At 42.5% G+C, this 288,358-nt stretch overlaps 3 protein-coding genes across 24 annotated transcripts; 1 reads left to right on the top strand and 2 right to left on the bottom strand.

The window, feature by feature from the left end:
• Window positions 1–121,264: 121,264 nt before the first annotated feature.
• Window positions 121,265–121,902, top strand: CTXND1 (cortexin domain containing 1). The gene has a single exon (XM_054532984.2). The coding sequence runs from the start codon at window positions 121,317–121,319 to the stop codon at window positions 121,494–121,496; it is 180 nt and encodes a 59-aa protein (XP_054388959.1). The 5' UTR covers window positions 121,265–121,316; the 3' UTR covers window positions 121,497–121,902.
• Window positions 121,903–138,575: 16,673 nt separating this feature from the next.
• On the bottom strand, window positions 138,576–171,604 carry FAH (fumarylacetoacetate hydrolase). Of its 4 annotated transcripts, none has more exons than XM_024232328.2 (15): window positions 171,529–171,604; window positions 171,237–171,346; window positions 166,221–166,331; window positions 164,519–164,640; window positions 163,915–163,964; window positions 162,039–162,129; window positions 156,534–156,631; window positions 156,371–156,423; window positions 152,406–152,505; window positions 151,507–151,637; window positions 149,546–149,621; window positions 147,069–147,115; window positions 144,735–144,836; window positions 143,802–143,919; window positions 138,576–138,807 (listed from the first exon to the last, which is right to left on the bottom strand). In XM_024232328.2, the coding sequence occupies exons 2-15, from the start codon at window positions 171,315–171,317 to the stop codon at window positions 138,728–138,730; spliced, it is 1,260 nt and encodes a 419-aa protein (XP_024088096.1). In that variant the 5' UTR covers window positions 171,318–171,346; window positions 171,529–171,604; the 3' UTR covers window positions 138,576–138,727. The 4 variants fall into 4 exon arrangements, with proteins under 4 accessions (XP_024088096.1, XP_024088095.1, XP_054387688.1 ...); XM_024232327.2 differs by having other exon boundaries at window positions 171,467–171,581; XM_054531713.2 differs by lacking the exon at window positions 171,529–171,604 and having other exon boundaries at window positions 171,237–171,441.
• A 14,391-nt stretch (window positions 171,605–185,995) lies between these two features.
• On the bottom strand, window positions 185,996–269,331 carry ZFAND6 (zinc finger AN1-type containing 6). Of its 19 annotated transcripts, XM_054531244.2 has the most exons (9): window positions 268,947–268,979; window positions 255,634–255,698; window positions 254,327–254,380; window positions 225,898–226,060; window positions 203,883–204,053; window positions 202,563–202,671; window positions 201,579–201,679; window positions 193,075–193,188; window positions 185,996–186,897 (listed from the first exon to the last, which is right to left on the bottom strand). In XM_054531244.2, exons 5-9 carry the CDS (start codon window positions 204,034–204,036, stop codon window positions 186,749–186,751), a joined length of 627 nt encoding a protein of 208 aa, XP_054387219.1. In that variant the 5' UTR covers window positions 204,037–204,053; window positions 225,898–226,060; window positions 254,327–254,380; window positions 255,634–255,698; window positions 268,947–268,979; the 3' UTR covers window positions 185,996–186,748.
• Between the last annotated feature and the right edge of the window lie 19,027 nt (window positions 269,332–288,358).

Raw genomic sequence — 288,358 nt, 5'->3', positions numbered from 1 at the left:
AAGAGATAGAAGAGAGTAGGGGGAGAAACAAAGAAACAAAAATGAGAACATAAATGAGCATTTAAAATGAAGTCTACAGTAAATGCAGCACAATCCCACTTGTGTAAATGTTATGTGTGTGTGTACACAGATATGTGTGTGCATAAGGACATACACAAAATCACGATGATTGGAAGGGTTGATGGTGACCCTGCCAGGAGGTCTGATTTCACAGGCTTGCTCCATCCCCCTTTTTTCATTATACTGTTATGTATTGTTTTATTTTTCCCCCAACAAACATGTATTATTTATATAACGGGGGAGAGACAAAAAGTCAATTTCCACTATGGAAATAAAAGAGCCCATTTATCACTTTTATGTGCTTTATGTATTGGAGTCTCAAGTGAAGAAGATTTCATTTAAAAAAAAAAAAAAAGAGTTACACCACAAAAAATGTTTGCCAAACTCTACTCTAGACAATACCAACTTTCTCCCTCACCCCCAAGCCTATGGAATTGCAGAATAGATTAGTATCTCTGTTTGGAGGAGAAAAATGAAATTTGCAAAAATGAATAATAAGCAAATGCTTGTTGAATTAAAACACATTGCAAATGACAATTTACAGGACAGGCTGAAACTGGCAGCCAGAGGCTGCATCCAGCTCACAGATGAGTCTGTTAGGCCCACACCGTGCTATAAAAAATGAATTCATTAACAACATACAAAGTTAGTAGAGTCCACTTTTTTTACTTTTTATTTATATTTTATTTTATTTTATTTTATTTTATTTTATTTTGAGACAGAGTCTCTCTCTGTCGCCAGGCTGGAGTGCAGTGGTGCTGTCTTGGCTCACTGCAACCTCCGCCTCCTGGGTTCAAGTGATTCTCCTGCCTCAGCCCCTTGAGTAGCTGGGATTACAGACACACGCCACCACACCCTGCTAATTTTTGTATTCTTAATAGAGACGGGGTTTCACCATGTTGGCCAGGATGGTCTCAATTGAGTCCACATTTTTAAAAAATATCTGGAAATAGGGTTTCTTTTGTAAAACCCAATTTTCTGGAGACATTGGGCCCACATTTCCACATGACAAAAATGAGCCCAAGCTTCTTTGTGACTGTCCCGTTTGACCAGAACTCATGCTTTCCAATCCCCATGCTTCCTACATGGGCTCTTTGTCAAATCACCTGCCTGGCATCTGCCGTCACTCTAGGTGGCTACCCTGACTTACTGATATAGCGACAGGGAGGGTCAGGAAATGATCCAAGGACTCACTCTGATTGCCCAGTACTAGGACCAGGGCCCACTGGGAGCTGTATGCAGAACAGGCGGCTTCAACTTCCATGGGATTTAAGATTCCCAGGTTCTAGGAGCCACATTTCTAGACAACTGCTGCTGTGGACTAAATGTTTATGCTCCTCTGAAATGCATATGTTAAATCCTAGTTCTCAAGGCAATGGCATTTAAAGGAGGGGACTTTGGAAGGCAGAGCTCTTGTGGATGGGATTAATGCCCTTATTAAAGAAGCCTCAGAAAACTGCCATGCCCCTTCTACCACGTGAGGGCACAACGAGAAGACAGCCAAACCTGGAAGGGGGCCCTCACCAGGCATACAATCTGCTGGTACTTTGATCTAGGACTTCCCAGCCTCCAGAACTGTGAAAAATAAATTTCAGTTGCTCATAAGCCACCCAGTCTACGGTATTTTGTTATAGCAGCCCAAATGGACTGAGACAACTCCTCTGACAGCTGCACCCAATCCACATTGCTGGTCAAAGCAGTGTGTGAGTCCTTTGCTCCAAGGCTGCTCGCCCATGTCCTACACGAGAGACCAGCAGGAGCCTGAGGAACACATCCGCCACCTCACTGTGTGTGTGTGCCTGGCAAAGCACCCTGCCCAGAGCCCTCTCCACGAGGGCCTTGGGAGGAAGGGGTGCCTCCAGCCTCTTCTCTTACTGATCCTACCTTTGTAAGTTCCTCCTTTCCAAAATAAAGCCTATTCCTAAACTTGTGCTGGGTGATGTGGAATTCATTTGTGGAGGCCCTGTTGCCAGACAGCAGCAGCATTGGTTTTGCAATCCCTCCTCCCTGGGGAATTCCTGTCCTCTCACCCAGAGGAGGTTCAGGCAGTAGCTCTGCTCTGGCTGTGCATGGCCCTTGGCTTATTGCATCACCCTTGTTCTGAATGACTCGTCTTCTACCCATGTCATCCGCTCCTGCTTCCCAAGCTGGCCCATTGGGCTGGCAGCATCAGAACTGATAATTTGGTGACAGAGCATTCTCAGCCTTTTGCTCAGCACATGAGCTAAGTATGATCTGATCCAAGAACAGAAACTTCCTCAGCCATGTAGGTTTCCCCAGCTGAATTTCTCTTGTTCTTAGCTGTTCATGACTCAGTGTGATGGGGTCTTGGTTGTCTTCACTTGCATTGTGCTAGAATTCCTACTTCTACGGAGGAAGACATTTCTCTCATTTGATTTAAAGAAGGAAAAATTGTATATCTGGGGCTGAATGCTTCCTGGAAGAATCCCTGTGATTACTCAGTCTTTCTTCTCTGATTCTGTCTTATTTCTCTCTAAAAAGTCCTTGAGCTTCTTTAAGATTGAGGGCTTGTTGCAAAGCTTTCAGTGTTGGAGCCACTATCTGTGGGCTATTCTAAAGCAATCAGGCATCCTGGGGTGTGGTTGTAATATCTGTACTGTTGAAAGATAAAAAATAAGAGCCAGTTCACAAGAATGCTCCCGACTCCCCACCTGCTAATTCACTGTGACCATCTACGTATGTCTGTAATAGTCATTTGGGAACAGAGCTGGGGTCAGGGAGGGCAGGTATGGAGCTTGGAGGGACAGACTTTCTCTTCTAAGGTGCTCACAGGGTTTTAAGGAAAAGTTCTTCTGAAGCCTGGGCTGTTGGGATTGTGTGGACAGTCAGAAGTGAATGTCAGACCAGGAAGTAGGAGCCCAAGTGAAGACCAGGGAGAAACACCCAGAGCCCGGGAAATATTGACAAATCCTGAAGGCTGAGCACCTGGACAAGCTAAAGGAAAGACGAAGTTTCAAACAGTGCTCAGAAATGACATTGAGGAACAGGAGGGTGAACGGTCTGCTGAAGACTGGCAATCCACTTAGCGAATGGGTAACAGATTACTATAACACAGGATGTGCTGAATATTATGTTCTGCAGCCCATAATTTTTCAACCAACTCAGAGGACCAGTGCTTAATGGTCAGCAAAATAATTAATGATCTTATTGGACTCGGTGGATTGCAATATCTCCTCATCCTTTGAGCCTTACAGGAGCTATTTGTTTTAGAGTAAAGATATTAAATTCATGCTTGAGAGCGTTAAAGAAGAAAGACAAATGGCCTCAAATGAAATCAATGATTTCCAAAGGAAAATTGTTCTTGAGTTGCTCTAACAACTAATCTTCAACAAAACGTTTCAGGGTTTGAATTAGAAGCCTTGTTTTGTTCTTGCTTTTGTTTGAACTGAGAGTTTTGTTGTTCTCCAAATACCTTTTATTTCCCTCTCATTTTGCATGAGCCTTGCAGAGCTGGGTTCTGTCCGCTTTGAGTCAGTCACTTCTCACATCCAGGTTCAACCCTTCCTCTGTGAAATGGGGGTTGGGGGTATTGGGAGGAAATGAAATGATATCTCAGCCCCTTCCAGCTCTGACATTTAGGGATTTTGTGATTTTCCATCTAGACAATCTCTCAGCCTTATTTTTGTGTATTATTATTCACAGAATGAGAAATTAAAGTATTAAATGTTAGGAGGTATGCATTTTTATAGCATATGGCTGGAGTGGACCATACAGGTTTATTTGAAGAAAGACATGCATTTGCTGAAGAGAATACATCCAAGTTCTTCTTTTACTTAATTAAAAAATAAATGCCACGGCCTGAGTACTTTTAAATTAGGCTTATTAAACTGCAGACCACACTCTGAGTGCATATTAATGTGCTCTTGAGCTCTCCATTTTATTTAATATCTCTAGGAATAAATGTGATGAAATTACACTTAATATTTCAGTTGATGGCAGAGGAAGTTAGATTAGGCAAGCTTGCTGGAAATTAAAAACTAAATAGCAGCCCATGAATCACTCCCATTCAGGCACAAATCATTTCTTTTACATTTTCCGTTTTCTATCTCAATTGCTTTTCAAGTTATGACCCTCTGATTTTGAAATCACTAATCTAAAGGAATAAAAGGCTGTAAAACCCAAATTATTCCACTATCTTTGACCTGTCATCATCTGTCGTCATATGTCTGTCGAGTCTGCCTGTTTGGTCACAGTGTTCGGTCAGTCAGTTTCCAGAGAATGGCACAAAGCTGTGTACTCTCTGGGGACGCAGTGGGGTGTGTCCCACCGGGATGTCCCTTGTACTCCTCTTAGAAGGGTCCAAGTCCCACTTGCACAGCAAGAAGCATTCAGTTCACTATGTGACACTTTCATTTCTGGCCTGATATGGTGACAATACCAAGGATCTGCTTCCTGCTGAGCTCTGTGCTGGCCACCAAGACCCCAGAGATGAGGAGCCATCCCCACCCTCGAAGGCCACAGGCAGGCTGAGAAGCTCCCTGCAACAGGAAAGCGTTCCCTTTTCCCTTTCCATCCCCATCATTCTTTGTTCTCCTGGTGACAAGAGAGCCTGTGGGGAGTTTAGTTCCTGTCCTCACCCTTCCCTCAGATCCTCAAAGTAGCATGCCTGTCTTCACCTTGGTATCCACAATACCAAGGTTAGAGGCTGGCAGATAGTAAATCCTTGAGAATCAATGAATTTATATCATGTCCCGTGTTTCCCCCAAATAGTGCTCTGCACATGTAAGGACCTCAATAAATATTTCTTGGTTATTTATTCAGTAGAAGGCTCCAGTTAGTGAATACCAAGGGTATTACAGTGACAGCAAGGGCTTTGAATGGAGTCGGGTCATATTGACTGTGTTGCTGAAAGGAAAACCACTGAGTATGCGGCAGGATGTTTAACAAAGTTGGAAAAATTTTTCATTAAAACAGCAACATCAAATACATATTACCTACAATGTTTACAGGGTCTTCTCATAACATAAAGCAGAATGATGAAGAATATATTGGGAGTTCAGAGGAAAAAACTAATATTTTAATATTTTATATTTAATAATAATATCTATAATATTGATAACTGGTACAATTAATTGAGGAGGTGGAAAGCCACTTAAATTGAGAGGTATAATGAACAACAAAGGACAAAGTCATGAAACTATATGCAAAATGATAAAAAATATATAAAGCTAAATTTATTTGGCAAATAAAGAGGAATTAAATTTTGTACATTGGCTAAAATATAGCAGGTGTTCAATAGCTATTTCTTCAATGATTTTTAAATAATTTGCAGAATCACAATTGCAATGGGCTTCAGATTATCCATACAGAAGGGTTTTGACAGTAGCATTATAGTTGGAAGAAGAGCCTGGGGGACTTATCTTGAAGCTGTATGTGCACAGCAAAGCAGGTTTTTTATTTAGGTTGTATGTTTCTTTGGAATTTCGGAAGTCAGTGGCTGATAGAGGATAGAAAGGAATAAAAGCCCTTCCCAAAGCTACCCATTGGCACTGCCCTTAATACTGTGAGATTTTAACGCAGCACTCTCGATGCATTACAGATGCAACCACTAAACAAGAGACTTTAAGGAGTTGAAATAATTATTGAATCAACAGAACTGTATGTGTGTGTGTGCAAGTAGGCAAACATACATATCACACCTTATACTTTGGAGGATAACATCCATATTTTCAAGTTACAGTCAGTTGTAAAAATTCATCTTAAACTTTAAGATCCAAAAAGTAGGAATCACAGGAGCCACATTTAACACTCTTGATGAAATGAAACTATAAAATGTACAATTAAAAATTCAACTGGATATTAAGAAATACTCTTCCAAAATCTACTGGATGAAAGAGGAGAAATGTTACTAGGTTAACATCATTGAATGGCATCAGTCATTACAAATTACATTTTCAAATGTTTTTGATATGGGAAAATGTTCATAATACAACTGTGAATTAAAAATTCATAAATATCCTTTACAGATAACATGCCTCAAATAGATCTAGACATGGGTAATATGGATATAATATGCATATGGGTACAAATAGAAACAAGTAATGGTAAAGTGGACCCTTGACTTGGCTGAGGGACATGGCCTGATATCTTCAGCAGCTTCCATCTCTGCTGATAATATTTAATAACTGCATAAAGATATAATACAACATTAGAACACTTTACTTTCTCCTCCCTCATATCATCAGTGTAGCAGTTGGTTTGGGTCAGGTGTATGGGGAGGGAACAATTACCAGGAAATAACATCTTTATTACTTCTGAGCAGTTAGCAGCATGGGCAAAATGAGTAAAGACAGTCAATGTCAATGAGCTACAGATGCTGGGCCATTGCCATGCTCTCTTACCAGCTAAAACATTTGGTCTCACACAAACACCTCATAGTGTATGTACTAGTCAGGACTCTTCTGATTGCAAATGACAGAAACTAAATTATGGGTGGAAAATGGCAGAAAGTAGAATACGTTGATTCTTATAACTGAAAAGTCCAGAGACTTCCAGCCTCAGGCAAAGCTGTATCCAGGTGCCCAGACAAGGCGGTCTGTCCCCTTCCATCTCTTGCCCTGCTTCCCTCTCTGTTGGCTTATTTCTTAGGCAGCCACCCTCCATGTGTGGTTAGCAATGGTCAGCAGCAGATGCAGATTTTTATTCTGTAGGCTACCACAGTCGAAAAAGCATGTCTCTTCTCCAGCAGTTGGTGAAGTCCAAGAACCGGCTGTAATTAACCCACTTTGGTCACTCGCCCAGTGCTGACTGGAGAGTGGACTATGCCAATTGGCCAGGCATGGATGACTTGTGAGCCAGGTGTGGATTCAGCTCTACCAGAGTCACACAGACTACGATGGTGGGGAGGTTCTTCCTTGGGGGGTTTGATTTTTTTTTTACATTGCTCCCTCTGGCACAGACACATACCTAAATAAGCACATAGATGCTCCCATCCATGTCAAGGGCCTTCAGGATCACTGAGATATAGACAAACCCTGAAGGTCTAATGTATAGACAATATAGAATGAGTGTGTGTCCAAAGGAAATACAATATGAGCCACATATGTAATTTTAATTTTTCTAGCAGCCACATTTAAAAAGTAAAAAGAAACAACTCAGGTTAATTTTAATAATGTAATTTATTATTATTTCAGCATGGAATCAATACAATATTTTTGAGCTATTTTACATTTTTTCATGCTAAATCTTCAAACTCCAGTGTGTATTTTGCATTTATAGCATATCTCAATTTTGACAAGCCATGTTTTCAAGAGCTTAATAGCCACACGTGGCTACTAGTTAGTGTATTAGACAGTGCTGGTACACATTATGAAGAAGACACTAAAATGATAACAGTGTCATCTGGGTGCAGTGGCTCACACCTGTAATCCCAGCACTTTGGGAGGCCGAGGCAGGAGGATCACTTTAGGTCAGGAGTTTGAGACCAGCCTGGCCAACATGGCGAAACCCCATGTCTAGTAAAAATACGAAAAATTAGCCAGGCATGGTTGTATGCACCTATAGTCCCAGCTGCTTGAGAGGCTGAGGCACGAGAATTACTTGAACCTGGGAGGCAGAGGTTGCAGTGAGCTAAGATTGTACCACTACACTCCAGCCTGGGCGACAGAGCGAGACTCTGTCTGGGGAAAAAAAAAGGAAAATGTTAACAGTGTCTTTTCTGGAGGGAGGATTTCATTTTCTCTTTCATATTTTCCTATATCTTCTAAATTTTCTATAATGAGCATGTATTTCTTCCCAAATAATGATAAAGCACTAAAATATGTGTTAAGGGCCCTTCCCATAGAGTGCTTACTAATGGGATAATGCCAGCTGTTGGAAAATATCTCCTGATCTGCCCCAAGGTTCTGGCCTTGGCATTCAGTTTTCTTTTTTCAGTGATCAAAATGAGGATGGGTGATTCTGACTATCCAAATTTGCCATTAATATGATGCTGAAACCCTTAGAGGCCACTGCAGGTGGCAGAAACAAAAGCCAAAATAATCTCAACAAGCCAGAATGATGGCAGAAATCTAATGAAACAAAATGTACACATGAAACAATATACTCTTGATTGAGTACAAAAATCTGATTTTTCATGTGACAAAATGTGGATGTCATAGCCAACCGAGGCCACCATTCAAAGGGGTTTAGGCCAATTCAAAATTCAGTATCAGTCAATAGTTGAAGAAGTTGCTAATGTAACTGAGTATCTCAGCCTCAAATTAAAACTTTTTCTTTCCTTTCTTGCTTTCAGCCTTGAAACAGACTTTGAAACTCTTTGTTTCTCCCTTTCCCACCAGCCACTTCAGTTCACAGTGCTCTTTTCTAATTATGGGCTTTCTTAGAAATTCCAGGGGCCAACATTGAAGCAAACCAGGCAGACAGACCCAATTGCTGAATCCTCCTTCTCCAGGGGAATTACGAAGTTAGCCCACCACTACTGGACGGAGTCAGGATGAGGTAATTCGGGCCTCCAGACAGGTGATTACTCAAGATAGCTATGGGAACGAGGCACGCAGGCCTACACCCTCCTGCACCACCCCTGCGTATTCCCCACAACTTCTTCCTCCTTAAACCCTTTCACTTGGCCCAAAAAGTGGGGATGGTCTGTGATATGATTTGGCTGTGTCCCCAGCCCAATCTCATCAGGAACTGTATTAATAGTTCCCATAATCCCCATGTGTTGTGGGAAGGACCAGGTGGATATATTTGAATCATGGAGGCGGTTTCCCGCATCCTGTTCTCGTGATAGTGAGTTCTTACAAGATCTGGTGGTTTTATAAAAGGCTTCCCCCTTCACTGGGCACTCATTCTTCTTCTCCCTGCTGCTCTGTGAAGAACTGTGTTTGCTTCCCCTTCTGCCGTGATTCTAAGTTTCCTGAAGGCCTCCCCAGCCATGCAGAACTGTGAGTCAATTAAATCTCTTTCCTTTATAAATTACCCAGTCTCGGGTATGTCCTTATAGCAGCGTGAGAATGGACTAACACAGTCTGTTAAAGGCATGAGCCTGGCCCTTCCCCAATTGCTAGCATTTGAATAAAGTTGCTTTCCTTTCACCACACCTTGTTTCTCCTACTTTCAGCTTCTGAGCGGTGCGCAGCTGGATTTGAGCTGGTTACATGAAGACATGAACTGCACTTGAAGTGAGCCCCCAGGAACCTGTCTGCTCTGATTCCAGAGCCTTCTCACTCTTACTCCACAACACAAAAATGTACCCGAGTCTGAAGGGGCCAACTGTATGACTATTGGTTCTCCTAATTAACTTCCATGTACTGATTGCGTGTAGATTATTGAAACCCAACAGTGACTGCAGCAATTACCTAGAATTTAGACCAATCAAATACTTTGGGGGTGGGTAAGAAATATTTTATCATTGGCTGTAGAATTTCCCATTCATGGTATCAATAACAAGCACACCAATTTTCAGCTGGTTTTGGGATACATGTGCAGAACGTGCAGGTTTGCTACATAGGTATACACGTGCCATGGTGGTTTGCTGTACCCATCAACCCGTCATCTACGTTAGGTATTTCTCCTATTGCTATCCCTCCCCTAGCCCCCCACCCCCCGACAGGCCCTGGTGTGTGATGTTCCCCTCCCTGCGTCCATGTGTTCTCATTGTTCAACTCCCACTTATGAGTGAGAATATGGGGTGTTTGGTTTTCTGTTCTTGTGTTAGTTTGCTGAGAATGGTGGTTTCTAGCTTCATCCATGTTAAGTTTTGTACAAACAATGCATCCCTTGTTACCTGCACCAGGGGGCAGGCTTCCCCTGCGTCCCTGCCCTCTGTATGCTGCCAGGAGGGAGTAAACATCCATAAAATGCTCCTCTGGAAAAGAATGTGGCACTATCTATCCAACTTATAAATGTATTCACTCTTTCATCCAGCAATTCACTTCTGAGATGTCATACTACAGATACACATGCACAAAATAACATATACACCAAGTTATTCACTGTAGCATTAAGTTTGTAACACAAAAAGATTGGGAATGACCCAAATGTCCAACCAACATAGTTTTTTTTCTTTCTGAAAAATAAAACATGGAAAATGTGCTGTATTCATATGATGGAATACTCTGCCTCTGAAGGATGAAAATAAATCTTGTTGCTGAATTAGAGAGTTAAAAACAACAAAATCACGCAAAATACTGTCACTAATAAGCTACCTTTTATATAAAAGAAAAGAAAAATATGAACTTACATTTATATTTGTTTTTATCTGCACTCTGGAGAGATCTGTAAGACATTAATGACAGTGGAGGTGGAGATGAGGAGATAGAAATAGTAATGGATGGATGAAAGAATGAAGAGTTAGATGGATCATAGAAAGATACATAGGTAGATATTCAAAAAGACAGAAATATCAGAAGAGATGTATGAGATATCTTCATTTCTATGCAAAGCTATTTACTTCATACTTGTTCCATTTATCTCCAAAGGATACATGTAGAACCTTTAGGCTGGAGTTGCAACAAGTAGTGCTGACGCTTAGCTCAATGTCTGAAACAGGAGAAAGAGAAAGAGAGGAAGGGAGCAGCAATGAGAATGAAGTCAACTCAGCACTTGGTCTATGTTTTGAAGCTCAAGTGATTTTACTCAAACTTGGAGGTTCCTAAAGGAAGTCCACTAGTCTTGTCTTTGAAAGATTAGTAGAATCAAGGGGCCAAGATGGCCAATTAGAAGGAGCTCTGGTCTGCGGCTCCCACCAAGAAGAACGAAAACAGTGAGTGAATCCTGCACCTCCAGCCGAGGTGTCCAGGTTCTGTCATTGGGACTGACCAGGAGGTTGGCTCAACCCATGGAGAGTGAGGAAAAGCGGGGTGGAGCGACAGCCCACCCGGGACCTGCACGAGGTAAGACGAATTCCCACCCCCAGCCAAGGGAGGCAGTGAGTGTTTGTGCTGCCCTGCCAGGGAAACCACGCATTCGCCACAGATCTGTGGAACCCACTGATCAAAGATACCCTTGTGAGCCCATGCCACCAGGGCCTTGGGTCCCAAGCACAGAACTGTGCATACTCTTGGTGGCCACTCGGGAGGCCAGCGGCAGCATGCTGGAAACTACCTAAGATGACCATGTTCCCAATGAGAGGGGCGGCCACCATCACTGTGGCCCCAGTGGGCCATTTTCCCTGCTGGGCCAGGGAGACTTGGCAGTTTGGACTGGGAGAAATTTCTCATAGCGCAACACAGTGGCTGTGGCAGATCGTGGCCAGATTGTTTCTTTACGTGGGACCCACATTCATCCCTCCTCGCTAGACAGGGCCTCCCTGCGGGAACTTCAGCAGCTCCAGCCAGGGATTTACAGACAGAGCTCTGATCTCCCTGGGACGGAGCCCCTGGGGGAAGGGGTGGCCGCTGTCTCTGCAGTTCAGCGGACCTAGTCTTTCCCCTCTGCTGGCTCCGGAGAGGCTGGGCAGTCCGGATGAGGAGATTCCGCTCAGCACAGCACACCCGCTCCACAAGGGGTAGCCAGGCTGCTTCAAGCAGGCCCCTGATCGCCTGCCTCCTGACTGAGTGAGGCCTCCCAACAGGGGTCGCCAGACACCTCATACAGGAGAGTTCCCGCCAGCGTCAAGTCAGTGCCCCTCTGGGACAGAGCTCCCAGAGGAAGAAGCAGGCAGACATCTTTGCTGTTCTGCAGCCTCCACTGGTGATACCTCCAGGTGCGGAAGGGACCCAGGTGAATAGCCTCCGCAGTGGACCCCCAGCAAACTGCAGCAGCCCTAGGGAAGAGGGGTCTGACAGTTAAAAACAAACAAACAGAAAGCAACAACAACAACATCAACGAAATGACCCCACCAAAACCCCATCCAAATGTAAGCAGCCTCAAAGATGGAAGGTAGATAAACCCACGAAAATTAGAAAAAAATCAATGCAAAAACACTGCAAATTCGAAAAGCTAGAGTGTCTCTTCTCCTCCAGATGATTGCAACACCTCTCCAACAAGGGCACAAAACTGGGCTGAGGCTGAGATGGATGAACTAATAGAAGGTGGGTAATAATGAACTTCGCTGAGCTAAAGGAGTATGTTCTAACCCAATGCAAAAAAAGGTAAGAACCATGATAAGACATTACAGGAGCTGTTAACCAGAATAACCAGTTTAGAGAGGAACATAAATGACTTGATGGAGCTGAAAAACACAACATGAGAACTTCACAATGCAACCACAAGTATCAGTAGATGAATAGACCAAGCAGAGGAGAGAAGCTCAGAGCTTGAAGACTATCTTGCTAAAATAAGGCAGGCACTCAAGATTAGAGAAAAAAGAATGAAAAGGAGCAAACAAAACCTCCGAGAACTATGGGATTGCATAAAAAGACCGGACCTACAACTGACCATGGTACCTGAAAGAGAGAGGGACAACAGAACCAAGTTGGAAAACATACTTCAGGATATCATCCAGGAGAACTTCCCCAACCTAGCAAGAAAGATTAGCATCCTCAGGTCTTCTTAACATAAATCACTTAAATAACTTGCATCTCAGGCTTTCTCTTTGCAGAACATCACAAATTCTACCAAATCAAATGAGCAACCTGTATATTAGTAGTTTAACAACTTTCAGCATAGGATTGCTTTGCCATACTGAATACATGGCACAGATAAATAGCAGGCATATATTTTTATCTTTAGAGTTTGTGTTTTTAATTAGGAACCCATTTGGTTTGTCTTTCTGACAAATGAATTTAACCCTCCTTTCACAAACTTGGAAATGTCCCTATCACTTCCCATAAATCAACACTGATGGGCTCAGTACAAAAGTGTAAACTATAGATGAAAGCTCACATTCTCCACCCCATTTGACACCAGAAATTGCTTCTCATGATACAGTAGAATCAGTATTCCCTTCAGACCAGTGGGACATGTAATCATCCATTATTGATAATTCATTGCATTGTACAGAAAGATTTTCCATTGTTATCCTCAGCTATTCTAGCTGGCTGAGGCTAATTGCATTTTATCTGTACATCTGCATGAGCAGGATGAGAGTTGGCATGGACTTCAAATGCTGGCAAAAAGAGAAGTAAGGCAAATGAGAGTAGCAAGTGCTAAAAAAGATCAAATCCTATTAACTCAGGTGTCTGGTTATGTTCATATATGACTGAGAGTAAACATAACATTGGTCACAGTTTCAAGTTTGCCTAAAGGACATAGACGGCCCTTTAGAGAGGATGATTTCAGAAGATGGCAAATTTGTTACAGAATCTTAGAAAGTATCACCATTAGGGCAGGCACTGAAAGTAGAAAAAAATCATCTTGGATGAAAATAAGCAACAATTTCCAATAGTATCCACTATTTTGTTGTAACTGCATGTTTTTCAGGGAAATAAACATTTTCATTAGCATAAAAAGCACTGCAGCTCTTATTTCTGTATTTCCTTCAAATATCATTGATTAAAAATAAGTTTGATTTTAGGGATTTTTAAAGCAACCACAATCCTTACTATACCAGAAGTAACTGCAATTTGAGCTATTTCTATCTCTGTAAAGAGCTCCATACTTTAGTCCCCTTTAGTTTCATTTGCAAGAGGAAATGAAATATTTGGCCTGCTTATTTGACTTTGTCTTCTGTTAAAGAAGAGGTGAATTTGGCTGCAACATAATACATTTCTTAGAGAAATAGTAGAGGAATAGAAGAGAGGCTTTTATAATAGTAGATGAAGCAGACCAGGAAACATAAATTTAAAAAAGCATTACAAGAAGTAATAAACAAGTTCATCAGAGTTACACAGTACAATATCAATATACAAAATTTAGTTGCATTTCTATACACTTGGAATGAACACTCTGAAAATGAAATCAAGAAAACAATTCCATTGACAATAACATTAAAAAAAAATACTTGGAATAAATTTGACAAAAGAAGTGTAAAACATACTCTAAAAACTGTGAGACATTGTTGAAATAAATTAAAGAAGGCAAGCATAAATGAAAATGCAATTCGTGTTCATGATTGGAAGGCTTAATACTGTTAAGATGGCAGCACACCCCAAATTCATCTACAGTTTCAATAAAATCCCTCCCAAAATGCTAGCTAGCTTATCTGCAGAAATTAACAAGCTGATCTTAAAATTCATATGGAATCACGAGGGATCCAGAATAGGCAAAACAATCTTGAAAAAGAAGAATAAAGTTGGAAGACTCAGACTTCCTGATTTCAAAACTTACTACAAAACTATAGTAATGAAGATAGTGTGGTACTGGCATAAGAACAGGCATATAGATCAATGGAATATAATTGATCCATTCACTTAGCATTTATATTATGTTAAGTGAAAGAAGTCCATTAATAAGCCCTTACATTTATGGTCAATTAATTCTGGACAAGACAATTTAATGGAAGAAGGATAGTCTTTCAGCAAGCAGTGTTGAGGCAACTGTATATTCACATTGGAAAGAATGAAGTTGGCAGAAGACAAGAAATAACCAAATCAGAGCCGAAGTGAAGAAGATAGACACACACACACACACACACACATACATACAAAGAAAAAAAAACATAAAAAAGATCAGTGAATCCAGGAGTTGCTTTTTTGAAAAAATTAATAAGATATATAGACTACTAGCTAGACTAGTAAAGAAGAAAAGAGAGAAGATATAAATAAACACAATTAGAAATAATGAAGAGGATGTTACCACTGACCCCACATAAATACAAATAACTGAACAGCTCTAGGCACACAAGCTAGAAAATCCAGATGAAATAGATAAATTCCTGGACATGTACAACCTCCCAAGACTGAACCAGGAGGAAACTGAATCCCTGAACAGGCTAATGATGAGCTCTGAAATGGAATCAGTAATAAATAGCCTACCAAGCAAAAAACCCAGGACTAGAAGGATTCACAGCCAAATTCTGCCAGATGTACAAAGAGGAGTAGAGGGAGTTTGTACCGTTACTAGTGAAGCTGTTCCAAAAAACTGAGGAGCAGGGATTCATCCCCCAACTCATTCTATGAGGCCAGCATCATCCTGATACCAAAACCTGGCAGAGACACAACAATAAAAGAAAACTTCAGGCCAATATGCCTGAATAACATAGATGCAGAAATCCTCAACAAAATACTAGCAAACAGAATTCAGTAGCACATCAAAAAGCTAATCCATCATGCTCAAGTAGGCTTCACCCCTGGGGTGCAAGGTTGGCTCAATATATGCAAATCAATAAATATTATTCATCACATAAACAGAACTAAAGAAAAAAAACACATGACTGTCTCAAGATGAAAAAGATACTTTCAATAAAATTTAATTTCCCTTTATGTTAAAAATCCTCAATAAACTAGGCATTGAAGGAACCTACTTCAAAATAATAAGAGCCATCTATGACAAACCCACAGCCAACGTCATACTGAACAGGCAAAAGCTAAAAGCATTTTCCCTGAAAATTAGAACAAGACAAGGATGCCCATTCTCACCACTCCCATTCAACATAGTATTGGAAGACCTGGCCAGAGCAATTAGGCAAGAGAAATAATTAAAAGGCATCCAAATAGGAAGACAGGAAGTCAAAATGTCTCTGTTTATAGATGACATGATTCTATACCTACAAAACCCCATAGTATCTGCCCAAAAGCTCCTTGAAGCTGATAAGCAACTTCAACAAAGTTTCAGGATACAAAATCAATGCACAAAAATGGGGGGAGGAGCCAAGATGGCTGAATAGGAACAGCTCCGGTCTACAGCTCCCAGCGTGAGCGACGCAGAAGACGGGTGATTTCTGCATTTCCATCTGAGGTACCCTGTTCATCAGGGAGTGCCAGACAGTGGGCGCAGGTCAGTGGGTGAGTGCACCGTGCACCAGCTGAAGCAGGGGCGAGGCATTGCCTCACTCGGGAAGCGCAAGGGGTCAGGGAGTTCCCTTTCCAGGGGTGACAGACGGCACCTGGAAAATCGGGCCACTCCCACCCGAATACTGTGCTTTTCCGACGGGCTTAGGAAACAGTGCCCCAGGAGAGTATAGCCCGCACCTGGCTCAGAGGGTCCTACGCCCACGGAGTCTCGCTGATTGCTAGCACAGCAGTCTGAGATCAAACAGCAAGTCGGCAGCGAGGCTGGGGGAGGGGCGCCCGCCATTGCCCAGGCTCGCTTCGGTAAACAAAGCAGCTGGGAAGCTTGAACTGGGTGGAGCCCACCACAGCTCAAGGAGGCCTGCCTGCCTCTGTAGGCTCCACCTCTGGGGGCAGGGCACAGACAAACAAAAAGACAGCAGTAACCTCTGCAGACTTAAATGTCCCTGTCTGACAGCTTTGAGGAGAGCAGTGGTTCTCCCAGCACGCAGCTGGAGATCTGAGAACGGGCACACTGCCTCCTCAAGTGGGTCCCTGACCCCTGACCCCCAAGCAGCCTAACTGGGAGGCACCCCCTAGCAGGGGCAGACTGACACCTCACACGGCCGGCCAGGTACTCCAACAGACCTGCATCTGAGGGTCCTGTCTGTTAGAAGGAAAACGAACAGAAAGGACATCCACACCAAAAACCCATCTGTACATCACCATCATCAAAGACCAAAAGTAGATAAAACCACAAAGATGGGGAAAAAACAGAGCAGAAAAACTGGAAACTCTAAAAAGCAGAGTACCTCTCCTCCTCCAAAGGAACGCAGTTCCTCACCAGCAACGGAACAAAGCTGGTTGGAGAATGACTTTGACGAGCTGAGAGAAGCAGGCTTCAGACGATCAAATTACTCCGAGCTACGGGAGGATATTCAAACCAAAGGCAAAGAAGTTGAAAACTTTGAAAAAAATTTAGAAGAATGTATAACTAGAATAACCAATACAGAGAAGAGCTTAAAGGAGCTGATGGAGCTGAAAACCAAGGCTCGAGAACTACGTGAAGAATGCAGAAGCCTCAGGAGCCGATGCGATCAAATGGAAGAAAGGGTATCAGCCCTGGAAGATGAAATGAATGAAATGAAGCGAGAAGGGAAGTTTAGAGAAAAAAGAATAAAAAGAAACGAGCAAAGCCTCCAAGAAATGTGGGACTATGTGAAAAGACCAAATCTACATCTGATTGGTGTACCTGAAAGTGACGGGGAGAATGGAAACAAGTTGGAAAACACTCTGCAGGATATTATCCAGGAGAACTTCCCCAATCTAGCAAGGCAGGCCAACATTCAGATTCAGGAAATACAGAGAACGCCACAAAGATACTCCTCGAGAAGAGCAACTCCAAGACACATAATTGTCAGATTCACCAAAGTTGAAATGAAGGAAAAAATGTTAAGGGCAGCCAGAGAGAAAGGTTGGGTTACCATCAAAGGGAAGCCCATCAGACTAACAGCGGATCTCTCGGCAGAAACCCTACAAGCCAGAAGAGAGTGGGGGCCAATATTCAACATTCTTAAAGAAAAGAATTTTCAACCCAGAATTTCATATCCAGCCAAACTAAGCTTCATAAGTGAAGGAGAAATAAAATACTTTACAGACAAGCAAATGCTGAGAGATTTTGTCACCACCAGGCCTGCCCTAAAAGAGCTCCTGAAGGAAGTGCTAAACATGGAAAGGTACAACCGGTACCAGCCACTGCAAAATCATGCCAAAATGTAAAGACCATAGAGACTAGGAAGATACTGCATCAACTAACGAGCAAAATAACCAGCTAACATCATAATGACAGGATCAAATTCACACATAACAATATTAACTTTAAATGTAAATGGGCTAAATGCTCCAATTAAAAGACCAACAAATTTACAAGAAAAAAACAAACAACCCCATCAAAAAGTGGGCAAAGGACATGAACAGACACTTCTCAAAAGAAGACATTTATGCAGCCAAAAAACACATGAAAAAATGCTCACCATCACTGGCCATCAGAGAAATGCAAATCAAAACCACAATGAGATACCATCTCACACCAGTTAGAATGGCAATCATTAAAAAGTCAGGAAACAACAGGTGCTGGAGAGGATGTGGAGAAATAGGAACACTTTTACACTGTTGGTGGGACTGTAAACTAGTTCAACCCTTGTGGAAGTCAGTGTGGCAATTCCTCAGGGATCTAGAACTAGAAATTCCATTCAACCCAGCCATCCCATTACTGGGTATATACCCAAAGGACTATAAATCATGCTGCTATAAAGACACATGCACACTTATGTTTATTGCGGCATTATTCACAATAGCAAAGACTTGGAACCAACCCAAATGTCCAACAATGATAGACTGGATTAAGAAAATGTGGCACATATACACCATGGAATACTATGCAGCCATAAAAAATGATGAGTTCATGTCCTTTGTAGGGACATGGATGAAATTGGAAATCATCATTCTCAGTAAACTATCGCAAGAACAAAAAACCAAACACCACATATTCTCACTCATAGGTGGGAATTGAACAATGAGAACACATGGACACAGGACGGGGAACATCACACTTCGGGGACTGTTGTGGGGTGGGGGGACGGGGGAGGGATAGCATTGGGAGATATACCTAATGCTAGATGACGAGTTAGTGGGTGCAGCGCACCAGCATGGCACATGTATACATATGTAACTTACCTGCACATTGCGCACATGTACCATAAAATGTAAAGTATAATAATAATAATAATAATAATAATAAATAAATTAAAAATAATAAAAATAAAAAAATAAAAATAAAAATAAATCAATAGCATTCCTGTACACTAACAGCACCCAAGCTGAGAGGCAAATAAGGAACACAGTCCCATTCATAACTGCCAGGAGAATAAGGAGTACCCAGGAATAAAGCACCCAAGAATACCGCTAACCAGGGAGGTGAAAGGTCTCTACAGTGAAAATTACAAAACACTGCCCAAAGAAATCAGAGATGACACAAGTGGAAAAACGTTTCATGCTCATAGGAAGAATCAATATCATTAAAATGGCCATACTGTCCAAAGCAATTTGCAGATTCAATGCAATTCCTATCAAACTACCAATGACATTCTTCACAGAACTAAGAAAAAACTATTCTAAAATTTATATGAAACCAAAAAAAGAGCCCAAATAGCCAAGGCAATCCTAAGCAAAAAGAACAAACTGGAGGAATCATATTGCCTGACTTCAAACTGTACTACAAGGCTACAAACTCTACTACAAGCACAGTACTGGCACAAAGACAGACAAATAGACCAATGAAACAGAATAGAGAGCCCAGAAATAAAGACATACACCCACAACCATCGGATCTTTGACAAAACTGACAAAAACAAGCAATGGTGAAAGGACTACCTATTCGATAAATGGTGCTGGGATGACTGTCTAGCCATATGTAGAAGATTGAAACTAGACCCCTTCCTTACACCATATATAAAAATTAACGTTAAATATCCATCAATGACAGAGTGGATAAAGAAAATGTGACACATATACACCATGGAATACTATGCAGCATAAAAAAGAACACGATCATGTCCTTTGCAGGAACATGGAGGGAACCGGAGGCCATTATGAGTAGCAAACTAACCCAAGAACAGAAAACCAAATCCTGTGTGTTCTAACTTATAAGTGGGAGATAACTAATGAGAATACATGGACAGAAAGAGGAGAACCACAGACAATGGGGCCTACTTGAGGGGGAGGTTGGGAGGAGGAAGAGGTTCAGAAAAAAGAAGTGTCAAGCACTATGCTTAGTACCTGAGTGATGAAATAATCTGTACAACAACCCCGAGTAGTGAGTTTACCCATGTAACAGAACTACACATGTACACCTGAACCTAAAATAAAAGTTAAAATATTTTTTAAAATTCTAGACATAAACAACAAAAGAATGAAGTTGGACCCCTACCTTATATCTTATACAAAAAATAATTCAAAATGAATTGAAGGCCTAAACGTAGGAACTTACCTACAACACTTTTACAAGATGATATATGCATTAATCTTTGTGACTTGGATTAGAAGTGATTTCTTAGATGTGGCACTAAAATAACAGGCAACAAAAGAAAAAGATAAATCAGACTTCATAAAATGTAAAAACTTTATGCGTGAAAGGACACCATCCACAAAGTGAAAAGGCAATCCACTGAATAGGGTAACATATTTGCAAATCATTTATCTAATAAGGGACTTATATCTACAGCATATAAAAAACTCTTAATACTCAATAGCAAAAGACAACCCCATTAAATAATGGGCAAAGAGTTTGATAGACAGTCCTTCAAAAATATATATGAATGGCCAATAAGCATATGAAAATATGTCTTAACATTAGCCACTTCACACTCTTTAGGATGATCATAATAAAAAAGACAGATGATAACAAATTTTGGCAAGGATGTGGAGAAATTGGAACCCTCATATATTGCTAGTAGGAATGTAAAATGGTGCAGGTGTTTATAGCAGTATTGTTCCATAATAGCCAATAAATGGGGGAAAAAAAACAAATGTCTATCAACTAATGAATGAATAAACATAATGTGGTATATCACTACAGTGGAATATTACTTAGCACCAAAAAGGAATGAAGTACTAACACACACCAAGATACACCAAGGTACAACATGAATATATCTTGAAAACATTATCCTAAGTGAAAGAAGGCAGTCACAAAAGACCGCATATTGTGTGATTTCTCTTATGTGAAATGTCTAGATTAAGCAAATCTACAGAAATAGAACACAGTTAACTTATTGTCTAGGACTTGAAGATTTGTGGGGAAAATGGGGAGTGACTACAAGCGGGTGGGTTTGAGAGGGGAGTGATAAAAATTGACTGTAGTGATGATTGCATAACTGTGCCTCTACTAAAAACCATTGAATTGAACACTTTAAAAGGATGTATTGTATGGTATTATATGGTATATGAAATCTCAGTGGGGCTGTTACCAAAAAAGCATTACAGAAAATGATCACATTAAGAAAAATATATATATATTTGTAAAGAGTATTCTTACCAAAAGGCTGGGGGAGGGAGGTAGTGGGAGCACAGAGATGAAAACAGGCTAAGTTATCAGAAAAGAGGCAGACCCTCATGGAGGACACTGTGAAGAATCACACGTCTTCCATTTCGGAATCTAACAAAATTAGAAACTCACAATTTCTGGGAGGATGTTATGAGATTAAAATAAAATTAGGAGAAATAAATAATACACTGAAATTTATAACCAACCAAGGCAGTTTGGCGTAGATGTTATGAGCACAGGTCTGTTCCCCAGTGCTGGATTTGAGTCTCACTTTTGCCACTTGCTGGATGGGTGAACTCCAGGCAAACCCAAAGGTCACCTCTGCCTTTCCTGATAAGGGCCACTTCTCACCAGGGGCCGTAGGTGGTTAACTGACATCAACAGAGGTGACCTTGGTGGAGATGATGAAGGAAGGACAAGGGCTCAACTCTCCTCACCCCCTCCTACCTCTTCATTCTTAACACGTGATCTCATCTCTCTCATCTCCTACTTTACAGAGAAAATGGAACCATTCCAAAAGAAATTTTCTCAACATCTTGCTCCTAAATCTTTAAACATCCCAGCCGTGGCACCTACCTTGTCCCCACTTCCTGCTGCTGCATGGGGGACATTCCTCTTCCATCCACTCCCTTCCACCTTGCATGGGACCTTCTCCCATTCTTCCTTCTCCGGAAACTATCCACTGAGTTTCTTTACCCTCTCATGTGTCTTCAATATCTCCCTCTCTTCTAGCCTCATTCGATTAACAACTATGCATGTTCTAATTCTTCCCATCTAAAAAGCAAAGAGAAAACAACAAAATCCTCTTACTGATCTCCTGTCATTCCTCTAGGACTACTATCCAATTTCTCTCTTCTCCTTCTTGAATCTCTTTTAAAAATTGTCAATTGGCTTAAGCCTGCAATCCCAGCAATTTGGGAAGCCAATGTGGGCAGATCCCTTGATGTCAGGAGCTCGAGACCAACCTGGCCAAAATGGAGAAAACCCATCCCTACTGAAAATACAAAAATTAGCTGGGTGTGCTGGGGCACTCCTGTAATCCCGGCTACTTGGGAGGCTGAGGCAGGAGGATCACTTGAACTTGGGAGGTAGAGGTTGCAGTGAGCTGAGATCACACCACTGCACTCCAGCCTGGGTGACAGAGCAAGACTCCATCTCAAAAAAAAACTGCCTCCCTTTCTCCCTTTCCATTCATTCACTTCTCAAACCACTAGCTCAGGAGTGGGAAACTCTTCCTCTAAAGGCCAGATAGCCAATAGCTGAGGTTTTGTGGGCCATGCAGTCTCTATGGCTGTAGTCTACTCAGTTCTGCTGTTGCACCACAGCAGCAGCCATAAACAACACAGAAATGAATGGGTGTGGCTGTGTCCCCACCCATTCAAATGTTTCCCCATTCAAATGTGTCCCCACCCATTCAAAAGTTTCAAATACAGACAGCCCACCAGACTTGACTCGTGGTTTCTACTCCATTACTCCTCTGGAGCTGTTTACCTCTAATACTTATTAACTAAGCATGCTAAGTCTTGAGCAACCTTGACCTCACATTGAATCCCTCTCCTCTCTTGGTCCCTCTGCCTTCACGCGCTGCTGGTTTCTCTCCTATTCCTTCTGCACACTCTTTTATGGTTCCTTCTGATGAGGCATTAAAGGCTAGAGTTCCTCTGAATATCTCCTCCCTCTCTCTGTCTTCCCTCCCACCTCTCTTCCCCTTCCCCTCTTTTCTCATCCTCCACTGACATCTATGTGCTAGTGGCCCCCAAATTTCCCCTCTTCTGAATTTCTAACTTACTTATGCAATTGTCAATCTGACATGTCTCCTTGAAGATACCCCAAGTGCCTCAAGCTTAGCACAACTAAACTTGAACTTCAAATCCCCCACACCTCCACCTGCTCCATCACCTGTCTTCCCAGTGTCAGTATTTCACAACACCAAAAGCTTCAGAAATCCAGCATTCACTCTTGGCATATCCCACACCACACATCAAACCACTCACCAAGTCCTCTGTTACATTTTCTGGAACCTAATCAATATTTGTTGAATGAATAATTGAAAGTCACTAGAGGGATGGAGAGCCATATACTTTAATGCAGATACATAACTTACATATTCCCTATCCAAATTCTTGGACTTCTTGGACTTGTTTTATGCAGAACATGAAAGAATGATGACAGATAAAATTATGAAGATGGCAGCCATGAGAATCCTATTATGAGTTATAGGGAGTTTAGAATACATTGAGATTGTCAAATAACACACTGGAATTACATCAAGTTTACAGCACATTAAAAGGGTTCAGCAAGAATGCAAAGAAATACCTTTTTTGATCTGGCACACATTCAAATACTTTCCAAAATATATAACTCCAATGAGAATTACAATGAATAATCATTTAAGAGACATAGAAGCAGTATTTTTCTTTTGTTTTTATGAATTATAGGATAGTGTCATTAATAGAGAAAAATAAAATGAAACATCAGTGAAACAGGAGGTGTGATGGTTGATTTGGGTGTCAACTTGACTGGATTAAAGGATACCCAGATAGTTGGTAAAGCATTACTTATTCTCAATACTTCAGTAGGTACTGAGCCCATTCCTCTTCTGCTGAAAGGAAACACAGGTGGTTCGGCATTTGATTAAAATAACTGGGCTGCCCCAGTGTGTCTTTGAGTGTATTTGCAGAGGAGACTGGCAGGTGAGTTAGTGGACTGACTGAGGAAGATCCACCCTCAATGTGGGCAGCCATTATGCAGTCAGCTAGGGGCCCACATGAAACAAAAAGGCAGAGGAAGGGGAGCTGTGATGCCCTTCCTCTCCTGCCCTTGGACATCAGAACTCCAGCTTTTCTGGTTTTTGCACTCTGGAAGTCGCGTCAGCAGCCCTCTAGGCTCTCAGGCCTTCTGCCTCAGTCTGACAGTTACACACCATCCGTTTCCCTGGTTCAAGGCCTTCAGACTTGACCTGAGCCATGCTACCAGCTTCCCTGGTTCTCCAACTTGCCAATCACCTTGTGTGGACTTCTCAGCCTCCATAATTGAGTGAGCCAATTCCTCTATTAAATCCTTTCTCCTCCCTCTCTCCCTCTCCCCCTCTCTCCGTCTCTCTCTCTCACTATCCCTCTCCCTCTCTCCTCTGTCTCCATATGACATCAGTGGCTGCTGCCATCACGCCAACTGCAGCAGGGAGAGGCAACTGGGGCTGCACACTCCATGGAGCTGGTGCCCCACTCTCCTGGGTGGGGCTACAGCTGCCCAAACTGTGGCTGTGGGTCCCAGCCTCCCTGTGCTCTTGTGAGAGGTGAAGCCAGTTGGACTTCCTGGGTGGAATGAGGACTTGGAGAACTTTTCTGTCTTACGAGAGGTTGTAAAATTCACCAATCAGCACTCTGTAGCTAGGATTGTAAAATGCACCAATCAGTACTCTGTAGCTAGCTAGAGGTTTGTAAAATGGGCCAATCAGCACTCTGTAAAATAGACCAATCAGCAGGACATGGGCGGGGACTAATAAAGGAATAAAGGCTGGCCACAGGAGCCGGCAGCGGCAACCCTCTAGGATCCACTTCCATACTGTGGAAGCTTTGTTCTTTTGTTCTTTTTCCTCTTCACAATAACTGGCTGCTGCTCACTCTTTGGATCCCTGCCCCTTTTAAGAGCTGTAATATTCACCGCTAAGGTCCAAGGCTACATTCTTGAAGTCAGCGAGACCACGAACCCACAGGAAAGAACCAACTCCGGACACACTTGGAGGGGGGCAGGAGCAGACAGGATCTGCCCTCCTCGGTGCAGCTGCAACAGCCTGATCCACGGCTGCAGACCTGGGCCATTTGCTCCATGGAGCAGGCAGGAGCTAGGACAAGCAGGAACCCTGCCCTTTCTGAGTTGTCGGGGCCAGAGCTCCCTGAGTGCAGCTGCAGCTGCCGTCCCAGGCACAGGACCTAAGCATCTCTGCCTGCATCCTCCGGCCAGGAAGGGCCTCCCTCCTCCCTCCTACCCCTCTTTCCTAGTTCCAGGACGTCTGTTAGGCTGCCTGGTCTCTCTTTACCTGCACCGGCTCCAATCTGGTAGTAGGGTTGGGGCCTAGCCCCAGGGCTTTGAATAGCAGGAGGCAGAGTCTTTGGCTGAAGGGGGTGGATCCTCAGTAAGGCCCCACCTTCAGACCAATGAGGGACTGAAGGCTAGGGGATGGGCTGCCAGTCCCCGGACTAGATTGGGGACTCATGGTGCCTCTTCTGGGCTACCCATGGCTGCCCATGGACCAATCAGCACACATTTCTTCCCCTCTGAGGTCCATAAAACCCCGGGCTCAGCCAGAGCATGGCAGAAGATAGCCAGAAGATGAAGAAGGCAGAAAGACAATAGGAAGACCAGCTGCAGAGAGCAGTACCCTCTCTGCTGATAGCTGGAGGTGATGAGAACACCCAGCAGCAGAGAGGAGTACCCTCTCCACTGAGAGCTTCAGAGACCTGCAGAGAAGACTGAATGGCTTGCCTGCCGAAAGGAGCCACCCTCTCCGGGGCCTCCTCTCTGCTGAGGGCTGAACACTCAACAGGACGACCTCCCTACAGAGAGGAGCTGCACACTCCTCTGAGCTGTTCTAACACTAAATAAAACTCTTCTTCTTTGCCCTTCACTTGTCTGCGTGTCCTGCACACAGGACAACAACTTGGGCAAAGAACTCAGGTAAAGGCGCCACAGCCAAAGGCATCCACCACAGAGGTTTCCGGCCAGAAAAATCGACACCCCAGAGATCCCGTAACACACACACGTATATGTTGTTCACTCTGTCTCTCTGGAGAAGACACTCCTGCACACAGGACAAGAACTTGGTCAAAGAACTCAGGTAAAGGCGCCACAGCCAAAGGCATCCACCATAGAGGTTTCCGGCCAGAAAAATCGATGCCCCAGAGATTCCATAACACACGTACATACCTATGTTGTTCACTCTGTCTCTCTGGAGAACCCTAACTAAAAACAAGATGTGAGATCAGATCCAGCCCTGATGCTTTGAACAAGTCACTTCTTCCCTGTATACATATGTATTTGAAGGGGCTGGGGCATGTGATGCTGGACTGATAATGTGAACTTACATGCTGTGATTCAAAGTCCTTTAAAGCTCAGCACCAGTGATCATTTTTGTCTAGTTTCCTGTCAGGGAAAAGAAGGAGGAAGGAGGAGAAAAGACAAAGTACCTGGGATACTGGCTGTTTAGAAGACCTGTCAGGAACCAGGCATGTAATCCCAGCACTTTGGGAGGCCAAGGCAGGTGGATCATTTTGAGGTCAGGAGTTCAAGACCAGCCTGGCCAATATGGTGAAACCCCATCTCTCCGAAAAATACAGAAATTAGCCAGGCATGGTGGCACGCACCTGTAATCCCAGCTACTCGGGAGGCTGAGGCAGGAGAATCATTTGAGCCTGGGAGGCGGAGGTTGCGGTGAGCCAAGATTGTGCCACTGCACTCCAGTCTGGGAGACAGAGTCAGACCCTGTCTCAAAAATGAAAAAAAAAAAAAGAGCTGTCAGGGAGACAGCTGATGGGACATTCTAGTCAAGGAGCAACTTAAAGTGGAAAAGGAAGGGAGAGGTAGAAAGGGATAGGAGCAGAGAAGCAGCACCTGCTTCAAAGGAAACACAGGCAAAACCTAGCCTGGGGTCACCTTCATTCAGCCACCAACTGGGACAATAAGAAATTAACATAAGAGTCTGGGCTTCAAGGTCCAGTGCCAATAATGGAATTTGAACCACACGGCTTTCAGATCCCTTCCTGCAACACTCAAGGTGCATGGATCTCTATCGTATTCCTGGAAATCTCATTCCCCACTGTTTAAAAAAAGAATGGATAAATGAAAGAAAAAAGCATTAACAAAGTTTATTACAGACAAATGCTACCAAAGACAGAAATATGTTTTGGGGGATTTCATTGGAAACTACAATGAGTAATTATTTAAAGAGGCAAAACGAAATCTTCAATGAGAAGAAAATATATGGCATATGGCACATCCTTTAATTCTTCTGTTAAATGACAAATCCTTTCTCATTTCAAAAGTAGGCAATGACAGAATACCTTCAGCTTGGCATAAGGTTAAACAGTCTCAAGTGGGCTGGGCACGGTGGCTCATACCTGTAATCCCAGCACTTTGGGAGGCCAAGGCGGGCGGCTCATTTGAGGTCAGGAATTCAAGACCAGCCTGGCCAACATGGTGAAACCCCATCCCTACTAAAAATACAAAAATTAGCCAGGCGTGGTGGCACATGCCTGTAATCCTAGCTACTGGGGAAGCTAAGGCATGAGAATTGCTTGAGCCCGGCAGGCGGAGGTTGCAGTTAGCCGAGATCACACCGCTGCACTCCAGCCGGGGCAACAGAGCAAGACTCCGTCTCAAAAAGAAAAACAGTCTCAGGTGGCCAGAAGTCCTCAGGCAGGAGGATGTTGTGTGGGTGAACTAGGAAAGCTCTGGAAAACTGTCCTGGTCAGGTCCTAGGATGTCTTGTGAATAGGCCTCAGGGGCAAGGGCCAGTAGGGGAGCCAGGCTAAAGAGGGCATGGGGGCCAGACCCTCCACACACTGCTGAGGGAGACTAGTGTTAGGAAGCCTGGGCCCTTCCACTGGGTGCTGGACACTTGGCCTCTCCTGCAGCCTTGTTCCCAGATGTCAGTGGTGTGTCTCTTCACGGTCTGCTTCTCCTTACATGGGGAGCTCCTTTGGCCACAGAATTTTTTTTCCTAATCACATACACTTTATTGCACAAATCGTAGAAAATTTAGAAATTTACAGAAAAGCGAAAAGAAGAAATTTAAAATCATCTATAATCCCACTATGCATAGATAAGGTGCCTAACCATTCACCCTATTTCAGTATATATATATATATATATATATAATTACATATATATATGTAATTTTTATAGTAATGGGATAAGTTTAACATGTACACCGAGCCCCTTGTTATACTTAGAGATTTATCTAGACCACTTTTTCTAGAACATTAAGTTTTCTTTTGCAGCACCATTTTTAATGATGGCATGTTCTTTCCTTAAATGGATCTGCCATCGTGCATATAGTCAATATTTCATTGCTGGGCATTTAGGTGGCTTATTCCCATGAATATGCTCATAGTTAAATCTTTGGGCACTTCTATGAGGGTAGATAAAATTCCCGAAAGAAGAAATGCTGATTCAAATGATGTGCACATACACAGATTTCAGTGATATTTCACGAAATACCAGATTACCTCCCAGAAAATAAGTCTCCCATCTCCACCCAGCATTTAAGAGGCCCTGTGTTCCTATGACTTCGCCAACCCTCAATATCTTCCCGCTGGTGTTTTGTTGTTTAAATTTGAATATTCAAGAAGCCTGAGCATACTCTCCTATTATCGACCATTTTAATACTTCCTTTGTGAATTGCTCATTTTTGCTGGGGAAGGATTATCATTCCCTTGTTGATTTGAAAGTGTTCTTTATAAACTAAAGATATTATTTCTTTATTGCATATGCTGCAAATATCTTTTCCAGTGGGGACTAAAATGTTTTGTGTAACAAAATTGTTTCAAAAGCAGAAAAAGCTTTAGAAGTATATGTACTGAAGTTTATTCATTTATTCTTGGAAAAATAGATACTGTATTGTTACTGCTCTAGATACTGGACCAGACAGAGCAGGAACCATGGAAACTGTACTCCCGTGACCACGTCACTAATACAAATAGCAACGTTTCCTCCTAGTGCTTCTGTGGTTTTCTTTTTAACATCTTTACTTATTTTAACATATAAATATTCCCTCCACCTGGAATTAATATTGACATGTATGTCTGAGGTTCTAGCGTTTTCTTTTTGATTTTTTAAGATTCATCTTATTTTACTTACTGCTGTGAAATGCCATCTTTAATATACACTAATTTCTTTAAAATATTTAGTTTCTTTTCTGTTTATCTGCCTATTCCTGAACCATAATCAAATTACTGTAGCTTTGAATCAGTATTTGTAACACAAGTACTGGTGAGAGGTGAAGCCAGCTGGACTTCCTGGGTCGAGTGGAGACCTGGAGAACTTTTCCGTCTTACAAGAGGCTTGTAAAATGCACCAATCACTGCTCTGTAAAAACGCAGCAATTGGCACTCTGTAGCTCACTAGAGGTTTGTAAAATGCACCAATCAGTGCTCTGTAAAAATGCACCAATCAGCGCTCAGTAGCTAGCTAGAGGTTTGTAAAATGGACCAATCAGCACTCTGTAAAATGGACCAATCAGCACTCTGTAAAATGGACCAATCAGCAGGACATGGGCGGGGACACATAAGGGAATAAAAGCTGACCACCCCAGCCAGCAGCTGCAACCTGGTCCGGTCCCCTTCCGTGCTGTGGAAGCTTTGTTCTTTTGCTTTTCACAATAAATCTTGCTGCTACACATTCTTTGGGTCCGTGCCACCTTTAAGAGCTGTAACACTCACCGCAAAGGTCCATGGCTTCATTCTTGAAGTCAGCAAGACCACAAACCCACCAGAAGGAACCAAATCCAGACACACTGGTATTATTTCTGTTTCCTCAAAAATTTCTTGGCTCTCTTTGGGCACTTATTCTTTCAGATGAACTTAGGGTCTATTTCACAAGTTCAAAAAATAATCTTGTGTTTTCATTAAAATCACATTCAATTTGTAAATTAGTTTTGAGAGAATTGATTATCTTGGCAATAACTGTTCCATTGCCTATGTATATCTCTTTAATTATTCAAGTAGATTTTTATGTCCCTCTGTAAAAAAAATACCACTGTTAAAAAGACCCAGCCAATTTCATGTTAAATTTGCTCTTATGTATTTTCTAAATTGCATTGCTATCTGTTCATAGAGTCTATTACATTTTCTATCTAGTTATTCCTAGAACAACTATGGATTTTTGAATGTTTATTTTGTAACCAGCCACTTTATATTAACTCTTCTAGTTTTTCTACTTCTCTCAATTTTCTAGGTAGGCAATTAAATTACCTGTCAGTAAGTCTTGGTACTTTTTCCTACTCCTTCTCCACGATCACACTTCTTTCACTTTCTTAGCTGATTGACAGAGAACTTTCAAGAACGGAGTATTGATAACAGTCGTCTTTCTTTCGTTTCTGACTTTAAGGAGAGAGCCATCATACATTCCTGTCAGTTTTGAGAGTTATTCCCCTTTGTGCTGAAGAATCGTTTTCTTTCCAGATGCGTCCAATCTGCAGTCCAGCTCTCAGAGCTTTCCTTGGGGGAGACAGCAGTGAATGCAATGTGCAGAAGCCAGGCCCCTCCCCACTGCATTTCCTTTGTTTTCTGCATTTTCTGCACTTCCTGCACCTCCTTCAGTGCTCTGAAGATACTGGATGTAGAATTATGGCAAAAATTAGGCTAGGACCCAGGCCACCTCCCTGACAGCACCTGTGGACAAAGGAAACCCTGCCGGGGGGTATGGCTGGTTGGGCAGAGGCTCTGGTCACATGACACAGAGACAGGGAGAGGTGGAAAGTGCTCGCCTTTTTAGGAGCTCTCAGTTTACTGGAAGGAAGCCCTGGATGGGCGTTTCCTCAGTCCAGCTGCATCTGCCTCAGGTCACCTAGAAGTTTCCACTTTCTTGCCTATTTCTTTTTTGGCTGGTTGAGACTTTTTTGACTGGATCTGCCGCTCCTTAACGAACTGACCTGACATTTGCCTCTTACCTGCTGCAGCGCTCCTCTTCCCTCCAAGCTGCTCTGGTCTTGGTGAGAGGTCACCCCCTCCTGCTTCTCCTCCCTAGTGTATAGTCGACCTGAACCTAGTCCATATTCAGCAGGCTTTCCCTGCAGGCTTGGGGTGTGGGAGGGAAGATTGCTTCTTGCAAAAGTAAACAACTCAAACAGAATATTATATCCTTGCTCTAAGATTCTTCAGCTACTCCTGACACAGGACATTTCTCATCCAGAATTTGAGCCTTGTCTACTTTGCTGTTTCTCTGTCCTGACATCACCACTTCCCTGTTTTTCAAATCCCTGTCTTCCCGAAGACTTTCCCACAAGCTCCAAAGTCCTCCTCATTTCTGCTGTCACAGGGCAGGCTCATCCAGGCTTTGCAAAACCTAACATAGCCCACAAGATCTTGGCTTAAATGAAAGAACTCTCAACCTCAGCAAACAATCTTCCCACTGCCCTAGAAGGTGTCCCTAGCAGCTTAAGTTTTGTTTGTTTGTTTGTTTGTTTGTTGGAGTCTCGCTCTGTCGCCAGGCTGGAGTGCAGTAGCGTGATCTCGGCTCACTGCAATCTCCGCCTCACTGCAATCTCCGCCTCCCAGGTTCAAGTGATTCTCCTGCCTCAGCCTCCAGAGTAGCTGGGACTACAGGTGCACACCACCACACCCATCTAATTTTTTGTATTTTAGTAGAGATGGGAGTTTCACCATGTTGACCAGAATAGTCTCAATCTCCTGACCTTGTGATCCACCCACTTCAGCCTCTCAAAGTGCTGGGATTACAGGCATGAGCCAACGGGCCCAGCCAGGATTTTTTTTTTTTTTTTTTTTTTTGAGACAGTCTTGCTTTGTTGCCCAGGCCGGAGTGCAGTGGCCTGATCTCGGCTCACTGCAAGCTCCGCCTCCCGGGTTCACGCCATTCTCCTGCCTCAGCCTCCCCAGTAGCTGGGACTACAGGCACCCGCCACCACGCCCAGCTAATTTTTTGCATTTTTAGTAGAGACGGGGTTTCACCATGTTAGCCAGGATCGTCTCGATCTCCTGACCTCGTGATCCACCCGCCTTGGCCTCCCAAAATGCTGGGATTACAGGCGTGAGCCACCGCACCCGGCAGGACTTTTTTTTAACAAGTTTATTTTCCCCTTCCAATTATACTTATTAATATTGGGATTCCTTCTAGAATTTTAGAAATAGGTTGACCTTCAGACTTATTTTCTCAATGGGTAGTTAGTGCTGGGTTCTCTTGATCTCTCTGGTTTAGTCTGCAAGTATTTTAGTGGCAAGTCATCAAGGCAAGTCAGAATCTGCTCCCTAGACACCTTTTTGCCTCACACATCCAGGGACTCGTTCCTAGTCCTCAAATGCATGTTTGCTGAAGGATGTACCAGGGACTTTGTGTGAGGGTGGCTGCTTCATACATGCAGCTGACTCAGGGTCGTGGTAAACTATCAGCTTGAGGTGTGTGGCCTCTCATAGGCACTATCTACCCCAGGCAGCTATTCAGTGCAGAAGAGCTCATGAAATGTTACGGCTGAGAGTGCTAATTGTCCCCCACTATTTGTTCTCCCTTTAACAACTGTCTATTGCTGTGTGACAACCCACTCTAAAACTTAGTGGCTTAAAACAAGAATTTAATATTTCTCACGGTTCAGTGGGTTGGCTGGGCTCAGCTAGGCTGTTCTGCAGAATGTGGTATGGACAGCAGACACTCATGCAGTTACATTTAGCTAGGAGCTAAATCTGGTGCCTTGGCTGCAGTGGCTAGAACAGGTCGGAGCTCTCTGGGCCTTCTCTCTCTCTCTGTCTCTCTCTCTCTCTCTCTCTCTCTCTCTCTCGGCAGTCTCTCATCATTCAATCATCTTGTCTGAGCTTATTTGTATGGAGCTGGATCCCAGAATAGTGACAGAGAAAGCTGCCAGGCCTCTTAAGAGCTAGGTCTAGAAACATCACCTGATTTTATTGGTTAAAGCGAGTCCCAGGACAGCATCAACAGAATGTGTTGACAAGAGACTTGTTAGCATAATGGCCTTGTGACCAGAGCCACCATAATGGCCTAGACCCTTATGGAGAGCAAAATAAATCTCTGTCATTCTGCATCTTTGTTTTACATCTCTGTTGTTTGGGGTGTCTGTTATAGGCAGTTAAGCTTATTTTCTAAGTAATACACATGTGTTCTAATAGAGAATCTCTCTATAGAAAAATCCTTCTATTTGAATTTCCATTTTTCCTTAGCTCTGCTTTATTTTATATTTACACAAATTTATTTATTATACATTTTATATTTTATAGGTATATTTGTAAGCTGAGTTGAATGCTTTGTGGAGAGAGATAAGTACATTTTACAATTAGATCTTAGAAGTAAAGTCATTTGTAAACATTACAGCACCATGCTACTCTAAGAAGTTGCCATTACTCCTAATAATGATAGTTTCCCACATCCTTAGACAAACTTAAGACCCAGCATAATTCCCCAAGTTCCTTCTAGATCTCAAATATTTACTCCTTTGTTATATGCCATGCCCCACTCTCTAAATCAGCCTACTTGATTTTTTTATCTTCTGTTTAAAAAAAGGTAACATAAAATTTGCCACCCTAACCAGTTTAAGTATACCATTCAGTAGTGTTAAGTAGATTTCCATTGTCACACAGCCAATCTCCAGAACTTTTTCTCTTGTAAAACTGAAACTCTGTACTTGTTAAACAACAGCTCTTCATTCCCTCTTTCCCCATGCCCTCGCAACCACCATTCTGTGAATTTAACTACTCTAGGTACCTCATGTGATGTAATCATATAGTATTTGCCCTTTTGTGACTCGTGTATGTCACTTAACATAATGTCTTCAAGGTTCTTCCACATTGTAGCTTATGTCATAATGTCATTTTTAAGGCTGAATGGTATTCTATTGTATCTATTAATATCTACCACATTTTGTCCATCTATTCATCCCTAGGACATATGGGTGCTCCCACCTCTTGGCTTCTATGCAGCCTGCCTTCTCTTTTCCGACTTCACCTTTTCACACACACCTGTGCACCAGCACCTTAAGCCCAAACTTTCATTCCTGAACTCATAACCAGGTCAATTAACTAGCTCTGACCATTTGCACATCCCACACTGGGTGATGACCCTCTGTTTTGTCCTCCACAGGGAGATGGGTGATTGTCCCCACACACAAGCAACAATGAATTGCATTTAAAATGAAGGGCAACATCACACTCTAATATTCTTCTCCTTTTCTGATTTTGCTTGGGCTCCATAAATGGACAGGTGAGGGTGTCCTCAGAGATCATGAGGGTGAGGGTTAAATGCAGACATCAGGGCTGTAGAAAAGCAGTGCATCTGATGCCCTTCACGGGAATTGTAAATGAGTCCCCCTTCTCCCAAACTCTCTGTGGGGAATGGCTTCTGGTGACTGGGCATCCCTGTGGTCTCAGGTCATTATCCAGCCTCTATGGGAGGGATGGTCTGTTAGATCCAGAGAGAGAATAGTGGGGGAACTAACAAGGGAGAGTGGCCCAGTGGCCAGGACCCAGTGTCAGAGGGAGTAGATCGTCTCATCCCTACTTCCAGGAATAGTGAGAGCCAGATGGTGCAACCAAGACAGCATGGCTCACACTGGAGACTCTAGGGGACAGTAAAGTACTCAGAAAACATCCACTAGGTATTAAGCCCTATGCCAGGTACTAAGATCCCAAAAGTAAAAAGGGCATAGTTCCTGCTCCCGAAGAACTAACAGTCCACGGAGGGAACAGGCTTGTAACTAAACAACTGCAAGACACTAAGTGTCACTCATGAAGGAGCCGTTGCAGGATGGGAAGCCCCTGGCTAGACTCCTTCTCTGGTCTGGGGCCCTGGCAGGGTAGGAGTTTGGCAGGCCTGAGAGGATGGGTGGAAGGATTTCCGACAGAGGGGAGAGCATATGAGAAGTCAAAAAGGCACAAAGAAGCACAGCGATGATGCCATGTGCCTGGAGAGAAGGGGCCAAGACAGAAATGGAAAGGTAGGAGCTGCAGCAGGTCAGAGCGCAGTGTGGGTGTCCTTGAGGGGTGTTGGGTTGCCACGTGGTAGATGCTGCTAAAGAAGGGGCCCAACGTCAGACTTGACGGAGAAGTTCCTTCCAACTGTAGGAGGACAGACGGAGGGGTCAGGGAGACTAGAACCAGGAGGACCAGTTAGGAGACTATGACAGACTCCATTTCAACCTAGTGATTGAATCCAGAGAGTAAACTCTGCTTCCTCCCATATTCTTGTTGAATTTTTTTAAGATATATTTTTTAAAGTTCTTAAAAGAAAAAAACAAACTCTGCATCTATGCCAGATAAAAATGAAAAGGTGTCATCAATAAGCCAGAAAGAAAGGAAACTTCTTCAGGTGTTGCTAGAGACTAATAATGTGTCCACCTGTCCAGGATTCTCTACCCACGGCTTCCTTCTCCCACGGGGGCACGGTGGAGGCTGGAGTGAGGGTGGCATACGGCAGATCGAAGTCTTCAGAACAGCCCAGGGCCTGCTCTCATGGTGAAGGCCACAGGGCTCCCTGGAGCCTTCCCCTTGTACAGGCATGAGCTGGGTAACGTGGGGGCCCTGCTGAGGCAGGATGTCCCATTCGCCTCACCATGAGCCACCGCAGCTATCAGAAAAGCAACTGCCCAGCCTGCTGAGGACACTTCTCTGCCACAAGGCTCTGCATTCCTACTCCTGCTCTTGGCCCACCAGACCGCCAAGAAGCAACCTAAAAATGCACACACAAAAAAAACATGAGCTTCCCCTTCCCTTTTATGCCAGAGAGATCCCATATGAACCCTCAGTACTGGGCAAAATGAAGATGAGCAAAGAGAAAAATGGACAGATGCCACCATTTCATTTCATGTATCAAATACTGACATAGTGATGCAAGAGTCAGGACTGTTTTAAAGTCTACATGAATATTAAACTCATCTATTTACAATGACAGCCCAGTGAGGCAGATGCTATGGTGGTCCCCATTTTACAGATGTGGTAGCTGAGACTCAGAGCAGTTAAGTCACTTGCCCAAGGCCACACAACTCCACATGGTGGGATTGGCCTTGAGACCAGGGAGTTAGTCTGGCCACAGAGCCTGTGCCATTCACCCTCATACATGCTGCCTCCCTAAGCAGGAAACAATCTGATGGATAAAAGCACAATCCCCCCCAATAAAACAGATTTACTTTTTAAAAAAATAGGAAAATATCTTCCCGAAATCTCTAATTTCTCTTTTTAATAATACATAATAGAAAAATATATATGTAAATATGCAGAGAAAAGAATCTGACAACAAGAAAGATTTAGATGCAAAATACATGGTCGAATTTTAAAATGCAGAGGTCAGGAAAGAGGGAAAACAGGCCAGGCACGGTGGCTCACGCCTATAATCCCAGCACTTTGGGAGGCCGAGGTGGGTGAATCACCTGAGGTCAGGGGTTTGAGATCAGCCTGGCCAACATGGTGAAACCCCATCTCTACTAAAAATACAAGAATTAGTTGGACGTGGTGGCACGTGCCTGTAATCCCAGTTACTCAGGAGGATGAGGCAGAAGAATTGTTTGAACCCAGGAGACAGAGGTTGCAGTGAGCCAAGATCGTGCCACTGCACTCCAGCATGGGAGACAGAAGGAGCCAAAAAAAAAAAAAAGAAGAAGAAGAAGAAAAGAAAGTTAGGGAAAACATTCAGTGGGGAGAGAGAACAGATTGGGTTCTGCAGAAACAACATCGCAGAATAATAAGATGAAGACAGTCACATTTCCCACAATGTCAGAGAAAAGAACCGATGCGAGATGTAAAGATAAAGGAATAAGACTGGGTATTTATAGCTCCAGCAAATGGACAAAAGTAATCCCAGAAATAGAGAACAGAAGGGATGGGGAAGGAACGATAGTCAAAGAAAAAACAAAACACACACACACACCAAAAAAAAAAAAAAATGCTGCACTGGAAAAAAAAAAGGCAAGACTGAAAAGACAAAGATAATGAAAATAGACTAATACCCAGACATATCCAAAATAAAAAAATAAATGTACAAGCACTCAGTTTGGAGGGGAGGGAAGTTGGGATAAAATTAACTGTCAAGGGTGAAAGACAGGTGAAATCATAGTATTGCTCCACAGTGCTAAATGCTGCAAGACGAGAGTGTGAGATTTTTCTTTTCTTTTTTTTTTATTATTATTATTATACTTTAAGTTTCAGGGTACATGTGCGCAATGTGCAGGTTAGTTACATATGTATACATGTGCCATGCTGGTGTGCTGCACCCATTAACTCGCCATTTAGCATTAGGTATATCTCCTAATGCTATCCCTCTCCCTCCCCCCACCCCACAATAGTCCCCAGAGTGTGATGTTCCCCTTCCTGTGTCCATGTGTTCTCACTGTTCAATTCCCATCTATGAGTGAGAACATGCAGTGTTTGGTTTTTTGTCCTTGCCATAATTTACTGAGAATGATGATTTCCAGTTTCATCCATGTCCCTACAAAGGACATGAACTCATCATTTTTTATGGCTGCATAGTATTCCATGGTGTATATGTGCCACATTTTCTTTATCCAGTCTATCATTGTTGGACATTTGGGTTGGTTCCAAGTCTTTGCTATTGTGAATAGTGCCGCAATAAACATATGTGTGCATGTGTCTTTATAGCAGCATGATTTATAGTCCTTTGGGTATATACCCAGTAATGGGATGGCTGGGTCAAATGGCATTTCTAGTTCTAGATCCCTGAGGAATCACCACACTGACTTCCACAATGGTTGAACTAGTTTACAGTCCCACCAACAGTGTAAAACTGTTCTGAGATTTTTCTAATGTGAAAGAGCACCAAAAATATGACATTTATTTATCCTTCCTAGAAAAAAGTGACTTAGGAATTCCTCTGTATTGTTAACCTATTAGTTCATAACAAACTACCCCCAACCACAGTGCATTAGAGTTCTCCAGAGAAAGAGAACCAATAGGAGATATAGATATGGAAATAGACAGATATAGGCAGACATCAAACGAGGTTTATGGTTCATTGGGTAACACAATTATGGAGGCTGAGAAGTCCCATGATCTGCTATCTGCAAGCTGGAAACCCAGGAAAGCTAGTGCTGTAATTCAGCCCAAGTCCAAAGGCCTGAGAACCAGGAATGCCAATGGTGTAAATCCCAGCTTGAAGGCAGGAAAAGATAAATGAGATATCCCAGCTCGGGCAATGAGGCAAAAAGAAGGGGCAAATTTCGTTCCTCCTTCTGCCATCTTTTGTTCTATTCAGGCCCTCAATGGATTGGATGATACCCATCCACACTGGGGAGGACTGTCTACTTTACTGGATCCACCAATGAGAATGCAAATACACCCAGAAACTATGTTTAATCTGGGCATCCACGGTGCACTCAGGTTGACAATGTAAAACTGACCATCACACACAGTCACTTGTTAGCACTCATGCATTTGTAGGTGCTGGGCCTGGCAGATCTAGGAGGGATGGGGCAGGACAGCATGATTTCTCTCTGTGGTCTGCAGGTGGGCTGGGAGATCTGTTCCATGTGTCTCATCTCCCACCTGGGACCAGCAGGTGAGCAAGGGCTTCTTTCCTGCTGATAATGGGGGGAGATGGGGGAAGTGAGCAAGTAGAAACAGCTAAGGGGTTTTGCAGTTCAAACTCAGCATTTGTGCCAATGTACCACCAGCCAACACAAGTCCCATGGCCAAGGCCAAGGTCAAGGGAAGGGGAAATGCACTCTGCTCCCAATGAAGCTGTGGCAGAGGTGTGGATGGGGCCGGGGAGAACTGAGGCCAAGCTGCAATGCACATCACACTCCATGCAATCCCCAAAACTGATCAAATTAAAGACTGCAAGAATGGCAGAGGCAAATTTAAAAGTTAAACCTGTAAAATGAATAGTTAGTGTTGAAATAATGTCTATTAACATGAATGTTAATTAATGTAGACATTAACTATAGCCTCCAAAAATGTCATAGAAGAAAAAGCCTGCTGATAATAGTCTGGATCTAAAAGCCTTGATTGCTCAGCAAAGTATAGTGTTAAATTGAGGGGAGAATGAATGTTAAATGGAGTATTTAAAAGCATATTAAATTTCTTGTTTTAATATTTAATATTTAATATTTGTATTAAATAAATATTTATATTAATAATATTTATAATATAAATAAATATTTATATTAATAAATAATATTTAATATTTAAAAGCATATTAAAATTTATTGTTTTACTTACAGAGAGTTATTTATTTATTTATTTTACAGATGAGGTCTCACTTTGTTGTCTAGGCTAGAGTGCAGTGGCACACTCATAGTCCACTGCCACCTCCAACTCCAAGGTCAAGCGATCCTCCTGCTTCAGCCTCCCAAGTAGCTGGGACCACAGGCATGCACTACCATGCCCAGCTAATTTTTTTTAAAGAGACAGAGTCTCTCTACATTGCCCAGGCTGGTCTTGAACTCCTGCCCTCAAGCGATCCTACCACCTCAGCCACCTGAGTGGGTAGGACTATAGGCATGAGCCATTGCATCTGATGTATTTTTTTTCTTTTTTGTTTTCTTGTTTTGTTTTGTTTTGTTTTGTTTTGAGACTCTGTTGCCGAGGTTGGAGTACCAGTGGTGCCACCATGGCTTACAGTAGCCTCTATCTCCCAGGCTCAGCCTCCAGTGTAGCTGGGACTACAGGTGTGTGCTACCACACCTGGGTAGTTTTTGTATTTTTTGTAGAAACAGGGTTTCACCATGTTGCATACGCTGGTCTGGAACTCGTGGGCTCAAGTGGATCTGCTGGCATCAACCTCCTAAAGTGCTGGGATTACAGGCATGAGCCACCATGCCCAGCCCCCAAGCTCTTAAAATCCAGTATTCCAATTGTTGAATTGCTGGTCATCACATTAATTTACCCTTTATTACCTTAGCTTATCAGTGATCACATTAAGTCTGAATTGCTTCTCCTCTCCTTTTTTTTTTTTTTTTTTTTTTTTTTGAGATGGATTCTCACTCTGTCGTTCAGGCTGGAGTGCAGTGGCGCGATCTCGGCTCACTGCAAGCTCCGCCTCCCGGGTTCACGCCATTCTCCTGCCTCAGCCTCCCGAGTAGCTGAGATTACAGGTACCTGCCACCACGCCCAGCTAATTTTTTGTGTTTTTAGTAGAGACGGGGTTTCACCGTGTTAGCCAGGATGGTCTCCATCTCCTGACCTTGTGATCCGCCTGCCTCAGCCTCCCAAAGTGCTGGGATTACAGGCATGAGCCACTGCGCCCGGCTCTCCTCTTCTATTAAAAGACATTCTAAGCAAGCTATGCACAACACAAACAGCGACAAATCCAATTCTCATGTGAACAATGGACACACCTAGAAGTAAAATGCCCTGGTGATTCCACATATAGGAAGGGCCAAAAAATATATATCCAGAAAACGTATACGGAGAAGAGGGGTTCTGAAAAAAATGAGGGTTTGAACTCAGACAATGATAGAAGGTGTTGACTAAAGGCAAAAAAGCCAAGCTTTTAAAGAATTCAAGTTGGTTTCCTTCAGAAGCCTGTAGGACCGTAGATAGAGGCCAGTAGCCCAGGAGCCGCCCTTCAGTGGGGATCCTGTCAGTTCTTGGTACAGTGTTTTAGCCATGGCTTAAATGCAGGTGGTGGGGTCAGGTACCTGCAAAATCGCATCAGACTTGCTGAGAAGTGACATTGAAGCAGAATCACATCAAGGTTTGGGCCTGAGAGTGCATCTGGTTAGAGATTACAGAGGCATCCTCACTAACCCCAGCAGATGTCATCTCATGTGTAGGGAAAGGCAAGGATAAGGGTCATTAATCTTGTAGGCAGAATAGAGACTCAGGCAAGAGACCTGGGGGGCTATGTGCTCTGGCCTGCTTTGTCTTCAAAGCATCTTTCCGGAGCGCCGTACATTGTCACAGAGTCGGGCGCTTTGTGGAGTTATGCCGGCAAGCAGAAATGAGCAGGCGTGGCTTCTTTTGTTTGCTACTTTGTCTCACAAAGAGAGGAAGGGGAAGTAGGACCAATAATGTGTTGTGAGGCCAAGGCTGAGAAAAAGAAAGGCTTCAGAGTGATCCCCAGGTAAGTAGCGTCATGTACCAAGTTAACAAACCCAACCAGAAGAGCAGATCTGGGGAAGAGATGCCACCGCCACCCATCCATTCGTTCATTGAACCACCGCTGACACCGTTTCTAGGCAGTAGAGATGCTTAGTGAGTGAACTCAGCTCACCTGCCTTGCAAACAAAAAACCACTTAACTAATGTAAAACTGAAAGTTTATGTATTTTAAGAAGAGAGGAAACTGGGTGCTACAAGAGCTTACAATGGGGGCAGCAGGGTGGTGACGGGGTCAAGGAAGTCAACAAATCTTTCTGGGAGAGGTGATATCGGAGCCGAGATCTAATGATGATTCAGCATCTGGGGAAGAGTCCCTGACACTGACCTTCGCCAGTGAATCCATATAAACAGCAACCCCACTCTCGCCCTTTTGTTCCATCATTCTCCATCCCCCTTGTCCTGTTTATTCTCAAATCACTTGTCACTTCCCGAAAATCCTTTATTTATTGATTTTCCCCTAGCCGGCCCTCTATCCCCTGGTAAACTCTAAGTTCCAAGACAGTAGGACACTGATTGCTTTTGTCCACTGCTGTATCCCCAGCCCCTAAAATGGAGCCTGGCAGGTAACAAGCATGAGATAAACACCAGCTGACTCCACGGATGGAGGGCACGTGGATGGACTAGGTATGCAGAAGAGACTCTCTGACTGCAGACTCGGCTGCCACACATAGAAACGTCTGCTCCCTGGACCCTCAGACTGCCTCGGTCCCTCCCCTGTGAAACCCACTCCACCATTTCCACGCACACTCCCATGCTGTCACCCTTGGGAAGCATCATGACAGCTTGATGCCAGCAGTAACCGTCCATGAAGAGGGGAAGAGTGACAATGCAGGAAAGAGAAGAAGACTCAAGACACAAAGTCCTCAGGGGCGAGGGTCACCTCTTTCTACCAGGCCAGAGAGCAGAACGTGTGGGAACAAGGGCAGGCAAGCTCATGGAGGTGGTGGTTGAAAGGTGAGGATGCTCTCAGGATTGGAATACAATTTCCATCCAGGGAAGGAAGTGTTCCCTTTAGAGTAACAACACCTTAGGCACACCATTAACAAATGACAGACTTGGGCTCTGCTGCTCAGAGAACTGAAGTCAGAGGATAGCACATGTATTCTTAGCTGAGAAGTTCATAAGAGCTATAAGAACCTGCACAATGTTTCCTGGAAAATACATGGGAACAGGAATCAGGAAACCTGAGTTTGAGTCCCTTTCTTGCCACCAAATCCATCATCAGATGACACTTGAACATGCCTCTCAAAGGATGAGATTAGGCAAGATCATCTCTCTACCAAACCCTCTTCTCTCACTTCCCAAGAAGAGAGATTGCCTGGCCCTGCTTGAATGTCATGAACAGGTGTTTTGGGACGTCTAATCTGGACCAGGTAGCTCCCACTGGGACAGAGCTGCCACCTGCACATGGAGACCCTGAAGCTTTTTTGGCCTTTAACCAGCTCCTGAGCTGCTGCAACTCACAGAGAAAGGAAATAGCACAGTGGGCCAATGACAAGTCATATCATTTAGTTGAAACTTAAAACAACAGGACCCATATGGATAGGAAATTATTTTAAATTGACTCATATGTCTAATTTACATAATCTATGTTTCTTGTTCATATTTGCACCCAGTGGGTGGTTATATGAATATTTGAATACTTGATGACTGATTAATAGAATATAATTTGCCAGAACCCTTCACTGTTGAGAAGGGTTTGAACGAACTGCCTTTTTTTTTCTTACCCCATATATGGAAGAAAGTAAAAAAGTTTCAGAATGAGTTTAGGATGATTATACTACATCTTAAATGTTTACATTTACCAAACGACACACAAAAGCAACACATCTATGTATAAGCCTCATTTGGAGTCTGTGTCCAAGGTCCTCTGTGAGGTCCTTGGTGACCCTGGTCCTGACATTCATCCTCCCCTACATGTCAGGGTCTGTTATTCACATCTTACAGTTTGGCTACAAATCCTCCAGCTAAAACTCTTACCAGATCGGCCATCAGAAGACCAAGCATGACTCCCCACCCCCAACTTTGTTCCTCCCTCAACGTGTCAATTTGGGCAGCATATTCCCTGGGCCTGGAAAAGGAAAGGATTGCGTTTCAATGAACCCCAGCAATGTAACTAAGTTCGCTTTTGACTCCTGATAGGCTTTTTCATCAAGAATTTTAATTTGGCTTCTTCGTCAAGAATTTTAATTCCCCTAGCAGCCAGGCATGGTGGCTCATGCCTGTAATCCCAGCACTTTGGGAGGCCCAGCCAGGTGGATCATGAGGTCAGGAGATCGAGACCATCCTGGCTAACACGGTGAAACCCCATCTCAACTAAAAATACAAAAAATTAGCCAGGCGTGGTGGCGGGCGCCTGTAGTCCCAGCTACTTGGGAAGCTGAGGCAGGAGAACGGTGAGAACCCAGGAGGCGGAGCTTGCAGTGAGCCAAGATCACACCACTGCACTCCAGTCTGGGTGACAGAGTGAGACTCCATCCTCCTCCCACAAAAAAAATAAAAATAAAAAAAAGAATTTTAATTCCCACACACCACAGAGCTGGTTTTATTGAGGTCAGTCTAAGACTTCGGCCAAATTTTCTCCCCCTCACCCCCATGAACAGCCTTGCTTTGCCTCTTTCTCTCACCACATCTACAGCAAGTCCACTGTGGGTCACGGCAGCTCCCTGCAGATATTGGATTTGTGGCGCAGAGGGGGACGCCCTTTCTGAAAGTGAGATGGGAGAGACAGGGTGGGCTAGCCTCCTGCAAAGACTCCACCAGACAGGTGTAAATGCATGCCCAAGAAGGATGGCAGGGAGGCCACATGTGGCACCATCACGCTTTATCATGATGGGTCCATGGCCCTTCCTCCCAGGGGACCTAGCCTTGGGAGATTTGCGAAAAAAGAAAGTCATAAATATGCAAAGTTTCACCATGAAACTTTGAAATGAAATGGGCATTGGGCTTGCCAGGGCTGGCCTTGGTAGCATCCTCCCATGTCCCCTTCCCCTGGGTTGCAAGAACCACATGCTTGCCCAAGTCTTTCTATCACTGGAGAATAACTTTACTCCTTCTTCTCTTTCAATCTCTCTCAATCTCTCTCTCTCTCTGTCTCTGAAAGCAAGTAATGGAAATGAGTCAACAGAAATACTGTAGATGACCTGTCTGAGAGGCCCCAGGCCTCTAGTGTGGGCAAGGGACATGAAGCCTGAAGTTTTTATCTATTTGCACGTTCCCTAGAGAAACAGGAGGAAAATTATGCCAGAGATGTCCCACAGCACCTATGTACTTTACAGTAGATAAAATTATTTAAAATCTCATGAAAAATGGCTCAAAATATGAGTTTACATGGTTGAATATGTGTTGAGGTCTCTCAGATGGGCAAAGAACATCTGTCTCTTCACACTGTATGATTTAATCTTCCTTATGAGCCTCCCGTGGCAGGGTGATGTCAGTGACATTGGCCTCCCTTTAAGCAATCCACATTCATCTCTTATAACAGAGCCTGGTAGGTGAATCTCAGCCTTGCAGATCTCACTCCTATGCCCTCCTTCTGCTGGACACTGGAGGTCAGAGGTCTTGGCAGCCTGAACAGATGGTATGCTGTGCTGCGTTAGAAGAACAAGAGTGGTAATATTGTCCCCTTTCTCCATCCATGTCAGCCCCAGTAACAGCTGATGTCCGTGTGTGGCAGACATTCTGTGCCCAGGCATCTGTGCCTCCACACCACATGCCTACGCTCTGATGCCGCCAGTGAGTTCTCCAGAAGCAGATGCTGAAATGGAGCTGGGGTCACAAGATGCTGATGAGGGGTCACATCTGAGAAGGGAAGGTGCCACAGGCACAGGCCGATGGAAGTCATCCTGTGCTGGGGGCCCAGCACAGCCCCTGCCAACCGAGCTGGTCACTACAGAGTGAGAAGTATCATCAGAGTTGTGCAGCATCAGGCTGACATGGCTGGGTCTTTGTACCTTTGGTGAGGTGGGTCTCTGAGGCTGAGGCTGTCCCTGAGGGGCCAACAGCAGTGGCCACGTTGCAGAGGTGGGCAGCAGACCCTCCCCAAAGGGATCCCAGCATCCGTGTCTGCATCTGGCACACTGGCCTATGAAATTCCTGCTATGCCGGTGCTGGGGCAAACTTACCTCACGATGGAGAGCCTGGGATGTTGGCATGGGAGATGTTTGGGCACAGTCTCCTGTCAGACCCTCAGACAGGAAGAGAAGCAGGAACCCCTTAGCTTTCAGGACCTCCTCCCTCCCCCACATCCAGGATTTGAGCCTGGAGAAAGGAATGATGACCAACAAGTCAGCCACATGTCCCCTTTGTCCCTCCCATGATGCCCCGACCAGAAGGGACAGCTACCCCCAAATCCCCCCTTCCTGAGGTGGTGTCACCCTGACCCTTATTCCTCCTGGTGACCAATGCAGAGATAGAAAGCACCTTAGAGAGAAACAGAACTTGAGGGATCTTCCAAAAACATACTATTTGTCACCTGTATCTTCACTGAGGGCAGAGGTGACTCCTTGGTAGCCCCAGTCCCTGAGATTGGGCTTCCTTGGTGACTTAGCTTGTCCCTCTGTCCACGCAGGGCTCCAACAGTGGCTCCTGTTGGAAGCCTTAGACACCTCTCTAGCCCATGCAGCAAAAGTGGAGAAATTGAAGGCAGCTCACGACATCCAAGGGAGAGCTGAACACCCAGCTTCAGGAAGCGGGGAGCCAGGGTGGTGTCAGAGGCCTGGGGGCTGCAGCCTGGGACTCCTTTCGATGCCACTGCCACAGACAGATCAGACCTGTGACTCTCTCTGTGCCTCAGAGTCCCAAGACACAGAATCAGGTGCCCCAGCTGCCGTCAGTGGTGACCAATCAGCCTGTGGCCAGGGGCCAGGTCCCATGGGATCGACACCCTGCCAGGGTCCTTCTGAAGGGAAAATGGCTGTAAGCCAGGCTACCCCCAGATGGTGCTGATGAGAAATGAGCTGAGAAATAATAGAACTTCTCTAGGATGGTGAGGACTGGGGAGGGGTGAGTCATCTTTCAGTGCCTGGGAGGCCTTTTCAGTCTGGCACATGGCAGATGGTGCTAAAGCCAAGACCAGGAAGTTATTCAGTTCCATAAACGCAGATGCCACTCAAACTCCAGCCCAGCTGATTACAAATAGATATCCTTAGTCACTAAAAGATGGTCCTCATTTCCTCCCATTCCAAACCCTCCCTATGCATCCTGGTCAAGTGTGTCAAGTGTGTCTTGCCAGGCCACACTCAACAGTTATCACTGTCATAATAAGATGCTTCAAGGGACCTCACAGACCCCAACACTCTATGAGTTGGTTCCAAGCTCATCCCATACCATACCAGCCACACTGTCCTAATCACTGTTTCTTTTTGTGTGTAATAGCTTTGTTGAGATATAATTCACACACCATAAAATTTGCCCTTTTAAAGTATACAGGTAAGTGGTTTTCAGTCTATTCGTAGAGTTGTTCAGCCATCACTGTTACAGGACTGTGAAGTTCATAAGTTCATCTTTCCACTGCATCCAGTTTGCATCCAGTGGGTGGTCTGAATATCCACTGTGCAGCAACAGACCAACACACCGAGACAACAGGGCTTGCAGCAAAGAGTTGAATAATCTCCAGGCCACTGAGTGAGATGGGAGGAATCCTCAAGCCTCAAATCCATCTCTCCAGGGAGTTCTGGGTAAAGGTTTATAAGGAGATCATGGAAGGAAAGGGGCTGGAAAATTGGGGTTATTGATTGGTTGGGGTAAGGGGGATAAAATTATTAGAATGTGGAAACTGCATTTTCCCATAAGTCAGCTCCTTACTGGGTCCTTCAGCCCTGTTGGCACTGGTAGTTTTATCAGTATGCAGAACCCAAATGAGAAACTCAAACAGAAAGCTTATTATTTTATAATGTCTTAGACTTTACAGAACAGAAAAGGAGCAAAGAGCCTTGCGACAGGGCTATGTTATCCTGGGGTAGTAAGAAGCAGCTAGCTACAAGGAAGCAGGCCAAAGGGTAAGGTGGTTTGTTGATTACTGCTGATTTTGCTGCAAGCCTAGTAGGATTTTTTTCCTTAGTTGATTTTATAAAATTTTATTAGGGACAGTTTCATTGCCACTATTTAATTTCAGTTTATTTTCATTACCACAAAAAGTAACCCCATACCCACTGGCAGTCACTCACCACTTCCCCAGCTCCTGGAAATCACTGATCTACTTTCTGTCTCTACAAATTTTCGTATTCTGGACCATTCATATAAATTGAGTCACAGAATATGTGGCCTTCTGTGACTGGCTTATTTAACAGAGAATGTTTTCAACATTCATCCATGTTGTAGTATGTATTGGTAATTCATACATTTTTTGTGGCCAAACATTCCATTGTATGGATACATTACATTCATTTTTCCATTCATCAGCTGATGGACTTTGGGTTGTTTCCATTGTGTGGACTAGTGTTAATAATTGTCTTAGTCCATTTTGTGTTGCTATAATGGAATACCTGAGGCTGGCTAACTTACAAATAAAAGAAGTTTAATTGGCTCACAGTTATGCAGGCTGTACAGGAAGCATGGTGCTGGCATCACTTCCAGTGAGGCCTCGGGAAGCTTTCAATTATGGCAGAAGGCGAAGGGGGAACAGATGTGTCACATGACAAGAGAGAGAGCAGAGGTTCCAGGCTCTTTTAAACAACCAGATCTTGTGTGAATGAATAGAGAATTCACTCATTACCAGAATGGAGGCACCAAGCCATTCATAAGGGATCTGTCCCCATGACCCAGCACCTCCCAACAGGCCCCACTTCCAACATTGGAGATCATCTTTCAATATGAGAGTTAGAAGGGACACACATCCAAACCATATTAGTAATGCTACTATGAACATCCTTGTACAAGTTTTTTTGTGTGGAGGTATGTTTTCAGTTTTCTCAGGTATGTTCCTAGGCATGGAATTTCTCGTCAGATGTTAACTCTTATGTTCAACATTTTAGGAAACTGCAAAATTGTTTATCAAAGTGAGTGCACCATTGTACATTCCCACCAATAGTTCATGAGGGTTTCAATTTCTTCACATCCTTGCCAAAACTTACTGTCCATCTTTTCTTATTTTGGCATCACATTGATGTCAAAATAAGTGGCATCTTATTGTGGTTTTGATTTGGATTTCCCTAATACCTAATGATGAAAGCATCTTTTCATGTGCTTATTGTTCATCTTGTCTAGCTTGTGTGAATATACACGTACATACATCTTTGGAGAAGTGTCTATTCAAATCCTTTGTCTGTTTTCAAATTGGGTTGTCTGTCCTTTTATTGTCGAGTTGTGAGTTCTTTGTGTACTTTGGATACAAATTCCTTATCTGAAGTATAATTTGCAAACGTTTTCTCCCATTCTGCAGGCATATTTTCACTTCCTCTTTGTGTGAATTCTGCTTACCCTTTAAGACTCAGCTGAATTTCAGCTTCTCCAAGGTGTCTTTTTTGACCAGGGTAACTGCAAATCCTTTCCTACACTCTGGCATACCCACAATAATTTATTCAATTATTTATTTATTCATTTGCTTGTGTATTTATTATGTTTATTCAAAAGCTATGCATTGAGCACCTTCTATGTTCTAATTGCTGTGTTTCATGAAGGATGTAGCCATGAAAAAGAGAAATATGCACTTTGCCCTTTGGGAGCTTCCCATCTAGCAAAATTGAGACATGTAATTAAAGTGAGTGGCTCAAGTGCTACGATGGTGATTATAACATATTGAGTGCTTACCCTATGCCAGGTCCAACTGCGAGGACTTGACTCTCGGGCATTCTCTCTTTCTCCATGGGAGCAGGGCTCAGATATGTCTCCTTGAAGAAGAGGCACTTCAGCTGACACCTAAAGGATGAGCGGAGTTGGTGAGCACATGCAGAGGGATCTAGAGGGCAGAGAGCGTGTCTGCTGTCATGGGAATTGAAAGAAGGCCCATGTGGCTGTGGCAAGAGCAGAGAGTGGAAGAGAAAAAGAGGCAGCAGATGGAGTCAGAGAGGTGGCAGCAGCCAGATTGTGGAATAGCCTGAAGCTCCTCCGGGGGCACCAGCAATCAGCTTTCCATGGGCCTGTGTCCCCCAGCACTCACTATGCTGTTAATAATGTTTTCTCTCTCCTGTGAAAAGACATTATGGATTTGTGTCATTGAACTTAAGGCATGGTGTATTCATTTGTTCTCATGTGCTAATAAAGACATACCTGAGGCTGGGTAATTTATAAAGAAAAGAGGTTCAATAGACTCACAGTTCTGCAGGGCTAGGGAGGCCTCAGGAAACTTACAGTCATGGCAGAAGGGGAAGTAGACATGTCCTTCTTCACTTGGCGGCAGTCAGGAGAAGTATGAGCAAAAAGGGGAAAAGCCCCTTATAAAACCATCAGATCTCGTGAGAACACACTCACTATCATTGTGAGTGACAACTGCCCCAATGATTCAGTTACCTCCCACCAGGTCCCACCCATGACATGTGGATATTATAAGAACTACAATTCAAGACGGTATTTAGGAGGGGACACAGCCAAACCATATCACATGACAAAATATGTGTATGACTTTTTAGGAAAGATATATTTCACATATTGCAGCAAATATAGCATGCAATGTTTACAAAATACCAGCAGGAAACCTTTTTGTGTAGAAATTATGTTAGCTTTCTGTCTATCATAAACTCTGGAATAGACCATTCCCACCGAACCCACCTCCTATGAAGTAATGAAGGTATCATTAAATGTCATCACGGATAATCAAACATTTTTGCCTTGGGAAGGTAATGAAGGAGTTAAAATACTTTCTATTTTTGAGGCAGTTGTCCAGTTGCAGGCAAAACCTTCTGGGCGGGCAACCATCCCCTCCAGAAACAAAAGATATGTATCCAGAATTGCTCAGACTTAAAAAGAATTATTTCAGAACAACTGAATCAAATTAGCACAGCTAAACAAAGCCAGGGTGGGCAATATCTGAATGTCATTTGAAGCTGTTTAGGGAAGAAGGTAAAGAGGATGGTAGAAAACTCCTTGGATTCATCTCTGTATCCCCATGTCTTGAAATTTCCTCCTTATGACTTTATCATAAAAGAATCAAAATTAGGCATGAAAAAAAAAGGACTCGACATTGATTTCAGTAAGATCCTAAAATACTTCTATATTAATTGATTTTACTTTACCGCAATGGAGAATGGAGCCATTTAAAGACCTTAAGCAGGGGAATAATATTCTCTAATTTCCATTTTTAAAAATTGCTTCAACTTCCCAGTGAAGAAAGGAATGGAGAGGGGCCAGCCTGCAAATAAGAAAACAGCTGGGGTCAATGAGGCAGGTGAGAGAGCTTGATGGTTCAGAGAGGAGTGGATAAATTGGAGGGCTTGGTTGTGGGTCCTGTGGAGTAAGTGCAAAATAGATCTCATGAATGACTCCTACACTTCTGACTTGAGAAATTGGGTGGGGAGTGGTGCCACCCGCAAAGATAAGAAATACAGGAAGAGGAGCAGGTGTAGAGAAGATGATGAGTTGGGTCTGAGACAAGTGGAGGTAGAGCTGCCCCACATTCATCCACGTGGTCATCGGGTATGTGGGTCTGATGTTCACCAGATGGGAGTCTCAGGCTGGGGGTTGGGGAATTCTCAGCACAGAGATGGTCATTGAAGCCTTGAGAATGAATGAAGTGACCAAGCGATGGTGAGCTGGCAAGGCAGGAAGAGTGTGCAGTGAACAGAGCCCTGGGACCATCGAGCCCTATGGAAAAGGACACACCAACCAAGGAGGCTAAGAGAGAGATCAGAGAGGAAAGCAAGCAAGCCACAGGAGACAGACAGCACGAGATCAGTGGAAGAAAGAGGACAGGGAAACTGAGCTAGATATTGACAGGAGGTAAAGAAAGAACAGAAGGAAGGAAAGGAGACAAGGGAGATGCCCATTGGATTGAGAGACATTTAGAGTCATTGATATCCTTGGTGGAATTAGCTTTTTGAAGTGGTATGAGTGGGAAGCAAGATTTTAGTAAAGTGAGTTGTGTGTGAAAGATGTAGACAACATTAGCAAGGAAAGGAACAGAGTGATGGGGCAGCTGGAAAGATGCAGCTAGGGGATTGGTAATATGCAGCCTTGTGCTCTATTTTCTGCATTGTCCAGAATTTAATGCCTTGCTGCTGTTATTTGATCGTGTGTCTGCCTCTCCAGCTGGCCCCCGAACACCTCAAACCCAGGGCTAGTATTATTCATATTTATGGCCCTAGAAGCACCTAACATACAAAAGCTACTCAATAAAAGTTTGGGGATTTTAGTTTCTATTTTCTGAATGACAGGTAGTACCTGGGTTAGACCACCTTGTGCCTACCCACAGGGTGAAATATGTATTACAAGATTTGCTTCTATGGAATTTGGAAGGATGGAAGTTCTCCACTTGAGCGAAAAGCATATTGTGCTGGCTCAGCCATGCTGGGAATTTGTTGTTCCTTCCACCATATGGTCTGGTGCTGACAACGACTGGGGGTAGAGGCTTCCAGCTCCCACGAACCCCAGAATATGCAAGAAGAGGTGCAAACTGAGGGCTATAACACAGCGAGAGCTGGAAGGGGCTTTGCATCTTGCCTAGTTCAGATCCTAAACATCTAATCATCCTGCAATGGCAACAAAAGCCATAGACCCTCAGGCTGCTTCCATTGTCATATGGAAACATTGACCTCTGTGCTCACCAGGGTGGTGGGACCTGAGGCCCTGCTCCACTGGCCCAGAAGCTCTGTGGAAATGGCACCCAGGTCCCTTTGCATACCTTACTCATAATTTTTGCAACCTTGAAGGCAGCTGAGACTGTGAGGGGTTGCCATGTCATTCTCCTGGGTGGTCTGGTAGAGACGGGAAAGAGCATAGGTCTGGGAACAAAGCAGGCCCCGACTCTGAGTCTAAATTACACCCAAACTGAATTGTCAACAGAAGATTGGTTCTGTGGATTCTTTAGATGAGGCACATGGAAGGATGAAGAATCTGGGGATTTTTGGCAGCGTGGTGTCTCACCGCCTCTTCCCGTTCCCCGTTACAGACCGGCTGAACTATGCTCACAGCATCAGACGACACAGTCGGGACATGAGAAAGGAGGAAATTCTCATACTCTTTAAGTCTTGTACGACATGACTTTTACCTATTGAAAATATGAATCAGATGAAACACAAATGTTGTGAAGGCAAGGATGTCAGTGTACTTACTGCATTTTTTTAAAGAAATAAAAATTAAGAGAAATAAGACAAAATGTTAGTAGTCATTAAATAAGTGGCAGGTACATGGGTATCTGTTACAAAAAGCTCTGTACTTCCCTGTGATTTTTTTTTCAGCATCGTGATATAGTGGAGAAGGAGGTGGGTGGATATAGCAGTGGTATTGGATACAGCAGAGGGAGAGCTGGGATGGTGGGTGGTGATATTCATGTCAACTGCCCTTGGGGTCTGATTGCAATCAGGATGTTAGGGAGGTGTGAATCTAGGCTCACTCTGCAGTGTATGTCTTAGAAACCTGGTTTGGGTTGTGGTGCTAAGGATAGAGATAAGAAACTGGGAAGGGTGGGTGAAAAGAGAAAGGGGTCTGTTTGGTTTAGGTATGCATAGTGTATGGTGGCTGAGGGCCATTGATGGGGAATCTGTTCATTATCCCCAAACCTTGTTGCCAAAAACGCTAACCTCTGACAAACACCTCTTGCTAATATGTATTTGAAACCTTTGTCACCCTTTTGAATCTCTGACCTCTCCTCTGCCTCCCTCACTCTTAGAAGATAAACTTGCCTCATTCTTCATAGAGAAGATAGAAGCCACCAGACAGGACACCCCTTAGCATCCTGCTACATCATCCACAAACCTGCCTTTATCTGATTCCCTCCAGTCACTCCATGGCAGGCACCTGTTCTTGTGAATGTTGCTAAATTCCAGGATGCTTTTCGGTCCCCTTGATACTAGATTTGCTCAGGTTTCTGTTGCATTCGCCACACCTTCCTTCTTGCAGGAGGCTCCGTTGTTCTGGGCAATGCTTTTCTCTCAAGGTTACCCTGGCTCTTCAATGCCACTCCCAGCCCATCTTCTTAGCCAGTGCTTCCCTGTCCACCCAGTATTTAAACACTGGTGTCTCAGGTTTAGCCCTTCGGCCACCCCTCCTTGTAGGCTCTGCTCCCTTCCCTGCAATCCCAGCCTGGTGCATGACTTCAGTTACCCACAGCATCCTCCAGTTTTCTCTCTCTCCTGAGCTCTAGCTCTGTGCATCTAACCATATCCATAAAATCTCCACCTGAACATCTCACAGACATCTCAAGCTTGACATATTAAGTCTGAACTCATGGTGCAATGCCCCTCAAGCCTGCTCCCGAGTCAGCAAATGAGTCCCTCTGGTCCTTGCCTCACCCTTGCCCAATTGCTCAAGCTACAAACCTGAGCACTGTCCCTGAGAGGCCCCTGTCCTGAGACCCCTACAAGTAGTCATTGGCAAGTTGGCCCCACTCCCACATATCCCTCCGTCTGTGTCATCTGTCCCCATCACCATCCAAGTCCAGGCCCATCATCTTCTGCCTCTGCGTTGACCTCTGCATCCATCATGCTAACTAGTACATTCTCCCTATGCTAGTTTAAGATGTTTCTTCTTCCTTAGAAATGTTCTCAGGCCACCCATTATTCTTAGAATAGGGTCAAAGTCTCCATGGTGATTGGCATTTGACTCCTGCTCACCACTCTGGCTTTATTTCCTGCCACACCCACCCCAGCTTAGCCCTCCTTCAGTTCTTCCTTTACCCCAAACTCGTCATTACTTCGGGGCCTTTGCACACACTCCTATGTGCATCTGCCCTTTGCACACACTCCTTTGTGCTTCTGCCCTTTCCCCATTGCTGTCCTGGCTCCTGCTCACACTGCAAGTCTCAGCATGAATGTTGCTTCCTCCAGGAGGCATCCACGAATGCCCAGATTTGGTCGGATCTCCTAACATATCCTCCCCCAGCACCCCGTTCTTCTCCATCACCCACTTAATGAAATTGTAACCAGATAGTGTGTAAATGTTTCTTGAATATCACTCTAACCCAATGGTTGGAAGTCCCATGAGAGCAGGGACAGTGCCTTCTTTATTTGCCAAATATGCAATGGGAACTCAGTAGATACTCTTTGAATGGGGGCTGGGGAACAGATACATATGTGTGCGGCTAGGGAAGAAAAAGATAAAATGAGAGTGAGGAAAATCTTTATCATCCCTTCGTAGGCTTGTGGAGAATAAAGCGTTACTGGATGCAGTGACAGGAAATAGCAGACGCACACAAATAGGGGTCCTGCCCTCTTCCCTGACTGGAGATGGCAGGGTGTTATCCTGCAGTCTGGAAAGCCGGGCTCCTGGAGCAGGTCATCCCGAGGACATCAGCACTGGTGGTGGGACTCACGGTAAAGAACACCTATGACACTCACCCTCCCACTGCCTGGTTAACCCTTTTCAATGGCATTCATTAACCTTAGGGGAGAAGGCAGGGATGGATCACAAACAGAGATTGAGTGGCTTGAGATTTCATTTCAGTTCCTCTCCCTTTCTGTCTCAGGTTCAAAGCTTTTTGTAAATCTCATCTCCTAGTTTTTCCTCTCTTCTGTCTGGTCTTTCCTTCATGGGACACAGCTTGTTTGGATTAGAAGTGCACCCCATCAGGTGGAAAAAGCTGAGGTCTAGAGCCTGGAATTAGAGGATTTGGGGAGATGCCAGCAGTGCCTGGAGCTGCACTGTGACAATCAGGAGGATGGATGCGGAGCGAATAGGAAAAGGGTCCTTCTCAGAGTGGGGTCCTTCAGGGCTTTTCAGTGTAGCACGGGGCTCCAGGCAGGCAGAAGCATCCGTCCTGACCCACACACAAGGAGGACAGTCAGGAACCACAGTTCCAGGGCTTGGACTGCAAGGACTCCATAAGCTCTGGAAACCACCACTCCACTCGCCCCACTGCCTTTTGCTTACCCAGAGGATCAAAGGAAGCTCCTTAAAGCAAACAGCCAGCGTGTTTGTCTCTGGAGGCGACGCAGGAGGGAAGCCAAGGGATCTCCCACTCCAAGAGAAACCCCAAGAGACAGAGTTGTGATGGGACTGAGCTCCCAGAGAAGTAGGAGCAAGTGCAGACTCCAGCAGGAAGGAGAGTCAGCAGTAGACTAGGGCTCTGCAGCATCGGAGCTCATGTGGTGTCAGCAACCTGCATCATCTCTCCTGGGAGCAGGTGCATCTCAGCACCACCTCTCAACAGAATCCCCCCATGCCCTGCATGGACACACACACAAACATGCACACTAATGTGGTCAGCTATTCTGGGCTGAAAGGGGAAATGAAAGCCCAGTGATCTGAGCTTTCTCTGCCTTAAGTGGCACAGATCCCAAAGAGCACAGACTCCTCAGAGCCAAGCTTCTCAAACTTCATGGTGCATGCAAATCCTCTGAGGTCATGTTAGAACAAAGATGGCCGAAGCCCAACCTTCCCAGAGATTCTGATTCAGCAGATCTGGGGTGCAGTTCATGAACTGGCATTGCAGACAAAATTGAAAATTCCCAGGTGTTGCTGAAGCTGATGCTGAAGTCTCAGGACCCACACTTTGAGTTCTCAGAGACTTTTATGGTCAGTCTATGGGAAGATCACTGTGGGAGTGGCCCTGGGAGAGCCTGGAACAGAAAGGAGTCATGGAAACTGACATCTGACATCTGAGAAGGGGCCTTAACAAAGATATTGAAGCAGGAATGAATGAGAGGGATCGGATGGAGATTAAGTTCCTTTCACTGGAAGGCTCTAAATAGCCCCTGAGGCTCCACCAGCCAGAAGCGCCTTTATGCTCCCTAAGAACCTGCTTCTGTTCCTCAAAAATTAAACATACAAGTTACCATATGACTCAGAAATTCCATGCATAGGTATAGATTCAAGAGAATGGAGAACAGGTGTCCACACAAAAACTAGTACACGAATGTTTACAGCAGCTTTGTTCATAGTAGTCAAAAAGCGGAAACAACCCAAATGTCTACCAAGTGATGTGTGGATAAACAAAATGTGGCATATCCATACAATGAAGTATTATTCATCCATAAAAAGGAATGATACTTGCTATAATATGCATCAATCTTGAAAACGTTATACTAAGTGAAAGAAGCCAGACACAAAAGGTCACATATTGTATGATTCTATTTATATGAAATGTCCAGAACAGGCAAATGCATAGGGGCAAAATGCAGAGTTGTGGTTTCCAGAGGCTAGGGCTTAGGGAGGAAGGAATAGGGTGTGATTGTTTAATGGTTACGGGGTTTTGTTGAGGGGTGATGAAAATATTCTGAATTAGATAATGGCGATGGTTGCACATCATTGCAAATTTACTAAAAGCCACTGCATTGTATACTTTAAAATATTTAAAATAGTGATTTTATGTTATGTATATTTTACCTCGATAAAAACATATTTTAAGTATCTGCTTACATCTTCTGTCTAGATCCCATTCAGGAGGGCTAAGCTTGAATCCAGGACTTACTGAGGAGCAATCACACAGAACAGAACAGACACTTTGAGGGAAGTAGCTCAGAATGAGAGCCTTGCATTCATTTACTTTGGCTCAGTAGCTCCTACTAGTATAGCATTTGGGAAGGAAGAATGATTGCCTCCATCCCATGTAACACAGCTCATGTTATACAGAAGGAGAATGCAAGCTTCCTTCTCTCAAGCCTCTAAAGCTGGAAGCAAACCTACCTTACAAACAGCAGGCTTGCTCCTGATCAGTGCCATGAAGGGACCAATGCTGCCTGGTACATGGAGTCAGTAGGAGGATGGGCAGATGGCCACTAGTATCAGTGACAATGCAGCCTGGAGTGGATTCAACAGACAACACAGACTTCCCTTCACTCTCATCCCTGCCCCCACCACAGACACTGAGTCACTGGCTTAACTGAGTCACTGAACCTGGAAGGGACCACGTCCTCCTTCATTCACTCATTCTCTCAGTCAGCATTTACCTCTATGTATCAGGCACTGTCATGGCCACTGCTCCAGCAATAAATAGGCAGGGCCCCTGCCCTCAAGGAGCTTCCAGTCCAGTCAGGGCTACCCCTTCAATGCCACCCCCCTGCTGGAGAGCCTGGATCTTGGGTAAGGTTCCACATCTGTTGCTGCTGTAACCTATGATGTCACTTACTCCTCTGTGTCTTGGTTTCTTTATCTGATATGAAAGTCTCATGACTTGCTGAATAAATGTCATAACATTTCATTTAACGCAATTTATAATGTTGCACTAGTCATCAGATTCACTGAGCTCTTCAAAAATATAGCTGTTTAACAAAATTCATTGTTAAAAGATAAATAAACCATTGTAAGCAATTTTTATAAATTTAGTTTGTTTTTATTCATTGTAAACCATGGGATGCCCTTCGGACATAATACAATAATGATTCTAGGGTTCTTAGAAACATGCTATTTGTTTCCTTTCTTATCCCTCCGGATGTGAAGTAAAATAATAACTTAAATAACTTGAAGCAAATTATACTTTAAAAAGAATCTCAGCCAGGCGCAGTGGCTCACAACTGTAATCCCAGCACTTCGGGAAATCAAGGTGGGCAGATTACCTGAGGTTGGGAGTTTGAGACCAGCCTGGCCAACATGGTGAAACCCTGTCTCTACAAAAATACAAAAATTAGCCAGGCGTGCTGGTGTGTGCATATAATCCCAGCTGCTATGGAGGCTGAGGCACAAGAATCACTGAAACCTGGGAGGGAGAGGTTGTAGTGAGCAGAGATTGAGCTACTTCACTCCACTCTAGGCTGGTCAACAGAGTGAGACTCCGAGAAGAAGAAGGAGAAGAAGAAGAAGAAGAAGAAGAAGGAGAAGGAGAAGGAGAAGGAGAAGGAGAAGGAGAAGGAGAAGGAGAAGGAGGAGAAGGAGAAGAAGAAAGAAGAGGAAGAGGAAGAGAGGAAGAGGAAGAGGAAGAAGAAGAGAGGAAGAGGAAGAGGAAGAAGAGGAAGAGGAAGAAGAAGAAGAAGAAGAAGGAAGAAGAAGAAGAAGAAGAAGAAGAAGAAGAAGAAGAAGAAGAAGAAGAAGAAGAAGAAGAAGAAGAAGAAGAAGAACCATCTCAGATTTATAAGATGAGAGATTCAGAAATATTTGGTTTCCAAGATCTAGGCATATTTGGTTTCAGCACCCAAAACTTTGGACAGCAGCCTCCTCATTCTTTCCTGGTAGAACTGACTTGAGAGAAAGCCTAGTTAGGGCTAACTGATTCTTAACATCTCTCTTTAACCAAGGTCATCTCAATTCTAGGAAGGAGAGTGTGCCTCTGGCTCAGATAAACCAGTGAGAGTTGAGGGGTACCGAGGACAAGGTACTCAGATGACAAGGCTAAGGGGAAAGCTGCACTGTGGGTAGCAGGAAGTAACTGGACCCACATCAGAGCCAACAGCAAATACTCACACCATAACTCTGAATTCTCAGATCCCAGGTAGACTCTGACTTCCTCAGAACCCCACTGTGATGTCTGAGCCTCGGAGCAAGGCTTGGATGCTACAGTGGGCTCTCCTGTTTAGCTGTAGTTTGAGTCACTCCTTTGCTCTTTTGCACCATTTCAGCTAAATCCTGTGCATGCGGTGTGGGGGTTTCTTTAGACCTTGAGCCGAAGCTAGAAACCAGATTTCAAAAAGTTCTGTGAGCAGCATTGAGAAGCTTTTCCAGGGAGAAGCAAGGACCAGGCTTTTCAGTCAAGCATAACTGAGCTGTTAAGACACAGGAGACTCGGGCGTTTGCCTGTCCGCATCAATCTAAGGAAAACTCAGCACACATTGCTGCAGCAAGCAGAGGTTTGGACATGTGATGGGCTGTTATACTGTGCATAATTTAACCAACACATGTCGGTGGCTGAATGCTACAAAATCCACTTCTTGCTCAAGTCTTACATCACCAGTAGGGGGTCAGCAGGGGGCTGTTCTCCACATGTCTTTCAAGGACCCTGATGGAGGCTGATGGAGGTTCTACCACAGCATGGCTGCACCGTCTGGAATCCATTGTCTTCTGGATCACCTGGCAGAGAAAGACCATGGTACTGGCAATTAAATGCTGCAGCCTAGAACGGACACACTCATTTCCTTTCACAATCTATTAATCAGAAATAGTCAAATGTGATGGTCCCAAAAAAAAGGGAAGAGCTGGCTGTGGCTGAGCACTAGAAGATTCTGCCACAGTCCCTGCTATGGGTGAGTCCTCCTCCCCTTCTGAGACCACTCATTTCTTCCTGCATATTTACTGTACAAAAATATTATAACAATACAAGGAATAAAAATGGAAAGGAAGCACTCCGCAATTCCATCACTCTAACAAATCAACTGCTTTTTTTTTCATTGTTTCTTTTCCATGCTCTATCCACCTGTGTAAATAATTTTACATGATTTAGTGTTTTTTTCATGTGTTACCCAATATTATAAGCCAAACATTTTTCCACATTGCTCTATGATCTTCATTAGCATTCTCTAATGGCAGTCAACTCTTTGCATTTGTGGGTCCACCTTCCATGATTTAATAGCTCCCTCACTGTTGGCACTGGGCTCTCACTGAACACCAGGCTCAGCAGTGAAGCTTTTCATGTGTCACCTGGCTTAATCCTCACAGCATCCCTAAAATCAGATGCCATTGTATCCCCATTTACAAGCGAGGAATGCAGGACTCAGAGATGGTGAATAAAGAGCCCGAACCTTCTTACACAATAGGTAGCGGAGACAGAATTTGAACCCATGATGGTAGCCAGGTTTTCTCTATGGTGGGTCATCACTGCTTTCAGAAGCCCATCTAGGGCCTCATGCCTCCAAGACCCCTTGTCCTTCCTGGCACCTCCACGACCCCAACTCACTGGCACAGTAAGACCCTCCCCAGAACAGGCTCCCAAAGCACTCAAGGTAATGTGACTCTTTACTGAAGGTTGTGAGGGTAGACAAGAGAGGGTGACATTGTGTACCCCTCAGCAGGGCTTCCTAAAAGTGTGTTTTAATTGTGTCTTTCTCTCTTGACAAAATTGTGTCTTTCTCTCTTACAAAATGTCTCTCTCTCACACACACACACACACACACACACACACACACACAGCTACTTAAAATTCCCTCTCTCCCACCTAGCTTCCTCCCTCTGCCCCTTTGCCCCCCCGCCGCCTCCCTCTCCCCCACTGCCTCCCTCCAAAGTCCCCCTTCTTGCCGTGCTCCAGCCTCTGCTCCCAAACCTCCTTCAGGGCCACCTGCCCTGGGACAGGCTTCTCCTCTGTTTCCCATTCCTCTCCCAGAGAGTTTCTGCTGACTGTCTCTTTCCTTAAGCAGAACAACTTGTTCCTGTCTTGGCTCTCCAGCTCTCTTCTCCATGTTCCATTCAGCATGATGTGATCCTAGGTGCAAACCCAAGATGCAGGCCAGCTAAGAGTCCTTCCTCTATAGAAGATGACAGAGGGCAGTGCACATGTTTATAAGCTAAAAGGGCATTTTTTCAGTCATGTCTTTTCTCTCATACTTTGTATTTTTCCCTAGGGCACATCCATCTGGAAACAGGGCACAGAAGAGCAGCACATACCTTTTCAGGTGACTGCAGGTGACTACAGGTATGAGAGAGAGCATTCCTGAGCTGAGCTGAGCTGAAACCCGCCTGCTGGTATCTCCTCTTGCTGAATCTAGCCCCCTTCTCTGCACCACAAATCCTCAGGGACCCAGAGCAGAGAAAACCTTGAGTTTTCTTTTCCAGCCAAATGTCCCAAGCCCTTGAAATGGCAGAACCTAGGGAGGCACTGTCAGTCCGTTTTTGCATTGCTATAAAGAAATACCTGAGGCTGGATAATTATAAAGAAAAGAGGTTTATTTTGGCTCACTGTTCTGCAGACTGTACAGGAAGTATGGTGCTAGCATTTGCTTCTGGTGAGACCTCAAGTAGCTTTCAATCATGGCAGAAGGCAAAGGGGGAACCTAGTGTGTCAGATGGTGAGAGAGGAATCAAGAAAGAGAAGGGAGGTGCCAGATATTCTTAAAAAAACAGATCTCAAGTGAATTCATTGCAGTGGGTAGGATGCCAAGCTATTCTTGGGGTGCCAAGCTGTTCCTGAAGGAGGCCACCTCCAACACTGGGGATCACATTTCAACATGAGATTTGGAGGGGACACACATCCAAATAATATCAGGCATTAGAGCAGGGGGTATGATGCTACTCAGCGACACAGTAACAACTCCAATATCAGGTGTTCAATCTGACAATGTGCCATGTGAGGCAGTTGGATGTGGCAGAAACTGCACCAGACAAGGACTCCAGAGACTTGGGTGCTAGTTCCAGAATTTGGTGCTGAAGTCTTAAGACTTTGGACCAGCTACTCAACTGGTCTTTGTCCTCAGTTTCCTCATCTGCAAAACAAGCATAAGCACTAAGCACTGCCTGCCCTGCCCTGCCTATAAAGCAGTGGTTGGAAATGCAGATGATGTATGAGAAAGGGCTTTGCACACCCTGAGGCTGGTCCAGCTGGCAGGAATCATCTCCTTCCCTTGAGTATCTTCATTTAGGATGGGGTCATCCATCAGCCCACCCCAAAATGCAAAGAGGAGGGACCGGCTGTCACCAATGCCTGCTTCCCTGCCACCTTTCTAGCTTCCTAAGGACATGAATCAGCCTGCAGGCTGTGGCCCTGAAGTGCAGGGCAAAGGGTGGGTGGAGGAGCTGACCCCACAGTGGCCATGCTTTGTCATCCACAGAGGCAGGGAGCCCAGAGGAGAAGCATAAACAGCAACTTAGATGTAAACAACGGCCTACAGCTGGAAATTTTCCAAAGCTTTCCCTCAAAAGCTGCCTCCTCGGCCCATCTAGGGATGGAATAGGAAATGTCAAAGCGGGCAGAAAGCTCAGGGCTCCCCATGACCTGGTCCAGTGGAGAAAAGGAGGTGAGAGAGAGAGAGAGAGAGAGAGCAAGGGGCTGCCTCAAAGTCACTTCCAAAGGAACTTTGTCCAGTGTGCCCTTTCCAAGCCGCCTCCTGAAGTAGCCTCTGAGATCTTTTCTGAGGGTCTTTAGGTCTCTTTTCCCTGGGTCTACGAGGCTCTCAGGCTGGGATTAGGTTAGGAACTGGCCAACCAGGGCAGGAGCCCAAGGCTGAGCTTTCACGCGGAGACCCTCTCCTAGGAGCCAGCACCCACCACCCAGCATGCCAAGGCAGGGGCCCATCCATCCTTAGGAGGCAGCTGTGCCAGGCACCCCATCTGAGCATCCATGCCCCCAACTGGGGCCAACCACCCATGGCACAGAATCCAGGAAAACAAAGTCCATGCCCTCATGATTATGCAACCTGGTGGGTAGAAACAGACCACGAATGATTCCACAAGTAAGGACATCCCATGGCAGGGGAGGAGAGAGGCTCTAAATGCTATAAACAGATAAAGCAAAGCCAGTGAGACAGAGTGAAAAGGGGAGAGTTATTGTTTTATACAGAACAATCATGGAAGTTACTTGACAGGGGATCCCAAGAAGAAGGAAGAAGGCAGTCCTTGCAGATCTCTGGAGAAAGAACAGTGCGAACAGAAGCAGCAGTATGTGTAAAAGCCAGGATCGGAATGAACCAGGTGTGCCAGGAGAATCACTCATTGGCTGTCCTGGCTGAAGAAGCATGAACAAGGGAGCCAGAGGAGGTCAGAGAAGAATAGGAGTGATCTTTTCCAGGGTTATATGTCATATTGAAAGACTGGATTTCAACCTGAGTGAAAGTAAAAACTGTTGTTTATTTGTTTGTTGGTTTTCTGTGCAAAGAAGTGGTATTTTCTGACTTAGATTTTAAAGGAGTAACTCTGGCTGCTGTTTGGAAGAAAGGTGGCATTCAGAATATATTTTATAGAGCCAATTTAATTAACTAGTAGTTGTAAGTGGGAGTAAGAAAAAGAGCATCAAAACATAGATTTGAGGCAGAAAGAATTTGCTGCCCGAACCTCCTTACACATGGCAAAACTGGTCTGTCTGGATGTCCTCCCCTTGTGAGACTCAAGAGAGGACCCTGGTTGGCCAGAATCATGAGTCTGTCAGCCACAGGCAACAAGTCCCCTTTCTGCAGGGCAGTCAGGAGCCTTGGGTCTGGAAGAAATGTCAGAGATCTGCTGGGACAACTTTCTCACCCAGTACCAGAGCTGAAGTCCCTCAGCAGCCCTCCAGAGAGTGACCATTCACCAAGGCTGTGCTGGGAAATGTTTAACAGCTGGTTTGGGGTAGGGGTGGGGGACTCTGATCTGTAGCATTTACCAATTTCTGTGGTGTAAATACTCTCACTATGGCTGATTTCAAGCTACCAATGGCTTAAAACCCACCCGGCAAAATTCCTGATAACTTAACAACTGTGTTCTACAAGCCAGTACAAGCTTGCCATAGGGCATTAATGCCCTCCATCCTCTTGCTACATATCTCCTCATACAGAAAGCCTACTGCAGTCAGACGTCATCCATCCCAGCCAAGTGCTTGGGAAAATTTTTTACCAACTGGCTTCTTGTGAATTTCACTGTTGAAATAAACCTCTGTGCCTTTGGCAGGAATTCGGCATGAATAAGTTAGAAGGACATGCCTGCTTTGTGACATGGTGGTCACAGATGCAAGTCACCTGCTGCGTAGAAGGTGCTGATACCTATGAATGTATCAGGATCCCACAGATAAAGACTCTGGGCTTTTGATGGTATCTCTGGGTACAAGCTCATGACAAAGGCAACACTTCTGTGCAGGACAGAGCAAGTAGATTGGTCTGGAAGCTACAGTTGGTGCCATTCTAGGGCTTTTTGTCCTTACCACAAAGAAAGTAGGCTTCTACATAAGCTGGCTCGGGAACTCAAATACCCACAGAAACCAGGTGCAAGTGAGTGAGACTTAACTAATTCTGTTGAAGGTGACCTGTGTTTTGAACTTTGGGAGTGACAAAGGAAGTGCCACAGTTAATAACTCAGACATAGATTGGAGGGATTACATTCATTTACTCCCAGTGGACACTAAACAGGAACAGGTAGGAAACTTTATCTCTTTTAAAGGCTAATAATAAGAGCTGAGCTCACCTATGACATTCTTCTAGATGGCTTACATTCATAGTTGCATTTGATCTCTACAACAATCCTGCAAGCATTGCTATCCCTGTTTCATGACTGAGAAGACATTAAATACAGGTTGAGCATCCTAACCTAAAAATCTGAAATCTGGCCAGGCACGGTGGCTCATGCCTGTAATCCCAGCACTTTGGGAGGCCAAAGCAGATGGCTCACTTGGGATCAGGAGTTCAAGACTAGCCTGGCCAACATGGCAAAACCCCATCTCTACAAAAACACAAAAATTAGCCGGGTATAGTGCCACATGCCTGTAATTCCAACTACTGGGGAGGCTGAGGCAGGAGAATTGCTTGAACCTGGAAGACGGACGTTGCAGTAAGCCGACATTTTACCGCTGCACTCCAGCCTGGGTGACAGAGCGAGACTCTGTCCCCAGAAAACAAAACAAAACAAAAAACATCGAAATCCAAAATCTGAAACTTTTTGAGCACCAAAATTCCACTCTCATGTGATGGGTCTCAGTCAAAACACAGCCAAATCTTTGTTAGATACATAAAATTGTTTTAAAATTTATATAACATTACCTCAGCTTTTGTGTATAAGGTGTATATGAAACATAAATGAATTTCATGTTTACACTTGAGTTTCATCTCCAAGTTATCTCATTTTGTATACGCAAATATTCCAAAATCTGAAAACATCTGAAATCCAAAACACTTCTGGTCTCAAGCATTTTAGATGAGGAGCACTCAGTCTGTACCATGACTTGGCCCTGATTATACACATAGTGAGTTGCAGAGCCAGAATTTGAACCCAGACCTGTCTGACTCCAAGTCCAGCTTTCTTTCCAGTGTATCCTAGTTATCCCCAAGGACGATTTAGCCTATTTGCAGTTTCACAGTATCTGTTAACTGAATGATGACTCTGGTCAAGATTGATGCAATTGTCTTCCCAATGTTCCTGCCCCCTTTTTCTACACAGAACTGTATCAGAACATGGCATCTTTGTCTGTCCCATCCAGTGGTTGTGGTGATCAATGTCATATTCTATTAGGACCCCATCCCCTTGGCCACAATTTACTGGTGTATGAAGCTATATTGTTGGCTGTATTGTTACTCTGGAAGAGCTGTAGACTTCCCTATCCCACTGGTATTAGACTTGGCCATGTGAATTACTCTGGCAGCAGCTTTAAGAGTTAGCCCATGGTTTCCTGTGTCTTCTCTTTTCATCTGCCATGAGACCAAAATGCTCCAGTTGTAAATTACTTCTTCCCAGGTAAAGTTCCCAACATGGAGCCAAGCCACAGCCAACCCACAATGGACATGAAGCACATGCAAGAGGTAAACTCTGTTGTTGTAAGGTACTGAGATTTAGGAACTGTTTGTTACTACAGCATAACCCAGCCTATCCTGACTGATGCCCAAGGGAATAGATATTCTCCCAAGCTGGGTTAAGGAAGCCCCGGTCTGGAAATTTTAAACCTAAGGACCAAGAAAATTAATTTATTTGGGTGACAGAAGATGTTACATAAAACTCAGGTAACTGCCATATTTTCATGGACTGAGGAGGAGAGGATACCAGTGTAGAATTAAACAGATGAAACTGATGCCCAGACAGAAGCAGAAACAGGGAGTAGATGGAGAAGCCTTAGAGGTGATGATGACAGCAGTTCTTTAGAGTAAATTGCATCTGGATTCTTACTGTGCCTTGGTTGTCTTACTCTCTCTGGATTCTCTAAACCTTCAAGAGAATATGCCTTATTTTTTAAACCAGTGTAAGTTGCATTAAATAATTTCTGTATTTTGCAATTAGAACCCTAACCTACATATCTAACTTCACAGATGAGACACTAGTCATGGAGAATGGGTGGGAGCTGCCCATGTTCTCAGCACCCCTTTTGATAGCAGCAAGATTCACTTGACATAGCCCAGTGCACAATCTTCATTCAGCCAGAGGCAACAGGAGGTGTATGGGGGATGCTTAGGGTTTACCTGCTGCTGGGAACTCCCATGATCCTCCAGGCTGATTCCTAGCCAGGTATCTCAGCTGTCAGAATTTGCAGGGAGAAATAACAAGCTTGCAGAAAGCCTAGACTATCAAGACACTAAAGCATGGAATCATAAAATGGGAATTTCCCCCCAGGATTTTGTTTTCCTGTTTTTCTAAATATTTAAAAAATATGGCCAGGCACGGTGGCTCACGAGGCTGAGGCGGGCAGATCACGAGGTCAGGAGATCGAGACCATCCTGGCTAACATGGTGAAACCCCGTCTCTACTAAAAATACAAAAAATTAGCCCGGCATGGTTGCAGGCGCCTGTAGTCCCAGCTATTCAGGAGGCTGAGGCAGGAGAATGGCCTGAACCCAGGAGGTGGAGCTTGCAGTGAGCCAAGATCGCACCACTACACTCCAGCCTGGGTGACAGAGAGAGTCTCCGTCTCAAAAAAAAAAAAAAAAAAAAAAAACGTATATTCATAATACCAAAACCTAAGTCATTTAGAAAGGTACAATGAATAAAGTAAAAACTCTCCTGAAATCCCATCACTCAGAAAGAAAGGCTGTTAATATGCTAGTGATTATTCATCCAGATATTTCTCTCTGTCTATATGTATAACCACATATAAATAGATTCAACGTCATGCAAATGGAATCATACAAGTATGTGGTTTTGAAATTTTCTTTTTTCACTTAACAATATGTTATAAATATCTTCTATGTCAGTAAGTACAGAATTATATTGTCATTTTTAACACCTATTTGGTATTCCACCCTATGGATGCATTTATTCTGGTATGCTATCATGAGATTCCATTCAGTACACAACGTTGCATAACAGCTGAGAGTGTGGTCTCTGGAGCGACAACACCTTGCTTTAAATCCTAGTCCTCAATTTTCCAGCTGTAAGACCTTGAGAAAGTTGCTTGCCTTTCTGTGTGTTTTGTCTTCTGCAGAATAGAGATGCTAATAGTACTTTCTTACTCACAGTGTTTCTGTTTTGTTTTGTTCTGATGATTAAACAAGTTAATACACAGGAAGTGTTTAGAATAATGCCTGCATCGGTCCAGCACTGTGGCTCATGCTGGTAATCCCAGCCCTTTGGGAGGCCAAGCCAGGAGGATCACTTGAGCTTAAGAGTTTGAGACCAGCCCAGGCAACATGGCTAACCATGTCTCTACCAAAAACAAACAAACAAAACAAAACAAAACAAAAATTAGCCAGACGTGCTGCATGCACCTGTAGTCCCAGCTACTTGGGAAGTTGAGGTGGAAGGATCGCTTGAGTCCAAGAGATCCAAGCTGCAGTAAACTGAGATCACACCACTGTACTCCAGCCTGGATGACAGAGGGAGACCCTGTCTCAAAAACAAAGAATAAAAAAGAATAATGCCTGCATCGCACATCACAGTAAGTCTCATTGCATAGTAGTATGATTTAATCATATTTCAATAACTAATCCCCTATTGACAGATATTTGGGTTGTTTCCAGTTTTCTACTATTATAAATTATTTCTGAAAAGCAACAAACATCTGCTATATATATTTTGTCCACTTGTCAGATGATGTCTTTAGATAAGTTCTTGAAAATGAATTTGCTTGTACATAAAGTATTCAATTTGATATTTGTCCTCAAACTGCTTTCTAGAAATATTGTACTAAATTACATTCTCATAAACAGTGAGAGAGAATGCCCATTTTTCCAGACCCTTCAGCAGCACTGAATTTGTTCAATATTTTAAAATTTGCCAGCTAGTAGGTAAAAAGTACAACTTCCTGAATTTTTTTATTTGCATTTATTTCACTGCTAGAGAGGACAGTTATTTTCTCTTGTTTGGGACATTTATATTTCTTTTTTTGTGAACTGGCTGCTCATCTCTTTTATTCTTTGTTCTATTGTGGTGATCATCTTTTTAAAAAAATCATTATAAGCATTCTTTGTAAGGTATCTACATTAAAATATTGCTGTTTTGTTTAAAATGCAGGACATCAAGTTAAATTTGACTTTCAGACAAATGATGAATGGGACATAATCATACTAAAAAATTATTCATAGTCTATCTGAAATTCAAATTCAACCAGGTTTATATCTGTTTGTTAAACTTAGTAACCCCATCTCATATGGATAGCAAATATTTTTCCAGTTTGTTGTTTATTTTTGAATGCTGTTTACGGTGTCTTTTTCCGTGAAGACATTTATTTGGATCTTTTATAATCATATATATCAGTCTTTTCCTTTATGGTTTTATGATATATTTAGAAAGGCTTTCAGAATTCTAAGTTTATGACGACTTTTATGTATATATTCATCTAATTATTTTTTGACTTCAGTTTTTTATGTTCAATTTATGATGGATCTGGAATTTGTTTTGGTCTGGGGAACTAGGTAGAAAGTGAGATCCCCACATTTTCACTAATGACTATCTAGTTATTCCAATATCATTTATTTAAACATCTATCTATCTGGGCCAGGTGCAGTGACTCACGCCTGTAATCCCAGCACTTTGGGAGGCAGAGGTGGGTAGATCACCTGAAGTCAGGAGTTCGAGACCAGCCTGGCCAACATGGTGAAACCCTGTATCTAACAAAAATTTGCCAGGTATGGTGGTGCATGCCTGTAATCCCAACTACTTGAGAGGCTGAGGAAGGTGAATTGCTTGAACACAGGAGGCAGAGGGTTGCAGTGAGCCGAGATCGTGCCATTGCACTCCAGCCTGGGCAACAAGAGCAAAACTCCATCTCAAAAATAAAATTAATTTAAATTAAAACTATCTATCTGATTAACATGAAGTGCCACCTTAAACACCACAGTTTCTCATGTACTTCTAATTCTGGGGTCTTCATCCCATTCCATTTAACAGTCACGTCCGGACCAGTAATGTGCTGGCTTTTGCCTTGTGACAGAGGCGGTGTCGTGTGATGGGGTTGAAGCACATAGATGCATAGTTTTTGCAGGCAGAATGCCTGCATCAAACCCCTGATCCCCTACTCCTACTTGTGTGACCTTACACGAAAGTGTAAGTGTGATACTTACACTTTTGGGCTTCCATTTCCTATCTGAAAATGGCAGCAGTATCAGTACCTGCATCATAGGGTTGTTGTGATGAATAAAATGCATTAACCCACGTAGAGCACTTCCTTAAATAGTAAGCACTCAAACAATGTATTTTATTTATTCATTTATGCATGCAAGCATTTCTTCATTTTAATATCCAGCAGGGCTAGCTTCCCTTATGCTCTTCCTTATCAACATTTTGTTGCCTGTTCTCCTTATTCTTCCACATGACACTGAAAATCATGTCAAGTTAAAAAGAAAATTCTACTTGGAATTTGATAGAGATGGCATTGAATTGACAAATAAAGAGGACATGATGGGATTACAATGTTTACTTCTTCTTGTCCAAGAATAAGGCGTGCGTCATAATAGATTCAAGTCTTCTCTAGTCCCCCAGTAGAGAAGGTTTTTTGTTTTTTTTTTTTTTTCCACATTTCATGGTAAGTTTATTTTTCCTAGCTACTGTGGCTTGGCTATTAGTGAGAATGGGATTTTTTATTTGCCTTTCAAACTGGTTAGTAAGTGCACAAGGACACTGTTAATTTGGTATGTTTATTTTGTAGCCTGCCAATTCCTTGGAAAGGCTATTATTTCAACAATCTTCAGTTTGCACTTTCCAACTACACAATCACATCCGCTGCAAATAATAATCATTTTTCTCCTGCTTCACATATATATAATATATACACATATATGCACACATATAGAATATATATTTTTTAACAAAGGCACAACTTCAGTATTTTTACACCTTATTTCCTTCTCTTGTCTAATTGCATTGACCAGACGTCCCAAACCGGCCCCCTGCTCTTGCCCCTAACTTTAATGGAAATGTTTGGCTTGCTATTAAGCATACCGCAGGAGAAGGCTTTGAGAGGGTTTTGTTGTCGTTGTTGCTTGGGGGGATTTTTTTTTTTTTAACTGTAAAGAGAATATCTGAAGAAAATGCATTTGAAGAACATATTGGAATAGCCCAGATTGGTTTGCGCGCCTGCAAGGAGCTCTTGGGCCCCCTCCCCTCGCTGCCAACGCTCTGCCCCGGGGGCTGAAGTTTCTCTCTGCGTTTCCGCTTGAACAGCGTCCAGCTGCCTCGCCTTTAAAATGCCAGGACGGCCGCGGCTCCGCTCAGAGCCCCTCTCGGCTGCTGGCCCGGGCTCGCCCGCGCCGCCCGGGGCTCTGACTCAGCCGCAGCCCGGCCGCTCCCACCGAGCCGGGTCTGGGCAGCGCCCCCCGCGCCCCGCTCGCCCGCGCCCCCCGCACCGGGAAACGCCGTAGCCAGCGATCCGCGGTCGCCCTGGGCTCGGCGCCGGCCCAGCCAGGACCCCGGGAGCGCACGGGACGGGCCTCGCCAGGTAAGGACCGCGGGAGCATCCCGGGACCCGCCGCCGCGGCGCCTGCGGGGCTGGAGCGCAGCATCGTCGGTGCCGCCGGGGCGTCGTGCGGGTCACCGGCCGCAGGCGGAGGATCTGCTCGCTGAAGTGGGGCCGAGCCCTGCCGCGGCCGCGAGGAGACCCGCGTGGACAATGGGACCGATCCCCCCCTCGGCGGCACTGCGCCCAGGGCGCGCCTCGGTCGGCGGGGAGGGCCGGTCCCGCGCGGCAGGTGACAGAGCCTCGGTGGGAGCTGCACGGGCGCCGCGTCGCAGCGGCCCGAGTTCCACTGCGGGGCTCGGGGCTCAGAAACCGGGAGAGTGTGATGCTGTGCTCAGGCACCCTCGCTGTTCTGAGCCTCACCTCCCCATTCGGGGATCCTCGGCCTCTCTGCCATTGACGGGTTTGGGGAGTGTGAGTTGAAACTGAATCAAAGTTAGAAAGTCCTTCTCGTCAAGTTCAGTGCCTAAAATTCCGTCTCCTGTGGCTGACAGTCACATAGAACAGATTTTTTCTCAATGTAACTGATGAAGGTCAGCACGGATGTAACTTCTGGGAAAAGTTCTGTTGGTGGCAGCCTTTCTAAAGAAATATCAAGTCTCCGTTGGATTTTGTTCTCATCTGTGGCAAAAACCCTAATCCACGCTTTCATATATTTTTCCATATCAGTGGAGACGTGGACCTATCCTGGGTTCTAATGTTTTGGGGAATGTATTATGGAACCGAATTTGGTAAGAGTCTCCATGCCCGCAGCAAAAGTTCTGGAAAGGAACCTGTTAGAAAATCCAAGCTGATGCACCTCCTCACCGGGTGTGCAATAGGGCCACAGTGGCCTGTCAGGATGTGGCTCGGGACCCAGGAAAAAAGCTCCATCGAAGCCTGTGCTGCCTTCATGGGGAGAAGTTCCGTTCTAACCCACTCGTGCATCCGCCGGCAGGTTCTTCTCAGTTCTCCTCTGATTCTAATCAGAGGATTCGAGTTTCTGGATTAACACTGTGATACAATCTTAACCCCTTTCCATAAAGTATATATCCAGTGAACTAGGGGATCTAGTTCCGAGGGTCTGGAATTGAAGTCTTCTATACTTCCCTCACCCTCATTAAGCCATATCTTGAGAGGAACTGTAATAATCTGATTTGTGGTCTTTGAGAACCTGCAAAGTGTGTTTAAGACCTCGTAAAGCCAAACATTCAAGGCTTTAAAGGTGAATTATAGATTAGATTTTGATTAAGGCTACCTTTTCAGGGATGGCTCAGCATAAGACATGTACCAGCTTTGAGGAGGCACTAGGGAGGAAAAGCAAAACCTTACGTCCTTGGGAAAATTGTTCTGAAACTAATGACTTTACATTTATCCAAAAGAGAAATTGTGGGTAAGCTGTTTATTTATTCTGTGTAATCATTGCATTCATATATTCTTGTTTCAAAGGATTAATTTCTCAATCAGTTTTCCCAGTAATACTATTTATGATTTCTGAACCGCATGCAAGTAATGAATGCATAGAGCATAATGTGTCTCTAACCCAAATACATGTGGAAAATTATAGCAAATTTCTCGCCATTACATGTTTAAGATGCAGATTTAAAATAAAGTTATGGCAGAATAGGAGTTGTTTAAAAAATAATATGAACTTTAATTGGCCTGAAAAAAAAAAAACTAGCTCAACTAGAAGTTCAATTGCTGCTTGCTTATAAATTGTGATTTACAGAATTGCGTGTATCTTTCCAGTTTCTTTCCTTACAGGGTTAATGAAAGGCAGCCATTCTGAATATACTGCCTTGCTAGTTAATCTTTCTCCAACAAATATTTACACTACCAGGACACACTATTATAGCACAGACTCAAAATCTGCAACCCTAAAGTAGTTTGTGTGTAGTATTGCCCAAATTCAATACTATTTTCATGACTTAAATAGAAAATGAAATGATATCAAGGAAAATGTTCTTAAAGTATCCTGTCTTGCCATAATAGAAAGAACAGTGTTTATAAAACTGACATGGTTCCAAGACTGAAGTTAATGCTCCCAATAAGTTCTGATGTAGAAGAAGACCATAATGACTCTGAATTTTGGCATTGAAGGCTCTGGAACTGGTCCGTGTCTGCAAATTTTTTAGATAGCTTAAGTTTGCTATTAAAAGTGACAACATTTACAACTGTTTGGGATGGAAATATTTCTAAAGCACATTACATGCTTCCTACAATCAGAGAGTCAGCGAATGGGAATTTGTGTGTTTCCTGACAACTCAAGATTAGCACTGTGAATATCAGTTGCCTTGTGGACACCAGGGGAGAAGAACACTGGCATTTGTCGGGGACAGATCAGTGTTTAGTCCTGGCTCTGCCACTAAGTCAGATGACCTTAAGCAAGCCACCTTTTTTATCTTCAGTTCTTATTTGTAAAACCCCAGAATCATCAATAACTAAAAGTCAGTTCCATTTATTAGGCACTTAGTATATACTAAGCATTTTATATATTCCATCGTTTAATTCTCAGGTTTATTATCCCCATTTTCCTGACAAGGAAATTAATGATCAGAGAAGCAACTTGAATTACCCAAGGTTAAATGAGGTAGGAAAACTGGGATTCTGAGTAGGGGTCACCTGGTTTTGAAGCCTGTGTTCTTCTCACCTATGTTGAACCTATGGTATGGGGTTGCTCAGAGAAAAATATATTTGATATAAAGTGAGCACTCAAAAAAATGTGGCTACACTTAACTTATGATGACCAGTTGCACTGAGTGAGGATAAAGTGAGATAAGTCATGTTTTGGGCCTGCAGTGTGGCCCCTCTGGAAGTCATTACGGCTGTGTCAGTTATCCCCTGGAACCTCCATGCCTCTGAGACTCAGCTTCCCCGTTTATGACCTAGGGAAGCATTGCCTTCCTTGCTGGATTGCTGTGGGACTCGTAGTTGATGTATGTGAGAGCCTGGCACCTAATAGGTGTTTTACAAACAGTCCTTGTAAACTGTTCCCTTCCATAGTCGGTTCCTTTTGCTTCATTATGGGCCTCAGTGCTCTGTAGATTTCTGTAAACTACACATCCTCAAACACATGACTCTAGGGCTGGACATTCCCAGAAGGGTCCCTGCTGTGCCCCAGTGACTGTGATGCTTCAAGTCCCCCCAGGTGGAGGCCCCTGGGAGAACACACTCAGAGGGAAATATAGGAAAACAGTATCATGGATGGGAAGGATTAGGTTGGGATCCCTAACCCCAGAATCCCCAGCCCATCACTCACCCCTAGAGCCACAGGCTTCTAAGAGGCCCCCGCAGCACAGAGGCTTCTACACACGTGAGCATCCTCTGGTGTTTCTGTGGCTGTGGCCTCAGGCCCCTTTGCTGGTGCCCTGCCCACTTGCCGGCGCAGTTCTGCTTTTAGCTCTCACACAAGGTCTAGTCTGAAAGCAGAACAAGTGCCTCCCCGATCCTCTCCTCTGTTCACATCATCACCCGGGCCCTCAAGTTGTTCCTACTCATGTGGCAAGGACAGGCCCAGACAGGGGAATAAAAAGAAAGGGACCTTTCTCATTTAAACTAGAGCCCTCAGATTTTCCCATTGACAGAAAATGTGACCCTGGGGTCTCAGTAAATGACCTCAAGGCACAGATTTCATATTCAATACTGAGTTTATGCTCTGTCTTTATGGGAATTTTGTATCCTTCCTCTAAAAGATCTGACTCCTAGTGCCCTTGTCCCATTAGAATCCCACAGACCCCAAAATGGCATTCTATCCCTGTCCTTAGGATGGTGTGATGGAAAAGAGCTGAGTTCCCCTGAGACTGGAGCAGGGTCAGAAAGACAGGGAATTGCTGGGCACGGTGGCTCAGCACTTTCGGAGGCCAAAGCAGGAGAATCGCTTGAAGCCAGGAGTTTGAGACCAGCCTAGGCAACAGAGTGAGACCTTATCTCCACAAAAAAATTTTAAAAATTAGCCAGGCATGGTGGTATGCCTATAGTCCCAGCTACTTGGGAAGCTGAGGCAGGAGGATCACTTGAGCCCAGGAGTTCAAGGCTGCAGTGAACTGTGATTGTACCACTATACTCCAGCCTGGATAACATAGTGAGACCCTGTCTCTACCAAAAAAAAAAAAAATCAAAAAAAGAAAGAAAGACAGCGAATTGTGCTGCCACTCCTGCAACCCAGGCTGGTGGCAGACATGGGTAATTGAAATACAATGTTCTTTCCATAGACATGAACCTCCATGCCCAGGTGGTTACCACGAGTTGACCAGAGGTGGCAGGCATACTGGCACCTGTTTGTTATTTAGAGGCTGATATTAATAGCTGACAAGTGGCCTGACCCTGCATGGCCTTTATCGTCACATCCAGTTCCCTCCGGATACCCTGACTTCTTGGCTCAGAATGAGCTGCCTGTGTTCTAGAAAACTGCAAATAAATGGCATACATTTGTCACACCTCCCTCTCTTGCCTAGAGCAGACATTGCTAAGCAATCATTATATTCTTTCCCATGGAGCCAGAACGAGGCCTCAGAATCCTTTTCTACAACTGCCTGGAGTTGGCTTAGGAAATGGTATCTAGTTAGGTACTGTAGACAATGGGGAGACATTGAGGAGTTTTAAGCCAGGAGAGTAATGTGGTGGCAAAACTCCTGAAAGTGTTTCCCTAATGTAACTTTCTTTCTCTCCTTACCCTTTCCGCTGCGTCTCCTATAAGCCGTAGGATCATCTGTAGAAATGACCCTGTGCAGGCAAACCTGCCCCAGGATTCCCCCACATCAGATGCAGGCTATCTTGATGCATTGCTACTAGGCCTGAGAGAGCAGGTCTGTGCCCAGGTTGGGCTGCCTGCATCGAATCAGGTATGACTTGTACAACCAGGACATCAAAGACAATGAGACTTTAGAGTTGGTTCATTTGTATGTGAGAGGGCATATTCTAGGCTGGCACAGCAATGAGGCTCCGTGCATGAGAACAGCCACAAGCCTCAGGTCCCTGGAGGGCATGGGAGGGCATCCTCTCCATCGAGAGTAGGCTGTTCAGCTCCCAAGATGACCCTTCTCTTGGAAGATAAGTCTGGTGCCCTCTACGATAGCTGATGTTTCGGATGGGTGCACTTTTTTACTAGGTCAATTGACTTGACAAATTGCCATTATAGATTCAGCTCCCAAGAAGTGACCTGGGTTCCATCAGCGTTAACGGTATGGTGGAATTGTGCGGTGATAGTCAAAGCGTGTTCCCTTTCCCCGGGCCCCAGTTAAAATGTTAATGTATTCATTCTCAGTGTCTGCAGAAGAACAGAGAAAAGTTGCTACCTTTAGGAAACTAAACTGTGAAATCCTGGCTTTCCCTGGTGGCCACATTTCCATGTGAACAAGGAAATTATTGTTAATCAATATGCATGCCCGGTGAAATCTAACTCTCCTAAAATTTGTCTTCTTGTTCAGCAGTTTTTCTGGTTTCTGAGGATACTCCTCAGAAAGATAATGGGTTTCTATGTTAGTATGGGGAGGGTGGATTTGAGTGTTCCAAGGGTCAGATCTTGACCTATGATTAAATTCCTCCCTTACCACTCCCACTCCCCACCCTCCCCAGGAGCACCCAACACCTGCAATTCAGAAGAGGCGTTCTTCATCTGTGATTCCAAGGAGGGGACTTCTGCCTCCACTGGAGACCAGCAACAAAGCCTTTTACTTTAGCCCTTTGACTATTCACACAAGACAAAAGGCACCGCTCTTAGGGGTGCAACTATGCACCTCAGAAGCATAGTTGATGGGGATGAGGGACAATTTAAGGAAGTCCTACGTGTGGAATGTTGCTAAGGTGGTGGAAGGGTGGGGAAGGGAGAGATCTAGTCATCAATACCTTAGCAGTTGGACTCACAAATTATGGAGCCTTGGAGATATTTTCCTAGGGGAGCATGGGGACCTCCTGGTGTCACATTCACCTGACGTGGCTTCAAATCTTAACTCCATCACTTCCAGCTGCGAGACCACAGACACATCACCCCACTGCTTTGAGCCTCGATTTTCTCATGGGTAAAATGGAAAGAGGAATATTGACCTCCTAAGTTTTAAGACAGGCTGACAGAGGAGACCATATGAAATTAACTAGCACCATGCTTGTCACACAGCAGACCTGGGAAAATGTATGTGACATCTGAATCCGACTGTGAGGACAAACCTTTCAGTGTAAGTGGGTAGCAGAGAAACGACCAAAGAACCAACTGTAAGGCTCATTGTAAAATGCAGATTCAGGGACCCAACCTCAGATCCCTGAACCTGAACTTCCTGGCACAGAGCTGGTAACAGACAATTTTAAACAAACTCTATGAGAGATTATTAGGCACGATAAACATTAGAGTCTAAAATCTGAGAATCACTGACCCAGCTTGGGCAAATTAGCACAGTTTGCATACTTGCTTGACTCAAACTCCAAATCCCCCAAAGTCCACAGTTCATTCTGCCTGGGCAGAAAAATGAATGCCCTCTTTCTCCTTCTAAACATAGAGAGACACACATTAACTCCCACAACGGGTTTCACACAAGGGCACTTCATAATTTCCTGCTTCCACCAATGTCATGACGCAGTCAGCTGTCAGCACTGCCAGTAGCCAAACTTCCCTGCCCAGGCTCATGTAGCTCCGATCTTCATCGTACCAGCCCTGGAAAATCACAAAAGGGTAAACAGCAAAGCCCAGATCTGATGCCAGGGTGCCTTTTAACCATGACTCTTCCACAACAAAAGTCCATAATCACTCCAATTCCAACCTATACACTAGGAAGTTTCTATCTATTCTTACTTGATCTCATAGTATTTTTTCCACCTTTATACAAATTGAACTTTGGAATTACAGAAAATTTGCTTCTTTGGGAGACAAAGATTTTAGTAGCGTAACAGCTGAGTCCTTTGAATTCAGAGCAAGAAATGTTTACCATGTATGTTTTAAGTGTACTTTTTAGGAGGGAAATGTTTTTCTCATTATACAAGTTATAGATGTGCTAGGTGGAAGTTTTGGAATACTGAAAATTATAAAAGAAGAAAATAAAAACTACCTATGATCTCAGACACATAATTACCATGTTAGTATTTCCTCCAGTTTTGTCTCCCTGGTGTTTTTCTGGTGGTGTTGATTTGATTTTCATTACAAAAGTGGAATCTGTGAGAATGACACCTAATAAATTGTGTTCATGAGGCTTTCGGGGTTGGGGGTTGTCCATCAGTAGCATGAAGGCTGGCCAGGAAAGATCTTGGAGAGAGTGGAGTTTGATGAGACTTTGAGCAATGGACAGATTTGGGCAGCAGAGGTAGGCAGGTGGCATTTCACGGGGACAGGGTGGTGGCAGAAAGGGATGGGAAGGGTGAGAGCCTCAGAGTGGTTTCAAAATACGTTCCTTGATAATCCGCAAGTTCCTTGATAATCAATCCACGAAGAGATGGAGTCCCTGCCCCCGTCCTTGAACCTGAGTGGGTCTCTGTGGCTGCCTCAATGTATAAAATGAGGTGGAAGTGATGTTGTATGACTTCAAGGCTGGGACAGAAAAGGCCACATGGCTTCTGCCAGGCTCTTTTGGGACATGTGCTCTGGGAGCCTTGGGCCGCCATATCAGGAGCCAGCTGTCCCAACCAGGATCTGAAAGTAACTGCACGACAGAGCTCCATGCGAGAGCTGCCCAGCTGAACCCAGTCACCCTCCAGATTTGTAAGCAAAATAAATGATTGTTAGTGATTTATGAATAAAGAACCAGAACTGTCTCTTCGGGAACAGTGTTTACATCAGTCTCGATGTAAACACAGACTTGCTACTGGCAAGGTGCCCGGTGAGGCTGGTTGGGGCAGAACCTAGAGGTCTTGATGCCTGCAGCACTAAGAGGTATCAGACGCCCCAAACTGTTCAGCTATGAGCTGTTGCCCATAGAGGGATTGCATGATCATGATAGCCACTGGTGTTAGTCTTACCATCCCTCTGCGTAAGTACTGTCCTCAGTGCATTCCGCAAAGTCATGCCTCTGATCCTCACATCGACTCTGTGAGGCTGGTACCCTAATCCTCACCCCTATTTTACCCATGAGAAGTCTGAGGCACAAAGAGGTGAATGAATTCACCCAAGTCATGTTGCTGATAAATGGGATTTGGGCTGGGATTCAAAACCCAAGGACTAGCTCCAGGCCCGACTCTCATCCCTTACACTCGGTTCCAGCTCAGTGGAGGCTGTCGGAATGCAGATGAGATGATGAGATTGTGTACCTGATAGTGCTTTATATGGTTTAAGGTGCCGACGGTGTTAGGGGGCTGAACGTGCCCTTCTCTGTGGGAAAGATCAAGCCCACAGGGTCACAGACCAGCAGCATCAGCATCCCCAGGAAACTTATTAGAAACACAATTTCTAGTCATTTGTGTCTTCTTTGCCTCAACCACAGAGGGCAGTGTCTGGGGCTGATTCACTCTTTCTTGCAGCCAGAACTATCCAAAGCCACCCAAGTCCTTGCTGATGGGTTCACCCTGCACCACTCTGGTGTGAGGCCTTCTGCACAGACTCAAAGGAGACTCTGCCTGATCTTCAATCAGAGTGCTCCTTTACTTTTTCCAAACTAGAGATCTCAGCACATGCTGCACACCCCCCTGGAAGAATGGAGTCCAGCCAGTGACGCACCTGAGGAGCTCCGCCTCCCATGACCAACCCTGTGTTGGGCTGTGCCTCCTCGTGGCTCAATTTTTCCAGAATAATGTAAGGATCATTATAGCTTCAGCTGACTTTGATACATCCTTTGACAGCATATCCCTCACTGTCCTGAACATGAGCTTTGCACATAAATTTTCAGACCTCATCTGTTCATTTAAATCTCACTTGCTAGGCTCAGAGGAAAGAAGGCATTAGCAGAGTATGAGTAGGATTACTTACGTTCAGCAGAAAACAAGCAGACAGTTTCAAGGATCTGAAGAGAGAAAGGTAATTAATAACAATGGCTTGATTGGTCTTCCCATTTCCCACCTCCTTGGTGAGCAGGATGGGAAGAGTCAATCTTCCCTCCATGGATGCAGAGATGCAGGAGATGGAGGAGATGGGCAGCATGGCTGGGCCCTGGGCTCTGCAGTGGACTTCAGCAGAACCTGACTGCTTGTTGCCTTCCAGATGGCCCAGAGCATCAGAATCCTCCAACATCCACTGCTATCCTCCCAGGAGCCGTTAACACAGCTCTTTCCACTTATTCAAAATGTTCTTCCATGTTGACTACACCATCTAAGCTGGTAGCCCCAAAAGAAGGGGTGTCATTGCTCCATTATCATGAGAAGGGCACAGAGACTCAATGACTGAAGGGACTCATCTCACTGGTGACTGGTGGACTAAGTCCAATGTGAGACAGCCACATCTGCACACTCTGTCTGCCTCATCTCTCTGGCTCTCAGCTGGGAGGTATCATTTACCCTTGGGGTGCAAGGAGAAAGATGGCTTTGCATCTGAATTTTGCAGGAAGAAACGAGGGAAGATGATGACGGTAAATAGTCTGGATTCTCTTAGTGTGTTACTACCTGCCTAGCCCTAGAAAATAAATCTGACCTCTTGTCCAAGGCATCTGCTACAGCTACTGGGACACCACCCTGGGAAGACTCTACCATTGCAGGGTTCTACCTGACCCCACCTCCACCACTCACCCCATGAGTGGCTGTCATGCCTTCCCTTTTAGGGCTCTTGGGGCCTGACCCAGAGAATATGCTAAGGTGACAATTGGCAAAGGGAATTCCCTGTGCAGGAAAGTGTCTTAATGCCCATTAGAGTAGCCACTACCTAATGTACAGCTTACACCATATCCCAGGCTTGGTAGGTATAACTTGGGAATGTAACTTTGTGTTCACCATCCTGGGATGGCTTAACACAGCCTTCAACAACTAGGCCCTGTAGGAGACCCTGAGACTCCCAAAGCTGGGCCTGGCTGGCAGCGCCGACTGGCATCTGTTCTGGGTGGCAGGTCAAGGGAAACGGGCAGATGCACTTGGCACGGCTTCCTTCCTGAGTGAAGAGGAGGTAGTTCAAAGGAATCAGAGGGTTGGCAGACGGAAGCTGCAGCTCATGTGGTCACAGATCAAGTCTTTCACAAATCCAAGCCTCCTGACCTCCCTGTGCAACAAAGATTGGAAATTCTAACTCACAGCCTACTTCTTTAAAGCCACACATGCATGAGATGGTAAAATCAGATGCCTACAGAGGCTGGGCAGATGGCATAAATGACCAAAGCTGGCTGGGTCTGAGCCATAGGGAGTGGTGGGGACTGTGAAAAACCAACTCTATGAGCAGTGTAAAGGGGACTCTGGCAGCTCAACTCCACCCGCACATTGTGGGGCAGAAAGGCAGCCCCAGTATAGCCAATCTTCCAAAAGCAGAAATCCTGAATTTTATGTGAAATTCTCCAAGGGCTAACTCTTTCAAGGTAAAACAAAATTAAACATAAAGCTAGTCTGCAGCCCAAACATAGCATAGCTTTGCCCTGATCTGCCAGAGGGCCCCGTGTTGTGACCTGGGATTTACAGGCTCCTCCCTCAGCATTGACTAGTGAGGCATTGTTCATGCAAATTTGCAAACTCCAGAGAAGGTGGAACTTGTTTCAAACACAGTCCCCTGTGATACCCCAATCTAGAAAACAGATAATTCAGAGCCGTTCTGGTTGAGGAGGAGCCAGATGGGGCCATATCTCTGCCTCCCCTTCCTGCCTAAACCCTGAGATCTCAATGGTAAGGCTTCCACATTGTTTAACTTCTTGCCTGGGCTCACAGGAGCCCCCTTGTGGGCCAGGAGAGTTTCTGCAGATTTCAAAGACATCTAACTTGCCATCAAGTCCTGAAAGCACAGAGTGGACACCTGGGGTGCAGGAACTCATTTTAGGGCCTCTCCTCTCCTTCCTGCCTTTCAGCATAGGGGACTGTCACTCAGAGTGACCACGATGCAGGTCAAAGTGCAGCCTCTCTGTCTCTCTTAGGGTGTCTCTCTCAACCTATATAACATAGAATAAAAAGACTCAGTTTCTCATCTATAAAACAGGAATGTGCTGTCCAGACCAGGTAGCCTCTCTGAGCCTCGGTTTCTTCATCTATAAAACAGGAATGCTCACTGCTCTGCCTACCTCACAAGGGTGTTATTGGAATGAAAAAGTGGGATATGGACATGAAAGTGTTTTGGAAGGTGAAGCCAGGCAGGGGAAAGGGCTTATCATTTTGCACATGTGGGTCTTTCTATGGGTGGGATGGGAAGAACTGGACTTTGGTATTTCTGCTTCTCTTTCTTCAATCTGCACTAGGCAGGTTTCCAGGAAATGGTGCTGTGGGTGGAAGGGAGGGTAGGCCAATGAACAGCTGTTTCCCCCAAGGGCGAGTGCGCCTGACTTCCGTGGGCACCTGGGGTCTCTACAGTCATGAGGCCCTGTTCCATCATCTCAGCTGTGTGGGGGAGGGTGGGACACAGAGCTGGGCTTGCTGTCCTCACTGTGCACTGCCACTGAGCACCCACCCTGCCCTGCAGAGCAAAGCAAAGGAGAATGGGGGCCCCTGCCCTCATGGCAGCTGAAGCCCTTACATGTCTGAGCATGTAAAGCCAAGAGGCATCAGAAACCCAAAAGGGGGTCCTCAGTTCAGATCAGAGCAGGTGATACTTGAAGATGGTCCTGAAAGATTTCCTAGGGGCTGTGGGCTCTCGACATAGAAAGGTCTGTTGAACAAAGGCATGAAAAGGGGAAAAGTTCCTATTTCATTTGAGAAGCCCAGTGTTTGGAGAATAATATATGAGAAAAGAAGGAACAGGAGGCAGGAAAGGAAGAGAATCCTTCTCAGACAATGGTGCTGCAGGGCGCCTTTTTCTCTGATCTCCTGAATCCTGACCCTGGAGAGTGGTCTAGGGAGTCACACTTGGGGCTTTTCTGTTTTCTGCCCACAGATGCTCACACAGCTCCCATCTCCATTGCTTAGCTCTTGTTGGCTGCCCCCATCTCTTTGTTTATAACACAGGGATAACAGACTTCACTCACAAGGGAAGGTGAGGGTGCAAGGAGCATCAACAAAATGTGTATCACATGCCAGTTTAAGGATTCCGTGAGCAGCAGCATTTCCGCACTTTTTCTGCAGTAGAGCTTGTCTCTGTAGAACTTGTCTCCCTAGTGGGTTCCCCTCACAGCCTGGCACAGAACAGGATGAAAAGGCAAAGGAAGCCAGCTTTGTCCTGGGGATTCTCTAGGTACCAGGATATCCGGGTGCTTTGACTGAGATTCATATGGCTGCCTGGTTATGAGGAAATAACATCCCTCTTTAACAGCTACTGAAGTCTTTATTCACTGGATTTATCTTCCCTTGAATGTGACATTTGCCACTGATTTTTATATCTTGTACAAAGTGTCTCCAATAAGCAGATGCATTTTCAAGAGCTCTTATCAATGAATCAATTAAACAAATTAGCTTCCAAAATCCTGTTCCCCTTAACAGATGTCTGGAAAGTTCTTAGGACTTCCAGAAGAGTCTTCGGGAGAGACTTTCCACTCTACACAGTGATTAGGAACTGATTCCATTGCTAAGAGCTTTTTATTTGTTTGGTGGTGGTGGGGGTGTTGGCAGGCACACAACAGTAAGTCAAGCATGCAATTCAATTTAACAAATAGTGCAGGCTTGTAGATTGGCTAGGGGACCTAGGCCATGTTCCAATCTGGGATGCCTGGCAGAATGGGAAAACAGAGTGGTAGAGAGAGGGAGACCTTGGTCCTACTTGGAGATAAGGGACAGGGGCAAATTCAGATTTTATGGGCCTTAAGGTTTATACAATTTGGGGAGCCCTCCTTAATAAAGTAATACAGGTGAGGTGTGGTGGCTGATGCCTGTAATCCCACCACTTTGGGAGGCCAAGGCAGGCGGATCACCTGAGGTCAGGAGTTCAAGACCAGCCTGACCAACATGGAAAAACCTCGTCACTACTAAAAATACAAAATTAGCGGGGCGTGTTGGTGCATGTCCGTAATCCCAGCTACCTGGGAGGCTGAGGCAGGAGAAACGCTTGAACCTGGGAGACAGAGGTTGCGGTGGGCTGAGATCTTGCTGTTGCACTCCAGCCTGGGCAACAAGAGTAAAACTCCGTCTCAAAAATAAATAAATAAAGTAATACAAAATTATGAAAACAAAAGTAAGCACAAAAGTGAATATTTGGGATGAGAAAATAACAGCAAATTATCAATAATAAAAAAGATTTAATTTTTTTTAACTGTCAAACAAGATAAAAATACCATAGACATCACAAGGAGACAGGGAGGCTTGAGTGAGCCAGAGCATGGTGATCCTTGAATGCCTGGCCGAAGGGACTGGACTCTGTGGACGATGGGGAGCTATAGCGAGTTGGTGATTGTATTAGTCAGGGTTCTCTTAGAGGGATAGAACTAATAGGATATACATATATAAAGAGGAGTTTATTAAGTATTAACTTACATGATCATAAGGTCCCACAATAGGCTGTCTGCTAGCTGAGGAAGAAGGAGAGCCAATCAGAGTCCCAAAACTGAAGAACTTGGAGTCAGATGTTCAAGGTCAGGAAGCATCCAGCATGGGAGAAAGATGTAGGCTGGGAGGCTACGCTAGTCTCTCCTTTTCACATTTTTCTGCCTGCTTCATATTCGCTGGCAGCTGATTAGATTGTGCCCAACAGATTAAGGGTGGATCTGCCTTCCCCAGCCCACTGACTCAAATGTTAATCTCTTTTGGCAACATCTTCACAGACACACCTAGGATCAATACTTTGTATCCTTCAATCTAATCAAGTTGACACTCAGTATTAACCATCACAGTAATTAATGTAGTCATTTGGTGTGGGTGGTCACCAGAGGGCATAGGATGGAGAGGTGGGGAGCAAGAAGCCATACAAGGGACCCGGGCACAGAGGACTGTGGGGCTCAGGGAAGGCCTGGAAAGCCAGAGCTTGTGGGAAGGGCTTCAGATGGCAGCGCCTCCAGGGCTGGCATGAGTAGGTGTGGGCAAAAATCGAGCGGTCAAGGAGAGCTTTGACACTGTGCTGCTCTGTCGCTGACTGCTCGGGATGCCAGCAGGTGTGACTTGGAAGAAAACGGAAGATTCAGTTCAGTTCAGTCATGTGGTGCTTAACAACGGGGATCCATTCTGAGAAATGCATTCTTAGGGGATGTTGTTCTTATGTGAACATCATAGCATGTACTTACACAGACCTAGATCAAAGAGCCTACCACACACCTAGGCTATACGGTGTAGCTGATTGCTCCTAGGCTACAGGCCTGTGCAGTATGTTACTGTACTGAATACTGTAGGCAGTGGTAGAACTTGTTCCCTGGGTTTAACATGGTTGGGCAGGCCAGGTGCGGTGGCTCACACCTGTAATCCCAGCACTTTGGGAGGCCAAGGCGGGTGGATCATGAGGTCAGGAGATCGAGACCATCCTGGCTAATAAGGTGAAAGCCCGTCTCTACTAAAAACACAAAAAATTAGCTGGGCGTGGTGGCGGGCACCTGTAGTCCCAGCTACTCGGGAGGCAGAGGCAGGAGAATGGCGTGAACCTGGGAGGCGGAGCTTGCAGTGAGCCAAGATGGCGCCGCTGCACTCCAGCCTGGGCGACAGAGCAAGACTCCATCTCAAAAAAAAAAAAAAAAGACAAACATGGTTGGGCAAAGTCTGCCTGCTGCTTGTTATTGTACAGCCCATGAAAGAAGAATGGTTTCTACATGTTTAAATGATTGAAAACAATAAAAGATCGAAATCATGACACATAAAAATCATATGACACAATTATAACACAAAGTTAAGTTTTATATATCTGAACATATCTAAACATAGAAAAGGTACAGTAAAAATATGGTATAAAAGATAAGTGGTGCACCTGTGCAGGACAGTTACCATAAATGGAACTTGCAGGACTGGAAGTTGCTCTGGGTGAATCATTGAGTGGTAGGTGAATTTAGCCTAGGACATTACTGTGTACTAGTATAGGCTTTACAAATACTGTACACTTAGGCTACACTAAGTTTATTTTAAAATTTTTGTTTCTTCCGTAATAAATTAACAGCTTACTATAGTGTTTTGCTTTATAAACTTAAATTGTTTTAATTTTTTTTTTTTTTTGAGATGGAGTCTCACTCTGTCTCCCAGGCTGGAGTGCAGTGGCACGATCTCAGCTCACTGCAACATCCATATCCTGGGTTCAAGCGATTCACCTGCCTCAGTCTCCTGAGTAGCTGGGATTATAGATGCATGCCACCACATCCAGCTAATTTTTGTTATTTAGTAGAGATGGGATTTTGCCATGTTGGCCAGGCTGGTCTCGAACTCCTGACCTCAGGTGATCTGCCTGCCTCAGCCTCCCAAAGTGCTGGGATTACAGGCGTGAGCCACTGTGCCCGGTGTGTTTTAACTTTTTGACTGTTTTGTAAAAATATTAGCTTGAAACACAAACATATTATACAAAATATTGTACAAAAATATTTTCTTTCTTATAGTCTTATTCTCTAAGGTGTTTTCTACTTAAATTTATTTTTATTTTTATTTTATAACCTTTAAATTTTTTTTGTTAAAAACTAAGACACAAACAATCACATGAGCCTGGGCCTCCAGGAGCATCAATATGTCTGTCTTTCACTTACCTTTTCCCACTGGAAGGCCTTCAGGGTCAGCAACACACATGGAGCTGCCATCCCCTAAGATAACAATGCCTGCTTCTGGAATACTTCCTGAAGGACCTGCCTGAGGCTGTTGTATAATTAACTGTTTTCTTTTTCTTTTTCTTTTTTTTCTGAAACAGTGTCTCGCTCTGTCGCCCAGGTTGGAGTGCAGTGGCGCGATCTCGGCTCACTGCAAGCTCCGCCTCCCAGGTTCATGCCATTCTCCTGCCTCAGCCTCTACGGGCGCCCGCCACCATGCCCAGACAATTTTTTGTATTTTTAGTAGAGACGAAGTTTCACTGTGTTAGCCAGGATGGTCTCAATCTCCTGATCTCGTGATCTGCCTGCCTTGGCCTCCCAAAGTGCTGGGATCACAGGCATGAGCCACCGCGCCCGGCCAACTGTTTTTTTTAATGAACAGAAGGAGTATCCTCTTAAATAACAATAAATAATATACCAAATACATAAGCCAGTAAAATTTTTGTATATGTGCTAGACATAATTGTAAGTGTGATGCTTTTATATAATTGACTGTGCTGTGGGTTTGTTTACACCAGCATTGCCACACACATGTGAGTAATGCATTGCACTATGATGTTAAGAGGGCTACCATGCTACTAAGCACTAAGTGATAGGAATTTTTCAGCTCCATTATAATCTTTTTTTTTTTTTTTTTTTTTTTGAGACTGAGTCCTGTTGTATCACCCAGGCTGGAGTGCAGTGGCACAATTTCGGCTTACTACAACCTCTGCCTCCCCGGTTCAAGTAATTCTCCCGTCTCAGCCTCCCAAGTAGCTGGGACTAAAGGTGCACACCACCACACCTGGCTAATATTTGTATGTTTAGTAGAGATAGGGTTCCACCATGCTGCCCAGGCTGGTCTCAATCTCCTGACCTCAGGTGATCCACCCGCCTCAGCCTCTCAAAATGCTAGGATTACAGGCGTGAGCCACCGCACCTGGCTCAGCTCCATTATAATCTTACGGGACCACTATGGTTGATGGAAACATCATTATGCATTACCATGACTGCAAATCTAGGTAGTGTCTGTCCCAACTACTCAATTCTGCCTGTCATAGTGCAAAGGCAGCCATAGACAGTGTGTAAATGAACAGGCACTGCTGTGTTCCCATAGAACTGTACATTCACTGAAATCCCAATGTCACATGATTTTCATGTGTCATGATTTTAATAGTTTTGTTTCCTACCATTAAAAAACGTAGAAACCATTCTTATTTATGTCTGCACAGAGACGAGCAGTGGGCCAGCCTTGAAAGGAAGTAAAAGGAAGATGTTCCTTTTTCAAATGCAGTGAGAATATCCCAGAGAGGACCATGACATAGGATGTTTCCCAAAAGGCTGAGCATCACTGGGGTGTTCCCCACCCTGTTCCATCAAGCATATTTTGGGAAATGTGGTGCTAAGAGTTTGAACTTGCAGGATCTAGTATGGTTCTCAGCACAAGGTAAGTCCAGATGGAAAGCTGGTTGAGTGATATTTATGTAGTGCTGACTAGGAACCCGACACTCTTCTAAGTGCTTTATGTATATTAATTCCTCTAAGTCCTCATCATCATCCCATAAGGTAGTTACTTAGTATCCCCATTTTGCAAATGAGCAAGCTGAGGTTCAAAGGAATGAATGATTTGTGTCAGGCTACCCAGTCAGTGAGGGGCAGAGCTACATTGAAGCCTGTTGAGAAGAAGAAGGGATTGGTAGGGTAGACCTGTGATAGTGGCAGGTGGGTAGAGGGGAGGTGGTTCCGGGTCATAACTACAGAACTACACGATAAGAACTTTATGGAGCCGAGAGCAACAGCCCAGGACATCCCAGTGAAGATGTCCAACTGCAAGATTGGCCCTCAGGAGATAGTTAAAGGCTGAAAGTAGTAACTGGGACTTGATTTCCCCTGCAGCCTTCCACAGTTGCATTATGCCACTCCCAGTACGCTTGCTGTCCCTGTCATCCAAGCCCACAACTAAGTTATGCAAATGAGCACAATTTAGGGCGAGCTCTTTCAGAGATGCTAAGCCAAGGATGCCAGCCATCTTGGCCAGCACTCCACCAAGGCCACATGTGTACCTCGGCCCTTGCATTGGGAGGGCACCTGACCTGCATCCCTTCTGTAGCTGGCCTTATGATGTACTTTGGGTACCTGGAGAGAAAAACATTTATCCTAGGCTTCTGGGGCTCAGGCTATCTATTAGGTCCTGCCAGCCCCTAAGGGTTGACTCCATAGGACACCTTGAAAAGAGGAACACAGGAAGCCAGTTTTCCATCTGCTCTGCCAGGCTAGGAGTGCTGCCTTGTGACTCAGTAGCTGAACTACTGCAAGGGCCCCTTTCCTTGACTCCCCAACAACCCTCCAGGGAAGAGCAGCTGAGAGGCAGAGGAAGAGCCCTGGTCACAAGACACAGAGAAGTCATGCAGCCTGCCCAAGGTCACCCAGCCACCAGGGGGCAGAGTCATAACTCAAACTTCGGGGACTGAACCTCAGCCTGCTGCTTTCTGCATCTTGCAGTCACTTCTTCATTGACGAAGGCCATTCTCCAAAAGCAGGAAACAAAACACGGCAGGTTTCTGTCCACAACTGGCCTGAGTGATTGTGCACTGTGCAGCTGTTTAGATAAAGGGGACATTTTGACACAGGTGATGGAACACAGCCCCATCAAAAGAGTATGCTCAGGCCAGGAGCAGTGGCACACGCTTGTAATCCCAGCACTTTGGGAGACCAAGGCTGGCAGATCACCTGTGGTCAGGAGTTCGAGACCAGCCTGGTCAACATGGTGAAACCCTATCTCTACCAAAAATACAAACATTAGCCGGGCGCAGTGGCATGCACCTGTATTCCCAGCTACTCAGGAGGCTGAGGCAGGAGAATCACTTGAACCCAGGAGGTAGACGTTGCAGTGAGCTGGGATTGCACCACTGCACTCTAGCCTGGGCGACAGAGCAAAACTTCCTCTCAAAAAAAAAAAAGAAAGAAAGAAAGAAGGAAAGAAAGAAAAAAAGAAAAAACAGGGCATGTTCAAATTGCGGAATAATACATGTTATTTCAGGATGCTGTGTATAATACACAGCCCTGTCTCACCCTATCCCTGACCCAACCTCCCCCCTGATTCCCACCCATCCCTAACCCTAATCATTCTACTGATTTAGCCCATCGCTTGGATGAAAATAAAACATATTTAATAATTGGTTTTCTAAATTTCATCCAAATGTCCCCTGGTCTCAGACGAACAGCCTCTAAAATGTCAGGTTTCCATAATCAATCTGTATCCCCAAAGCCTTCCCCCAATAAGTTTGTAGATGCATTGAAGTAAGAGGGCTGTGCTTTCTTTGTTTTATTTCCACATGATGCTCTGCACACAAAGGACCTAATCCTCCAAAGCAATGTGCTGGTTTTGCTGGAGAAGACCCAGGCTCACTCACTTGCTCAAGGTCACTTAGCTTCTCCACCGCAGGCTTGTTCCTCTTCTGAGGGACAGCTTTTTTACCTCTGTTAACGGGAATGGAGGAGGTAGGCAGGGAATCCCATGGTGGTGACCCCATTCCTGCGTGCTTATGGAACCCGTGGTCAAGTTGTGTGGGTTCCCGAGGGCCATGGGCACCCACAGCGTGTCATCTGTCCTGTTAAATGCCTTCACGCATGCAGAGGAATCCTGCAATTCAGATGCGCACAGCCACTGCAGCTGCCTGCCTTTGAGGGGCCATGAATTTTAGGGAGATTAATTACTCCACGAGACAGCGAAGTCAGTCGCTTGCAGGTTGCCTTTGTTTGTCTGAGTCGCTGTGGGGGAAGTGGGCTTGTCTAGCTCCCCCAGTCTCTTTGTAGGGCAGAATCCGAGCCTGGCGTGGTGCAGCCCCCAGCCCTCTGAGCTCACTTTGATCAGGGAGGAAGAATCCTTGGGAGACTTGGTCATTCTGTGATGTCTTCTTGTTAGAGGAAACCAGCGGCTGTTTTCTGTGGAAGCCACCAACAGCCAGGCAGTTTGCAGCCTGAAGGACAGGAGCATCTTGTATTCCAGCAGCCAGATTGGAGGCTTGGACACCTAGAGAGGGAAACTGTAAGAACAAAAGTAAGAACGACAGCTAATATTTTAATTGAGTAAATATGTTACTATGCTAAGTAACTATGCTAAGCACTTTAGAAATACATTCTCATTTACTCTTCCCAGAGATCCAGTGAAATTCACTGGGATATTATTTTCTCCATTTTAAAGATAAGGAAACAGAGACTTAAAGAAGTTGCATTGGCCAGGCACAGTGCCTCACGCCCGTAATCCCAGCACTTTTGGAGGCTGAGGTGGGTGGATCACGAGGTCAGGAGTTGAAGACCAGCCTGGCCAAGAGGGTGAAACCCATCTCTACTAAAAATACAAAAATTAGCCAGGCGTGGTGGTGGGCGCCTATAATCCCAGCTACTCAGGAGGCTGAGGCAGAGAATTGCTCGAACCTGGGAGGCGGAGTTTGCAGTGAGCCAAGATCACGCCACTGCAATCCAGCCTGGGAAACAGAGCAAGACTCAGTCTCCAAAAAAAAAAAAAAAGGAAGTTGCATTGTTCGTCTAATATCACACTGCTGGTAGTTCGGGAGCCAGAACCTGAGCCTGGACATTATGCCCAGGACCTGAATTTCCAACGAACATTCTTCAAGTAGTCTGGCTTCTGTTTTTCACTTGGGAAGGGCTTTGGGATTTTAACTATGGTGATGGGAAATCATTGCAAAGGCATACGCACCTGAGTCTACCTGACTGTCTTGTGAAAGAGAAACTACCTGCTGGTGCTTTGGGGAGACGGAGAGTTTTATTTGGGGGCTTCAGAGCACAGACAGAGCAACACAGGTTCAGGGAGGCCTGGGCCTGAGGCTCTTGTTGGGGCTTTAAAGGGCTTGAAGGAAAGGGCACCTTGAGCAAGAGCGTTTGTGCCAGGACGACTCTCCTGCTCATGCATGGTGTTCCACTCAACTTCATTATTTGGAGAAGAAAGATTGAGTCTTTCCATTAAAAGATTCTTTCCATTAAAAACAAACAAAAAAAATCATTAAAGGCTTTTTGTTAGTGTTAAGTAAAATAAAAGGAAAATAATTACATAGGGGCCACTGATGAAATTGCAATCAGATTAGAAACATGAGCTCGATTTCCTGAGCATTTCTTTGGCCACAGGTCTGATCTAAGATAATTGGATATCTCTAAATACATGAGACTCTGTAAGCGATTCCTCTGTGATTCAAAAGGATCGGGGGCAGGGAGGTACGCAGAAGCCAGGGGTTATCTCTTTTGGTCCAGGAGAATTTCCCACACAGCACATCCTCACTGCCTGGTTCACAACTTTCCTCATCTCTCCATTGATCAGTTGCATGTCGCCAGCATTCCAGGCTTGTCACAGTCAGATACCCACCACTCCTATAGCCTCACTCCGCTTATGCCCATCCCTAGTCTTTCTCTCCAACCACAACCAGAACCATGGCTGATCCCCATGGCCAGGTCACACTGTGGCCCCAGAAGCTCCATGCCATCCAAGCTCCTAAGACTGGGACCTTTGTGAACCTGCTTAGCCTTATAACCATAACAGCCCAATTGTTCATGCTTAAACAGTACCGTGAATGGAAAAACCTCTTCCAAAATATAAATTATGCACAGATAGCAGCTGCTATTCTCAGTGTGGACAGACTTTTCTCTTGTTGTAAGATGGAAAATTTTTTAATAAAAGTTAATATGCTTTTCTCTTTCTTATTCGTGGGTATGTGACTTTCAGCCTAGTTCATCCTGGGCAACACTCTGCCTGGAAGGAGGTTAGACTGTTACAGGAGGCATGCAGAAAAAAAGGCCACAGGAATAGTCCATTCCTGACAATCAAAAATACGATTATGCAGCAGAATAATAGCCTTGCAAGCCAGCTATTTTCTCGAGAAGAAATTTTCCAAACTCCCTTATTTCATTCTTTATTTAGCATATCACAGACCAATTTAGAGGAGTTGGCTTATAAATTTCTCCCATGGTTTAGAGCCGTGTTTGTGTCCTTAATGAGGTATTAGCTGCATTCAGGAAGAAGTTGACACAGGAGAAGTTTTTTCTTTTTTCTTTTCTTTTTTTTCTTTTTAAATGCGGGATAAAAATGGTAGGCAAAGATGACGGTAAAAGAGAGCGAGAAGGTGGCAAGGCTCTGTCATTCAATTTCTCTTCTCCTAGCTTAGATTTGGATGGGGCAAGGTGCATGAGATAATGAGGGAGCATTGAGGGTTTGACCATGCAGGACTGAGCCATCTTAAAGACTGCCCATGTGAACCTGGAGAGAAGTAGGCACAGAGAAGTAGCGGTCAGGCTCCAGAGCAGAATTAAGCTAGATAGCAATAACAAGAAGGCACACACACCAAAAAAAAAAAAAAAATCTCTAAATGCTTGGAAATTAAGCGACACACCATTTTTTTCTTTTTTGAGATGGAATCTTGCTCTGTGGCCCAGGCTGGAGTGCAGTGGCACCATCTCAGCTCACTGCAACCTCTGCCTCCAGGGTTCAAGCGATTCTCCTTCCTCAGCCTCCTGAGTAGCTGGGACTACAGGTGTGTGCTACCCTGCCCGGTTAATTTTTGTATTTTTAGTAGAGATGAGGTTTCAACATGTTGACCAGGCTGGTCTCAAACTCCTAACTTCAGGTGATCCACCCGCCTCAGCTTCCTAGACTGCTGAGATTATAGGCCTGAGCCACCGCACCCAGCCAAATTAAGCAACACACTTTTAAATACCCATGAGTCAAAGAATAAATCACAAAGTAAATTAGAAAATGCTTTGAACTTGTGGGTTACAGCCAAAACATTACTTAAAGAAACATTTATAGCTCCAAAAGCATATGTTAGAGAAGAAGAAAGGTCTAAAATTAGTGATGTAAGCTTCCAACTTAGTAAGGTTAAAAAAAAAATGGCAAACAAAACCCAAAGAAAATCAAAGGAAGGAAATAATAAAGATAAGGATGAAAATCTATGAAATAGAAAGCATACAACAAAGTTAAGAACTGATTCTTTTAAAAGAGTAATAAGATTGATAAACTGATGAAGCAAATGAGAAAGAATATTACCAATATCAGGAATAAAAAAGGGTATGACTGGCCAGGTGTGGTGGCTCACGTCTGTAATCCCAGCACAGAAGTGTGTGAGTGTGTGCTTATGTTTGTGGGAGGTTGTGAATATTTAAGTAATAGGAACTAAAAGTACTCCTTCTTATCAATGGAGACACCGCCCCCGCCTTCCAAGAGGCATTTAGAGACACATCATCACACTTGCCTGCACAGCAAGATGCCCTGTATGATTACACTGCTGCAGATCTGGAAACAGAATTGATTTTCTACCTTATACAATCTTACCAACTTAAGAATTATAGAAAGTCATTCTAGAAATTAATTAATTAATTTGGGGAATGTCTATAAAAGTATCTAGAAAGTAACTCACCAAGCTTATTAATTAAAGAACATCGGTTCCAAGTCATTCAAATAATTCTGAACACGACCAGGAGTCCTGCTGCCCATCCTTACAGACGCTTATCCTGTCACCATAGTTGCTCCTCTTACCTTACTTCAACACAGGGCCTTCCAGCCTGAGGTGAAAGGAGAATTTTAATACTTAGCATTTTCCAACCTGGATAGATCTCTCTTTGTTTGAGACCAATATAAAAAGGGATTTTTTAAGAACTCCATGTAATGTATTTTTTGTATTTTTGTGCAGCTAACCTTCTCCCTAGTCTGCCCAAAGCACACTACACCAGGACTGCAAAACGAAAGAATGGTTCATTCAGCTTTTGACTAACAAGGACCGTATCAGAATTTTTTAGTCAAGACGATATTGCTTTTCAAAGCCAAAATACCATAGGAACAAAAGATACTTTAACATCCTTTAGTTTGCATCAGAATGTCAAAATCACAGTTTCAATGGAAGAATGGATGCCCACATATGAACCCTTGTGGTGGCCGGGGCATGAATTTTCAGTGAATGACCTGTTGTTGGCTTTCTTCCTAAATTTCCAGTCTGTCATGGACCTGAACATGGTTTGCCTGGTCAGCACTCAGCATGCACCACATATGACTTCCACATAACTGGCCTATGCCCTGCTCCAAGAGAGAGTTCACTATCACACATTTAGACACACTGCAGCGTCACATTGCTTTAAAGGTTTCCTAACACTTATTCTCCAATTCTGTATTCACCTTGGTGTGACCAACAACCACAGTTCCAGAATGAATATAATACACTGATGTAAAAGACCCAGAAACCCTGAAACCTGTCCCTTCCAGCCTGGGGCGGTGGGGTTGGGGGGGTGTTGTGGCAAAGAAACAGGAAATAGGAGAGTGGGGATATCAGGTGGCAAGATCTTGTTTCCCAGCCTCACCCAGCACAGGGTCATACACCTTAGGGGCTTTCAAAATATAGGTTGAGTGTCCTTTACCTGAAGTGCTTGGGACCAGGAGTGTTCAGATTTTGAAATGTTTGCATTACACTGACTAGCTAAACATCTCTAATCTGAAAATCCAAAATGTTCCAATGAGCCTTTTCTTTGAGTATCATGTCAGCACTCAAAAAAAGTTTCAGATTTTGAGTCCAGTGCGGTGGCTCACGCCTGTAATTCCAGCACTTTGGGAGGCCGAGGCAGGTGGATCACGAGGTCAGGAGTTCAAGACCAGCCTGGCCAAGATGGTGAAACCCCATCTTTACTAAAAATACAAAAATTAGCCGGGCATGGTGGTGGGCGCCTGTAATCCCAGCTACTCGTGAGGCTGAGGCAGAGAATTGCTTGAACCCAGGAGGCAGAGGTTGCAGTGAGCCAAGATCGCACCACTGTACTCCAGCCTGGGCAACAGAGCAAGACTCTGTCTCAAAAAAAAAAAAAAAAAAAAAAAAAAAAGTTTCAGATTTTGTAACATTTCAGAGTTTGAATCTTCAAATTAGGGATACTCAACCTGTACCCTGCTAAATGTGAGGAGATCAGAATGTGGGACTAGTAGCTCTCTTTCTGAAATAACATGAAGGAAGCTGTGGGGCCCTGGGATAAGCCCAGCTTATGCTTACCATGTGAAAGAGAATGTCAACTTTCCCATCTTATTATTTAAGAAATACATTTTCTAAGGCTCTAGCTGCTATAGATTGTGATTCCTCTGATGGATTTGGGCAAAGTAAATTGAAAACCTCTGCAAGGAATTTATCATTCTAGATGTCATTAAGAACATTCATGATTCATGGAAGGAAGTCAATGTGTCAACACTGACAGGGGTTTGGAAGAAATTAATTCCAGCCTCATGGATGACTTTGAGGAATTCAAGACTCAGTGGGGGAAGTAACCGCAGATGTGGTAGAAATAGCAACCACATCTATTAGAAGTAGAACCTGAAGATATGACTGAATTGTTGCAATCTCATGATCAAACTTGAACAGACGAGGAGTGGCTTTTTATGGATGAGCAAAGAAAGTGGTTCCTTGAAGATGTGAACCTTGTTGAAATGACATCCAAGGATTTAGAATATAACATACACTTAATTGATAAAGCAGCAATAGAGTTTGAGAGGACTGACTCCAATTTTTAATGAAGTCCTACTGTGGGTGAAATGCTGCCAAACAACCAGCGCTGCATGCTACAAAAAATCTTTCATAAAAGGAAGAGTCTATTGATGTGGCAAACTTCACCGTCATCTTATTTGAAGACATTACCATGGCCACCCCAATCTTCAGTAACCACCACCCTGATTAGTTAGTAGCCTTCAACAACTAGGCAAGACCCTCCACCAGCAAAAACATTACAACTTCCTGGAAGCCTCAGATGATCAGTAGCATTTTTTAGCAATAACGTATTTTTTAATTAAGGTATGTAAGTTTTTCAGATGTAATGCTATTACATGCTTAATATACAATATAGTGTACATATAACTTTTATATGCCCTAGGAAACCAAAAAATGCCTTTTATATGCACTAGAAAACCAAAAACATCACTTTATTGTGATAGTCACTTAATCGTGGTGGTCTAGAACCGAACCCACAATATCTCCAAAGTATGACCCTGTAATAAGCCCTTATATAGCCAGATGTCTACTTGAGGAGGAGAAAGAATAGGCAGAATTCTGACAGCCTGCATGTTTACCTAAATAAATCATGTTTATCATTGAAATCACCCCTAGTGAGAAAACTGGATGACTATTTAAACTGAAAGAAGACTTTTAAGTGTGGAAGACTGTGATATTAGTTAGTAAGTTACCTTCACCACTCAATGAAGTGGGTGCCTATAAAGGCCTTTCAATCTGTTATAGGAAACAGAGGCGCATTTTTTTTAATGTCAAAGGTACTGTGAACACACTACTTGTGTATCAGTTGTTTGCTTGATTTGCTTTTCTTTGTAGCATTTGAAAAAATGCTAGAATTCAAGAGTCAGAGGAAACATAGAAAATGATGTATTTCACAAAACAGAAGTAAATTTTAAACAGCATCTGCTATGTGCACTCAATAAAACTCAATAAACCATGATCCCTATGAATAAGTTATGAAGAGAAGACTAGTTAATAGGCAAAGAGCAAAGAGATGGGGAAAGAATCCTGCTCATGTGGCAGGATTTCAGAATGGTGAATTGATTACTCTTTTACTTCTCTTCACTCTTTACATCCCACTGAAATTACCAAAGAAATAAAAAATAGATGCAAAAGTCTATAGCAGTCATGGAAAACAAGTCAGGGCATTCTCAATGCAGCAGACAGGTATAGTAATTTCAGGAAGATATAAAGGAGATGGGGTCAGATTGACAATCAATGGCTGAAGGCTTGACTCTCATGTCAAAGGTTGATCCTTGTCAGGGGAGGAGTGGATGTCTGTCCCTAGTAGAGCAGCAGAAGGCCACCAGGGTCAGAGTGTCAGGCCAAGGGGACCCTGGATCACTCAGCTGTGGGGGAGTTGGGGAAAGTGGAGAATTCAATTTCAGAGTGTTCTTTTCACTTGAAAGGCTTTCTATTTGCCACAGGGCCTCATGAGTGGACTGACTCCTAAATGAAGCATTTGTTCTGGAAGGTTTCTAACACAAGCAGGAGGGCCAAAGAGAGATCAGGGAGGGACAGCTTGGGGCCATTACAGCAGATACTGAGTGGGAGGGAAACTCTTACAAAAGAAACACGTCCCAGTTTTTTTTTACCTTCATTGGAATTACTTCCTTATTTCCTGCTATAACATATTTTCAACCGAGCAAAAAGATCCTCTTAAGACCTCAACAGCAGGTTTAGGCAGGTTGACCTATCGACATTACAGAACAAAAGAAAGTGTTCATAAAGCTCTGCTTTAAATCCATTAGGGAGCCACCAGCTCAGGCACTCACCTCATTCTCTTTTTACTGACTACAACTGGACAATTGGGGATTTCCTCCATAGTAGCTTTGAGCTACCCACCTTACCCTGATGGTGGAGTGAGAGGACAGAAAGGCTAACCTCCTCTTTTTGTTTCTGGCCCAAGCCCAAGCACCCTGAAATAAAACCAACCTATTGCTTCAACCTCTAATCACTGTGCTCAGGATAAACCCTGCCCATGGACCCTTAAGCTCTTGGAAAAGATAGCTAGGATATAAACAACGAGGCAGTTGCTGGAAGAGCCCACATCAGCTACCAATATAAATGAATCTATACCTCCATTTATAAACGTGAACAGAAAAAAAAAAATGAGGATAACCAGCATCTCAACAACCTGAGCAATTAGAACAAATGGCCTCTAATTTAAAAATGGCAATGAAGGAACAGAAGGAAAGATTAAATTCTAATTGGTATGCTCAGTAAGATTGATTTTATGGAGTGATAGCATACCACTTCATAAAAAGAGAGCAAGAAAGGAAAAAATCCTTGAAATTGAAAGCATAATGGATGAAACAGAAAGATTCATAGAAGCAGTGAGTAGCAGCATGAAACATGGCTGAAAATGAAATTATTGATTTAAAAGACCAACGTAAGGAATTCCTCAAGGACAGAGGGATGGGAAAAGTAACAACCTATGAGAGAAAGAAATAAGAGGTATGGAAGATAAATCCATAAGATTCACTATCTGTATATTTGATTAATAAAACCAGAAAGATGGACACGAGGAAATGGTGGGAAAAAAGGAAAAAAAATTTATCTGAGCTGAAGAAAGGCTTGAATTTTTAAATAAAAGGTGCCCACCAGATGAAGAAAAAACAAATGAAAACAAGACAGAAAAAAACACACACATTAAAAATCTCTTGGTAAAATTTTTGGATATTAAAAATAAAGATTATATCCTATAAGCTTCCAGGCTAGTAAATAATGTATTTGTTGCCAACAATGGATAGAAAAATAAGATTTTTTTCATCTCTAACACTACATGCTAAAATCCCAGACAACAATGAATCAATAGTTTTAAAGTTCTGAGAAAGGAACATCTTGAACCTAGAAATCTATGTTAGCAAAACAACACTTCACGTATAAGGATAAAAGAAAGGCATTTTGAGGCATTCAAAAATGTTCAGAAGGCCGGGCATTGTGTTCACGCCTGTAATCCCAGCAATCTGGGAGGCCAAGGCAGGCAGATCACCTGAGGTAAGGAGTTTGAGACCAGCCTGGCCAACCTGGCAAAACCTGGTCTTTACTGAAAATACAAAAATTAGCCCCGCATGGTGGCGGCTGCCTGTAATCTCGCCTACTTGGGAGGCTGAGACAGGAGAATCGCTTGAATCTAGGAGGCAGAGGTTGCAGTGAGCTAAGATCAAGCCACTGCACTCCAGCCTGGGTGACACAGTGAGAGCCTGTCTCAATTTAAAAAAAAAAAAAAGTTCGGAAAACTTGAAAACACTACTCAAATAAAATACGAAAAATCTAAATAAATGGAGAGATATACCTTGTTCATTGTTTGGGTCACTTGATATTGCTAAGATGTCAATTGTCTCCAAGTTGTCTATACAGATTTAACACAATCCCAATCAAAATGCCAGCATGCTTATGTTTTGTGGAAATTGATAAACTGAATTTATATGGAAATGCAAAAGGCCAGGAATATCCAGGACAATCTTGAAAACAAATCTGAAGAACTTACTCTAGTAGATTTCAAGACTTAAATAGAGTTAGAATCATTAAGAAAGTGTGGTGTTAAAAAGAAGGACAATGGAATAGAATGGATAGATAATTCCATAACTAGACTGTTCTGGTTGCCTGTTGCTGTGTAACTAACAACCCCAAATCTTGGCTTATAACAATAGCAATTATTTTATTGTTCACAAATCTGGGAGTTAAGTGGGCTCACCTAGGCAGTTCTCACTCAGGATCTCTCAGCTGATTACAGTCAGTCGGTGGTTGGAGCTGGGCTGGGGCTGGAAGACTTCTCAAAGTCTTCCTCACTTGCATATCTGAGCTGGGGAGACTTACACAGCTGGGGCTGGAACTGCTGGGGTTCCTCAGGCATCCCTCTTTCCTCTTTGGTCTCTCCACTTAGTGATCGTCAGAGCAGCTGATTCCTGACATGGCGGCTCAAGGTTCCCAAAGTGAGTGTCCCAAGAGAAAACAGCAAAAATGATGTGGCCTTTTCTAACTCAGCCAAGTCACACAGCATCATTTCTACCTCATTTTATCCACTGAGACAGTCACAAAGGCCTACCCAGGCTCAATGGCGGGAAGCATGGACTCAACCTCTTCAAAGTATTTGTGGACATATTTTTAAATTAGCACATCAACCCTCACATATGGTTGCTTTTTTGTTTGGGTTTTTTTTTTTTTTTTTTTTTTTTGGCCAAAAAGCGTATTAAAAGATTCTAATTTCACATCAGAGAAATGCAAATAAAAACCACAATCTACCGACCAGAATGGCTGGAATTTACAAGGCCAAACCTACCAAGTGCTGACGAGGATGCAGAGCAACTGGGACTGTTGATAAGAGTGTCAATTTGTCCATCCACCATGGAAAACTCTGCCCATAATTGCAACAATTAAACATACACCTATACAGTCCAGCAACCTGACTTCTAGGTATACAACTAATAGAAATGGATACATATATCCACCAAAAGATAAACAAAGACAGACAAGAATTTCTTAGCAGCACTATTCATCACAGTCCCAAACTGGAAACAACCCAAATGTCCACTAGTTGTAGAGTGAATAAATCGTGATATCGTGCGTTTCGTACAATGGAATACTTCACAGCAATAAAAAAGAACTACTAATACATGCAAAAATATGAATAAATCTCGGCCGGGCGCGGTGGCTCAGGCCTATAATCCCAACACTTTGGGAGGCTGAAGCGGGCAGATCATCTGAGGTCGGGAGTTCAAGACCAGCCTGACCAACATGGAGAAACCTCATCCCTACTAAAAAAATACAAAATTAGCCGGACGTGGTGGCACACGCCTGTAATCCGGATACTCACTTGAACCTAGGAGGCGGAGGTTGCCGTGGGCCGAGAGCGCGCCATTGGATTTCAGCCTGGGCAACAAGAGCAAAACTCTGTCTCAAAAAAATAAATAAATAAAAATATGACTAAATCTCATAGACCTTATGTTAAGTGAAAGAAGCCAGACACAAAATAAAACATTCTGTATGATTCCATTTATATGAAGTTTCAAGACAGGTAAAACTAATCTGTGGTGATATCAGAATAGTGGTTTCTTCTAGGGGACAGGATACAAATGTGTGTATGTATTTGTGTTTATTTGCTTATTTATAACAAATATATCTAAGAAACATTGTCATATGTGAATCCATTGTAAAAGAAAAACACACTCAAGGAAATACTATAACAGATTTAGTGAAACAAAGAAATAATTTTTTTAAAAAGATGCAGTAAAAAATAAAAATCATTATAGAACAACAACAAAAGTAAAATAATGATAAGGCAAAACTGTAAGAAAAATAAGAAACTTGGCAGAATTACAATTATACCCATTTCAAAAACGTTCCTATTAATTGCATTAAAAAGAGAGGAGGAATTTTTAATAACAAAAGAGATAATGTGTAAAACTCATTGATATCTTAATTCAAACAAACCTATTTTAAGAAAACAATTTTGAGATAATTGGTGAAAATTGACCATGAATTGGATATTGTATATTAGAGAGTTAGGGTTACATTTGTTGGTTATGATAGAAGTATTACAGTTATGACTATTTAAGAAAAAGTCATTAATTGTTAAAGCTTTAAATTGAAGTATTTTACTGGCAAAATGATATGTTACCTGGGATTTGCTTCAAAATACTCCAAAAAGGGGGGGTATGTTGATGAAATAAGAGTGGTATAATATTCATAATTGATCATCTGGATGATTGGTACATGTGGATTTATTATATCGCCATTTCTACTTTGTGTGTGTTTTAAATTTCCATAAAATTTTAAATTCAAATTTTCCCTTACAAAAAGAATATAAACCTTAAAATTGGATGTATCAAATAGCCATAAGAAATAGAGAATTCTAATAGCATAATGAATAATCTTGATTTAATGAATATATCTAAAATCCTATATGCCCCCAAAACAGAATATTACATTTTTATAAATGTCCATGGAATCATTTCAAGAAACTGACTATGTATACACACACATATAATGCAAAAAGCAACACCTATACAGGCTATATTCTCTGACCACAGTGCAATGAATCTAGAAATTAACAATTAAGAGAAACCCCAAATAAAATTTTCTAGCTATTTAATAATTTTTGAGAAACATATTTCCAAACAACATTTAAATCAAAATATAAACTTCAGACTATATAGAAATTAATAGCAGTTAGAACAATGGTTTCCAAAATCTATGGCATGCAGCCAAAGTTATACTCAAAGAAATATATAAAGCCCTAAAAATTATTTCTTTTTCTATTAAGCAAAAAAGATTTAAAATAAATTTACTAAACTGTCACCTTTAGAAAGCTAGAAAAAGAACAAAAAAGTTACTAAAAGTAGGACGAAGGGATTAATATAGGTTAAATCAGACTTACCAAAAAAAATCATTTTTATTTTTAGAGCCAGGGTCTCTCTCTGTCACCCAGGCTGGAGTGCAGTGGCGCTATCATACCTCACTGCAGCCTGGAATACCTCGGCTCTAGTGATCCTCCCATCTCAGCCTCCGAAAGCACTGAGATTTAAGGCACGTGCCACTGTGTCGAGTCCAAACAAATCATTTTTATAATGAAAGATTAGTAATATTTCTTTACAATAAAGAACAAGACAAGGATGCCCTTTATCATCCCTACTATTCATTATTTCACTTGTGGTCTGAGCCAATTCAACAGGAAATGAAAAAAGTGGCAATGTGAAAAGAAAGGGACAAAACTGTTCTTGGCGGGCACTATGATTTTCTAAATCTAAACCTTCTAACAAATAAATTAATAATAGAGGCCGGGCGTGGTGGCTCATGCCTGTAATCCCAGCACTTTGGGAGGCCGAGGCGGGTGGATCACGAGGTCAGGAGATCGAAACCATCCTGGCTAACATGGTGAAACCCGTCTCTACTAAAAATACAAAAAAAATTAGCTGGGCATGGTGGTGCATGCCTGTAGTCCCAGCTACTCGGGAGGCTGAGGCAGGAGAATGGCGTGAACGCGGGAGGCAGAGCTTACAATGAGCAGAGATCGCGCCACTGCACTCCAGCCTGGGCAACAGAGTGTGATTCTGTCTCAAAAAAAATTAATTAATTAATTAATTAATTAATTAATAGAGCTCAGTAAATTTTCTGGATTTAAAATTCATACATAAAAACTTATATTGTTCTTCCATACCAACAATAACCAATTATAAGATGTAAAAAAAATAAATACTATAAACCACAAAATACCTAGAAATAAACAGAAAATGTGTTTTCCCATGGGGAAAATTATAACACACGATTAACGGACATGAATGAAAGTCTGAATACCTTTGTCACAAATAGGAAGACTCAATATCATAAAGATGATAATTCACTATTAATCAAATCATAAATTCAATGTAATTCCAATCAACACCCTAATAGAGTTTTTCATGAACTCAACAAGGTGATCCTAATATATAAAAGTGTAAGGAGTCAAGGCACTCTTGAATAAAAATTACAAGGTGGAGAACTTGGAGTAGCATATAACAAGATGTATTATAAAGCCATTTAATGCAATTTAACACAGTATGGTATTGGCGGAGATAGACAATAAACAGATTCAAAAGGATAGAGAGCCCAGAAATGGATTCGTGTAGATGAAAACTAGAAGTGGCATTACAAATCCCTGGGGGAAAACAGATTCGTCAATAAATAGGGATGAGACAATTGTTTACCCATATAGGGAGACATAAATATAAATCCCCCACATGAAAATCTATCTCAGATGGATCATAAACCTAAATGTGAAAAACAAAGTTGTAAAATTCTAACATAGATAGATATAGATAAATAGATAGATAGATAGATGACAGATATAGATAGATAGATAGATAGATAGATAGATAGATAGATAGATAGATGAGAGTATATTTGACATCAGGACAGGAAAGGATTTAAGAATTCACAAAAAGCATAAGTTATAAAAGAACAGGTTAACGTGGCTTCCCACATTGAAATTGGAAACATCTGGACAAATAGGATTCTAAGAACAAATTTGAAAAACAAACCACAGATTGCGGGGCGGGAGCGGTCACAAAATGGCAAAGCGCAAGACCAGTGAAAAAACGATATTTAGAATAAAGATAAAGCCTAAAAGACAAACAAGAAAGAGAAAATTAACATAGTAATTTATAAAGGGGAAAACTAAATGCCCAATAAAATTATAAAAAGAGGCACTACATCATTAGAAAGCAGAGGAATGCAAATTAAATCCATAATGACATACCATTCACACGCCCCATGATGGCAGAAACTCACGTCTGATAATACCAGCTCATGCCAAGGGTATGAAGTGGCAGGAGCTCCCAGGTACTGCGGGTGACTGTGAGATTAGGAATAACCACTTGGGAGGAAAAATTGGCAATGTCTAATAAAGTTAGAGATATGCCTATTCTACAGCTCAGGAATCATACCAATTAACATAGCCTAGAAAAATCCTCACCCAAGTGTACCTGTATAGGAATGTTCACTGAAGCATTGTTTTTATAATTTAAAATTTTGAAATAACATAAAAGCCCATTAGTTGGAGAAGAAATGAGCAGTGAACAAACCTTGTTCCAACCACAGAATACTATGCAGTAGTGGAAAAGAAAGAAACAAAGTTACATGTATTGGCATGAGGAAAAGTCTCAAAGTCATGGAGTTGAATGAAAAAGCAAGTAGCAAGATGATGCATACTCAATAATATTTAAAGTTTTAAAAACCACAGAAAATAGGCTGGGCACAGTGGCTTATGCCTGTAATCCCAAGTACTTTGGGAGGCTGAGGTAGGAGGATTGCTTGAGCCCAGGAGTTTGAGACCAGCCTGGGCAACATAGTGAGACCCTCACTCTACCAAAAAAATCCAAAAAAAAAAAAAATTAGCTGGGAGTGGTAGTGCGCACCTGTAGTCCCAGCTACTACGGACACTGAGTGGGTGGGTCCCTTGAGCCTGGGAGGCAGAGGCTGAAGTGAGCTATGATGACACCACTGCATCCCAGCCTGGGCGACAGCGCAAGACCCTGTCTAAAAAAAAAAAAAAAAAATCACAGAAAATAACACTCAGTATGGTGTATGAATACATTCTTCTTATATAATAAAAATATAAAAATATGCATAGGAATGATCCACAACTTCAGGGGGGTACTCACCTCTGGTGAAGGAAAGTGGAGAGTGGGATCTAGTTCAAATACATACTGGGCTTCGCTTACATCTGTAATATCTTTCCTTTTAAAAAAGGAAACAAACAGGGTGAAATACTAATATTGGTTAAAGCTGGATAGTAGATATACAGACACTCTCTCAGATTTTGTACATGTTTAACTATTTCAAATAAAATATCAATGGAAAATACATATATATAATATTGAGAAGAAAGGTAAAATAAATAATAAGAAAACAATTCATTGGAAAGCATACAATTGATCTGTAATATCAATACTTTTAAAACATCAACAAAATGCAGAAAGTTCTGGAAAGCCTAACCAAGAGAAAACACAAATAAATAATATATGCAATAAGAAATAAGCAAATAGGCCAGGAGCGGTGCCTCGCACCTGTAATCCCAGCATTTTAGGAGGCCAGGTGGGAAGATTGCTTGAGGCCAGAAGTTTGAGACCAGCCTAGGCAACATAGCAAGACTCCACTTCTACAAAACACTACTTAAAAACATTGCCAGGTGTGGTGGTGCACACCTGTATTCTTAGCTACTTGGGAGGCTGAAGTGACAGGGTCACTTGAGCCCAGGAGTTTCAGGCTGCAGTGAGCTATGATTGTGCCACTGCACTCCAGCCTGGAGGACAGAACAAGACCCTATCTCTAAAAATATATATAATAATAAGCAGATAATTACAGCCAAGAAGGACACAAAAAAGTAATGAGAATACTATATACAATTTTCTATCACTGAAGTTGAATACATAATATGGACAATTTCCCAAGAAGTTATACATTTCCCAGATTCCCATAAGAAAAGGTAGAAAATCTAAATACATCGGCATCCATAGAAGAAATTGAAAAATATTTACCATCATTTATTTCCAGAAAAGATCCAAGTCACACAGGGTGTTTTACAATTCAAAAAACTTCTAAGGAACAGATAATTCCCCTTACTTAAACTATTAGTGGGCTGGCCATGGTGACCTACACCTGTAATCCCAACACTTTGGGAGGCTGAGGTAGGCAGATTGCTTGAGCTCAGGAGTTCGAGACCAGCCTGGGCAACATGGTGAAACCTTGACTCTATAAAAAATACAAGAATTAGCCCGGTGTGGTGGTGTGCACCTATAGTCCCAGCTACTTGGGAGGCTGAGGTGGGAGGATGGCTTGAACACATTAGGTGGAACTCGCAGTGAGCTGAGATTTTGCCACTGCCCTCCAGTCTGGGTGACAAAGCCAGACACTGTCTCTAAATAAATAAATAAATAAATAAATAAATAAATAAATAAATAAGCAAGCTATTGGAGAGCACAGACACATACATAAATCTTTCCAATTTGTGGTAAGAAATTAGCACAGCCTTGACACAAAAATTAACAAAATAGTACAAAAAAATAGATTCCATTTTACTTAGTAATGGTTGTAAGAATCCTAAATAAAATATTAACATTTGAATCTGACAGTGTATTAGAAAATAGTATACAAAGTAGGATCTATTTCAGGATGTAAAATTGGTTCTATATTAAGATATCTATTTGTAGACAAAGAAGAAAACTCGTGTGGGAGTTTTGCCAGTTTCCTAGACCTTTCTTTTAACTCCCCAAGGCTTGATATGTTGCTATTCAACCCACAGCAGAAGTGAGGTTCAGCTTGCAATTGGCATAGAAAAACCCCAAGATGAATGTTTTTTCCCTTGTGTCCTAGCACTAGAGCCTACCTTCTGCTGTTGGAACCAGTTCAAGGAAAGCAGAGATTTAGCTGCAACTATCATGGATAGTGTCAAGCCGCTGCACTCACCAGTGACTAGAACTCAAGAGTTCTGGTCCAGATAAGAAGAATCTTTGATCAAATCATTTGCCCTATCTAAGCCTTGGTCCATCAAACTCTAAAATAATGGAAGGGGCCAGGCACGGCAGCTCACGCCTGTAATTCTAGAAATTTCAGAGGCCAAGGCAGGTGGATCATTTGAGGTCAGGAGTTCGAGACCAGCCTGACCAATATGATGAAACCCCGTCTCTACTAAAAATACAAAAATTAGCTGGGCATGGTGGCGTGCCCCTGTAGTCCCAGCTACTCAGGAGGCTGAGGCAGGAGAATCCCTTGAACCCAGGAGGCAGAGTTTGCCATGAGCCAAGATCGCGCCACTGCACTCCAGCCTGGGAGAGCAACAGAGCAAGACTTCATCTCAAAGATAAATAAATAAATAAATAAATAAAATAATGGAAGGGACTGGATGATCTCCAACCTCATCACTTCTGACTCTATATTAAATGATGATCCATAAACAAGGCTCAAATTACTTTTGCTATTGCAGCAAAGTAAATGACAGTTTGTTGGTCCCCCTGCTGCTATGTAACAGTTGACAAATTTGTAGGATGGAAATGCGAACATCTCAATTCATGGCTGTAAACAAATGAAATGTGTTCTTTGGAAAAGAAACCTCTCTTCCCTAGTTTGCAAAACTTTGAGCGTATGTCAGTTTACCCTTCAAACACAGAAAATCAATTTATGTAGCTGCGCAGAGGGGATTTGCATTAATTTAGGGGAAATACTATCAATAGGAAGTGTTCCCTTTCGCCATATGTCCAGCAGGAGTAGAGCCAGAAAACATATGCTTGATGCAGCTTGGTGCTGTCCCAGCCCTGGAGAACGGGGACATGATCTTCAGAGTTTTCCAATGAAAGATGGGATAAAGACAAACATCTTTAAATGCCATTTTGTGAATTGTTGAATATTGCATGTCAACACAGTTAACACGGAATGTTCAACAAGGTGGATATCTAACATATCTTTCTGGGAGAAAAACTGCTAATGAGCAGACCTTGGAAGATGCTGAGGAGAGGCCGCACATTTGTATGAGGCCCCCAGGACCCTTGAAAGTGGGAAGTGATTGAGATTCCACCCACTTCTTCCCGAGATTGAAGTTGCCGAAATCGGCTTCAGTAGCCCAGTCTCCCCTAAGCAACGTCCAAAGGGAGGAAAGAGCAACGAAGCCCCTGGAATGAAATCATCTTGGAGATAAAAAGCATTAGGCTTGGGGCGGGCCACTGCTGAGTTGGGCTCTTAAGAGAGGAATGGTTCTGAATCCCTAATGCTGTGGATCCTACGACAGCTTCCAATCCAGCCATCCTGGAGGCCAGATGATGCCCCAGGAACGTGCCCTATATGAGAAAACAAATCTAAAAAGCTGTGACACTGGAACTGTTGACAAAGAGCTGAGGAAGACCAGGAAGCCCCCTTCCCACACCTTGAAGGACCACCCATGCAGAGCCACTGTGGCAGGGACTGGAATAGACTTCCTAATCACCTTCTCTTGGTGATGTGACATCCTTTGTCCTCAAGGAGAGGAGACATGCCATCTGGAAGGCATGAATAAACTGGCTCTTTGGTCATAAATAAGCACCTTGGGGACTTCTTTCATCATAAACATATTCAAAATAGTCAATATTGGAGCTTGAGCTGTTCAATGGAAGTACTAACAGGAAATGTGTTTTTACCCCAAAGGGGCAAGGAGGAACTCCAATGGTGGCCCACACGATTCCCCCAGCTCTCAGAACAAGAAATGGTACCCCCAATATGGAGGAGTTTCAGGCGTAGGTCATTATGTGCTGGAGAACATTGGGTGGCTTCATGGACTTGGCCTTGGTCTGGCTGCTGGACTGGAGCCCAACTTGGGCCAAGTAAACACTCTTGACAAACACCCCATGGAGATTGTTTAATTTGGGTTTTCTATTTCATTTTGAGCCAATTTTGACTATTTACATTTTTCTGGAAAACATCCATATCATTGAAGTTTTCCAATGTAATGGCAGAGTTTTCATAGTACTGCCTAATTATTTTTTTGATCTCCTTTGTATAATATCTGTGGTTATATCGTATTTCTCATTCCTAATGGTGTGTAATTTGCCTTTCCTCTTTTTAACCAGATTAAACTTGCCAGAAGTTTGCCCAGGTTCAAACTATTTTAAAGAACTTGCTCTAGGGTTTATTTTTAACTGTGTTGATTTTGTGTTTTGTGAATTATTAATTTCCACTTTTAACTATACTAATCTCATCTTCTGGATTTTCTTGATGCTGTTTATACAACTTCCTAAGTTGATTCCTTGTTTCACTACATTTAATTCCCTTTGTTCAGTGATGAGAGTTATGATTTTGCCCCTGAGTGTAGTAAACAGCTGTCACTCACCTCACCCCATAAGTTTTCATAGGAAGTATTCTCATGATAGTGATTTTCTAAATCTTCTGTAATTACAGCTTAATTTTCTCATTAACTCAATAATTGTTTTTTTAATGTTATTTAAATCAAGAAGCTTGTTGGTTTGTTGTTTTGTTTACTCCTTTGTGGTCAGAAATGCAGTCTGCAGAATTTTTACTTTTTAAAATTTATGGATGTTTCCTTTGGAAATCAATTTTTGTAAATATTCCATGAACATTTGAAAACAATGTCTATTCCTCCCAGTAATAAAAACATTTATTCAGCTAATTAATTATATTATTCAAATTTTGTATTAATGTATCATCCTACTAGTGTTATCTTTAAATGTTCAAACACATATCTGAACTTACACTTTTCTATCAATATTAAATTAAAATAATATTTATTGACATTATCCAATAATGTGAAATATGTACTTTCATTTCCTTCTACCTTTTCCCACTAATTTTTATTGAAAAAATATGGGCTCATAGGTACAAATTATTATTATAAAGCTCTTATAATAGGTAACCTTTTTCAAAAATTGTTTTTAATGTTTATATTGTTTTATACCTATATAAACACAGTAGGTTATTGCCTTACCAGTTTTATTATTCTCATTATTCTCTATATGCCTTTTCCTCCCTTCATTTATTCACTTTGATTCATCTCTTAGTGGTAGAGGTAACTCTTCAAGCAATTTTTTCTTGCTGGAAAGGTTTTTGCATATCTCAGACAGGTATATACAATTCTTTAATGTCTGAAAATGTCTTTCTGTTGCTGTCACAGCTGAATAGTACCACTTAATATAGAATGTATTATTTATAATCTTCCCCCTCAAAATCCTAAAGATGTTGCCCCTCATCCTCAGGTGTTCAGTGTTGTAGAGAAGAATCCTATGCTAGCCTGTTAACATAATTTTCTTCCCCTGCGTAGATAACTTGTTTTTTCTTTCTCTTTACATCTTTAGATTTTTCTTATCCTTGCTCCTTCTACTCCTAGTCACTGCCAGCATTCCTTGGCCCCTGGCCACATCATTACAGTCTCTGCTTCTGTGGGTCACATTGCCTTCTCCTCTCCTATAGTCAAATCTCCCACTGCTTCTCTCTTATAAGGACACTTCTGATTACCTCTAGGGCCCACCAAGATAACTCAGGATAATTCCCCCAATCCCAACACCCTTAACTTAATCACATCTGCACGGTCCTTTTTGCCAAATAAGGTAACATTCACGAGTTCCAAGGATTATATGGTGAACTTCTGGGAGGCCATTATTCAACCTACAATAGTCCACTCTTTGGCCCCCAAAGATTCATGCCTATGCTACATATATTCACCTCATTCCAACATTACTCCAAAGCCTCAACCCGTTATAGCATTAAAGTCCAAAATCTCATAATCTAGATCATCTAAATTAGATATGTGTGAGACTCTGGGTATGATCCACCCTGGGACAAAATTCCTCTCCATCTGTGGACCTGGAAAACAAGTTATCTGCTCTGAAAATCTTGGGACAAGCATAGGATAACAGTTACATGCATTCTCATTTCAAAAGAGAAAAAAACGGAAGGAAGAAAGGAGTCATAGTCCCAAGAAATCTCAAAATCCAACCAGAAAAACTCCATTGGTTTCCAAAGCCTGAATAATCCTCTATTTTTCAAGGCTCCACCCTTCCTGCCCACAGCTCTGCCCTCTTGGCCACAGCTCTTCCCTCAGAGTCATCCTCCCTTTTTTCTTGAAGGGTAGCACATATTTTTAGCTGATTTAGTTGTATCAGCATGTTTTCTGCCTGTAGAATTTTGGGAGTCCAACAGCTTTCTTTTATTTCATTTTGCCTCTGTCCCTTTTAATCCAAGCTGGCAGTGTTTCTGCTGATATAACATTTGAAAAATTTTTGCGGATCTCCCATATATGTCGTGGTGATTTACTCCTTCAGACCAGAGAGTTTTCCAATATTTTTTTCTGGATAATTGTATCTCTATTTCTAACTTCTGCTGAGATGGCCGAGGGGATCTGCGAGTGACACATCTAATTTTTACAGCATTAGCAAAAGATTGTCCAGTCCCACCTTCGGCTTTCTCTCCAGAGCATACTTTCCCAACAGTGAATATCCTAATTTTAGCATCTTTTGCAATCCAGATATGCAGAGAATCCTTGAGGGTAAGGACTAGGTCTGATTTAACATTGAATATCCAAAACATACTATGTTTCCTGTTCTGGCTTTCAGTGGAAGGTTGATATCTTGAATTTAAAAGTATGGAATAAATACAGAAAATTGATATTCATCTACCTTAGATCAGGTTACCTCAAAGCAGACTCTGAGGCAGTGATTCATGTGCAAGGATTTATTTAGGAAGGGTTCGTAGGAGAAACTGACACGGGACCGGAGGAAGCAGGGCTAGAAGGGAAAGAAGCCAAGCAAGGGTGCAATTTCAGATGAAGGACAAGTCTCAGCCTGATCCTGTGGTGCTCTGTAGTGTAAATTACACAACAGAGTTTTTCCTCCCTCAAGACTAATGAGCTAGACTTTCATACTCCTGCACAAGTTAGCCATTAGCTATGGGCCACCCCAGGGTGACATAACTCCTGACTCCCAGGCACTTCCAGCTCTCTACACACATGGGTGAAGCAGCTCTAGTAGTCTAAGGATAGTCTTCTACGGAGTTGTAAGTGTGACCTGCTATAAGAAAAACAATAAAAAACATTCAGAGCCTGGGTGCTGTGCATATCAAATGGTAAAGGGAATCCAAGGAGATCTGAGTGAGACCAATAGCATCAGCATTATCATAACATGATACAGCAGAATTGGTATGGTGGTTCTTAGAATTATGAAGTAATGACAATGCATTCTCTTGGCAGAAATACCCCTTTTCTTACTTTTATCTAAAATGGTGCTAGCTCATACTGCCTCCTTGCTCTGGGAGGTTTCTTAGAGGATGGAGGTGTTTAAATATCGGAAGATAACAAGTCTTAAACACAGTATTCCATTAATCCCATCCTCTCCACCACCCTGCTGATTGTCATCGTTTTAATTATCTGTTAACATTTACTCATCACCTCCCCCTGACAGGCCTGTTAATTGTTCTGGTAGAGGAGTGAGGCCACCAACTGCAGTCCCACAGAACAATGTGATTGGTGGGGGGTCAAGACACTGAACATCTCCTCTGTCCTGAGCAAATGCCATCCATTTAACCCGTTTGTCAGTTTGGGGAAGTGATTCTGACAGGTCACCTTTCATAATGGCTGCGCTTCTATTTATAGAACCAGCGGATGATTGCACATGGTCAGCTCATATTCTTCTTACCCCGAGTGAATTCATAACGTCGCTGCAGCGTACTGTTTATCCCCACAGTGAGAAGTGGTGTGCTCTCTCAGTCCCTTCATCTTCCTATTTTCAGGAGCTGGTGGGCACCAGCCAGGTACTGGCTCTCACCTTCTGGCATTTATTGTGAGCCTGCCTAACAGGTGTGGGCCTGGCCTGGCTCCAGAGAGGCAGTGCCCCTCAGCAGACTCAGACTCTGCCCTCGAGGATCTCATTGCTATGGACCGAATTTTGTTCCCTCCTCCTCCAAACTCATGAACCTGTAACCCCCATGTGACTGTATCTGAAGATAGGGCTTTTAGGAGGTAATTAAGGTTACATGAGTCATAGGGTGGGGTCCCAATCGAATCAAATTGGTGACTTTACAAGAAGACTCACCTACCTAGGAAAGGCCTTGTGGGCACACAGTGAGAAGACAGCCGTCTGCAGGCCAGGAAGAGATTCCTTGGGAGCAGCCAACCCCACTGGACCCTGACCTGGGAATTCCAGCCTCCAGATCTGCGAGGAAATAAATTTCTACTGTTAAATCCACCCAGTCTGTGGCATTTTGCTATGGCAGCCTCAGCAGACTAAGAAACACATGTAGAGAGATAAGGAAATACATCAGCATAGAAAGCAAGGCTGCTGATTCTGAAGTGTTCAGGCAAGGGATGGCCTTGAGCTGGTGCCTTTCATAAATCCTCCAAACAGATAACAAAGCTCCGCACACTATACAGCATCTACTATCTCATCATTTCATTAAATACATGTCCAGGGGAACAAGGTGACACAGCAGAAGCAGAGTCAAGACGTGGGACAGAAAAGGCAAGTCCCTCTCTTCCTACCCATGCCAAGTTCTCTGGCTTTAAGAGGGAAGAGGAGCCACAAAAGGGAGAAACAGCTTCTGGCTTACTGTGGTTTGAATAAAGCAGATTGAAGGTGGAAAGAGTCTTACATTTTGGAGAAAATATTTAATGAGTACCAATACTTACTAGTATTAATATTTAATTTAGTATCCATGCTTAATACTAAACTTCAGTGGACTGGCTAGAACAAGCCTGGCTATGTCTCATGCCCACCTTGCCCCCAGAAAATAAAGAAAAAACATTAAGGAGGCGGCGAACAGGTGGATCTGGAGAGATTCAGAGGCCAGTGGAAGAAAAGGTCTGCCTGGCCAGGCCTGTGTTTCTATTACCAGATGATCGGGAGCAAAATTCCTCAAATGTAGCCAAAATGCTGAGGACATTATTTTCTTATCTGCTGACATTATTTTCTTATCTGCATTGAGCAGGTTTCTAATCTTCTATAACTTTTTAAAATTGAGCTTAAGTTTGATTTAGATTAATAGTTACATGTATGCTTTAAAAGTACAAATAAGATGTCATATTTTTTAAATGAAAAATTGCCCTAATTGGCATTTTGGCATTTTAATAAATTACCAAAGATACATGTGAGTCTAAATTAGGCTTACCCAAGGCATAGTTGTAAAAGAGAGGATGGGGTGGATTATTCAAATATATGCGCCTTCCCTGAGCACCTCACTCCCAGCCCTGGGGTAGTACACAAATTTGTACATAAATCCTGTATTTGTGCACCCTTTGAATTGTGATTGCCTTGCTGCTAGTTTTTTCCTAAAATCCTGATTCGGATGCTTGTTTCCAGGTCTATGTTTGGATTCTTCATTGTGTCCTATGGCTTTCTCACAGCATTTGGCAGGGCTCTTTTCCACTTGGATCTGCTACAATCCAACCTTACACCTTCACGCTTTGTCAGGTACACTGGGTCAGCCCAGCGGCCACTTTCTTTGAGGGTCACTCATTCGCCTAGGTCAGAGTCCCTGACTCTGAAGCAAATCCACCTCCAGCTGCCGCAAGAACATGGCAGATGGAGCACTTGGCTCGTATAGGCTCAGTGTTGAAGGATGATGCAGTTATGCTGGGGCCCACTGAGCTGGCCACCAAGAAGGCCAGCAGCTCAGCTCCCAGGGAATCGCAGCTGAGTTCAGTGTTGCCTTCTCTCCTGGATGTGTGTCCTTGCTTCAAAGCAGAGCTGGATAGGACGTATGCCTGCCTGGTAATTAAGGTTAGTGAGCACATTCCATCTGCAGGGCAGAAAAGCAACTCTGGTTTTTGAGTCCACATTCTTGGCATTCACCCCAACCAGAAGGATCCAGGAGACAGTGATAATCCTCCCCTGGGATATGTCGCCAGGTTATAGGACCCAATCCCAGTTCCAGACAAGACAGTGGAGGGTCATAAGGTGATCCCTGTGAGATCTGACCTCTGCAATCTGTATGAAGTTATCTGATATTAACTTAAGGCAGAGCCCGAGATTTCAGAATCAAGGTTTGAGAGGCTAGGCTGAGTCCTGCTATGAAACATGGGAGCAGGAATCCCTCGCACATTCAACTTTCTCTAGCAGCCACTAAATGACTAGGTGGAATGCATGCTGCAGGGCCCAGGGCACAGGCATGGGGTCGGAAACATGGGTTTCTCCAAATTCTGCTGTGCTATTGCTCTGAGACTCTGAGCAAAAGTCTTCCTCCCCCTACACTTCAGTTTCTTCATCTACGAAATAGAGGGAGGTGAGTTAGATCCATGTTTTCAAAGTACGGTTCAAGCAATCCTAGAGGTTTTGCGGATGCCAAAAGTGGAAAGCGCACACCACACTCATGATGGTGATACTGCTGGAGAGGGTGTGAGGAATGGTTCTATAGGTTAGGAGTTACAATGTAAGGATTTATTTTTTTTAAAAAGACAATGCAAAAACGATAACATAATAATTGCAAATTCTGCATCATGGAATTGTAAGTACTTGTTATAGTATTGTTTGTACTTTTCTAGGTCTTAAATTTCTCAAACAAAAAAAGCAATTAAAGCAGGAGCAGGTCTTGACCTAGCAGTGAGTAGAGAGCACTGACCTTCCACCCCCAGCATGTGCAGATTGTACATAAAAAATTTATAGTTTCTTTTTATTTTACATAAATGATATCATATTTGTGATATTGCTTGTCAACTTACTTTTTCACTTAACAAAATTTCTAGCCCTTTATTGTGTGTATGTGCATATGTGTGTGTGCACACGTGTGTTTCCAGTGAAGTAAGAGTATTCCATGACGCAGATATACCATGGCTGTTTTAACCATTCCATTATTGACAGAAGTTCATTTTGTTCTCAGTTTTTCACTGTTACAATACTGCAGTGAACATCTTTCAAAGTCCCAGGGCAAAAGAACAGCAGAACTTTGACCAAACACCTATTTCCTCATCCTCAGGCCTGGCCTCATAGTTACAAGTGGCTATTAATGAATGGCCAATGTCCTTAAGTTTCACACACTTGCATTCCACAGCACAGAATCAAAAACCAGTTGCTGGATAATCCTGAATAATTTCCCCCAGGAAGTTTTCAGCTATCTCAAGGCACTAAGGAGAAAAACTAGAATCTAAGATATGCCAAGAAAGGAACAGCTCAAGTAAACATCCCAGGATCTCAACTTGGAACCCTATAGTGCAACACCCTAGGAATATTGTCAAACCAAAGATAGACACAGCCTTGTTTACAATAAGTGAACCCCACCTGAAGTGGGCTTAGCCCCTTATTGAATGGAGGTGATCTGCTTGCACAATAGCTGCTTACCAGAGAAAATGGTGAATCCTCTCTGCAGAAAAATAACATCACCCTGAGCTACTACAATGTTTTACATCAGTGCTCAGTAACTCACTGACTGTCTATCAGGTATATCAAGAGACTGAACCAAAAGAAAAAATAAACAATAGAAGCAAACCCACAGATGACCTAGATATTGGAGTTATCAAATAAGGACTTCAAAAAAATTATGCTATCAGTGACAAGGTGGAAAATGGCACTGGAGGGTCGGAAATTGTTTTAAAGCATCAAATGGAAATTCTAAAACTGAAAAGTATGGCTGAAGGGAAATGTGAATAGGTAGATTTAATAGCTGATGGGACATAGTTAAAGACAAGATTAATGAACTTGAAGTTAGTTCATAAAAATATTCAGACTACAGCATAAAAAGAAAAAAAAAAACAGGAAAAAAGCGTAACAAATAAAATTGTGACACAGTGAAAAGGTCTAAGTGTATCTGGAGTACCAGAAAGGGAAGAGAGAGAAAATGGGACAGATGAATATTTAAAAGGGAAAGAGCCCAGAATTTTCAGAAGCTGACATCAAGTAACATTCAAGAAGTAGTACAAACACTAAGTAAGAAAACACAGAGAAAACCACACATAGGCACATTCACAGGAAAACTGCTGAAAACCAAAGACAAGGAGAAAATCTTTAAGGCAGGCAGAGAAAAATGTACATTCCCTTCAAAGGAGACAAGACCTTGGGGAATATTATTCACATGACCTCTTCCTGAAGGACATGGTAGACAACAATCTACAGCCAAACAAGAGACGATAGAAAAACTTCAGCCAAAGGACTGGTGGGAAGCCTTAAATAGATGTCACTGTAAAACTGAGAATGAAAACTAAGGTAGACATAAGGGCAAAAACAACATATAAATGTTACATCCCCTAACCATGTAGAAATAACAGAACTAACTGACAATGGAAAGAGAATGGGAAAAGGAGGTGAAAATTAAAATAAGCTCCCTAATTTCCTAATATCTTACAGCTGGGAATAAATATACATATAAAGTTGACAATTCAAATTACAGAAACTGACACACATTTAAAAGAACAAAAGTAAACAATTAGAAAGCTAATACTAGTGACTAAAATTAGGTAGTGGAAGAGAAAATAAGAAATAAGAGTAAGAATCAGGGATAAAGAAAAAACAGTAATAAAATAAAAATAAATAAAATGAGTATATTTACATCAACTCTCTGCTTCCAAGGCCAAAAAGGAGAGATACCAAAAAACCAATAGAAAAAATAGATAAAGGATATTAAAAGAGTGTTCACAAAAAAGGAAGGACAAATGGATCTTAAACACATGCAAAGATGCTTAACTTCATTCACTAAGATAAATGAAAATTACTCTGAGAGCTACAAGGGTATATACATTTGTAAAATCTCAAAATGATGCATTTAATATTTGTACATTTCACTACATGTAAATTTTACCTTTTAAGAAATCTATAAACAAATATTGAATTCTAATTAATGATACACATGCTGAAGTGCTTTGAAGTGAAGTGTACTAATGTTTGCGTCTTACTCTGAAATGCATTCAAAAAATAAAAAGGATGGATAGATGGGTAACTATGAAATTTTTAAAATGCAGCAAAATGTTGACAACTATAGAATCTAGGTGGTGATTATATATTTGTTTACTGTATAATTCTTTCAACTTCTCTGTGTGTTTGAAAATGTTTGCTATAAGATGTTGTAACATCTTCTTTAAAATTTTCTTTCAAATTGGCAAAAATAAAGGATAACTCGGTTTTCAAGATTGTGTGACTGAAACACCAGGGGTTTGGTCTGGGTCCTGTTGCTCACTGTACAGAAAGCCAGTAACTGAAACGATGAGTATTCCCAGGGAAGAAGGCTTTTTATTCTCATGATGTCAACTGGGAGAATGGGAGATAAGTCTCAAATCCATCTTCTCAACTGACTAAAATTGGGGGTTTATAGACCAGGGAAAGAATGTAGAAAAGTTGGACTAGGAAGGTAAGGAAGAGTAAGGAAGATGAACGAGGGGTCTGGTGTCTCATTGTCTGGATGCCGGGATCTGGTGCATTTCAGTCCCTTGCCTGAGAGTCAGTTTTCTAAGGAAAAAACTCAGATGAGACAAATGGAAGTTTCAAGTTTTAAGACTGGGAGGGTCAATTTCTATGTTTATTCAAAAAACCCATAAATATCAGTTCTATGGGACAACTGGGCTTGTTTCAACTGTGGGACAACCGTCCCTCACAACCTTTGTCAATGGAAGTTTACACAGGTACAACCTCCAAGAATAATACTATCAATCAAAATTAAAATGAATTTATCCTTAGACACAGCAGTTTCACCTGAAGGAATTTAATTACGGACATACTCAGACATGTGCAAAATGACATCGCTCCAAGGACATTTGCTCCATCAATACATGAAAAACAAAAGATTGGAAATCCTGTCTAACTGATAGAAGAATGGTTGAATTTACTATGGGATATCCGTACAACAAAATACAATAAAGCCATTAAAAATAAAGAGGCAAACTTCTACGTATTGACATTAAATAATCTCTAAGATATGTTAAATTTTAAAAGATGTGGAACAGTTTATATAACAGGCTTGCATTTGTTTGAAAAACAAATACATAAACATACATATTTTCTTGTATAAGAATAAAATATCTCCAGATTAGAAGATTGCATAAAGACCTGATAACAGTAGCTTCCTCTCTGGAGATGAACTAGATAGCTGGGGAGAGGGGTAGTAAAAACACTGCTTTGACTGTTTTCTTTTTGTGCTTTTTGAGTTTTGAAAAGTGTACAACTATTAATTATGCAAAATGTTCAATTTAATCCTCAAAAAGTTAAAAACATAATTACCATATGATCCAGCAATGCCACTTCTGCTTACATACCCCAAGCATTGAAAGCAGAGTCTCAAGGAGAGATTCGTACACCCACATTCATAGCAGCACTATTTACACAGCCAAAAGGTAAAAACAACCCGAGTGTCCATTCATGAAAAAATGGATAAACAAAATGTGGTATATATATATATACAATGGAATATTATTTGGACCTTAAAAAAACAAAATTCTGACATGCTACAATATGGATGAAGCTGGAGGACATTATGCACAATGAAATAAGCCAGTCACAAAAAGGTAAATACTGTACAATTCCACTTATATGAAGTATGTAGAGCAGTCAAATTCATAGAGACATAAAGTAGAATGGTGGCTGCCCGGGGCTGGGGGAAGGGGAATGGGGAGTTGTGGTCTAATGAGTGCACAGTTTGTTTTGCAGGATGAAGAGTTCTGGAGATGGATGGCAGCAATGGCTACACCACAGTGTGAATGTACCTAATGCCACTGAACAGTACACATAAATGCCACTGTACACTTTAAAATGGTCAAGATGGTAGATTTTATGTTATGTGTATGTGGCCACATTTTTTAAAGTTTACATATATATGTGTGTGTGTGTGTGTGTATATATATATATATATACACACATATATATTTTTTTTGAGACACAGTCTTGCTCTGTCGCCCAGGCTGGAGTGCACCAGCGCAACCTCTGCCTCCCGGGTTCAAGTGACTCTCTTGCCTCAGCCTCCTGAGTAGCTGGGATTACATGTGTGCACCGCCACGCCCGGCTAAATTTTTTTGTACTTTTTGTAGAGACAGGATTTCACCATGCTGGTCTCGAACTCCTGAGCTCAAGCAATCCTCCCACCTCAGCCTCCCAAAGTGCTGGGATTACAGGCCTGAAAGTTGTTATATTTTAAAAAGAGAGAAGAAATCAACATCAAGCAACAGAGTGTGGCAGCTCCCACCCCCACGCCAGGGAGGAGCTACCCAGGCGAGTCCACATCAAATCTGGGGCTGGGCATCTCAGGAAATAACTAGTCTGCTTTGTTCCTTTCTCTTACAGTCACACTCCAGCATCCCCACCAGCCAGCACAGTGCCTGCTCTCAGTGAAAGGCCACTGTTCTCCTTGGGCGACCCCCATGATGCCTGACAGCTCCCCATGCCTCCTGGAACAGCCAGGGTCCTTATGAAGTGGTGACCACTCCAGTCAGCAGGTCAGTGTCCCCCAAGAGTGGTGAGGGCTGAGACAAGGTCTAAGAGAGGGGAAGGCGTGGTTGACTGTGGTTACAGATATTCCCCAGCCAGCGGGCTCCAAGCTTGCACACACAGGTATCTTCCTGAAGCTCCAGAGTGCGTGGGGAAGATGGAGCCCCACTACAGGAGGCAGAGACATGTAGGGACCTAGGGTGTGGGATGTGGGACCTTGGATACGTCATTTCCCTGCTCAGTGCCTCAGTTTCCACATTTATAAAATGGGCCTATTGATGCCTGGGTAACTTGCTTCCAGGGGTATCATGAGCTTTAAATAACAAACAGAACATGAAGCACAGCGTACAGCTCAAGCACTCCACGAGTTCAGGGATAAGGATGAGGACGAATGCTATGTATGGGGAGAGGGAGCAGCAGCCGGCCCTCCTCCTAAAGCTGTCCCTGGCAGCTGAACTTGGAGAGCTGCCTGCCCCCTCCTAGCCAGCTTCTCGAGCTCCCAGTTCACTCAAAGTATGTACTGACCATCTACTGGAGCCAGGGACTGTGCATTTGGTCATCACATCCCTGTGAAGCAGGTATGGCCACCTGTCCTCAGCAGGGAGGAAATTAGGACCCAGAGAAGTTGGCAAACCATCTCAAGATGAATGAGTGATGTGTCAGTGTAGGCACTACCACTGGAGTCCTAACAATAATTGAGAGCTGTCTAGACCTGCCCTGCGGGGCGGTGGCAGAGCTGGGACTCTTCCATGTGACTGCCAAAACTGTTCTTCCCATCATGCTTACAGTTTTCAGGCCATGTGCCGGCCTCAGCAGGAGTCTCTAGAGAGTCCCTGTGAGGACCTGCAGCAGGGAAGGGGATACAGACCCTCCAGGCCTCTCACTCTCTTCCATGACAGCAGCCCCCCCTCAGTCTTTTCCTCTGTGGTTTTCCACAATAGGTTTCATTTGAAATCTAGGTTCTTATGCTTTAAAAACATAATAGACCAGGCACAGTGGTCACGCCTGTAATCCCGATGCTTTGGGAGGCCGAGGCAAGAGGATTGCTTCAGCCAGGAGTTGGAGGCTGCAGTAAGCTATGATTGTGCCACTGCACTCCAGCCTGAGCGACAGAGTGAGACCCTGTCTCTAAAATATATGCATATATAGAATAATTACCTAATTTTTGGAATGCTTTCAGATCACCCTCAGATAGTGGCTTGGCTAAATGGAAAGCATTATCCTAACTGCCTTTCTAAAGGGTTTCATGGAGTGGAGGCAGCTGCAGGGCCTCTATCCCCACCCAACCCTCAGCCCCACCCTAGTCCCACGCCTGCTGGGACTCATCTGTCACCTCCCCTGCCCCAGTCTGGAGAGGCACTGGCTGTAACCTGCTAGAGACTCTGGTTCCCTACAAGGTTTCGGGCTGTGACCGTGTGGGTCCATGTGTACCCATCCCCTCCTACCCACCTGCAGGGTGGTCTGAGCAGCAAGCTCTCGGTGCAGGGGTAGCAGATAAGAGGGAGCAGAGGTTGGTGCCCTGCAATCACCCCAGGCACATGACCACGCCCCTCTTTCCCCACTGCTGTGGCTGTCTCTGCAGGGGTGGAAAATGGTACCAGTCAAGCCTGAGGCGGAGGAGGAGCAGCCCACAGTCGCTGCCGCGAGATGGAGGAGCCCACGCCGGAGCCCGTCTATGTCGACGTGGACAAAGGGCTGACCTTGGCCTGCTTCGTCTTCCTCTGCCTCTTCCTTGTCGTGATGATCATCCGCTGTGCCAAGGTCATCATGGACCCTTACAGCGCCATCCCCACATCCACCTGGGAGGAGCAGCACCTGGATGACTGAGGCGCAGCGGCTGTGGGGACCGGACCTGGCGCTCTGTGGGTGGCTGTGCCCCAGGATGCACTCGTGTGTCCCCTGCCAGCCTGCCATCCCACAGAGGCAAGGAATGAATCTGGCCACCCAGGGAAGGAGAAGGTGTAGCTTAGCCCTCTCAGCCCTCCCTCGAGCACCAGCGTGGAATGCCCGGGTGCCATGGGTGTCACAATCATGGAGCAGCCAGGGAGAAAGAGCCCTGGACCAGGACCCAGGAGGCTGGGGTTCCAGTGTGGGGAGTACCTGTGAGATGATAGGGTAGAAACCTTTCCAGGCTCCTGGGCATCTTTTGGAACTGGATCCAGCAACAGACACCCCCCATCCATCACACAACAGTGGTCTTGTCTTGAGGAGACTCTCTGTCCTTAAAAAGCAAAGTAGCACATGGAGGCTCCCAACCAAGAGGTCCCACCTGAACCCTAGCCCCCTCCCCATGGACTAGCAATGGTGTAGCAGTGAGGGGGGAAAGCGGGTTGAGGGAGTCTCACCTGAAAATTCACGAAAGGCACAGGATATGGCCTGCTTCCACGCAGTATTTTTTTAAACTAAAATATAGAGGAATATATTTTTCCTGTTATAAATAAAATGTACATTTTAGAAACTTGGGAAAGTGCAGATAAATAGAAAGAAAGTGAGGGGAAATCTTCACTTATAATCCCACCTCCCAGAAACCACCATTTTGATATATTTTCTTCAGCCTTTTTACTTGTATTTTTTAGTCAAATTCATACTCTATGCATGATGTTGTATCGCCTCATATGATAGCATGAATACTTCCCCATTACATCAAACACTCTTCTTAGCTGCCAGTTTTAGTGACTGAAGGGCATCCCATCGGTTGGGTAGGTCATGGTTAAAAAATCATCTCCTTTGGTTGCACATTTAATTTTTTTCACTATTTTTTCCTCACACAAAATTATTTCACCCGATACCCTTTTTGAGGGTGCAGAGTCCATGAGATGAATATTGAATGGGGAGACCTGGGTTCTAGTCTTGCATTTACCAGTCAGGTTACAATGTGACCTTGAGCAAGTCACTTCACCTCCCAGTGCCTCAGTTTCCTCATTGTAAGATGGGAAAAGCCTTGTCATATTTAAATTTTTATTTTTTGCATATACCTCATGTGAACTACAGGACAGAAAGGGGAGTGAATGTGCTATGAATGTGCTGTAGTCGGAGTTGGGGGGCAAGGAAGAAGTCATTGATGATGGCTCTTCTCAGGCCCTCCCTCCTCCCACTTCTTTCTGCCCTCGACCCCACTCCCACTCCATCACCTACATCCATGACCTTGCAGCAAAGTTATCAGCGCAGAGCCTACAAAACTGGTCCCAAGTCCCAATTCCTCTACTTCCTTATTATAGGACCCCAAATAACTCATTCAGCCTCTCTGAGCCCCAATTTCCTCCTCTGTAAAGTGAGGGAATAACATCTACCTCACAAGGTTGTTGTGAGGATGAAATGAGAGAACATGGGCAAACATGAATGTTCTTGAATTCACCACCCCAGGAGAAGCCAGGGGCCTGAGCTGGGAGGAGCAGAGGTTCTGGGTGCCCCCTGCTCCTACAGAGCCTGGAACCCTCAGCTTTTCTCAACTTCTGAGGGCTGCCACCTACAGGCCAAATCTCCCAGCCAGAACCACTTGGTCAGAGGGATACTCACAGCAGCCTTCCCCAGCACCTGACCTCCAGGGATATGGTGTCTACCAATTTACGTAATTGCCATTGTCATATGAAGTTAAACGAGAGCACCTGAGCTCCCCTTCCTCTGAGTGCATTTATTCTATCCCTCCAAGGTGTGGCCTTCCATCCCCATCCAAGAGACCTGCAGCTGTGAAGAAGCTCAAGACTTCTTTCTCATTGTCTGCCTCCCAGCCATTAGTCCCCACCACAGCCCAGGCCACCTGGAAAATGGGTTCCAAAGCACTATCACTACTAGGTGACCCTTGAATGTGGACAAGGCCACAGCTCTTCAGGCAGCATTTCAGGGGATATCCAGTTGTCATCCCTCTCCTACCCCTCTCCTACCCACCCCTATCCCCACTATTGTGGGATGCACAAAGGGACAGCTGGCAAAGGCAGTGAACCAAGATGCAGGGAAGGCCCTATATAATGGGGAGGATCTAAAGCAAAAGCCTTGTGCATTGCCTCAGGTTCAGCAGCAGCAGCCCTCACTCTGAAGCCTACCTTGAGAAGCCAGGCATTTCTGTGAAAAGCTCATCAGCATGCATTTAAAATGCAAACTAGAACGAACTCCCAGTCAGCTAATAACAGACCCCAGGAACAGACCCCAGTGTCTCCCCCGGACACACTTTAGCACCCTCAGGGCTGAAAAAGAGGGTGCTCGAGGGCAGTGCAACTTAAACTGTGGTTGAAGGACAAACAGCCTCTGCAATACTTGAGGAGCTTGTTAGAAACCCAAACTCACAGCCCCCTCCAGACCTACGTACAGAATGTACATTAGCAAGATTCCCTAGGTGGTTTATGTGCACATTAAAGTTTAAGAAGCACTGCCTGAGAATCCCTTGGTCCTAATTAATTCTTTTCCACGCTCAGATTTGCTAATGGGTTTCACCCTATCTCTTGACTCTTGTTTGATGGCAATAGGAAATAGTAGCATTTCAGGAAGGGTGGAAAATATAAAAAGCACTCCCAACCCAAGCCTCCAAAAAACAGCAATTTTCATTTTGTGTCCATATATTCCTTTCTAATCATTGTCCTCACGCAAGATTTTTTTCCTAAAGATGATCTGCTACATAATTTTATTTCATACTCTTTCTCCTAACATTACATCATAAGTGTACTTTCATGTTGCTGCTACATTCTTCACACTTGTCATCTTAATGGCCATAAAACATGACATCTAGTGCACATATATAATTATGTAGACTCCTATTATTAAATATTTGGATTTCTTCCATTTTCCCTGTTACACATGTTCCAAGCAAAAAAAGAAAGATCAAGATAGGTATGATGAAGGCGGGGAGCTTTCTTAGGACAGGGGAGAATAAATATTTACAGTACACCCCTCCATCTAAGAGACACATGGAGCACATGGGGTAGGGAGATGTGTCTAAGAACTGGATCACATTAAGGAGAAAAAAGCAACTGGAATCTCAGGCTTCAGTTGTTGCATAATGCTGCTGAAGCATAGAGGAGATGGTCCTTTGTGATCAGAGCGTCTCAACCCATTTCTGGCAAGCTAAGATGAACTTTGGGGTTGTGGATAGAAAGACAAACTGATCAGCAGAAGAAATGCACAGAAGTCTTGAAGGCTAGAAGTTGGCAGAGAAGAAATGAAAAGCATTTACAGAACGGGAGGCCTGTGAAGGTGGCCACAACCCAGGACTTAAGGAGAACACAGGCTGGAGAGGAACTCTCCAAAGCAGAGAATGGGTGGTGGGTTTTCCAGGCAATGGTGCCTAGTGGCCAGTTTTAAGTTGCTGCTTGTACTGTGCTCAGCTACACTCCCTTCATATTGCCCCAAGCCCTCTCTAAAGTCTGATAAATGATCCACTCTGCAGCGGTGGTCTTTGGGACAATGAAGACACCTCGGTGGCAGGTCACTTAGGGAAATACAATCTGGAAAGGGCCAACAGTCCCAGAGACAAGTGGGGTAGCAGAAATATGCAGAACCAAGAGTTCAGAGTGATGGCCACTAGAAGAAATGTGGCCTCTAAGGATGCTCAGACAGGTGGATACGTATAGTAGGACCCTAGCTTTACCATCCTGGCATATCATTCCCATCATAGCTATTTCATTTTTTTCCAATTAGTTGCTGAAATGTCTACATGTTCTTATCAAGTTGAAAGATCAGTGCCTCCCTGCCTCATTAAATTTCCAGAACTTCAGAGGCTAAATCAATCCAAAAGGGGCTGGCCCTGCTTTCAAACACCAAGTGAAGAGAACTGCAAAGTTTGTTGTGTCCACTAGTGTGGTTTCATACCCCTAGGTCTTGCTATTGAGGACTGGTTCTGCCAGGCATGATCAATGACCACCCGCAATGTCCTGTGGCCCAGCCTGTGGAGAGGGGCCCAAACAGAGTTATCTGGGTCCACATCCATGTGCCCAGCTATTCTGTCCAGTCATAGCACACAGACAGGTTGCCTGTGTCCAGAGGGACACACAGCCTCAGCCACACCAGCCCTTACTTATGAGCTTGATGGTCATCAGCAAAGACTCTCTCCCTTTAGGAGGATTCTCCTTGGGACCTTTCAGTGTCTTGGCAGGAAAGAGATGGCACACACGAAGCACTGATTGAAGATAGTTTAATGAAAGAATATTTACATAGGTTGGGCAAGGGTATGGAAAACAACAGGGAACAGTAAAACACCCAGGGATGGCTGGGCAAGGTAGCTCATGTCTGTAATCTCAGCACTTTGGGAGGCCAATGCAGGCAGATTGCTTGAGCCCAGGAGTTTAAAACCAGCCTGGGCAACATAAGCAAGAACCTGTTTATCTACAAAAAATAAAATAATTTAAAAAAAATTTTGTACATTGATTTTGTATTCTGAGACTTTGCTGAAGTTGCTTATCAGCTTAAGGAGATTTTGGGCTGAGACAATGGGGTTTTCTAGATATACAATCATGTCGTCTGCAAACAGGGACAATTTGACTTCCTCTTTTGCTAATTGAATACCCATTATTTCCTTCTCCTGCCTAATTGCCCTGGCCAGAACTTCCAACACTATGTTGAATAGGAGTGGTGAGAGAGGGCATCCCTGTCTTGTGCCAGTTTTCAAAGGGAATGCTTCCAGTTTTTGCCCATTCAGTATGATATTGGCTGTGGGTTTGTCATAGATAGCTCTTATTATTTTGAGATACGTCCCATCAATACCTAATTTATTGAGAGTTTTTAGCATGAAGCGTTGTTGAATTTTGTCAAAGGCCTTTTCTGCATCTATTGAGATAATCATGTGGTTTTTGTCTTTGGTTCTGTTTATATGCTGGATTACATTTATTGATTTGTGTATATTGAACCAGCCTTGCATCCCAGGGATGAAGCCCACTTGATCATGGTGGATAAGCTTTTTGATGTGCTGCTGGATTCGGTTTGCCAGTATTTTATTGAGGATTTTTGCATCGATGTTCATCAAGGATACTGGTCTAAAATTCTCTTTTTTTGTTGTGTCTCTGCCCGGCTTTGGTATCAGGATGATGCTGGCCTCATAAAATGAGTTAGGGAGGATTCCCTCTTTTTCTATTGATTGGAATAGTTTCAGAAGGAATGGGACCAGTTCCTCCTTGTACCTCTGGTAGAATTCGGCTGTGAATCCATCTGGTCCTGGACTCTTTTTGGTTGGTAAGCTATTGATTATTGCCACAATTTCAGCTCCTGTTATTGGTCTATTCAGAGATTCAGCTTCTTCCTGGTTTAGTCTTGGGAGAGTGTATGTGTCAAGGAAAGAAGACATTTATGCAGCCAAAAACCACATCAAAAATGCTCACCATCACTGGCCATCAGAGAAATGCAAATCAAAACCACAATGAGATACCATCTCATACCACTTAGAATGGCAATCATTAAAATGTCAGGAAACAACAGGTGCTGGAGAGGATGTGGAGAGATAGGAACACTTTTACACTGTTGGTGGGACTGTAAACTAGTTCAACCATTGTGGAAGTCAGTGTGGCAATTCCTCAGGGATCTAGAACTAGAAATACCATTTGACCCAGCCATCCCATTACTGGGTATATACCCAAAGGACTATAAATCATGCTGCTATAAAGACACATGCACATGTATGTTTATTGTGGCATTATTCACAATAGCAAAGACTTGGAACCAACCCAAATGTCCAACAATGATAGACTGGATTAAGAAAATGTGGCACATATACACCATGGAATACTATGCAGCCATAAAAAATGATGAGTTCATGTCCTTTGTAGGGACATGGATGAAATTGGAAATCATCATTCTCAGTAAACTATAGCAAGAACAAAAAACCAAACACCGCATATTCTCACTCATAGGTGGGAATTGAACAATGAGAACACATGGACACAGGAAGGGGAAGATCACAATCTGGGGACTGTTGTGGGATGGGGGGAGGGGGGAGGGATAGCATTGGGAGATATACCTAATGCTAGATGACGAGTTAGTGGGTGCAGCGCACCAGCATGGCACATGTATACATAAGTAACTAACCTGCACATTGCGCACCTGTACCCTAAAACCTAAAGTATAATAAAAAAAAAAATTAGCTGGCTGTGGTGTTGCACACCTATAGTCCCAGCTACTCAGGAGTCTGAGGTGGGAGGATCACTTGAGTCCAGGAGTTTGAAGTTACAATGAGCTAGGATCCCACTACTGCACTCCAGCCTGGGCGACAGAGAGAGATGCTGTCTCTAAAAATAAAAAACAAAAACAAACTACCCAGGGACAGGCAGGCCACAAACTATTACCATCTCAGCCTAGAGAGACAAGAAGGATCTAGAACCCAGGGAGAGCTATGGCCATGGAGAAGGAGCCACCCAATCGAAGCCCTGGCCACAGCTAGAGGATCAAAACTCCTGCACCCACTGAAGCTCAGTAGGAAGAGAGCTGGGGGAATAAATACCTTGACCTCTTGCCTCCTGCCCTCCAATCTCCTGTATGGGTCTTCCACTGGCCAAAAACAACAGAAGCTAAAGGTCAGGGGACCCTGGGTGATACGGCCCACATAGGCAGCACACTGGAGCAAAAGAAGAAAAACCAGCACAATTCATCCTATTACCACTTAGCGGCCATTCACAAACTTTGCTTAGGTGGGAGAAAAATATTCTGTCCCCAGCACAGGGGAAACATAAAATCTCACCAGCCGCCATATTGTCTGGGGGTGATAGCAGTTTAGTCCCACTCCCACCTGCAACTTAAATCATAATGTAGCCACTCCTGGGTAAGTGGAACACTTCCTGTAAAGCACAACTGCTAGTGCCCCCTTCTGTGGCTGGTCATGGGGCCCAGAGTGGTAACTGTAGTCTTGTTCTCCCACCACCCATTCCATAGCCCCTCTACCTTCTGGCAATCCCTTAGCTGTTGGAGAATTTTATCTGGTGGAATGAGCCAAACCTTCATCCACAGAGGATTCAAATTCTTGGTGCGCTGTCTTCATTGAGTTCCCACAGTATCCACAGATTCCTAAAGAACATGAAGAGGCCTTGAAGATCTCACCTGGAAGCTCTGTAAAATTATCAGAAAAAATAGCAGGTGCTCTAGGGCAACACTACTCAAACTGTGGTCCACGGATGAACAGCATTGGCATCTCTGGGGAGCTTATTAGAAATCTAATTTCATGCCCCCACCTCAGGCTTACAGAATGAGGACAAGGGATACAGGGAGTACCAAGTGCCCTAGCGAATCCCAGGGTTCCAAAGCTAGTACTCCTTGCCCCTATTGTGTAGCAAAAACCCCACTTTCCCTTGGATATTGATGTAAACCATCCTGACAGTTCAGTGATCTCTTTCTCTGCCAATGTTTCAACATAAGGAGCCCCAGATGGCACAAGATCACCTTCCAATTTAGCAGACCCATAACTATATTCCCTGGTGGAAGCAGTTCCTCTTGATCATTAGAGATTTCCAAACCCACAAAACCTAAGGTTTCTTGGTTAAAGGCCATGTTTGTGGGATATGCTGAGATGAATATGCTGTGGTTTGAATGTGTCCCCCAAAGTTCATATGTTGGAAACTTGATTCCCAATGCAACAGTGTTGAGATTTGGGGCCCAATGAGAGGTGATTAGGCCATGAGGGCGAATGAATGGATTCATGCAGTTATCTCAAGAGTGGGTTTGTTATGAAGGGGGTGTTTGGTCCTCTTTTCTCTCTTGCCCATGTGATTCCTTCCACCATGTTTATAATGCAACAAGAAGGTCCTCACCAGATGCTGGTTCCTTGATCTTGGATTTTGCAGCCTCCATAATCGTAAGCCAAATAAATTTCTATTCATTATAAATTACCCAGTTTGTGTTATTCTGTTTTAGCAGCACAAAATGAACAGAATGAAACACCACAAATGGCAGGGAGGGACAGGGATGGCAAATGCATATCTGGAATATGTGTCTATTCCTAACTGCCCTCCATGATGAAAGGGACTCAGTGTAATTAACCTGCTACCAAGTAAGTGGTTGGTCTGTCTCCCACCACCCATGTCTGGGAATGGTGCCATATCAGGGGCTTGGCATTGGTCTCATTCATTGGAAGCCTACATATCCAGAAGTTATGGAAACCAACGGACCTTTGCAAGGGAAAGCCCATAGTGTTGATAGCCTCTATCCCTTCCACTACGGTCACTTTGTTCATGATGTCATTGAGCAAACACCAGAGTAGACAGAGGAAGAGGCTCACACCCCCAGGTTGGGTCATCTTATCCAGCTGATCGTTGAGAGTGTTTTCTGCAGTGGATGCCCTCTGATAGGCATTTAGATGGCTCTTGAATATCTTGATACCCAGGGCCCCTTCAAAGATGTCTTTTCAAACATATCTCCCCAAGACTGCCTTGGACCCTCTCTTCCCATCCTGTTCAGTTGGGTCAACGCTGTGATTCTCCTATTGGAGATGGTTAGGAATTCTATACAGCATGCCAATTTGCAACAGACACTTCTGGCACTATTGGATCTGCTGATCTTAAGGTCCAAATGGCAGAGTAGCTTTCGTCACAGTCTGGATATACCTTTTCTAGAGCCCTGTATTATTCTGGGCCCCATTCAAAATTAACAATCTTATGATGTAACCAGTAAATCCATCAGACACACACACACAAGTGTTCTACACATTGCCTCAAAAATCCAGAGATCCATCAACTGCTGAGCCTCTTTATGATGGAAGACACAAGGTGAAGCAACAGGTTTCTCATCTTAGTGGGGATATTCCAACAGGCCTCAGCCTGCTAGAACTCAAGAAATTTTACCAATGTGTCAGGTCACTGAACCTCCACATGTGTTTTCTTCCCCTCTCTGGCAAGCATGTGGCAGTACAGCATTTGCTAGTCCTCATTCACCAGATCTAATTAGCATAATGTTATCAATGTAGCAGGCAATCATAAAGTACTATGGGCTGTCAAGATGATAAGGGTCTCATATAATATGACAGAGACCAGGAGAATTGGCAGATCCCTGAAGTAATGCATTTAGGGTGTGCCACAGTCTTCTAACAGGTGAAGGTGAACTCCTTCTGATTATCTGTATTGATTGTGATGCAATGAAAACTATTTCTAATACTACAGTTCTCAAACTTCAGTATGCATTGGAATCACCTGGACGGCTTGTTCTAACACAGCTGGTAAGCCCCTAGAATTTTTAATTCAGGTGGTCTTCAGTGGAGTTCTATTAATTGTACATCAAACACGTTCCAAGGTGATGCTGAAGCTGCTAATCCACGGACTACCCTTTGAGAATTACTGTTCTAGTCACCAGGCACAAAACCAAGTGTGTGGATCTTCTCTAATAAAGATACCACATCCAGAACAACTCCTGAAATGGCATCAATTCCTGATTGTGTTTATGAAAACCTGTAATCATTCTCTAGGACCCACCTGGCTTTTGCATAAGCCAGACAGGTGACTTAAATAGTGATGTGATTAGAACCACTTGTCCTGCATCTCTCAAGTCTTTGATGGGGGCACAATTCAATTGCCCTGAAGATGCAGTATTGCTTTTGGTATACTATTTTGGCACAAAGAGGCAGTTCCAAGGGCTTCCATGGGGCCACTTCTACAATAATAGCCCTCACTCCATGGGTCCAATTGTCACCCTTAATACCAATGACTTTATTCATCAGGTTTTAAGTGGCAAATTCAAAAGGTTCAGTGAAGAGGGTTTAATTTTGGGACAATTTTCAGAGGGACAGGTAAGGTAAAGAGAATCAGTAAGGGTTGATGATTAATCCAGGGTTAACAATGATAAGAAGCCATTACTGCCCCTTGCCTGGGGAGAAAACAGTGGCACCAGAATCTAGCAAAGACTGTGGTTATGTTGCCCACAGGAGCAGTAGGACATAGTGGGACACAGCCACTGCCCAAACCATGGCTCAGCAGGGAAAGAATAAGGAGGATGATGCTCTCTGCTGCTTTATCCCTCTATATTCCAACCTCTGCCTGCACCTCCACTGGCCAATCCTAACCAGCAGCCAGAGGGCATGAGCCTGGGTGATGTTGTCCAATGAGGTCAGCCTCCAGGGGCGCAAAGAGCAGGGCAGGGAAGGATGGAGAATAGATCTGGAGGGACAAAGGGAGATGAATCTGCAGACGGCCCTGGGTGTTCTTCCTGCCAACAGACCTCAGTCAGGACCCAACGAGTGAACCCAAACCAATTTTGTAACTTTGACTATTTAGGAGAGAGGATTGGAATACCAGTTCCTCACATCCCTGGGACTTCTTACGCAATTTGGTCCACTCTCTCTCCACCCTTCTGCACCAAAGAGAGGGGTACCCTGGTTATATCCAACTATACACTTTTTCCAAGGAAAGGAATGTCCATTTGCCTAATATACGTAACTAAGAAGGACCCCAGAACTGAGAATACTTCAGCTGACCATACAGAGGCTGCTGGTCAATTTACACCCCCAAAAAAGATTATGCTGTCTCTTAGAAGTCACCTCCATTTCACAGCAGTCATCTCATTAAGTGGGGAGATATGGGGTTTCACTTTGGAGATGGGACAGCAGCTCAAGCTTTCCACGAATATATATTAAGGGAAGGGAGACCCCAGAAAGCTAAATGACTTGATGACATTCAGGAGGCTGAAAGTTAGGCTACAAAAATAGTGCTTCAGTGACCATCCTTGGTGCACATGGGTTTTTTTTTTTTCCATTTTTCTTCTCTTAGATTACCAAATACAGCACTAACATCATTTGAAAGAAGAGTTTGGCTTGAGCTTATAGCTATGAAACGGGGAACTTTGTGAGTAAAATGCCACACACATTTAGAAGCAACTACTGTCTAACAGGGGCTTTGGACACAAAGATGTGCAGAGCACAGCCCTGCCCTTGAGAAGCTTGCTTCCACAGGCTAAAATCAGAGTCTACATACCACTAGACCATAAATGTGGAGACTGTTGTCCTAAAGGCTGAAAGCTCTAGAATCCAGTTTCAGCTCTGCCACTCACTAGTTGTGTGAAATGAACAAGTCTCTGCTATTACACAACAAATATCAGAGACAGTGTGGGGTCCAAAGATGGAGGTAAAGAAGCAATATTGCCCTTAGGCTGGGGTAAGGTATGGAGTGGGGGTTCCTTGGAACTCATGCCACAGAGGGCCCAGCTCATAACAGATACACACATACAAATCAATTTGTTCAAATTCATACAAGCACCTCTATCCCTTGGGCCTCAGGTTGGTGCAGCTCAATCTGTACCGCAAATATGAGTAATACTGTCCAAGCCAGGGGAGTTCTTTACATCCCTGCCCTGTGTCCCCAAAATAAAAGAGACTGTGTTAATGCCACGCAGGACTGTGGCAGGTCCAACCACGGAGGTGGACGTGTCAGTGGAAGTGCTTAGGTAAGAGAAAGGAATGATAATCCAACTTGTTACACACTTCCTCCTAGCCAGAATGTAATTGATTCTTCCCCAAATAAATGTCATTTCCCATTTATATCAAATATCCACCGTCTTGCTTTTTTTTTCTTTTTTGGCTTTTATATGATTGAAAATTGGTAAAAGAGGCAACAACTTAATTATCATTGCACTTGAAGAGAGTTGATGGGATGGCAATGTTTGGATGAGAATTAAAGACATAAATTCATCAACTACATACCTACTTTATAAATTTTTAAAATCAAACTTTATTTCCAATCTGTGGTTCTGAAGGGACTCACAAAATGTGCCCTGGTTGGCATATGGGTCTCATAACCTAAACGAAGAGTGATACTAATTCTTTACTTTGGCAACTAAATGGACAGTGAACACTAAGACTGCAAAGTAGTTTCGTTTTTATAAAATGTATTTAATAATATTGATTTAATTTTTTTGAGCTGGGTGCAGTGACACACACTTGTAGTTCCAGCTACTCAGATGGCTGAGGCAGGATGATCCCTTGAGCCCAGGAGTTTGAGGCCAGCCTGGGCAACATAGTGAGACCCCCATATCAAAAAACAAAGCAAAACAGATTTTATTACATTTTCAAAAAATGAATTTAGACACTTCATTTTGATTTAAAGAATTTTGAGATTAAATGTTAAAGCTCTTTAATTATAATTTGAATCTCGCTTTTTATTGTTAATAATTTTGAGTATTTTCAAAGAAAACTAACTTTGAAAATGCATACGAAAAATTTAATTTTTCAATTTTTAACAGAGTTTTGATGAAGATATTTACTTCTTGTACACTGAAGTATAATTCAATGTACTTTTTAATCTTTTATATTGTCAATAAAACACACATTATATGAAAAGCTCAGGAGAGCATAATTAATGATTCTAATGAAATTAAAGAAAGAAAAAAATTGTAAAAAATTAAGTCTGATTTTAAAAATGTATAAAGTATAAAATTCATGAATTTATGTCTTTAATGCTCATCCAAACATTGCCATCCCATCGACTTTCTTCAAGTGCAATGATAATTAAGTTTAGTTGTACATTTTAACAATTTTCCATCATATAAAAGCCATCACTTTGCAAATATGTTTGTTTTGCAATTATGAAAGCAAACATATCTAGGTAGGAGAATAGAAAGTATTTTATTTAACAGTGTAAAGCTTGTTTATACCTCCTAAATACTGAGACTCCATGAGCACTCTCAGCTTAGGCCCTGTAAATGCTAGAAGTAGACCTATCAATAAGATACAATCTGCTCCCAGTGATCTCCTAGAACTCATTCACTTACTTAATGAGTATACATCGAGTGGCTGTTATGTGCTAGGTACTGATGAACTTTCAGTAAGCAAAAGCAGACTATCCTCAAGGAGCTGAAAATCCAGTGAAGGCAGATATTGATCAAATCATCATAGACAACAAAGGTCTATTTATTTCTGGGATCATGACCTTGGCGGGAATAGATGTGCTGCGCTACTCCATTCCCTCTCCAAGAAAGAAATTGTCACTCCAGCTTTTTGATGTGCTGTTGGCAAACAGTCTGAAAATAAGACTGGCCTCAGCCTTATTTAGCTTTCAAGAGCAAAATTTTAAAAAACAAAAACAGGCTTGCAAGCAAGCATCCAGTCTTGGTCCATCTCCCATGAGTTTCTTTCTGCCTCTCTGCAGGAGGAGGGAGAGCAAAATACTCCCACAGCCCTGGAAATCTTGCTGAGAGGACAGAAAGAGAGGGGATACAGAGAAAACAAATTAGTACTTCAGGATACAACCCTGCCACATTACTTTTTCTGGGGGTGTTAAAAGGAATATGCTTCCAAACTAAAGAAAGGGAAAAAATGTGAAAATAGAACCACTTTTGAGATCCATTTTGGTGTCAGGAATCTTTGAGATAATATTATGATACTTTACACCCCAAAATTGGCAGGCATGGTGGCTCATGCCTGTAATCCCAGGACTTTGGGAGGCCAAGGCAGGAGGACCACTGGAGCACAGGAGTTCAAGACCAGCCTGGGCAGCATAGTGAGATCCTGTCTCTATAAAAAATCAAAAAATCACCTGGGTGTGGTGGTGTGTACCTGTAGTCTCAGCTACTTGGGAGGCTGAGGTGGGAAGATCACCTGAGCCAGAGAAGTCAAGGTTGCAGTGAGCCAAGATTGTGCCACTGCACGCCAGCCTAGGTGACAGAGTGAAACCCTTTCTCAAAATTAAAAAACAAAATGAAACAAAAAAACAGAAAAAATCCCTAAAGTTCCCTTGTCCTCAAAAATATTGTCTTGGTTCAAGTCTACACTCACCCTCAGGAGAGCTCTCAATGTACAGTGTTCCAAAGGTAAACCAATGTGTGTGAGAGGCCTCAGGACAGAGAAGTCCCACAGTGGGGGCAACAAAGCTTCTCTTCCTCCAGTCCCCTCTGCAATAGGGACAGGGGCTCCCAGCCCCTGGAACCCCTAGTGCCTGCCCTAGCCCAGGGCTGTAGCGTGTCCCTGAGCCTAGCTCCCTTGCCACCCTACAATAAAACCTGCAGTGGGCCCCATCTTGCCAGAAACACCTCTGGACTGACTCCTTCTGGTCAGGTAAAGTTGCAAATGAACTCTACTCTTAGTTTCACAGTCATCCATTCATATTCTGAATGGGCCACTAGTTAAAAACAGGAAGCATAAATGGAATACAAATTAATAAGGAAGATATAGTGATAACTATGGCCAACCTGCCTTGAGATGCTCATCATCCCATCTGCAAGCTCCATTTCTCCGGTCAAAACGCTTCTAGTCCTTAAAATATCACTGTCAAAAAGCGGAAATTTGGCCCTGAAAGTCATTCTTGTCTATTTCATATTATTACACACAGACAGGTTTCAATAAATTAGATCTCCAAAACTAAAGACCATTAAAGTCACTTGTCATGTGGGGCTGGCAGTGAGCATTTCTGGAGTTGGAGACAGTAAAACAAAGAGGCTCTTGTCGCTGAAGAGTAAGGAAAAGTAATTGTCAAGTAAAGCCCAGGCTGGACCCAGAATTAACAACCATTATTTTGGTTTCTTAAGTGAATCTGGTGCCAGGAACGTTTCTGGCTCTTTCTGCCCTGTGTGTGTTTCAGACTCTGGGGCAGGTCCATTGGGTTTTCCCAACATCACCAAGCCCTTTAAGTGCATTAAATGCCCAACAAGGGGATAAGCGTGTGATCTCAACAGATGACATCAGCATTCTCTGGTGCCAGTGGGAACAAGTGGATTAATAATGATTTTAAGTGACCTTTGCCCATGACCCAGAGATCTCCAGTAAAGCCCTACTGTGCGGAGCATGAGAGCCTTTTATCCATGTGCAGGTGAGGGCTTTGAGAAAAAGATGAGTCACTCCTGTGGGTTGATGCCAGGAGAGAAGGCTTTAGGAACAAGGAGAGAAGGCTTTAGGAACAATCTCAGAACATAGCCTAGAGAGCAGGGGTTTTAGCTGAATCAACAGAAGCAGATGTAGCCCTGGGAACATAAGCCCCAGGAATTCAGAAAAATCCTGGGGAAGGCTTTGGTCTTCCAAATTCTGAGAAGTGTTTGCATCACTGATCTGGAGAGTAGCGTCTGGGAGATCCTGCTGACATCTGCCCTATACAGCATTTCCACTGAAATCAGCAAAGCCCTGGAGAATATGGCACTAGAGCATAGCTCTAGGAAGTAAAGTTCGCGGGGAGCAGTTCAGCCTCAGAGCATGATATTTCCCAGTCTGCGTGTAGCAGAGACTAATTGTCCCCCAGTATCCATTCTCCCCTTCTTTTAGGGCAATCAAACTAATTTTCACAGGGCAAGCAATGTGTTTAGATGAAAGACTACATTTCCAGGCTTTCTTGTAATGAGGTGTGGCCTTGTGACCAAATTCTCATCAATGAAATGTAAGAAATGTGTGATATGGGACTACCAGGAAAGCTGCTTAAAATGACCTAACTCAGGAGGAAGGAGGGCTCTTCTGCCCTTCCATCCTCCCAATCCTCACCTCTTTGTTGTCTCTTTCTGCTGACCTGGAACTTAGATGTACTAGTGGGAGCTCCAGCAGCCATTTTGTACCATGAGGTAACCCTGAGACTAAAAACCACATACCGAGGATGGCAGAGCAGAGGTATCTTTAATGACACTGTGGAGCTGCCACACTAACTCCAGCCTTCCTGACCCCAGGTTGCTTTTATGTAAGGAAGAAATACCAGCCTCCTTGATGTTCTTTAGAAATGACAAGCATATTCCATCCTCAGGGCTTTGCACAGGCTGATTCCTGTGCCTGGAAGACTCTGTCCCCAGATATCCATCTGGCCTGCTCCCCTCACTCCTTCAGCTCTCTAGCAGAAATGTACCATGGGATTAAGGCCTTCTCTGACCACATTTACAATAGCATCCACATCTCCCAATTGTCCATAAAACTTATTACCATCTGTCATACCACATGTCTTTTCCTTATCTGTTTCTTGTCTATCTCTTTCCACTTGAATGTAAGCTTCAAATGGGCTATTCTGTTTATTGCTGTGCCTCTCATCCTTAGAACAATGCTTAACACACAGAAGGTGCTCAATAAAGATTTGTTGAGTGAATGAATGAATGGTGTGATCTGATAGATGGGCTCTGCATCCTCAACTATCCCCCTAGGCCCCGGTATAAGGCTCATCAGGCCCAGGAAAGGTTGCAGGGCACACTCCCCTGCTGTAGTCACCAAGGAACTAGGGTAGAACCAGGGCTGCCTGTGTGCAATGGGTTGGGGCAGAAGAGATGGGGCAGAGCTCACTCTCCTGACTCTGGTGGGCTTGCAAGAGGTGAAAAGCTAGGTCCTTTTCTGCCATCATCTCAGTTCAGGTGCTCACCCATGACTCGGAGGCTCTTCCCAAGGCTTACAGTGTGGAGACACAGCCACAGGTCCCGTGACCCAAGCCTACAACCCATATGTGCTCATCCGTTAGCCCCAAGAAATACTGGACATGTAGGGTGCTGTGATGGGCAGTTTTATGTATTAATTTGGCTAGAGTAAGGTACCCAAATATTTGTTCAAATATTATTCTACATGTTTCTAAGAAAGTATTTTTTAGGTGAAATAAAACTTAAATCAGTGGAGTAAAGCAGAAGACCCCCACAGTGTGGTTGGGCCTCATCTAATCAGTTGAAGGCCTTCACCAAACAATGACTCACTTCCCAGAGGAAGAGGAAATTTTGACAGCAGACTGCTTCAGACTCAAACTGCAGCTCTTCCTTGGGTCTCCAGCCAGCAACCCACCCAGCAGGTTTTGGACCTGCCACCCTCCAGAATCCCAGAAGCCAATTTGCTTAAAATCAATCAATCAATCGATCGATCTCTTTCTCCTTGGTTCTATGTCTCTGGAGAGCCCTGACTACTACAGGTGCCAGTCTCTTTTCATATTCCATGCAATACCAGGAGGCCTGGGATGTCTAATAAGAAAACCCCACAAAGACCCCTGACCTCACTAATAAGAGTGAGAAAACATATTAATGAATGTCTGGCAGGGAGGCTTTACACACCTTGACCCACTGGATCAAATCATGATCAGAAGTGGACATAGTCGCACCTGCAGCAGTGCAGGCCTCAGAGCACAATGGTTTTATTTGTCACTGAATGGAGGACCAGGCCTACAGCCCGAGGGAGGACCCCAGTCACAGGGTTGAAAGTGGTGCTTGAGACCTTTGTTTCCAGAAGAGCAGAGAAAATCTCATGATGGCAAGAGAGCAGGCAGCACTTTTCCAGCACACTGGCCAAAGCCGACGCGGTAACCATCCCCCTGGCAGTACCCTGGAACAGAGGAGGACAAGGGTCAGTTACAAAGTTGCTGGGCTCACCAGAACCAACACCTAGGCGGCAGCAGTGCCTGTCAGCACACAGCTGGCCCGAGGCAGGAAGGTGCCATCAGACTCACACACACATATCTTAAACACAAGAATAACCCTCCACAGAAGCTGGGCAGAGTCGCATGCAGGAGCCCTTGGATTAGAACCTGGGCCCACCCCACAGCCAGGGATCCTCAGAGGCACTGCAAGGCTCAACAGCTTTCCTGTGGCTGATATGGTTTGGCTGTGTCCCCCGCCAAACCTCGTTTTGAATTATAGCTCCCATAATTCCCATGTGTTGTGGGAGGGACACGGTGGGAGATAACCGAATCATGGGGCGGTTTCCCCCATACTGTTCTCATGGTAGTGAAGAAGTCTCATGAGATCTGATGTTTTTATAAGCAGTTTCCCCTTTCATTTGGCTGTCACTCTCTCTCACCTGCCACCATGTAAGATGTGCCTTTGCCTTCCACCATGATTGTGAGGCCTCCCCAGCCATGTGGAACTGTGAGTCCATTAAACCTCTCTTTCTTTATAAATTACCCAGCCTCAGGTATGTCTTTATCAGCAGTGTGAAAACAGACTAATACAGTGGTCAATTCTCCCCACACGGGTTTGGGTTCAAATCCTCGTTCTGCCAATTAGCCTGAAGCCAGAATGCCTCAGGTCAAAGCCTGGCTCCTCCACTTATTGGCTCTGTAACCTTGGGTCCCTCTAGACCTCAGTTTCTTCATCTGTGCAATGGATCTAATGATAGTGCCCACTGCACAGGACTGCTGCAAGGATGATGGGAGCAAATGCATTGAAAACTCTGAGAACAGCCTCCAGTCCCCATTTGAAATTCCCTGTGTCAGTCATTATAACCATTATGAGCTGGGTGGCTGGGAACAAGCTGTTTGACTTCAGAACTCACCTCCCTCATCTACAAACAAGAAAAACAATGCCTATCTCTCAAGGTTGTACGGATTAGACTAAATATTTCAGTGAAATTCCCAGCACATCTCAGAAACTAACAAATATTAGTTTCCTTCATTTAATTCCATTTCAACAAGGATGATGGAAAAGCAGAGAGAAGCCCATCTCTGCCCTTGAGAGGGGTCCACTTAGAGGGAGTGGGAGGTCCAGACGAGAGATACACAGAAATGCCTACCAAGTGCTGAGCGAGCAGCATGGAGGGAAAGGGAGCAGGAACAGGGGACATCTGAGCCGGGCCTTGACGGGTAGCTAGGAGTTCATTAGGGAAGACACATGAAAATGCCATTCCAGACAGAGGGAAGAACATGTGCAAAGGCTCAGAGACTCAGGCACGAGATGCATTTGTCATATCTGTTCAGTGAGGCTGTCCTTTGGGGGGCCCTAAGAAGCCCCGTGACCCACGTGCTGACAACATGCAGGGATGCCCTTTGTCGAGAGCAACGCCCTCGCCTATTCTGTTGCTCACTTTCATTATTTTCTGTCAGTCACTTTTCCATCTCAATGCTCAGAAATATCCACACCACTGGGGTGAAAAAAAAAGCCTACTAAAGTAAAACTGGCTCCCAGCAGAAATTTATTAAACATCTATCAAAACAACTAACTCGGAACTGCAGCATTTTTAAAGTGCCTTCTCCCAACCACGGTCCTGAAGGAGAAGGGTCACCGCTTCTACACCCTGGGACCCCTGGTCAGCCTTGCCCAGGAATTCTGTGCCAGACAAGGGAAGCAATAATGCTGGGGAGAGAAACTGGAATAAACAGAGACACAGGAAGACTAGGTGAAAGACGCCACCACTGAGAGACGCAGGGAAAGAAATGAAAGACTTTTGCTCAGATATTGTTTCCAAATAATGTCAGATACCAAGAAAGAATCCACAACAAACCATAACTATCAACAAATCAAAGATCTGAAGGAGAGTGAGAAATGCATGTGTCTAGCAGTGCAGAGCCATCCATGCAAATACCTGCGAGAACACATCCTTGCAAGTTGCAAGCTGAACACCAGATGGGGCTTGTGAGCGAGACTAGGGGATGGATGAGTTAAACCAAGACAATCAGAGATTTGTGTTGATATTTTTGGTTTGTTTACTTCACCTGTTCTCTTGCTGAACATTTTGTGGTTTTTGGACTCTCTCAAAAATGAGAATTTCATTGCACCATTTAAAGAGGCAACAGGACACAAGGGTTCAGAGCACAGATCCTGGAGCCCAGCTGCCTGTGTTCAAACCCTGGCTCTACCCTTTATTGCCTGTGTGATCCTGGGTAAGTATGCATCTTTCTGGGCCTCAGTTTCCACATCTGAAAAATAGAGACAGTAAAAGTAGCTGCCTTGTTCGGAATAGAAAATATTGCAGATAAAGCCCTTGGCACAGTGTCTGGCCTGCAGTAAGTGCTGCGGCGTTGGCTGATGCCAGCACTTCTGAATGTTCTATTGCGTTTCCAATGGTTAGAAATTGATTTGGGGAAGGAGCATCCGTGAAGAGAAAGCAGGGAAATGACGGGCAGCCATAAAGGCATCTGAGCAGGTACACAGAAGGAGGAGGAAAGCCGGGAAGAGCTGAAGAAACCATGTGTGGCTTTCAAGCAAGAAAGCAGCTCAGTAGGGCCACATGACCAGTGAAGTTGTAGAAGGTGAGGGCAGAGCCGTCCGCCGAAGCGGGGAACCTTTGCACAAGATAACACAGCTGACACACCACCTCCACCTGCCCGCTCCTCTGCTTACCCCCTCCTTTCGCCCATAAACACAGCCCAAATTTTAGCAATATGTACTCACTTGAGTTTTTCAGTGGTCCCCTTCTGTATGAAATTCTCTTTTTTCTTTTTATGAACACATAATGTATGCCTCTCCTCTTAGCAAATTATAATTCTTCTTTCTTGGTTCCAGGGGATTTTGCCCATCTGTTCCCATTTCCCTCTTCACTTGCCAACACATGCTTCTTCAGATCCAAGGAACTGCCTTTCCCTGAATTCCTCCGCTGGCCTCCAAAAATCCTTCCGGAGTAAGGCGTTGTATACACAAACAAACATGGAAATGACTCTTACGGCATCTTGGCTCCTTTCTCCTTCCTTCTCTGGCTCAAATGTCAAGAACACATGTGCATTCCAACTGCTAAATACCAGCCTCCTTTCTCCCAGGCCCTGGACAACTGCCTGGTCTCGCATGGCTTAGTCAGGGGCCCTTATCACACTGACAACAGAGAGTTAAAGCCATCATTTTCTCTTCTGCCATCATCTCTTTCCTTCCTTTCCCCCAAATCAAAACTTCAGAAAATGCTTTCACTCAATCCACAGAACCGTGACCAAAGGCCTGCGGTAGGTCTGGCAACAATTGCAGAAAGACTAGAAACAAACTCAGCAGGGGAATCAGAAGACCTCAGTTGCAGCCTGGCTTCCCCATTTGTGGGACTTCTGTCAAGTAACCTGCCTTCTATCAGCCTAAGTTTTTGACTCTGCAAAATGGGGGCAATGATATATCAGCAAAGGGCTATTGTGAGTAAAATATGAAATAAGGAAGGTGGACATGCCTACAATATGGTTGGCTCCTAGCAGATGTTCAGTAAATATTGTCAAATTCAAATTAGAGAGGTACAATTAGGCTGCAGAAATGGGAGCAAAATGGGTATTTGTTGACTAATAATGGGTATCATCTGCTGTTTTGAGCGCTGCCTGCATCTTCTCTACCAAATCCACTTTATTCAAAGAACTAACCAACAACCACACTGGGCATGCACTATGTGGCTGCTGCTTGGACTAAACTTTGCTCTCCAAGAGCTCTGGAGTGGACTAAATCACAGCCCCCAAAGATATCAGGGCCGAATCCCTAGGACCTGTGAATGTTACCTTATATAGTAAATTTTCTGGAGATGTGATTAAGTTAGGATCTTAGAATGAGGAGATTGTCTAGGTGGGCCCTCAATGCTATCACATGTGTGTTATAAGAGAGAGGTAAAGGAGATGAGACAGAAGACAAGGCGACAATGTGACCGTGGAGGCAGAGATCGGCATGATGTGGCCACAAGCCAAAGAGGCTTCCACCAGAAGCTGGAAGAGGCCAGGGACAGACGCTCCCCAGAGTTTCCAGGAACATGGCACTGCCAACACGAGGATTTTGAACTTGTACCTTATAGAGCTGTGAGACAATACATTTCAGTTGTTTTAAACCACAAAGTTTAAGGTACTACGTTACTGCAGCCACAGGAAACTAACACAAGCTTTTAGTTAAGCACGGAAACTGACACATACACAATTAGCATGCCTGTAATCCCAGATACTTGGGAGGCTAAGGCAGGAGAATCACTTGAACCTGGGAGACGGAGGTTGAAGTGAGCCAAGATTGTGCCACCGCACTCCAGATTGGATGAGAGAGCAAGACTCCGTCTCAAAAACAAAAAATAATAATTAAAGATGAGGTAAACTGGTCTCAGAAAGGTTAAATAACTTAGTGAAGGTCACACAGCTGGTGGGGGACCTGGGAGTCCAGTTTGAATCTTTCCAGCTCTAAAGAGTGTGCTGCTAACCATTATGGTGCCCTTTCCCTGTATTAGTAAAATGTGGTAGGCAGAATGGCCCCCCTAGAAGAATTAAGAGGCACCCTCGCCTCCTTGGAATGGGCTGCTGCGAAGCCTCAGTCACTAACTCAGCTGAACCTTCCTTGATCCTAGTCATAGGTCACCAAGTGTCTGCACAGGGGGTTTGCTGCAAAGTCTAGACCTTGAGGAACCTGCCAGTGTTTTATAACTGTGCTCAGGGAGAAGGGAGACCAAGCAGAATATCTACAGTCTTTCTGGCCTAGGGATACTCACGCTTGAAGTCCTGGGTAGCCATAGCTGTGGGGAAGTACAGAACAAGCAGGCAGAGACTCTGAGAGGCAGACTCAGGATGTGTTAGAACAGATGGCTTCACGGCCAGGTAGGAGCACCCCGCAGCTAGAACAGTGCATGGCGGGCAAGGAGGAAGATGAGCTGCTGGGTTTGGCAGCCCTTACCTGTTATGATGACTTCATCCCCGTCCAGCAGAAACTTCCTGGTCTGACCATTCCCCAGGTCTATGGGCTTCGTTCCCTTCCATGACAGTTCCAACATGGAGCCGAAGTTTTCTGGTTCCTTCATCACAGGAAAGGGAAGAAAGAATAACATGAATTTATGCCTTGGCTCTGGCATGGACCGTGCTCAGCAAGATCTGGGAGTCCCGAGAAGTGGCAGGGGGCCCTCATGCCCCTCAGAGACCCTGCCTCGGCCTTGGTGGGATAACTGCAGAGATGCCTTTGACACTTGGAACTCTGCCCCTTCTTCCTGTGGGGACAGCAATGGTTCCACTAAGGACATCGCTTGTTTAGGAATCAGTGAATCCCTGACCAGAGTGCCCAGTGCCCCCTGCAGCATTCCCTGCCCTCTCTGGAGGCTGCAGTTTGCCCAGATACTGTGATGCTTAACACCCTCCTGTCGACAGCTCATGGAACAAGAGGGCTCAGCCAGGCCTCTGCAGGGAGTGACTGACACATGCACCACCCCAAGGTCATCATCTCTGAAGGTTCTGTGACTCTGAAGCCTTACAGGGGGACAAGTGGGCGGGAAGGGGCACAGCAGCATGGCCACCTCATCCTGGGAGGGTGTAGTGTGAGATGGTGACAACCAAGACACTTTCACTGTCTCCTGACTCCTCCCCACGTGTCACTGCGCTGCTCACCTACAGAGGCAGAGACCCAGGATTCCGTTCTCACACCAGTCTCTTTAGGTTTGAATTTGGATGAGAAGTCCCTCCTGCACCCAGAGAGAAAGGCTATGAGGAAGACAGAGTTGTGAGGTACACCCACCTCGGGCCTGAAATCTCTTCTTGAGGCTGAGCTGAGGGCCCTCGGGGCTGTGTGGGGAGTAAGGATGCCCTGCGTGGGCAGCCCTCAGTGCAGCCAGATACTCACCGGCCCGCTGATGGTCCCAGAAGCCAGGAGGTCCCCCGGCTGCAGGTTGCAGCCGTTGACAGAGTGGTGAGTGAGCTGCTGCAGCATCGTCCAGTACATGTACTGCAGGCAACAGACGCAAGGTTGAATGAGCCACTGCAGGCTTAGCCTAGCATCCCGGAGGCAGCTGGGCAGAGCCCGCCCTGCTCACGACCGCCTTCCCTGGCCTTTCCCTGGTCCCCAGCTCCCCCAGTGAGCTCTCTCCAGTCCCTTATAGCAAGGACACATTGTCCTCCTGGGGAGCTGCCCAGAGACCTCCCCCAAGCTCTTCCATCTCCTTCACAAGCTCCGACCGCAGCTCCTCTGCTACCTCAAGCCCGCACTGACCACCTTCTCCAAGCAGCATCCCCTAAGGGCTGACCTTGCTGCTCAGTCCCTCAGCCTGCAACATGCCCTTGTGTACAACACTCCACTCTGCCCTGGGAACACCCTCCAGTCCTGCGTTGGGAGAGTCTAAGTCCTCACGACAGCAGAGGCTTCTCGTGAGCAAAGCCCTCGCTCCCGTTCTCCCATGCCAGGCCTTGGGATGGACATTGGGCAATGGAGCTGAATGATTCAAACATGATGTCAGGGCAGGCCAAGGAGCGAGGGAGAGCTATGGGAGGTCAGGCTGTGGGCAGAGAGGGTCAAGGCACCACGTGCGCACCGAGACGCTCAGAGGCAATGCACGCCCATGCGTGTCCCAGGCCACAGCTTCTCACATCGCCATTCCTACAGCCACACATCCTGGCATAGGAAACCCAAAAGATGGATTCTTGCCCGCGAGCCCCCGCAAGGAGGCCCCTTAAATTTCTTCTTACTGGCCCTAAAGAGCCCAGAATAATATTAAATTAGAAGGGAAATTAGGAGAACTAGGAATAGTTCAGTGATTCAGAGGATACTCAAAAGGCCAAGAAACAACTGAACCATAAACATATGACTAACATGCCCAGCTGCATTTAGTCATTAGGGAAATGCAAACTGAAGTCACAATCCCCGGCACGGTTTGAATGAAAAGGCAAACACCACCAGAGCTGACGAGGATGTGGAGCAGGCAAAATGCTTACACGCTGCTAGTGGGAGTATATACTGGTATAACCACTTCAAAAAACTGTTTGGAAGTACTCCTAGGCTGAGTCTACGTGTACTCTATGACCCAGCAAGCCTATTACTGGATATACACTCAACAGAAATGTGCACATATGTGCACCAAAAAGTGTGTACTAAAATGTTCACAGTAACTCTATGACAGCCAAAAACAACGGAAACAACCAAATGTCCATCGACTGTGGAATTGATGTGACTTAAAAAAGTAAGTCAGTTGTGGAATATTTATACAGTGCAATCCTAGAAGGCAATGAGAAAAATGAGCTGTCACTGCAAAGAGCAACAGGGTTGAATCTCACAAATCTAACACTAAAACAAAGACGCCCGCTAGAAAAGAATACATGTTACTTTATGATGCCTTTTCTATAAAACTGAAAAACAGAAAAAAAAAAATACATGGTAACAGAGGTCAGGAGAGGAGTGACCTTTGCTGGAAGGAGTGATGAAGTGACCTGGAGGGGCCCAGGGGGCTGCTGAGGTGCTGGAAATTTCCCATTTCTGATCTGGGTGCTGGTTGCACAGGGATGTTCATTTTAGGAAAATTCTTCAAGCTGTACATGTATAATATGCACTTTTTTTAATTTTTATTTTTTGAAATAGGGTCTTGCTCTGTCACGCATGCTGGAGTGCAGTGGTGGGATCATGGCTCACTGCAGCCTCGACCTCCTGGGCTCAAGTGATCCTCCTGCCTCAGCCTCCCAAGTAGCTGGGACCACAGGTGCATGCTACCATGCGCAGCTAATTTTTTTACTTTTTGCAGAGAGAGGGTCTCATTATGTTGCCCAGGCTGGTCTCAAACTCCTAGGCTTAAGTGATCCTCCCACCTCGGCCTCCCAAAGTGCTGGGATTACAGTAATGTGTGCATTTTTATCTATGTATATTATGCTTCAATTAAAAGTTCACTTAAAAAATAAGTCACTCTCATCAATACAGCCCCTGGCAGGACAGGATAAACCAGGAACTGGATCTTTACAGGAACACCTATTGTCCCCCAAGAAAATCACTGGCCACATTTATGCAGCCTCTATCTTGAGAGAACTCTGTGACCCCATGGCCACTCCTAAAAGAGACAGGCCATGGAAGCTCCAGGCCCACAGGTTGACCCATCATCATATCCCAAAAGGAAGGCTCTCCTCCTGTTCCTGCCAGGAAGAAAAGTTTCTCTTTCCCTCAATTCTAAAAAGCAGTCTGATTAGCATCAAAGCTTACCTTAAAATTGGACTTGCATATGGTAGCCGCCTGGCTCATTCCTTCTCCTGTTGGAAAGAAAAGCAATATTGATGAAAACTTAATTCCACACATCAGGGAGGAAAATAAAAAAAGAATTGCTCTGTGGCTGAAGCTTCCCATCGTCCAACATGATTTCACTTAGAGTCTGTGAAACAATTAGCTCCTAGGACATCAGAGCTGGGAGGTCCAGGGTTGGCCAATACATGCACACGAGTCATCACTTCCTCCTCCCACGCCTAGAGCAGGCAGCATTAACTGATCACAGCACATGTTTGCTCTGAGTCCACATGTAGCCTCAGAATCCTTCTTAACACAGTGATCCTGGAACCCACAAATCCACTGGAGATAGCGTGCCATTTGAAGGCTACTTGTGACCTTTGATCAAGGATAACCTGCTGTCCCCTCAGGAGTCCTCTGGATAGCTGGGTCATCTGTCCCCTGCCAAGCTCCTCCAGTGATGGGCAGTGTGCTACTTCACAATGTACTAAACAATATTTACTAAACATCTACTACATGCAAGGTACCAGGCTGTTGCTGTTCCACTTCTGAACAGCACTAATAAGTAGAAAGCTCCTCCGCTCTCTCAAAACCTGGCTTCCTCCCTTGGTCCTAACTTCCCCTCTGAGGTGGCACAGAACAGGTGTGCTCTTCAGCCATGCGAGGTCTGGGTCCGCCAAGCCTGCTCCTCCCCAGACCCTTTCGCCCAGATCCCAACTCAGAACATCAGAACTGCAAATGCAGGACTACATCTCTGGACACTGTGCTTTCTGGATAATCTTGTCCCTTCTCTACCAGTGGCCTCCCCTGGGCGGGTTCACCTCTAGACAGGCAGGAAGAAATACCGAGGATGAAACCAGATAGAAAGTATACTCCAAGCACGCATTGTGGGTGGCAGGAGGCCAACGTAGAACTTGTGACACTTGGATTGAGTTCAAGCCCTGCCATTAGCCAGGTAGGTGGCTCGGGGTGAATCCTTTTCCTCTCTGAGCCTCAGCTTCCTGACCTGGAACCTGAAAGAGAGGGCCCAGCACAGCTTCCCAGAGGGCCCTGGGCAGCCAGGAGGCTCTTTGTGACAGCTCTTTCTCCGTGGAGCATCCTGCTCCCATGGCGACAGCTCCTCACTCCTGCAGGGTACTGAGCCTCCTGACAGGAACCTCATGAAGGGCCGAGACCCTGGAACTGACAGTGAGACAGACATGGCAAAGCCCGGCATGTCCAGACAGAGCAGACAGAAGAAAGGAATGGGGCTGGCCGGGCACGGTGGCTCACGCCTGTAATCCCAGCACTTTGGGAGGCCTAGGCAGGTAGACCACCTAAGGTCAGGAGTTCAAGACCATCCTGATGAACACGAAGAAACCCCGTCTCTACTAATAATACAAAATTATCCAGATGTGGTTGTGCATGCCTGTAATCCCAGCTACACGGGAGGCTGAGGCAGAAGAATCACTTGAACCCAGGGGCAGAGGTTGTGGTGAGCCGAGATCGCGCCATTGCACTCCAGACTGGGCAAGAAGAGCGAAACTCCATCTCGGGGGAAGAAAAAAAGAAGAAAAGAAAAGAAAGGAATGGAATGGAGCTAAAAAGGAGATGTGGCCAGTGTGGCTAGGAGGTCTGTGTGTGGCCACCAGGCAAACGCTTCCCATCCGAGGGCCCCCGTTGGGATTGAAAAATGACACCTGACTCTTCCTAGGTACAGACCCTGTCCCAGACCTTTGCATGAATTGACATGTTTGGTCCTCACAACACACCATGAGGTCAACGCCATTATTATCCCATTTCATAGATGACAAACGAGGACATGGCCAGGTTGGGCAACTTGCCCAAAGTCCCACAGCTGAGCAGCAGAGTCATGGCCTGCAGAGCCAGTCTCTTTATTACCAACCAACGCCCCGCGGGGCTGTTCGCTGAGCAGCCACAGGGAGATGTGGGCCCTGTCTATCTCAGGGCTGGCCCAGGGTGGGGATCTCAGGTCTGTCTGCAAGACACTCGGGGCTGGCCCATGGTGGGAATCTGGGGTCTTGATGCGCTGGCTCTGTGTGGCCCCAGGGGCTCAGCCAAGCGAACAGATCCACAAGGACATGCTTTCAAACAGGCACTTAATGAAATGTGCCACCCACCACAGAAGTGAGGGTCAGTGGCAATATGTGAGCAGGGGCCAGGCAGCCCCTGGAGAGGCTGGAGAGGGGATTCAAGCAGAAGATGGAGGTCCTGGACTCCATCCTTTCAGCCCTATCACTGAGAGCTCAGTGATAGGGTTAGCCCTATGGGCCCAGTTAGGTTCCCAGTGAGCACCGGGGTGTCTCCTCCCCTCCTCTTTCCTTTAGACGAGCCACACACATCTCCAGGGCTGTAGCATGTGCCCCCACCCTTGCCAAAGCTCAAGAGCCTTCAGGACAAGGCACACAGGCACACATTGCCTCAGAGCTCCTGGCCATATCAGTCCCCCTACAACATACCTTTCAGGTTAACAGAGAGGTTGATGTCAAATGTGTAGGGCTCGTCATGGCACAGATACGGCAGGGGCCTGGGGTCCTAGGAGGGCAAAGCACAGCACAGAGGTCACTGGCAGGTGGGCTGAGCTCACCCGGCTGGGCCCCTGTACCAGCCAGGCCCCCGGCAGCACCTGCTCCCCCAGGCAGAGGGTCTGAGACAGCAGAAGCATTCCCTCTCCAGGGATCCAACACTGTGTCCCTGGATAGCAGTGGGGGGATCATACTGTGGGTCTCCAGGAAATGCAGCCAAGGAAGGGGCATCAGTAGGTCAAAGGTCACATGAGCCAAACCAGAGATGTCCCTGAAAGCCACGGGAGGGGACAGAAAGGGAAGGTGGGCAGCAGACGGGCCGAGATAGAGAACAAAGCCTGGCCTGTGAGGAAAGGCTGGCCTGAAAGGGCATTGCAGGGCCCCTGGAAGGCAGAGGGGTCACAACAGAAGCAGACAGCCCTGGCTGGTGCTGGAGCCAGCTAGGGAGGCAGCTTGGACGGCTGGGCCAGAACGCCTGCACTCCGGCCAAAAGCAGTGTTTTCCAAAGCATGGTACATGAGTCACCCGTGGGACATGAGATCGTTTCTGGTGACACTAATGGTTATGAAACAGTATAGCTAGTGATGCCAGTTGGAATATAAAGTTCCCTTCTTAATATATTAAGTTTTAAACTGGGAGCCACTCTGAAGAAAAACATTAAGTAAATAATAGTTCAGAGGGGGAATAGTAGTGATGGTTGTACCTAAATGGTGTTTGGGAAGGGCTGGCACAGAGGAAGGCAGGCAAAACCCTGTGATGACAGACCTGGAAGAAGGCTGATGACTGGAGGACAAGCAGAGAGAGGCTGTGGCCTTGCGGCCCTAGGGAGACTAGACAGGGCCACTGCCGGCTAGAGAGAAAGTTAAGTCCCAGGGACTGAAAATGACCAGGGTGGGCAGGGGGTGCTGTGGCAGGGAGCAGCGAGGACAGAGCAAGGAATGAGTGTGAAAGCCCCACAGGACTTCACTAGAACTGGCTTGCGGGGAAAGACCTCAAGGTTGTTTGTAGCACAGCAAACATGAGAGGACCCCAGAGGCAGAGGAGCACGGGAGAGCAGTGTGGGTGCAGGACCTGCACCGGGTGTTGGTACAGGCCCCCAGCAAATGAGTGGTGAGATGCTCAAGGGAGGATGTGCAAATGGCTGGGAGCTCAGCCTGGATCCCCACAGGGAGGTCAGAATTGGAGAGGGGCATCATGAGGACTCAGAGACACTGGAGAACGAGGACAGGTCACATGCCAGAAGCCAAGGAGTGAGGGAATGCCAACAAGAGTGAGGGGCCACAGGAAGTCCATGCTGAAGGGGACACAAGGTCATGACACTGGCTATCAGGTCACAGGTGACTCTGGCCAGGTGTTGCCAGTGATGAAGTGGGACAGACTGCAACAGGCTGAGAAGGGAGGATTGGGACCAGGGGTCAAGGCCTAGACACAGTGGGAGACCCAGTGGGAGACCCAGTGGTGCTGGGAACCAGAGGCTGCAGGGACTCCCTGTTGCTGGGCTCCAAGCTGCATTCTATGAGTTGGGATCCAGGTGGCGCCATTTGCACAGAACACAATTTGATGGCCACCTGGGAGGTTGTGCAATGTTGGTACCTGCAGGGACTCCTCCTGCCAACTGGCCAGATCCCCTGGTCTTGCAAGATTCTTAAGGTTATAAAATTCTGTGTTTTCTCCAAGAACTGTGCCAGGGCCAGGGAAACCATAAGGGAGAATGATGCCCTGGCTGCCTGGAGGTAATCGTGGCCAGGAACTCCCAGGCACTCCACTGTGGGCGTGCCATGGGCACAGAGCTTCCCTCCTGATGGTCTGCATGCCTGGCATGTCCACTCAGTGGGCAAGCAGCCTCAGAGGCAGCAGGGCTGGGTTTGGGAGCTTCCTGCAGAGAATGTGCTTACCTGCTTCGGGTTGGGTACAGCAAAGGGCATGAGAGCTTCCATGGGCACCACCCACGGAGAGATGGTGGTCCCAAAACTCTTCCCAAGGAATGGCCCTAGAGGGACATACTCCCACTTCTGAATGTCTCGCGCTGCAGAAGAAGGGCACAGCCAGGACTTACAAAGGCTGATCAGGGCCTCTTCCCACGACCCCCTCATGCCCTTGACCAAGGAGCAGAGACACCTAGCACAGCCCTCTCCACAAAGCTCAGCCCCACTCAGGCTGCCCCAGGACCAAGGGGCAAGAGCATTCAATGCCAAGGACAGAGGTCCTTTGAGGCCACCGTGCCAGGTTACAGCAAAGAGAAGGATGACCAAACGGTGGTCAGGATATCCCCCAGGAAGGGGCCGGAAGCTCATCCTCAAACTATGAGAGAGACACTTTCTGGGGCTTACGGTGCCATCTTCCTCCCACGTATGGCAAAGGGTTGAGAGCTAAGGCTCAGAAGCTGGACTGTTTTGCTTCAAATCTTAGTTCAGCAACTAACTGAAATCTCCCTGTGCCTCAGTTCCTCATTTGTAAAATGGGAATGATAATATTGCACATACTGTGTAGGGATCAGCAGGAGAATATATGTAGGGTGTTAAGCACAGGGCCTGACACATAAGTGCCCAGTAAATATTAGTTATGGTGTCAGCCGTGTCCCTAGCCACTCATGAGGAAATTGGAGCTCAGAGGAGTTAAGTGAGTGGCCTGAGTTCTTAGAGCTGAAAGTCTGTTTGATACCCAAACCCACTCTCTCACTCACTGCATCACCTGCCACTTTTGACCTGCACCAGATCTTCAGCTTCTATGAAATTGCCCCAGGTCCCCAGCCTCCTCCCCTTCATCTCTACAGGAGCAGAGCTCCAGTAATTACCACTCCAGTCGTTCATAAGGACCATTCCAAAAATGTGCTCATGGGCCTTGGAAATGGGGATCGGCTCTCCCAATCTGTTTCCAGGGCCTACAAAAAAAGCCTGACACGGGGGAGAGTTCATTAGAATCTGGAGCTGATCTGCCGCCCAGGTCACTTGTCACCTAGAGAGCAAAGGTCAGGTATTTCCAAACTCCAGCCATGGACCAGGACTGCCACAGGGGCCTGGCATGAATCCACTGTGTTTCTAAGTCAGAGGTCAGATGGACGCCTCAGGAAAGCAGCGTGCAGTGGTGTGCCCTGCCCCTGCCCTCGGCCTTCCCTCCACGCCCCTGAGCTCCACAGCAGCCTCCCCTCCCCTCAGTGCATCCCAGGTCACTCTGCTCTTTCCTCTTCATCCCATACAGGCTTTGCCTTTCAAGACTTGACAGCCACATGGGGCTTGTAAAACTGAAACCATCAGGGTTTGTAGTCATGTCACGAAAAACCAGGCCAGGCACTGTGGCTCACGTCTATAATCTCAGCACTTTGGGAGGCTGAGGTGGAAGGATCACTTGAGCCTAGGAGTTCGAGACAAGACTGGGCAACATAGTGAGACCCCACCTCTACAAAAAATAAACAAAATTAGCCAGGCATGGTGGCACGTGTCTGCAGTCCCAGCTACTTGGGAGGCTTATGTGGAAAGATTGCTTGAGCCAGGGAGGTCAAGGTTGCAGCAGGCCGAGATCACGCCACGGCACTCCAGCCTGGGTGACAGAACAAGACCCTGTCTCAAAAAATAAAAAAATAAAAAAAATAAAAATTTTCATTGTTCAATTCCCACCTATGAGTGAGAACATGCGGTGTTTGGTTTTTTGTCCTTGCAATAGTTTGCTGAGAATGATGGTTTCCAGTTTCATCCACATCCCTACAAAGGACATGAACTCATCCTTTTTTATGGTGGCATAGTATTCCATGGTGTATATGTGCCACATTTTCTTAATCCAGTCTGTTGTGGGGTGGGGGGAGGGGGGAGGGATAGCATTAGGAGATATACCTAATGCTAAATGATGAGTTAATGGGTGCAGCACACCAACATGGCACATGTATACATATGTAACAAACCTGCACGTTGTGCACATATACCCTAAAACTTAAAGTATAATAATAATAAAATTAAAAAATAAAAATAAAAAATAAAAAATAAAAATTTTTTTAATGAAAAATGAAAAACCAAAAGACTGCCTCCTTCATGCAGCAAATAGTACCAGAGAGAGCACACCCCATGGCCTCTAACCCCTATCTGTCATCCCACTACCTCTAAAGAAAAACAGCACCAACGTGATGTCCATGAACCAACAGACTAGCCAGGCATCATTAGAAAGAAAAATTTGGGAAAATCTCTTTGAAAAACATAGACTCAGCCATGACATTTGCAAAACTTAGTCACCATCTTATTTGTTCTGTGACAATAGTTGAACATTGCAAATTTTTCATCAAGATAAAGAAAAAGAACCCAAATCACTATCTTATGGAGAATCCCACGACTTTCAGTCCAGGTGACCTGGGCTCTCTGCTCCAACCATTTCTCTACATGCTGACTCTCTGTCTTTTCTCTCTCCCTCTCAACAGGTGAAGCGTCTGCCTGCAGAGTCCTTAGTTCTCCCAGAGAGAAGACCGTGGCCCCAAACCAGGGCTCAGATGTCCTGCTCTGATGAATCTCAGCTGGGGGTCCTCCTCCCGAAGTCTCACATAGTACCCTTGCTAAGGCAGGAGGAGGCAGAGGGCTGGCAGGGAATGCCCTGCTATCCACGGGCTATTCGGCAGTGTCCACTCATTTCCCTCCTCTGGACTGAATCCAGAGAAATCACAGGGAAGCCCAGGAGAGACACGGAGCTCCAGAAAAGCAGACAGGCCTTTCAGCCTGCCTCCACCAACCAGGGCTTCCCACTGCCTCAGCCTGACTCGGTGGCCCCATGACAGCTTCTTGTACACCATCAGTGACGAGGCACTCAGAGCTTCCTGAGGCAACGCCTAAAACTGTAGGTGCTGATTATGGGAAAGCCCCCTTCATCTGCCTGTCTGCATTTCCCACACGGAGACTGACTCCAACCTTGGGTATCAGACAACCCAGCAGATGCTAAAGACACTGCCAGGTCCCTGGAGCGCTGCCTCCCCCATGTCACCTCCTCCTTTCCATCACTTTCCTCATCCCCTCACCTTGGGGGCTGCCCAGATTTCAGTGTTCCCTCTGAAAAATGGGCAGCATGAGGGATCCTCAGGTGGTGGGACCAACTGTACCAATATCAACATCCAGGTTGTGATAGAGCACCATGGTTATGAAGGATGTTGCCACTGGGGGAGACTGTGTGAAGGGTATTGGGATCTCTGTACTATTTCTCACAATTGCATGTGAATCTACAATGACCTCAAAATAAAAAGTTTAATTTAAAAAAGTGTGCAGCCCTGGCCGAGCACAGTGGCTCATGCCTGTAATCCAAGCACTTTGGGAGGCTGAGGCAGGCGGATCACGAGGTCAGGAGATCGAGACCATCCTGGCTAACATGGTGAAACCCTGTCTCTACTAAAAATACAAAAAATTAGCCAGGCGTGGTGGCAGGTGCCTGTGGTCCCAGCTATTCGGGAGGCTGAGGCAGGAGAATGGTGTGGACTCAGGAGGTGGAGCTTGCAGTGAGCCGAGATAGTGCCACTGCACTCCAGCCTGGGTGACAGAGTGAGACTCCATCTCAGAAAAACAAAACAAAACAAAACAAAACAAAAAACAAATAAAAAAGTATGCAGCCTAAAGTGACCACAGTTCTGAGGTTGTATGGGCCCAGCCATGGGGCTGATACACTTGATTCTTGTCACTCGTGGTAATTATTATTTTTGGGTTTTTGTTTTTTGTTTTTTGTTTTGAGACGGAGTCTCGCTCTGTCACCCAGGCTGGAGTGTAGTGGCGCGATCTCAGCTCACTGCAACCTCCGCCTCCTCAGTTCAAGCGATTCTCCTGCCTCAGCCTCCCAAGTAGCTGGGATTACAGGCACCCGCCACCATCCCCAGCTAATTTTTGTATTTTTAGTAGAGACGGGGTTTCACCATGTTGGCCAGGCTGGTCTTGAACTCCTGACCTCAGGTGATCCACCCGCCTCGGCCTCTCAAAGTGCTGGGGTTACAGGCGTGAGCCACCGCGCCCGGCCAGGTAATTATTTTTATACAGTCACACCATGAACACAGAATGAGCAAATATGGAATGACTGTTCTTAGAGGAAACACAGGATTAGGTTCCTACAAGCCTTTGGTCAGAACATTTCTATCAACTAATCAAAATCTAACTATATAACTTTGTTTTATGTGTGTTTCTGCTTAAAAATGCTTAAAGTAATATATTTTGTTGATTCATGAACATTGAGCTGAGGCAGCAGCACTGTAACTTGCCTGAACAAAGCTTACTAACACGCATATTCTCTCCATAAGGCACATCACAGTCTTCCTGTGCTAGGGACACTAGACGGCACTTTAGCACTGCACTTGGGGCCATTATAAAAAAAACAATGAAACAGCCAAAAAAGCACAGATATGCAAAACACATGGCACCGAATAGACTACAAAGGACACATGTTTACAGCATAAGCTGAGACAAGAAGGCAGAGTAACACCTTGTCCAGCCTCACCTAGGAACATGCTCACCGGGCAGCTCAAATGTTTCACTGCTCTGTGCATGTCCACACGTGCCCACAAAAGCTCTGTGAATATTAATTTCGGACTTACAAATAAATGTTGGCAGGTAGTTGTGAATTCTCAAATACAGAATCTACAAGTAATAAGGATCAACTGTCCTTCTGATGGCCAGGTGAGGACACAGAGCGGCTGCCCATGTGGCTGAAGAGGAGAGGAGTGGGCGGCTCATGGTGCGGGGAGCCATCCCAGAGGGCTCTCCTGCCGGGTGTCTATAGATCCCATGGTAATAAAACACCAAGCTCACTTACCATTTCCAGCTCCATGTCCAAGAGCTTGCAGGCACCATATACAGGAGGCTTAGCTGGAATAACACCAGAAATAAAAAACGGTGCTGTGAGTCAGGCCACAGAACTCACTGCATGGGAACAGAGAGCTGGGCACCAGCAGGGCCTGGACGCTGGGGTCACTTACAGTCATCAGGTTTCATCTGTCCCATGGGCCTTCGGATTGGGGTGCCAGACACCACAACAGAGGAGGCACGGCCATGGTAGCCCACTGGTAAGTGCAGCCTGAGAAAGGAAGGCAAGAGAATGCAGGGCATCAGAGCTGTTATATGTTGTCAATTAACTTTAAAAACTTCAAAAACTAGAAACAAAGAGTCGCCATATACACATGGCTCAAAAATCAAAAGGTGCTTACAAGTTTCCATCCATGGATGAATGGATAAACAAACTGTGGTACATACATAAAGTGGAATATTATTCAGCCTCAAAAAGGAAGAAAATTCTGGGCAGGGCGCAGTGGCTCACATCTGTGATCCCAGCACTTTGGGAGGCCAAGGAGGGCAGATCACATGAGGCCAGGAGTTCTAGAACAGCCTGGGTAACATGGTGAAACCCCGTCTTCACTAAAAATACAAAAATTAGCCAGGCATAGTGGTGCACACCTGTAGTCCCAGCTACTCAGGAGGCTGAGGCAGGAGAATTGCTTGAACCTGAGAGGTGGAGGTTGCAGTGAACCAAGATCACATCACTGCACTCCAGCCTAAGCAACAGAGCAAGACTCCGTCTCAAAAAAAAAAAAAAGATACAGCCATGTCCTAACTCCCAGAGTCTTTATACATATAATCAAGTTAAGAATCTTGAGACATGATCATCCTGAATTATCCAGGTGGACCCTAAATCCAATTAGAAATGTCCTTATAAGAGACAGAAGAGAAGAGAAGATGTAGAAAGGAGGAGAAGGCCACGTGAAGACAGAGGACAGAGGCAGAGACTGGAGTGATGCAGCCACAAGGAACGCCTGCAACCGCCAGAAGCTGGAAGCAACAAGGACAAGAACGGTCCCAGAAGCTTCAGGAGGAGATGGCCCTGCTGACACCTTGCTTGCAGACTTATGGCCTCCAGAACTGAGGGGATAAATTCCTGTTGTTGTGGCTTTTTCTTACAGCAGCCCCAGGAAATGGATACAGACCTATACCACACCTCACACATCAAAGGAAATTCAGATGGATTCAAGATCTAAATGTACAAAGAAAGGCTATTACAGGCACTAGAAAAAAAAAAAAAACACAAAAAACTTCCAAATTCTTGGGGTGGAGAAAGCCTTTCTAAACATTACACAAAAGTAAATGCCATAAGGAAAATGATTGGCATGCCTGACTTTATGAAAATGCAAAACTTTGTATCTAGAAAGACTGGCAAACAAAAAAAAAGATAACATACTGGGAGAAAATATTTGCAATGCATTGCAACAAAGGGTTAATTTCTATCACTTATAAAACACTCTTTTAAACTAATAGTAGAGAAATGACCATATAGATAAACTGGCAGAGTATGCAAAAATATCTGTGAAAAAATATATAAGGCTGGGCACAGTGGCTCATGCCTATAACCCCAGCACTTTGTAGGGTTAAGGCAGGTCAAGGCAGGCTGATCACTTGAGTCCAGGAGTTTGCGACCAGCCTGATCAACATGGTGAAAACCCATCTCTACAAAAAATACAAAAATTAGCCAGGCATGGTGGCGTGCACCTTTAATCCCAGCTACTTAGGGGGCTGAGGCAGGAGGATGGCTTTACCTGGGAGGTCAAGGCTGCAGTGAGCCAAGGTCATGCCACTGCACTCCAGCCTGGGTGACCAAGTAAGACCCAGTTTCAAAAAAAAAAGAAAAAGAAAATATACGTATGACACCGATTAACAGTTTCGTCTCTGGAGAAGGGAAATGGATGGTGGCCCATAGGTGGTTGCGTTCTGTTTTTTTCATTGTTTACCCTTAAGTACCTTTTGAATTCTCAACCATGTATATATATATTGACTGTTTTTGTTGCTTTTAATTTTTTAAATGTTTGATAAATTATTTTGCAATATTTATGATATACAAAAACATGTAATAACACAAGTCACCTTGCACCACCAAGGAGCTAAAGAAATAACAGTTCACTTATCCAGTCTAATGCATCCTTGGGATCCCTCCCTAGTCTCACTCTCCTTCCCTCCCTTCCTGTCCCTCCCCCTAGAGGAAACCAGCATGGTCCTCATTTCCCTGTATTTCTATACACTTTTATTACTGTAACTTTTTTTTTTTTTTTTTGGTGGGGGGTGGGGTTTGAGACAGAGTCTCGCTCTGTCACCCAGGCTGGAGTGCAGTGGCATGATCTCGGCTCACTGCAACCTCCACCTCCCAGGTTCAAGCGATTCTCCTGCCTCAGCCTCCCAAGTAGCCGGGACTACAGGCACCCGCCACCGCACCCAGCTAATTTTTTTTTTTTTTTTTTTTTGAGACGGAGTCTTGCTCTCTCGCCCAGGCTGGAGTGCAATGGCACAATTTCAGCTCACTGCAAGCTCCGCCTCCTAGGTTCCAGTGATTCTTCTGCCTCAGCCTCCCAAGTAGCTGAAATTACAGGCACCTGCCATCATGCCCAGCAAATTTTTGTACTTTTGTAGAGATAGGGTTTCACCATGTTGGCCAGGCTGGTCTCAAACTCCTGACCTCAGGTGATCCGCCTGTCTCGGCCTCCCAAAGTTCTGGGATTACAGGCATGAGCCACCACGCCTGGCTGCTAATGTTTGTATTTTTAGTAGAGACAGGGTTTCACCATATTGGCCAGGCTGGTCTCAAACTCCTGACCTTGTGATCCACCCACCTCAGCCTCCCGAAGTGCTGGGATTACAGATAGATGTGAGCCACCGTGCCCAGCCCTACTGTACTGTATTTTTGTATCTTTTTATAAAAATGATACTCTACTGTGTAATTGTTTTGTATTACCTACCCCAAAAAAACTGATTTTGTAAAAGACTGAGATAGATTTAAACTTACTTACATGGAGATATGTCAATGATGAAGTAAAAAAGGCAAATTTCAGCATGGCCTCGTTTCGTTAACTAAAGAAATAAAATGCATATGTATGCGTGCATACGTGTGGTCATGCATGTGTAACCTGGAGCAAAGTACAGGAAGCGGCACATCCAACTTGTTCAAAGTAGTTGCCTCTGGTGAGCAGCTGAGGAAGAGCTCCCTTTTTTACCCACTTTGGTTCCTTTATTGGATTAAATTATAAAATTCCATTGCATGCAATTACATGGCATGTAATAATTCAAACAATTCAGATGAAAAAAAGGAGTTAGTAATCTCTCCCCATCCAGCCACTCCCCTGAGGAAAGCAATGTTAATCTGGAGTCTAATATTTTTTGCCTTTCTCTATGCTCATACCAGCCTATGGAAATAATGTATGCATAAGTGTGTGTGTGTGCATGTGTACATGCGTGTGTGTGTGTGTGTGTGTGTGTGTTAAGCTGAAAAATAGCCCTCCAAAAGATATCCAGATCCTAATCCCTGGAGCCTGTGGATATTATTACATGGCAAAAAGGGTTTTGCAGGTGTGATTAAGTTAGGGATCTTGAGATAGTGGTACTGTCCCTGGTTATTTGAGTGAACCCTAAATGTAATCACAAGGGTCCTTATAGACAGAGGCAAGGTCAAAGGAAGAAGTAGGAAATGTAACAGCAGAAGCAAGTGGTTGGAGTGATATGGGGAAGGGGTCAAAAGGCAAGGGATACAGGAAACCTCTAAGGCTGAAAAGTCAAAGAAATGGGTTCTCTCCTAGAGCCTCCAGAAGGAACCAGCCCTGCTGACACCTTGACTTTAGCCAGTGAGACTGATTTTTGACTTCTGGCCTGCAGAACTAGAAGAGAATATTTTGTTTTAAGCTGCCAAGTTTGTGGTAATTTGTTACAGCAGCAACAGAAAACTAATACAGTGTGTATGTACATATATATTTTTTGTGCTTTTTTTATAAAAGTGAGACACACTTTACCTAATTGCCTATAGTTTACCTATTTCACTTAACATTGATCAATGCACATCTCTTTTGATCTAAATCTTCCACTAGCTGCAAAACATTTCATATTGTGAATAGACCAATTTTTCAACCATTCCTCCACTGATAAGCATTCAGATTACTTCCAGTTCTGGGCCACTAGAAACTCTGCTAATTAACATCCTTGCTCTTGGATACAACCCACTGGTGCTTTTATTTCTGTAGGATAGATGCATGAAAGTGAGCACTGCAGGTCAAAGAGTAGACACATTTTAAATTGCAAATGTTTACTTTACATATTTTCTGTAGTGTTTGGGTTAATTCCAGTAGATATATGTTACCTTTATAATAAAGACTATGTACATAAAGCTAAAAAGTCACAGCTGCAGGCCATCTTGCATCAAACATGGCTAGAGAAGGCCTGTTTGCTCTTATTCTGCAGAAGGACATGGGGCAAGGATGGCTGCAGCCCCCACACTCGGTTTCAAACACAGTCAACACTCATTTCCCAGGTCCCGGCTCTCCTCTCACTTCCTGGTGCCCCTGCCCTTTGGGATCCTAGCACACAGGTGATAGCCAGCTCTTCTGGGGCTGGGCAGTCCACTGGGTCATCACTGCCAAGGACACTCAGATAGGCATTCATCCCACCAGATAGACAAGTTGAAGCTGGCTGGGGACAAATACAGCTGGAGCCTGTACAATGCAAGATTCTCAAATATTTGCCCATCTCACACGGGAGCCTGGAACCTGGAGCCTGGGTTCTGGTCTCAGATTCACCCCTGCCTTGTTCTGCAACCTTGGCCTTGTTGCTCAACATCTCTGGCTTGGAACTGCTCGCTCTCCCTTTCTTTCTTCCTCATCTTGGTTCTAACAGACCCTCCCCTCATGGCATAGCCTACTGGAGACACTCACTCGAGAGAGAGTAAAGCACTGTCCCTAACCCAGCTCGTGTGTGTGACTGATGGCACCGGGGCCTGGGGTGTATGCCTGCCACTGCGTCCAGGCCCTCTTCAGTTCCAAGGAACCATCACATCCAGGGGACAACACAGAACAAAGGGCAAGGACCCCAGCTCTACATCCTCAGCTTGGTCAATGGCCTGATCTGGGGGCTGGGAGACAGGCTGTGGCCCTGTTGTGCTCAGGCAAGTTGATCCTTCTCTGAGCCCATTTTCCTGTCTGTAAAATGGGGCTTACAATCATGGCCTTGTGACATCACAGAACTACTATGAGGATCAAACAAATGAATGAAACCGATCACGTGTTGAGGAATACACAGCACTGGGCACATCTAAGGATTCTCATTCATCAGAAAATGTAAGTATGGAGCATGCTACAGTCTAAGACTTGCCCATAGTACGATAATACACAGCTTATAAATGAAAGACTCCAGAAGGAGCATAGTGATTAAGGGAATCTAATTCCAACCCCTGCTGTCCAAAGAAGCTTAAGGGACTTGCCCTTCGATCCCACAGAAAGTCCTAAGCCAAGCTGAGCAGGAGACCAGAAGCTGAGACCACTGCTTCCAGAGGTTGCAACATCATAACTGCTTTTCCTCCCCAGTTTACTTTAAGAAGAACTTGGCAGCTCCTGAGACAAACATGCTGCTGGAAATGAAAAGAAAGACTTTGAACCTATGCAAACATTTGGCCCAGTTCATACCAATTTGGCATCAATGCATTCTCCTTGTCCCTGAACATGATTCCAACGTTGGTAGCATGCTGCCGAGAGGAATAGAAGTCTGTGTAGTCTCCTGCAGAGGAAAGACCCAAGAGATCCCATCAGCAACCCAGATGCCTCAGGAAGGAGAATGGACTGTTCCAAGCACTGGAGCCATAAGTGTGCACACAATACTGTTTACACATCCAGAGCTCAGCCTGCAGCCAGCAGTGACAGCACCAAATGCAATATAAAATATCCTCACTGAAGATTTGTTTTTAGAGCCCTCAGCTAAGAAACAAATAAGAAATCAGAAGTCCAGACTTTCTGAAACTGACAGTGGAATGTGAACACCAAGTGGCTGATACCACCCCCTTCTCAGGCTCCCCACTTTCACCACACACAACTGCCATTCCCGAGTTCCCACAGGCTCCCTCAACCACGCCTATACTGATTGACTTCTCCCTTGTCCCTGTGTGTTCAAATCCTGGCAACCCTTTGAGGCCCGCTCCTCCCTGAAGCCCTCTCTGCTCTCTCTAGCAGGATCTCTTCCCGCTCCAAATCCCCTCCCCTGAATCCTTCTGGGGCAGGCTTCGCTTCCCACTGGTGCTCCAGTTATGTGTGTGCACACCTTTGCTAAACGGTGGACATTCCAGGACAGCCCCAGCCCAGTCGTCATTTTCTTGGACTCTGCCCAAGTGCCAAAGACAAGGGCTTGCACATTGCAGATGCATATCAGTGCCTGTTGATTATGACGAACTGAACGGGCTGGCCAGTGAGCTGTAGGCACATCTACCATTCGAAGAATTAAAAATCTCAAAGAAAAACCAGTTGGGACAGTCTGCCTGTTTTATCTTCTTAAATGTCTCCTCAAAAAAAAAAAAATGCTAGATATTCATCAATACCAACAGCCTAGACTAGCAACAGTCATGGTGAAGGGTGAGGAGAGGAAGAAAAGTCCACAGGGCAGGTGGAGCCTTAGCTGCTGCTTCCCATCTTCAGTCCCAATGCACAGAAGTAATAGCTGAGAGATTTTTCAAAAGAATAAATCCATAACAAAAAAAAAAAACAAGAAAGGGCACCATCAGTCAACCAGACATGATATCCCTGAAAGACGTATGGTTTGCACAACAGCTGGTTTGCCAAAACATAGCACAGTCCCATGAGTGTATGAGAGTGGGGAGTGAGAGGGGCTGGGAGGAGGCAGGTGACTCGGCCCCTGTCCCCAACTCCATCCTCCAGTCAGCTTAGCCCAAGCAGCCCAGCAGCAAAGGACTCTCCCCGGACAGCAGGAGCTGTTCCAGAGAGGCAGTGTACCCCAGGGCAGGGTCAACCGGCCCCTCAGCTCACAGGTGCCCGGGTAGCCCAGCAGAGGAGACCTGTGCACAAGAAAGAGGGCTGTACTTTGGGCCGCAGGCTTAGCCAGCCTCTCTCTGCTTCAGGTTGAGAGTTTCAACAGCTCCAACTTCCTGAATGACTCTCCAACCAGACATCCTGCCACGTGCTCAAACTGGGGCCCTTCATAGCCCTCTGGCCTCTTTTCCTCAAAACTGCTGACTCACAAACTGAGCTCAGAGAACTTGTCCCATAGCCTTTGGGGGAAGGAGAGCAATTTGCTGTGCAGGGAGCCGTGTAGCTAGTCATGAACTTGAGCAGCCTGCAACTCACTACCTGAGGCAAGATAATAGCCTGAGTGAATGCCGGGCCTAGATGCTGAGAAAGGTCAGTGATGAGGAGGGGGTAACAGCCCCAGAGTCCCTTCTCCATCTCCCCCCGCCAGCAGGGACCCTCCACACAGATGCAGAACCAAAGCACCTGGCCAGCCCTCTTGGCCCACGAAGCTGCTCCGTTCTTGTCTTGGTGAAGAGACTGCACTCACCTATGGCAGCTGGAAGGTGCATTGTGGCAGAAGCCTGGGAGATGAATGCACTGAAACACAGAACCAGGGGCTTCAAAGTCAAGTAGGCAGCAAAGCGTGGTCCCACCCACAGGCTCAGTCCAGATCATCCCCAAGATTATCCGCAATCTCCAGTGGGCATCTCCTGGCTGGCCTGGGGCCAGAGCTATGCTGAACCTTTCACAGCTGAGAGGACATCCACCCACTGAAGCTGTTTCTATATCGTACCCTAGGAAATGGGACTAGACAAGTGGAAACTCTTTCCTACTCTAGAAACCAGATGAAGGCACAGATGATGCTAATGAGGACCAGCTGAGCAAGAGAGAGGGCCAATGGGCCTGGCCTGGCCTAGCTTAGGCAGCTCCAGTCCAAGCACCAAGGCAATCCCAGTCCTCCCAAAGCCCTCCCATCAATACGCAGCTAGGGCAGGGGCTGGATGGGGGCAGGTCTGACTTGGCCACACTAAGGCTGTCAAGCCGTGACTCAGAATGGCACTGACAACCACACAGCCTTCATCTCCCCTGCTGCATCCCCTCGTCTCCCCGGCTGCATCCCCTCATCCCCTCTATGACCACGTGCTTCTCACCGCTTCCGAAGTTCGGTGTCATCTCTCAGCCTGGCTTGGCTCACAGACAGCAAGTTCTGCAAGACCACTCTCGCCTCCTTCCAGGCAGCCTGACCCAGGCCCATGAAGCTGTTGAGTGTAGGCTAAGACCAAAACACGGAGAAAGAAGATCACGCACAGGAAAACCCAGGGAGTATCCCTCCTGCCAATGGGAGGCCAGCCAGCCTGCCAGCCCCTGCCACTTCTCTCCCATTCACTCAAACTCTCAGGACCTCTGCTCTTAGTTTTGTCATTTATTCATCAACCTGGAGAAAAGCATATCCTCTCTTGACGTTGCCTCAGGCCCTCGTGCACCTGCACACAATTGTCCAAGCCCAGGAGTTGCTACCTGGCACAGCAACTGTGCTAAGCTTGGCCCAGCCCACAGTTGAAGGCGGCCATGTTCTTCCAGTAGAGGCACACTCCAGTCTGCAGAGTGATCACAGCCTAAACTAATTCCTTTCACATCAGTGAAGAAGAGGTTTTGGGACAGGTGTGATGGCTCATGCCTGTAATCCCAGCACATTGGGAGGCCGAGGTGGAGGATCACTTGAGCCTAGGAGTTCAAGATCAGCCTGGGCAATATAGTGAGATTTCATCTCTCTTAAAAAAAAAAAAAAATTTTTTTCCCACTCTGTCACCGAGGCTGGAGTGCACTGATGTGATCTTGGCTCACTGCAACCTCTGCTTCCCAGGTTCAAGCAATTCTCCTGCCTCAGCCTCCCAAGTAGCTGCACCACCATGCCCAGCTAATTTTTGTATTTTTAGTAGAGAGGGGGTTTCACGATGTGGGCCAGGCTCGTCTTGAACTCCTGACCTCAAGTGATCTGCCCGCCTCAGCCTCCCAAAGTCCTGGGGTTACAGGCGTGAGCCACCACAGCCGGCCGAGAGGTTTTTTAATTTAAAAAAAGAAGAGGTTTTATAGCCAGTGAGACATAACAGAAAAAGCCCTTGTAGGTTCTAAGAGTCAGAGTTCCAGTCCCAGCTCTGATACTTCTAGCTGTGCAGCTTGGGAAAACCATGTCTCATTCCAGAAGTTCAGGTCCCCATCTAGATGCTCAGGCCTCCATAGGAATTCCAATTCCTATGCCAGGGGGTGGTTAGGAGGATTGAAGGAGAGGATGTGTGTGAAGCTCCTGGCACACAAGAGGTACCCATAAATCCCACCGTCCTCCCTGACCCATGAAATGAGAAGATGCTATATCAAAGCAGCTGACCATTTACAGGGAAGCAAATTCATGCCCATCCCATGTGAACATGTACTTCAGGCTGACTCCTCCGTGGCTGCTTCTGCAGAACTGGATGGCAGGGCTCGTAGTTCCCTCCCTTAGGGGCCCACACAGTCCCTGGACAGGCAGAGGCTCAAACAGCTTGACAAGGAAGGTAACCAGAGTTCCTGAAGAGCTTCATCTCAGAGACAACTGGGAAAGACCCAAGACTGCAGACACTGACACTTTTTTCACCTAGGAACTTGTCCTGAGGTGAGAAACCACCCTGAATTGTCCCAAGGCCACATCCTACCAGCTTGTCTGTCTCAAAACAACCCTAGCCTTATCCAAGTATAACTTCTGAGACCTCCGATGGCATCACCTCTATTGGAAATGGAACGCAAGGAGCATTTTCTTGTTGGCATCCGCAGTAAGTGCCACTGAGGTCAGGGACAAGCCATTTCACAATGTCCTACCTGATTGAAGACATCCTGGTGTTTGGAGAGGACAGGCCCAGTAAAGAGGTGCTTGATGACACTGAGGTCCAGGATCTGGTCGCCAATGGCCACGCCTATCCTCGGTCTTGGCTAGGAGGAAGATGACACAGTCAGCACCAGAAAAAGCCCCTGGCTGGGCTTGGCTCATTTACTCAGAAAGCTTGTCTATTGAAGAGGCCATGGATCCCCCTTTAGGTGGCCCTGTATGCAGAGCAGGCTGAAGAACCACGGTCTCAGCATCCTGCCCCAGCTCCCTTGTGCCATCTCTGCTTCCAGGACTAAAAGGAAAAAGAATCTGTGTTCCCTGAATGGGGAATAAATCAAATATCCGTTGGACTGGGGGAAGAGCAGTCAGCCTGATCCTAGCCACTTAACCTAGGCAAAGACCCCCACAAAGTTCCCTAGGCATTACATAAATGCCTCCAGTGATGAGGAGCTCACCACCTTACCAGGATGTTGGATTATTTTCCAGGTTTAACCTAGGCCTTGACTAGGGTAATTCAGTTGTGCGGTGGAGCATGAGTGCCCAATGCACAGTGTTGAGGGCCAGGTGGCTTGGATTAATGAGCTCTGTTGTAGCTCAAATGGAGGACAGCTCGGGTTGTAAGGGAGCTGCAGGAAGTCAGACTGCTCAGAACATGCAAGGCAAGTTCCTTTCTGCACCACAAAATCCCAGCATCAACAAAGATGTCTTAAATATTTGTTAAGTCCTGGTCTTTGTCCCCACAACCCTGAGCTTTGCTCATCAACAAGAACCCGAGGGCATGTTTGCAGACTCAATTTCCCAGGGCTCTGTCCTGAGCCAGGCTTCCAGCTCTCCTGAACCACCAGCTTGGCCATTTCAGTGCTAGCGAGCTTAGTGGTGGGATTATTGGCTGGCCTTATCTCCATTGGCTGCTCACTGGGGTGGGCTGAGAAAAGATGACCATTTCTCTGCATGTCAGCTCTTGGAATTAGGGTAGACCAGAGCCACACTCCTCATCTGAGGTCCCAGCAGAACCTACCCTAGAAGAGGCTGCCTGGAGAGCTTGGATACTCATTCTCAGCCCCACTGCCAACTCCCTGGGCCTCAGTCTTCCCCTCTTGAAAATGGCAAATCTGCTTTAGGCAAAGAGCTGAACCACCTGGATCCAAGTGGCTTTCCATTCAGGGAATGTGCAGGGCAGACCACATCTCTGATCCTGGTCCCCACACCCAGCTGAAGGCAAGAAGGAGTCACCACCAGTGAGCAACTTCCAAAATGGGGTCACAAGTGCAGCTGCCTGCTGCCTCAAATGCAAACAAAGCCTAGAAGCTTCAAACTTGTGCTTCAAACTATGACCTGAGGACCCAGAAAAAGTCTGAGAGAGTGAGTCCCTCTACTTTCAACCTTGGGAGTTATTTTCTTCAGCACAAAACTAGAGGGGGTTCACAGGTCAGATCCAGGATTCCTGGGCTCCAAGTCTGCTCCCTCATTCGCCATCTTATCATCTTGGACAAGTCTCTGGGCCTCAGTTTCCCATCTGCAACTTGAGGGAAACAAACTAAGGAGGGAGACTGCATTTGTCTAACTTCAAGAGAATGAATGTGCATTGCCGCTGTTTTAAAATAGTTGGTCATATCTGACATAAAGTTGTCCAAAGGAAAGCATTACCCAACTCCCAGCCTGACATACGGGGAAAGCATGGGACAGGTGTGGGTGAAGGATTACCCAGGTGCCAAGGCAAGAGACTGAAGGCACAAACTGTAGCTATATTGCTATAAAGTTATAATACAAATTAGATATGCAGATGATCATGGACAATGATCAATCATTAGTATAAACATTATTAATCATTAGTTTTTAATATTACTCTTTGTTGCATTACTAATATAACCTAGGAATAACCGGCGGGTATAGGGTCAGGTACTGAAGGGACATTGTGAGAAGTGACCTAGAAGGCAAGAGGTGAGCCCTGTCACACCTGCATAAGGGCTGCTTGAGGGCTCCTTGGTCAAGCGGCAACACCAGTGCCTGGGAAGGCACCCGTTACTTAGCAGACCGCGAAAGGGAGTCTCCCTTTCCTTGGAGGAGTCAGGGAACACTCTGCTCCACCAGCTTCCTGTGGGAGGCTGGATATTATCCAGGCCTGCCCGCAGTCATCCGGAGGCCTAAACCCCTCCCTGTGGTGCTGTGCTTCAATGGTCACGCTCCTTGTCCACTTTCATGCTCCTCCCGTACTCCTGGTTCCTCTTGGAAGTTCTTAGAAGACAGCGGTAGAAGAAATAGTGAAAGTCTTAAAGTCTTTGATCTTTCTTATAAGTGCATAGATGAAAATGCTGACGTATGCTGCCTTCCCTCTCTGCTTCGGCTACCTAAAATGGAAGAGCCCCCGTCCCATGATCACATGACTTGCTTGACCTTATCAATCACTTGGACGACTCACCTTCCTTACCCTGCCCCCCTTGTCTTGTGTGCAATAAATATCAGTGTGCCCGGCCATTCGGGGCCACTACCGGTCTCTGTGTCTCAGTGGTAGTGGTCCCCCGGGCCCAGCTGTTTTCTCTTTATCTCTTTGTCTTGTGTCTTTATTTCTTACAATCTCTCGTTTCCGCACATGGGAAGAACACCCGCTAAGCCCCGTAGGGCTGGACCCTACAGTTTGGGAGGCTGACAGATGTGGGGATCAACCCCATATCTGCCTCTTACTAGCTGTGAGATCTGAAGCACGATGCTTTGCCTCTCTGGGCCTCAGTTTCCTCATCTGTAGAATGGGGACAATAACTTCACAGTAGGTTTATTGTGAGAATTTAATTAATATCTGTAAATCTCTCACCACAAGAACAGACACAGGGTAGACGCTATTCATGCCACAAACATTTAGAGAGCATCTTCTCAGTACCAGCATTACACAAAGGCTGCTGAGGCCCTGGGAACAGTGACTTGGTTCCTCCTCTCCAGAAGCAAAAGGAAACACAGGGTGTGGTGAGAGATAGCCAAGGTTGGGCCACAGCAGGGAGCTCATTCAGAGAGGGTGCTTAGGAGGTGACATTTAAGCTGAGTCCCAAAGACTGAGAAGGGGCCAAGCATATAGAGAGCAGAAGGATGAGTATTCCAGGCAGAAGGAACAACATGTGCTAAGGCCTGAAGGCAGGAAACTGCTCTTAGCACATCTCAGAGACTCAAAGGCAGCCAATGTGGCTGGAGAGAGCAGAGGCCAGGAGGCAGCGGCACAGCCAGACCACCAGGACTTTAACCAGGCACCCGGCAAAAGCGGCTCCACACTACTACAATCCCATTCTCAGAGGCCACCACCCCTACCTTCACAGAGAGCACCCCTGTACACCTTACTAGTCCATGAGCAACCAGAAATGGAAGGAAGGCGTCTCCTGTGTGTTTGATGCCAACTCGGAGCCCAGGCAAAGTCTGGACCAGAGTTGGGGTTCACAAGCATTTACTGAATAAAAAAATGAATAAAGTGATGGCTGGATTCATTGTTATTCCACTCAAATTAGGCAAGGCTGACTGCTGACATGGGAGAAGGGAGGTTTTGCCTTGGCAACCAGTCTTGCCTGGCAAGGCAGCCATCATGGTTGGAATTTCCAGTGCCTGCAGAGAAAGCTTCAGAAGAGGATTGTTCAGCTGGAAGGCCAAAGGGCTAACTCTCCACCCCCAGCACTGTATCAGAGGACAGCGGAATGGGGCTCTCTCTTCCAGACATCTGTAGTGGCTGTCCTGCACATTCTGATGTTGAAACAGCAGGACATGGTGTCTGAAAACACCTAGCCACACTCTAACGGACATTAATTTGATTCCCCTGAGAAAGCAAGTCAGAGCCCCTACTGGGTTGTGCCTGCCTCTCACAAATGTTTCTGTCTAATGGATTTGTGCTCCCAGGAAAGGTGAGGGAGGACACATCTGCCGAGGGCAAAGTGTTTGAGGAGGGCAGAGGGAGGGCTCTGTCTGCAGAAAGGTTGTTGGCCATCACAAGTTAAGATTTAATGTGCCTCAGATTGTGTCCTCCAGGGGACTGAGTGTCCACTTTCTGTGTCCTTGCAACATCTGGTCAGCCCGGCCAGATGTGAAACCACAAGTTGACTCTTCTGGACCAAAGCACTTAGCGCAGACAGGCCCACAAAAGGCCAGCCACTTGCATCCAATGACAAGCCATGGGGGAAGGAGGGGACCCCACTTTCCAAGAAGAAGCCAACTGCCAGGCCCCTCGTTTAGCAAACATTTCCTGATTCTGAGGTTCTATGGCTTACAGAGCTGAATCAGGAGTTTACCTTTAAACTTAGGAGCAGAAATCTAAGCCAAAAATATCATCAACAAATCCAAGGGAATCTGCTTTTCCAACCTAGGGACCCTCTTATTATCTATTTGCTGATAAACCCCCAGTTTTCAAATACTTCTTTCTACCAGTCAGACTACACTGACTTAGTCAAAGTTTGTTTCCCTGCCCTCTTTCTTCTGATCAGTAGGGGAATGCCAGGGAGCCCACACCAGGAGCTGAAAGAATTTCAGCTACAGGCAGAGACACTTGCCATCTTAGATCTCACAATTCTAAGCCAAGAAACGCGCGTGCCCCTCTGACCTGCTACGCATACCGGGTTATCATTTCCCGGGTTCTAGGGTTAGGGGCTATCCAGCGAGATGAACCACCAGCCCTGACCCGGCCTCTTGGGCGAGAGAAACACACCGCAACCACCTGGGAGTAGGCAGCATGCCTGTGTGCTGCAGCTTCCGGTAACAGAATCCTGCTTGCTCTGCTTGTCTGGGAGAGTGACACGATTCATTTCATTTTGCATTTAATTCTCAGCAAACCTGCGGACAATGAGGCTGAAAAGTTAAACAACGTGCACAGCTAGAAAGTTACGAGGCGGGACTCAAGCCCACAGGCACTCTCACGGAAAAATGGCACAAGCCTCCATCCTGCCCCTCATTCCACTCCATTCCATCCATTCCACTCCACTCCACTCCACTCCACTCCACTCCACTCCCTCCCCGCGCCCGGAAGCCAAAGCCCCACTGCTCACGTCGCCTCTGGTCGAGAAGACGCCGTAGGGCAGGTTGTGGATGGGGAAGTCGGAATCCTCGGCCACCGGGATGAAGGACATGCTGGAGAGCACCCGGCACCGCTGCGGGCCTAAGGTGGCGTGCGGAGAGCGGGACTGAACTCGGCCGCTGTCGTCAGGCCCGGCCCCGCCCCCCTGCCCGCCCCCACGGCCTGTCCGGGTGACACAGCAGGGACCCCGGAGGCTCCTACCTGACTTTTGGTCTCACCGTGAACACCCCGCCCCCGAACCCCGAACCCTGCCCCTCCCCTACCCTGACCCCCGCCAGCTCCAGGTCCTCCACAGTCTCGCCCGCCCTTCCAGAGCCCCGCCCCGCCCCTGGCCCCGCCCCCGTGAGCCTCAGGTCCTCCAGTCTCTCCTCGCTCCCTGAGCCCCGCCCCTCCCCTTGCCCCGACCCCGCGAGCCCCAGGTCCTCCACAGTCTCACCCTCCCTCCCCAAGCCCCGCCCCTCCCCTCGCCCCTCCCCTCGCCCCGCCTCCGCAAGTCCCAGGTCCTCCAGTGCCACCTTCCCTCCCAGAGCCCCGCCCCTCCCCTGGCCCCGCCCTGCAAGCTCCAGGTCATCCAGTCTCTCCCTCCCTCCCTCCCTGAGCCCCGCCCCTCCCCTGGCCTGGGTCCCCGCGAGTCCCAGGCCCTCCAGTCTCTCCTCACTCCCCGAGCCCCGCCCCTCCCCTGGCGCCGCCCCCGTCCTGATCCCCGCCCTGTCCGCGAGTCCACGTCGGGGATATCTGGTTCCAGCCCCCGCTCGGGGCAGCTAGCTGGTCCTACAGAGAGCAAACCCCAGCTTAGCATTTAAGGCTCTGCCCTGCATGACTCCAGCCTCGCTCGCCCCGGCTGCTGCCCTGCTCTTCAGCTCAACAGAACTCTTGTCCGCTTCCTGGAAACACTTTCTCCCCAAGAGCTGCTCCCTGAGCTTCAGAAGAACACCCAGTCGCGTCCTTTCTGCCTTCATACCATGATGCTTCGTCCAGCTATGACATTTCCACTTGTATATCAGAGAAGGGGACAGTTAGGCCTGTTTGGAAGGCTTCAATTAATGAGAATTAATATTCTAAAATATATAACTCACCTGTTTCACATGCCAGTAGTAAAATGACGTTGACAAGCGGCTCAACCTTGGACAAGTTACTTCAACTTTCTCTACCTCAGCTTCCTTCTCTGCATGATGTTGATGATAATAATTCCTACTTCACAAAGTTGATATGAGAATGGAATGAATTAATATTTGTGAAGCACCTAGAATAGTGCCTGGCATATAGAGATTACGTGTGTGTGGAAAGAGAGAGAAGGGAGGGAAGAAGAGGAAAGGAAGGGAGGGGGATAAAGGAAAGGAAAGAAAAAAAAGAAATAGGACGAGAGAGAGGGAGAAAGAAAAGGAGGCAGGCAGGAAAGAAGGGAAAGGCAGACTATCTTAGGGTGGGTTCAAGGTGTTATCTAATCACTCATGTGCAGTCAGGTGCAGTTTTTTGAGACCATGCCACAGCCAGGACACTTGGAACACACCGGAGAGAGTGTCGTTGTGTTATTGTTGGTGTGAATGATTCAGGTACACTTTTAAACAGCCAGGATGCCAGCTGAAATCTAGAAAAGTAGACGATAGTCTGGGCAAGGTTTCCCTGAAGATCCTTGAGGAATGTGACACAGTGACTGCTGAGTTAGGGAGGCTGCTCTGCATTTCAGCTTAGGGAGAAGAGGCTGGAAGATGGCAGGATAATGTGAGCTAAGAGGTCTTGAAAACGGCTTGAGAGGAGCGAGTACGGCAAGCAGGGCCCGCTGTTGAGCCCCCCTTCCTAGCCCCAAGATGACTCTGGTGCCTGTCCACCAGGCGTGACCAGTGATCATCACCCAGTAAGGAGCGTAGTCTGGGCACAGCCTCTTGGCTCTCATCTCCTGCCCTGAGTGGCTCTGCCAAGGACTGGCTTCAGTTCTTTTAAGTCAGCCCTGGGGAGGGAATGAAGGTGGTCTGATTTGTTCTGGTAGGTTCCTGAAAGAGGAAAAGAAGAGGGGAGTATCCCAACTTGGTGGCCTTATAAAGAGGCATTCCAGGGAGCACTTGATACCTGCCTAATTCAAGCTAGTCCTCAGCTGCAAAGCAATGAATTATTTCCACGTTCTGTAGTTGCCCTGCCCCTTCCCATTAAAACCACGAGCTTTCTTATTCCATGTGCAACTCTGTCAATACCCAGCAAAACACCTGGAACAGAATAGGTGCTCCATAAATACATGTCATTAATATAAAACTGCTGACCAAAAGGAAATGAAGCAATAACTAATAAGCCCATGCCCTATGCCAGGCCATGGGGATACACCAGCAACTCACATCTTTAATTCCTATTTTTATGGAGCATGTGTTGTGTGGGGGTTGCTAGGCCAGGAGCTTCTACTGAATACATACAAGTTAACAAAAGCCTAAATGATAAAACCCTTGGAGAAAGAAAACCAAAGTATTTTAGGGAAAGGAGGTGGGGCAGATGTATGTGTAGGAAAGGGTGTGGGGATGAGATGGCTAAAGAGGGAGTAAGATTTCATAGTTTTAAAATAGACTTAACCAACCCACTAATTATACACAGTGTCTGAAAATGCCAAAGCTGTTCTCTATTTGGAAAACAACATTTGAAATAACTTGCAAGTATACTATATTTTTTCTTTCTCATTTTTTGGAAGAGAATGTGTTGGCCACGTATATCACAACAATTATTTAAAAAGAATTTTAAAACAAAGAGATTGCCCATAATCCCACCAACGTAGTCTTCACATTTTCATGGTTTTTTTTTTCATTTCATTTGTATGCACATGGCTTTTCCATCCTTATAAACTTTACATAGATGCAATTTTTCAGTCTTTCCCTACCTTATTCTCTTGAATATTTTTCCTTGAGGCCCAATAGGCTTCATTATGATCATTGTCATTGGCTAAGGAAGTCGCAATGTTTTAGATGGTAATAATAACAGTTCAGTGAAGATGTGCGTGCACAGAATGTTTTCCTTTTCCTTGACAATTGTCTAAGGAAGATTCCTCACTCAAAGAGTATGAACACTTTCAGGACTGGCAGTGAGTTTCAGCACCTCCAGCAATGAAGGCTGGTTTGGATCTCTGTAGCACCATATTTAATGCCTCCCTCTGATGCTAAAAAGCAACACACTGCACTGCAGGCCTCATTCACACAAAGCATGTCCCTCACTCCTTTACAAGAGAGCTGAGAGAGAACTTTCCAGATCCAGGACACTGATGTCTTGCAACGGCTCTGAGAAGCTGGCAGTTGCCATTCAGATAAGCAAGGTGTGGACGCTGCCTGCACTGGGAAGCAGGATGGGGTGGCCTTTTTTGCAACATTCAGCTCTGCTGCATGGTGGTCAAGAAAAATAGGAAACTATGTCAAAGGCCAAGCACTTTAGCAAAGTAAGTGTCCTCTCTTTTTCAGGTCTGAGCACAGTGATGTTTATGGTACACACTTTGTAGTGGGCATCATGGGTTTGGCATGTGTCCAGTACATTTTAGTATCAAGAATATATGTCATGTGCAAATATACATGACATTCTGTCCTCTCAAAGGAGCTCAAAATTTAGAGGATCTTGGAACTGAACTTAAGTAATTCAAGTGCAAGTGGATGTTGTAGGGTGGGGAGAAGGGGATTGGATGAAGTCCTAGGTGAACCAGCTCAACCAGGGCTAGGTTTTCTGCAATATAAATTTTCTTCTTCCTGCCCTCTTTAATTCTGTCTTTAGTCTGTTTCAGGTACTATTGTGTCTATGTTCTGTTGGAATACTACCTCAAATCCATTTTGGATTTAAGCTGGATTTGCAAGACTCACAAATAACAAGCAGCACCTTAAATAAAGAGCATGTCATTGCCATCTGACTTAATAATGTGTACCATATAATGAGTTCTCTGTTACCGTTATCAAAGCAGGAGCCACTTTTTAGATTCTCCCTCACTGTTATTTCAACAAAATACTTCTAATTTTGTTTTTTTTTCTTATAACTAAATACATATTCAATAGTTTTCCCATCTGAATTGTCCCTTTTTTCCCATCCAAATGTTCAGTGCCTTTTTGAGCTATAGCTGTGGATCCCACCCTGCTCCCAGAAATACAGAGGAACGTTGACACGTAAGTTACAACCTCTGTATTCAACCTGTTTGGCATAGCTGAACAGATCATTCTCAGTGCCTCTCTCTGCAAACATTGTTTAGTTTGTCAACAATAAATCCACACTAAAATTTCCCTATCTCTCTCTCTCTCACACACACACACACACACACACAAACACACACACACACTAAAGTTGGTTAGGCATGATTTTTCCTTGTGGCCCTTTCCCTAGATGTTGAACAAAAGGAAACAGTATGTGGTAACAGAATATATATGTCTGTTGCTGGTTTGTTTTTTGTTTTGTTTTGTTTTGAGACAAAGTCTCGCTCTGTTGCCCAGGCTGGAGTGCAAGTAGCAAGATCTCGGTTCACTGCAACCTCCACCTCCCAGGTTCAAGTGATTCTCCTGCCTCAGCCTCCCGACTAGCTGGGATTACAGGCACAAACCACCACACCTGGCTAATTTTTGTATTTTTGGTAGAGATGGGGTTTCACCATGTTGGTCAGGCTGGTCTTGAACTCCTGACCTCGTGATCTGCCTGCCTCGGCAAATTGCTGGGATTACAGGCGTGAGCCACTGAGCCCAGCTGTGAGAATATATATGTTAAGGTTTCAAATAAAGATTTGAAATCTCTTTCTGGAACGTTCATATTGAGTTTGGGTTTGGGTTACTGTACCTCACCAAATCTTAATTTCATGCATTGGAAAAATGAAATAATAAAAACGATACCTGCCTCGTAAGGTTGTTTAGAAGATCAAATAAGAAAACTCCCGCAAAAACTCTCAGCATATTGTGGGACACACAGAAAGTTCTCAATAAATGTCAGCAATCCTGACATTTACTCCTCTTCCTTACCTCCCCATCACTAATGCACAATAAAAGTATAACATGCAGCATGAGAAGTAGATTGACTCTGTCTAAGAACATCCTGTGTGAGAGCATTCTGTCCCGTCTTCCCTCTTCACCAGGATTCTGATTGTTATTGTCAGATGTGTTCCACATCTCAGCGGCTGTCTGGGACAACACCTGGAGAACTCTTTTTACTTTTTTAGTTGACAAATAAAAATTATACATATTTATCATGTAAAACATGTCATTCTGAAATAGGTATACATTGCACAATGGCTAAGTTGAGCTACTTAACATAAACATTACCTCACTTTTCATTTTTTTTGTCCTGAGAACACTTGAAATCTACTCTCTTGGCAATTTTCAAGAATATAATAAGGCCAGGCGTGGTGGCTCATGCCTGTAATCCCAGCACTTTGGGAGGCCAAGGCGGGCGGATCACAAAGTCAGGAGATCGAGACCATCCTTGCTAACACGGTGAAACCCCGTCTCTACTAAAAATACAAAGATTAGCTGGGTGTGGTGGTGTGTGCCTGTAATCCCAGCTAGTCGGGAGGCTGAGGCAGGAGAATCGCTTGAACCCAGGAGGTGGAGGTTGCAGTGAGCTGAGATTGCACCACCGCACTCCAGCCTGGGCAACACAGCAAGACTCAGTTGGACTAAAAAAAAAAAAAAAATACACTGTTATTAATTATAGTCAGCATATTTTCCAATAGATCTCTTGAACTTATTCCTCCTATCTGAAATTTTGTGGGCTTTAACCAATATCTCCCCAACCTCCCAGCCCTTACCCCCTGGTAACCATCATTCTATTCGACTTCTGACTTCAGCTTTTTCTGGGATTTCACATGTAAGTGAGATCATGCAGTATTTGTTGTTCTGCATCTGGCTTATTTCATTTAATATAATGTCCTCCAGCTTCATCCATGTTGTCATAAATGACAGGATTTCTTTTTATGGCTGAATAGTGTTCCATTGTGTATATACACCTTTTGTTTCTCCATTCATCTGCTGATGGACACTCAGGTTGATTTCATATCTTGGCTATTGTGAATAATGCTACAATGAACATGGAGGTGCAGGTATCTCTATGACATACTGATTTCATATCCTTTGGATATATACTCAGCAGAGGGATTGCTGAATTACATGGTGGCGCTAGTTTTAATTTTTTGAGGAACCCCTGTACTGTTGTCCATAATGGCGGTAGTAATTTACATTCCCACCAACAAAGTACAAGGGTTCCCTGTTTTCCACACCCTCTGCAACACTTGTTGTCTTTTGTTTTTTTGATAACAGCCATTCTAACAGGTGTGAGATAATATCTCATTGTGGTTTTATTTTGCATTTTTCTGATAATGATGTTGAGCATTTTTTCACATACCTATTAGCCATTTTTATGTCTTTTGGGAAATGTCTATTCATACCCATTACTCATTTTTTAAGAATTAGGTTACTTGTTTTCTTGCTATTGAGTTGTTTGACTTCATTATTTATTTTATATTCTAACTCCATATCAGATGTGTGGTTTGCAAATATTTTCTCCCACTTCATAGGTTTTCTCTTGTCGACTGTTTCCTTGGCTATACAGAAGCTTCTTAGCCTGATATAATCCCATCTGTCTGTATTTGCTTTTGTTGCCTGTGCTTTTGGGTTCATATCCAAAAAATCATTGCCCAGACCAATGACATGGAGCTTTTCCCATTTTCTTCTTCTAGTTTTACAGTTTCAGGTCTTAAGTTTACATTTTTAATCCATTTTGAGTTGATTTTTATATATGATGTGAGATAAGGGTCTAATTCCATTCTTCCACATGTGGATATCCAGTTTTCCCAACATCATTTATTGAAGAGACTGTCCTTTCCCCATCACGTATTCTCAGCCCTTTTGTGAAAAATCAGCTGGCTGTAAATGTGTGGATTTATTCCTGGGCTCTCTATTCTGTTCAATATGTCTGTTATTATGCCAGCACCATGTTGTTTTGATTACTATAGCTATATAGTAGATTCATTTTGTTTTGTTTTGCTTTGCTTTAGAGACAGGGTTTTGCTCTGTTCTCTGGCTGGAATTCAGTGATATGATCACGGCTCACTGCAGCCTCAACCTCCCAGTGGCTCAAGTCATCCTCCCACCTTAGTCTTCTGCATAGCTGGGACTATAGGCATCTGCCACCATGCCTGGCCAATATTTAAAAAAATGTAGAGATGGAGTCTAGCTACGTTGTGTAGGCTGGTCTCAAACTCCTGGGCTCAAGTGATCCTCCTGCCTCAGCCTCCTGAAGTGCTAGGATTACAGGCATGAGCCACCACATCCGGCTGCTTTGTAGTAGATGTTGAAGTCAGATAGTGTGATGCCTCCAGCTTTGTTCTTTTTGCTCAAGAGTGCTTTAGCTATTCAGGGTCTTTTGTGGTTCCATACATGTTTTAGGATTTGTTTGTTTGTTTCTGTGAAAAATATCATTACAATTTTGACAGGGATTCCATTGAATTTGTACATTGCTTTGGGTAGTATGGACATTTTAACAATATTAAGTCTTCCAATCTATGAACATGGGATATCTTTTCATTTATTTATTTATTTATTTATTTATTTTGAGAGAGAGTTTCGCTCTTGTTGTCTGTCCAAGCTGGAGTGCAGTGGCGCGATCTTTGCTCACCGCAACCTCCACCTCCGGAGTTCAAGCGATTCTCCTGCCTCAGCCTCCAGAGTAGCTGAGATTACAGGCATGTGCCACCACACCTGGCTAATTTTGTATTTTCAGTAGAGACAGGGTTTCTCCATGTTGGCAGGCTGGTTTCAAACTCCCGATTCAGGTGATCCGTCTGCCTCGGCCTCCTAAAGTGCTGGAATTACAGGCTTGAGCCACCACACCTGGCCATATCTTTTCATTTATTTCTGTTTTCTTCAATTTGTTTCATTGATGTTTTCTAGTTATCAGTGTACAGGTCCTTCACCTCCTTGGTTAAATTTATTCCCAAGTGTTTTGTTTGGTTGGGGGTTTTTTGGTCGCTATTGTAAATGAGATTGTTTTCTTAATTTCCAAAAATCCCTTCTGCTGCTTCTATCATCCCCTGGACTGCTGGCAGCCACTTATCTCTTTACTGTCTCTGTAGTCTTGACTTTTCCAGAATGTCATATAATTGGAATCATATAGTATGTAGCTTTTAAGATTGGGTTCTTTCACTTAGCAATATACATTAAGTTTCTTCTATGTCTTTTCCTGCCCTGAAAGTTCTATTTTTGTTGGATACTGTTTCACTGTATAAATGTTCCATAGTTTGTTTGTTCACCTATTGAAGGACATCTTGGTTGCTTCCAATTTTTGACAATTAAGGATAAAGCTGCTAAAATGTCAGTGTGCAAGTTTTTGTGTGGACACTTTTGTTTTTTAACCAAGTATACTTTATTAAATCATTAAAAAATATTTTTTAGAGATGAGGTCTCACTATGTTGCCCAGACCAAACTCAAACTCCTGACCTTAAGTGACTCTCCTGCCTCAGCCTCCTGAGTAGCTGAGGTTGCAGGCTTTTTTTTTTTTTAATTGCTATCAGTATATCTTCTTTGATGAGATATCTATTCAGATATTTTGCCCATTTTTAGGTTGGATTGTTTTCATACAATTAAGCTTTAAGAGTTTTTTGTATATGTTAAATGAAAGCCCTTTATGTGTTTTGCTAATTTTTTCCAAGTCTGTGGCTTGTCTTTTAATTTTCTTAACAGCAGCTTCTGCAGAGCAGTTTTTAACTTTAATAGAGCCCAAGTCATCAATAATTTTTCTTTTACAAGTTATGCTTTTAGTGTTTTACTTAAAAAAAAAGAAACCAAACCCAAGGTTGCCTTGAATTTCTTATATTCTAAGTTTTACATTTTTGTGTTTTACATTTAGGTCTATGATAAATTCTGAGTTAACTTTTGTGAAACGTTCAAGGTGTCTAGATTCACTTTTTTTGCATGTAAATGTACAGCTGATCACTACTGCTTGAAAAAGTATTCCTATGAAAAAGACTTTCTCCATGAATTGTCTTCTCTCCTTTGTCAAAGATCAGTTGACTACATTTGTGTTCGTTTATTTCTGGGCTGTCTGATATATTCTGCAAATACCAGTCTTTATTATGGGAGTTTTATAGTAGGTGTTTAAGTTGGGTAGCATCAGTCTTTGACTTTGTTCTTCAATATCGCATTGGCCATTTTGGGCCTTTGCCCCTCCACATAAACTTTAGAATTACTTTGTTGCTATCCACAAAATAACATGCTAGGATTTTGACTGAAATCACACTGAGCTTATAGACTAACGTGGGAAGAACTGACAATATTGTCTTCCTAGCACTGAAATGAAATAGCTATTTATTGAAATGATCTTTGATTTCCTTGATTAGTTTGTCATCTTCTTCACATAGATCTTGTCATATTTTATTAGATTTATACCTAAGCATTCTCTCTTGTTGGGGCCAACGTGAATGGTGTTTTTGTTTGTTTTTTGTTTTTTTGAGATGGAGTCTCATTCTGTCGCCAGGCTGGAGCGCAGTGGCGTGACCTTGGCTCACTGCAACCTCCACCTCCCGGATTCAAGTGATTCTCTTGCCACAGCCTCCCAAGTAGCTGGGACTATAGGCGCGTGCCACCACACCCAGCTGATTTTTTTGTATTTTTAGAAGAGACAGGGTTTCACCATCTTGGCCAGGATGGTCTTGATCTCTTGATCTCGTGATCCGCCTGCCTCGGCCTCCCAAAGTGCAGGGATTACAGTCATGAGCCACTGCACCCGGCGTGAATGGTGTTTTTAATTTTAAATTTAAATTTTTCATTACTGGTATATAGCAAAGCAATTGGCTTTTGTATTATATATTAACCTTTTTTTGTATTAACCTTTTATCCTGCAATCTTACTATAATTGCTTATAAGTTTCAAGAGTCTTTATGTAGATTCTTTGATTTCATTCCAGATGTTAACATCTTTCATTGGTTACATTCTGTCTCCCATCTCCACATTCTGACTTTCTATTCTACTGGCCTTCTGAATTAATCTTGATGCTTATGTGTTAATAAAAGGAAGGAAAAATGGCCAGGAAGCCAGTCTCTGAAAAGACACCACAACAAAGTATCCTTACCTAAATTCCCAATAATATCTGTTTAGATGTTGCTGGGAACAGGCCTCCCAAATCTGGCCAGAAACAGGCCATGAGATACTGGCCATAAACAAATCTCTGCAGCACTGTGACATGCTTGTGATGGCTATGACACCCACACTGGAGGTTGCTGGTTTACTGAAATGAGGGCAAGGAATACCTGGCCCACCCAGGGCAGAAAACCGCTCAAGGTGTTCCTAAACCACAAACAATAGCATGAGCGATCTATGCCTTAAGGACATGTTCCTGCTGCGGATAACAAGCCAGAGCCTGTCCCTTTGTTTCCCATAAGGAATAAGAAATAATGCTTATCACTGGCTTGCTGTCAATCATATGTGGGTCAAACTCTGTTTAGGGTTCTCAGCTCTGAAGGCTGTCAGCCCCGATTCCCACTCTGCACTCTGTGTCTTCGTCTTAATTCCTCTAGCGCCGCTGGGTTAGGGTCTCCATGACCCAGCTGGTCTCGGTAAGATGTTCTGGAAACTATGAGAAAGGGGAAGTATAGCCATTGTCAGTTTAGTAAAAACTGTTTTCACATTAGAAAATACACGGCTTTTGAGTTGTGCTTGAAGTAACGGAATGATTTCAAGACTGCACCGTGCAGTACAAGTTAGCATTGTAGGATAACTAGGGGAGAGGACACTTTGCACCAGACTTGAGCACAAACATCCCAGACAAATTAGTATGGAAGACTGAAGTACAAGAAAACTCTTGATTAACGGTGTATTTAGGTGTAGTGAAACTGGAAGACGGTGAATGTTTGTTTTTTATGTGTGACAATTTTAAAAAGAAATACAAATTGAATGCTGAGGCTGATTCAACACCTTTCCTTGCATAACCTTCAAGTTCTAAAATGTGATCATCAAAACAGCTTTATAATTAACTTTCTTCTTTTGATACTTTGGACTTCAGGTACAGAATATTGGATTAATCATAATCCCTGGTTTAAGACACTCTCAGCACTGGTTCATACATGGCCTCTTTTAGTTTCCTAATATAAGCATCCTGACTCTACTAACCCCAAGAAAGCTGGAGCTTTGACCATATAGTACCACTTACTAGCACATCCCTTGCCACCTCTCATCTAAGGGCATTGTTCTGAATTCTTCCATCATCATTATCCTGCTTTCTTTTCACATAAAATCTATTGGCTGGGCGCGGTGGCTCACGCCTGTAATCCCAGCACTTTGGGAGACCGAGGAGGGCAGATCACCTCAGGTCGGGAGTTCGAGACCAGCCTGACCAACATGGTGAAACACCACGTCTACTAAAAATACAAAATTAGCTGGGCATGGTGGCAGATGCCTGTAATCCCAGCTACTTGGGAGGCTGAGGCAGGAGAAATTGCTTGAACCCAGGAGGCGGAGGCTGCCCTGAGCTGAGATTGTGCCATTGCACTCCAGCCTGGGCAACAAGAGCAAAACTCCATCTTACTTAAAAAAAAAAAATCGGCCGGGCGCGTTGGCTCGCGCCTGTAATCCCTACTTGGGAGGCTGAGGCAGGCGGATCACAAGGTCAGGAGATCCAGACCATCCTGGCTAACACATTGAAACCCTGTCTCCCCTAAAAATACAAAAAAAAAGTCTCCGGGCGTGGTGGCGGGCGCCTGTAGTCCCAGCTACTCCAAAGGCTGTGGCAGGAGAATGGCGTGAACCTGGGAGGCAGAGCTTGCAGTGAGCTGCGATCGCGCCACTGCACTCCAGCCTGGGCAACAGAGCGAGACTCCGTCTCAAAAAAAAAACAAAAACAAACCCTATTACATGCAAATGTATTTTAAAGTGTCTATAGGTGAGCATGTTGCATATTTTGAGACTAGTTTTGCTTACTATACTGCACTTCTTCCTGTATTTCTAAAGCTTACTATACTGGAAGACTTTTTTGCATAATATGCTTCTATTTTGTTGTGTCACTATGGATCAGCAGTTTTGGTTACAGTGTATTATTCCAGTGTATGAATATATCACATTATATTTATCTACTCTTCTTCACTGGGGATTTGAAGACTTGTTTCTGGGCTTTTGCTTCTGTAAACAGCACTATAAAACTTCGTGTAGTGGTCCCCCATTTATCTTTTTTTTTTTTTCTGAGACGGAATCTCACTCTATTGCCCAGGCTAGGGTGCAGTGGTGCGATCTTGGCTCACTGCAATCTCCGCCTCTTGGGTTCACGAGATTCTCCTGCCTCAGCCTCCCCAGTAGCTGGGATTACAGGCACCTGCCACCGTGCCTGGCTAATTTTTGTATTTTTAGTAGAAACGAGGTTTCACCATTTTGGCCATGCCGGTCTCGAACTTCTGACCTCATGATCCATCCACCTTGGCCTCCCAAAGTGCTGGGATTACAGGCTTGAGCCACCGCTCCTGACTGCAGTCCCCCATTTATCTATGTGTAAGTTTTTCCTAGGTATGCACTTGGGAGTGCAATTTCTGGACTATTGGGTATGTAAAAGTTCCACTTTAAAAGATAATATCAAACTTTCTCAAGGATTGAACCACTTTCCACTAACACCAGCAATGCAAGAGAACACACAGAAATCTGCCAACACTATATATACATTGACAGATTTTTAATTTTTTGTTGCTTGAATGGGTATTGTAGTCTTCATTTGCAGTGGAACTTCCCCCACCTTGTAACTTGTCTTTTCACATTCTTTGAAGATACTTTAATGTGTTTCAGAGAAAATATCCTTTTAATAGACAAATTCATTAATAATACATTTATAGTATTCTTTCTATTTATTTTTTTGAGATGGAGTTGTCACCCAGGCTGGAGTGCAGTGGTGCGATCTTGGCTCACCGCAACCTCTGCCTCCAGATTCAAGTGATTCTCCTGCCTCAGCCTCCCAAGTAGTAGGGATTACAGGCATGTGCCACTGCACCTGGCTAATTTTTGTATTTTTTAATAGAGACGGGGTTTCACCATGTTGGCCAGGTCTCGTGATCTGCCCGCCTCGGCCTCCAAGTGATGGGATTACCGACGTTAGCCACTGTGCCTGGCCAAGAAGATCTAACTGGCAGCCATCTTTTTTCTCTGAGTTTTCGAATTTTGTTTTACATTTACGTCCTTTTTTCCTATGGCATAACATACAGATTTTTTCCTTTTTCATACAGAAAACCAATTCTTCTAGCTCTAATTATCGAACAGTCTCCTTTCCTGAATGCAATGTGCCACCTCTCTCTTACACCAAAGTTCGGTCCGTGCAGAGTTCTCTGGGCAATCTATTCAATTCAGGTTATCTGTCTGTCCCCATCAGCTAATAACATGCTATTTTTTTTTAACTAACAAGGCTTCACAGTGAGTCCTGACATTTAGCAGGACAAGTCCCTGTCTCTCTGCTCTTTTCTGAAATGTTCTAGCCTTCTGCTCTTTTTAACTTTTACTTTTAGAATCAACTAAACAAGCTCCATGAAAAAAAATCAAGTGGAATTTTGATTGGGATTACCTTGAATCTATGCCTATTGAGGGACAAATGACATTTTTTGATACTGTCTTTCTATCCACTAACATCTACTTACTGAATTCCTATTATCCCTTAATGTTTTAGAATTCTTTCTTGAGGAAGGCCATCAACATATATTGTCAATTTCCTAGGTAACCAAGATTCTGATATTATTGTCAAATGGTGTTTCCTGGTTTTCTAGGTAACTGGTGTAAAGAAATGCAACTGTCTTCTAAAAACGAATGTTGTATCTAGCTACCTAATTGAACCCATTATTTCTAATAATTTAATGATTTGTTTTCTATAAAAACAATAATGTGCAAATAATGAGTGCTACCTCTTTTCTTATCATTTTTCTGTCTTGTCTTGCTCCACTGATTATAATCTCCAACACAATTTTGAATAGTAAGCAGTAATAGTGGGCAGTCATCTTTGTTTCTGACTTTAAAAGGAAGTAAGTTTCCTCTTTTTAGTTGATGCTTGGTTTTGTTTGTTTGGCTAGTTGATTTCACATAGAACTATCAGCTTAAGGAAATTCCTTTCTAGTCTTAATTTATCAAGTTTAATTTTTCTTATCACGAATGGGTGTTAAATTCTATTACTCTACCTGAATCTATTAAGACAGTCGTAATGGTTTATTCTCTTTATAATCTGTTAATGTGATCAATTTACAGATTTTGATAATTAAACCATCCTTTATTTAAATAGAATATGCAAGTAAGTAAATAATTTTAAACTGAGAAATTTATATTGTAAAATTATTGCCTTCATCTGTTTTATATGACATTTCATGTTTAAAAACGTTTGGCTACCAGACACATTTGAAAACCACAGGACAAATGATCTTTCAAGGGTCTTTCTACTCTGCAATTCTACAATTGCCCTGCAAGTTTGAATTATACTCTTAAAATTTCTCCAATCCTATAAGAAAAAGCTTCTATTAGATGTTAATTGAGTGTGACAGTGTAGAAAAGGGAATCAGACAAGGACTAAAAAATACATTTAAGTAACAGAGAGGAGTGCTTGCCTTTGAAGATATGCTCAGGTCTTCAACTCAGAGGAATACAAAATTACAATTTATGATCATAAGCTTAGTCACAAATAGATGCGAGACAAATAATGGTAGTTCTCTTACAAAATTAGGAAAGTAGAAAACTAAAAGACCAAAAAATAAAATTAACTACCAGAAAGAATAAGAGAAAAAGTAATACAAGGGAGCATTCTGGTTTTCCTTTTTATTTAATCAAAGACTGGTGAATAAACATAAATACAGCACAATTACTTCAGATCATTCTTCATATTGTATACACACAAACCCATGAACATAATCTGAAAGAAACCTGTAGACAGCAATGAAATGCATACAGCTTTTTCTTCCCTCTCTCAAAAAAAAGTTTAAACACACAAACTTAGAATCTCATCAGCACACACTCTCTTGTGACAAATGATTCAGACATAAATAGTGGGTGCAAAGAAACTATATGCTAACATATGAATAACCTTTGTTAATGAAAAAACAGAAGCAGCCATAACGATTAAGATACATTCAGTTACCGATAACTAGTTGTGCCCTAAAGGGCATTATCAAAAGAGAAATCGTGCTGCAGAGAAAAGCGATATATACATACACAATGAGAAAATAAACTGCAAGATTAATGCATGCATGTTTAATACTGGAAAAATCACAGCCCTCCAAAATTTCTGCACGTTTGTTATAAAAGCCCTCTGCACTCAACTAAAATTAAAATGATCTTAAAAGGATAATACTTGTAAAGTTTAAGTCTTCTCAGCCACAGAAATTGCAATGGAAATAAATGTTCAGAGTCATTTTCAAAACAAAACCAAAACAAAAATCTATTCCTCCGATGACATGCAAGATACACTGCTCTACATTCCCAATGACTAGGAAAAAAGAAACCTCAAGTCAATTTTTAGTTTGCAGATGCTCAAGAATTTTGTATTCCAGCAGGAGTTCAAATCTTTTGGATCTTTTCGCCAACAACTACTGGATTTTCTTTTCTGATTTTCTCAGCAGCATCGGCTTTGTAATTGTAAGAGCAATTGTGTACATCTGAGTAACGGTGTACACCACAGTAAACATTTCCACACCGGCATTCAAACCCTGGAAATGGAGTAATACACATACATGAGTTGAAGGATGAAATATTAAGGTCTTCGGCATAATTAATACTGAACAGCACAATGTATTCAGGGCAGTAATGTAAACTAAAGAATCATTCTAAATACACTGTCTCACAAACTACATTCTTATTCACTACCTGAGAGCTTCATTTCTTGTTCCTATCTACAAACGTAGGTTTGCCCTAGAGCAAGTCCTCTGAGCTTGTTTCTTCACCTGTGATATGGCAACAATTACTTCTTAACAAAAACAGTTGCTAGGTTGAAAATGTAAAACATTTTTCAAATCCAAACACCACAATGTAAGAATAAGCCTACTGTCAGAAGGCAGTCTTGGCATTTATTTAAGAAAGATCAAGTAATACCTCTGAAAGAACTGTTAACGAAGAACACAGCTTCGATATTTGCTTTTCTCTGCTAACCTCCAATGGAGATGTGAACTGTACTGCAGTTGAGAGGTAAAGGGCACGGGATCTAGAGTCTGCCTGCCTCAGCGTGAATCTACTTACTAATGAAGGCAAATTAGCCTCTCTGAGCCTGAGTTTCTGCATCTGTAATTTTGGAATAATAATAAGTAAGGATTAAATGAGGAAAGAATTTAATTCTGAACATATGGTAAAACACACAATAAATGCTACTTAATTTTAAGAAAATGCCTGGAGTTAAAGCCAAAATCGAGATGTAATGGGTGCAGCCAGTCTTTATATAAAACTGGTCCTGCTCCCCTGAATTAGAATTTTATGGTATGATACAATTGTTGGAAATGGAACATAGGAATCAATATTTTAAACATTAATATTTGATGTTAACCTCCATTGCCACATTTTTAACTTCAAAGACATATTTGTAACTTCATAATAATGAATGAAAAATGAAGCAAACAACACTGTATTAGACAGACTGGACAAGATGAAAATTACTAAATCTCACCCTTGTAATCTTGAAGTCTGAGATTTAGAAAGGCTATCTTTTTTTCTTTTTTTTTTTTTTTTTTTTTTGAGACGGAGTCTCACTTTGTTGCCAGGCTGGAGTGCAGTGGTACAATCTCAGCTCACCACAATCTCCGCCTCCCGGGTTCAAGCCATTCTCCTGCCTCAGCCTCCCGAGTAGCTGGGATTACAGGTGCACACCACCACACCCAGCTAATTTTTGTATTTTTAGTAGAGACTGGGTTTCACCATGTTGGCCAGGATGGTCTAGATCTCCTGACCTTGTGATCCGCCTGCCTTGGCCTCCCGAAGTGCTGGGACTACAGGCGTGAGCCACCATGCCCAGCCCTAGAAAGGCTATCTTTAATATTAAATATGTATATTTTAAAATGTCTTTTTTTTTTGACACAGGGTCTCACTGTCACTCAGGCTGGTATGAAGTGGCGCAATCATAGCTCACTGCAGCCTTGACCTCCTGGGCTCAAGCAATCCTCCCACCTCAGCCTTCTGCGTAGCTGGAACTACAGGTACATGCCATCATGATCAGCTAATTTTTTAAATTTTTTTGTAGAGACTGAGTCTCACTATGTAGTCCAGGTTGGTCTTGAACTCCTGGCCTCAGGTGATCCTCCCACCTTGGCCTCCCAGTGCTGGGAATACAGGTGTGAGCCACTGCACCGGGCCATGTTTGTATTCTTTAAATGTACATGTGCTAAGGTATGGGCAAATCTGAAACATCTTTTTAAATTTTCTCTTTTAAAGATGAGGTCTCATTATGTTGCCCAGGCTGGTCCCGAATTCCTGGCCTGAAGCAATCCTCCCACCTTGGCCTCCCAAGTGCTGGGATCATAGGTGTGAGCCACCATACCTGATCTTGAAGCATCTTTGATATTAAACTCTAACTTCCTTTCTTTTTCATCTCCAAACCATTCCTTAACCAGAAATAATCTCCCTAAAGCAAAGCTCTGCTCAAAATCTTATCTACTCTTTTTTGTAAGTCCAATTTTTATGCAAAGTATTCAGCACAGTGCCTGGCACATGGTAAACAATACATTTTAACTATCTATAGCTGCAACTACTTTCCAACTAACCACAGTACAGTTGACCCTTGAAGGATGCCAGATTTAGGCATGCAGACCCCTCTACAAGTCAAAAATCCATGTATAATTTTATGTTCCCTCAAAACTTGAGCTATTAATAGCTTATTAACCAGAAGCTTTACTGGTAACATAGTCGACTAACACATATTTTGTGTTGTATGTTTGCATATTATTAATATATAATGTATTCTTATAATAAAGTAAGCTAGAGAGAAGGAAATGTTATTCAGAAAATCACAAGGAAGAGAAAATATATTTACTATTCATTAAGTGAAAGTCGATCATCATAAAAGTCCTCATCCTTGTCTTCACATTGAATAGGTAGAAGAGGGGTTGGTCTTGCTGTCTCAGGGTTAGCAGAGGTGGAGAAGGTAAAAGGGGAGGCTGGAGAGGCAGGCATACTTGGTGTAACTTTATGGAAATACAATGTAATTTCTGACTTTTCTGCTTTTTTGTTCTCTAAAAATGTTTCTATATGGTACCAATCCTTCTTCCACCATTTGCTTTAGTTTTAGTTCTCGTATCACCGAACAGTCCACGTTGCAAACGAAGCGAAAAGCAGTCTTGAATAATCAGACCCCTTCTGTCAGACTGTCTAGTGCCAATCTGTTTTCTGGCACTGCTTTTTCTCTTTTTCTATGTCTTCTTCCTCACTGTCTGGCAGTGGTTTGGAAGCAGTCATCTCCATCAAGTCATCTTCTGTTAATTCTTCTGGTTTGGTGTCTATTAGCTCCTGAATGTTTCCAAGATCCCTATCTTGAAATCCTTAACCCCCAACCTTTCTTGCCATATCCATAATCTCTATCTTGATTTCCATCCTGTGAAGTCACGCACAACATCTGGACAGTTTTCTCCTGCAAAAATTTGTTGTTTCAGGCTTGAGAGCTTTCACATCTTTTTCTAAACAATAATGGTATCTTCAATAGTATGATGTTCCCTCTATTGGGGTTCTCTTCCATAGCACTGACAATCTTTTCCATAAAGTACCATGTGTAATGAGCCTGAAAGGTCTTTATGACCCCTCACCTAGAGGCTGAATTAGAGATGCTTCTCTGGGGGCAAGCATCTATCACTTCGACGCCTTCAGTGCTGAACTCATGAGGTTCTGGGTGGCCAGGGGCATTGTCCAATATCAAAACAACTTAGGCCAGGAGCTGTGGCTCGTGCCTGTAATCCCAGCACTTTGGGAGGCTGAGGTGGAGGGATCACCTGAGATCAGGAGTTTGGGACGAGCTTGGCCAACAGGGCAAAACCCCGTCTCTACTAAAGATACAAATAAATTAGTTGGGCATGGTGGAGTACGCCTGTAATCCCAGCTACTAGGGAGGCTGAGGCAGAAGAATCGCTAGAACCCAGGAGGAGGAGGTTGCAGTGAGTAGAGAGTGCGCCACTGCACTCCAGCCTAGGCGACAAGAGTGAAACTCCATCTCAAAAAAAAAAAAACCCAACAACTTTAAAAGGCAGTCCCTTACTGGCAAGGTACTTTCTGATTTCAGGGACAAAGCATTAATGTAACCAATCACGAAAAAGGGTTCATATTGTTTAGGCGTTCCTGTTGTACAACCAAAAGACTGGCAGCTGGTGTTTATCTTTTTCCCTTCAAGACTCGGGTTAGCAGCTTTATAGGTAAGGGCAGTCCTGATCATAAACCCAATTGCATTTGCGCAAAACAGTAAAGTTAGACGATCTCTTTCTGCCTTAAGTCCTAGTATTCACTTTTCTTCCTTAGATCTTTGTGACCTTTTTCTTCCAGAATAGGGCACTTTTGTCTGCATTAAAAACTTGTTCAGGCAGATACTCTTTCTCCAACAACTTAATATAGTTTGGGAACTTTCTTAATGTAGTTTGGGAACCTACTGCCTCTTTTCTGGCAGAAGCTGTTTCTTCTGTTATCTTGACTTTTTTAAAGCCAAACCTTTTTCTAAAATTACCAAACCGGCCAGGTGTGGCGGTTCCAGTCTATAATCCCAGCACTTTGGGAGGCTGAGGTGGGTGGATCACCTAAGGTCAGGAGTTTGAGACCAGCCTGGCCAACGTGGTGAAACCCCGTCTCTACTAAAGAAATACAAAAATTAGCCAAGCATGGTGGCACACACCTGTAATCACAACTACTTGGCAGGCTGGGGAAGGAGAATTGCTTGAACCCAAGAGGCAGAGGTTACAGTGAGCCAAGATACTGCCACTGCACTCCAGTCTGGATGACAGAGCAAGCCTCCATTTCAAAAAAAAAAAAAAAAAAAAAAAAAAATCAAACCATCCTTTGCTGGCATTAAAGTCTCCCACTTTAGAATCTAAAAGCTGTCATATAATGACTTCACTTTTTCTTGAATCATAGTATGCCTTTATTTATAGCAATCCTGCACCCACATAAAAGCTGCATTGTCAATACAAAATAAAAAGGTATTTCATAAAAAAGTACAAGGTTTTTGTGCCTGCTGGCATAGCTGCAGAGATGGTTTCACAAATTTCCTTTTTTTTTTTTTTTAACAATAGTCCTTACACTGAATTCATTTGTCCTGAAATGGCAGACATCATTCATTTTTCTTGAAATGGCAGAATAGCAGCTGCAGACATTAATCTATGGTGCATACCAAGCAATTCAACTTTTTCTTGTAATGTCAGACTTTTCTCTTCTTCTTGGGAGCACTTCCAGTATCACTAGTGCTAGTGATATCACTTTATACGAGTCTTATGGTATTATTCAAAGTTTACAGTATTGCATTAAACATGATGAAAAATACATGAGAACCACAAGAGATTACCTTTTACTGTGGTAGGCAATTTACTACAGAGACAAACTGCTGAAACAGAGGTGATCAGTGCCAATTAAAATGTGTGGCATTTTAAGTGGATACTTGCAGCACCTGAACTCACTGCAATAGCAATAGGAGGAGGCTATGAAATTATTAGAGAAGTACAGTATATACTACAGTAACTTTTTGCCACTACCACTTAATACTGCATCTTTACATTTGTTTACATTTCTCTTGACTATGAATGGCTTCATATATGATCTGCATATTGTATAGGCAAGTTTTGATAAAATTTTAATTTTTTATAATAGATTTGTGCATATTCTGTGGTAGTAAATGATAAAATACACAAGTATCTACACATTTTACACATTCAAGACATGCCTAACTTTTCTAAATTAAAAAAATATATTTCTAGGCTATACAGTTCATCTGTGAGTTTTTTCCAATTGCTGCAAATCTCCAAAAAATTTTCCAATGTATTAGAAAAAACTCTAAGTGGACCCCTACAGTCCCATGTTGTTCAAGGGTCAACTGTATATGTTTTAAGTCTTATTTCTTTATTCCTGTTGGACTGCAGTACACAACACTCTTGTTCACATATTATGTGCTATACAGCGACATTCCCCTATTCATGGTCCCTGCACATGCCCTATTCATTTTCTTCAAGTTATTCTTTCTGCCTGAAATGCCCCTATTTCCATCAGTTATAGGTCCTACTCACTGTTCACGACACACTGAAACATTCTGCCTTCATGGTCCTTTCCTTGCTGGGCCTCTAAGAACTACCATTTTAAAATGTACATTAGTTACTCTCATCCCTGAATTCCCAGAGCAATCTGACTACACTTCATGTACTTTCTTTGCTAAATGCTTTTGAACATTTCTTTCTCCCTCCCACCACCATCTGCATCTGATAGCTATGTTACAGTAGCCAACATATATTGATTACTCACTGTGTGGCAGCACTGGGCTAACTGCTTACATGTCTTAACTCACTGAACCCACACAACAACGTAGGATTAGCCCTATTTTATATATAGAAAGTACTTCCAGTTTACCAAGTACTTCAAAATATTCTCTCCTTGAAAGCAGGAGCCACATCTTTGACCTTTCACAGAATCTGGCACACTAACCTTATTTGTCTAATACTTCTAAATTCAACTGAAATAAATTTTTTTTTAAAAAAGCTATTCATTTCACTTTTAGGTGTATAATCAAAGCTATTTTTATTTCCTTAAGAAAATTCAGAAGTTGAAGTATATCCAATATTAACTCTCAAGGGAACAGGAACAATCTTAATTGAAGTCAATAATAGTAAGCTATGCATTATTATAAAACATCATTTTAATTTTAAACATTTGATTTAGGTCCTTACCAGTAAGTCCCACTTTCTTCCTGCACATGAAACAGCGATTCTTTTTTTGTTTTGGTTTTTCAAGAGACTTGCTTTGCTCTTCAGATGGCTGCTGTGCCGTGTCTGATACTGAAGCTGACAAAAATACAAAGGTGGCAAAATTTAATTATTCTGTAAGATTTTGCTATTCCTCATCCCACCCTCCTAGTCTATTATTCAGAGGATACTGAGGAATTTATTAGCACAGAAAACTAGTCATTAAATTACAAAGTTGTTTACAAAAATATGACCCCTTTTTGTTAAATGTATGTATATATGCATGTAGAAAATAATCTAGAATATGTAATGATATGTTAACAGTGGTTTTATAGACTTTCTTCTTTAGGTTTTAACTGTATTTTCTAATTTTTCTAGTAACTACAAATTTAATTAATAAAAGGCACATAAACAAATACTACTTGAATATTCTAAGGGAGCGTGCAAGACAATAGCCATATGCATAGTTCTTAATATTGTTCGGGGTCAGAATGACATAGGTTTCTCAGAGAACGAGGAGGGAAAAGGTGAAACCAAGATTCTGTGGAATATTAAGTATGTTTAAAGTTCCCAGAATGTTTCACATAAAAGCACTTTAAATGTTAGAAATAAGGCAAATTGAAGCAAAGAAGCTTTAAAATGTTGTAAGATAATAAGTTGATGCATTTATGTATGGAAACCAAAGCCAGATTTACCAAGATTCGGGTTAAATTACTACTCTGAAATCTTAACATGCCTCCCTCCAGTTGCTAACCACTCTAGCCCTCATGAATGCTGTCGCCAGAGTCAGAATCATATAATATGACCTTGCAGATGTGACATTTTGCTCTAAAATGGTGGAATTTGCCATGGATCAAATTCTTAACCTCTCCAGTTTTATCCCCAACTAGACTTTCCCCAGGGATCCACTGCTCCATTAATCTACACTGGGAATATGCCATGTACCTTTGCTCACACTTCTTAGAATCTATTCCAAAGGGTTTCCTTTTTCCCCATTTGATCTAGGTCCTCTTCTTTTTCAAGACCAAGGTCAAATACCCTTTCCTTGTCTCAATTCTCTGTAGCTTCTCACTCTGATTTTCCTTAACACCTTTTCCAAATACTGGGCACCTCACGCGTTCCCTCTTCAATCCATGCTTCACACATTGCATCCAATCATCTGCCTTAAGTGAAAATCTAATGGTGTTCTCTCTGATGTTTAGAATTCCTCAATGGCTCCCAACTACCCCCCAGGATAAAGCCCAGAGGTCCTTCATGATTTTCTTCATCCTTCTTTCTCTAGCCTCATCTCTCACTATTCCTCAACAGTACTCCATGATTCAGCCATACTGAAGTACTTGCAGTTTCCCTGGACATATCAAACTCTCTTTTGCCTCTGGGCTCTTGTGTAAGTTGTGCTTTCCATACGAAATACTCTTTCTATGCCCCTCCTGTCCCTCTTTTTATCAGGCTAACTCTAACTTGTTTTTCCTGTTTAAGCTTATATAATCAGCTCTTCCTCCACTGCCTCTCCAACAACCTTGGGGTGGGAAACCCTATGTATAGCACTTTTCATATTAAAATTCCCTCACTGGCTTAACCTGGTTTAACTTTGAATTCTTTGAGGGGAGACATCGGTCCTATTTATCCCATTATCAGTGCCTATCCCAGTGTCTCCAACCACATAGCAGACACTCGACAAGAAGTATCTGTTGAACTGAATTACTTACCTATTTTATTTATGTGCCTCATTTCCCCAACTACACTGTAAGGCCATTGAGAAGAAGGATGGTTACCTTATTCCCCATCTGAACCTTCAGTCCTATCGCAGTGAACTACACATCGTAATACATGCTCAGACATTTGCTGTGATTCTAACCTGCTTATGCTACCATCATTATCTCATATTTTAACAAAAGATGACAAAAGGCAAAATACCACAAACAAGTAAACATGTGCTAATGACAAACTCTATATAGCATGTTACTCCACTCAGACACGCTGAAACCAGACAGGAGACAGTTCTATTAATAATACTGTGAACATATTATTTTTGAAACAGAATATCGACACATCAAACCTTTTATTTTCAATGAATAAATATACCTAGAATGTAAGCTCCAAGATGGCAGGGGCTGAATGTCTTGTTTACTGTTTATCTCCAGCTCCTAGAACAGTATCAGATAAGCCTATCCGGCTATGCATATAGACTCAAAAACAGCTTAACTTGCAATCAGAAATGAACCTACTGTATTTATTGGTTTTGAAACCTATAAGCCATAATATCTAACCTGTTCTCCAAAAAAATTCAAAAAAACCCATTTAATGGCAGTAACACTATCACAAGATTATAGTTTTTAACAAAACTGGTTTAACTACTGAGACAAATTTGAATGGGATCTGGAAATGGAGAAGAGTGAAAATACATCCATCTTCTATGCATACAAATGCTACTGCATATCTCAAAAGCCATTTCACAGTATTAACCCTAAAGCCCCAAAGAAGGCGAATGGTTTCTTTTTAACTGAGGCAAATGCAGTCTTTAAAGTGAAGGATCAGAAGGCTATCTAAAAGCTTATATGCTATAGCTCAAATGTGGGACCAATAAATGTCGATTATATACCCATGAGGCTAAGGTAACCTCAGCCTACTTGAAACTAATGGCTGACAATCTGAATTTCAACAGTCACCAAATGAACTCAGGACAAGATGATATAGTACTATTTTTAAAAGTCTATGATTCCCAGAAATCATCCTGTTTCCTCAGTTTTTATGTGAGTTTTAAGACCAAGGAATACCTTATCAACTTCCAAACAACCTTTCTACCTTTAAACATATAACTGCCTGAACTAATCGCTTCAGCAGTCTTTTCACTCTTTCTCAAATTTCATTTTTCCTACCTGTATGCGTTTGCACTCACAAGTTATCCTCCAGCAAAAGCCCTCTTCACTGTCTTGGGGTGGTGGGGAGATTTCACATACCATAAAATTCACTCTTTAAAGTATACAATTCAGTGGTTTTTATGATATTCACAAGATTATAAAACTATTACCACTATCTACTTTCAGAACATTTGAGTCACATTAAGGGAAAACTCTGTACTCATTAGCAATTACTCCCCACTTCCCATAGTTTCTGGCAACCACCAATCTTTCTGTATGACTAGCCTATTTCAGACATTCTATATAAATAAAATCATACAACATGTAGCCTTTTGTACCTAACTTCTTTTATTCAGCATATTTTCAAGGATCATTCATACTGTGGCACGTATCAGAATTTCCTTCCTCTTTGTGACTGAATATTCTACTGTACGGATATACCACATTTTTTTTTATCCAATGATCTATTTACAGCCATCTGAGTAGTTTCTATTTTTTATTATAGATAATGCTGCTACGAATATTTGTGTACACGTTTTTGTGTGGACATGTATTTTCAATTCTCCTGGCAATCAGGAGAAAAATGCTGGGTCATATGACAATTCTTTTTAATTTTTTGTGGAGCTAGGAGATTGTTTTCCAGAGCATCTGGCACCATATTATACCCCCACCAAGGCAGGAGGGCTCCAATTTTCCTACATCCTTGACAATACTTTGTTATTGATTATAGCCATCCTAGTGGGTATGAAGTGGTGTCCCATGACTTCCATTTCCCTCCTAATGATGTTGAGCATGTTTTTTTTTTTTTTGAGATGGAGTTTTGCTCTTTTGCCCAGGCTGGAGTGCAGTGGCACAATCTCAGCTCACTGCAACCTCCACCTCCCAGGTTCAAGCAATTCTCCTCTGCCTCAGCCTCACAAGTATCTGAGACTACAGGCGCATGCCATCATGCCCAGCTAATTTTCGTATTTTTAGTAGAGATGGGGTTTCACCATGTTGGCCAGGCTGGTCTCCAACTCCTGGTATCAGGTGATCCGCCCGCCTCGGCCTCCCAAAGTGCTGGGATTACAGATGTGAACCACCGCACCCGGCCCTGTTGAGCATCTTTTCATGTGTTTATTGGAAACTTGTATATCTTTTCTGGAGAAATGTCTACTCAAATCCTTTGCTTATTTTTAAAATGGGTTTTCTATTCTTGAATTGTAATTATTTATATATCTTTATCACATATATGATTTGAAAGTATTTTTTCTCTCATTCTGTAGGCTGGTTTTCCACTCTTTTATTTTTTGAGAGAGGGTCTCGTTCTGTGACCCAGGCTCAAGTGCAGTGGTGCGTTAATGGCTCACTGCAGCCTCAACATCCCAGGCTCAAGTGATCCTCCCACCTAAGCCTCCCTCCCCAATAGCTGGGACTACAAGCGTGCACCACCACACTCGGCTATTTTTTGTACAGATGGGGTTTTGCCATGTTGCCCAGGCTGGTTTCAAACTCTTGAGCTCAAATGATCTGCCCACCTTGGCCTCCCAAAGTGCTGGGATTACAGGCATAAGTCACTGCGCCTGGCTGTTTTTCCACTCTTTTAAGCAAAAATCTTTATTTTGATATAGCTCTATTTATCTATATTTTCTTTGGTTGCTTGTGGTTAAGGTGTCATATCTAAGAAACCACTGCCTAAACCAAGATCACAAAAATTTATACCTGCTTTAAGAGTTTTATAGTTCTCTTATATTTGTTTTAGGTCTTTGATGTATTTCGGGTGAATTTTTGCATATGGTATGAGGTAGGAGTCCAATTCATCCTTTTGAATGTGGATATGAAGTTGTTCCTGCATCATTTGTTTAAAAGATTATTCTTTTCCCATCAAATGATTTTGGCACTATTGTTGAAAGTCAATTGCCCATAAATATAGTAAGAGTTTATTTCTGGACTCTCAATTTTTTATTCCACTTACCTTTATGACTATCCTCATGCCGGTACAACATAGTCTTGATTACTGTAGCTTGTATTCAATTTTGAAGCCAGGAATTGTTAGTCCTCCAACTTTGTTCTTTTTCAAGTAGCTTTGGCTATTCTCACTCATTCTTTAGAATCAGAAGAAATGCCTGATTTTTTAAACCCATACAGCTTTCCTAAATCAGTCCAAAGAGACTGTCCCCCTCTGATTTTTCTGAACCAGTGATTTGACGATTCAACTTTGTATAAAGTCAGAAACCCTCAGAGTAGGAAAGAGCCTGAGAATTCTAGTTCATCCTGCCACTAAGCACAGCATTCCCCTCTATATGGTCTCCAACATCAACTCATCTTTCCTAGAATGCTTCAGTGACGTAGACCTTACCATCTTAACATATGACATCATTCGAGTGTTGGAAAGCTTCAAAATTCTCTCTTACTCTAGGCCTCCTACAACTCTCAAATCACTTGGGCAATATAAAGAATATCTTCTGCAGCTTACAAAGCTCATCCAACCTCCATTATCTCAGTATCTTTTAATACCCTGTAAGAGGGACATACTTATTCTCTTTTAAGAATAATGAAAGTAAGGCTCAGTGAAATTAAGCAGGCATATCAAGATAGGAAAATAGAACTTATGAATCCAAAAATTCAGTATTTTTCTACTATGACCCAAGATCTGAGGGACTAAGAGGTTGACCAAATTTAAGCATATTCTTCAACAGTTTTAGAGTGTACCAAAATGCTTAAAGTAGTTCTTTTAAAAGCTAGCATTTGTGAACTGGAAATTTGACTTATACTCCTGAGTGACACTATGTAAGTAAGGTACTGCTATATTTTTAAATCAAAAAGAACAACTAAGAAACATGCTTCAATATGCTAAATTCTCAATGAAACATAAAAATTCTTCAGAGCCATGTGGCCAATATGAAAGCAGTACCACCCACCTGGTGGCAGCATATCCTAATTATAAGCAGAATACCTGTAGAGAAAAAGTTGTTCTGAATGTTCCAATTACAAAATGTTACAAAATTCTGGCTTAGACATATAGCTGCTACTCATATACCTTCTTCTATCTGGGTTGGTTTTCCTATCAACATAAATTTCCCTTGAGGGAAGCATATGGAGTGAGGAAGAAGAAAACTGATACCTGGGTAGTTTGCTAAACCAGTTGATTCTACCCTGAGAACTGAGGGAGATATATGTGTTAACAGGAATACACATATCCACATCCTAGTCCAACAAGCTCCACGACTGTCTAATCATAAGAATACTGGCCTCTATAAGTTAGGTCCCTGGATTCCAGTTCCAGCTCTTATGACCATATGACTGACTCAAAGAGACTTTTTCTCTCTGTCTCTTTTCATCCATCTATTAAATAAATGGAAAAAAAGTTATTTGAATTTGATCAATAAGGAAATCGTAATTGCATGTAAGTGTATATGAGTGTGTGCACATACAGAATATACACGTACATATATACAAACATACATGTTTATATTTGTGTATGTTTATAATAAAAAGGGTATTCTTAACTCAATAATATGTTAAATATTTTTTTAAAACTAGGTTGTTGAGAGATTTTACATACTGGAACCTAATCCTCCTCTCTTAAAACTGAGATGAAACTTATACCTAATTTATCAAAGATTTGCTGCTGATATTATGAATGCTAAGTTTTTTAAAGGTACTTACAAGTTAATACTGGTTTAACCTAAAAGTCATTCAAATCATGTATGAAAAATGGGCCTATACAATTTCTCCTAATATGGCATCAGGACCACCTTTTGAAGTGATATACTCAGGGCTAAGTGGAGAAAACGGTATTGTTTTCCATACACCACAAATGGAAATAAAAACACTTTTATACATAAATGGCATAAAAAAAAATAATGGTATAAAATTCTTATACCATGGTATAAACTTCTTATTATGATAGTTCACCAATCTATGACCTTTGTTCTTTGTCAAACTTCTGTAAGTACTATTGTATTCTTAAGCTTTATACATTTTTTTCACTGCCAACATTCTAAATTTTTTTTTTTTTTTTTGAGACAGTCTCACTCTGTCACCCAGGCTGGAGTGCAGTGGTGCCATCTCAGCTAACCGCAAGCTCCGCCTCCCAGGTTCACGCCATTCTGCCTCAGCCTCCCCAGTAGCTAGGACTACAGACGTCCGCCACCACGCCCAGCTAATTTTTTGTATTTTTAGTAGAGACAGGGTTTCACCGTGTTAGCCAGGATGGTCTCAATCTCCTGACCTCGTGATCCACCCGCCTCAGCCTCCCAAAGTGCTGGGATTACAGGCGTGAGCCACCGCGCCCAGTCTTTTCCTTATTTCTTTAAAAATATTCCTCATTTCTGCCCTTGCTTAAATTTTCTGATGTAACTAAGAAATAAGAATTATTCACTTAAAACATTTATGAATTTATCACAATATGCTAGATGGACTAGAATGTTTACGTTGACCACACAGAATATTCTTTTGTTACAGCAAAATCTACACAAACAAGCAAACTGGGTCAAGTATTTGCCGGGTATGAAAAAAAAGCAAGAGGAATTACCTAGCTTATTTAAATTTGTTTATTTGATTCTTGAGACCGGGGGTTGGGGATTTGCTCTGGTGCCCACCCAGGCTGGAGTGCAGTGGCACAATCATGGCTCACTGCAGCCTGAATTCCTGGGCTCAAGCAATCCTCCCACCTCAGCTTCCTGAGTAGTTGTGACTACAGGTATGTGCCGCCTCACCTGGCTAATTTTCTGTTGTCCAGGCTAGTCTCAAACTCCCAGACTCAAGCGATCCTCCTGCCTTAGCCTCTCAAGTAGGTAGGATTATAGGCACAAGCCACTGTGCCTGGCCTAAATTAAAAATTTAGCAAACTTAAACTAGGATTGGCAGATGTACCTGTTACCATCATGTGAACACCACGTGCAATGAAGTTTCACTGGTAAATCATCTCACAGGCAGAATGACACACTGCTCTTCATTAGGCTTATCTTTCCAGAGATCTCTCCTTGTTACCATGTTATTTCCACACACTGCTAGAATACAACTAATTAAGCAGAGATTATTTAATAGCCTCCAAAATGGCCTACTCCGTCTTCTCTCTCCCTACTACAAAAGCCTTCATACAAATTTTCAAGTCTTCCTAGATCACTTTGAGCTTCATAATGGGGATATGAAGAGCATGGGCAAGACACGATAGATACCATGCTGTGAATACGAGCAACTGAATGTGACTATTGCATACATGGGGAAGAAGGAGAACTGCCAGGCAAGATGGACACAGTCTCTCAGATAATGAGTCAAAACACAAAAGAAAGAGATTCCCCTCAAACCAGCAGCCCCAGTTTTCTTAGAGAGTAGTATATAGGCTTGAATCGGCCAAAATAGTAAAAGAGAACAGTGTAACACTGCCACACATTCATTTAATTATATTTTCCAAACTAAACAAATTTTGAATTTGCAACGTTTATGCTGATGATAAAATTACATGTAAGTGTGAAATGGCTCCCCAACATGTTAATTAAATACTTAAAGATATAAAGTATTGTGTTCATAAGGAAAACAGAAAAATATGTATTTTAAGTTGGCAATTTTTTTATACATGCACCTAGGATAGCGTCTGGCCTATAATACTCAAATAACAAAATACATGCTAGTTCATATACAAACCCTGCAGATCTTCTGTTTCAGGTACTGCTTTGTCCACAGATGTACTGTCCAATTGAGAAGATGCTACAGATTCTGATAAAAGTGACTGATTTGATACAGGGCTAGAAAAGCAAAATATTTCATTTTAAAAGGTGATCTCTACACATGAATATTAACTAATGTGACATAGTAAGAGTTCAGCATATCTAAGTAGATGATTAAGATGAGAACACAGACATACTTTTTTTTAATAACTTAAACATAATCATAGAGCTTTAAAACTAGAGACCAATTTGGACCAGAATTTTACTGCCTTGGAAACAAAGCAACAGTGTTTATGTCCTTTGTGTATTTCAAGTACCACATGAATTCACTAAATGAAAACTAGCATGATAAAGACATGCTTAAAGAACCCTAAGACAAAGCTGTAAATGATATTCTGGCATAGCAAAACTGAACATCTCCTATAGTGAATTGGAAAAAAGGAACCACAGTGTAGGAACTTAATATATTGGTTCCTAAAAGCAGAATAAAAATGAAACCAGTATTGCTGTATGCAGGCTTCTAAATGATGTGACTTCAGAGTTAAAAAATATATATATACACATTACGATATAAACAAATATGAGTACTACATCATATTAAACAAAGATAATGTGTGACAAGACCGTATTTTTTTAATACAAGGTAGTAATACTTGCAGAATAAGACTAACATTTCACTTAACATGCTTCCAAAGGACTTCAGGAGTAGGTCAGGATATATTATGAGAAAGAAAAAGATGCCTGAAAAAGAAATCTAAGACTTAAACGATAACCCCTGATCCCTCAAGGTAAAAGCAAGAAATCACTTTTTCTAACTAGTTATAATCAGACAGATAAAATTTTAGGCCAGTTAATCTAAAAGTAGCTTTACGTAGTTTTCCTTATTAATCAAACACAGAATATACTCTTTAGTCTTTATTAGCATTCCCATTAGAATTCAGAGATCTGGGCTGCATCTTACCTGGGCTGCATAGATGAAGATGTAGAGTCTAATGTTGACTGGGCTTCTGGGACACTGCCATCTGTGCATTGAACTGGTAAAGATTCAGACAGACTACTGACAGAGGTTGCTGTAACAGTACCACATTTCGTATTAGTGATTCTATATTCTCAGCAGAGAATCAAAAAATCAAAATCCATTTTCCACAGAACACAGTATAGAGATTTTCTTTTAATATGTAGTATGTTGGTTCATTATTTTTAGTTAAAAATTTTTCAATGGTTTGCCAGTGAAAAATATGTTAATTTTAAACCAAGAAGGAAACCATCTACAAATTGTATACATTAATAAACTCCTATTTCTTAGGACTGAATAGCACCCAAGCCCAAATGCTTTAATTCAAAAACATCTTCCAAGTACTAGAGTACAAATGAGATATTTAAATAAGATGACACAGCAGTGAAGAATACAGGTTCAGAATTAAAATCTATGCTCAGTACATTAAGTTATAAATGTAGATGATGATTTAATTTTAAAACAATTTATACTCATTTGATCTTAGCCTTAAGAAAATTTGGAGTTTTGGTTAAATGGTTGTAGGTTTTGGCTTGAACAGAAACAGACAAGATCTCATACACAATATTAAATGAACTAAGTAACAGCCTACACTTTCATTAACCATAAATATCTATACATGCAGGCATTAACCTACATGAGATCTATCCTAAATGAATACACTAAACACTTCCTTTTTGCAAAGCTTATACTTGGAATCCTCATGATCCTTCTTACACAACTACTGAAACAAAAGACCACCTCAATTCCAAGAATATCCTTTGACACAAAAAGGCATAAAAAACCCTAGTGAACTGGGGTTGAACATCCCTTACTATGAGTTAATCCATGATACCCCTCCTTCCTAATGGAGTAAAGCTTCCTCTCAAGTCCACTGAGCTGTGGTTATCAATAATCCACTCCTTCCTTCAACAACTACTTGAGCTGTAAAAGTCACATCAGATAAAAGAACAAAGGTTCTTTTATCACTCTCTTCCCTTACTTTCCAAGATACTTGAGGTGTCTCCTCTATTTTAATAAAGTAATAGAATTCCACAGCCACAGAAATAAGATTATGTTACGAATTTACAGTATTTTCAATGAGCGATGATACTCATTCCTAACTCCTCACTACTGATTATAATCACAATGTGCAATGAGAAATTTTACTGATATGAATATGGTAATATAAATACAATGTGAGAGCAGAAAAAGGTATTGGGTATACCGAACTATCCACTTGTATTTCAATTATGAATACAGATGGGTTTTACTAGAATTACTTACCAGGTGGGCTTATTCTACCATTACTACTATTCTGTCTTTGAAGATGCTCTTTATAGCATACTGAACACATGCCATTTGTACGAGGGTTTCCATAAAATCCACAGCCAGTGGAACAAAGCATAGGCACTTGGCTGTGATTAGTTTCTTGAGCCATGTTCCTCAGTTGCACACCTGAAATTTACATAAAATTAGCAAAGAACTCAGACACATAACTTCCAATCACACATTATCCAGAACTGCTTTTATATGATAAAGAAAAAAACCCACATATATCAAACTATTCTACATAACTGTCCCAAGACATAGGGCTAAAAAGGAGAGGAAAATATAAAAACCAAAAGGACACACACTGAACTTTTTATCTCCAACCCACTCTACATAAGCAAGTCTGTACAGGCTCAGAAAGTATAAAGAACTCCTAGAGAAAGAAATCTGTTTTGAAGACCCTACCCCCAGAAGGTTAAGGATAACTTATTAAGTCTAGCTCAGTTTGGACCCTCCTAGTAATAAGAGATACACATTGTAAGTTTTGATGTATGTTATACTATCTAATTTCTAAGCATTTAAACTTTTGCTGGAAGTTCATGTGCTAATGTGTGTTATTTATTCTGTTTTAAAAGCATTTCACATAGTATCATTTCTGGTGAAGATATAGAGAACTGGGCTGAATGCTTGTAAAATGATAATAAATTGGTTCAATCTTTTTGGAAAGCAAGTTAGCAATTCACTTCAAGAACCCTGTAAAAGACACATATTGCTATCTGAACCAGTCATTCCCCTTTAAGGGTCTTCAACAAAATGACTAGAGTATAAGCAGAAAACGAATAATAAAATATAACGGATGTGCTTCACAGCGTTATTTATAATTTTCATAAACTGACAATAACATTAGAATATATGTAGTTTTTTTTAAAAAGCATGATATATAAATGACAAGAGTTATGCAGTCATTAAAAATATTTTAGAATACTTTTTGATTGAGGGAAATACTGATAATAAATGAAAAGGCACAATATGAAATGCATATACAATATTTTGCCAATTAGGAAAAAAGGAGCACCCATTAATCATCAAAAAGGACAGTAATGAGCATATCCCAGGATGGTGAAGCTAGTGTTTTTCCGATTTGTACCTTTACTTTTAAAATTTTCTAAAATGAAGATATTACTTGCATAATTGGTGGAAATTTTTATTTTTTTAAGTATTTATAACTAAAAAATACTAAAAACTAACAAGACAGAGGCATTAGTCAGACAGCCAAGTGATGCTGGGACTGAGGGAATTGTTTGGGAACCACACGAAAGCAATAATCAATTACAGCAGATGGAAGAACCCCATGTGCCATTTCTCCCATAAAGCAACTGGTTCTTTGTCATGAATAACATGACAGAAGGTACTAACGGACTCTCTTTCTTATTAAAAAACAACAATCTCCTAAGTGAAGGTTATTCCGAAATGGGTGTATATATATTACAGATGAGTCTATTTCAAAGATCATGAAGAATGAGACTAACCAAAGAAGGAAAATGTTTTGCCACTGAAATTTCCTTGAACTGGTAAACACCCAAGGAAAGCATTCACAGTTTACTGTTACCAACTGGATTTCTCTTCCCCTACATTATCTGAAGACTGTTGACGGGTAGTGAGGATTTATACATATTTCAGAACCAAGAGCAATAATGCACTTGACTGAATTATGATGCAGGCTTAGCATCTGCCTTTAAAAAAAAAAGTCATAAAACTTTTGAGTATAGTTAAACCTTTAGCCTATGAACATAATTTGGGATTTTGGCAAGCATCTTTCTTATTCCATAACGACAAGTCATTTCAGAATCCCATCTTTGCCACCTTTCTTTTTATAAATGCTACTTTAGAACCCTCTTTCTTCTACAGCCCTGTACATATACATATATATACATATACATATATATATACACATACACACACATATCACATTAAAAAAATAACAATCACAGTATAGAAATGCTAATGTCAAATATTTTTGGGTTTTTCCCCTTTTTTGCCTATTTTATGAAGAATACTGGTCTGCAGCTTTCTTTCTTTTATGTTAATCTGATTTTGGTATCAGGGTAATTGCTCAAGGTCATGTAGCTAATTAATAAGTGATGGAGGCCGGGCACCGTGGCTCACAAGGTCAGGAGATAGAGAACATCCTGGCTAACATGGTGAAACCCCATCTCCACTAAAAATACAAGAAAATTAGCCATGTGTGGCAGCGTGTGCCTGTAGTCCCAGCTACTTGGGAGGCTGAGGCAGGAGAATCGCTTGAACCTGGGAGGCAGAGGTTGCAGTGAGCCGGGATCGCACCACTGCACTCCAGCCTGGGCAACAGAGCGAGACTCCGTCTCAAAAATAAATACATAAATAAATAAATAAATAAATAAATAAGTGATGGAGCTGGGATTCTATATATATATGTGTGTATATATACATACACGTATATATAGTATGTACACATATGTATGCATATACGTATATACATACACACACACACACACACACACACACACACACACTCAATTCAATACCTGGATTGAATCCCAGCTCTATCACTTATTAAGTCGTCAATGATTCTCAAAGTATGGTTCACATACCCCTATAGAGGTCAAAATTGTTTTCATAATAATACTAGTGAGTTTATATTTGCCTTTTTCACCATATGGACATGAGCACAAATGCTGCTATAGCAATTGTGGGGGGAAAAAAATAGCTGAAGCCTTATCAAGGAGCCAAATCAAAGCAGTGGCACCCAACTGTACTAGTAGTCAACTCTTCATCACCATGCTCTCACAGTAAAAATTATTAATTTTACTAAATCTTGACCCTGAATACACATCTTAACATTTTACATGACAAACCAGGAAGCATGCATGAAGCACTCCTGTTGTGTAAAGAAGTATGAAGACTGAAGAAAAAGCACTGTGTAATTGTTTGAGTTGTGAGCTGACTGAATTGCCTTTTTCATGGAACACATTTCTTATTTGAAAGAATGACTAATAAACTGGTTATTAAGACTTGAGTATTCAGACTGGGCACGGTGGCTCATGCCTGTAATACCAGCACTTTGGGAGGCCAAGGCGGGAGGATCACAAGGTCAGGAGATAGAGGCCATCCTGGCTAACACAGTGAAACCCCATCTCTACTAAAAATACAAAAAATCAGCCAGGCATAGCGGCAGGAGCCTGTAATCCCAGCTCCTCAGGAGGCTGAGGCAGGAGAATGGCATGAACTCAGGGGGCAGAGCTTGCAATGAGCCAAGATCGTGCCACTGCACTCCAGCCTGGGCAACAGAGCAAGACTCCGTCTCAAAAAAAAAAAAAAAAGAGTATTCAGTAGACATTTTTGAAAATGAACAAAGTGCACTCATCACTTCAAACATCTAATATTATTTGTTATCAAAGACAACAGTCAAGTGAAAAAAACCTTGACAAGCATCTCCAGTATTCTGAGAGTTTCTGATAAGATTCATGGTGATATTAATGAAATGTGATTAGTTGCTACTATTTCAATATTTGAAATATCATCATAAGACACTGAATCAGTATTTTCTAAGCAACCAATGTTGGTTGCTTAGCAAGAAACAGTAAGAAGTTACTCATCAACAGAAGATCCATTCAAAGTGAAAAGCCAGTGAATTTTAATTTAACAGGACAAAAAGTTTTATATCGGGGTGTCCAATCTTTCGGCTTCCCTGGGCCACAGTGCAAGAATAATTGTCTTAGGCCACACATAAAATACACTAATACTAACGACAGGGGATGAACTAAAATAAATAAATATATAAATAATGTTTTAAGAAAGTTTATGAATTTGTGTTGGACCACAGATTGAACAAGCTTGTTTTGTATGGTTTCAATTTCACACTGCAACTATCCTTTAAGAAACTATCGTCAAGTTTTAGTGTAATATCAAAGAACCTCTATTATCTGATAATGTTATTAAAATATTCTTTCCAAATACATATGAGCCCAGATTTTCTTTATAACACCTTAACAGATTGAATGCCAAAGCAACTACTAGAATCTTGCTATTAAGGCAGACTTTTAAAAAAATCTGCAAAAATGTGTTAACAATGCCACTCTTCTCATTAACAAGTGTGGGGGAGAGGAAAGTGGTTATTTTTCATAAAATATTTAAAAATAAACTAGTACTTAAAAACATTTTCTCAGCTTTAATTTTTAATATGATTTCACTAGATATAACTCTCATACACAAAAGCCCTTCGGGATATTTACACCAAAATTTTGAGAATCCACTGCTTATAAAACGTGCACTCTCAGTATAGACAGTTTGCCCCTCAAGGAGGAAAACACTGATTTTTGGAGAAAAGGGTCACAAAAACCCTTACTCTTGTATAAAACACAGATATACATAAAATACATAAACAGACCTGCAATATCTCCCTGGAGTTAAAATCTTCTGGAAGTGGGGACCACTTAAGGAAAAAAAAAAAAAAAAAAAACCTAAAAAGGCTCGTTAGGGAAAAAATAGAGAAAAAAGACTGAGAAACTCGGGTCTAAACCACCAACTATGCTATACCGCTTATTAACAACATTAAAGTATAAGAGAGGAATTAAAGGAACTCTCCCAATGATACTGGTAAATATATGGCTAGCAACCAAACAGTAAGATAAATATCATATTTCCATAAAAACTCAAGTAAAAAGTCATAGATGAAAGTACAATATGACCACTAAGCTTTTCATTACAATTACTTCAAAACATTAAGATTAAAGTTTGAAAACATGTAACACTACCAATTTTCCCAAGTCAAACTGCCTGCACGGCATCAAATTAACAATGATTTTCATAACTCAAGAGGCACAAAGGGTTTCTCAAAGGATTCTTAAAAAAAAAAGTATCAGTCTTACTTATTAATCGTTAGGCCATAAAATGTACCTTTACATGAAGAGTCAGAAAGACTGAAAAAGACGAAAAACCATAAAAGGGTAATTTAGTTTATCTGAATGTGTAATGGCATAGATGGGGTAGCTATGAAGAAACTGGAAGTCCTGACTCCCTCCCTTTGCTACTATACCTTTTTGGGGCAATCAGTCTGGCATTCAAATAATCAGGGAGGAAAAGGGATAAGGGGAGAAAAGGCAGAACAATTCCTTAACTGCTGCATTGTGGAATTATAAAACCACAAATCCAGAGACAGAGAGTAAGATCACTCTACCAGATACTTTAAAAATGATTAGCATGGTATAATAAACAAAAGCCTATGAATTGAAGAGAATTCATAAAATGTGACTTTTGACTGTTCATAACATTCGTAGTCAAATCCCCAACCTATTACTCCCTCTAACATCCCAGACAATACTTAACAGTTATTCAGAGTTTACTATGTGCCAGGAACTCTTTTTATTGTTTTATTTATATCTCATTTAATCCTCTCAAGAACCCTATGATGTTGGTGCTGTTGATATCCCTATTTTAAAAACAAAAAAAAAAATGATACTCAAAAAGACTTAGTAACTTGCCCAAGTTCCCCGATCTGGTAAGCAGCTAAGTCAGTGTCTTTTGATCTAAAAAACAAAACAAAACAAAACAAAACAAAACCAACAACAAAAAAGAGAACTGTCGAAGTCCACCATATCCCTGAAAACCTATAATTTTCTGAGCATTAATTCTTATTACTTTCATTTAAGTATACATTTTAAATTCCATTTATTTATTCAATGTTAACATATTATGCAGCTTTAATTAGCTAAAACCATGCTCTTGAAAAAATTTGTTTTTCCTTTATGTCTTTTTACCTAGGAAGTTCTTAGCAGGATTAAAAATTCAAGATTAAATGCTTTAAGACTGTAAAGAAAATTCATTACCAATTATTAAAATTCTGACAAAAGAATAGTAATGATGGCAACATAAACTCAATTATAACAGCACACATATGTCAATTAAACCTACTTTCCTGTGCTTCCTTCCCTAAAGGTAAGTCACCTGTTCCAATAATTTTTATTTTGAAATGTTTCATCCTTTTATTTTCCATCCCAACTGTGGTTCTCATTGCTTGTCATACCTGGGTTATTTTTAACAGTTTACTGCCCCTCCTCCTAATACATTTATTGAAATTCTCCTAAAACACCCAGTTCTCATTATATTACTTCGGTTTTAGTTTGTATAATAATTGTCCCAGAGAGGAGTACTCAACCTAGCATTCGTGCTTCACATAATTTAACCCGAGCAGCCTAATTTCCCTAGAAACTATGCTGTATGTAAACAGAATGGGCTTGGAGTCAGGTCGGCAGCAGCTGGAATCCCAGCTTTGCCATTTTATTACCTGTAAAAGCTTGGACTTGTTACTAAATTTCCCTGGTTTCAACTCTCTAAGAGGGCACTTACATCATTTATCTAACCAGATTAAATAATGCATATGAAAAGCATCCAAATAGTGTGTGGCATACAGCAAAGTTTTGATAACCGTTCTTACTCTATTCTTCCTAAAAGCAGAGGGTCTTTTGCTTCCATCTGTTTGAAACAAATCATGCTCACTCTTGGAAACAAGCCTCTAGCTCATATTGCGCTTTTTTTAATATATCCCGTCTACCTTTGTACTCTGCTTGTAATAATCCTATCTATTTCAGGAAATCAGCTTAAATTCTATTTCTTCTGGGCACCTTTCTGACCACCTCAAGCCTCTTCTACTCTATATTCCTAAGGAAGCTGCTTGTACCACTCTTTTGGGGCACTTAATTGTACCATTACTCAAATACTTCACTGGTACACAACTCTGTTCCCAGCTAAACTCTAAGTTTCTTCTTCAAACCCTCTTTATGCCTAACATGAACCCCACAAAATATTTTGTTGAGTAAACACACTTCATTATTATCACAAGTATTTATATCAGGCAAAAAACAGCTATATTGTGTTGAAAAGGGGAGAAAACTGATGTAGAATGTTTCACAGTGCAATATTCATAATTTATATAATGAAACAGTTATTCAGCAAGAATGACCAACAGCCCAAGGCAGTTATAAAATGCATACTTTTTTCACTTCATTCTTTTTCTCCCTCCTCCTGAAAAAAATAGGGAGGAAATATAATTTATAATGATGAATTCGTCCAAAGAAGTTGTGAACTAGCGAACCTGAGTTAAATCTGACCCATAGCCACACATGATTGGCCAGTACCTATTATTTTTTTAAAAAATTAGTTGCTAGCATTCAAAAATTGGGGAATGTCACATAATTCCAGATTTCTTCTGTTGAAAAATAGGAAGATCTGACAATATTGGACTTATGTTCCTCAAATTAAAACCCATCAGCTAGGGCCCTATTGGGCAGAGCCTGTACTCTCCAGTTCAAGACCACCTTCAATTTTAGTTATCTGACTGATCTAATAAGTAATCTTTGGCCTTTTCATTTTGGGACCTTCACTAATAATTTCAAGAAAAGAAAAAAATACACATAATATGTCTAGTTAAATAAGAATGCACATTAAGCTTTGAACTAGTACGACACCGCAACACAAAGTGTTACACAAAGGTAAGATGAGCTCCTGTCACACTCTGCCTTTTTTTAAAATCACTGGAAAACTAACCACTCAGAATGGGTAAATTCTCTTTGCAATTGTATCAAATGGATCCCAGAAGAGAGCAAAATAGGATTTATGGTACACTCTAATTTTTTCTTATTAACTGATCAAAAGAGGAATTACCTAACTTGGCATAGGTGCTTGAGATTAGTGTTTCCTGGTTGCATACAGTAATTCCGAGTTCTGAGCCTTTGGATCTCCAACTATCACATGGGTAATAAACAGACATGAGGGATGGTAAGGGGCAGCAGTAACCTTTTTGCAGAGATGATAAAAAAAAAAATCTGGCCAGGTGCAGTGGCTCACACCTGTAATCCCAGCACTCTGGGTGGCCGAGGCAGGCAGCTCACAAGGTCAGGAGTTTGAGACCAGCCTGACCAACATGGTGAAACCTTGTCTCTACTAAAAATACAAAAATCAGCTGGGCATGGTGGCACGTGCCTGTAATGCCAGCTACTCAGGAGACTGAGGCAGGACAATTGCTTGAACCCAAGAGGCGGAGGTTGCAGTGAGCCAAGATCACGTCACTGCAATCCAGCCTGGGCAACAGAGCGAGACTCTGTCTCAAAAAAATCCAGGAATGCTCATAAAGCCAACAGATCAGAAAGTATGACTTGATACAAAACAGTTGGGATGAATGCTAGTCACTCTGATAAAAGTATAGGGATTTTGGACTACTGTACTGACTGTGCTTTGTAGTTTCTCTGCATAGCAGTTTTCTGAGATGGAGTTTCACTCTTGTTGCCCAGGCTGGAGTGCAGTGGCGCGGTCTCGGCTCACTGCAACCTCTGCCTCCCAGGTTCAAGCAATTCTCCTACCTCAGCCTCCCATGTAGCTGGGAATAAAGGCATGCGCCACCATGCCCAGCTAATTCTTTATTTTTAGTAGAGATGGGGTTTCACCATGTTGGCCAGGCTGGTCTCGAACCGCTGACCTCAGGTGATTCACCTCCCTTGGCCTCCCTAAGTGCTGGATTACAGGTATGAGTCACCATGCCTGGCCTATACAGCAGTTTTTTCCAGATTTCTTCTGTTGAAAAATAGGAAGATCTGACAATACTGGACTCATGTTCCCCAAATTAAAACCCATCAGCTAAGGCCCTATTAGGCAGAGCCTGTACTCTCCGATTCAAGACCACCTTCAATTTTAGCTACCTGACTGATCTTATAAGCAATCTTTGGCCTTTTCAATTTGGGAATCTTCACTATTAGTTTCAAGAGAAGAAAAAATACACATGTCTAGTTAAATAAGAATGCACATTAAACTCTGAACTAGTACCACAGCACAAAGTGGTAAGATGAGCCCCTCCCACTTATAAGAAAACTTTATTAAAAACTTATGAGAAAAATTTCCTTATAGCAATATGATCTATCACTATATACTTATCCTATATTGCTATATAGTTATACTGGTAAAATAAATCTCACCAAGAGGCCACTGTATTGTTTGCATCTGAAGATAGATTCTAGAAAACTTCTGATCGACATTCCTATCTTAGATGGCTACCGGCGACTCCACCAACCTCAGATTGAAAATACAGTATTCCCAGGATGTGAAACTTGTTAATAAGGAAGACTGACTTTTCATAACCAAATGTATCGCAGGGTTGACTGCAAGAGTTAAGAACCCACAAATTCTGGTGTCTGCAGGGGTGGGATGAGGTGGGGTCCTGGAACCAATACCTGCAGATACTGAGGGATGACTGATATATGGTCATCACCCAATGAAGGGAAAGGATTAGAAAGGCAATATGTCTCATCCAAATGTGTATCCCCAGACATGATTTATATGGAGTTATAACCATGATGTGATAAATGATAGTAACACTCTTGGTACAATCCCATCTCCACTTAGAACACCAAGCTAAATATATCTGTGGTGTCTTAATTATGAAATTACTCAACAATTGAATCTGAAGGGTATCTGTATTACTGAAGCTGACAGCTTTAATCTGCCTACTATGTTTTCTCTCCTTGCTCTTTTAGGTAACAGAACATCTATTTCTTGCAGAAAGACCACTTCATTTGCTTGGGTAGGCCTGATCCCTCCCATCCCAGCGCCAGGCCTGTCTCAGGAGTGAATACCTCAGCCAAGGCTGGGCATGTGACAAGCTGAGCCTTTCACTTTTAGATTTGCAATCCATCTAGAGTTGATTTTTTTGGTATGGAATGAGGTTAAGAGCTAAGATTAATGCTTTTCTCCATATGGATATCTAATTAACCCCAAACCATTTACTAAAATGATCATCTTTTCCCTACAGTCTCATCTTTGCCCACACACTAGGCCTCATACATGTATGGGTCTTTTCCTAGGCTCTCTATTCTATTCTACTGGTTTATTTCTCTATCCTGTTCTAAATTATACAGTTTTTTTGGTATCTAGTATCAGTTTTAATCTTCCTCATGATTGTGTTGGCTATTCTTGGCTCTTTGCATTTCTACATAAATTTTAGATTCAGTTTGTCAATTTCCACTTAAAAAGTAAAAACTAATAGGATTTTTATTGGAATTGTGTTGAATCTACAGATGTGCAAATACTACTGTATACCTCTCAGTTTATTCAGTTCTCCTTTAGATTCGTAATAATGTTTTATAGTGTTCTGTGATGAGGTCTTGCATATCTTTTAGATATTCCTAGGTATTTGTTTAAAATCTACTATAAATGGTATATCTTATTTTTAAATGTCATTTTCTGTCTGTTTGTTGCCAGCCTCCAAGGTGGCCTGCCCCAATTCCCTGAGCCTCCTGGTAGTCAGGCCTCATGCAGTTCCTTCCCACATTTTATCAGTGTTGGTCTGGGAGACCAACAGAATACCATGGAAGTAATGGCATGTCTTCCAAGTCGAGGGCATAAGAGACACTGTGGTTTCTGCTTTGCTTTCTCTCTTGGTAACTCACTCTGGAGAAGCTGAGAGCCATTTCATAGAGAAAGGCTCATGTGATGAGTAGCTGAGGTCTCTGGCCAACAGCTCTATGAGTGAACCAGGAAGCCCTGGTTCTCTAGCCCTGATCAAATCTTTGAATGACTGCAGCCTTGGCTGACATGTGAACTGCAACCTCATGAAACCCTGGGCCAAAACCATACAGCTGAGGCCCTTCTATATTCCCAACAGAAATATAGATATAATTTCTGAGATAATAAATATTTGTTGTTTAAGCCAGTGAATTTTGGGTTAGTTTCTTATGCAGCAATTGATAACATAGCTTCTGGTATATATGTCTCCCTGCTTCTTGCCCCCCTATACTTTATTTTCAACACAGCAGCCAGTGATCCTATTAAAATCTAAATCAATCACACTGCTTGCTTACTCAAAATCTTCCAGTGGCTTCCCAACATACAAAGCGTTAAAAGCCAAATTCTTTACCATGACTTAAAGGCTCTTCATAATCTGGTCCCCCATTACATGACTTCCTCTTTTACTCCCCTTCCTACCATACACGCTGCTGGGTATGACAGGTATTTTCCTGTCTGAGGCCTTTGTACTTGCTATTCCTTCTACTTTCCAGAAATCCTTATGACTAGGTTCTTCACCTCCTTCAGGTCTCTGCTCAAATGTTACCTTTTTCAAGGAGGACTTCCCTTGCCACCTATTTAAAATTGTCCCCAGCATCAATTCCAGTTTTATTTTTCTTCAACACCCTTAACCTAATCTTAATTTACTGTTATATTGTGTCTCCCCTTTGCTAAAATGTCACCTCCATGACGGCAGGGATTTTGTCCATTTTGTTCAATGATGCTTTGAATAATGCTTGGTAAATGGCAGGCATTCAATATTGATTGAATGTATGAATGAAACTGCCCTGCCACCTTACCTGCACACCACCACTAGTAGCCAAGGATTTATCCCAAGGCAAAAAACTAGAAAGGCTCCTTTTAAAGAAATTGAATTTGCTGTTTAAGAAGAGATCTAAATCTGTCAGCAAGGTGTGCCACCTATGACTATACAGTTTGTGCACTGAACAAAGATGCCTGCAGGCGCGGTGGCTCACGCTTGTAATCCCAGCACTTTGGGAGGCCGAGACAGGCAGATCATTTGGGTCAGGAGTTCAAGACCAGCCTGGTCAACATGGTGAAATCCTGTCTCTACTAAAAATAGAAAAATTAGCCAGGCGTGGTGGCAGGCGTCTGTAATCCCAGCTACTCTGGAGGCTAAGGCAGAAGTGCTTGAACCCAGGAGGCGGAGGCTGCAGTGAGCCATGATCGCACCACTGCACTCCAGCCTGGGCAACAGAGTGAGACTCCAAAAAAAAAAGAAAAAAAAAAAACAAAAAAAAAACAAGGATGCCTGGCCTCGTGCTCCAAGCTTTTGGGCATCTTTTCCATTCAGCCTACTCAGAAAGAGGTTCATTTAGCAATGTGACTAATTTAGCATACCAAACAGTAATTTTATTAGTAAAATTAAGTTGCAGTGAATTCCATGTTCTCAAACTGACCTAGGTTTCATATCGCATACCTTAAAGAATAAGGCATAGTTCTTACCAGCACAAGGCCATCCAATATTCTTATTTGCAAAAAGAGGAAACTCGTTCAAATTTTCCCACTGGCTTCCACATTCATGGACATTCATTCTGTTTCTTCTCAAGATTACCACAGATCGATCGATCTATCTATGCCTTTTTATTCCCTCTTTGCCCTTAAAGCTTTTAATTCAACTATGTAGACTTTGTGCTTCCCCCTACGCGCCCCCGCCCAAAACCTTTTTAAAAATCTCTTCTCCCCCTAAGGCAAATCTTCAATTGTAAATGAATGTCCTTCTCTAATTTTAAAGTTTAATATATGGTCATTCTCTAAATTTATATCTTTTCTGCTCATGAAACTCTGCACATTTTTTACAGAAGAAAACTTGCTTTACCATTTATTGAGCAATACTTATATAGAGCTTTATGTGCCAAGCACTTATAAATACCAATCCCTTTAATCCTCATAATAGTCCTATGAAGTAGGTACTATTACCACTCTCATTTTACAGAGAAGTAAACTGTTCAAGGACACACAGCTAGTTAAGTGAGGAGCTGGGATTCAACCCAAGCAGTTGGCTGGAGTCCACACTCTAAATCAGCAGTTCCCAAAGCATATCTGTGGACTCTTGGGGATTCCTGAGATCCTTTCAGAGGTCCCTCCCCCTCCCCCCTGCCCTCCCAACACCATATTCTCCCCTCCCTTCCCCTCTCTCCTTTCCTCTCCTTTTTCGACAGAGTTCTGCTCTTGTTGCCCAAGCTGGAGTGCAGTGGCACGATCTCGGCTCACTGCAACCTCCGCTTCCCAGGTTCAAGTGATTCCCCTGCTTCAGCCTCCTGAGTAGCTGGGATTTACAGGTGCCTACCACCACGATTTTTTGTGTTTTTAGGAGAGACAGGGTTTCACCATGTTGGCCAGACTGGTCTTGAACTCCTGACCTCAGGTGACCCACCACCTTCAGCCTCCCAAAGAGCTGGGATTACAGGCATGAACCACTGCGCCCAGCCCCTATTTTCATAATAACAAGAACTTGTTATTCGTCTTATTCACTGTGTTGACATTTGCATTGGCAGTGTAAAAGCAATGAAGGGTAAAATAGCTAGAGCTTTAACATGCCATTAAGGCAGTGGCACCAAACCATAGTATGATAGTATAGTTGTCATTATATGACAAGGAGATGTCATATAATATGGTGATGTCATTAGGTAATGACTACCTAATAGTAGTCATTATATTCATCACCATACTCTTACAGTTAAAAAACAAAAAACCAGTTTCACTTGCTGAGTATTCCTGATGAAACAAATTATTTTTACTAAATCTATTTTTTTTTTTTGACACGGAATTTTGCTCTTGTTGCACAGGCTGGAGTGCGGTGGCGCAATCTCGGCTCCCTGCAACCTTTGCCTCCTGGGTTCAAGTGATTCTCCTACCTCAGCGTCCCGACTAGCTGAGATTACTGGCGTCCGTCACTATGCCTGGCTGATTTTTTTTGTATTTTTAGTAGAGACGGGGTTTCACCATGTTGGTCAGGCTGGTCTTGAACTCCTGACCTCAGGTGATCCACCCACCTCGGCCTCCCAAAGCGTTGAGATTACAGGCGTGAGCCACTGCGCCCGGCCCTTTTATTAACTCTTGATTCTGATTACACTTCATTGTATTTTTCCTCTTTCACCTATTTTGAGATACGTCACCCCAGGGTAAAGCCTTCCTCATTCTAGTTTTTTATCCACATACTGGAAACTGAAGTCTCTATCCTTGCAGAGGTTTTGGGCACACAGTTCTTAATTAGTCTCCCATTTCAGGGAAAAGGGTTACTGAGGAAAAAGATACCTACACAAATTCAGAGGAAAACAACTTAACTTGTAATAATCAACACTGGCCTTCAACATGAATTAAAATATGCATAATGAGCAAATAATAAGTTTCTAGGCACAAAGAGCCTATAATATGAAAGCAAAAAAAAAAAAAAATTTAACATACAGAAAAAATTATTTGGTTTTTTCAGAGTTATATTCCCAGCACTCTAGATTAGGGCTTGCAAATTTTTTCTCTAAAGCACCAGAGAGCAACTATTCTAGGCTTTGTGGGCCATAGAGTCTGTCACAACTGCTCAATTCCGCCTTTATAGTAAAAAAGAAGCCATAGACAATAAGTAAATGAATAGGAATGGCTGTGTTTCAATAAAACTTTTGTTTACAATAAGGGGTGACTAGAATGGATTTGGTGAGTGGGCCATAGTTGGCCAATTCCTGCTCTAGATTAATGCCAGGCACATAGGAGGTACTCAAATACATGTTGGATGAATAAATGATTTCACAACTATTTTGGTTAGAGATATTATCAGGAAAGACATGGCAAAATTCCATGACTATAAGCAAGTACTTTCTTCTGTCATAGCTCTTTGTTCAAGGACATCTTGATAAACTTACCGTACCTACCACTCCGCTAGCTATTAAACACTATAAAAGACATTTAGGACACACAGTTCTGCTCTCATCGATGTAGGTACAAGAACAGAAATACTAATGTCTGATTTTCACGTATCTGCACAAACATCACATCTAACTCCAAAATTACAACTTTATTAGCCACAAAACCACAAAATGTTAAGTAACAAAATCACAAAGTTTTAGAATATACCACTCTCACTTCACAGAGGTATACAAAAATGGATGCCAGAAATGATTGCAAGATATTTCAGAAACTGATTTTCTTTCAGTTAAAACGTAACACACCTTGTAGGGATGACTAACAAATGCATCATGAAAGGAAGTTTAACTATAAATCACTGCAAAACAACTGTTATATATACAGGGACAACTTGATGTGTAGTAAAAAGAAAAAAGAACTGACTCATCTTCAAGTTGGTTGTGAATATAAACTTCCTACTTAGATAAATGGTTAGCCTGAAGTACTTCATTTAAGATAGTTATGATGCTTGTCCTTTATAACTCATAGGATTTTGAGGGGGTCAACTGGGATGGTGATTGTGAAAATACTTTAACCCGTAAGTTGCAATATAAAGCTCAGTTCAGAATTGGGTGGCTTATTTAAGTCACATATCTGCAGTTCATCATGAGAGAGAGAGGTGCAAACTGTCAGCTATTTAATAGTAGCTGCAGTCATAAATCCAAGACTCCTTATTTACACATAGCTCACAAAGGGCAGGTTCATAAAAGTTCTCCTTGCCACAGAAACAGTAATCACCTGTTAGGAGATCTGTGAGTAGGCCTCACTTCCACCTGAGATGATACCGTTTTTTATTAAAAGTGTGATGGAATGGTTTCTAACATCCTCCTCTCAAAAGTTCATAAAATGATGTATCAATTACTCTGGATAACTGGCAACAAAAATTTACTATGTGCTTACGTTCAATATTTATTACTGTAAAGGAGGGATAAAAGCAAGTATGTGGTCTACCAGGGGAGACTTCTATGTGCCTAGACTATAGGATAGTGGGAAATGATCTTAGAATAAGGCCACATCACAAAATGTGTGTTTCCACACTAAGGAGTCTGAACTTAAACCCACAAGCAACAGGGAATCCCACCACCTTAGGATGAAAAGGGGAGCTTTTTAGAACAAGTGCTGTTCACTAAATATTACTGTTTTTTATATACTTCAAATTGCTCTGAAAAGAATCCTAGGTGACTTTAAATCTGCATGCTGAATAATATCAAAAGTAGGCAAAAATAGTCAATCCAAGGAAAAATGGTTAAAAAAAATAAGTTAGAAATACTGTCAATAAATAAAATGTATGCCCATAAAGGCCTATTTGCTAATTGGAAGCCATTCAACTCTATTCAAGGAGCTAATGCAAAGAAGAATATGACTACTTAAGAAAAACAAAATCAGTGACTCAAGAAAGTACAGTGAAATATTACCCCAGATAACATAAGAGGATTTCATCTGTAGTTTACAACAAGTAAAACACAAAATGATATGGTCAATAATACCTGAAAAGTAAAATGTAAGTTTCTGGGATGGATGGATGGATGGATGGATGGATGCATGGATGGATGGATTGACTGACTGACTGATTTGAGACAGGGTCTCACTCTGTTGCCTAGGCTGGAGTGCAGTGGCATGATCTTGGCTCACTGCAACCTCTACCTCCCAGGATCAAACGATTCTCCTGCCTCAGCCTCCCAAGTAGCTGGGATTACAGGGCACCACCATACCTAATTTTTATATTTTTAGAAGAGACGGGGTTTCACCATATTGGCCAAGGCTGGTCTTGAACTCCTGACATCAAATGATCCACTCGCCTCAGCCTCCCAAAGTGCTGGGATTATAAGGCGTGAGCCACCCACCCAGCCTCTGGGTATTTAGTTCTAATATAAATCAGTAGTCTCATGGCCACCTTCAGTTAACAGCCAGTCTTCATGGAGCCAGAGTTAAAAATAAAATTCGGCCAGCGGCAGTGGCTCACATGTGTAATCCCAACATTCTGGGAGGCCAAGGCGAGAGGATTGCTTGAGTCCAGGAGTTCAAGACCAGCCTGGACAACATAGTGAGATCCCCGTCTCTACAAAGAATAAGAAAATTATCTGGGTGTGGTGGTGCACAGCTGTGGTCCCAGCTACTCAGGAGGCTATGGTGGGAGTACCGTCTGAGCCTAGGAAATTGAGGCTGCAGTGAGCTGAGATCCCACCACTGCACCCCTGCATAGGTGACAGAGCAAGACTCTTGTTTCTTAAAAAAACAATAATAGTAATGATGAACTTATCATTCAGGCTTATCATTTAGGCAATCCTTCATAAAGTTTATTTCTCCTAACTGTGTGCTTTTGTTCTATCAAAGATTGCTGAGGCAGAGGAAAAGGGTAAGGAGAAAGCAGACTGAGAAGGCAGAATGTGTTACAAATTTCTGCTTCAAATAGAATAGTTCGTTTTTGGTGTTTTCACATACCTGGTTTCTGCAAAAGATTTCAATTAAATAAAGGGGCTCAGATGGCTAAAAAATTTGGACACTTTAAGTTCTTGATTAAGGGCAAACTCAACAATGCTCAACAGTAAGCCAATCTGAGGTAGGGCTGATATACTATACCATGAACACTTCAGAGCATATCTAGGCCGCTAGTTGTAAGAGTTAAATTTCAGTCAGGCCCTTTGAATTGAGATGTTCTGAGTGAATATCCACAAGTTACCAATTAATCCCACCAAATTCTCCAAATTTTTTCCCTAAATTAAAAAAACCAGGTCAGAAAAACTATATAATTAGGTATGTATTAGAGTAAGTGCTCATTGAAAATGTCTACTCACTATTCCGTACTAGGCCCTGGGCTAAGCATTTTATATAGATTATCTGACTTAGGCCTCACCAAATCTGTGTAAGGAAGGTAACATTCTCACACACGTTCCTTTGTAATCAGTTAAAGAAACTGAAGTTACACATGCCATTCACTGCCTCCCTACTAACATTCCCTTCTAAGACAATCTGTATACCTATAAATCAGCTCTTGCTGCCCTTTTAGTACCATGGGATAAACCCTCCAGACAAGCTAATTAGACCTGGATGAACACTGACCCAATGAACCTATCTAAAGTCAGGGATGGAGGTGGGGAGGAGACAGAATAGCACACACATAAAAAGTACCAAGGCTACATACTTGCAATTCAATCACATATGATTTTCCAAAGATTTTTTAAATAATCCTTTTTTCTTTCCTTAGTTAGAATGGATTTCTATTTCCATGTGTTCTGGTCCCTGACTAGAATCCAGTAAACAGTGATTTCTTTTAGAACGTAACATTAATACCTTGTTCCTATCCTTTGGTGTCTCCCCTAACACCTACACTATTTCTAAGCACAAAGTAAAAGTGATTATCAGTGCTGAAATCTAGACTACTTTTAACCTTTAGTGGAATCATCTCAAACAGATAAATTTATCTCACAATAAAACCACTAACTGAAACCTAGTCCTTCCTGAAAGACTCTAAATTAATGTGCCACCCGTAACATTGCTAGTCTTCAAAGGTGCTTCTAGATAAGAAATCTACCAGCATTTAAATGTAAAAATCAGTTTTCATCTCCATATCGCATATAAACAGATGGCTCACTTTTAATCTGAGAAGCAGTCACTGACAGACTTCAATACTTGCAACACTGCTTGACTCAACTGACAGTACCTTTATTCAAGAGCAACTGCAAGGCTGGGCGTGGGGGCTCACACCTGTAATCCTAGCACTTTGGGAGGCCAAGGCGGGTGGATCACCTGAGGTCAGGAGTTCGAGACCAGCCTGACCAACATGGTTAAACTTTGTCTCTACTAAAAGTGCAAAATTAGTTGGGTGTGGTGGCACATGCCTGTAATCCCAGCTACTTGGGAGGGTGAGGCAGGAGAATCGTGCCACTGCACTCCAGCCTCGGCAACAAGAGTGAAACTCCTTCTCAAAAATAAAAATGAAAAATAAAAATAACTACACTATAATAAATTTTATAAATTGTTTAAAAATCACTTTATGGCCGGGCGTGGTGGCTCATGCTTATAATCCCAGCACTTTGGGAGGCCGAAACAGGCGGATCACGAGGTCAGGAGATCAAGACCATCCTGGCTAACATGGTAAAACCCCGTATCTACTAAAAAATACAAAAAATTAGCCGGGCGTGGTGGCAGGAGCCTGTAGTCCCAGCTACTCCAGAAGCTGAGGCAGGAGAAGGGCGTGAACCCAGGAGGCAGAGCTTGCAGTGAGCCAAGATTGTACCACTGCACTCCAGCCTGGGCCACAGAGCAAGACTCCGTCTCAAAAAAAAAAAAATCACTTTACATAAAACCCAGAGAAAATACACCTAACCTTCACCAAGATTCCTGAAGAAATATTTTTTGCTTCCTCTTCTCTTTCTCGGTGGAGCTGTATCTGATGCAAGAACCAATCTTTCATGTTCCAGACAAAGAGAATTGTGTCATCAATAAATGTCATGTTTAATGCAAACACATTACCTAGTAAAACCAACAATCTAGAACAGTGTTGTCCAACACAGTAGCCATCAGTCACATGTAGCTACTGAGAATGTGAAATGGGGCTAATGCATACAGAAGAGTGAGACAGGAAGGCAGGGGAGTAAAGATTTTTTCTTTTTTTTCTTTGAGACGGAGTCTTGCCTTGTCGCCCAGGCTGGAGTGCAATGGCGCAATTTCCACTCAGTGCAACCTCTGCCTCCTGGGTTCAAGCGATTCTCCTGCCTCAGCCTCCCGAGTAGCTTTGATGACAGGTGCCAGCCACCATGCCCGGCTAATTTTTTGTATCTTTAGTAGAGATGGAGGTTTCATTATGTTGGCCAGGTTGGTCTTGAACTCCTGACCTTGTGATCCACCCGCCTTGGCCTCCCAAAGTGCTGGGATTACAGGCGTGAGCCACCACGCCCAGCCGGGAGTAAAGATTTCTATTCTACTTTTCTGGAGATATTTCTTATGATACCTTAACTGAAAATATCCTACTTTGTAATGTTCAAATTCTTAATCCTAAAGCCTTAAAATCTATTATTTTGAGCATTTATAATATGCTACCTAGTATTCCTCCTCTCAAAGAACAAACAGGTTTAATAATGATAATAATTTGCAAGCACTGATGATTCATTCAACCTCGCAATATCCCACCAGGTAGCAAATTATTACTGTATCTATTTTACAGATTACACAACTGAGGCCCAGGAAGGTTTAAGTAATTTGCTCAGTATCACAGAGATGTTAGAAGAGACAGCTAGGATCTGAACTCAGGCAGCCAGACTCTATAGCCTGTCTATATGACCATGTTACATGGCCTTATATAGCCCAAAAACTTCATTTTAATATGCTGCATTATACAACAGTAAAACAAGCTCAAATACATTTCCAAATCTTAGCAAAACCAAATGATAGAATTGGGTACAGGATCAATGAGAAGCCTACACTATTGTGTAGGTATTGTGGTAAGGTAAAGGGTAGAGCAAGGAAGAGGGAATAAAGTAGATGAGTTTTATATATGGTGCTCACATATTCCTACATGTACTTTCTATCCTTGTAAAGTTAATTAGCTTCTAACTTTATCCCCTTGAGAGAAGAGTAATATAGAACAGAACACAGAGAATCATCTCAGAGAGATAAAAAGAAATTTGGGACCAATTTACTATCATACAATTTCCCCCTAAACCCTCTACAGTGATAAAAGCAACTCTCTTCCCTATTGTGTGTTCTCTCCTAATCTCATTTTAAAAATCAAAGTTTCATTAGTATGTTCCAAAGGCTTCTCTCACCTTGAATTTTCCTTATTTTTAACACTAATTAAAAAAGAGGAGGGAAGGGTGTTGAAGTACTGTTCACAGAATAGCAGCACCAAATTAAACTTGGCTTTTCAAGGGAAATGCCAAATGGCTGTAAATTAAGAATTAAATTTCGTATTACAGACCCTAAAACTGCATTAAAGTGAGGCTTGTCATCTTTAAACAAGATTATAAATATTTCTTCTCTAGAAATACTGAAAGATTAGGACCTAGATAACCTCTGGAGATTTACACAGTGCTATATATCTACTGACCAATATAGAAAAGAAAATAATGGGGCAAAGTGAAACCTTTGGGTTTTTCCACTAATTTTGAATGCAGCAACATGTGTCCCTCCATTTCTGCCACATACCCTTTGACCACTTTCATTATGAATATCCATATTCGGCCGCGCAAGGTGGCTCACACTGGTCATCTCAGCACTTTGGGAGGCCAAGGCAGGCAGATCAATGGAGGTCAGGAGTTTGAGACCAGACTGGCCAACATGGTGAAACCCCACCTCTTTGTAAAGTACAAAAATTAGTCACGCATGGTGGCGAATGCCTGTAGTCCCAGCTGCTCAGGAGGCTGAGACAGGAGAATTACTTGAACTTGGTAGGCAGAGGATGCAGTGAGCAGAAATTGTGCCACTGCCTCCAGCCTGGGCGACAGAGTGAGACTCCGTCTCAAAAAAAGAAAAAAAAAAAAAAAAAAAAGGATATCCATATTCAATGTGTATTCTTCATGTTTTCTAAATGTTTTCTCATTCACTGATTCTAAAGATAGTCCATTTTGATTTTCCTTCAGTCAACACATTTGTGTTATGAAGGGAAAGTAATTTCATTTTAGTGCATACACTGCGTAACATTCCTTCTACTGCATGCCTCAGTGAACAGTTAACAAGATTTTATAAGTCTCTGTCTACAGGCTCATCATTTTGCTCAATACAATGCTGTATATTTTAATCACTCCATCTGTACAAACAATGCATTATTCTAAAGAGAGAGAAAAAACATCCAATTAAGAGTCTCACTCCTAAATCCATAAAGAAAAAGTGGGGGGGAGGAGGGTAGAAAAAAAACAGACACCACCCCACCATAGATTCTTAAGGTGTTAACTTCACCTTAAAGGAAGGAAAAGGAGAATTTTTTTCTTCCATAGGCATTTCTATTATTCAAAGTACTTTAAAAAATAAAATTGGCAAATTTAAAAAACTTTCAACTGCATTTAGGGAACAAGGGTGCTTGTATTTTGATATATTCTTTGATTAAATAAAGTTATTTTTTAAAATATTAGCTTTTAAAATTATTATAATTTAAATTATTATTTCCAGAAGCAATTTTCTATATTAATATCAAACATCATAATCCCAAGTAATTTTTTTAAGGTTGTTTGGTCAAAATATTAACTTTAAATGGCTGAAATCAACTGCAAAATAAACAGCAATCTAAAGAATTACAATCTTTTGCTTCACAATAATAAATTAGTAATGCAGATTCCAATGCTTATAATAATTCTGAAAAAAGATGTGTAGTCACTAATAACATTAGTTATGTTATTGCACAAATTATTATATAAATAAAAATCTACCACCCACTCCACCCTCAGTATCCTACCCACCAGAAAAAATACACCCTAAAAATGTCTCATCATGATGACTTAGGTCTATCTTCAAGCATTTTAAATTAAAAAAAAAAAAAAATTAAGTTACTATGCCCAATTACATAGGGTTACAGGCTTAAGTCTCTACTCACACAGTTGAGGTTGATGAGCAAACAGCTGTCCTGTATCTTGAGACAGACATTAGCTTTCTGCCTTCCCTATCCTCATAAGCAGCTACTTAAAAGTTTTGAGTTTTATGCAAGAAAACATTTTAAAGCCTTCTGTGTTTTACTGCAGCAGACTTCAGATTCATTCCTGTAACACATTTAACATGAAACAGAGTTGAGACATATAAAATTTATGTACCACATTTTAATCACCTAAAATTTTAAGGAGTGTTTTTGCTATTTATTATAGCTAGGTTAAAAAGGTGGCTAAAGAAAAAGTGAAAAATAAAAACATTCCAATTGGTATTTGACATTATTAACAATATGCATATAACTAATCCATAGATTTTCTATACCTGGCCACAGACTAAGTGAGTAAGGATTACGTTATATAATCATTTTATCCAAAGTAAGCAAAAGTAGCTATTTTTCTGTTTTCCTTAAGTCTAGCTAATTTATTTAGAATAAACAGCTACCAACTAAAGAACACTTTTACCAACAGTCAGTGGAATGCCTTTGGAGTCTCAAGTACACATGTCATAGCACCGGACTAGGGAGAATGAAATTGTTTTGTGACAGCAGGAGGAGCCATGTTGCTGACATTTTCTACGGTTTATAGCACATTTCTTGACAGATTCAAATTTCTACAGTACCATTATTGCTACAGGTTAATCAAGTGTTAGAAGCCTTGCCTAGAATATAAAACCTTGTTCCCATAAAAAAAAAAATTATCCTACTAAACTGAACTTTCAAAATACCAAAAATACATAAGGTGTGTAAATTAGGAATTAACTACAATTACAAGATAAAAATCTTTGTCTCTCCATCCCATTAGCAAACATGTATTACACAGGCAGTCATAATGACAGTTTGCACTGCAGAAATAAATGTTTTTATTTATTTATTTATTTATTTAATTTATTTATTTGAGACAGAGTTTGTTCTTGTTGCCCAGGCTGGAGTGCAACGGTGCGATCTTGGCTCACTGCAACCTCTGCCTCCCGGGTTCAAGAGATTCTCCTGCCTCAGCCACCTGAGTAGCTGGGACTACAGGCACCCAACCATCACGCCTGGCTAATTTTTGTATTTTTTGTAGAGACAGTTTCACCATATCGGCAGGGCTGGTCTCAAATTCCTGACCTCAGGTGATCCACCTGCCTTGGCTTCCCAAAGTGCTGGGATTACAGGCATAAGCCACTGCACCAGGCCAAAAGATTCAATTTTTTAAAAAATTTATATTGCTACGTAAGAAGTGCCATTTAAAAATCTAACACATGCCAGATGCAGTGGCTCATGTCTATAATCCCAGCACTTTGGGAGGCTGAGGCAGGCAGATCACCTGAGGTCAGGAGTTCATGACCAGCCTGGCCAACATGGTGAAACCCCGTCTCTACTAATAACACAAAAATTAGCGGGGCATGGTGGCGCATGCCTGTAATCTCAGCTACTAGAGGGGCTGAGGCAGGAGGATTGCTTGAACCTGGGAGGTGGAGGTTGCAGTGTGCTGAGATCATGCCACTGCACTCCAGCCTGGGCAACAGAGGGAAACACGGTCTCAAAAAAAAAAAAAAAAAAAAAATCTAACACATTATATCTAAACTTTAATGTACAACAGTATCAGAAAGCCACAATACAGAGACAGATTCTAGGCTTTGATGTTTCCATGCATTTCCTATTCACCCGCATTTTTTAATACAACCGCAAGTAAACTTCAAGCAAAATATGTACACTTCAATTAAAACATCCTAGAATACTCAGATAACTACTTTTCCCCTATATGTACACTGGGCTAATATGTATATTGGTCTAAATTTCTATAGTAAATTTTAGGAAAAACTTAAAGATGTCATGAACATAGTAAATGTACTGTTTATATTAGCAACATAATTCAAAAACCCCATGAGAAATAGCATCCAAACACTCCAATTTCATAGACTAATTTTAAAACTATTAATTAATGCTGAAATATTTAACATTTGCTATGCTGTAAGAGATGACTTGATGTTTTAGGGTTTATTCAAAATAACTCAAATGTTTCTCTATAATCGACTTATATTGTACATATGAATATTTTAAAAATAATTCAAAATCTCATAAGAGTTATATGAAAGGTATTCTATCATAATAAGTTAAAATATTTGTCCAAGAGTCTAACTTTGCTTCAGTAGAACTGATTAAAACTCTGATTTCATCGCAGGCTTAAATGAGTCTGCAGTACAAGGGCTAAAACATAAACTGTACCAATCTTGGGCTATAAAACAGAAGCATGCTTTCTGTATAATAATAATTTACATTTTATAGGTGTTAACAATATTACAGACACCACTGAGAGTTTTACATGCACGCTTAATCTTCACTCCATCCTTAAAAGTCAGGTGCTACTATTACCAACTCTTTACAGATGACAAAACAGGTTTGGAGATGATAGGAACTGGTTCAAGATCACAGAGCTAGTTAAGTGGCAGAGCTAGGACCTGAAGCCAAATCTATTTGTCTCCAAAACCTGGTGCTCTTGAGCATAAAGCTAGATTACAGGCAGTGATCCATTGTACTGATAGATCAAACTGTATCTGGAATTAGTATCCAGATTTGGATACCATATGCTAAGTGTGATACTGATGAATGAATGTTATCAGAAAACCAACAGGATGGTTATAAATTCAGGAAAGTCATCTCTTACAAGAAGTGACTATATGAAATTAAAGCAAGTAACCTAGCGAAAAGACAAAAAAGAACACATTTGGAAGGGCAGTTAGACACAAAAAAAGCAGGCTCATCTCACGTGGTACAGAGTACAGAACTTGAAACAGTGTATAGACGTCTCAGGAGACATTCTTGTTCAACACAAAGCACTTTATAATGCTAAAGAATCCAACAGCTCAAAGCGGTTCCTACTATAGTACTGAGCTCCTGCAATTAAATACCTAAACCCGGTTAAATATCTAAACCCAATTAAATATCTGAATTATTACCATCATAGTAATAACTTGATTTAGACAAAGTTACCAAAGAATGTTAAAACTCTTTGTGAATGAAAGTTTGATGAGGACTGGTATATACTGAGTCTAATAGTGTCTTCCCACAAATTATGTATTACAGAAGGAAAAATATTAACTTAAGTAGAGGAACCTGGCAGGTATCACATTAACCTAAAGACCTAAGTAAGTATCACTGATAAGGGAACAAGTGGACATGTGCCTCCTAATGTGATGCACTGAAAAGTACACAAGTGTAACATTCCTGCCAAAACCACATTCCTAAATTTTATCATGAAAACACATTAGATACACCCAAATTAAGGGAGATTCTACAAATAAATGGTCTGTCACTCTCTTCAAAAATGTCAGTGTCATTAAAGACAAAGAAAGGCTGAAGAAATGTTCCTGATTAAAGGAGAATAAAGAGATGTGGCAACTAAATGCAATGAATGATTATGGGTTGGATTCTGGACAGGAAAAAAAAAAATCATTAAAGAATGATTATTGGGCTCACGCCTGTAATCCCAGCACTCTGGGAGGCCGAGGCAGGTGGATTACCTGAGGTCAGGAGCTCAAGACCAGCCTGGCCAACATGGTGAAACCCCAACTCTACTAAAAATACAAAAATGAGCTGGGCGTGATGGCACGCTTGTAATCCTTGCTACTCGGGAGACTGAGGCAGGAGAATCATTTGAACCTGGGAGGCGGAGGTTGCAGTGAGCCATTGCACTCCAGCCTGGGATACAAGAGCAAAACAGCGTCTCACACACAAAAGAAAAAAAAATTAATGGGAAAACTAGTAAAATGTGAATGTGGACTGTGTATTAGATAACTGCGTTATTTCCTTAATTTAGTAACTGTAACGTAGTTATACAAGAGAAGGTCCTTGTTGTTAAAACTATACATTGAAATATTACATGGTGAAGGAACATGATGTAAGCAACTTAATCCCAAAAGATTCAGAAAAAAATAATATGACAGAGAATGAACAAGAAAATAGCACAAAATGTTAACAATGGGTTAATCTTACTAAGACAAGAAGTCCAGGGACCAGTTTCGTGGAAGACAAATTTTCCGTGTGTGTTTTTGGGGTGGGGGTAGGGGTGGGTAAGATGATTTCAGGATGAAACTGTTCCACCTCAGATCATCAGGCCTTAGGTTCTCATAAGCAGTGTGTAACCTAGATCCCTCTCATGAGCAGTTCTCAAGAGGGTTCGCGCTCCTATGAGAATCCAGTGTTGCTGATCTGACAGGAGGCGGAGCTCAAGTGGTAATGCCAGCTGCCACGCACTCACCTGCTGTGCAGCCAGGTTTCTAACAGGCCACAGACTAGTACCAGGCCTAGTTCAGTTGCCAGCCCAGGGACTGGGATAGGAAATACATGTCTATTTTAACCTTCCATAAATTTGAATTATTGCAAAATAAAACCTGGTAAACATTTGAAGCTGATGTTTCAAGGATTCTAAATAGCTAAAAGAACCAGATTCCCTATCTTGTTTCACACACAAACTCCATCCAATCCAACAGCAGTTTAAACTGATTTATGATGATTAAATGAGTTATAATAAATAGTGCTCCAGTTTAAAATACCAAATGTAAGTGCCAAATGACATGAACCTTTCCACTGATGATAAGGTATGACTCACAGATCTAAGTCAGGTGAACGTCTACCTCCTCCCCATCTTGTTATTCTACTGCACCCTTCCCAAAACTACACTGGAATTAAAGAACAGAGACAAGACTTCTCCAATAAAGCACTGCTATTCTTCCATTGAGAAGGCAGTAGCAAGTGTGTCTCCTTGCTAAAAACTCCAAATTAAGTTATCTATCTAACTATTTATTTATTTATTTTGAAACAAAGTTTTTCTCTTGTTGCCCAGGCTGGAGTGCAATGGCGCGATCTCGGCTCACTGCAACCTCCGCCTTCTGGGTTTAAGCGATTCTCCTGCCTCAGTCTCCTGAGTAGCTGGGATTACAGGCATGCGCCACCATGCCCGGCTAATTTTGTATTTTTAGTAGAGACGGAGTTTCACCATGTTGGTCAGGCTGGTCTCGAACTCCTGATCTCAGGTGATCTGCCCGCCTCGGCCTCCCAAAGTGGTGGTATTACAGGCGTAAGCCACCGTAGCCAGCCCAAATTAAGTTATGTTCTGATTAAATCGCCAGGTAGCAAAACAGAACCAAATCGAGAGTGATCAACAACAAATATGGAAAGTATTTTTAAAAACCTCTCACTCTAAACAAAACTGTAATGCCAATTAAAAGCTGGCAAAGTACACTACTACATATTCACTACAGAGCACCTGGCAAAAATAAGCGTCCAGAATGTTAATTACTGAGACTAACATACAAACGGTTAATACACAAACATTTCAGTTGCACAAAAAAAAAAAAAAAAAAAAAAAAAGAAATGAAGAACAGAAAGAGGGAGGGAAAACAAAACAGAAGTAGAATATGAATGATTAAAGAAAACATGCAAGAAGAAATAATGATGGCTACACATCACCACACTATTTTGAGTTCTTCTCCGATGATTACACAGATTTTTCTTCCACACATTTTATCTTCCACTGTCGTCCACCTCACCTACTATAAAATATAAGACTGCAAGAAATGTTAAGAACTGTTAAGAGCACGGCTTTGACTGCATCTTGTGACGATACTTTTTTTTCTTTTTAACTTGTTGAGCGGCCCAAAACAGCAGTCTCTCTACCAGGAAATTCTCACAAACAATTCACATTGGAAAGGAGTGGAGTGTCAGAACACATCACCTAATTCACATCACCTAATTCCAACAGCCTTCCAACCCTTCCAACTCTGGGAAGAATGAAATGAATTATTTTAGCTTCCTATACTAATCGAGATATTCCTACATCAGGTATCAGCAACCTATGGCACAACTGTTTTTTTTCTTTGAGACGGAGTCTCGCTCTGTCGCCCAGACTGGAGTGCAATTGCGCGATCTTGGCTCACTGCAACCTCCACCTCCTGGGTTCAAACGATTCTCCTGCCTCAGCCTCCTGAGTAGCTGGGATTACAGATGTGCACCACCACGCCGGGCTAATATTTGTATTTTTAGTAGAGACAGGGTTTCACCATGTTGGTTAGGCTGGTCTTGAACTGCTGACCTCATGATCCACCCACCTCGGCCTCCTAAAGTGCTGGGATTACAGGTGCGAGCCACCGCACTCTGCCTGCCCAGCCGGCACAGTATTTACTGGTAGTTTAGCTAATTCCAGGCCTTGGGCCCTGTTGCTAAGCTGTGGCCTTCTTTCAGACAGTCTCTAAGCTGTGGCCTTCTTTCAGACAGTCTCTTTATCAGGTTAATCTTTCTAACTCCAGAGCACCAAGACTGCCTTGTTTAAAGTAAGCATTTTAATAGGTTCTTGTTGAATGCCAAACTACAAAACAAGCAAAACCATTTTATCTCAATCCCAATCCCTGCCTTCTCTCCCATTTTCTCAGGTACCAGGCTATCAACTCCTCTACCTCTGCCAGATGTCTCTATTAGCCCTCCAATTTTTTCCCCCACATATCTCAATTTAAACTCCAATTCTCCAAATGCTGCAGGTAAATAATATTGTTAATAAAAGGATCAGAATAACACACACTGTGAATGAAACTTAACCAATTCAAACCTAAAATGTAAGCCAATTTAAACCTAAAATCACTAACTTAGGAAATAAAAGATGTATCGATGGACACATGCGTGTATACAAACATAATATATTTGGGAGTGTAGGAAGCAAGTTTTCAAGTATCCATCATCTTCCAAATTAACTCTTACACCTACACTTCTAAGAAGATTATAACATATGCATATGAGTCTGCAATTACAGCTCAATTCAAAGGCTTTCATTAAGGCATTAGTCAAATCAGCATGGTCAAGCAGCTGAATTTCTAGCAAATCCCTAATATGACATTACAAATCATAAACCTTGATTTGTAGCTTCCTCCACAGATTCCTCTTAACTTAAATTGCATTAAGTCCCAAACTTTGAAAAGAAAGAAGGTGGTATGCAAAGAAATGAAAACGACTCCAAACAATAAATCCAAGTATAAGTTAGAAAAATACTAGGGAATGGGGGACAGAAGTGTTGCGACATGGACAAGATTCAACTAACCCATTCAAAATCTAGCATATTCTTGTAAATAAGAGTTTTAAATAAGGAATACCTTCTTAGGGGAGGTTTAAAGGAAAGGTAGTAGCTTTTTGGCAGAGGTGAGTAGGAAATAATAATAAAAGAGAATAATAGCTGGCAATTCAATTCTTTCCCTGAAATAAAAGCCTTCTGGTTTAATATAAATTTTTCTATCTTCTCTACCAAAACTAAGCAGTGTATTTGTTGTTATTTTTTGAGACAGGGCCACACTCTTCCTCAGACTGCAGTGAAGTAGAATGACCACAGCTCACTGAAGCCTCCAACCTCAGCCTACTGAGTAGCTGGGTACACTACAGGTGCATACCACCACACTCCACTAATTTAAAAGATTTTGGCCAGGGGCGGTGGCTCACGCCTGTAATCCCAGAACTTTGGGAGGCTGAAGCGGGTGGATCACGAGGTCAGGAGATCAAGACCATCCTGGCTAACACGGTGAAACCCCGTGTCTAATAAAAAAAATACAAAAAATTGGCCGGGCGTGGTGGCAGGTGCCTGTAGTCCCAGCTACTCGGGAGGCTGAGGCAGGAGAACGGCATGAACCCAGGAGGCAGAGCTTGCAGTGAGCCAAGATCGCGCCACTACACTCCAGCCTGGGCGACAGAGCGAGGCTCCGTCTCAAAAAAAAAAAAAACAAAAAAACAAACCCAGCAAAGTTTCCACCCCTAGGTATTTATACACATGTCCACACAAAGACTTGTACTGAAATGTTCATAGTAACCTTATTTTAACCGCCAAGAAATAGAAACAATCCCAATTATCCATCTAATGGTACATGGATAAACAAAGTATGATATATCCATAAAATGAAATACTATTCTGCAATTAAAAGTAATGAACTACTGATAACACAATGTGGGGGAATCTCCAAATTATTATGCTAAGTGAAAGAAAAAAGACTACATAATGGCGATTCTATTCACAGGAAAAGTTATAAAAGTGCAGCTATAAACCGAGTAGGTATGATGGCACAGAGGAAGGATCCCCTGAGCTCAAGAGTTGAGTACAGCCTGAGCAACATAGTGAGGCCCCCATCTCTTAAAACGCAACTATAACAGAAAGCAGATCCAGGGACCACAGGGTAGGGAGATGGGACTGACTTCAAAAGTACACAAGGAAACCGTCCAGGGTGATGGAAATATTCTACCGTCATGACTGTGGCGGTGCTGGTGGTTAAACAACTACATAAATCGTAACTAAAACTGCACACCAAAAATTAGCATATTTCATTGTGTAAACTTACCTTAATAAAGCTGATTTTAAAAGACAAAATAGGACATAGGAGTGGAAACAGTCATTTTGACTTAAAGTACTATACAGTTAAATTAGTAAAAGATAAGTATTAGAAATTTCAGTTACACCAAGAGAAGCGACAAAACTAATGAGTTCAGTTTCACCAAGAATCAGTTTTCCACTAAGTATTTTTTTAAAGATGTCTTAAAATAACTTTCTAGGCCGGGCGCGGTGGCTCATGCCTATACTCCCAGCACTTTGGGAGGCTGAGGCAGGCGGATCACGAGGTCAGGAGTTCGAGACCAGCCTGACCAACGTGGTGAAACCCTATCTCTACTAAAAATACAAAATTAGCTGAGTGTTGTGGCACATGCCTATAATCCCAGCTACTCGGGAGGCTGAGGCAGGAGAATCGTTTGAACCCGGGAGGCAGAGGTTGCCATGAGCCAAGATCGCGCCACTGCACTGCAGACTGGGCGACAGAGCGAGACTTGGTCTCAAAAAATAATAATAATAATCTTTCTAATTCTCTTTATTTATTTACAATTTTTTTTGAGCAGGAATCTTGCTCTGTCGTCCAGGCTGGAGTACAGTTACACAATCTTGGTTCACTGCAACCTCCACCCCCCCGGTTCATGCGATTCTCGTACCTCAGCCTACTGAGTGGCTGGGATTACAGGTACCCGCCACCACGCCTGGTTAATTATTGTATTTTTTGTAGAGATGGGTTTTCTCCATGTTGGCCAGGCTGGTCTCAAACTCCCAACCTCAAGTGATTTGCCCGCCAAGGCCTCCCTAAGTGCTGGGATTACAGGTGTGAGCCACCCATGCCCAGCCTAATTCTCCTCATTTAGCTGTAAGCAAATTAACACATTTTTCCATCCTTTACCTCTATATCCACTTTTACATCATTTCAATACCTTGAAAACGATTTGGTACCTTAAACGAGACCAACTTGGACTGCCTTTTTAATACGTTATTATTTTACAATAAATAAAGCTTATAATTCTACTAAACATTTTTTGCTAATCCTAGATTTTAAAGTGTAACTGCCATTAAGTAATTTATTACATTTCAACAAAAGATATTTCTCAAATAAAGGCAGCATAGCTTATTTCTTCAAGCAGGAATCACTTTTTTTTTTTTTTTTTTTTTTGAGATGGAGTTTCGCTCTTGTTGCCCAGGATGGAGTGCAATGGCGCGACCTCAGCTCACCGCAACCTCCGCTTCCCAGGTTCAAGCAATTCTCCTGCCTCAGCCTCCCGAGTAGCTGGGATTACAGGCCTGCACCACCACGCCCGGCTAATTTTGTATTTTTAGTAGGGACAGGGTTTCTCCATGTTGAGGCTGTTCTTGAACTTCTGACCTCAGGTGATCCGCCCGTCTTGGCCTCCCAAAGTACTGGGATTACAGGCGTGAGCCACCGCGCCCAGCCATGAATCACTTCTTCATGTTTTCTGATTTTTTGAAAGAATATAGAGAAAGCAACCTCCCTCCCCACACCTCAGATACAACCTTCTTGCTCATCTATTACATTTATATTACAAAATAGTTCAAGTTCCTAAAGAGTTCCAATTTCTAGATAAAAACTTCCACATTTGAAAAAAAAAGTCCTGCCTGGGCATGGTGGCTCACGCTAGTAATCCCAGCACTCTGGGAGGCCAAGGCAGGCGGATCACGAGGTCAGGAGTTCGAAACCAGCCTGGTCAGCATGGTGAAACCCCAACTCTACTAAAAATACAAAAAAAAAAAAAAATTAGCTGGGCATGGTAGCGCACACCTGTAATCCCAGCTACTCGGGAGGCTGAGGCAGGAGAATTGCTTGAACCGAGGAGGCAGAGGTTGCAGTGAGCTGAGATCGTGCCACTGCATTCCAGCCTGGGCGACAGAGCGAGACTCCGTCTCAAAAAAAAAAAAAAAAAAAAAAAAATTGTAGTAGCCAATATTTAAACATAAAGCCTAAATATTAACTTATAGTAAATTGGGGATTTTGAGACCAAAAGACTTCTTCAGAGAGCTAAATATAAAAGTATTTTAATATAATTCATTTAAAACATTTTTGCTTCTTTACCACAAAATTAAAACGCTCAAAATAATAGCTATTTTTTAAGAGTAGCCTTCCAATTTAAACAATTTTTAAAAATTCTATTGGTATTGTAGTGTGTCAATGTCGCCAAGGTAAAATACTCCAGGGTAACACTGTCAATGAACCCATTCACTCACCACTGATTACGTGCACAGCCTTGAGGGACACAAAATGTAAGACACTAATTCAGCCTGAATGATGAGACAAGAATTTTTCCCCCCTCTCTCTTACCACTTAGAACTCTGAATAAATTAAAACGTTACTACCCCTCTAATAAAACATGTTAACAATGAATAACTGATATGTTTTAAATAGCACATTCAGTTTATTATACTGTTTAATGAGAATACACAGTTGTTTTGTTTTTTGAGACAGAGTCTCACTCTGTCGCCTGGACTAGAGTGCAGTGGCACAATCTTGGCTCACTGCAACCTCCGCCTCCTGGCCTCAAGCAATCCTTTTTTTCTGTAGAGATGGGGTTTTGCCATGTTGCCCAGGGATCCACCCACCTTGATCCCTGAAGTGCTGGGATTACAAGTGTAAGCCACCGTGCTGGCCAGTTGATTTTTTTTTCCCAACCACCAACAAACCAAATTTTTTCTATAAATCTTCTTTGATAATTCATTCCAGTTAACAATTAGTTATTTTGCAGATAAATACTATCCATTCAAGTGGGACAGATATATGTGGAGAAAACTAAATATAAAAACATCACCTCTACTCAGAAACAAAGCATTTCTTCATTATCAGGGAGCAAATGTTTACATTCAAGAATGTTATCAGCTATTAACATTAAAAGTCAAAATGAGATATTAAATATAGGTATTGGCCAGGTGTGGAGGCTCATGTTTGTAATCTCAGCACTTTGGGAGGCTGAGGCGAGAGGATCGCTTGAGGTCAGGAGTTCAAGACCAGCCTGGGCAATATGGCAAGATTCTGCCTCTACAAAAAATTTTAAAATTAGCCAGGCATGGTGTCACGTGCCTGTAGTGCTAGCTACTCAAGAGGCTGAGGCAAGAGGACTGCTTCAGTCCTGAAGTTTGAGGTTACCGTGAGCTATGATTGTGCCTCTGCACTCCAGCTGGGGGGACAAGAGCAAGATCCTGTCTCTTAAAAAAAAGGTTTTTTTAATAGTAAATATATTAAAATTTTGTATCTGTTTGTTATTAGAGATGAAGAGCAAATCAAAGATACCGATGGCAAACTGGCAATCTTCAGTGTTACTTTTCTCTAAAATAGTTCACTCTTTAGTTTTCATAACATTATAAAAATTAACCATTTTATCTAAATGGAACTCTGAGAAAGCAAATGAACAAAAGGTCCTGGTAACCTTTTCTTTCAAAAGAGCATTTGATTATTCTGAGAAAACTACCAAAATGATTAGAAGAATGAAATATGGCTTGGAGTTTAATCACATACAAATCATCCATTAGGCATCCAGATTCAGAGCTTTTTGTGGTACTCTGTCTTCTCAATAACACCTCTAGATTTTCACGTACATCCTCCTCCTTCCTTCTCACCCCATTCTGATATAAAATCACCTAACAGAGTGAGAAACTACACATGCGCGCGTGTGCGCGGCACACACACACACCCACACACGCACACACCCCTTAACGACTAAATAGACAATATGATACTAATGAAATCTTTCTTTGCAAGTATTTCCTTTGGCAACTTCTCTTCCTCCTAGCGGCCAAGTCGAGTAACACCTATGGTGACCATATCTTCTAAAACAAAACCTAGGATGTGTGATTCAACAAGATAGAATATTTTAGTAGAAAAACATAAACCTCTAGTGGGTTGTGGCAAAGAGGCAGTTCAAATTTTTGTCCTACTTCCAAATGTGTGACTCTGTATTTTAAGGGTGTCAAAAAGTTATTATTTCTAAAATATTCCAAAAATTTAGAAGGCCAATAAAAAATATTTGAAAACCGGGTTGCCTGAAGATACATGGCTCCTAGAATGGTATCTCAAAATTCCATCACCTGCTATTTGTCTTTTTACATACATTAGCTCACGTTTCAAAGTTCTAAATAGGAGTTCTGAGCAAATCTCTCCCAAATATGACTCTTTCTCAGACCATTCTCCAGGGTTCTGTTTTTGCTAACTGCCTACTAGAAATTCACTTAGATGTCTCATTGGCTCTGCCAGTAAAAAAAACAAACAAAAACATGGGATGAGCATGGAGCAGGATTAACTAAGAGCTAGTAGGTAAGTCAGAATTGCAGGAGAAACAGTAAGAACAGAATTGAGGGGTCCCATGATAAATGCTTTATGTGCATTGTCTCCTTTCATCTTCACAATATCCCTTAAAGGAAGTAGCAACTATTTAGAGATGAGGAAACTGAGGCCTACAGAGATTATGGAACTTGCTCAGGTCAAACAGCTGGTAAGCAGTAAAGCAAGGATTTGAACCCAGAGAGTCTGACTCCAAAGCCCAAGCACCTGAACATGCTAAGACATCAAAAAGAATTGAGATGCAGATTCTGAAAGAGTTGTGGTCACTGGTCAATTCAAGAGGCATTTCTTGAGTACTTAGGTACTATCAGATACTGAGGATACAAAAAAAAAATGTATATCTGGGTTCAAATTCTTGCTTTACTACTTAATAGCTATGTAAGCTGAAATGAAAGTTTCTGAGCAGTATGATTTGCATAAGGAATGGCTGCTACTCAGGAAAACAGACAAATTAACAAGTCACAATATAATATGAAACAACATAAATATAAACAAGGAAGAGAAGTTATACAGTGATTAGCTTCGTTATAGGGAAAGGATTGTTTTGGTTTATGGTGGGAGACTCACCTTAATATTTTGAATGAGGATGAAGGATATTCCAGACTAAATAAAACATGATACCATGATTCTACATAGTGCACTCAACAGAGTCACAAGTAGACTTGTGAAATATAAATACCTAGAAGGGTAGAGAGTTAGGCTGGATTCTCGATGATTAGAAAAATAAAAAGGAAAACATAGTTCAAGCATCCAGACAGTAGTCAAGGTCCAGGGCTCAAGTAGGCTAAAACGGACTGGGTGGAAAGCAGAGCTTAGGCAGTGTTACAAGGAAAGCTATTCCATTTCCATAGGCATGGGAGCCTACACAAGTGATCATCAATCAGCCTATGGTAAGGAGCTAGAAGGCAGAGATTACATATTCATTTCAATTCAACATATAGTTGAATGCTAGGTCAAGAGAACACAAAGGCTAGGCTGGGAGTGGTGGCTCACACCTGTAATCCCACCACTTTGGGAGGCTGAGGCAGGCAGATCACTTGAGCCCAGGAGTTCAACATCAGCCTGGCAAACATGGCAAAACCCCATCTCTACTAAGAATACAAAAATTAGCCAGGTGGTAGCACAGCCTGTAATCCCAGCTACTCGGGAGGCTGAGGCAGGAGAATTGCTCGAACCAGGGAGATGGAGGCTACAGTGAGGAGATCGTGCCACTGCTCCAGCCTGGGTGACAGAGACTCTGTCTCAAAAAAAAAACCAAAAAACCACACACTCACACACGAAGACAGAATACGGCCCCTACTCATAAAGGATCTCACAGCTTTGGTACAAAAGGCAAATGTGTTGAATTATTGCAATCTGGTGTGATCAGTGAAGAACAGAAAGAGTTGTCAATTATGAGTAGGTCTTTCAGGAAGATGTGGGAAGATAACAGCTGTAAAAGTGAAAAGGGCCCGAAACAAGGCATTTGGAGAAAATGCTGGTAGTTTGCTGTGACTGAAGTACACAGTACACGTTGAGAAAGTAGTGAGATGAGGATACAGAGATAAACAAGGGCAAGATCATGGTGGGTCTATTATGGATAAAGATGCAATAAAGAAAAATCCCTCAAATGTTGGGAAAGAAGGGAATCTAGAAAGGTGCTACCCAATATATTAAGTAGCCACCAGCCCTGGGGAACTACTGAGCACTTGGAATGGAGATAGTGCAACTAAGGAGCTAAGTTTTAATAAATTTAAATAGCCACTACTACCTACCATATTAGACAGCAATGATCTACAGCACACGTAAGAGAATTTTCTTTTCCAGAAAGAATTTATCTTCTATAAAGAAAAGAGGGTAAATGCAGATACAGGTATTTGTAAATTAAGGAAAAGAAGGGGCAGGAAATTGAGAAAACTCACAAAATTATGTCAATGGTAACAATAAAGCATAAGGAAAGAGGGAGGTCAAAGTCTTTTTTTTTTTTTTTGAGACAGAGTTTCGCCCTTATTGCCCAGGCTGGAGTGCAGTGGGACAATCTCGGCTCACTGCAACCTCCGTCTCCCGGGTTCAAGCAATTCTCCTGCTTCGGCCTCCTGAGTAGCTGGGATTACAGGTGTGTGCCACCACACCCCCTAATTTTGTATTTTTAGTAGAGACAGGGTTTCACCATGTTGGTTAGGCTGGTCTTGAACTCCTGACCTCAGGTAATCCACTCAACTTGGCCCTCAAAGTGCTGGGATTACAGGCATGAACCACACTGTGCTCGGCCAAAGTCTTAAAGAATAGAGAAGGTTTAAAATAAGCACACAGAAAAATGGTAGAGGGTTAGGATCAAAAAGGATGGACAAGTCCAAGCTGGAGTTGTAAAGTATAAAGTTTGTAGTAAAGCTTAAAAAAACAAAACAAAACAAAACAAAAAGCTATAAATGGTATTGTTGAGACAACTGACAAAACTAAATATGGACAGTATATTAAATAATACTATTGCATAAAAGTTAAAATTCCTGATTTTGATAACTTAATCACACTGTGTAAGAGAATATTCTTGCTCTATGGAAATATATACTGAAGTATGTAGGGGTAAAAGTCTCCAGCTCACTCTCAAATGATTCAGAAAAACATAGCATGCATATGCATTATATATACAATGCATATACAGTATGTGCATACTAATTTAATTTTTATATATGCATGCATAATACACCCCCAAGGAAAGTTAAGAATAAGATAAAGCAAACAGGACACAGTATAACAATTGGGAATCTAGAAAAACGATGTATGAAAGCTCCTAGTACTGTACATGCAACAACTATGTAAAAGTTTGAAAATAAATATAAATTAAAAGTTACAGAAAAATTCATAGTAGTGTCAAAACAAAACTATATGATTTTCTCTGATAGCACTTAGAAGCAGAGTAGATGGCAAAACTGGTCAAAGATTCAAAGCTAAGAATATTGGGAAGAAAACTGATTGAAGAGGGAACTGAAGCTAGAGGAGAGAATGAAACAAGAGGTGCTGGGACCGGAGATCTTGATAAAGCTTAAAACTTAAGAATAAACATGTTGGGAAAAGGAGAATGAGCATTGGAATGACAGGAGGCTACAGTCAGAAAAGTAGGATATTAAGCATTCCAAATCAGACTTGTTATTAGTCATTTAGGAAATGCAAATTAATCCCACAATAGAATACCACTCCACATCCACTAAAATGGTTAAAATTTAAAAGACTGACCACACCAATTTTTGGTGAGGGTGAAGAGAAACAGAATTCCCACGGACGACTAGTGGGCATGTAAAAAACTACAGGCACTTGGGAAAACAGTTTGACCATTTCTTATGAAGTTAAACATGCAATTATCCTAAGACCTAGAAATTCCACTCCTAGGTTTCTACTCACAAAGAACAAAAACATATGCCACACACTTGTACACAAATGTTCACAGTGGCATTATTCACAACAGCCAAAGCATAAAAGCAGCCAAGTGTCCATACATAGATGAATGGATAAAGAAAATGTGGTATGTATATATAGAGAGTATTATTCCACCTTTAAAAGGAATGAAATTCTGATACATGCTACAATCTGGATGAACCCTGAAGACATTATGCTAAATTAAATAAGCCACACTACAGAAGGACAGATATTGTATGATTCCACTTACGTGAAATACTTGGAATGGTCAAACTCACAGTGACAGAAACAATGTTGGTTACCACTGACTGGGGGGGACGTGATTGGGAGTTACAGTTTAATGGGTACAGTTTTGGTTTGGAACAATTTTTATAGTTCTGGAGATGGAAAGTGGTAATAGTTATACAACAATGTGAATGTATTTAATACTACTGAACAGTCTATTTAAAAACAGTTTAAATGGTAAATTTTATGTATATTTTATCACAATAAAAGATTAAGCTAATGATAGATAGTGCTACATGAATGTACCTCAAAAACATTTTAAGGTCATGTATGTTATTATTCCATTTATATGAAATGTCAAGAAAGGGCAAATCTATAGATTACTGGTTACCCATAATGGGTAGTAGGAAAAGGGATTGTTTACAAATTGGTTCAAGGAATATTTTGGGTGACAGAAATGTTCTACAAGTGGATTGTGGTAGTAACAACATAACTTTATAAATTTACTAAAGAATACTGAACACTTATGAAACAGGTGAATTTTGTGGTATGTAAATTATACCTCAATATAAAAAGTTTTAGGCCGGGTACAGTGGCTCACGCCTGTAATCCCAGTACTTTGGGAGGCCGAGGCGGGCAGATCACCTGAGGTCGGGAGTTTGAGACCAGCCTGACCAACATGGAGAAACCCCATCTCTACTAAAAATACAAAATTAGCTGGGTGTGGTGGTGCATGCCTATAATCCCAGCTACTTGGGAGGCTGAGGCAGGAGAATCACTCGAACCCGGCAGGCAGAGGTTGCAGTGGGCCGAGATCGCACCATTGCACTCCAGCCTGGGCAACAAGAGGGAAGCTCCATCTCAAAAACAAATAAATAAATAAAATAAAAATTTTTTTCACCTATTGAAGTGCCAATAACTAAAAAAAATTAATATATCTACTGGTATGGATGCAGATAAACTACCTTTTTTTATAGGTCTGGAGACGAAGAGTGTAATATTTATACAATGGTAAGTATCTGTGTATCTAAACATAAAAAAGGTACAGTAAAAATACAGTATTATAATCACACGTGACCACAGTCTATATGCAGTCCATCACTGACCAACATGTCATTATGTGGCACATGACTATACATGTAAAGATTTCACAAAATATCCTAAAGTTAAACACACGCACAAAATACACCAGGATTTTAAAACAGTGTGTACAATATGATCCCCATTAAAAACATTAAACCTAGGTATGCATGTTTATAGAAAAAAGGCTAGAAAAATACATAGCCTTTTTTCCATTTTTATTGCTAACTAGTTAGATGATGAGTGTTTTTTGTTTTTGCCTATCCATTTGCCAAATTTTCCATAATTAATATGTATTTCAATTGTATGATCAGAAAAGTTCAGAAGTGGAATTGTTTTAAGCAATGATTAAGGTCGTGATTTTGGGAGTTGATTACGAAAGCTCTGGAGACAAAGGTCATAGGAGTTAAAAAAATTAATTTACTTTGAAATTTAAATGAATTTATGTATTCAATAAAAATTAAGCATTTCCTATGTGCCAGCTACAGTTCTGGGATCTGAGGATACAGTAACGAATAAAACAGACCCAAATCCCAGCATTTACAGTAGTGGAAAGTCACTTGAACAGAGTGAAGAACTTAAACCAGGTACAAAAATTCTAAACGAATGTGAAAGAACGATGGAGAGAAGAAATAGAAATAATGAACAGGAGTAGCCTTGACACGTGACAGAAGAGTAATGGTCTGAAAACACAGAACTCACTCCCCTTTTAACCTCCTGGTATGAAGTATGGAAGAATCAGCAGCCAACACTTGAGGACCAGAAGGAAAGTGGCGTCCTTTGAAAGATGAAAGCTTCAGTTAGGGAAGGAGACAAAGATTCTGTGAGGAGTTAAGTATCTTGTTCACTACAGAATAGAGCTCTAGAGCAAAAGGGATGAGTAGTGAACTGTATTTGGTATAGGAACCAAGGGGGCATGGCAGGATTAACTGACTTAAAAATTCTTAACTAGGTTCAGACTGCAGCTTAAGAGACATTCTGAGGCTTGATGATGCAGGATGACACTCACCTGGTCCTCAGATGCTGGGACAGCATGTATTATTTATCACTGGATCCTCAGAGTCTAATACAGAGTCAAATCTGCAGGTTAGTAAAAGCAAAAACCTTCAATGACTTGAAGAGAAAATCCTAAATCTCAAAATTCAACATAGCTCAGGAACTTGCTCCAAGAAATAGCTTTGCCTAACTTAGTATTGTTTTCAAGGAAACTATCATTCTCTCTGCCAACCCGGCTTCACGCCTTGGTCATTTCTGACACACTGCCCCCATGTAAATTAGTAATTAAATTAATACTCCTCATCTAACTCTTTTATGCCATTACATCTGGTTTAGGCCCTCCTCCCTCCCACTTCTTGGCCAGTTAGGCCTCAGTTATTAGGAAGTATATCCTTTATCCAAAATGTTTGGGACCAGAAGAGTTTCAGATTTCAAATTTTTTCGTATTTTGGAATATTTGCATTATATACTTAACAGTTGAGCATCCCTAATCTGAAAATCCAAAATCTGAAATGCTCCAATGAACATTTTCTTTCAGCATCGTGTCTGCACTCAGAAAGTTTCCAATTTTGGAGTATTTCAAATTTCGAATTTGGGATGATCGACCTACACTTCGTAAATCTCACTTAATCTCTTGCCTCTCTGAACTGATTTGCAGCAACTATCTGTGTGCTGTAATCATGCCTAACCCTGATCTAGGCTTAAATAGACTTCGTAAGAAGCAGAGTGCTATAATATTGAGACAAGGCCTGGATTCAAATCCGAGCTGTTTCTTCTTAGATGCACAACCTTGAACCCATGCCACTTTACTGCCTAAGAGGATATTTAAATCCTCTCAGGATGATCAGACCACACCCCAGATCAGTAATTCAAAGGTTTTCCATCACTAAGAGAATAGGCTTAGCTCATCTTGTCTATCAAGCCTCATTCTCCTGCCGTTTTTCCTCCTGGGCCCTAAAGCTCTCAACTTCCATGCTTTTGAGAAGGAATTTCGCTCTGTTGCCCAGGCTGGAGTGCAATGGCATGATCTGAGCTCACCGCAACCTCCTCAGCCTCCTGAGTAGCTGGGATTACAGATGCTCACCACTATGCCCAGCTGATTTTTGTATTTTTAGTAGATACACGGTTTCACCACATTGGCCAGGCTACTCTCAAACTCTTGACATCGGCTTCCTGAAGTGCTGGGATTACAGGCATGAGCCACTGTGCCCAGCGTAACTTCCATGCTTAATCATCTCCATGAACAGGCTTTTCTCTCAAGTTACAAGACTTACCTAACATCCCTTTCACTCACTCTGGTTAACTTCTATTTATTTTCTAAGTCTTAGCACAGCCACTTTACAGTTTTCTCTGACTCTGCTCCAATGATAATCTGGTCTCTTTTCTCCCTCATTATCATTTAACATAAATTCTCTGCATGTTTCCCCAACATATCATAAGTTCTTAGCATAGCACCTAGTAGTTCCTTAAGAAACCTGTGCAGAATTTATTATTATGGATAATACCACCACCAATTCACAGGGCTGGGAGCTTTAAAATAACATATGTATAAGTCGGGTGCGGTGGCTCATGCTTGTAATCCCAGCACTTTGGGAGGCCGAAGCGGGCGGATCACGAGGTCAGGAGATTGAGACCATCCCGGCTAACACGGTGAAACCCCGTCTCTACTAAAAAACACAAAAAATTAGCCAGGCGTGGTGGCAGGCGCCTATAGTCCCAGCTACTCGGGAGGCTGAGGCAGGAGAATGGCGTGAACCCAGGAGGCGGAGCTTGCGGTGAGCCGAGATCGCGCCACTGCACTCCAGCCTGGGCGACAGAGTGAGACTCCGTCTCAAAATAAATAAATAAATACAACAACATATGTATATATGTATAGGATACATAGTAGGTGCTCAGTCCACCATCATTTTTTCTATCCCATATCCACCTCAGAGAAAACTTTATAAAAGAAAATTAAGGGCGGTGAAGACAGTTCAATTGAATAATAAATTTCTAAGATAGAATTCTGATTTTTAGTTCATAGGAAATCAAAGAACCAGAAGATATAAACTGAGCAAAACAAGGAGGGAAGCATGGTCCAATCCTCATAATAAACTCCTTAAATATCTGGAACTCTTACCAATTTCCATCATTTGACACTCACTAAAGAATGAATAATCCCTGCTATATCCATCTGTCAATCTTTCCTACCTTTCCCAGAAAGTCACTTGACAGTGATATTGAGATACCAAACCCAAAGTTTTAGGAACATTAGTAAAATTACTCACATTACCACGGAGCTTCAAAAACAACAACCGGTAGTCTCCCTGCCTTGAATTCCTCTCCCTAAGTAAACCTTCCCTCTCTAAGTAGACCTGAATAGCAAGATCATGCTCTGGTGTCAGCCTTCCCAATTTGAATCTAGGCTCTGCCACATAACCTTTGTCAATTTGTCCTATCTGTCTATAACCTGTTTAACCTTTGTCAATTTTTCCTATCTCTCTATAACTTAGCATTACCATCTGCGAAATAGGCACAACAATAATATCTATCTCATGATATTGTGAGAACTTAAAAAGTTAATGTGTCTGATAGTGTCCCATATGAATTACAATTAAATTAATATTCCAAACCCTGTTTTTACCACTTATTTGCATAGAAGCCTTCATAATTCACCACTGCTCACAGTCACACCATTCCCATATCCTATGTGTACTCCATGCCTCTTCCCCACCTGGGCTTACTGGAAAAATGAGAAATTAAATGGCACCTGCTAAACCAGCAAAATTTTGGTTGGCATATCCAGAATCTATTACTCCCTCCATTTTGCCATTCCAGGACTGCCTCTTTCCGGGTAAATAAAATAAAGCTTTTAGTGTACATCCAGTCTCAAACCTATCTGACAAATCTTCTAGGAATGTCTCAGATTTTACTTTTCCTAATTTTCTTATCATCTTAGCTTATCTTTCGTCCCACTTGAACTTCTACAGCAATCATCTATAACAAACACAATTTTGCACTCAGTAATATATGATCCTGACATTAAACTAAATTAAGTCTGGCCCAAGGCTGCCTCCATCCATATTTTAGGTTTGGCCCAAAGTTTCTCTCTACATAGTAAGCTATAAAGTTAACTTGATATGTAAGCAGACTGTAACCTACTCTTGTAATAAGTAGCCAAGTCTCAGCCAATCACAGTAGCTGAGTTTCAGCCAATCATAGGTGGCCAACTGTTCAAATTGTGTTCAGATGAGGCAAAGGCTGAGCTGTAACTAATCCAGCTGTTACTGTACCTCACTTCCCTTTGCTGTATGTATGTCACTTCCCTTTTTCTGACCATAAATGTTATCTGACAATACGGTACTCTGCAGTCCTCCTGAACTGTTCTGGTTCTGGGAGCTGCTTGGTTCTTGAATTGCTTTTTGCTCAATTAAATTCCATTAAATTTGTCTAAAGTCTTTCACACTGACTTATCAGATACGAAATACTCATATCCCCTACTTTTATCAAACAGTATGTGAGTTTCCTCCAGAAAACGACCATTTTACAGTACTTTACAAGCTCATCTGACTGTGTAACTAGTTTGACTACCTGACTAGGCTATATGCACACAACTCAATAAAAATTTGTTACTGAAACAATTATTTTAGGCAATCAATGTCACCTTTTCAGTATAGGTTTTCATTTGAAAGTCTGCAAAGAATAAATTTTTCTACAAAAAGTAAATGTATTTTTTAAATTCCTACAGCTACTGAGACTTAGTATTCATTCAGAGAAAAGATAACCTTACAGTAGTCCACCCTTATCGACTGATAAAGTGTGTGTATTTGTCCCCACTCAAATCTCATGGTGAACTGTAATCCCCAGTATTGGAAGTGGGGCCTGATGGGAGGTGACTGGATCATGGGGATGGAGGAGTTCTCACGAATAGCTTAACACCATCCCCTTGGTGCTGTCCTTGAGATAGTTTTCACAAGATCTGGCTGCTTAAAAGTGTGTGGTACCTCTCCGCACTCCACTCTCTCTTTAGCTCCTGGCTTTTGTCATGTGATGCACCAGCTCCCTCTTTGCTTCCGCAGTGATTGTAAGCTTCCTGAGGCATGATCACAAGCTGAGCAGATGTCTGGTGCCATGTCTCCTGCACAGCCTGAAGAACCATGAGCCAATTAAACCTCTTCTCTTTATACTCAGTCTCACGTATTTCTTTACAGTAATGCAAGAATGACCTAATAAATCCAAGATTTCATTGTCAGTTGTTTCAGTTAGCTGAGATCAACCACAGCCTGAAGATACTAAGATGTTTTGAGAGAAAGAGGGAGGGAGATGATATCACATAACTTTTATTACAGTATAATTATTCTATTATTGTTAATTTCTTACTATGTCTAATTTATAAAACTATGTCATAGGTATGTATTTATGTATAGGACAAAACACAGCAAATATGGGTTTGGTACTATCCACAGGGGGTCTTCAAACGTATCCCCCATGGATAAGGGGCAACTACTGTATATATTTTAAACAATTATCTACAAAATTTAAGAAAACTGGTTGTGTAGGCCGGGTGCAGTGGCTCATGCCTGTAACCCTAGCCCTTTGGGAGGCCGAAGTGGGTGGATCACCTGAGGTCAGGAATTCAAGACCAGCCTGGCCAACATGGTGAAACCCCGTCGCTACTAAAATACAAAAATTAGCTGGTCATGATGGTGGGTGCCTGTAATCCCAGCTACTCGGAGGCTGAGACGGGAGAACTGCTTGAACCCTGGAGACGGTGGTTGCAGTGATTGGAGATTGCACCACTGCACTCCAGCCTGGGTGGCTGAGCAAGACTCTATCTCAAAGAAAAAAAAAAACAAGAAAGAAAGGGAAAAAAAACCAGAAAAACGGTTGTGTATTCTGTTTCTCAAAGCTAAGGGCCAGGCGTGGTGGCTCATGCCTGTAATCCCAGCATTTTGGGAGACCGAGGCAGGTGGCTCATGAGGTCAGGAGATCGAGACCATCCTGGCTAGAGTGAAACCCCAACTCTACTAAAAATACAAAAAAATTAGCTAGCTGGGTGTGGTGGCGGGCGCCTGTAGACCCAGCTACTCGGGGAGGCTGAGGCAGGAGGATGGCGTGAACCCAGGAGGCAGAGCTTGCAGTGAGCCAAGATTGAGCCACTGCACTCCAGCCTGGGCGACACAGCGAGACTCCGTTTCAAAAAAAATAAATAAAAAAAAGCTAAGGAAAACATTATTTTCAAATTATATATCATATAAATCTATTATAACATTCAAAATCTATTAAGTCGTTATTTTACATTTTTATTATTTAACGTATACCAAAAGAACAGCAAAAGAAAGAACAGAGTGGGCTGGGCACGGTGGCTCATGCCTGTAATCCCAGCACTTTGGGAGGTCGAGGTGGGCGGATCATGAGGTCAGGAGATTGAGATCATCCTGGCTAACACGGTGAAACCCCGTCTCTAATAAAAATACAAAAAATTAGCCAAGCGTGGTGGCGGACGCCTGTGGTCCCAGCTACTTGGGAGGCTGAGGCGGGAGAATGGCGTGAACCAGGAGGCAGAGCTTGCAGTGAGCCGAGATGGCGCCACTGCACTCCAGCCTGGGTGACGGAGCGAGACTCCGTACCCCCCCAACAAAAAAAAAAAAAAAAAAGGAAAGAAAGAACAGAGTAAACAGATAATCTACAGAATAGGAGAAAATATTCACAAACTATGCACCTCTGACAAAGATCTAATATCCAGAATTCAACAAGCAAGAAACAAATAATCCCATTAAAAAACGAGCAAAAGACATGAACACATACTTCTCAAAAGACATAAATACAGCCAACAAATACATGAAAAAAGCTCAACATTACCATCACTAATCATTAGGGAAATGCTAATCAAAATCAAAATATCATCTCACACCAGTCAGAATGGCTATTATAAAAAAGTCAAAAAAATGACAGATGTTGCTGAGGTTTCCCAGAAAATGGAATGCTTATACACTGTTGGTGTTAATGTCAATTAGTCCAGCCACTGTGGAAAACAGTTTGTAGATTTCCCAAAGAACTTAAAACACAACTACCATTAGACCCAGCAATCCCATTACTGGGTATATACTCAAAAGAAAATAAATCATTTTACCAAAAAGACACGTGCACTCGTTTATGTTCATCACAGCACTATTCACAACAGCAAAGACACAGAATTAACCTAGGTGCCCATCAACAGTGGACTAGATAAAGAAAATGTGGTACATATACATTATGGGATACTATGCAGCCATAAAAAAGAACAAAATCATGTTCTTTGTAGCAACATGGATGGGGCTGGAGGCCATTATCCTAAGTGAATTAATGCAGGACAGAAAACTAAATACCACGTTTTCACCTATACGTGGGAGCTAAGCACTGAGTACACAAGGACATAAAGATGAGAACAATAAACACTGGAGACAGTAAGAGGAAAGGGCTGGGGAGAGGCGAGTGCTGAAAAACTATTAATACCTATCAGGTACTATGTTCACTGAGTGATGGGATCATTTATACATCAAACCACAGTGACATGCAATTTACCCATGTAACAAACCTACACATGTACCCCTGAACCTAAAATAAAAGTTGAAAAAATAAAATATAGCAAAAGACTATTTTGGATAGTAAATAATGCCACATTAAAAGTTTTGAAGGCCGGGCGCAGTGGCTCACAAGGGTCAGGAGTTCGAGACCAGCCTGGCCAACATGGTGAAACCCCGTCTCTACTAGAAATACAAAAATTAGCCAGGCGTGGTGGCAGACACCTGTAGTCCCAGCTCCTTGGGAGGCTGAGACAGGAGAATCGCTTGAACCAGGGAGGTGGAGGTTGCAGTGAACCGAGATCACGCCACTGTGCTCCAGCCTGGGTGACAGAGCGAGACTGTTTCCAAAAAAAAAAAAAAAAAAGTTTTGATAGTATGGCGCTTCCTGCCTCTAAAAACTTGTAATTGGTAAAAAAAAAAAAAAAAAAAAAGAAAAAGAAAAAAAAAAAGAAAAGAAAAACCACTCCTATTCTTATAATGGGTAATTCATGGATTTTTACTATGCTTACGATTACCTTTAATTCCCAACTACAGTTAATAATTTGATCCCTTCAAAGAAACAAACATTGGTAATATTTACCTGTATTTCAAAAGTTTCATCAATTTGACCTTTTTCGTTTACCACCAAGTTGCTTTCAAAGCTATGAATAAAAAGGCTACTTTTTCTTTTTTTGGTCCAATAGAGGTCCTCTTGCTTTAAAATATGTTAGAGGGGGAATGGCACAGAGAACAAAGAGAAAATATTTTAAATGAAAATGATTCCAAATCAACTATTTTTCTGTTCACGTCAATTTTATTTGTAAGTAATGTTGGCTGCAGTATTTAACTTTTTTGATGATAGAATATTTGATGCAAAATAATCTATGTAGCCTCTCTACCCTATGTATAAGTTACTCAGTAAGTTATTTGACTTTTGTTCACAGGCAGGTGCTTTATACACCCGGATGCAGAATGAGCACAAGGTCCAAGCCAATAGTTATTTAAGGAGTTGTTAGCATTTCAAATAGCTTAAAGTGCTTTTGCACTTTGCCTAATCTTCCCACTACACAGCTTGGTCTCAAGCTTTTATTAAATGTGAGGAATTCAACAGCTATGAAACTCAAAACTATATGCATAAGGAAAACTACCTTTACTTTGCCTGTGCCTCATTCTTTTATCTTCTTATATGCCGGGGCTGCTAAAATGTTTAATATCCTTTATCAAAGTGTTCCAGAAAACTGTCAGAAATACTTTTTTTTTTTTAATGTTTGTTTCCTTAAAGCATTTTTAGACAGGCAGCAAGTTTTCACTATGCCTTAGAAGAAGGAACTACAAATAGCTGGTGGTTAAAGAGTGAAGTGGAATGATGTGAGGGGAAAAAAGGAATAGAGAAGTAAGCTCAGGAAAGCACACAGCTCAGTGCGTAAGGGAAAGGACTTCCGGTCTGACAAACCTCAGTTTTAAAGTATGCTAGTCACTTACCAGCCAAGGAGACCTTAGACAAACTAGCTAGCCTTTCTAAATTGACTTACTGGTTCGATGAGAGTAACAGTATCTAGCGTGGGGACCATCTGAGAGAATGTTTAGCACAGAATCAGCTGGTGTTATTCTTCACTCTAGCTAGTATTCACTAACGAATATGAAGCAGAGAAAAACAGATATGACTGCACAGTAAAGAATGTATTATACAGAGCCTAAAATGGAAATGAAGATCAATTAGGGGGGTGTTTAGTCATCTAAGAAATCATATCGTGTGGCCTTATGCTAACACGTGAAGGAAATAAAGATCGATTCTAGAGACACTGAATTTAAAATTTATAGGCTAATTGTGGCTAACTGGTGATGAAGAAGAATCAGAATGACAATCAGATTCTGGCTTGGGTGGCAGTATCACCCATTTACTATGACTTTTGGTGAGCTGGATAAATATGGGTCTCAGGTACAAAAAAAATTTTGGATTTTAGATTCAGATGTTGGAACCATTAATACGTATAGTATGTTAATTAAAGATATGGGACTGAAGATTATCAAAAGGGAAGTCTAGAGAAGAGTTAAGAACAAAATCCTATGAACTTCTATTACTTAATGGTTGTAAAGAAGAAAAATTTGCAAAGGACACACAGATCACTAATGAGGAAAGCACAGACAGTATCATGAAAATAATGAGAAGAGTTTCAAGCAGGAAAAGTAGTCAATGGCACTAAATGTTGCTGAGAAATCTAGTACTTACAAAAATCTATTGGTAGCAGTTGACACAGGGTATTTATATTGCGGAGGGGAAAAAAGGTATAAACAGGGATAGATGGATCTGCTCTCTTCTACCAAAGCACTACTAACCACAAAACTGTTTCGAGTTCATTTTCTCCAATGGCATACAAACACAGAAAACCAAATTTAGTCAAGCAAGTTCATAGACACGTCAGTTCAAAAATTAGCATTAATAGGTTTCAACAAAAAGGGCTCTAGGTTCTTTCAAGTTTTATCAACTTACTGCCCATTAAATTTTTTCCTCATATTATTTGGAGGGAAAAAAATCACTATGTTCCTCTTGAATGGCGTCTAACAACAGAGACTTTGAATATATTATTTTTGAAATAAAACGCAACCATCACTCTTCATATCTTGACCCAAGTACCTAGGTCAATTTAAAACTTTTCTTCTCCTTGTAGAAAACTAGTTTCCACTCTCCCTAGGAAACCAAAAAGATATTCCCTAAATCTGTCAATATAAGATCAGTAGCACTGCAGAATTACAGTTACAGAAACCACTAAAAGAACATCACTTCTTTACCTTGGGGTACCCAGCAAAATGTAATCAATAGCTAAACTTTCACTACAGTATTTACAATTACCTTTATCTCTATTTGGTAGCAATAACATTAAATTTTATTAAGACAACAATCAAATTACATGTTGTCAAATTACCAATATTTGTGATAGAAATATGGAAAATTTTTAATTTTAAATTTCTCTCTTCTATCCCAAATGTTCAACACCAAAGTATCTGAAAAAAAAAATCAAACAATAAAAGTAGACATTAAAAAAAAAAAACCTTCCTCTGAAACAAACACAATGGCAAACATACCAGCATTAGCTCTGAAAGTCAGAGATACTAAATTATCAGTTAATTGAAATAAAAGTTGACACAACGTAAGTTAAATTATTTAAATTGCAAAATGAGCTAGACTAACTCAATACCATACATGCTTAACTACTGGTTGCATCAATGAGTTATAGCCCAGCCTATGGCTTATCATTACTCCTCATTTGTAAGAAAAATAGGATTGTCTTAGAATTGTCTTTGATTTTAACACAACTTAAGTTTATTCTGGAACGTTACTCAACTAGTTTATAAGCCAGTTATGCCTATTTCATTTAACAGACGAGCTAGTAAGAGTATACATAATTCGTGGTCAGTGCCAACAAAGCATGCTCTTAAAGACAAATAGAAACAACATATGTCTAGCACCACTATACATCTGTAAAGTTAAGTTCTTACCTTTAACTGAAACCTATAAAATACTGGAAAGATGCTGATACACCATTTCAAAGCCTGTAATTATTCATAAAAGTTATGTTTCCAAAGTGTATTTTTAAAAACTCAAAATTAAGAAGCGCACAAATAATGACAAAGGTTATTCATACATGTTTTTGAGACAGGTAAAGTTAACTGGCACTACTCCAGTCTCCTCCTAAAAATGTTTCTGATATATTTTCTTGAAAGAAAATATTTCTTCTGGTATGTGCTCACCAGAAGAAAAAGAAAAGCCAGCCTGAATAACAAAGCCAGTGTAAAACATTAAGCCCCATACTTACTAATAGCAACACATACACTAAGTATATAAAATATCTAAGAGATACAATTGCTCACTTAAGTGGGTAAAAGTGTTTCCAATTTCCCTCAGCTGATTTTAATATCCAGAAAAATTGATTTATATCCATCTACATCTTGGAAAATGGTGTTCAAAATAGGCTTTTAGGCAAAAACTAATCAACAAGTCAGAGAGCTCCATAGGCACACTTTACCAGAACATTTAAGGGGCTACACATCAGAAAAACTTTGAAGCATATTATGCTGGTGTCGATATAAACTGGTATAACTTTTTAGAAAAACAATTTGGCCAGTGAAGTGTTCATTATCCTTTGATCTAGGTAAGGCCACTCCAGGATTTTTCCAAAAGAAATCTTTTTTAAAAAGGAAAATATTTTACAGCTACACACAGGTGTATTCAACGCAATACTATTAAACATGGCGAAAAATTAGAACCTAAAAGTAGACAATTCAAAAAACTAGGTTAATTAAGGTCACATCAATTTAAGAAAATTACATAGTTACTGAAATGAAAACAATTTCAACAGATAGTTAAGTGAAAACATAAAACTGCACAGATTCATAATTATTGGAAAAATGCAAGAATATAAGATAGAGAAGGGAACAGGAAAAAAATGATATGACCAAACAATGATCTTCTGGTGGGTAGATAGGTAACTTTTCTTGATTTCATTATTATTACATTATTGTTTAAACAACAGATATAGCAGAAAAGCATTAATTTAAAAACCTTTGCATGATCCGGAACAAGTAGCATAGCAAATACAATGGCTGAAAACGCTTAGCTGGCATTTGGTCTGATTATTGCAATGATTATTGCAATTTATACATTAATTTCTATGAGAACAAAGAGCAACAATATAAAGAAAACAGTCTCTAAAAAATATTCTTGTACTGAAATACACTACAATTACGTCATAAATAAGAAATGTAAATAGAATCAGATACTTTAAAAAAAAGTTGTAGTAGCCTACCTATAGCTTTTAAAAATATAAATCCTTTCATTTCCTGTTTCAAAATGTTAATTACTTATCTCCACCTTTGAAAGAAATGAAGAGTTTGAATGAAGAAAGCAGTTTTACTTTGTTCATCAATGGCCTTTTTAATTATGAGCATATTAAAAATTATGAGCATATTAAAAATGTCAACATATTGTTAAATTAAAATATACTGAAATTAAAAGGGGTGCTGTGCTAGGGTTAAAAAAATTAAACAGTTGGCATTTCAATTTACTAAAAAAGACTTATTTAAGCCTATCACATTTATCTTTCAGCAACTTAACATTTTAAGTTTCAGGAAAATGACATATCAAATGAACCTCCTCAAGATGTCATTTATAAAAACTGACAACTGACTGTTCAAACAACCAATCGAAAAAAAAAGCCTGTTATTGGAGATGATTTTGAGTCTAAGATGTTTTAATGACACTCATATTCTGAACTAAAAATAATGATAGGAGAAAGTCAAGTTTGATTCTCTGAACACCTATTTCCTGTCCAAAGAGCCCTTTTGTTCTGCTTCCCTGCTTAATTTTAGTGTTCAGTTTGCATCAGAAAATAAAAACAATGACAAAACCTAGCACACACAGAATCATAAAGGAGCAAAATTATAAAATAAAGGATCATAAAAAGATTAGAACAAAAATCCTACCAACAAAACCTCCACAATTTTCTGTTTGCTTCACCTCAGATTAACTTCACTTGAAGCTGTACTCCAAAGCAACCAAACCTGAATAGCAAGCTCCACCTTCTCCAATTCTAGTGGCTGAAGAGTAAAATCTCCTCCCTGTTAGTGAAACTGATAATTGTGATTGGATACGGCGAATATCCATTATTTTAAAGAACTTTTCCTTGCTAGCAGGTTAGGTTAGACACACTAAAACCCCCTGGATAAGCTGGTTTCTTAAAGAAACAGTAGATAAGGTTTCAGTTTTCCCATCATATACTGTTTGTTTGCTTACCCTTGTCTAGGTGAAAAATAAACTAAGTAACATAAATGAAAATCTCACAGAAGCAGCTGTGACCAATTGTTTAAAATACAATGCTTTTAATCTAAATCATTTATTTCTATGGAGCAATGAAGGTGAAGTTATGCTTTAAAGACAGATTATTTTTAATAGAGTTCACATTTTACCTGAAAATTGTAAAACGGCAACAGAAAATCCATTACAATATGTTGCTAAGAGGAACAAACCAATGTTTTTTTCTAAGACTTAAAGAGAAAACTATAACTTAAGTGAAAATATACAGCACTAAAATACTGAATGCAAAAGATTCATTTCTAAGCTATCAAACTCACTGACACTTATGTTCTCAGTATCACAACAGAGTAGAAATTTCAGTGACATCAAAGGTTGATATTTCTACTTAAAACTGAAGAAAATACTGGGCAGAAATATTATTACATTTAACAGATCTGACATGTGAGTGTTTTGCCAAGGTTAATGCTTAACCATTTGCAAACAGAGATCTAAAAGCACAAGGCACATGTTCTAATGACATGTTCAGGTATAAAATTTAGAAAAATTTAAGTCTTTTTCATCTTTCTTTTTTTTTTTTAATGTGTGGAAACTACTTTGCACTCTATAACTTCAAAGCGGCATGGGCACCCTAAAGTAAAAGGTATACTCCTCTTAAACGTCTCACTAAGCTACATTAAATAATATTTTTACTACAGAGATCCTAAAGAGACACTACACAGGAACTCTGATTTTTAAGCAAAAAAGACCTACTGTCACTTTATACATTACTAAGTTTGCTATTTTTACGTTATAAGTTTATATATTTTAATTAGAACTGCTTATGTTTTAGCAGCTTGGCCCATCAAACATTACTCTGACATTAATCATTATCTGACTGATTAAATGGCATTTAATGTCTAATTTACGGTGTAAGTATAATTTTTACCTCTACCAAAAATCCTGAGATTCATAAACTCGAAATTAAAGCTTATTAGAGAGACTTCTTAAAATATGTTTTCAATGTATGGTTTGCATCAGAAAATAAAAAGTGACAAAACCTTTAAACATTTTAATTTAAAGTTTTCAAAGTTCAAAATCTTGCAACTATTTTTCCTCAGAGAAAACTCAAATATTAGAACATAAAGCCAACAAAATTGTTTTGAATACAAAGGGAAGTCTTTGTAACAAACTGAAAATTCACATAATTGCAACTAGACATGAATATGGAGCAATACCCTGCTGAAGCCCAAACAGCTGCATAATCTATTATGCCCTTTAAGTGGACAAATTGAAAGAGCCAATTCACAGAGGTCTACTCCCAAGATCCTTTGCAAGGATTCACTGTTTTGAATGCCCAGCACTTCATGAGTCAAGTTCAGGTTTTCTTCCCACTGTGTGGACACTCTTGCAAAAGAACACTGGAAGCAGAGGACGTACAGAGGCAATCAGCAAAAAGAATATACAGCCTGAATTACAGCATAAGACTTGAGGCAAAGTGACTGTAGATGGCCGAAGGTTTTATGGGAAAAAAAAAAAGAGAGATGGCAAACAGTTTAATCTTAAAATCTGGCAAGCATAAAATTAGTAGATACTTATGGAAACCAAATAAACCTTTGCTCTCGCATCAATTTTTCACTTCAAAGTTAATTATGAAACAAATACGAATCATACACTAATGTAACACCAAGACCACTCTCAATCTATACATAACCAAGAGAAAAGAGAACTGTGGACTTAGTGATTCCAGATTGTTTTAAGATCTCTGGGATCTTAAAGAACATCAAGATGATTATCATTTTAGGTAGCAAACAGGTTAAAATTAAGAGTAGCTTATTCCATTTCTAACTCAGCAGCAGCAGAAAACAACAGCAAAAACAAATAAAAAGAAAGCAATGTCACAACCATAAAATGTGTAACCGAAATAATATGAAAACAATATTGCTTCTAAGCTCTGGAGCTCCCTGATTGCATGCAGTAACAACACTTTTTAAGCATCAAGTATTCAAAGGATGTATTGTATATTATTTGTGGGAGCCCAGAAAGTTTCCCAAATCTTATCAGCTAAAAACAATTTAGAAGAGAACAATCCACTGAACAATTTGGTCCCACTTCACTTTTGATTAAAAAGACCCTACTTACATAAAGAATCAATATCTAGACTATTAGGAACAACTTTTGGCAGAATATATACAGAACAGGGCAAACACTTTCTTAGAATTTTGAAGGATTCCATATAGTTCAAACTGCTCTTCCTACAAAAGAAATTAATCCTGGGCATTTTCTCTGGCACAACTGGTGGTTTATTGTAGTAGTTGATAAAAAGACCACCCTGACATTAGCAAAACATAACTGGGATCACTAAGGATAAACTCTGAAAAACACCTCAATGGGGAATAAAAAATAAAAAAAAATGGCCGGGTGTGGTGGCTCACGCCTGTAAATCCCAGCACTTTGGGAGGCAGAGACAGGTGGATCACAAGGTCAGGAGTTCAAGACCAGCCTGGCCAAGATGGTGAAACCCCGTCTCTACTAGAACTACAAAAATTAGCCTTGTGCAGTGGCAGGCGCCTGTAATCCCAGCTACTTGGGAGACTGAGGCAGGAGAATTGTTTGAACCCGGGCAGCAGACATTGCACTCCAGCCTAGGCTATAGAGTAAGACTGTCTCTAAATAAATAAATAAATAAATAAATAATAAAAAAATATTTCCCTGGCCAATACACATTGCCTACAAAAGTAAGATATATTTGAGCTTGCAATTCCTGGTGTATCTCTCCTGACTCCTTAGGGAAAAGATTACAAGGTGTGTATGAGGAGTTGGGGAGTTTGAATGAATGGCCTATTTCGGTCAAACACTGAACACAAAGGAAACATTAAGGAAACACACAGATAAGCAAGCATAAACCAAGCTGATAGAATAAGGTATCTTTCTACAAAAAAAACAGTAAATTGCTTTGTTTTAGGTCTCAAGGGATAAACAAGGTCACTGATTACTGCAAAATAAAAAGAAACAGGGATCACAATAGTGAGACAAAAGTAAAAGAGAAGGCATTTATAATACTCAACTATTAAGATTTTAAGAGTCAAAAATTTTCATGTGCCAAATAACGTATCATAGATCATCTAAGAAAAAGTGCTAGACATAGAAAAACTAAGAGAAAATAGACTACTTCAAATTCTCTCTCTCCTTGGAGGCCTAACCCAGAAAAAAATAAATAAAATATTACATAAAATATGAAGACTCATTCTTTATATAGCTACCAAAAGAGCTTTTCTCAACCATTTTAATCAGTCACAAAGAAAACAATTCTGAAAAGCAAAAGTTGAATAGGTAACATTCTCTGTAAACTACACAATAACATTCAAAAGTTAACAGAGTTAGTTTATTCATTCACCAAATCTTTTGAACGTCTATTATGTGCTGAAGATACCACAGTAAATAAAATGGATATAGTCCCTACCACTGTAGAAACTTATGGTCGAGTCAGACCAGTGCTGTCTCACAGAAACATGAGAGCCACATGTGGTTTCCTATTTCCTAGTAGTCACATTGAAAGTTAAAAATTGGCTGGGCACGGTGGCTCACGCCTGTAATCCCAAGACTTTCAGAGACCAAGGCAGACAGATCACTTGAGCTCTAAAGTTCAAGACCGGCTGGGCATGGTAGCTCACACACCTATAATCCCAGCACTTTGGGAGGCCACAGTGGGTGGATCACCTGAGGTCAGGCGTTCGAGACCAGCCTGGCCAACATGGCGAAACCCCGTCTCTACTTAAAATACAAAAATTAGCCAGGTGTGGTGGCACTCGCCTGTAATCCCAGCTCTTGGGAGGCTGAGGCAGGAGAATCACCTGAACCCGGGGGGTGGAGGCTGCAGTTAGCCGAGATCGTGCCACTGCACTCCAGCCTGGGCAACAGAGCGAGACTCCATCTCAAAAAAAAAAAAAAGTTCAAGACCAGCCTGGGCAACACAGTGAAACCCCATCTCTACAAAAAATTTTTAAAAATTTTAAAAATTATACGGGCATGGTGGCGCGCCTGTAGTCCCAGCTACTTGGGAGGCTGAGGTGGGAGGATCCCTTGAGCCAGGGAGGTTGAGACTACAGTGAGCCAACATCACATCACTGCACTCCATCCTGGGCAACAAAGGCAACACCATGTCTCAAAAACAAACAAACAAACAAATAGGCCAGGCGCAGTGGTGCTCGCCTGTAGTCCCAGCTACTTGGGAAGCAGAGGCAGGAGAATCACTCGAACCCAGGAGGCAGAGGTTGCAGTGAGCTGAGATTGTGCCACTGCACTCCAGCCTGGGCGACGGAGTAAGATTCCGTCTCAAAAAAAAAAAAATTTTTAATTAAGAAATAAAATTAACAGTCATAGTATATTTTAACACAATACATGTAAAGTATCATTACTTCAATATGTAATCAATTTTTTTAAAAAATTGAGATATTCTCATTGTTTTGTACTAGAAATGAAGTTCCTAGTTCATACTTAGTACATCAATTCAGACTTGCCATATCTCAATAGTCAGATGTGACTATTTAAATAAAATATGGTAGCCATTAGCCACAGGACTATAAATTAAGATAAATATCTATTATTGCCGAAGACTGTATCTCTGCTGTCCAACACAATCGCCACTAGCCACATAAGGCCAGAGTGAGCACCTAGAATGTGACTAATACAAATGAGGAACTGAATTTTTAATATTAAATTAAATTTAAATTTATTTAAATAGCCACAAGTGGATGGTAGCTACCAGACTGTATGGATCTGGAAGAAGAAACAGACGCTAAAACAATTCACACAAACTTAATGAACTGGAGTTGTTACAAATGTTTATGAAAGAAAAGCCCAATATAAAATGAGCACATGAAGCCAACAGAAAGACCTAACCTATTTTGTGGCATCAAGGAAGGATTCCTCAAGGAAATCACAACTAAGCAAAACAAAAGCATATGCAAAGGTCTTGAGTAGAGAAAACTGAAAACACAGTAGAAATAATGAAGAAAAGTAACCAGGAGTAAAATAATATATGCCATTTGTAGGAGACTGATTTGGATTACAAAATCAAAACTCCATAGGAAGGCAGGAGGGGTGGAAGCAGCCCTACCATTTGGAAATAAAAAATAAAAGCCTCCCAAACAAGTCCTGAAACAAAGCTTGTCCCACTGTCCTCCCTCAGTAAACGCCAGTCATTCCAATCTTCTGTCAAATTCAAAGTCAAGTCAAGCACTTTGCATATGTACCATTTGTGCCAGCAGTTCTCTTCACTTGGGAAACTACCTTCAACTTCTTGATTTTAGAACTCAGAATCACAGTTCCAAATTTTCTACACAGGACAAGCTTTGGAGCAGCGATCCAGCTGGAAGATGGGGAAGAGGCTTGAAACTGTTTGCAATTTTTTTTTTTTTTGGAGACGGAGTCTCACTCTCGCCCAGGCTAGAGTGTAGTGGTGCAGTCTTGGCTCACTGCAACCTCCGCCTCTAACGTTCAAGTGATTCTCCTGCCTCAGCCTCCCAAGTAGCTGGGATTTCAGCTACCGGCCACCACGGCCAGCTAATTTTGGTAATTTTCAAGAGATGAGGTTTCGCCATGTTGGCCAGGCTGGTCTTGAACTCCTGACATCAAGTGATCTCAGCCAGGCCTGCAAAGCAATTCTCACAAAATATTTTGCCAAAAAAACTTAGTCATTTCAGCTGGGCGCGGTGGCTCACACCTGTAATCCCAGCACTTTGGGAGGCTGAGGCAGGTGGATCACCTGAGGTCAGGAATTTGTGACCAGCCTGGCCAACGTGGTGAAACCCCATCTCTATTAAAAATACAAAAATTAGCTGGGCATGGTGGCGCATGCCTGCAATCTCAGCTACTCAAGAGGCTGAGGCAGGAGAATTGCTTGAACCCAGGAGGCAGAGGTTGCAGCGAGCCAATACCGCACGACTGCACTCCAGCCTGGGCAACAGAGTGAGATTCCGTTTTTTTTTTTTTTATGTTTTGATAGATTGGGAAAGCTAAAGAAACTCCCATACACACCTTGGTACCACCAATCAACTTAAACGTGACATCCTCAGAGAGACAGTCTCAGATCATCCGATTAGCACCTTCTATTATTTATTTACTTCCTAGACACTTGTCAAAATCTGAAAATTCTTTATTCGTTGGTTTGTCTATATTGACAGACTGTAACTGGATGAAGGCAAGAGACCTTGTCTTGTACATAGTTGTGTCCTCAGCACTTGGCACAATGTCTAGATGGAGCAGGTGCTTAAATACTTGTTGAAAAAATAAAAACTGCAACTGCAGAGGTTTTTAAATATATAAACATAAAAATATTACTCATCAAAATTTAAGTAATATAGGTAAAGCTATGCTCAGAAGAACATTGAATAAGATTACATTTTTTCATTATAAAACATAAAATATTGTAAAAGTTGCAATTTTTTTAAGTTAAAAAATTCAAAACTGGCCGGGCACAGTGGGTTACGCCTGTAATACCAGCACTTTGGGAGGCCGAGGTGGGTAGATCACCTGAGGTCAGAGGTTCGAGACTCACTTGGCCAACATGGTGAAACCCTATCTCTACTAAAAACACAAAAATTAGCCAGGTGTGGTGGCACACCCCTGTAATCCCAACTACTCAGAAGGCTGAGGCATGAGAATCACTTGAACCTGGAGACAAAGGTTGCAGTGAGCCAAGATCGTGCCATCACACTCCAGCCTGGGCAACAGAGTAAGACTCCGTCTCCAAAAAAAAAAATCAAAACCAAAACTAATTTGAAGCCCCAAAAGAATAAACTAAAAAATCTGAGGACTAACAAAGCAACAACCAAAAAAGGGGGATGGGGGGGAGACTTAAACAATAACAGAAACACATTTGTTTACAAAATGAAAATACCATGCCCCATGTATACAAGTGTGCACTGGTAGCAAATCATTGATATTTCAATAAAACCTAAAAAGAACCAAGAATATGTGCATTTAACATATGATAAAGGCAGCTTTATTTCAAGGCAACAAGTTGTTTTTTTTTTAGCGGGGCCAAAATTTTTAAGGAAAAATAAGGGAGGTTATTTCACTTCACATATGTCAAAATAAATCCCAGATGAACAGAAAAAGACAGATGTGAAATATGAAACCGTAAAAGAACTAGGAGAAAACTTAATTGGGTAGGAGAAGCCTTTAAATATAAAAGCAAAGTAGAAGCCATAAAAGAAAGTATTAACCTAGTTTTCTTAAAAGGTAAAAACCCTTCCCTGTTTTTGTTTTGTTTTGTTTAAAAAAAAAAAAAAAGAGAGAGAGAGGGAGCAAGAGAAAAGAAAACACTGTTAGGTAAATGAAGAGCTAGGAAAAATATTTGCAGGCCAGGCCCAGTGGCTCATACCTGTAATCCCAGCACTTAGGGAGGCCAAGGCAGGTGAATTGCTTGAGCCCAGGAGTTTGAAACCATTCTGGGCAACATGGTAAAACCTCAACTCTACAAAAAATTGCCAGGCATGGTGGGGAACGCCTGTAGTCCCAGTTACACAGGAGGCTGAGGTGGGATAATCACTTCAGCACAGGAAGTAGAGGCCGCAGTGAGCCATGACTGCACCACTGCCCTCCAGCCTGGGTGATACAGCAAGACCGTGTCTCAAAAAACATTTAAAAAAAACCAAACATACGTGTGTGTGTGTGTGTGTGTATGTATACATGTGTATATATGTGTGTGTGTATATGTATATTTGCAGTATATAGCAGAATTGCTATCCTAAACCCTAAAAATATAAAAGGTTTAAAAGGGTATCACAAATATAAAACACCAGCCAAAATGGGGAAAAGATAAACTAGAAGATGTCCAATATCCAGGTTTATTTACTATCATAATTAATTAAAGAAATCTATAATGATTCCTATAGAAAGGGAAGGAAAGATGGAGGGTAGATGGATAGACAGATAATGTTGGTAAAGATATACAAGAAATGTGTATTCTGTCATATTTTTAGTCAAATTTCATATTAAAGTTTGATGTTAGTCAAACTTTTAAGGACAAAATTTGGCAATATTTATGAAAAGACTTTAAGAAATGTTCATATGCTTTGATTCAGTGATTGTAAGACAGACTAGATCCTAAAGAAACAATGACAAATACATAGAAGTAGCTCTTAGGATATTTATCACACTACTTATAATAATAGAAAAAAATAATTAACTTAAGTTACACCAAACAGATAACTAGGTTATAGTACTTTTATAAGATGGAACTGTCCACGTGGGTAACCACTAGTCACATGTGGTTACTGAGCACTTGAAATGTGGCTAGTCTGGGTCGGACATGGTGGCTCACGCCTGTAATCCCAGCACTTTGGGAGGCCAAGGCAGGCAGGTCACTTGAGGCCAGGAGTTCAAGACCAGCCTGGCCAACATGGCGAAACGCGGTCTCTACTAAAAACATAAAAATTTAGGCCGGGTGCGGTGGCTCACGCCTGTAATCCTAGCATTTTGGGAGGCCTAGGCAGGTGGATCACCTGAGGTCAGGAGTTTGAGACCAGTCTGGCCAACATGGTGAAACCCCCCTCTCTACTAAAAATACAAAAATTAGCTGGGTGTAGTGGCACGCACCTGTAGTCCCAGCTACTGGGGAGAGGCTGAGGCAGGAGAATCGCTTGAACCCAGGTTGCTGTGAGCCGAGATTGTGCCACTGCACTCTAGCCTGTATAACAGAGTAAGATTCCGTCTCAAAAAAAACAAAACAAAAAAATTCGCTGGGCGTGGTGGTGCACGCCTGTAGTCCCAGCTACTCGGGAGGCTGAGGAACAAGAAACGCTTGAACCTGGGAGGCAGAGGTTGCGGTGAGCTGAGATCGCACCGTTGCACTCCAGCCTGGGAGACAGAGCGAGACTGTCTCAAAAAAAATATAAAAAAAGAAATGTAGCTAGTCTGAATTGAGATGTACTTTAAGTGGAAAATATACACCAAATTATAAAGACAGTCTAAAAAAAGACAACTATCCCATCAACAATTTCTTATACTGATTACATGTTGAATTAATAGTTTTTGGGTTAAATAAAATGTATTTTCACCTGTTTCTCTTTTTTTCATAACGTGGCCACCAGAAAATTTTAAATTACTTAATGCAGCTCCCATTTGTGACTAACGTTGTATTTCTAGTGGACTTTGCCGGTCTGAGGTATATAAGCCACAGTAAGAGGTTTCAATTTTATTTGGTATATTGAAAAGCTACTGGGGGGTTTTGAGTCAGAGAGTAAGATACTCTAATTTACAAATTTACACATTTAAATGAAGCAGAAGAGTAGAAAAGTTGAAGCAATGGTAACAGATGACTTCTATTATCATCTTATATAAAACAAGATGGTGAGGCAGATTACATTTCGGTAAGTTCTTAATAAAGAGCCAGGCTGAGAGTGTTTAGAATGAACTCTTAATAGTTTAGGATATTAAGAATACACACACAAAGACCAGGGGTATACCTGACAAAACGTTAACAATAGTTATCTATGATGGTGTTATAGGTGGCTTTTCTTAGTAACTTTCTATTCTTTCTCCAAGTTTGAGGGGGAAAACCCCATATACACATTGTCCTTATAACCAAATAAAAAATAAGGTTTTTAAAAGCAGAATACAGCCCTACCAAAACAAAGCATCCTGATATTTGTCCGCAAGCTACATATAGAAAAAATGAAACCATCTCTACTCCCATGCCTTCAAACAAAAAGGTTATTCAAAACTACATGTAAATTCACACTTACATACATGAATGAAACATGAAACACATAAAAACACACCTATCTTCAGGATAGTAAGGAGATACTATTCCCTAATTTGTCGCTGTGTTCCTGTTAGCATAATGAAACAGATCCTCGGGAAGCACACCTTGTGGGCATTCTTTAATCTAAAACATATTTAAATATGGAGTTAACAAATCCTGAAACACCACACAACTTTTCCAAAAATGTTCCAAAGGATACAAAATTTAATTCCACAGAATAACACCTTGGTCCTAATGCTTTCCCTTAAAGGGTGTGACATTTGACAGGTGTTTTCCTTAACTAAAGTCTGTGCAAAACTGGAAGGATAAGCTTAGGACAAGTTTCTTTTACATGAGTATGCTAAGGCACAAGAGAAATTTTCAAGTAATTTGCTAGAGATTAGAGGGGAGGAGAGGAACAGCAGAAAGGATAATTTATTTTACATACAATCCAGCGTTTTTTCTACTATACTATTTTTACATTGAAAAGGAGATACCAAACAGTGCCACACTTTTTACAATGTGACTTCAAAGTAAGAGAGTCATTATATATAGGTTAACAAGAATTTTGGGTTTTCATGCAAATGTTCGACTAGGTTGAACTAGTTCAATCACTACGGCTATGAATCTTCTATTTAAACATAATAGAGAATCCTAATGTTTTTCATTCATTTTATTTCTAAGTAATTCAATCTATTCTAGTCCTGATTACCTAATACCGTCGAATGCAATCCACATTAAGTATTTACTCTAGAGAAATTCTTGTACTTGTGTACCAAGAGCCGGAAACAAGAAATGTTCACAGAGCAAGACTGCTTATAGCAAAACAAAATAAAAAACAATAAATACACGGTCGAAGTGCCCATAAGTTATGGCAGATTAACATATCATAAAGCAATGAAATAAACTACAGCCACAATACTATTTTTATAAAGCTCAAAAGAAAAACAAATTAAATGCTACACAGTTTCGGCACACAAACATGTATGATAAAACTATTTTTCAAAAAGTCAAGGAAGTGACATACACAAAATCCACTGCACAGATAAGAAACTCATAGACAAATGCAAGTTTTAGTAATGTTCCAGTTTTGGGTTTGGGGGGAGTCGTCAAGGATTTATGATGTTTTATCTGTTTATACTTTACTGTGTTTTTTTTTGTAGTATTAAATATATTTTGGTTACTTCTTAAAAACTTTACTGACATATAGTTGACAATAAACTGCACATATTTGAAGTGTAAAACGTGTAAGTTCTGACATACGCAACACCCAAAAAGTTATCACTACAAGGTAATAAATCCATCGACCCCTGTATTTTCTCCTGTACATTTGTGATGTCTCCCTTTAAATACATTGTAAAACGTAAAAAAGTAAAAATAAAAAAGACAACCTGTTTTGGAAAGCTAAACGTGCATATTTTGCAAAACATTTCCCCTAGGGCTCTGGAGAAACTATACACAACTCAGAAAGTGCCTTAAAATTGGTGACATGGTTACTGAACAACTAACCTTAAAAGTTTATGGTATTTTACACTTTTAAAAAATCAAATTCCGATTTCGGTTTGAAAGAGGAATTTAATCCTGTTTCTCGGAGCTTCAAAATCATTAATTCTGCCTGGCTTTTTTTTGAGACGGAGTCTCCCTCTGTCGCCAGGCTGGAGTGCAGTAGCGCGATCTTGGCTCACTGCAACCTCCCCCTCGCGGGTTCAAGCGATGCTCCTGCCTCAGCCTCCCAGTAGCCGGGACTACAGGCGCCCGCCACCACACCCAGCTAATTTTTGTATTTTTAGTAGAGACGGGGTTTCACCATGTTGGCCAGGATGGTCTCGATCTCCTGACCTCGTGATTAGTCCGCGTCGGCCTCCCAAAGTGCTGGGATTACAGGCGTTGAGTCACCGCGCGTGGCCAATTCTGCCCAGTTTTTATGGCCCAACAACTTAATATAAATTATCTTTAGGTAACCCCAAGGTCCTAACTTCCTCACAACTGGTTACAACTTCCGAGATGTGAAGGTAAATCATAGCGTCCCAACTGTGTGGGTTAGCACATGACTTAAAAATCAAGTTAAAAAGATTTCAAACACAATATTCTTTCATACTTTTTTAGGTAGCTAAAACTTGAATATAACTATTTCAAAAGAGCAGACAAAAAATTTAGAATCCTAAGCAAGCTAAACCCAAACAGGAAAAAAAGAGACCAATTCCCTTCCCGGTGCCAGTCAGGAGTTGGAGACACCGGGCTGCCTCCGGCTGGTTTCTGAAAACACCGCAGGTGGAAAAACATCCCGAAGAGGTCCTGAGACTCGGAGGAGGCGGGAAGCTGACGCGCCCCAGTGTGCCCGGGGCCCTTCCGACCCCCGCCAGCCAACCGCTTGCAACCCGCTGGGGGCGGCGCGCGTCGCGGCCTCCGCGGCTCTGAAGAACTAAGGCTCCCGACCCCAGCGCGACCACCCTGACAGGAAGCGGCCCCCGGCCGCCGGCGCCCGCGTGCTGTCTGAGGTGAACCCGCCGATCTCCGGCCTCCACCCCCGGAGCCGGGAGTCCTCGCCCTCTCGCCCGCGGCCCCCGCGGGCCCACCACCTGCTGCGCCGGCCAGCCGCCCTCCGCTTCCGGCTCCTGGGCGCCGGGAGGGGCCGGGGGCGGGCCTCGCCTCGTTGCAGCCGGGTGGGGGAAGGGAGCGGGCGGGGGAGGGGCAGCGCCGGGCAAGCCGGGTCCCGCGGGCCGCGCTCCTCACCTGGCGGCGGCTCTCTCCGCCTGACGCGCTGCCCGCCGCCGCCGATAGCCGCCGGTGAATGGGTACAGGTAAGGCCGCCGAACCCCTGCTTGCTCCGGCTCCGCCACCGCCGGCCCCTCCGTCCGCTGTTTATTAAACTTTTCTGTTTGGTTGTTCGGCCTATGACGCGACCGCGGAGGAGAGCCACTGGATTGGCCGGCTCCCGGGGCTGACGCGGCGGGCCCCGCCCCCACACTAATTATTACCGGCGCGGGCGGGGCCGCAGGCCGGAGGAGGCAGGGAGAGGCGGGGCCAAGGCTCGGAGCGCACGGCAATTGGCCGGAGGCAGAGAAGAGGCGGGGCGGAGCGAAAGGAGATGGTCCTCCGCCCTCTGCACCTCCACTGTCCCTTGCTCCACTGCCCTCTATGGGGGCGCTTCCCGCCGCAGTTTCTCTACCTCCAGTAGCTACGGGAAGGCGATTAAGAGGTGCCGCGGAGACTTTAAGGGCTTGGTTATGTAGGTTCAGGTACCTTTGCTACCTCGCAGGGAATGGCGTGTCCCTGTCTCGGACTGAGGCACCAAAAAGAGTTGCACTCCATCTGCCACTTGTGCAGGAAGGAATTCTGAGCTTCTGTCTTCCCATGCAGGCCGGCGCCTCAGTCTGCAAGCGCAAAGTCCGAGCTCAGGGCGCATACTGGAAAGCAGTTCTCTGCCCTGCCCTGAACTGGGACTTGGAAATAGAAGCAAGACGAGAAGCGTGCATGCACACGTGTGCAATACATACATGCACAAGCACAAGCACCCCCAGTTCCAGCCTTTTCCAAAAGCACGGGGTCAGTTCCCACCTGCGTGGTGCACGCTGTGCCGCTGCGCTGAAACTAGGGGTGATAGGCAGAATGGCTCCCCCTGAAGTTTTTCAGCCTTTGTTCGGGCTCAGGAGCATCACGAGCAGGAAGTACGTGACACTTTAGTTCGAGGTCATTCAATCCTACCGTGAATGAGGGGTTCCGTTGGGGCATCCAGGTAGGCGAGCCCAGTCCTGAGGATCCTCTTTATTTTGAATGTTGGTATTTTGTTATTAATGGATTTTTTTGCATTAATTTTAATTTTAAAAAATAAAAATGTTATTCATCTTGATCACTTAGTTTTTTGGTGCTCCCTTAAATGTTGTGCCTGAAGTGAGTACCTGTTGAGCATTTAGCAACACAGAAGTCACCTTGGGGAGTACAGTTTAAGTGGAGGACAAAAGCCTGATTGGAATGGTAATAAAACCTACTTATTAGGCTATTTGTGGGGGTTAAATAAGATAATATGTGTGAAAGAGCTTCTTGAACTAGCAAGGTTATGCGCCAAGTCTTATGGATTTTGTCCTAAATGTATTTTTCTTCAGATTCTTGTCCAGTTTATCGTTGTATTAACTCCAGCACCTAACCCAATTGGATTTTCATATACAGTTGTTATGAATTTGCAGAAATTGGGTTTACATGACCTTTACTGCTTTCCTTTGTTCCAGATTCGTTCTGGGAGATTGAGAGATTATAGTATTGCATTGTGACTTGGAATGCAGACAGACCACTGTCACTTACTAGCTTTGCGGTCTTAAGAAAATTGTGTGAAATGGGAACAAAAACCTACCACAAAGGATTGTTATGAGGGTTAAAAGATACTGCGTTTCTATTCACCCAGTAAATGCTATATGCCGACTCTCTGCCAGCCTGTGCTGTAGGTGCTGGAGACAGCATTAAGTAAGAAAGATGAAGGCCCTCCTCTCATTGACTTACACAGGGGAAGAGAGGAAGCAGAAACAATAAACAGTATACATATGCAACCTACCGGCCAGTGTAGGTAAGCAACATATTCACAGCACCTGGTATGTAACAGATGCTCAATAAATGATTGTGTATTTGCATTATTATTTCCAGCCCCATCTTCTTTCCTGTGTTCCAGAGCAGGACATTCACTGTGTGCTTATCACAGCCATTCAATATATCCAAGGCTTATTTTCCCCCAAACATATTCTTCCTCCTGTAGTCCCAATTTTGGCTAATGGCGACACCATGTTTCCAGTTATTAAAGCTAGAAACTCAAGCTTTATTGAGATTTAACACACATATCATTACAACTCACCCATTTTCAAAGAATACAATTTGCTGGGTGTGGTGACACATGCCAGTGGTCCCAGCTACCCAGGAGGGTGAGGTGGGAGAATTGCTCAAGTCCAGGAGTTCTGGGCACTAGTGCACTGTACCCACAGGTGTCCACAGAGGGTGGGGGGCACCATCAAGTTGCCTAAGAAAGAGGACTCTGCCCAAGTCCAAAACAGAGCAGGTCAAAACTCCTGTGTTGATTAGTAATGGGATCATGGCCATTGTACTCCAGCCTAGGCAACATAGCAAGACTCTGTCTCCTATTAAAGAAAAAACAAAAAGAAAAATGAAAGAAATTATACAATTCAGTGGTTTTTAGTATATTCACAGTGGTGCAGTTATCACCACAAATCAGTTTCGGAACATTTTGTCACCCTATAAAGAAACCTTGGCAGGGTGCAGTGGCTCATGCCTGTAATACCAGTGTTTTGGGAGGCCGAGGCAGGTGGATCACTTGAGGTCAGGTGTTAGAGAACAGCCTGGTCAACACAGTGAAACCCTGTCTCTACTAAAAATACAAAAATTAGCCAGCCTTGGTGGTGCACACCTGTAGTCCTGGCTGCTTGGGAGGCTGAGGCAGGAGAATCACTTGAACCCGGCAGGCAGAAGTGGCAATGAGCTGAGATCACGCCACTGCACTCCAGCCTGGGTGACAGAGCAAGACTCCATCTCAAAAAAAAAAAAAAACAAAAACAAAAAACAACCTTGTACCTGTTAGCAGTCACATTCCCCTTTCCCCCAATCCATGCCCCACCTCCACCCCTAGGCAACCATTAAGCTACTGTGTGTCCCTTAAGTTTTGCAAGTGATCCTTTGGCCTCAGCCTCCTGAGTAGCTGGGTCTATGGGTGCAAACTACCATGCCTGGCTAGTTTTGCCTGTTTTGGACATTTCATAAATATGTAGTCATATAATATGTGGTCTTTTGAGACTGGCTACTTTCACTTAACATAAGGTTTTCAAAGTTCATCGTGTTGTAGTATGTATCAGCACTTCATTTCCTTTTATTCAATACAGTGAATATTTCACTGTATTGATATTTAATATAACACATTTATTCATTAATTTATAGACATTTGGGTTGTTGTCCACTTTTTGCCCATTATGGAATAGTGCTCCTATTCACAATTTTATCCAAGTTCTTACAGGGACTTTTTTTTTTTTAACAGATGAGGTCTCACTCTGTCACCCTGGTGAGGGTGTGGTAGCATGAACATAGCTCACTGACACCTCAGCTACTGGACTCAAACAGTCCTCCCACCTCAGCCTCCCAAGTAGCTGGGACTACAAGTATGCACCACCATGCCCAGCTAATTTTTTTTAATTTTGGAGAGATGGGGTTTCACTATGTTGCCCAGGCTGGTCTCAAACTCCTGGGCTTAAGCAGTCCTCCCAGCTTGGCCTCTCAAAGTGCTGAGATTACAGGTGTGCCACGCCCAGCCTGTTTTTATTTGTCTTGGGTATCTACCTAGGAGTAGGTAGACACTGCGTCATATGGTAACTCTGTTTAACCATTTGAGAAACTGCCAGACTGTTTTCCATAGAGACTACACCATTTTACATAACCACCAGCAATGAGTGAGAGTTTCAATTTCTCCATATCTTTGCCAACATTTGTCATAATCAATCTTCTTGATTATAACTACCCTAGTGAGTATGAAGTGGTGTATCACTGTGGTTTTGCTTTGCATTTCCCTAATGGCTAATGATATTGAGCATCTTTTCATGTGTTTATTGGCCATTTGAGTATCTTCTTTGAAGAAATGTCTATTCAGATCTTTGCCCATTTTTTAATTGGGTTGTTTGTCTTTTTATTGTTGGTCATGAGTTCTTACATGTTCTAGATACAAGTCCCTTTTCAGATATGTAATTTGCAAATATTTTCTCCCATTTTGCATATTGTCTTTTCACTTGCTTGGTGATATCATTTGAAGTATAAAAGTTATTTAATTTTTGCTCTTTTTTTCTTTTCTTTTTTTTTTTTTTGTGATGGGGTCTCGCTCTGTCGCCAAGCTGGAGTGCAGTGGTGCAATCTTGGCTCACTGCAACCTCCGCCTCCCAGGTTCAAGTGATTCTCCTGCCTCAGCCTCCCAAGTAGCTGGGACTACAGGCGCCTGCCACCACACTCAGCTAATTTTTGTATTTTTAGTAGAGACAGGGCTTCACCATGTTGGCCAGGCTGGTCTCAATCTCTTGACCTCATGATCCACTCGTCTCGGCCTCCCAAAGTGCTGGAATTACAGGCATGAGCCGCTGCGCCTGGCCTCATTTTTTTTTTTTCTTAAGCCCTCCTCTCCGCAATATCCAATTCGTCATGAATTTCACTGATTCTGCCTTAGAAATATCTTTGGAATGCACCCCCCCCCCCACCACTGCCCTATACAACTCCCTTGTTATTTCTCACCTGAATTTAAGTAATAGCCTCCAATTCTATTCTCTTTTCTACATCCCCTCACATCCTACCCGATTTATCTTCCAACTGCTTCCAGAAGGATCTTCCTGAAACACAAAATGAGCAGGTCAGACCTCTTTTGGTTCCTTGTCTCTGCTGTAGCAGTTCTCACATTCCTCTGATAAGAATACCTTGAGCATTTAAAAAATTCACATTGCAGGTCATAATCTGGACACAATAAGAATCTCTAGGGGAGGAGTCTGGAAATCTAGTTTTAATAACCCCCCAGGTGATTCTTATTCTCAGAATGGTTTGGCCTAGGACAATGGTTCTAAAGGAGGGGGTGCGATTTTGTCCCCCAGAGGACATTTGGCAATGTCTGGAGACATTTTTGGTTGTCACAACTGGATGGAGCTGTCACTGTCATCTAGTAGCAGCAGGAATGCTGCTAAGCATCCTGTAATGCACAGGGCAGCCCCCCTCAACAAAGAATTACCAGCCTCGGCCAGGCGCGGTGGCTCATGCCTGTAATCCCAGCACTTTGGGAGGCCGAGGCGGGCGGGCGGATCGTGAGGTCAGGAGATTGAGACCATCCAGGCTAACACGGTGAAACCCATCTCTACTAAAAATACAAAAAGAAGAAAAAAAAAAAAAATTAGCCGGGCGTGGTGGCGGGCGCCTGTAGTCCCGGCTACTCGGGAGGCTGAGGCAGGAGAATGGCGTGAACCCGGGAGGTGGAGCTTGCAGTGAGCCGAGATCGCGCCACCGCACTCCAGCCTGGGCGAGAGAGCGAGACTCCGTCTCAAAACAAACAAAAAAAGAATTATCAGCCTCAAATGTCAATCATGTCATTTTGAGAAACCCTGGTCCAGGAGATAAAATACATACTTCTGCATTTGAGGCCAGGCAGTTAGTCCCCAACTCTATCAAGTATCTGTTGCTCCGTAAGAAACACCCCAAACCTAGTGGCTTAAAACAACAATTTATTATCTCTCTTGATTCTGTGGGTGGACTGGGCAATCCTGCTGCTAGTGTTGCCTGGACTCTCTCATGGAGAAGCTATAGGTGACAGATGAGCTGTGATGGCTTTTTAGCTGGGGCCTCTCTTTCCTCATAGTCTTTCAGAGCACAGCACTTTCAGGAATACAGGAGCATGAGCCTGGTCTTCCTTGGAAGTCGTATGATGACACTTCTGCTATATTGTATGAAAGAGTGATATAAGACTGACCTAGATTCAAGGGGTGGGGAGATAAATTCTATCTTTTGAAACAGGGAGCTTGCAAAGAATTGATGGTTTTAATCCACTTTACCAATTTATCTTTTCAAAACTATCTCCAAGGGCACACCCACTTCTAACATAACCCTAGGGAAGGATAGGACCAGAACAGAATTTGAAGCTCTGGTTAATGGGGAAGGAGCTACTTTTAGAAAAACTTCTCATGGACTTGACTTCTGTTAATAGTGTTTCCTCTAATAGCTTTTCAGCAGAGTCTAAATCAAAGTTCTCAAACTTTTGGTTTCACAGGCCCTCCTTAATGTTTGGCTCAGCACAAGACAGCTTGATTGAGTCTCCTATTTTCCTCTACATTTTTTTTTTACACGAAGTCTTGCTCTGTTGCCCAGGCTGGAGTGCAGTGGCGCGATCTCGGCTCACTGCAACCTCCGCCTCCAGGGTTCAAGCGATTCTCCTGCCTCAGCCTCCCGAGTAGCTGGGACTACATGCATGCACCGCCACGCCCGGCTAATTTTTTGTATTTTTAGTAGAGACAGGGTTTTAGCCAGGATGGTGTCAATCTCCAGACCTCGTGATCCGCCCACCTCAGCCTCCCAAAGTGCTGAGATGACAGGCATAAGCCATCGCACCGGGCCTCTACATTTTATCTGTTACAATATCACACATCATGTAGCCTCTAGAAAACTCCACTGCACACTCATGACAAAGAGAAATAATGACCTAACATTACAATGAAAATAATTTTGACCTTGCAGACCCTCTAAAAGGATCTCAAGGGCCTCCGGGGGTTCATGGATCACACTTTGAGGACTGCAGGTCTAAACTACCATCATGTTGACACAGTGTCTTAAAATTGTTGAAAGAGTACTACACTTGTAGTAGGCATTCAGGCAAGCAGCTCCCTCAACTCATGGACATGCTTCTTCCCACCTCCTTCTATTCATTACATTCAGGATGCTGGGCCTTTTTATGACCTCACCCTTGTACGGGTATTCTCTCTTATCCCTATCAAACTACCACTCATCCCTCAAAACCCAGTATAAATGCCTGCTCATTGGTCAAGGCTGTCTTGATTCCTCTAGCCATAATTAGGATGCCCCTCTTCTGTGTTTCGCACACTTTATTCTTCCTTCTGCAATAGTACTTCCCTTGTTAAATTGAAATTTGTCAGTCCAGCCTGGGCAACATAGGAAGATATCCTCTCTACTAAAAGTTAAAAAAAAAATTAGCCGGTCGTGGCAGCACATGCCTTACTCAGGAAGCTGAGTTAGGAAGATCACTTGACCTCAGGAGTTTAGGTTACAGCGAGCTATGATTGTGCCTCTATACTCCAGCCTGGGTAAAGCAAGACTCTGTCTCAAAAAAAAAAAAAAGAAAGAAAGAAACAAACAAAGAAAAGAAAAGGAAAAGAAAGAATGAAATTTGTTTGCCGCTTCCCTAGTTAGACTAGAAACTTGTTTTCCTGAAGTTTGATTAAAAAAAAAATTGGTATATGATAAGCATGTAAATTGCTCCATTTCCAAGTCTCTAACCAATTGTTCTTTTGTTTTGTTTTATTTTGAGACAGAGCCTCTCTCTGTGACCCAGGCTTGAGTGCAGTGGTGCAGTTTCGGCTCACCACAACCTCGGCCTCCTGTGTTCAAGCAATTCTCGTGCCTCAGTCTCCCGAGTAGCTGGGACTATAGGCACGTGCTACCACGCCCAGCTAATTTTTATATTTTTAGTAGAGATGGGGTTTCGCCATGTTGGCCAGGCTGGTCTTGATCTCTTTACCTCATGATCCACCCATCTCGGCCTCCCAAAGTGCTGGGATTACAGGCCACTGCACCCGGCCATCTCTAATCAATTGTTCTAACAAATATATCAACTCTCCTTTTCCCCAAGGTTTTGTGTGAGGCCTTCTTTAGCATATGTCAACTTTTTATACATAATAGATTCTAGATCTGAGTTTTTCCACTATTCTTGCTATTTTTGCTTCAACAGCATGTTTTTATTCAAGATCCATGACATTTTAATCTCATTGCTATATAATATGCTTTAGTGTCTACTAGAGCTTGTCTTTTTACTATCCATTGCTCTTCTTCTGAATTTTATTTGAAAATCTGATCTGTTTATGCCTCTAGGTTAACTCTAGAATAATTTCATCAGTTGTTTAAGAAATATCCTGCCAAGATTTTAATTGGAATTGCATTTGCCAAAAACAATTTGGGGGAGCAGGGAGAAATATTTTCATCTTCACAGTATCTGGATGGCCCATTAAGAAATTTGCTGTTGGGCCAGGCACGGTGGCTCACGCCTGTAATCCCAGCACTTTGGGAGGCCAAGGCAGGCGGATCACGAGGTCAGGAGATCGAGACCAACCTGGCTAACACAGTGAAACCCCGTCTCTACTAAAAATACAAAAAAAACTAGCCAGGCATGGTGGCAGGTGCCTGTAGTTCCAGCTACTCGGGAGGCTGAGGCAGGAGAATGGCGTGAACCTGGGAGGCGGAGGTTGCAGTGAGCCTAGATCGCGCCACTGCACTCCAGCCTGGGCGACAGAGCCAGACTCTGTCTCAAAAAAAACAAAAAAAGAAAAAAAGAAATCTGCTGTCTTTTTTCCTCATTTATTCAGCTTTTAAAAAAACACTTCTCATATTTTTGTTTCCTTAACAGTGAAATATTAAAGAGAAATGCTTATGAGCATTATTTTTTTGTTAATAATTCACTTATGATTTGTTGAAACTGTGGATGAAATTTTCTTATATTTTCAAGCTAGTCATTGATAATATATTACAACGCTATTTAATTCTGTATATCTATTGTATACCTAACCACTAAACTGGTTAGAAAAAAATATATATATATATATATAGTGTGTGTGTATATATATATACATATATATATATATATATATTTTTTTTTTTTTTTTGAGACACTCTTGCTTTGTCTCCCAGGCTAGAGTGCAGTGGCACAATCATAGCTCACTGCAGCCTCAATCTCCTGGGCTCAAGCAACCCTCCCACCTCAGCCTCCCAGGTAGCTGGGACTACAGGTGCACAACACGATGCCTAGCTAATTGTAAAATTTTTTGTAGAGACGGGCTACCACTGTTTTGCCCAGGCTGGTCTCAAACTCCTGGGCTCAAGCAAATCCTCTTGCTTCAAACTCCCAAAGTGCTGAAATGACAGATGTATATCACCACACCCCGTCCTTAAAAAATATTTTAAATAATTTTTCAGTTGATTGCTTTGTTTTTGTGTGTTTGTATGTTTGTTTGTTTGTTTTTTGAGACAGAGTCTTGCTCTGTTGCCCAGGCTGTAGTGCAGTGGCATGATCTCAGCTCACTGCAACTTCCACCTCTCTGGTTCAAGCAATTCCCCTGCCTCAACCTCCCGAGTAGCTGGGATTACAGGCGCACCCCACCATGCCCCGCTATTTTTTTTTTGTATTTTTAGTAGAGACGGGGTTTCACCATGTTGGCCAGACTGTTCTCAAACTCCTGACCTCAGGCCATCCGCCTGCCTTGGCCTCTCAAAGTGCTAGGATTACAGGCACCCAGCCTGCTTTGTTTTTTGTTATTATAACTAAAATAGTATTTTCTCTTTTTCTTTAAAATATTTATATTTTTTATTTATGTTTCATGTCTTACTGATGTAGCCAGAGTTTTAAAGCAAAATTAAATATTATTGATATGACAATATTGATTGATATATCATGTTGTTGATATGATAATATTGATATGACATTCCATTATAGACTAGTTTCTGACAAATGCTGATTTATTTGGAATAAATATCTTTTTAAAAAATTGTGTTCTGGGCTGGGTGTGGTGGCTTACACCTATAATCCCAGCACCTTGGGAGGCCGAGGTGGGTGGATCACGAGGTCAAGAGATCTAGACCATCCTGGCCAACATGGTGAAACCTCCTCTCCACTAAAAATACAAAAATTAACTGGTCATGGTGGCGTGCGCCTATAGTCCCAGCTACTCAGGAGGCTGAGACAGGAGAATCGCTTGAACCTGGGAGGCGGAGGTTGCAGTGAGCGAAATCGCAAGCACTGCACTCCAGCCTCGGCAACAGAGCGAGACTCCATCTCAAAAAGAAAAAAACAAATGTGTTCTGGCCAGGCGCGGTGGCTCACGCCTGTAATCCCAGCACTTTGGGAGGCCAAGGCAGGCGGAATGCCTGAGCTCAGGAGTTCGCGACCAGCCTGGGCAACATGGTGAAACCCCGTCTCTACTAAAACACAAAAACAATTAGCTGGGTGTGGCGGCATGCGCCTATAGTCCCAGCTACTTGGGAGGCTGAAGCAGGAGAATTGCTTGAACCCGGGAGGCGGAGGTTGCAGTGAGCCGAGATCGCGCCAGTGCACTTAGCCTGGAAGACAGAGCAAGACTCCGTCTCAAAATAATAATAATAATAATAATAATAATAATAATAATAATAATAATGATAATAATAATAATGTGTTCCAAGGATGACTACTATATAAACAGAACAATAAGTATTGGCAAAGATGTGGAGAAATTGGAACTCTTGTGCACTGATGGTGGGAGTGTAAAATAGTACAGCCACAAAAAATTAGAATTACTGTATGATTCAGCAATTACACTTCTGGGCATATAACCAAAAGAACTGAAAGCAGGGTCTCAAAGAGATATTTATACATGGATATTCAAGCAGCATTATTCACAATGCCAAAAGGTGGAAGCATCCTGTGTCCATTGACAGATGAATGGATACACAAAATGTGATATATATATATGAGATGGAATATTATTCCACCTTAAAAAGGAAGGAAATTCTGACACATACGACAACACTGATGAACCTGGAGGACGTTATGCTAAGTGAAATCAACCACTCTCAAAAAGACATATACTGTATGACTATTTAGATGCGGTACCTAGAGTTATCAAATTCATAGAGACAGAAAGTAGAATGATGGTTGCCAAGGGCTGAGTGGAGGGAGAAATGGAGAGTCATTGTTTAATGTGTACAGAGTTTCAGTTTTGCAAGATTAAAAGAATTGTGGAGATAGATGGTGGTGATGGCTGCACTAGAAAGTGAGTGTCCTTAATGCCACCGACTGTACACTTAAAAATGGTTAAGATGGTAAATTTTAGGCTCTGTATATTTTATTGCAATTTTTTAAAAAGTGATGCTAAAGAGGTACCATCTATTTTTATAATTAATTTTTGTTAGAAATGGCTATTGAATTGTATTGACTGATTTTTCTCTTCCATAAAGATGATCTTTTTTTTTTTTTTTTTTTTTTATTTGAGACGGAGTCTCGTTCTGTCACCCAGGCTGGAGTGCAGTGGCACGATCTCGGCTCACCGCAACCTCCGCTTCCTGGGTTCAAGCGATTCTCCTGCTTCAGCCACCTGAGTAGCTGGGACTACAGGCATGTGCCACCATGCCCGGCTAATTTTTGTGTTTTTAGTAGAAACACGGTTTCACTATGTTGGCCAGACTGGTCTCGAACTCCTGACCCTGTGATCCACCCGCCTCAGTATCCCAAAGTGCTGGGATTACAGGTGTGAGCCACCATGCCTGGCCAAAGATGATCATTTTTATATTTGATCTATAGTTCTAAAGTAGTATATTAATAGGCTTACTTATTGAATTTTTCTTGTATTATTGATATGCTTAGCACAACTATAGTGAGTTTTTCTTTCATTATGTTGTTTAATTACATCTGCTAATGTTTTAGTTTAGATTTTTCATCTATATCTACCTGATATAGCCCAATTCATCAGTAGTATCAAATGAGCTTACGTTAAATGATTCTAAACTCCCATTTTACCTTCCCTTACACTCTTTTATCCTCCCTTTTATGATAATTCCAGGAAACTTACTCAGGCCAAAGGATACTTACACTCAGAGAGAGAAAACCAGAATGCCAACTAAGTCAGCATGGGAGTCTGTGCTGTTTGTTTCGTTGTTAGTTCTGTTGCTTCATCCCCTGGTGTCCCCGGCAGTCTTACTCATGTGTGTTCTCTTGTTTAGCAGTAGTTCCTCTGGGCAAGACAGGAAGGGGCTGAAAAGATCTGCTCCTGAAAGGGTTAGTATTCAAATACTCTCCCTCCACCAGCAGCAAGTGAGGCAAGATGGACTCAAAGACTCACTTGGACTAAATCCTTCTCCCCTGTTCTCCAGGTCCCAAGTTCTCCCTATACTTTAAGATGATTGGATGCAGGCATACCCATTGCTTTGCCCCATGGGCCCATAGACAGTTCCAGAAATGAGTATGTTTATGATTTCCAGTCTTCCCCATGATGCTTACAGTCTCCATACTACATATTTCCATGTGTGAGATTGCTTTCCAATATTATGCTTGAAAACTTTCTCAGTCTCTGCCTAACTTACTGGTCCAGTCAGGGTTTTCACTCCATGTTTTATCAATTTTGATAATATGTATTTTTATAGAAATCTGCCTATTTCATTGAAATTATTTGTTTTTTTTGTTTTTGTTTTTGTTTTTTTTCTGAGATGGAGTCTTGCTGTGTCACCCAGGCTGGAGTGCAATGGTACGATCTCAGCTCACTGCAACCTCCGCCTCCCGGGTTCAAGCGATTCTCCTACCTCAGCCTCCTGAATAGCTGGGATTACAGGCATGCGCCACCACACCGGCTAATTTTTGTATTTTTAATAGAGACAAGATTTCACCGTGTTGGTCAGGCTGGTCTTGAACTCCTGACCTTGTTGTGATCTGCCCGCCTTGGCCTCCCAAAGTGTTGGGATTACAGGCGTGAGCCACGGCACCTGGCCTCAAATTTATTTGTTAATGTATACTTGTGCTGTCAGCACTCTGGGGCAAATGTGACTTTCTTCTGAGCGTGAGGATAAAATAATCTACTGAGAATTAAACTGCAAACCCAACTCAAAAGGATCATAGTAGAGATGTTTGAAGATTGCAATTGTTGTTTTTAGTTTGTGGGCCTCTTTGAGGGTCTTCATGAAGCCTGTAGATTCTCTCCTTAGAAAATTGCAAAAACTATATGTAAAGCTTTCCATCTAGTTTAGAAAGTTCCCATATCTCCCAGAACCTGTCTGCGGACCATGGATCCATGTCCATGAGCTCTGTAACTAAAATGATGGAGCAGCTCCTAAGACTGCCATTGTTCATTTGCCCTTAGAATGCACTGACCTATCTGAAACAAGCCAGTGTCAATCATAAAGAGGGGAAGATTGGTCCTCATGGAAGCAGAGACAGAGGAGAGTCAGAGATGCAATAATCGGCAGTGTTCATCACAGCACGGTCCAGGGGATAGGCAGTTTCAGTGGCTGAATTTCACATATGCTGGTCTAGCTGACAAGGTGATCCTTATTGTAAAATGAACGTTTTTATCTAGTATACATTCTTCACAAGGATGTCTTGTTATTAGAAATGCTTAATTTATCTAACAGACTTCCTTTGTTGTGATTAATATGATTGGGCTGTTTTCTAGCCTCAGTTATATTTCTCATTTTTAATTTATAAATTGGTAGTTGGATTTATACATCAGTCTTATGAACTTGGCTATTGTGAGTCTGCCTGTGAGAAATGGCTCTGATGACAAAATCAGCATTCTGAGATGCAAAACTGAGCACTTGATACAGTAACCAAATGAGGATAGGGAATGCTGCCCCATAATGCCTCTCAGGGAACATCCCACTGGGTTCATTCAGGCAGGACATCTAACAGTATTATTGTGATGGCCAGGCTGGCTATTCTCAACACATAGAACTATCCTATACCTAATCGTATAGCCCTTTCTTCATTCTAATTGTAATTATTCCTGCTCCTTGACTAGGATTCAAAGGATTATCTGTTTATGTTATCTTTTTAAAAATGTTTCAGGCCATGCGCGGTGGCTCACGCCTGTAATCCTAGCACTTTGGGAGGCCGAGGCGGGTGGATCACGAGGTCAGGAGATCGAGACCATCCTGGCTAGCATGGTGAAAACCCGTCTCTACTAAAAACACAAAAAATTAGCCGGGCATGGTGGCGGGCACCTGTAGTCCCAGCTACTTGGGAGGCTGAGGCAGGAAAATGGCGTGAACCTGGGAGGCGGAGCTTGCAGTGAGCCGAGATGGCGCCACTGCACTCCAGCCTGGGCGACAGAGCCAGACTCTGTCTCAAAAAAAAAAAAAAAAAAAAAGTTTCATCTTTTTTTTTGCTTGTTTTTAAAACAGGATCTCTCACTCTGTCACCCAGGCTGGAGTGCAGTAATGCAATCATGACTTATTGCAGCCTCGACCTCCCTGAATCAAGTGATCTTCCCACCTCAGCTTCCTGAGTAGCTGGGACCACAGGCTCACACTACCTTGCCTAGGTAACTTATTTTTATTTATTTACATTTTATTTTGTTTTTTTTTGAGATGGAGTCTTGCTCTGTTGCCCAGGCTGGAGTGCAGTGGTGTGATTTTGGCTCACTGCAACCTCCGCCTGCTGGGTTCAAGCCATTCTCCTGCCTCAGCCTCCCGAGTACCTGGGACTATAGGCGTGCACCACCACCCCCAGCTAATTTTTTGGATTTTTAGTAGAGACAGGTTTTCACCATGCTAGCCAGGCTGGTCTTGAACTCCTGACCTGGTGATACTCATGCCCCGGCCTCCCAAAGTGCTCGGATTACAGGCGTGAGCCACAGCACCCGGCCTATTTTTATTTTTATTTGTAGAGACGAGGTCTCCCTATGTTGCCCAGGCTGGTCGTAAACTCCTGGGCTCAAGTAATCCTCCCATCTCAGCCTCCCAAAATGCTGGGATTACAGGTATGAACCACCACACCCAGCCACCATCTTGTATTTACTTATCAATTCTCCTCTTTCTTATGGCTTCTAATTGATTTAAATACTACTTTAGGCCGGGCGCGGTGGCTCACGCCTGTAATCCCAGCACTTTGGGAGGCCGAGGCGGGTGGATCACGAGGTCAGGAGATCGAGACCATCCTGGCTAACACAGTGAAACCCCGTCTCTACTAAAAATACAAAAAATTAGCTGGGCAAGGTGGCTGTCGCCTGTAGTCCCAGCTACTCGGAGGCTGAGGCAGGAGAATGGCGTGAACACGGGAGGCGGAGCTTGCAGTGAGCCAAGATCGCGCCACTGCACTCCAGCCTGGGCGACCGAGCCAGACTCCGTCTCAAAAAAAAAAAAGAGTGAAATATCTGAATAGATGCTTTACCAAAGAATAATATATACACATGGCAAATAAGCATATGGAAAAAAATGTCCAACATCATTTGTCATTAGGGAAATGCAAATTAAAACAAGAGGTATCATTATGCACCTATTAGAATGGCTAAAATCCAAAAACCTAAAACACAAGTTTCTGGCAAAAATGTGGAGCAACAGGAATTCTCATTCATGGCTGATGGGAAATGCAAAATTATGCAGCCACCTGGAAGGGAGTTTGGCAATTTTTTTACAAAGGTCAACGTAGAGTTAACGTATGATCCGGCAGTCACGCTTGTTGGTATTTACCCAACTGATTTGAAAATGTCTATCCATGCAAAAAGCTGCACACAAATGTTCATGGCAACTTTATTCAAAATTGCCAAAAACTGGAAGCAACCAAGGTGATCTTCAATAGGTGAATGGATGCATACAGTGTGATATATCTATACAATGGAATAGTATCCAACAATAAAAAGACGTGAGCTATCAAAGTGTGAAAAGATGGATGAATTTAAATGCATATTGCTAAATTAAAAAATTAGCCAAGTATGGTGACACACACCTGTGGTCCTAGCTACTTGGGAGCTGAGGAAGAAGGATCACTTGAGCCCGGGAGGTCAAGGCTGCAGTGAGCCATGTTTGTGCCACTGCACTCCAGCCTGGGCAACATAGGAAGACCCTGTCTTGAAAATAAATAAATATAACTATTGGATACTAGGCTTAGTAGCTGGGTGATGAAGTAATGTGTACAACAAACCCCCACGATGTGAGTTTACCTATATAACAATCCTGCACATGTACCCCTGAACCTAAAAGTTAAAATAAATTAAAAGAGTAAAATTCTCAGTAACCCCATAAACACCCCTGCAAACCCATTTTCTCTCCAATGAACTTGCATCAGTGACCTGCCTTGTCTAGGCCTTGGCCCAGTAGACCCCACAAGTGGCCACTATTAAGGTGTACCTGGTTCGGTGAGCAAAATGGTTGGATCCCCAGCTATTGCTGGGAATCCACCACACGTGCAGAAGAGGAGGTGATGGATGTCTTCTGTTTGTCCCTCTAGATATACTTTTTCTTTCTTTCTTTTTTTTTTTTTTTGTTTGAGATAGAGCCTCACTCTATCTCCCAGGCTGGAGTTCAGTGGCACGTTCTCGGCTCACTGTGACCTCTGCCTCTCAGGTTCAAGCAATTCTCTTGCCTCAGCCTCCTGAGTAACCGGGATTACAGGCACCTCCCACCATGCCTGGCTAATTTTTGTATTTTTAGTGGAGACAGGTTTTCATCATGTTGTCCTGACTGGTCTCAAACTCCTGACCTCAAGTGATCCGCCCTCCTCAGCCTCCCAAAGTGCTGGGATTATAGGTGTGAGCCACCACAACCAGCCTAGATATATTTTATCATGTCCTCCCCAACTCTGTACCCTGAAAGGCTGACCCACATGGACTTCCTCAGTGAGTATCCTTGTCCTTTAGCCTCCAGTGGTGTCTGGTGCATGGGAAGCACTGGCAGGAGATGGGAGGGAGGGAGGAGTGTCAGGATAGGGTGTTTATTCTTGGTTCTAGCGCTGCTGGTCATAGAAGATTGGTGACACTCTTCTACCAAAGCCATTCTCCTGTCAATGGCCTTTTCCGCCCAGCCACTCTTTCCAGGTTCTAGTAACAGTTCCCTCTCCTTGTCCCTATCAGTCCAAAGCTTAGCGTTCACGCTATACTACATGTGTAGAGCTTATAGGTAGCACCTTGCAAACCCACTGTGGCCTGGGTGCCAGGCAGATATGGGCTTGCCCCAGTGTGAGAAATCAGTGTTCATTAAATGAATGAATCAGTCAACGAATCACATGTTAAAGAAGTTTCAAGACACCCTTGTAACAATACAACTGAGTGGTTAGAGGACTGAGTAGTCAGTGCTGGGCTCAAACTGTGGCACCTTCAACTCACCCAGGTGAGTGATCTATGTTGTTCTGGTTCTCTAAGCCTTAGTCTCTTATCTTTAAAGTGGAGATAATAATATCTTCTTCGCTAAGTTAATTAAATGAAAAATAGTCTCTGCAAAGTGCTTAGCATAGTGTCTGGCACAAAAAAAATGCTTAGTAAACAATAAGTGTTATCTAATTAGTTATCTAATCCAGTCATGGCTAAAATTAGATGGTCTTTTGCAATAGATAAATGAGTAAGGACACAAATAGATAATTAGCAAGCAACCAAAAGTAATTGGCAAACAAAGTGGTAAACATGTTCAACCTAGCTAGTAAGCAAAGAAATGCAAAGGAAACAAACAATGAGATACTATATCTTGCCTCCAAAGCTAGAAAATTGTTTTAACTATACTTAAAGCCAGAAAGGTCATGATGAAACAAGGAATGTCAATCATTCAGTTTGGGGCACAAAAATACTAGAAGGCAATAGTTTTTAAAATTTAAGTGCACCTACCTCTGACCTAGTAATTGTGCTTTTAGTAGTCTAGGCTACAGAAATACTCAAAGAAGTGAGTGCAGAGAAATTCCTAACACCGTTGTTTGTAATAACAATAGACAGGTAGGTAGACAGGAAGGAAGGAGGCAGGGAAGGAAGGAAGGAAGGAAGGAGAGAGGGAGGGAGGGAAGGAGGGAAGGAAGGGGGGGGAATGAGGAGAGGAGGGAGAGAGGGAGGGAGGGAGAGAAGAAAGGAGGGAGGAAAAGAGGGAAGGGAGGGAGGGAGGGAAGCTAAATATCCATCAAAAAGGGAGCACCTAGCTAAATTATGATACAGCCATTTTATGCATTGCTATGTAGCTGTTAAAAACAAGTCCGTTTCCAGGGATGCTGCCTACTGCTGTCTAGGTTGTTCACTGCACAAGGGAGCCACTGCACAAGGGAGCCACTGCCAAGGGAATTTCATTGACATCTTAGACATATACTGAGATGTGAGAGCTTGCTTGTCCTCATATAGTTTAGTGCCAGCACACATAGCCATGCACACACTCAGCAGAGCATGCACTCACACTCACCAGCACACACATGCATATGTAGTTAAAACCAGTCCCACATGTATTCTAGGAGCCCACTGAAGTCTCTTCTTATTCACCTGCTGTTCCAATTCCTGCCTCCTGCCCAACTCCAAATCTGACATGGATTCCTCATATGGAGGTGGACTGTGCCGTCTTTGGAGGCTCGAGCACACTGGCATTCAGGGAGTTCAGAGTATAAGTGGGTGAGAGTGTGGTGCACAGCCAGGCCATGCCAGAGCCAGGCCACACTCTGGAAAGCACCCTTGGCAGAGCTAATCAAATTGCGCTAACTTAAAAAATATTTATTTGATAAAGGAGTGCCTTTTTCTAAATCCAGTAGAGGCATTGAATAGGCTGGTGAAGGCACTGTAGATTTCTACCTGTATGTAAAAAGCAGGTTGCAGAACAATAGGTACAATGTGATTCCAGTAGATAAATATGTTCATATATGTAAATGCATAGAAGAGAGACTGTTACAGTGGCTATTGCTGGACAGGAATATGGGTGGGGAAAAGAGGAAGGCAAACTGCTCTTTTTTCTTCCTTATAGTTTGAATTTGTTTGTTTGTTTGAGAGAGGGTCTGGCTCTATCCCCTGGGGATTAGTACAGTGGTGGGATCTCAGCTCACTGCAATCTTCACCTTCCGGACTCAGGCAGTTCTCCCACTTCAACCTTCAGAATAGCTGGGAGTACAGGTGAGCGCTACAATAACCTGCTAGTTTTTTTGTATTTTTAGTAGAGATGGAGTTTCGCAATGTTGCCCAGACTAGTCTCAAACTCCTGGGCTCAGGTGATCCAGGCACCTAAGCCTCCCAAAGTGCTGGGATTACAGGTGTGAGCCACTGCGCCTGGCCTCTTCCTTATAGTTTGAATTTTTTTTTAATGTGAATGTATCCACATACTACTTGTGTAATTTAAAAAATAAGTTAAAATCAGAAATAACAAAGAAGTGCCAAAGTGAGGTTTAACAACTATAGCCATTCAGTAAAATATTTCAGTTTATAAAAAGTCTAGAAGTTATCTTTGAAAGTTAAGTGAATAAAGCAGGAGAGAACATTCTATGAATATGCCAATAATATTTAAGTGAAAAGGCAAGTCACAGAACAGTACTATGTTAGGATCCTATCTGTGTTAAAAATGTAGACACATGTATACCTACAAATGAAATAAATACCTGTAAAGATAGATACCAAATTGAAAATAGGGGTTATTATCTCTGAGGGATGGGTTTGAGGCTAAGAGAAAGCTTATTTATGAGTGTTTGATTTTTTTCTAATGAAGATATATTAACTTTATAATAAAAATAAATTATATATAAACAGATACATAAAGTATGTGTTTATATAAACACATGTATGTGTGTATATATAAATAT

The sequence above is a fragment of the Pongo abelii genome, chromosome 16 (assembly GCF_028885655.2).
Source record: "Pongo abelii isolate AG06213 chromosome 16, NHGRI_mPonAbe1-v2.0_pri, whole genome shotgun sequence".
NCBI lineage: Eukaryota > Metazoa > Chordata > Mammalia > Primates > Hominidae > Pongo > Pongo abelii.
This window is presented reverse-complemented; position numbering and strand designations above follow the sequence as displayed.

Excerpts from the sequence above, each read along its gene's own strand:
- CTXND1 (XM_054532984.2), top strand. The coding sequence starts at position 121,317 with ATGGAGGAGCCCACGCCGGAGCCCGTCTATGTCGACGTGGACAAAGGG.
- ZFAND6 (XM_024232206.2), bottom strand. The coding sequence starts at position 204,036 with ATGGCTCAAGAAACTAATCACAGCCAAGTGCCTATGCTTTGTTCCACT. Across the intron at positions 201,680-202,562 it reads TCTTCATCTATGCAGCCCAG|CCCTGTATCAAATCAGTCAC; the intron begins GTAAGATGCAGC and ends TTGCTTTTCTAG. Across the intron at positions 193,189-201,578 it reads TGAAACAGAAGATCTGCAGG|CTTCAGTATCAGACACGGCA; the intron begins GTTTGTATATGA and ends TATTTTTGTCAG.
- FAH (XM_024232328.2), bottom strand. The coding sequence starts at position 171,317 with ATGTCCTTCATCCCGGTGGCCGAGGATTCCGACTTCCCCATCCACAAC. Across the intron at positions 163,965-164,518 it reads GACACCGAACTTCGGAAGCG|TGCATTCATCTCCCAGGCTT; the intron begins GTGAGAAGCACG and ends TCTGTGTTTCAG. Across the intron at positions 147,116-149,545 it reads CCTCTCTGTTAACCTGAAAG|GAGAAGGAATGAGCCAGGCG; the intron begins GTATGTTGTAGG and ends TCTTTCCAACAG.